At 44.0% G+C, this 288358-nt stretch overlaps 2 protein-coding genes and 1 pseudogene across 2 annotated transcripts; 1 reads left to right on the top strand and 2 right to left on the bottom strand.

Moving 5' to 3' along the window:
- Positions 1 to 20652: 20652 nt before the first annotated feature.
- On the bottom strand, positions 20653 to 24948 carry LOC132886778 (retinol-binding protein 2-like). The gene is made up of 4 exons (XM_060921841.1): positions 24876 to 24948; positions 24568 to 24746; positions 20806 to 20907; positions 20653 to 20706 (listed from the first exon to the last, which is right to left on the bottom strand). Exons 1-4 carry the CDS (start codon positions 24946 to 24948, stop codon positions 20653 to 20655), a joined length of 408 nt encoding a protein of 135 aa, XP_060777824.1.
- A 2088-nt stretch (positions 24949 to 27036) lies between these two features.
- LOC132886772 (uncharacterized) lies at positions 27037 to 30171 on the top strand (annotated as a pseudogene).
- A 33975-nt stretch (positions 30172 to 64146) lies between these two features.
- Positions 64147 to 270481, bottom strand: clstn2a (calsyntenin 2a). Its single transcript, XM_060917795.1, has 17 exons — positions 270466 to 270481; positions 269285 to 269407; positions 226237 to 226432; positions 225601 to 225809; positions 212745 to 212894; positions 196708 to 196893; positions 187276 to 187533; positions 186023 to 186144; positions 112160 to 112322; positions 98596 to 98762; positions 98357 to 98505; positions 98017 to 98225; positions 95475 to 95642; positions 92962 to 93107; positions 90994 to 91114; positions 88623 to 88810; positions 64147 to 64872 (listed from the first exon to the last, which is right to left on the bottom strand). Exons 1-17 carry the CDS (start codon positions 270479 to 270481, stop codon positions 64627 to 64629), a joined length of 2817 nt encoding a protein of 938 aa, XP_060773778.1. The 3' UTR covers positions 64147 to 64626.
- Between the last annotated feature and the right edge of the window lie 17877 nt (positions 270482 to 288358).

Below are 288358 nucleotides of genomic sequence, written 5' to 3'. Positions count from 1 at the left end.
GTTAATGGTAGTTGCAGTAAGTTTCATATGGGCTATTTTAAAGTTGTGGAAATGTTAATTCAGTGCGGACTGTTATTTATCTTCTGTCTATATTGTATCATTCTTTGGATTATTTATTGAATTCTCTTGTAGTTTAATGTGTATGTTAAAGAATCTATTCTATTCATGCTCTTTCTTTATAAATGTTTGATTTAAATCTATGTTGGTTTGTATTGCTTGAAGATTTCATAAATTGCATGTACTGTAGGTCTGTATTTATTGATGGTTGTTATATATTTATAGCTTATTTGCACAAAAGTATTGCATTTTGCACATTTTATAGAACTGTGAATAATTGCTCTTGTGTTTTCTTTTTCTCTATTTTGTTCCCTGAAAGGTTTTTCACCTAAGGGCTAAAGACTAGAGACTTAAGACAAAAGTAAAGACTAAAGTTAAACGAATTGTTCCTTGCTGCTAATTAAACTATTCATTACTACTGCAATTGACTGTTGATATCACAACCTTTACGGATCTTTGTTTTGAACTTTAATAAAAGAGAAAAAAAAGCAAAGAGGAAACAAACAATTCTTGTCAAGTCTTAAGTTTTTGAGTGGAATCCAGTTATCCTAAACTTCCATCAGATGTCTCATTCCTTTATTCAAGTTGGGGAAAATTGCACAAATTAGAATAACCAAACAAAAAATTCGTACAACTTGACACCTACAGACCTACCCGGACTTACTCTTGGTTCTGGTGGGCATGGATGAGCTCATCTGTGGAGAGAGAGAGGGGGTTAATGGTGGCACAGACCCGGTAGAAGAAGGGAAAGTAGAAACACGAGGACAGACATGCGTACGGGGAGCGGGTTTTGAGGGAATTGGCCCTCGTCTCCATGGGGCTGGGGTAGGGGAGGGGTGAGGAGAGGGAGGGGGAGAAGGAGAATGTGAAAGTGAGAGAGAGAGGAGAAGCTGTCACAGAGCCTGCTCCCGGAAACACCATCAGATGATCCTTGGCTAGTTGGACCACCTCCTCCAGTGATGTCGTTCGGTGACACCAGAACCACGCTGATGTCCTGCTCAGCAGCTGGGCAACAAACTGCTCCATTGTCACTCGCTTGACGATGGATTCAACATTGCACTTGCTGGCCAGCAGCCACTGCCGGCAGGCATCCCTGAGCTGTTGGGCAAATCCGAATGGCCGGCCCACTTCGCCATAAACCAGTGAGCAGAAGCGCTGGCGCTGCTCTTCTGGGCTGTGACCGACCAGCTGTAGGATGGCTCACTTCAGATGGGGGTACTCCAGCCTGTTGGTGGCCAGGAGCTGTCGAGCTGCAAGCTGGGCTTCCCCCGACAGGAGTGGCAGTAGGCGAGCCAATCACTGTGAGGCATCAGGGTCATCCTGAGGCCCCATCTTCACCAGCTGGATGGATACGCTGGCCACAGGAATGACAGCTGGAGCACCAGCAGACTGGATCCAGCCCTGTATCACCTGCCGGTCCTCTGCCTGGGCTTCGCGCAGTCTGGAACCATCGGCCCTGATTGACGGACAGTGCGACGAGGGAGTGCTGCTGGCACTGGAGGTCATTGATGAGTGTTTGGAGGAGCTCTTGGACTGGTTCTGATCCCATGGTGGCGTTCGTTCCTTAGTCCCGGGTTTCGGCATCAGTGTAACAACGCTTTAGCTTGAGGGGGAACAGAGGAACTGGAAGCAGGCTTCAGAACAGGTGAGTGCTCTTTATTTCTACACTTTTCAGTGACTTATACAGATGCACTACACACACACGCACGTGCACACGATGGGGTGACACAGCTTTCTCTCTCAAATCAAATCAAATCAAATCAAGTTTATTTGTACAGCGCTTTTAACAATAAACATTGTCGCAAAGCAGCTTTACAGAATTTGAACGACTTAAAACATGAGCTAATTTTATCCCTAATCTATCCCCAATGAGCAAGCCTGTGGTGACGGTGGCAAGGAAAAACTCCCTCAGACGACATGAGGAAGAAACCTTGAGAGGAACCAGACTCAAAAGGGAACCCATCCTCATTTGGGCAACAACAGACAGCCTGATTATAATATTAACAGTTTTAACAGGTATAACCCTCAACTGTCCTCATGGGGCCGTCCTTCACAGGAGTGGGGCGATAAAACTCCGACCAGACACAGGGCACCAGGATGGATCAAGCAGGTCCGAGGGGCAGAAGAGGCCAGCATCTCAATCCCAGGATCAACATGTAACTCAGAGGGACAGATGGGGGGGGGGAAGAGAGAGAGAAAGAAAACACGTTGTTAGGTATGCCCTAAAAATGACAAGTATTAAATCTGTGTGGTAGGCTCGCAGAGACGAGAGTCTTTACATCAGGCATAACACACAATGGCATGTTAATATGGTAAAAAAATATATCATGACCTGCTCTGGCTGGATGCTTGATTGGGTGATGGGAGCACACTCCTCAGCAATGATGAGATGCAGATGGGACCCTTAGGGCTGGCCAAGACAATTCAGTTACATTTCACCGGGTCTGGGACATGCGACAGAATGTCTGACGGCCGATTCCCTGCAGGCTACGATAGCCAGTCGAGGTCCCCACCGTCTCCACCAAAAGATTTCCTGTTGACTCCATGTAACTCAGAGGGACAGATTTGGGGTGGGGGGGGGGAGAAAGAAAACACAGGTGGTTAGGTATGCCCAATGTCACCTGAATAAGTAGGAACAGTATACATATTGCACCGAGTACAAGCAGGGACTCCGGCAACTAACTATGACAGCATAACTAAAAGGAGAGAGCCAGAAGGTGTTAGGGTTTTGCTGGGATTCGAACCTGGTTCGTTGGTGTGATAATCCAGCAAACCCCCACTAGGCCACCAGGGGGATGACTCAAATGCAGAGGCGTGAGGCGGAAGTAGAAAAAGAATCAAATGGTTTATTTAAACTATATACACTATATACAGGGCAAAACAAAAGACAAAAAAAACCAAAGAGTAAATCCAAAAGAAAAGCAAAGTGCAAAAATTCAAAAGCTAAGAAGATCAAAAACACAGTACAAAGGAAACTGGAGATAAACATAACAGCACAAAGACTCCGTGACAAGAGGACTGAACTCAGGGGTATAAATAGACAAACTAATTAAGGACACAGGTGAAGATAATTAGGCAATTAACACAAACACAAAACACAGGAACAGTGGCGGCCTCTAGAGGCCAAAATAAACACGACATGAAAAGGAAATAACAGCGGCCTCTAGAGGCCAAAACAGTCCTAGTCCTAACAGGACCCCCCCCTCTAGGAGCGTCTCCTGACGTTCCCAGGGCGATCCGGATGGGCCGAATGGAAGTCCCGACATAGTTCTTTATCAAGGACATCCCGAGCAGGAACCCAGCAGCGCTCCTCAGGACCATAGCCCTCCCAGTCCACCAGATATTGCAACCCGCCGCGGACCCGGCGGGAGTCAAGCAGGCGATTCACAGTGAACACAGTCTGCCCCTGGAAGATGCGGGGGGGTGGGGGGTTCCTAGGGGCAGGGGCATACGTAGACGTCAGTACGGGCCGTAACAGGGAAACATGGAAAGTGGGGTTGATCCTCAGAGTCCGGGGCAACTGGAGCCGGTAGGAGACAGGGTTCACCCTGCGCACCACCTTGAAGGGGCCAATGTAGCGAGGAGCAAGCTTGCGGTTCTCCACCCGCAGTGGAAGGTCCTTAGTGGACAGCCAAACACGCTGCCCAGGGCGGAAAGCGTGTGCAGGTCTCCTATGGCGGTTGGCCTGAGTCTGGTTGGTTCTGGAGGTCTGTATGAGGGTCTTCCTGACCATGCTCCAGGTCTTGCGACACCGTCTCACATATTGGTTGACCGAGGGCACCCCCGCGTCCTCCTCCTGGTCCGGGAACAGAGGTGGCTGGAACCCGAATTGGCACTGGAATGGCGACAGCTTGGTGGCCGATGACTGCAGGGTGTTGTGGGCGTACTCCGCCCATGGCAGCCAGGTGCTCCACGATGTCGGGTTATCCATAGCCAGGCCTCGCAGGGTGGTTTCCAGGTCCTGGTTGAGCCTCTCTGTCTGACCATTGGACTGTGGGTGAAACCCAGAGGAGAGGCTGGCAGTGGCTCCGATGACCTTGCAGAACCCGTGCCACACTCGGGAGGAGAACTGGGGCCCTCGGTCTGAGACGATGTCCTGTGGAAGACCAAAGACTCGGAAGACATGATTAAACAAAAGTTTCGCAGTTTCAAGAGCAGAGGGGAGTTTGCACAGTGGTATGAAGCGGCAGGCCTTGGAGAATCTGTCAACTAAGACCAAAATGACCGTGTTACCTTGTGACTCAGGGAGACCCGTGATAAAGTCGACTGCCACGTGGGACCAGGGACGCCGGGGAATGGTCAGAGGATGCAGGAGACCCTGGGGACGCTGTCGTGGGTTCTTGGTTCTGGTGCAAACCTCACAGGACAGGACAAATGACCTTACTTCCTTCTCCATGTTAGGCCACCAGAAGCGTCTTTTCAGGAAGTCCAGGGTCCTCCGAGCTCCCGGGTGGGCGGTGAGAGGGGAAGAGTGACCCCACTGGAGAACCTTGGCCCGGGCTTGATGTGGGACGTACAAGAGGCCTGGTGGCCCCGTCCCAGGACCGGGGTCCTGGCGTTGGGCTCGTCGGACAGCCTCCTCAATACCCCAGCGGACAGGGGCCACAATCCGGGACACAGGGATAATAGGCCCGACTTCATTCTCCCTGTTAGTGGCAGAGAACAGTCTGGACAGTGCGTCAGGTTTGGTGTTCTTGGAGCCGGGGCGGTATGAGAGGGTGAAGTCAAACCGACTGAAAAACAGGGCCCACCTAGCCTGTCGAGGGTTCAGTCTCTTGGCTTGCTGGAGGTACTCCAGGTTCTTGTGGTCAGTCCAAACCAGGAATGGATGTTGTGCTCCCTCCAGCCAGTGCCTCCACTCCTCAAGGGCCAGTTTGACCGCTAGCAGTTCTCGATCCCCCACATCGTACCGGGACTCAGCAGGACTCAGGCGGTGGGAGAAGTAAGCGCAGGGGTGCAGCTTTCCTTCCGAACGTTGAGAGAGCACCGCGCCGACACCACTGTCCGAGGCGTCCACCTCCACGATGAATGGTTGGGAGGTGTCCGGGAGAACCAGAATGGGTGCCGTGCAGAAGCGGTCCTTGAGGTCTTTGAACGCCTTTTCTGCCTGAGGAGACCAGCCATAAGATCCACCTGTCCCTTTGGTGAGGTCTGACATGGGTGCTGCCACAGAACTGAAGTTCCTGATGAACTTGCGGTAGAAGTTAGCGAATCCTAAGAACCGCTGAACCTCCTTAACGGACTTGGGAGTAGGCCAATCCTGGACGGCCAGGGTCTTGGCAGGGTCCATTTGGAGTTGGCCTGTCCGTACAATAAATCCCAGAAAGGAGACCTCGGGAACATGAAATTCGCATTTCTGGGCCTTGGCGAACAGATTGTTCTGTAGCAGCCTCTGGAGAACCTGGCGGACATGGTGGCGGTGCTCCTGCACGGTCTTGGAGAAGATAAGGATGTCGTCGAGGTAGACAAAAACGTATAGGTTAATCATGTCCCTTAAGACGTCATTGATTAGGGCCTGAAAAACAGCTGGTGCGTTGGTGAGTCCGAAGGGCATCACCTGGTATTCGTAGTGCCCAGACGGGGTGTTAAAGGCAGTCTTCCACTCGTCTCCCTGTCGGATACGGATGAGGTGGTATGCGTTCCGTAGGTCCAACTTGGTGAAGACGGTGGCGCCTTGGAGCAGGTCGAAAGCTGTGGACATCAGCGGAAGGGGATATCGGTTGCGCACAGTGATCTTATTCAGGCCCCTGTAATCAATACATGGTCGGAGCCCCCCATCCTTCTTGCCGACAAAGAAGAAGCCGGCTCCAGCAGGTGAAGTGGAGGGTCGAATAAACCCAGAGACCAGGGCATCTTTGAGGTATTCCTCCATGGCCTTGCGTTCTGGCTGAGAGAGTGAAAACAGTCTGCCACGAGGAGGGGTAGTCCCAGGGAGCAAGTCGATGGCACAGTCGTAGGCCCGGTGCGGAGGAAGAACGGCGGCCCTGCTCTTGCTGAATACCTCCTTGAGATCCCAGTACTCTGTGGGAACTTGAGATAACTCGGTGAGATCAGGGGGCTCGGCAGGAGACACAGGAGAGCTAGAGAGCAGACAAGAGGCATGGCATGCAGGGCCCCATTCCACAACCTGGCTTGTTACCCAGTCTATGCGAGGGTTGTGGCGAGTAAGCCAAGGAAGGCCTAGAATAACTGGGAACTCAGGTGAAGGAATCAGGTGCAGGGATATTTCTTCCTTGTGACCTTGAGACTGGAGGAAAACTGGAGAAGTAACTTGGGTGACTCTTCCATCACCTAACGCTTGGCCATCGAGGGCAGACACAGACAGTGGGACTTCAAGAGGTGCAGTCGGAATATTGATGCTTTGGGCGAAGTGAATATCCATAAAGTTCCCAGCCGCCCCTGAGTCTATCAAAGCTTGACAAGAGTGGACAGACTCACCCCAGGAGATGGAGACCGGGATGTAGATTCCTTGGCCAGGGAGTCCGGGAGAGAGGGTAGGCCCCGTCACAACCCTCCCTCGGCTGGACGGGGCGGTCCTTTTCCCAAGAGTTCGGGACATGATGCTCGGAAGTGACCAGGATTGCCACAGTAGATGCAGCACTTGTCTCTCCTTCTGCGCTCCCTCTCAGATGCGGAGAGGCGAGTACGACCCACTTGCATGGGTTCTGGACAGTCACTGAAGGAGGTAGACGGTCTCCAGGTAGAGGTAGGGAGGCTGGGGGGGCTCAAGGCTTGGTGGCGTTCTCTCATCCTGTTGTCCAGACGAATAGCATGTGAGATGAGGGTTTCGAGGTCACTTGGGCATCCAATAGAGGCCAGACCGTCCTTGATGGGGTCAGACAGACCATGGTGGAAGGCTGACACCAGGGCAGTCTCGTTCCATCCACTTACTGCTGCGAGTGTTCGGAACGAGATGGCGTAATCTGCGACGCTTCCTCCTTGCCGGATGGACATGAGCTTTCGGGCTGCGTCGGTACTGATGTCTGCCTGATCGAAGACCCGAAGCATCTCTTCAGAAAACAGCTGGAAATCAAAGCACTCAGGTCCCTGTCTTTGCCAGATAGCAGTAGCCCAGGCTCGCGCCTTACCAGCTAATAAGGTGATCACAAAGGCAATCTTGCGGCGATCCGTAGTGTAGGTGGTAGGCTGAAGCTCAAAGGTGAGTTGACACTGGGTAAGGAACTCTCGGCACTCACTGTGCTTGCCGTCATACCTCTGTGGTGCAGGAAGGCTGGGTTCGCGAGGTGAAGAAGGCAGCATTGCAGGAGGCACTGGAGCAGGAGTGGGAGCTGGATCAGGAGCAGGAACTGGATCAGGAGATGCAGGCAGAGATGTCAGCTGTGCCAGGGTTTTCCCAATTTGCTGAAGCAGTTCCTCGTGGCGAGCGAGGGCCTCACGTTGGCTGGTGAGCGTACGTCCATGAGCGTCCATGGTCGCTCCGAAGCGTGTCAAAGCTGCCATAATTCCCTGAAGGTTGGCCGGGTAGACAGTTGAAGCAGCCTCTGCTGAGTCGGTCATGACGGAGTCTTTCTGTTAGGGTTTTGCTGGGATTCGAACCTGGTTCGTTGGTGTGATAATCCAGCAAACCCCCACTAGGCCACCAGGGGGATGACTCAAATGCAGAGGCGTGAGGCGGAAGTAGAAAAAGAATCAAATGGTTTATTTAAACTATATACACTATATACAGGGCAAAACAAAAGACAAAAAAAACCAAAGAGTAAATCCAAAAGAAAAGCAAAGTGCAAAAATTCAAAAGCTAAGAAGATCAAAAACACAGTACAAAGGAAACTGGAGATAAACATAACAGCACAAAGACTCCGTGACAAGAGGACTGAACTCAGGGGTATAAATAGACAAACTAATTAAGGACACAGGTGAAGATAATTAGGCAATTAACACAAACACAAAACACAGGAACAGTGGCGGCCTCTAGAGGCCAAAATAAACACGACATGAAAAGGAAATAACAGCGGCCTCTAGAGGCCAAAACAGTCCTAGTCCTAACAGAAGGTAACACAGGCATGAGGGAGCCCCAGGACATAAAGCAGCCAGCCACTACACCGTCAACAAACTCGAGTGAGCAAGCGAGTGGGGACTGACAGCATCCATACATCCCAGTTTACCAAAACACTCTATGTCTGAGGACCCTCCAGATCTACTCCTTTACCTCATAAACACCATTAACAAAAGGCTTGACTAAACAGATATGTTTTCAGCCTAGACTTAAATGCTGAGACTGTGTCTGATTCCCGAACATTACTTGGAAGGCTGTTCCATAACTGTGGGGCTTTGTAAGAAAAGGCTCTGCCCCCTGATGTAGCCTTCACTATACGAGGTACCAGCAGATAGCCTGCACCTTTTGATCTAAGTAGGCGTGGCAGGTCATAGAGGACCAGAAGTTCACTCAGGTACTGTGGTGCAAGACCATTTAGTGCTTTAAAGGTCAATAGTAGTATTTTATAATCAATACGAAATTTGATTGGGAGCCAATGCAGTGTGGATAAGACAGGCGTGATGTGGTCATATTTTCTAGTTCTAGTAAGGACTCTTGCTGCTGCATTTTGAACTAACTGGAGCTTGTTTATGCACTTATTGGAACATCCAGACAGTAAGGCATTACAATAATCCAACCTGGAGGTAACGAAAACTCTCTCATTTCTGGCTGTCTGAAAGACACACAGACACAGGTTAATAGACAGCCAGTAATTTGACACAGGTGCACCTCATCACGTTACCTGCTGGTTCAACCTGCATACTCGCTGTTCACAGCCCATCCAGTTAGTTCAAAATGCAGCAGCAAGAGTCCTTACTAGAACTAGAAAATATGACCACATCACGCCTGTCTTATCCACACTGCATTGTATCCCAATCAAATTTCGTATTGATTATAAAATACTACTATTGACCTCAACCATGACCCCGCTGCCACAATACACGATATGGCCAACAAGTATACAGACACCTGATCATCACACGCATGTGGTTCTTCCCCAAACTGTTACCAGAAAGTTAGAAGCACACAGTGGTATGGAAAGTCTTAGTATTCTCTAAGATTACAATTTCCCTACACTGGAACTCAGAGTCCCAATCCTGTTCCAGTATGACAATGCCCCTGTGCACAAAGTCAGCTCCATGACGACATGGTGTGTTTAGGATGGAGTGGAAGAACTCAACCTCAACCCAATTGAATACCTTTAGGATGAACTGAAACACCAACTGCACCCTGCCTGATCTCACAAATGCTCTTGTGGATGAATGAACACAAATCCCCACAGCCACGCCCCAAAATCTAGTGGAAAGCCTTCCCAGAAGAGTGGAGCTTATTCTAACAGCAAAGTGAGAGCAACTCAATATTAATCCCTATGGTTTTGGAATGGGATGTTCAATACACCACTGTCCACATACTTTTGAACCAACAGTGTATTTTTGTTCCATTGAAATAACACCCAGGGCCGTCGACAGGGGGGGACAACCGAGTATTTTGTCCCGGGCCCAGGCATGAGGGGGGGCCCAGAACTGGTCCCTCATGAAGATGCCATTAATCATTCTGTTTCATTTCAAAATGTGTTGATTTGGGGGAGAAAAATGTGCTATATTTGCATTTAATGAATGATTTCTGGTTCTTTTGCCTTTATTGTCTTCGAAAATAGATTCAAGAACCCACCTACCACCCCTAATGCAGAAATGGTTTGGTCTTTGATTAAAGCGCCAAATAACACGGCCAGGGGCGGTCCTGGGGGCGGGCCGACCAGGCAGCTGCCCGGGGCGGCATCGCGGGGGGGGCGGCACGAGCGCGGGCGCGAAAAAAAAAAACGATCCCCCCCCAAAAAAAAACCCGAAAAAAAAACAAGACGGGCGTGTGTGTGTGTGAACATTTCGGATGGGGAAGCAAAACGAGTTAAGGTAGGACAAATGGTTACTTTTTAAGGCAGCCCGCCGTGGCTGCAGGCTTTCAGTTGTGTCATTGAATGGTTACTTTTCTGAGGCAGCCCGCCGTGGCTGCCTGCAGGCTTATTTATTATAGCCCATTTAGTTAAAATAGGTGATATAAAATGTTTATAGTTATAGTTGTGATGGTTGTCCTGATTTAGACTGGTGGGTTTTTTTTTTTGGGGGGGGTTGCGCGACGTTGCACCCGGGTCCAGATTAGGGCAGAACTGGCCCTGGCTACATTTCAGGTGCAGTTTGTTTTATGAATGTATGTACTTGCATAGATGTGTACTTGGTCTTCCAATATGGCGCTTAACAAAATCTCGCGGCGCGGTGACGTCATGCGGTAGCCCTCTATACCAAAGTTGCGCAGGTGACGTCATCAGTGTGTGTGTGTGCCTAACTTGTCGTAGCCCCATAATATGCACAATCCCGCCAGCGGAACGTTGTACTAGTCATCAAAAAGACTTTACTACCATAGTACTACACTACTATGACATTACACAGAGTCTTAAGTAATACATTACGACTTGATCATTGCCATTCTGGTAACAGCAAATTTATAACAGGCCGTGTCCGCGACGTACAACACACGACGAGAAATGTTTAAACGACCATGTAAAGCTGTTAACATTCTGTTGGCTAATACAGAGCCCAACGCGGGGGGGGGGGGGGGGGGCGCGGTGGCACGGGCACGAAAAAAAAAGGTCCCCCCCAAAAAAACCCCCCGAAAAAAAAAGACGGGCGGGGGGGCGCCAGCAGGGGGTTTCGCCCGGGGAGTAAATCACTCTAGGATCGCCACTGAACACGGCACTATTCCATCATAACGCTTCGACAATAAGCGTGCGAGCCCGTTTGCCAACATGCACAAGTCAGGAGCAAAGAAAAGAAAAGAGAAAAAGAGATGAAGAAGCCAAGAGCCTCAGGGGCTCACTGCATAGATATTTTAGAAAAGACTCAGATGATGCAACAGGTGGTGAAGGCAGTGGGGCAGCTGAGCCAGGTAAGACACAGATAACTTTTTTCCAGCCCCGTAATGTAACCCCAGCGCGCGTGACGCGCCATTCATAATTATAAAGTAGGGGATAGCAGGGTACACTGAGTGAACACTGAAATGCACAGGGCATTGAATTATTTCATAAACATATCGGTTTAATAACACTGTGTTGCATATATCTCAATGAAGCAAAGAATAGCACATTGGCCCGCAATCATATCCAAATGTTTTAGGCACGCTTGCTGAGCTGCGCTGAGCTGGACTCCGGTTAGCTGAAAGCCCGTGGAACGCTGCCTCTTGTTAATTAAACCTTATTTTGTTGGAAATCATCCCGTGTAGATACGACGGCATGTGAAATTGCCAGCTAGATAGAGTTTAATGTAACGAATGGGCTATAAATGGGGTGTTTTGAGGTTAGTCTGTTGCAAAACATTAAACTTTCGCTTAGACTGGATACTCTTCAAACAATTCCCTTGCTCAAGTGAAAAATGATAGGCCTGTATGAAAAGCGCAATTAATGAAAGTAGCCTAATAAGCCCTAAATGAATAAAACAACCTCTGTTTTATTGTTGTTGCTTACACGTTAAGATTTTGAAATCTTCTCGGTCCAGTTCTATATCCAGGGAACGTTGTAATCCTTTTGGTTTATCCGTAATAAACGTGTCAGCCCCCAGGTCAGATAGGCTAATGTTACGTGGTTGGGAGGGTGTCAATTTTTTTTGTAACATTCTAAATCGAGTACGGAAAGGACGTTTATGAAAAACAAGACAAAAAATACACTGAAAAACTCACTGTACACATCACTAGTGGTGATGCTTCTATGTTCAGATTTTGGGAAAGCCATAACTCCGTTCTCATTGAGGCCCAGTTCCATCCTGTAAACAATCATTTTGGTTTATCAACTACCTGCACTCAAACATGTCACAGGAGAGGCTCAATGGGCTGGCTATGCTCTCTATAGAGCGCGAACTTGCAAAGAAGCTGGACTTCAATGACCTTATTGACGACTTTGCCACAGCAAAAGTCCGGCGCATTGCATTTCGCACCTGAATAGTTGCAGACTAAGGAAATGTTCAAACTGTAAATATGTTGAAATGTTGAAATAAAATGGTTGACTGTTATAATGGGCTTGGAATACCTGTTATTTAAGGGTTGGAGTGAATGGAGACTGTGAAAAGAGGGGTTGGGTGTGGGTGGTTGCTGTGTGGCGATGTGCGTGCGCGCGTATGTGTGTGTGTGGGGGGGCACTCAGATTATTTTGGGGGGGGCCCACTCAGATTATTTTGTCCCGGGCCCAGCCAAAGCTGTCAACGGCCCTGATAACACCCACTTAAAGTTAAACGAAAATGTAGTTAGAAAATGGAGGGAGATTTTTATATTTAAATTAATTAATTCACACAATTTTAATATGTCAGCATTATATGACTTATTCCTGACTTATCACCCACTGAAAATTAATTACACTATTCAAGTGAAAGTGGCTGTATTTGGGGGTGGGCTTTTTAAAATTAATGAGTGAATTAAGAATACAGTTAACTGAATTTTAATTGATTTATTTATAATATGATGACTTACTGGGCAGCACGGTGGTGTAGTGGTTAGCGCTGTCACCTCACAGCAAGAAGGTCCGGGTTCGAGCCCCGTGGCCGACGAGGGCCTTTCTGTGCAGAGTTTGCATGTTCTCCCCGTGTCTGTGTGGGTTTCCTCCGGGTGCTCCGGTTTCCCCCACAGTCCAAAGACATGCAGGTTAGGTTAACTGGTGACTCTAAATTGACTGTAGGTGTGAATGTGAGTGTGAATGGTTGTCTGTGTCTATGTGTCAGCCCTGTGATGACCTGGCAACTTGTCCACACTGTAAAAAATGTTCGTAGAATTAACAGTGAATTTATGTAAAATCATGACATAAAAAACTGTAAATACAAAAACAATGAAGCAGTGTGTAATTTACATCAATATACTGTAAAACCCCCTCCTTGAACTGCCACCTTATTGTGGTGGAGGGGTTTGTGTGCTTGAATGATCCTAGGAGCTATGTTGTCGGGGGCATTATGCCCCTGTCAGGGTTTCCCAAGGCAGACAGGTCCTAGGTGACAGGCCAGACTAAGAGCAGTTCACCAAAACCCCTATGGAGAAAAATCCGAGGACCGTGACGTCGCCCGGGATGACGCAGCCGGGGCCCCACCCTGGAGCCAGGCCCGGGGTTGGGGCTCGTATGCGAGCGCTTGGTGGCCGGGCCTTTGCCCATGGGGCCCGGCCGGGCTCAGCCCGAAGAGCTGACGTGGGCCCGACCTCCTGTGGGTTCACCACCCACAGAGGTAGCAGTAGGGGACTGGTGCAATGTGGATTGGGTGGCAGTCGAAGGCAGGGGCCTCGACGACCTGATCCCCGGACACAGCGGCTGGCTGTTGGGACATGGAATGTCACTTCGCTGGGGGGGAAAGAGCCTGAGCTTGTGCGGGAGGTTGAGAGGTACCGGCTAGAGATAGTCGGGCTCACCTCCACGCACAGCTTGGGCTCTGGAACCCAGCTCCTCGAGAGGGGCTGGACTCTCCACTTCTCTGGAGTCGCCCGTGGTGAGCGGCGGCGGGCTGGTGTGGGCTTGCTTATAGCTCCCCAGCTCAGCCGCCATGTGTTGGAGTTTACCCCAGTGAACGAGAGGGTCGCCTCGCTGCGCCTTCGGATTGGGGAGAGGGCTCTTGCTGTTGTTTGTGCCTATGGCCCAAATAGCAGTATAGAGTATCCGGCCTTCTTGGAGTCCCTGGGAGAGGTACTGAGGAGTGCTCAGACTGGGGATTCCATTGTGTTACTGGGGGACTTCAATGCTCACGTGGGAGATGACAGTGACACCTGGAGGGGCGTGGTTGGGAGGAACGGCCTCCCCGATCTGAACCCGAGTGGTGTTTTGTTATTGGACTTCTGTGCTAGTCATGGTTTGTCCATAACGAACACCATGTTCGAGCATAGGGGTGTCCATAAGTGCACGTGGCACCAGGACACCTTAGGTCGGAGGTCAATGATAGACCTTGTAGTCGTTTCATCTGATCTCCGGCCCTATGTCTTGGACACTCGGGTGAAGAGAGGGGCTGAGCTGTCAACTGATCACCACCTGGTGGTGAGTTGGATCCGCTGGCGGAGGAGGAAGCTGGACAGACCTGGCAGGCCCAAACGTATGGTGAGGGTCTGCTGGGAACGTCTGGCCGAGCACTCTGTCGGGGAGGTCTTTAACTCCCACCTCCGGGAGAGCTTTTCCCAGCTTCCGAGGGAGGCGGGGGACATTGAGTCTGAGTGGACCATGTTCTCTACCTCCATTGTGGACGCAGCTGTTCAGAGCTGTGGCCGCAAGGTCTCCGGTGCCTGTCGTGGCGGCAATCCCCGAACCCGGTGGTGGACACCAGAAGTAAGGGATGCCGTCAAGCTGAAGAAGGAGTCCTATCGGGCCATGTTAACCTCCAGGACTCCCGAGGCAGCTGACGGGTATCGGCAGGCCAGGCGTGCTGCAGCTCGGGCAGTTGCGGAGGCAAAAACTCGGAACTGGGAGGAGTTCGGGGAGGCCATGGAGAAGGACTATCGGTCGGCCTCGAAGAAATTCTGGCAAACCGTCCGGCGCCTCAGGAGGGGGAAGCAGTACTCTGCCAACACTGTTTACAGTGCGGGTGGGGAGCTGTTGACCTCGACTGGGGACATTGTCGGGCGGTGGAAGGAATACTTTGAGGATCTCCTCAATCCCACCGTCATGTCTTCCACTGAGGAGACTGAGGCTGATGACTCAGAGGTGGACTCGTCCATTACCCAAGCCGAAGTCACTGAGGTGGTTTGCAAGCTCCTCGGTGGCAAGGCACCGGGGGTGGATGAGATCCGCCCTGAGTATCTCAAGTCTCTGGATGTTGTGGGGCTGTCTTGGTTGACACGCCTCTGCAACATCGCGTGGCGGTCAGGGACAGTGCCTCTGGAGTGGCAGACTGGGGTGGTGGTCCCTCTTTTTAAGAAAGGGGACCGGAGAGTGTGCCCCAATTATAGGGGAATCACACTTCTCAGCCTCCCAGGGAAGGTTTACTCCAGGGTACTGGAGAGGAGAATTCGACCAATAGTCGAACCTCGGATCCAGGAGGAACAATGCGGTTTTCGTCCTGGTCGCGGAACACTGGACCAGCTCTATACCCTTCATAGGGTGCTCGAGGGTTCATGGGAGTTTGCCCAACCAGTCCACATGTGCTTTGTGGATCTGGAGAAGGCATTCGACCGTGTCCCCCGTAGTATTCTGTGGGGGGTGCTTCGGGAGTATGGGGTTCGGGGCTCTTTGCTAAGGGCTGTCCGGTCCCTGTACGAACGGAGCAGGAGTCTGGTTCGCATTGCCGGCAGTAAGTCAGACCTGTTCCCAGTGCATGTTGGACTCCGGCAGGGCTGCCCTTTGTCACCGGTTCTGTTCATAATTTTTATGGACAGAATTTCTAGGCGCAGCCAGGGGCCAGAAGGAATCCTGTTTGGGAACCACAGGATTTCATCTCTGCTTTTTGCGGATGATGTTGTCCTGTTGGCTTCTTCAAACCAGGACCTTCAGCATGCACTGGGGCGGTTTGCAGTCGAGTGTGAAGCGGCTGGGATGAGAATCAGCACCTCCAAGTCCGAGGCCATGGTTCTCGACCGGAAAAGGGTGGCTTGCCCTCTCCAGGTTGGTGGAGAAGTTCTGCCTCATGTGGAGGAGTTTAAGTATCTCGGGATCTTGTTCACGAGTGAGGGAAGGATGGAGCGTGAGATCGACAGGCGGATCGGTGCAGCCTCCGCAGTGATGCGGTCGCTTTACCGGTCCGTTGTGGTGAAGAAGGAGCTGAGCCAAAAGGCGAAGCTCTCAATTTACCGGTCGATCTACGTTCCGACTCTCACCTATGGTCATGAGCTTTGGGTAATGACCGAAAGGACAAGATCGCGGATACAAGCGGCCGAAATGAGTTTCCTTCGCAGGGTGGCTGGGCGCTCCCTTAGAGATAGGGTGAGAAGCACAGTCACTCGGGAGGAGCTCGGAGTAGAGCCGCTGCTGCTCCACATCGAGAGGAATCAGCTGAGGTGGCTCGGGCATCTTTTTCGGATGCCTCCTGGACGCCTCCCTGGGGAGGTGTTCCAGGCATGTCCCCCCGGGAGGAGGCCCCGGGGAAGACCCAGGACACGCTGGAGGGACTATGTCTCTCGGCTGGCCTGGGAACGCCTCGGTGTTCTTCCCGAGGAGCTGGCCGAGGTGTCTGGGGAAAGGGAAGTTTGGGCTTCCCTGCTTAGACTGCTGCCTCCGCGACCCGGTCCCGGATAAAGCGGAAGAAGACGAGACGAGACGAGACGAGATACTGTAAAACTCCTAACCAAATACCACTGTTAATTTAACAGTAGGAATATGTTGAATTGATCATATTTTTTTTGTAGAATTTACAAATTGTTGTAGTTTAAACACAGACAAACTGTAATGCTAAAACAGAATGTGATAGTTAAAATTACATCACTGCCCTGTTAAAAAAATAAAAAAATGTCAGTAGAGGCTCTCTGGCACATTTCGTAAAACTCTAAATCAAAATATCTGTCTAGTAGATCATTGCTTGTAACCATCATTTTGGAGCCACAAAAACCAATAATCGAGAACACTCGCAATTCATTCCTAGATGCTTTTTTATTGTCCAATGAATATCCGTAAAATTAACAGTTATGTATTGATTATTGTACATTGAATACTTGTAAAATTTACATTTAGTTATCATTAATTGTACATGGAATCCCAGTGAAATGTACAAGTTATTCTGTAATGTTGTTTACATTTCACTGTATTTTTAACAGGATTATTCTGGCAACCACAGCTGCCAGTATTTTTCCGTAAAAACAGCGGATTTTTTTTTTTTTTTACAGTGCAGGGTGTACCCCGCCTTTCGCCCGTAGTCAGCTGGGATAGGCTCCAGCTTGCCTGCGACCCTGTAGAACAGGATAAAGCAGCTAGAGATAATGAGATGAGATGATGACTTACTACATTCAGGTAAAAGTGCCTTAATTTGTTGGCTTGTGATAATGAATGAATGAATGAATGAATGAATGAATCTATCTATCTATCTATCTATCTATCTATCTATCTATCTATCTATCTATCTATCTATCTATCTATCTATCTATCTTATATTCTCAGAAAATAAAGTACATTACTGTACCTTTAGGGGTACAATGGCTTGTCATTGGGGCAGTACCCTCTCTAAAGTACTTATTTGTATCCTTTATGTGGTGCTTGGGACCATATATGTACCTTTTTGGCTTTTAGTTACTTTGAGGTCTAATAATGAGCCATAAGGGGTACATTGGTGTAGATTGTACCTTGGGGGACAGAAATGGACTCCTACTGTACCCCTGTTTCTGACAGTGTATCTATGTGTCTGTGGCAGCGGGGGCGTGGTCAAGCGCCGGTCTGTGACAGGAGGGCGGAGTCAGGGAAGGTGAGTGGCAGATTCACTACACCTGAGAGCAATTAACCTGTGTTTGTGTCTTCCCAGTGACCGCGCCCTACTTAAGGAGGGAGAGCGAGAGCAGAGGGGCTCTTGCTGAACCAGACGCTGGATGTGTGTGTGTCTGAAAAGTGCACATAATTATTAGGCTGAAAAGTGTGATAATAAAACGAGCTGTCAAACCTGATCTCTGTCCTGCTGTCCTCTGTGCTCCACCCACGAACACTGAACCGCTACACACTTATATGCCATATTACTTATTGAAAGATTATTTATTCCTTCCTTCATTCATTCGTAACTTTTACTCATTCCTAAAAAAAAAGAGCCAAAAAATGTGGAAGTTTACATTCATTCAAAAAAAAAAAAAAACTGTCCTGGTTTTGTCTTTATATATAAAATTCTTATGAAGTAATACGTGGCTGTGAAAAGAAAATCTAAAATGCAGCTTCCTTGGTTCATTTTAACACCACCACAAATGTCTCAAACGACAAAACAAAGCTCCCTGAAACAATGGCTTTCATTTCAACTGTATTGAAAAAGGGTAGCATGGCTACCTCAGGGCTGCAAAGTCCTCAGTTCGATCCTTGTGTTTGGGTAACTGTCTGTGTGTATTTCCTTCAGGTTCTCTGGTTACCTCCAGATTGATGATGTGATTGTGTTTGAATGGTAATCTGCGATAGACTGGCATCCCATCCAGGGTGTATTCCCACTTCACGTCCAGTTTTCCTGGGTTAGGCTCTGGATCCTCCACAATCCTGACATAAAAAGCTTACTGAAGATGAGTGAGGGAAGTCATGGAAACATTATTGGAGCTTTTCAGCATGTTTAATGACATCTGGTAGTCAAAGATATGGGTTGCAGCTATTAATTTATCCCACCTGCTCTTTTGTACTTGCAATATTGCATATTTTAACATCAGATTCGACTCATTAGCAGAGTTGAATTGCTTGTGTCACATCAGAAACCCATTAACACAGGGTTTTATATGTTTAATTGCTTATGCCACCTCAGGGAAACATCTAAATGTGTGAAACGTATTTATCTTAATCTGTATTCATGGCCACTATTGTTGCTACAATATTGTAGCATTATAAGTGTAATCAACCAGAGGCATGCCAGTGGCACACTCACAGTCCACTTTTCACTCTTTACAACCATGGTCAGTGGCGGTGGCAGCGGGGGGGGGACCACCACCCCTAAAATTATGTTGGGGGTCTGCGCCCCCCAAAATTACGATGGGAGTCCTTTGACTATTTACAAGGAAGAAAAGGAGAGAGTAGTGTGAATAAACAGCCTGCTACATGCCTTTGTTTTCCCTTATTAAATCCCGCTGTGTCACTTCATCCCGGTGCCCCAGCGGCATCCCTTTGTACTGTAGGTTGGTAGCACCCATTTGCACCAAAACCAATGCAAATTAGCCTGGCCCTGACATCACCAATTGCCTCTGCTTTCCGGGATTTTCCTTATTTGGCTTAGGCAGAACTGCAAAACCCATCATGTTTAGTAGACAAGCTGATTTATGAATATTCTGTGGACTAATTAACCTGTTGCTGTGGCAACTGTCTAGACATGTTTGGTCTCCTTGGGTACTCATGACAAAGTGGGGACCCTGTGACAGCAAGGCTATGACAGTGTCGCTACATTTGTATTTGACTGATAACTCGTGTCCTGTCTGGATGGCTAGATAGTGTTCACAAGGTGTACAAGCAGTTTTGGGTGACCAAAAACTTGATGCTGCTCTAGATCTACATGAATTCGCTTGCTGCCCTGACCAAACCCATGGTAAGAGGGTGTTATCCTCTCAATGATACTAAGTAGATGTAATTACGTTATAGTATCATTGGTTCTGTTTCATATAGAAAAAAATACATGGACGAAATGTACTCTAATAGAGACATTAAACTTAGTTTACCCCACCAAAATTTGCCTCTCAAAATGTGGGAAATAGTGTTTTAGAGGGTTAAAGATTCCAAAATTTCCTGGGGGTGCATGCCCCTGGACCCCCCCTGGATTTGGCGCGCCTTCAACACGCGACACATCGCCCCCCCATCCAAAACTTCCTGCTGCTGCCTCTGATGGTGAGCATAAAAGCATTATCAGAATGCTCAAAACATCGAACCTTAAGGTGGATGGGCTACAACAGCAGAAGACCACATCAGGTTCCACTCCTGTCAGGCAAGAACAGGAATCTGAAGCTATCATGAGCATAGACTCACTGAAACTATACATGCTTTTCTGCACACCATGATTGTAAAAATTGCTTATTTGAGTTACTTTAGACTTCCTGTCAGCTCAGGCCAGCTCAGACCAGAACCTTGTGGCTGACTGAGACCTTTCTGTGTGGCATTTGCATGTTCTCCTTGTGCCTGCATGCGTTCCCTCTGGGTGCTCTGGTTTCCTCCCACAGTCCAAAGACCTACAGACTAGGTCAACTGGCTACCCTACATTGCTCATAGGTATGAGAATGTGTGTAAAGGCTGGTGGCCTGTCCAGGGTGAACCCCACCTCTCACCCAAAGTCATCTATGGTTGGCTCTAGTTTCCCCTGTGACCCTGAGAGATAAGCAGTATAAATAATGGATGGATACTTCAAATTCACATTCTCTTTTGTTAAAACTTTAGTTTTCTACAGCTTCAAAAAATTTTTTGCTCATATACTTTATTTTCTGTAACATTGTTGACAAAATGTTACAATGTTGTCAACATTTTTATTCATGAAAGTTTAGTACATTGTACATTTTAATCAGCCTGACAGTTTTGTTTGATTTAGTGTTATCGAACATTCATGAAATAACATTTTTTAAACGTTATTTATTCTGTTAATTAGAAACAATAACCTAAAGTTTGAATTGCAGCTGCTGTCATTGAAAATTAATCCAAGTGAATGCAGAAATCTGCAAATCAGGTTTGAGAATCCAGCAGCAGTGTGGGATAAATGTTTACATTTCACTAAATCGTTTTATACACCAAAGCCACATATTAACTGGCATTTAACTTTAATTTGCCAAAAATAATTTATCCTGTTGTCTTGTCTCAATAATTACAGTATAATATATACATAGGGCTTTTTACTGATGTCACCCTGTGGATAATAAAATACATGACTGTCATTACACCTAATACTACATATACTTTCATTGTCATTATTATTATTGGCTAAACAGGGGCTTTCTTATTGTTTTTTTAAGTGACCATATTGTAGGCACTATTTCTTCCTGTTGAACACTTGATGGCAGACAATGCCTTCACAATACAGCTCCTGCAAAAAGTTCAAACAGAAATAGAAAGGATATGAAAATAAGTATGTCATGCAGTATGATTCATGTAACTGACAAAAAAAAACCTACTCAAAGCTCACCATGTGTAGTTTATCTCCCTCTATCCAGTGCTTCCATCCACGGTTGGCCTTTTCTCCCTTTTGTGTGCACACCAATGTGTTGCCCTCCCAGCTGACCAAAGTCTGTTCTCACAGTTAAATGGCAATCACAGCACTATTTTAATTTTGCTCATTTTACAAATAACAAGCGTTAATTAGCTAGCTTGGCTATGTTGTGGTTTCCAAATGGTTTGTATGGTCATATAATTAAAAAAATTAATAATATTGATGAATAATATGTTGCAAAAAGTGAAACTGTTTCTGTGAAGTTTTCTGACTTCAGAAGTATGTGCGTGTTTAAATCTTATTAGGTTCAAGAGAGAAAAAAAGAGAGGCTGGTGAGGGAGCTATTTGATGACAGCTTTATGGATGAATCATTAAATGTATATAAACAAAAGTACATCAGTTTAATTTGTAATTCTTTACAAATGTCTGTAGTATAAGATTAATAAAACAATCCAGGATGTCCAGCCGACAGGCCAATGAGCTTATGCCATCATGTGTTGTCTGTCGTCCATCCGGTGTCCGTACGGTGTCGTCCACATTTCACGAAAATCGCTTCTTCACCGATTTTTATTCTTTTTGGCAGGAAGGTAGGTCTGCCTGGGGTGCATTTAGCTTCTACCCAAATTTACATAATTGCAATTAATAATGAAGATATGGAGTAATTAAGTCCTAATGAGCAGTTTCCACACAAATCACTCCTTCTCCCTCACCGATTTTAATTCTTTCTGGCATGAAAGTAGGGGTCCCTAAGGTGCATATAACTTCTACCCAGATTTGCTTAATTACAATTATTAATGAAGTTATAGACTAATTAAGCCTTAATGAGCAGCTCAACAAAAATAGCTTCTTCTCGGTCAATTCCTCAGTTTTGGATTCTTTCTGGCAAATAGGTACGTATTCCTAGGATGGATATAGCTTCTATAGATAGCTTGTGTACAGCTTGTATATCGGGTACATAGCTTGCAACATTTATTGCGCAAGGTGGCCCACTTTAGATCATTCCTTCTGGACTAGATGGTGCTGAAGTGAGCTACGCCATCATTGACGGTCTTGTTCTAAAGGTTCTTGTTAGTGGTGTATACAATACAGAAAATATATTTTTTTCTTTTTTTAATATACATTTCTGTATTTCTGTTTGCTAGGTCATTTGTAAGGTTCTCATTGTTTTTATTTAATGACAGGTCATGATGATCTTTCCAGAGCACTCTGTTGGATTTAATTCTGTGGCTCCTTTACTGCTGCCCTTGATATAATGAAAAATATATGTGAGGAAGTGAGGAAGTGATTTCAGACACTGTGTGGTGATTTCAGACATGGCAGTAGCAATTTAAGGCAGCAGACACAATGTGCATACAATTTTTACATGTGTTACAGTGCAGCGTAACACACTCGGAAGAAAAGGCTATCTACCCTCTGCTGTATGAGCACACGGGGCCTATGATTGGTTAATCTCACTATGATTGACACCACTCACACCCAAAGAGCATGGCCTGTTTTGATCTCCCAGACTCACGGCCATGGATAGCTGTGGTCTCCAGAATGACACTTTTGTGTTGCGTTACTCTGGAGCCGACATACCACATTCTTATACAGTTAGGTCCATAAATATTTGGACAGAGGCAACATTTTTCTAATTTTGGTTCTGTACATTACCACAATGAATTGTGAACAAAACAATTCAGATGCAGTTGAAGTTCAGACTTTCAGCTTTAATTCAGTGGGTTGAACAAAATGATTGCATGAAAATGTGAGGAACTAAAGCATTTTTTTAAACACAATCCCTTCATTTCAGGTGCTCAAAAGTAATTGGACAAATTAAATAATTGTAAATAAAATGTTCATTTCTAATACTTGGTTGAAAACCCTTTGTTGGCAATGACTGCCTGAAGTCATGAACTCATGGACATCACCAGACGCTGTGTTTCCTCCTTTTTAATGTTCTGCCAGGCCTTTACTGCAGTTTTCAGTTGCTGTTTGATTGTGGGCCTTTCTGTCTGAAGTTTAGTCTTTAACAAGTGAAATGCTGCTCAATTGGGTTGAGATCAGGTGACTGACTTGGCCATTCAAGAATATTCCACTTCTTTGCTTTAATAAACTCCTGGGTTGCTTTGGCTTTATGTTTTGGGTCATTGTCCATCTGTATTATGAAACGCCGACCAATCAGTTTGGCTGGATTTGAGCACACAGTATGTCTCTGAATACCTCAGAATTCATCTGGCTGCTTCTGTCCTGTGTCACATCATCAGTAAACACTAGTGACCCAGTGCCACTGGCAGCCATGCATGCCCAAGCCATCACACTGTCTCCGCCGTGTTTTACAGATGATGTGGTATGCTTTGGATCATGAGCTGTACCATGCCTTCACCATACTTTTTTCTTGCCATCATTCTGGTAGAGGTTGATCTTGGTTTCATCTGTCCAAAGAATGTTCTTCCAGAACTGTGCTGGCTTTTTTAGATGTTTTTTAGCAAAGTCCAATATAGCCTTTTTATTCTTGAGGCTTATGAGTGGCTTGCACCATGCAGTGAACCCTCTGTATTTACTTTCATGCAGTCTTCTCTTTATGGTAGATTTGGATATTGATACGCCTACCTTCTGGAGAGTGTTGTTCACTTGGTTGGCTGTTGTGAAGGGGTTTCTCTTCACCATGGAAATTATTCATGATCGTCCACCACTGTTGTCTTCTGTGAGTGTCCAGGTCTTTTTGCATTGATGAGTTCACCAGTGCTTTCTTTCTTTCTTTCTTTCTTTCTTTCTTTCTTTCTTTCTTTCTTTCTTTCTCAGGATGTACCAAACTGTAGATTTTGCCACTCCTAATATTGTAGCAATTTCTCGGATGGGTTTTTTTCTGTTTTTGCAGCTTAAGGATGGCTTGTTTCACCTGCATGGAGAGCTCATTTGACTGCATGTTTTCTTCACAGCAAAATCTTCCAAATGCAAGCACCACACCTCAAATCAACTCCAGGCCTTTTATCTGCTTAATTGAGAATGACATAATGAAGGAATTGCCCACACCTGCCCATGAAATAGCCTTTGAGTCAATTGTCCTATTACTTTTGGTCCCTTTAAAAACAGGGTGGCACATGTTAAGGAGCTGAAACTCCTAAACCCTTCATCCAATTTTAATGTGGATACCCTCAAATGAAAGCTGAAAGTCTGGACTTTATGTCCATGTCCATTATATAACTATAACTTGAATATGTTTCTGTAAACAGGTAAAAAACAAAATTTGTGTCAGTGTCCAAATATATATGGACCTAACTGTATGTGTAGTAAGGTTGTAGTCATGATCATCTACTCTGTGATATTCTAATAACAGCTCATTCTGAAGTGTTTTATTCCTCTTATGCCACTGCAATTTGCCAACAATTAGTTTGTTTTATTTATCAAAGAATGACACATCATTTTCCACATCACAACATTTTTATCTGTTTATAGTTACAGTTAATGTTGTGGACCATCTGTAAAACAGGTTTCTCTTATTACTTATATTATAACAGCTATAAACAGTTGTTCCCTCACTTTCTAGAAATACTGTATTTTCTCCCTTTTACACCATTTTCAGGATTTTATGAGGATCATAGTTCTGTTTCCATGAACTATCTTATTAGTACTATAACACATCAAATCCCAACAGCATATATCAGATACTTGATCTCAAATAATGGAGTTGATGATGGAAAGTGTCAGAATGAGAGTTTGTCCATTAAATAAAACTGGCTAAATATTTACACCTACCTTAAGCATCCTGTTGTCAAGTCCTTTAGTATACTCGTCAAACTCCTCCCCAATTATCAAGCTTATCTCATAGTTCCTGAAGGTACTGAGTGTCTTTATTGTAAGCTTGTCTCCATCCTGTATAATAACTTTGGTTTGAGACAGGTGCACGGCAATCTTCCGTGTGACCACATCGATGTCTGAAAAAAAAAACAGAAAAAAAACCTTTATGCATGCAGTCTCGAAGCAGATCTTGCAATCATCTCAGGCACTATGTGTACATGAAAAGACTCATTAGGCATAAATTCATACCACTAATTTTGGCTTACTGAGTATTTTCATGTAATCTTCAAAGTTGTCATTAGTCTCCAGAACCCACGTCCCACTGAAATCCACAGGCATGGTGGTATGCAGTGAACTTTGGGCAGAATGTAAGAGAGCATGCAGTTCTGGGACTTTATACTGAGCAAGCAAACTGGTCACAATACTAAAGATAAGAAAAAAGAGCAATGGGAGAAAAGCCAAAATGAGGCACATAAACCAATTTAGCCAATGGAATAAGAAGGAGAGAAAATATATACAGTTCTGTGCAAAAGTCTTCAGCACCCTATTTTTTTCATACAAACTTTGTTATAGATTTCTATTTTATGACTTCTACATTGGGCGGCACGGTGGTTAGCGCTGTCGCCTCACAGCAAGAAGGTCCGGGTTCGAGCCCCGTGACTGGCGAGGGCCTTTCTGTGTGGAGTTTGCATGTTGTCCACGTGGGTTTCCTCTGGGTGCTCCGGTTTCTCCCACAGGCCAAAGACATGCAGGTTAGGTTAACTGGTGACTCTAAATTGACTGTGAGTGTGAATGGTTGTCTGTGTCAGCCCTGTGATGACCTGGTGACTTGTCCAGGGTGTACCCCGCCTTTCACCCGTAGTTAGCTGGGATAGGCTCCAGCTTGCCTGCGACCCTGTAGAACAGGATAAAGCAGCTAGAGATAATGAGATGAATGAGACTTCTACATTATCAGGTCAGTACAAAAACATTTTAGAGTTCCAAACATTCATTTTCCAGCACAAAATTAAATGTTACAGAAAAAAAAGTTTGTATCTGAGCAGTATATTACGTAAGAGACCACTTTTTAGATTAAAAAAGCAAATATAATGAAGGCTCCTGGGTTTTGCTGCAAAATTAAGAAGCAAGTGTGACAGTCAAAGTGTCCAGGAGAACTGTGGCTGGTTCTGTAAGATGCTCAGTAAAACTTCCAGCTCATTTCCTTATAAAATTGCACTAACTGTACCTGAGACAATTTTTTTTAAAGCAAAGGGTTGTCTCTCACAAAATATTGACTTTGTTTAATTTATTATGGCTTACTGCTGTTTATAGTATTCCCCCCCCCCCCCCCCCCCCTTAAAGCTATACAGCCTTTCGATTTCATAAAATCTGGGAAATTTAGTTCCATCTGCAATTTGGTCATTGTGATATATGTTTATTTCTGCAATATCTCAAAAAACCCCAAACCAAAACAACAACAAAAAACTCCCCAGGCCATTCTGTGGCTGGGAAGTTATTTAATTTGAGGGGATTCCCAAGCAAATAATATGCATGAAATTGCTTGCTTTGTGCAGTCAAGCAGACAGAGGAAGTCCGGTGTGTGCATGTGCAGGTTTACTTGCTTCTTCTTCTTTGCCTTCTTCTTTTGGGTTTTACAGCAGCTGGCATCCAGTGTTGCATTACTGCCATCTACAGGTTTATCTTGACCATGCACTGACAGTTATATCATTCTGTTGCTAAACGAACAGCTGATCACACCGAGGTGCTCGCTGACTGTCAATATTTATTAGTTTGGGCCTGCGTTTCCATTCCTTCGCAACATAAGGTCTTTTCTTTTCACTTTCCGTTACTGTAGTCGGCCTTTCATGTTTCATTTGCGTCCTCCATTTTCCTCTCCTGTTTCAAATTTGTATCCCACAATGCCTTGCACGAATGGGGAAAGCCCACCATGTGATGCGTGACATAATATATTGAAATGAATCATGGTGAAGCAGGAAAAAAAGTAGAGAATTTAGGGCCATATGGCCCTAAATTCATTAATTGTTCTATTTTAAAAACTAATAAAATTGGAAGTCTGTGATTCGAATTCAGTAGATTTCAGTTCACTAAACAAAAATAATTGGTTGTCAGGGAAAATTCTTTTTATGACCTAAACTTGAAAAATCTGAAAGGCAGTCTATCTTTAATGCCGAAACATTTCACTTCATTATTTTAAAGCCATTTTTGGTCAACAGAAATTTTTTATATGTGCCTAAGACTATTGCACAGTACTGTGTGTGTGTGTGTGTGTGTGTGTGTGTGTGTGTATATATATATATATATATATATATATATATATATATATATATATATATATATATAAAATGACACAATGTAAATAAAATATTTACGTCAGTTGTGCTACCACCATCAAGCTTCAATGTGGGGATGGTGTTGTGACTCCAATCGATGACCACCATCATCTTCAGCTATGCCTCAGAGAGATTTGGTCAGGTAGAGAAAGTAGGATCTAAGCCCACTTCCTACACAATGAACCGCAGGGCCACTAGGATACATCGCCTGCATCAGGAGCTTTGCACTCTGAAGAAGCAGTATAAGACTGCTGCTGATAAGGAGAAGCAACCTTTAACAGAGCTGAAAAACATCCTGTGGAAGAAGCTGATGACCCTTCGCAGGGCTGAGTGGCACCGGAGACGGGGAAGAGAGAGAGCGTGGAAGCGAGCTGCATTCATTGCCAATCCCTTTGACTTTACAAAACAACTGCTTGGGGACAAGCACAGTGGCTGGCTTGAGTGCTCGATAGAGCAAGTGAATCGCTTCCTCCAGGACACAGTGTGCGATCCTCTGAGAGAACAAGACCTGAAACCCAACAAATCGCTCATCAGCCCCGCCCCCCCAACAACAGAGTTCAACCTGAAGGAGCCAAGCCTGAAAGAGGTCGAGGATATCATCAAGGCAGCTCGCTCAGCATCTGCTCCAGGCCCCAGTGGTATTCCCTATCTGGTTTACAAGCACTGTCCAGAGCTTCTACGGCACCTGTGGAAGATCCTGAAGGTGATTTGGAGAAGGGGAAAAGTCGCTGACCAGTGGAGGTGTGCTGAGGGAGTATGGATACCCAAAGAGGAGAACTCGAAAAACATCAACCAGTTTCGGACCATCTCACTCCTGAGTGTTGAAGGGAAGGTGTTTTTCAGCATTGTCTCTCAGAGACTGACAGAGTTTCTCCTCAAGAACAACTACATCGACCCATCAGTGCAGAAGGGAGGGATCCCTGGAATACCTGGCTGTCTGGAGCATACTGGAGTCATCACACAGCTGATTAGAGAGGCTCACGAGAACAGAGGTGACCTAGCGGTCTTGTGGTTGGACCTGACCAACGCCTATGGGTCCATACTGCATAAGCTGGTCGAGCTTGCGTTTCACCTCCATCATGTTCCCATTAAGATCAAGGACCTCATCTTGGATTACTACAATAATTTCAGGATGAGGGTCACTTCTGGGTCAGAAACATCAGACTGGCATCGCATTGGGAAAGGAATAATAACAGGCTGTACCATCTCTGTTATCCTTTTCGTGCTAGCCATGAACATGGTGGTCAAGTCAGCCGAGGTGGAATACAGAGGGCCCCTGACTAAGTCAGGTGTACAGCAGCCCCTGATAAGGGCCTACATAGATGACCTGACCGTCACTACAACATCGGTCCCAGGGTGCAGGTGGATCCTGCAAGGGCTCGAGAGACTCATTACCTGGGCAAGGATGAGTTTCAAGCCCTCCAAGTCAAGATCGATGGTGCTGAAGAAGGGGAAAGTGATTGACAAGTTCAGGTTTTCCATCTCAGGAACTGTCATTCCAACCATCACAGAGCAACCTGTCAAGAGTTTGGGGAAACTCTTCGACTCTAGCCTGAAAGACTCAGCTGCCATCCAGAAGTCCAGCATGGAACTTGGAACCTGGCTCACCAAGGTTGACAAGTCTGGTTTGCCTGGTAGATTTAAAGCCTGGATCTATCAGCATTCTATCTTGCCATGAATCCTCTGGCCCATGCTAATCTATGCAGTCCCAATGACAGCAGATGAGTCCCTAGAAAGGAAGATCAGTGGCTTTCTTCGAAAGTGGCTAGGCCTCCCACGCAGTCTCACCAGTGCGGCACTGTATGGGGCGAGTAACACTCTGCAGCTTCCTTTCAGTGGCCTCACCGAGGAGTTCATGGTGGTATGCACCAGAGAAGCCTTACAGTACAGGGACTCAAGGGACTGCAAGGTGTCAGCAGCTGGCATCGTGGTGAGGACAGGAAGGAACTGGAAGGCTGGGAGAGCAGTGGAGGTGGCAGAGTCTCACCTAAGACAGAAGGCACTGGCAAGCACTGTGGCAACAGGAAGAGCAGGCCTGGGTTACTACCCAAAGACCCTGATCAGCCAGACCCGCGGTAAGGAGAGACACCACCTGATCCAGGAGGATGTCCAACCAGGTGTGGAGGAAGAGCGTGTGAGCAGGGCGGTGGGACTCCGGCAACAGGGGGCATGGACAAGGTGGGAGAGCACACTACAGCACAGGATCACCTGGACAAACATCTTGCAGGCAGACTTCCATCTGGTCCGTTTCCTAGTGCAAGCTAGCCCAGCGAACCTCCATGTCTGGGGAAAGAGTGAGACACCCTCCTGCCTTCTGTGCTCTGGTAGAGGTTCCTTAGAACATCTTCTCAGCTGCTGCCCAAAGGCCCTGGCTGATGGCCGCTACCGGTGGCGCCATGACCAGGTGCTTAAGGCAGTTGCTGAAAGCTTAACCTCTGCCATCAGCTCCTGCAAGCACCATCATGCCCCAAAGAAGGCAGTCTCCTTCGTAAAAGCTGGAGAGAAACCCCGAGCACGCCAACATATTACAACAGGCCTCCTCCACACGGCAAATGACTGGCAGCTTCAGGCCGACCTGGGAAAGCAGCTGAGGTTTCCCCAACATGTGGCAGTAACAACTCTCCGTCCAGACGTGGTGATAACATCTGAGGCTTCAAAACACCTCATCATTTTGGAACTAACAGTTCCCTGGGAAGAGCGTCTTGAGGAGGCCAATGAGAGGAAAAGAGCCAAGTACCAGGAGCTGGTGGAGGAGTGCAGGGAGAGAGGTTGGAGAACCTTCTGCGATCCCATAGAAGTTGGCTGTAGGGGGGAGTCATGGCTCAGGTGGATAAGGCGCCATACCATAAATCCGGGGACCCGGGTTCGATTCCGACCCGAGGTCATTTCCTGATCCCTCCCCATCTCTCTCTCCCACTCATTTCCTGTCCTATCTGATACTCATTTCACTCATTTCACTGTCCTATCCAATAAAGGTGAAAAAAGCCCCAAAAAATATCTTTAAAAAAAAAAGTCGGCTGTAGGGGTTTTGCAGAGCGCTCCCTCTGCAAAGTCCTGAGCTGCTTGGGCATTGTAGGAGCAGCTAAGAAGGGGGCCATTGCATCCGCAAGTGAAGCTGCAGAGAAAGCCACACGGTGGCTTTGGATTAAAAGGGGTGATCCGTGGACTGCTACTGGGACGCAAGTTGGGGCTTGATCAACCCCGGCTGGGTCGCCTGGGTGAGGGTGTATGATGTTGCGAGACCCGAAACACCCGAGAACTCCAGGATACATCACTGAGAATGTGTCCCAGTGCATCCATGAGGTGTTTCTAGCATAGCGTCAGTTGTGCTACCACCATCAAGCTTCAATGTGGGGATGGTGTTCTCAGATTGATGAGCCGTGTTGGGTTTCTTTCAAATGTCACATTTGTATGAAAGCCAAACAATTCTCTCAGAGCAGAGAACCTTTTTCCCTGTGTTTTCTGAGTCTCCAACATACCTTGGGGATCTTTACAGCAACTTAAAGCATATACGCAGAGCCATGGCCTCATTTTCGTTTATAAATGCCTTGAGACCTCAAGAATGGCACAGGAATAGTTTTAAGCATTAACAATAAGTCTAATATAGTAATTTTTATGATTAAAATGATTGATATAGGTAGCGGTCTGAGTGAATGACCTTGACGTCCACAACGTCACAGCAGGAAGTCTATCGGGCTCATCACCATTTCTGCTATACTAAAACACAGAGCTGACTGCAACTCCGATCCTCCATTTTGAGCTAATTTATCATCATGCCACGTAGATGTGTTGCTGGCGGGTGCAGCAACATGACAGAAGATGGATTTACGTTGCATTCATGGCCCAAGAATGTTCAAACTGCAAAGATTTGGACGCGTTTTGAGAGAAGTTCATGGGCACATTGGGCGCCTATGAAGTGGTGTGGTCTCTCCTCTCCTCTGCACATTTTACTGAGGACGCGTATGAAACCTCTGATATGTTGAGGAGCATTGGCTATAAGCCTGTACTGAAAGAGGGTGCAGTACCAATAATTAAAGGAAAAGAAAACAAGAAAAGGAAAGTATTTTTTATTTTTTTTTAAAACGCAAAGTTCAGTTGCACCAGTTCTCCCGGAGTGAGCCGAGGGTTGTTGCTAAAACCTGGGATGGAACGGGACATGACATATCGCTCGGGCAGTGACCTCCCTGCGGTTGTTGCTAAAACCGGTGACGTCCCGTTCCGTCCCAGGTTTTAGTAATTGCTTGAGCCGAGCAGTAATGACGGAGTACTCCGTATGGAGAAAATAGGGAAAGAGTGGAGCAGCCATCTTATTTCTAAACTGGATATTGCTGCCATCTTGCCCTTACGTGGAAGAAGCAAATGAACGGAGAACTGAACGAAAAACTGAAAGTCAGATTGTTTCAAAACAATCGGCCACAAGATCGGCCTTCAAGAAGCAAGAACACAGACGGGTAAGCTCCAACTCTCATTTGGATATAAAACAACATGTTGTTTACCTGCATTTAGATTAATACATGTAACTTGTGTTGTGTTTAAGTTACCGGTATAAGATTATTTAATTTGCTTCAGAATATGAGTCTCAGTTCATCTGATTATTTAATTAACCTTTTACATTTTATCAGTGAAAATGCATGCATGTCCATGTATGTTGCAGAAGTTATAACACTTATCCTGTTTTAATGACAGTCAACCCACAATCAATGAAGTCAAATCAGTCTTAATTGAGTAAGTCGGTAACGGTATTTCTTACTTTCACCATAAATTTTTATTTATATGACTTTGGTCTATAGCTGTAAAAGGCTTAGGCTTTAAAACCGGTTCCTGCTGTGATGTCATGCACTCGGCTGGCTGGCTCAGTGGGGCATCTCAAATGCCAACTTTGCAGTCAATTTTAACTCTCAAAAATATATATATTTTTTATTCCCATTTATGCAGCATACAAGAGTCAAGGATGAAGATACTATCCACTCAGAAATGTATTTAAAAATAAAGGTTCTGCATATCTGCTTTAAAGGAACAGTCCACCGTACTTCCATAATGAAATATGCTCTTATCTGAATTGAGACGAGCTGCTCCGTACCTCTCCGAGCTTTGCGCGACCTCCCAGTCAGTCAGGCGCGCTGTCAGTCCTGTTAGCAATGTAGCTAGGCTCAGCATGGCCAATGGTATTTTTTGGGGCTGTAGTTAGATGCGACCAAACTCTTCTGCGTTTTTCCTGTTTACATAGGTTTATATGACCAGTGACATGAAACAAGTTCAGTTACACAAATTGAAACGTAGCGATTTTCTACGCCTGTCATTATAGTGCGGACTTTCCATAGCATAGAAAATCGCTACGTTTCAATTTGTGTAACTGAACTTGTTTCATGTCACTGGTCATATAAACCTATGTAAACAGGAAAAACGCGGAAGAGTTTGGTCGCATCTAACTACAGCCCCAAAAAATACCATTGGCCATGCTGAGCCTAGCTACATTGCTAACAGGAGTGACAGCGCGTCTGACTGACTGGGAGGTCGTGCAAAGCTCGGAGAGGTACGGAGCAGCTCGTCTCAATTCAGATAAGAGCATATTTCATTATGGAAGTACGGTGGACTGTTCCTTTAAGAGTTATCCCTGGCCTCTCAGTTGCTTCTGTGCCTTCTTTCCTTGATCACTAACTTTTCTGCATGTCATCATGGTTGTGTCATATTCTTTAAAAAAAATTTTTTTAACTTGATTTAACAGTAGCTCTGCAGGATATTTGGGATACTTTTCAGTATATTCTCAGTTGCTCATCCAATGCAGTTCTCAGACCCAGAGCATTTAAACAAGATGACTTCAGGTTTTTTTTAATTAAAAGATAATTAAGAATACAACATCCTGAGCACAGTTACAATGTTTTTATACTAACAGAAGATCCATATTTATGGCATAAAAACATTAACATAAATATCTCATCTCATTATCTCTAGCCACTTTATCCTGTTCTACAGGGTCGCAGGCAAACTGGAGCCTATCCCAGCTGACTACGGGTGAAAGGCAGGGTACACCCTGGACAAGTCGCCAGGTCATCACAAGGCTTAAACATAAATATCAAAACATAAAAAGTTTCAGATTAATGAAAATGGGAAACAAACAAATGTCATTATCACTGATGGCTCTTGGTAGCCAAAGCTGTTCGTTTTCATCTAACCCCTTTCATGTATCTATGTGGCATCTTAGTCATTATGACAGCTAGAAATTACATATGACTGGATCAAAATGAACAATAAGCATTTGCAGTGTTAAAAACTGAAGAACAGTAGGGGTTAGCAATGTCTAGCTCTTCTTGGGAAGTGACAACAAATGAATGCCAGTTTATGGTCTTCAGAAGTTGAAAAATCCAGTCAAGCACATGAATAAGAGATCAGAAAACAACACCACACTATATCAGTGTCTAATAGAAACAGAACTAAAGACAGGAGAGGAGAGAATAAAATACCAGTTGTGAAAAAATTCCCTACATTATCAAATAATGGCTACCAACATGGGAAAGTAAATACAACATATATATGTGTGTGTGTGTGTGTGTGTGTGTGTGTGTGTGTGTGTGTGTGTGTGTGTGATGCCCTGCCATGGAACGGTGTTCTATCCAATCCCTGGTATGCCTAGTGTTCGTGAGAAAAGTTCCAGATCCATTGTAACCCCAACCAGTGGTTGCTGAATACGAATAGATTTTATTTTGATGATGATGCTTGCACTGGCGAAGCTTCCATTGGTTATTAACTCGGGTCCAGAAAGCAATTTCACAGACCATTTACAGCCGAACTTATGCAATAAACATGAACAAAGCCTGTTCTTTAGCAAGGAGATACCAGCATGTCTGTCTGCATCATGAGAACAAAGCAACATTGGCACAGAGTGACTTTCTAGTGAGATGAAAGCAGAGCAAATACTGTTCAGGTCATCAGAGATCATTGTCTTAACGGGCTTTGTGTGAACTGTGGTCATTGTCATTTCATGAAGTTAATTCTTATATTATTTCTATTTTATTACTATATACTGTGCATGGGGCGGCACGGTGGTGTAGTGGTTAGCGCTATCACCTCACAGCAAGAAGGTCCGGGTTTGAGCCCCGTGGCCGACAAGGGCCTTTCTGTGCGGAGTTTGCATGTTCTCCCTGTGTCTGTGTGGGTTTCCTCCGGGTGCTCCGGTTTCCCCCACAGTCCAAAGACATGCAGGTTAGGTTAACTGGTGACTCTAAATTGACCATAGGTGTGAGTGTGAATGGTTGTCTGTGTCTATGTGTTAGCCCTGTGATGACCTGGCGACTTGTCCAGGGTGTACCCTGCCTTTCGCCCATAGTCAGCTGGGATAGGCTCCAGCTTGCCTGCGACCCTGTAGAACAGGATAAAGCGGCTCGAGATAATGAGATGAGATGAGATGATGCTTGCACTGGCGAAGCTTCCATTGGTTATTAACTCGGGTCCAGAAAGCAATTTCACAGACCATTTACAGCCGAACTTATGCAATAAACATGGACAAAGCCTGTCCTTTAGCAAGGAGATACCAGCATGTCTGTCTGCATCATGAGAACAAAGCAACATTGGCACAGAGTGACTTTCTAGTGAGATGAAAGCAGAGCAAATACTGTTCAGGTCATCAGAGATCATTGTCTTAACGGGCTTTGTGTGAACTGTGGTCATTGTCATTTCATGAAGTTAATTCTTATATTATTTCTATTTTATTACTATATACTGTGCATGGGGCGGCACGGTGGTGTAGTGGTTAGCGCTATCACCTCACAGCAAGAAGGTCCGGGTTTGAGCCCCGTGGCCGACAAGGGCCTTTCTGTGCGGAGTTTGCATGTTCTCCCTGTGTCTGTGTGGGTTTCCTCCGGGTGCTCCGGTTTCCCCCACAGTCCAAAGACATGCAGGTTAGGTTAACTGGTGACTCTAAATTGACCATAGGTGTGAGTGTGAATGGTTGTCTGTGTCTATGTGTCAGCCCTGTGATGACCTGGCGACTTGTCCAGGGTGTACCCTGCCTTTCGCCCATAGTCAGCTGGGATAGGCTCCAGCTTGCCTGCGACCCTGTAGAACAGGATAAAGCGGCTCGAGATAATGAGATGAGGTACTGTGCATGTTCCAGTTTGTTCGGACCCATGGGCATAGTCAATGAAAATGTGAAACACACTGGTGGAGCTAATACAGTATGACATCCTTTACATTCCTGCTTTTTATTGTAGGAGAGATAAGGAAGAGAAATTTAAAAATGGCAAACTCAGTTTTGCAGTTCAAAACAACTTTACTAAATATTTATTAAATAATATGACTGATTATAGCTAAGTTAACATCCATTGTTGAAAATAAAATGTAAGCCTTAATGTTGCAATGTTATAGAAATATTTGTATTTTTATAATAACTTGTTCTTGTCAGAGGTGGTTAGAGTATCAAAAATAGTTACTCAAGTAAAACATATCGTTACTAAGAAACAAATGCTCCAGTAAAAATAAAAATTCTTATCCACATATCTACTTGAGTAAAAGTAAGAAATTATTTGAGTTGACCTTTTGAAGCAACCCTAGATCATAATGCTGTCTCCAGAGGTTTGTACAGTGGCCACAATGCATGATGGATGCCAGGCTTGTAGTACTCAAGTCCAGGACTCGGACTTGAGTCTGACTCGTGCCCTAATTTTAAGGACTCGTGACTCGACTTGGACTTGAGCACTGATGACTCGGACTTGGACTCGGACTCGTGCATTAACCGCATTCAAACTCGTAAATTGGAGATGAGGACTCTGATTTTTTCTTTATTTTTGTAAAATGCCATAATAATTTGGCATAAGATATTTATATCTACATTCATTTTAATACTAATTTCGTGCAAGAGTGTCACACCTGCGCGCCTTGGCTCGTGCATCAGATAGACTCTTGGGTACGCTCCAGATAGTACGGGTGCAAAGTGGACTTTCGTGCGCCATAAATGACTCGCACCTGCACAGGATTAAGGTGCAATCGGCGTGCCTATATAAAAACTGTGAAAACACTTACTTTGCGAAGTATTGAATTGCGTTGCTGACACATTACTGAGCCTTATTTCCTTGTTTGGTTTCCTGATCCCTGATTTCCTGTTTCTCGTCTTTGATTCCGCCAAGTCTATGAGACCCTGTTTGTGCCTCACTTGACCTATTGCCTGTTTCACCATTACGATTTTGCCTGCCATTCTGAATTGTTTACCTGTCTTCACTTGTATTAATAAACACACCGTCTGCACTTACATCTGTCTCCCAACCATCTGTGACAGAATACTTCGCACTCCCTGACAAAGAGAAAGCAAATTCACCTGTTCATACATCATGTTCAGGAACAAACTAATGTTGATGGTGCTAAAACAGCCACCGTCAAATGGTACGGTTGGAGTGTTGGACTCAACTTGGATCAATAGTGGATTCAACTCGGCCTCGACTTGAAATTTCCTTTAATGACTTGGACTTGACTTGGACTTGAACACTGGGGACTCGAGCCTGGACTCGGACTTGAGGTTTAGTGACTCGACTACAATACTGATGGATGCATCTCTTCATGAGCTTCTCTTCTTACCCTGATGCATCCATCACTCTTGAATAAGGTAAATCTGGACTCACCAGATCACATGACTTTTTTCCATTGCTCCAGAGTCCAATCTTTATGCTCCCTAGGAAATTGAAGCCTTTTCTTTCAATTAGCCTCATGAACAAAATGTTTTTCTTATGACCACACAGCTGTTCAGTCCCAATCCTGTGAGTTTTCATCACATTGTGTATGTGGAAATGCGCTTACTTTCACTATTAAACTTGGCTATAAGTTTTACTGTTGTTTTTTTTTTTTTTTTTACAATTTGACTTCACCAAATATTTAAGTGTTAGTCAAGATTTTTTCTTCTGATGACATTTGTTTGCCCAATTCCAGTAATTTCAGCAATCCCCTTAGCTGTTTTTTTTTCTTCCAAATTCCCACCCACCAGACAGGTCTCCCCCATCATACAACAACTACCCACCAGGGAGGACAAAGGTCATAAGGAAGTGCCTCCCACATCTTTTTAAAATGCTACTTATGCTTCGTTAGAGGGCGGTGAAATTGCTATCCTCCAACTCCCATATACATGAGCTCACAGATGCCCATGTTTGGCTAGCATCGCTGAAATTGACAGGGAAGTTGACCATATGTCACTCTCTTGAGCTCCCGGCTATGGATGGCTGGCATCATTGGGCTTCAAACTAGCGATCACTTTTTTGTTGCACCACTCAGTTGTTTTTGTTGCTTGATGCAGGCCAATAATTTGACCCTTCTGAAATACAGTAACATCTTTTCCACAACCACAGGATACGTCTTTTGATATGGTTGTTTTAGAAATGTGAAGCTACTCACTGCATCAGTTAGGGTTAAAAAAATTGTTGGCACCTGAAACACATTAATCGCTACAGTAATTATCCAAACAAAAACTCTTAAGTATTTGCTTATTTAAAGCAAATAGCAAACAGTGACTTTTTAGACCGTGCTCCTACGGCCGGTCTACGTGCAAAAAACGCAAGAAACGCATGGAGGGCGCGCGTGTGACGTGCTGATTTTCGAGCCGTAGACTGGCCGCAGACCAGCCGCAGAGGTTCTTTGTCATGTCAAACAAACTCTACTGGCGCTTACGTTTTTTTCAGGTTGAAAGACAAACTTACGGCCAACGTGCGTCTTTCTCGACAAACAAACAAAACGCAGCGATTTGGGGAAACGCCAAAAATCGCACGGCCAAAAAATCGTACGTCCAGTTGTGACCTAGGCTTTAGCTTGCTTTCTTGCTGAGCAATCCTCTTGTGACTGTGACCTCAGATGAGTTGCTGATAAAAGTTTGTGCTGTGTCACATTCATCCTCTTTTCCCATTCCTGTCCTGAGTTGAGGATATGAAGTCAAAGGTACTCAAATATAGCACTTTTGTTTCATGCTAATAAGGCTAAGTTTGTTGTTGATAAATCTGCACCATTAAATGAGTATGCATTGGTGCACACCTTTGGTGACATTCCTAGTGTTTGATTTGTTATCTTTTTCTTACCACATCTTGTGTCAATTAGACATGTTTCTTGTCTTGTATTTTAGGGGAAGATGGTGATTTGCTTGTTCTGCCAGGCCCTGGAGTTGGATGATGGTCATGATAAATGGTCAAATTGTTGGGGAAAGTGGTTGACAAGCACTTTCGGAGTCTTTTTGTAGACAAACTGCAGCAAATTGCTGATCTGCAGCATTGTCACAGCAGGGGCTTACAGTTTGAATCTGAGAACTGACATGCTGCTCCAAAGCAACTGAATTAATCAAATCACATTATGCTTGCACCAGTATGAAGGTGAGTTCAAATCTTGGATGTTTAGCCCTTCCTCAGTGCGATATTAAAAAGGTAAGATACTGTATGTACATAAATGTGAGTGTATATACACTATGTTGTAGTTGAGTCACTAAACCTTGAATCTGAATCCAGTCTCGAGTCCCCAGTGTTCAAGTCTGAGTCAGGTCCAAGTCAGTAAAAAAAATTTTGAGTCGAGTCCAAGAACAAGATTCCAACCGCACCATTTGATGATGGTTGTTTTAGCACCATTAACATTAGTTTGTTGCTGAACATGACGTAGGAACAGGTGAATGCATATTCTCTTTGTCAGAGAGTGCAAAATATTCTGTCAGAGATGGTTGGGAGGATGTACGTGCAGAAGGTGTGTTGATTAATACAAGTGAAGGCAGGTAAACAATTCAGAATGGCAGACAAAATCGTAAAACAATGAAACAGGCAATAGGTCGAGCGAGGCACAAACAGGCTATCGGAGACTCGGCAGAATCGAAGACGAGAAACAGTTAATCAGGGATCAGGAAACCCAACAAGGAAATAAGGCTTGGTAATGTGTCAGCAACGCAACTCAATACTTTGTAAAGTAAGTGTGTTTTCACAGTTTTTATATAGGCACGTTGATTGCGACTTAATCCTGTGCAGGTGCAAGTCTGTCTGTGAAGATTCTCAGTCATCCAGGTGCATAGTAATCTGGATTTGTAGAGAGCAACTGGATTTGCTTGAAGATTCTTGAAAACGTTTCACCTCTCATCTGAAAGGCTTCCTCAGTTCTGTCTGACTAATAGGGAGTATCAGGTATTTATCCTCTCATGGATCATCATAGAATCAGAATCAGAATGCTGATGGCTGCATTGTAGGTGGCTGACAAAAGATGTCTTACACTACGTTCAGACTGCAACCTGAAACGACCCATATCCGATTTGTTGTGAAATCCGATTTTTTTGGTTAGGCCGTTCACATTACCAATTATATGAGACTTGTATGCGATCTCCAATATGAATGGAAAACGACCCAAAAGTGTCCCGCATGCGCAAATTGACACGTAATAAGCACATCTACGTAATACGCAAACAAAAAAAAAGCGCACTCTTCAAGTTTGCAAGTAAAGCATGGAGATGAGGCGAGACCTGGCGATGTGGTTTTTGTGGTGGCGGCGGAACTCACACAATAACCTGGTATTGTGGAGGTGATTGAGAAGCAGGAGGGCAAGGGCTTTGGTCCAGGCGCTGTGTGGGCCCGTGGCAGCAACCTCCATTGAAAGGAGGGTATGGATGCAGAGTCGCAGCCAGGAGTGGTGGGATGTTGACATGCTGCGCTTCTCTGATAATGATTTCGTCAACAACTTTCGGCTTACGAGAAACACCTTTACCTACCTCTGTGAGCGACTGTGTGTGCCACTGTTGCGGGTGGAAACGCAACTTCGGCAGCCAATTTCCATGAGTAAACGCGTTGCCGTTGGGCTGTATTGGCTTGCAACAGGTGCGTGTTACTGCACAATTGCAAACCTATTTGGCATAGCCAAGTCTACGGTGTGCTCCATCGTCAGAGAGTTCTGCAAGGCAGTTCGACAGGTTCTGATGCCAGAGTACATCAAACTGCCTCGGGGAGCTGAACTCCAAGAGGTTGTGGAGGGCTTTGAACACAGATGGGGCTTCCCCCAGTGTGGAGGTGCAATAGATGGGACCCACATCCCTATCCTTGCACCTGAAGACCACCATGCTGACTACTTTAACCAAAAGGGGTGGCACTCAGTCATTCTGCAGGGTGTTGTTGATCATCGATACTGGTAAGTACTCACAGTACAATGTAAATGTTTTATTGTTTTTATAGTTTATATAACAACTGTGGCTATGACATTCATCTCAATGTCTGACAAGTGTAGTCCAGCCATAATATGTAGTGCAACACTGCCTTAAATAAAATATATTAAAATCTTAAGTAATTCAAGCACCTCGGAGGTTTCTGCAGCATCTCCATGGCCGCCTGCCGAGTTGTCGTCCGCCATTGTTGTTGTTTTCCACCAAAGAGGAGGGATTAGCCAACGCAGAATAGTGACGTTTGTCTCTTGTTGATGACGTGTAGGTCGCATGAATGCGACCTGTCTGGTCAGACTGCAGTCGCATGTGAAAATAACGGATATGCATCGGAATTAGGACCACATATCCAAGTGGCCTGGGTCGCATGTGAAAAAAATCGGATCTGTGTTGTTCAGATTGTCAATAACAAATCGGATACAGGTCGCATATGGGCAAAAAAATCGGATATGGGTCGTTTCAGGGTGCAGTCTGAACGTAGTCTTAGACACCCACCTCTGTTCAGTGATGGTCGTTCCAGGTTGACAAAAATGAACGATCCTCTCTGGCTAAGATGTCTGCCAGTTTTCTGGAAGTCCTCTCATACTCCCGCACCAGTCGAAGGGATCTCATCCCACAGTGCGTAGAAACATGTCTGTGAAGATTCTCAGTCATCCAGGTACATAATAATCTGTGGTTGGTAGAAGAGAGCAACTGGACTTGCTTGAAGATTCTTGAAAACGTTTCACCTCTCATCCAAAAGGCTTCCTCAGTTCTGTCTGACTAATAGGGAGTATCAGGTATAGAAATGCTGATAAAAGATGTCTTAGACACCCACCTCTGTTCAGTGATGGTCATTCCAGGTTGACAAAAAACTGGCAGACATCTTAGCCAGAGAGGATCGTTCATTTTTGTCAACCTGGAATGACCATCACTGAACAGAGGTGGGTGTCTAAGACATCTTTTGTCAGCCACCTACAATGCAGCCATCAGCATTCTGATTCTGATTCTATGATGATCCATGAGAGGATAAATATCTGATACTCCCTATTAGTCAGACAGAACTGAGGAAGCCTTTCGGATGAGAGGTGAAACATTTTCAAGAATCTTCAAGCAAGTCCAGTTGCTCTCTTCTACCAACCACAGATTATTATGTACCTGGATGACTGAGAATCTTCACAGACATGTTTCTACGCATTTTGGGATGAGATCCCTTCGACTGGTGCAGGAGTATGAGAGGACTTCCAGAAAACTGGCAGACATCTTAGCCAGAGAGGATCGTTCATTTTTGTCAACCTGGAACGACCATCACTGAACAGAGGTGGGTGTCTAAGACATCTTTTATCAGCCACCTACAATGCAGCCATCAGGATTCTGATTCTATGATGATCCATGAGAGGATAAATACCTGATACTCCCTATTAGTCAGACAGAACTGAAGAAGCCTTTCAGATGAGAGGTGAAACGTTTTCAAGAATCTTCAAGCAAGTCCAGTTGCTCTCTTCTACCAACCACAGATTTTCAGGTGCAAGTTGTTTAAGGCTCGCGAGAGTCCACTTGGTGTGCACTATCCAGAGCACACACTAGAGTCTATCTGATGCATGCGCCAAGGTGTGACACTCTTGCATGAAATTAGTACAAAAATTAATGTAGATATATTATGCCAAATTGTTATGGCATGTTACAAAACATCAAGAAAAATCAGAGTCCTTGTCTCCAATTTACAAGTCTGAATGCAGTTAATGAACGAGTCTGAGTCCAAGTCATCAGTGCTCAAGTCACGAGTCCTTAAAATTAGGGCATGAGCCAGACTTGAGTCTGAATCCTGGACTCGTGTACTACAAGCCTGATACACATGATGTAAACCCAGAGGAGTTCAAATGACAAAATACAAAGGATGACTGAGATGTCAGCTGATAGTATGATGGTACATCTGTTACATGGCTAGAGCAAAAGGCACAGAATGAATTGGGTGGTCACACTGTATTGGGTTGATAGGGTGGGGGTGGGACTGCATAAAGTTATGAGTTTTAGAGGTATATATAAGGCACATGCTAGTGCACTGGATATTCAGCAGCCTGATGGCCTTAGGGTAAAAGCTGTCCTGAAGCCATCTGGTTCTGGACATGATAGTGCAGTGTCGCCAGATGGCAGCAGTGAGACTGGACTTTGGCTTGGGTGACAGGAGTTACTTGGGTTTTGGATTGTAGTTGATCACTTAATTCAGCAACTTAAGTTCAAAATATCAATACTTACTTTGGGAAATCAACTCAATATTCAGTCTTAGGCAGCTTAATGTCTGTATTGAAACTGTTTTATGTTATGTTCATCCAGCCTGCTAGAGGGCGCTAGTGGCAATTGTGGTGATATATTTAGTCAGTAGGTGGCCAGAGGAAAAAAACTAGCTTGCAGAATGACAATCAGTCCATGAGGTGTTTTTCTGTATAACCTGAAGCCATCCTCTCATTTCCAGCCCTTTGAGTGGCAATATGAGTAAGTTTTCACATTAAATATGATATTTTATAGATGCTATTTGAGATGTTCCAGTAGTGATAGTGGAGCCTATTTGAGTTGTCTGTGATACTGCTCAGCTACTGTTAATCATTTAATTGTTTACATAGTGTAACTTTAATGTGCACTGTTGATTTTACTGTTTACTGAATACTTCTTTGTATTTTGTATCTTTGTAGTTTCACACTTTTTTTTTGCATTAAATCCTGGTCAAAGACAACACCTGCCTGTTCCTTGGAGGAAATGATGCAAGAGAGAGTTTAGCTGGCTGTGAATCTCAATTAGGACACGGGGTCACGTTGGGTGCAACAGTACGGTGAAATCATATTGCTCTGCGAGGGACTATGGTGAACAGTTGGTGGAAGAAAAACATGATCAACATCTGCAACCCTGCTAAAACGCTACTATGGAGAAAGAAGTCAAAAGTCGCACTCCTCTCACTCATTAAAGGTACCTTTATCAAAGTTCTCAATACGTTCAGGAAAACTAACTGTTCGCTCAGAAACTGGGCATCTACAAAGTCGTCAGCTTCAAGCCGAGCCAGCATGGCTGCAGCACAAGCAGAAGCTCAAGCCACCAAAGCCAGGCTAGCATATGCTGAGAAAGAACTGAGCATCAAAGTGGAAAAAGCACGGTTAGAAGCAACTCTTGATGTGCTCAACCTCCAGAAGGAAGCAGATGCTCCCAAAGCTGAGGTGATGGAGTCAGCCGCAGCGCAGTATGAGGAGGTAGAGAAAAGTAACAAACTGAGTTTCTTGCCCCTACAACTAGCCTAACTACAGAAGAAAAAGTGAGTACATAAACAAACAATTACAACAATGAGCCTACTCAAAATAGAGACTTTTCAACACAACTCTACATTTCAAGAACAATACCAACCAAGTGTTTACACGCCTTTCCATGTTAAACAAGAACCAAACAAATACTCAATTCAGCAACCAAAGCAGTTTTAAAATCCAAATAGCGCTGACAACACAACTAGTGACCTTGCCAGATTCCTAGCCAAAAGTCAACTAGTAACTGGAGGGCTAACTAAATTCAATGACAAACCAGAGAGTTATCTCGCCTGGAAAGCCACTTTCCAGAGCACTATCAGAGACCAGGGTATTACAGCTAACGAAGAAATGAACCTCCTCATCAAATGGCTCGGCCCTGAGTCTTCTGAACATGCAAAAAGATTAAAGGCAATCAATATCAAATTCCCAGATGCTGGTCTGAACATGATATGGGTGAGATGGGAAGAATGTTACGGCTCTCCAGAAGCAATAGAAAACTCCCTGTTCACAAGGTTACAGAACTTTCCAAAGCTTTCAAGCAAAGAGCCTCACAAGCTTCGTGACCTGTCGGATCTACTGTGTGAACTGGAAGCTGCAAAACTAGATGGATATCTCACAGGTTTGAGTTACCTTGATACAGCTAGAGGAGTGAGTCCAGTTGTGGAAAAGCTGCCCTTTCACCTTTAGGAGAGATGGACAATGGTGGGGTTGAGGTATAAAGAAGACCATAATGTAAGCTTTCCACCCTTCTCATTCTTTGTGGATTTTGTGAAATGCCAAGCCAAAGCGAGGAATGACCCGAGCTTCACCACAGCTTATAACCCACCTGTCAACCCTACAGTCAGTTATAAAAAAAAAGCCAACAAGTAACTACAGCCAGAGACAGTATGTCACAGCACACAAAACAGAAGTGTCAGAGACAGACAAGACAAAAGAAACAAGAACAGACATTCAAAAGGAATGCCCCATACATCACAAACCACACCCGCTGAAAAGATGCAGGGGTTTGAGAACAATGCTGCTGGAAGATAGGAAAAAGTTGCTCAAAGACAATAACATCTGCTATCGCTGCCTTGCTTCCACCAGTCACTAAGCCAAGGAATGTAAAGCCACAATAAAGTGTGAAGAGTGTGGCAGTGAGAGACATCTAGCAGCTCTTCACCCAGGCCCAGCACCACCAACGTCCAAGACTCCGTCATCCCCTAAAGAGCACGGCGGGGAGCAAGAAGTTGCACAGGACATTGATGTTACGGCCACATGTATAGAGGTATGTGGAAATGAGATCACTGGAAAGTCCTGCTCCAAGATCTGTTTGGTGCAAGTCCATCCCAAAGGTGAGCCACACAACATGAAAAGGATGTATGCAATAATAGACGATCAAAGTAACTAGTCACTAGTAAAGACAGTTTTTTGACATGTTTGCAATACAAGGCACAACTATGCCATACATGCTAAAAACCTGTTCCGGTGTGACTCAAGTAAGTGGCAGAAGAGCCTGTGACTACGTTGTTCAGTCATTCGATGGAAAAATGAGCTTTCCTCTCCCCATGCTTATAGAGTGCAATGCTATCCCAAACAATAGGGATGAGATACCCACTGCAGGAGCTGCTTCACACCACCCTCACCTGAGAGCCATAGCTGGTGAGATACCACCCCTTGACCCACATGCCGACATCCTGCTGCTGATTGGATGGAATCTTCTGAGGGTCCACAAGGTCAGAAAACAAATATGTGGCAAGCACAATGACCCATTTGCGCAGAAGCTTGACCTAGGCTCAGTCATCATCGGGGATGTATGTCTGGGTAATGCTCACAAGCCAAGTGAAGCAAGTGCTCTCAAGACACGTGCTGGGCAATGGTCGCCCAAGCTATCTCACACCCTGCAATAGTCGCTTCAACATAAAAGAGAGCTTCACATTGAGCCAGTCCAAAGCCATTTCCAAACCACTGCCACCTTCAAGTCTACAAGGAAAGCCCACAGATGAACTTAGGAGAGACTGTTTTTTTGTCAAACCGATGAAAACAACCGCCTTGCACATTCAGCTGAGGACCTCATCTTTCTGAAAAAGATGGAGCAGATCTTCAAAGATGACACTAACAGCTGGGTTGCACCACTTCCATTTTGAAGCCCGAGACGTCTTCTCCCAGATAACAGGTGCTACGCTCTTAAGCGCCTCGAGTCTCTCTGATGTACGCTCAACAAGAAGCAAGACATGAAGGTTCACTTCACTGAGTTCATGCAGAAGATGCTTGACAACAAACATGCTGAGCTTGCACCACCTCGCACCAAAAATAAAGAGACCTGGTATCTTCCCACTTTTGGTGTCTACCACCCACAGAAGCCTGGGAAGATCCGTGTGGTGTTCGACTCCAGTGCTCAGTTCGATGGAGTGTCTCTCAATGATGTTCTGCTTTCTGGCCCTGATCTTAACAACACACTTGTGGGTGTGCTTTTACGGTTCAGGAAGGTCGCTATCACAGCTGACATTGAGCAGATGTTTTACTGCTTTGTTGTCCAGGAGGATCACAGGGACTATCTTCGCTTCCTGTGGTATGAAGACAATGACCTAACCAAGGACGTGGTGGACTATCGCATGAGGGTGCATGTCTTTGGGAACAGCCCCTCTCCTGCAGTGGCGATCTACGGATTGAGGATGGCAGCAAAAGAAGCTGAAGGTGAATATGGAACTGATACTCGCAACTTCATCGAGCAAGACTTTTATGTCGACAATGCGCTGAAGCCTTTCCCTACAGAAGCTGAGGCAGTTGACATCTTACAGAGAGCCCAGAAAATGCTTGCCCTCTCTAATCTACGTCTCCACAAGATAGCCTACAACAAAGTGGAGGTGGTGAGTGCTTTCCCTCCTGAAGATAGAGCAAAAGAGATCAAAGACCTCGATCTAACAACAGATAAGCTCCCAGTCCAACGCAGTTTGGGTGTGATTTGGAACACCACATCAGACACGTTCATGTTTGATGTTCCACAAGCTCAGAAGCCCTTCACTCGATGTGGTGTGCTCTCAACTGTCAATAGTTTGTTTGATCCTCTTGGGCTGCTTGCACCTGTAACTATCAAGGGCAGACTTCTTCTCAGGGAGCTCACCAGCCGCAACCTTGAATGGGACACCCCGTTGCCAAGAGACATGTATGATGACTGGAGAAGATGGCAGGACTCAGCACCTTACAACCCTGCACATTCCTCGTACCTATGTGTCCTCCATCTCACAAGCCGCTTTCATCGAACTCTGCATGTTCTCAGATGCTTCAGTGAAAGCTATAGCAGCAGTAGCCTGCCTGAAAGCAACACATGAAGATGGTCACAGCGGAGTCAGCTTCATCGTGGGCAAAGCCAAACTTGCTTCTATGCCAGAGCTCACCATTCCCAGATTAGAACTCTGTGCTGCAGTGCTTGCAGTGGAGATGTTGGAGCTTCTCATAGACAAGCTGAAGATCAGGTTTGACAAGATCACATTTTTCACTGACAGCAAAGTGGTGTTGGGATACAGTCACAACAAGAATAGAAGGTTCCACGTATATGTGAATAATCGTGTCCAGAGAATCAAGCAATCTTCTCTCCCAGAGCAGTGAAAGTAGGTCCCAACTGAGCACAATCCAGCCAACCATGGTTCTCGCTCACTGGCTGCAGAGAAAATAGAAAGCACAACATGGTGGTCTGGCCCAGCATTTCTTCTCAAGACCAAGAGTGTTGTTCCTGAAAAAGGCCCATTCGAACTCATTGACCCAGAGTCAGATGCAGAAATTCATCAGAACGCTACCGTGCTTGTGACCAGAACCATGTTAAGCAACTTAGGTTCAATGCGCTTTGAACGATTCTCAAAGTGGATCTCTCTTGTCAAAACAGTGGCATACCTTCGTCACGTAGCTCACAGTTTCAAGTCCGAAGATTGTAAAGGCTGGCACCTTTGCAAAATAAGTCTCACAGAAGAAGCTTTAACTCAGAGTACACTATCATCAGATGTGCCCAAAATGAAGTGTATGCTAAAGAAATCAAACGCATTAAGGCAAAACAAGATCTGCCATGCAACAGTCCTTTGTACAAGCTCAAGCCAGTCATTGATGACAAAGATCTACTCCGTGTTGGAGGACGCTTGTCAAAGTCCAAGCTTACAAGTCAAAAAGCCAATCCTCTTCTGATCCCAGGAAAGCATCACATTGCTACCCTGCTCATTCGACATCATCATGAAGCTGTCAAGCATCAAGGAAGACACTTCACTGAGGGAGCAGTGCGAGCAAGTGGTTTGTGGTTGGTTGGTGCGAAGAGATCTATCAGCAGTTTCATTCACAAATGCGTGACTTGCAGACAGCTTCAAGGGAAAACCGAGCAGCAAATCATGGCAGATCTGCCCGCCGAACATCTACAAACCGATCCCCCATTCTCGTATGTTGGCCTGGATGTATTCGGACCGTGGGAGGTCACAATGCGCTGCACTAAAGGTGGTCACGCCAACAGCAAGCGATGGGCTGTTCTGTTCACTAGTATGTCTACAAGAGCCATTCATATTGAAGTTATCGAGACGCTAAGCTCCTCAAGTTTCATCAATGCTCTTCGTAGATTTTTCGCCATCAGAGGGCCTGCTAAACAGTTACGGTCCGACTGCGGTACCAACTTAATTGGCGCATCTAAAGGGCTGAAGCTGGAACCTCCAAAGCCTGGTGACACAAGTGTGGATGACTATCTATGTGAACAAAGGTGCTCCTGGGTGTTCAACCCTCCTCACTCATCCCACGTGGGAGCGTATGATAGGAATCGCACGTCGCATTCTCGACTCTATGCTCTTACAAGCAGGAAATCCCTCACTGACTCACGAGGTCCTGACAACATTGCTGGCTGAAGTCACAGCTATTATCAACGCAAGGCCCTTGGTGCCTGTCTCCTCAGATCCCAACGCACCTTTGATCTTGACTCCCATGATGCTGCTAACACAAAACAAAAGCAATTCCAGTTCCACCAGGAGATTTCACCAACACAGACATGTTCAAACATCAATGGAAAAGAGTTCAAGTCCTGGCCGACACCTTCTGGGCCAGATGGCAAAGAGACATTTATGAATGAAACTGCTGATGTTCTTCATAGATTTTTCGCCATCAGAGAGCCTATTAAACAGTTGGCAAACCTCAACATGCTCCAAAATTGTCAGAAGTGGCAATGCAATAAACCAAATCTGAAGGAAAAAGACATTGTCTTTCTTAAGGACAAGCAACTAAAACGTAACGAATGGTCCATGGGAATCATTGTGAAGACTCTTCCAAGCAAGGATGGAGTTGTGAGGAAGATTGAGGTCAAAGTGGCACGCGACAAGGCTATGAAGACCTTCTCCAGACCTATCTCAGACTGTATTTTACTGTTATCTCCTACTGTTTAGTTAGTTATAGTGGCATTCTTAAAATAATGCCAGGCGGGGAGTGTATTGAAACTCATCTCATCTCATTATCTGTAGCCGCTTTATCCTGTTCTACAGGGTCGCAGGCAAGCTGGAGCCTATCCCAGCTGACTACGGGCGAAAGGCGGGGTACACCCTGGACAAGTCGCCAGGTCATCACAGGGCTGACACATAGACACAGACAACCATTCACACTCACATTCACACCTATGGTCAATTTAGAGTCACCAGTTAAACTAACCTGCATGTCTTTGGACTATGGGGGAAACCGGAGCACCCAGAGGAAACCCACGCGGACACGGGGAGAACATGCAAACTCTGCACAGAAAGGCCCTCGCCGGCCACGGGGCTCAAACCCGGACCTTCTTGCTGAGAGGCGACAGTGATAACCACTACACCACCGTGCCGCCCGTGTATTGAAACTGTTTTATGTTATGTTCATCCAGCCTGCTAGAGGGCACTAGTGGCAATTGTGGTGATATATTTAGCCAGTAGGTGGCCAGAGGAAAACAACTAGCTTGCAGAATGACAATCAATCCATGAGGTGTTTTTCTGTATAACCTGAAGCCATCCTCTCATTTCCAGCCCTTTGAGTGGCAATATGAGTAAGTTTTCATGTTAAATATGAATGTTGGCAAGTATATTTGTTGCACTTTGTCATAGTTAGTGATATTTTATAGATGCTATTTGAGATGTTCCAGTAGTGATAGTGGAGCCTATTTGAGTTGACTGTGATACTGCTCAGCTACTGTTAATCATTTAATTGTTTACATAGTGTAACTTTTAATGTGCACTGTTGATTTTACTGTTTACTGAATACTTCTTTGTATTTTGTATCTTTGTAGTTTCACACTTTTTTTTGCATTAAATCCTGGTCAAATACAACACCTGCCTGTTCCTTGGAGGAAATGATGCAAGAGAGAGTTGTGAATCTCAATTAGGACACGGGGTCACGTTGGGTGCAACAGTACAATGTCAATTTCCTGGTAGAGAATTTCAATATAAGTAACTCAAGTGCTTTCACACGTAACAGTTTCTGTTTGTGTGTGCATTTCACAACACCTTGTGCTCATTTTTAATGACCATGCTCACTGATAATGCTCTGCATGCTCAGGTCATCTGCCCTTGTGGTTCCTGGTATTGTAGAAATTTGCAAACTGCTTTGTTGAAATCTGTCATTTCATGTTGTCTGTTCATTAGCGTAGCAAGATACACTAGACTTAAATCACATACAGTAGTATCATGTGAATACTATTGAAGCCTTTATTTGACACATGTACAGTGGTGCTTGAAAGTTTGTGAACCCTTTAGAATTTTCTATATTTCTGCATAAATATGACCTAAAACATCAGATTTTCACATAAGTCTTAAAAGTAGATAAAGAGAACCCAGTTAAACAAATGAGACAAAAATATTATACTTGGTCATTTATTTATTGAGGAAAATGATCCAATATTGTATCTTTGAGTGGCAAAAGTACGTGAACCTCTAGGATTAGCAGTTAATTTGAAGGTGAAATTAGAGTCAGGTGTTTTCAATCAATGGGATGATAATCAGGTGCGAGTAGGCACCCTGTTTTATTTACAGAACGGATCTATCAAAGTCTGATCTTCACAACACATGTTTTTGGAAGTGTATCATGGCATGAACAAAGGAGATTTCTGAGGACCTCAGAAAAAACATTGTTGATGCTCATCAGGCTGGAAAAGGTTACAAAACCATCTCTAAAGAGTTTGGACTCCACCAATCCACAGACAGACAGACTGTGTACAAATGGAGGAAATTCAAGACCATTGTTACCCTCCCCAGGAGTGGTTGACCAACAAAGATCACTCCAAGAGCAAGGCATGTAATAGTCAGCGAGGTCACAAAGTACCCCGGGTAACTTCGAAGCAACTGAAGGCCTCTCTCACATTGGCTAATGTTAATGTTCATGAGTCCACCATCAGGAGAACACTGAACAACAATGGTGTGCATGGCAGGGTTGCAAGGAGAAAGCCACTGCTCTCCAAAAAGAACATTGCTGCTCATCTGCAGTTTGCTAAAGATCACGTGGACAAGCCAGAAGACTATTGAAAAAATGTTTTGTGGACAGAGGAGACCAAAATATAACTTTTTGGTTTAAATGAGAAGCATTATGTATGAGAAAAGAAAACTGCATTCCAGCATAAGAACCTTATCCCATCTGTGAAACATGGTGTAAGCCAGGACCGCTTGCCATCATTGATGGAACAATGAATTCTGAATATCAGTGAATTCTAAAGGCAAACGTCAAGACATCTGTCTATAAAATGAATCTCAAGAGAAGGTGGGTCATGCAGCAAGACAACGACCCTAAACACAGAAGTCATTCTACCAAAGAATGGTTAAAGAAGAATAAAGTTAATGTTTTGGAAAGGCCATGTCAAAGTCCTGACCTTAAGCGAGCAGTTCATGTGAGGAAACCCACCAACATCCCAGAGTTGAAGCTGTTCTGTATGGAGAAATGGGCTAAATTCCTCCAAGCTGGTGTGCAGGACTGATCAACAGTTACCAGAAATGTTTATGTAGAATCAGACCAGGTGGGTGGAGCACAGAAGCACAGCAGGCCAGAACTGAGTTCTCAAAAAACATTTTATTATTAGCTTTTCAGCTTTGCAACCATTCACTCTCCCAGGCACCCATGCATGCACACAAGTGTTCCAAGATGGCGGCACGTGTGGTTGCAGTGGCTCATGGCTCTCCTTTTCAGTGCTCTTTTTTTGTTTTTGTTTTTATATTTCTTTCTTGCTTGTTTGTGCACCATCGGTTCTGCGAACATCCGGTACACCCGCCAGTCACTTTTGGTCATCGGTGACCAACACCAGGTATCTGTTTCAAGCAACTTTCACTACAAGCATAACATCCCAGATGACATAACGAGACTGCCGGGCTCTCTGTGGATTGTTGTTGGGTCTAGGAGGTGGCACAGACAGAGGAAGGAGAGGAAGCAGAAGTGGGGTCGCAGGTCCGGTGCTATGCTAAGGCTAAGAAAACAACCACACAAGCCACCTCTACCGAGCCTGTATCTCTCCAATGCCAGATCCCTGGTGCATAAAGATTACAACTCGCTGGAAATTGCTATGTTCAGGACTGCTGTGTTTTAATTATCACCGAAACCAGGCTTCATCCAGAAATACCCGATGCTAGCTTGCATCTAGCAGGCTGCACTCTGCTCTGCTGGGATAGGACTGAGGACTCCGGTAAGAGCAGAGGAGGGGGGCTCTGTATTTATGTGCATGATAATTGGTGTAACAACGGAACAATTATAGATAAACACTGTTCCCCAGACCTCGAGCACATGTCTAAGATGCCGGCCTTTTTTTCTACCGAGAGAGCTAACTGTAGTGATTGTTACAACTGTGTATATTCCACCCGATGCCTGTGTAAACACAGCGCTCTCTCTCCTGCTGAACACCGTAAACAAACAGCAGTGGGCCCACCCTGATGGTGTTCACATAATCGCAGGAGACTTTAATAAGGCCAACTTGAAGACTGTACTGCCAAAGTTTTACCAACATGTTAAGTGTTCTACTAGAGGGGAGAACACTCTGGATCATGTTTATTCTAACATCAAGCATGCGTACAGAGCCATACCCCTCCCCCACCTCGGCCAGTCAGACCATCTTTCCCTCCTGCTCTCCCCAGCCTACACCCCCCTCAGATGCAGAGCCAAGCCCACCACAAGAACTATCACAACCTGGACTGACAACGCACTCTCCAAACTACAGGACTGCTTTAAATGGACAGATTGGGACTTGTTTGAACACCAGGAGCTGGAGACATTCACAGGAACGGTACTGGACTCTATCAAGTTCTGTATCAGAAATGTGACGGTGGATAAAAACATTCAGGTTTTCCCAAACCAGAAACCCTGGATGACCAGCCAGGTCTGCTCACTCTTCAGGGCTCGCGACGCTGTCTTCAGGTCAGGTGACAGAGCTCTGTACAGTGCCGCTTGAGCTGATCTAAAAAGAGAAATTAAAAAAGCCAAGGTGGACCATAGGCTGCGTATAGAGTCCCACCTGTCCAGCAACAACATACAGGAGGTGTGGCGGGGCATACAAGACATCACAAACTTCAGAGACTGTGATGCGTCAACAGGAGACTGGAGTGCGCCGCTGGCAGAGGAGCTAAATTGCTTCTTTGCTCACTTTGAAACATCTCAGCAGCACTCATCTGCTCCAGCCCTGCCCCCACCACCACACAGTTCGTACATCACCCCATTCACTGTACAGGAGCACGATGTCAGATGGGTGCTCCTGGCAGTGAACCCCAAGAAAGCTGCTGGCGCAGATGGAGTACCTGGTAAGGTGCTCAGAGCTTGTGCCCACCAGCTCGCCCCTACCTTCACCGGGATCTTTAACCTCTCCCTGGCTCAGGCAGTCAGCCTGCCCTGCCTAAAATCGGCTACAATAATCCTGGTGCTGAAGTCGTCTCCCGTCACCAGCCTGAATGATTACCGTCCTGTGGCCCTCACTCCGGTAATCATGAAGTGCTTTGAGAGACTAGTTCTTCAGCACATCAAGGACCACCTCCCCCCAGACTTTGACTCCTACCAGTTCGCATATCGCACGAACAGATCCATAGAGGATGCCATCGCCGTAGCTCTACACTCTGTACTGAACCACCGGGAGCAGCAGCAGAGCTACGTCCGTATACTCTGTGGATTACAGTTCTGCTTTCAACACAATAATCCCGGACATCCTTATCAGTAAACTGGACACTCTCGGCCTCCCCCCTCTCACATGTGCCTGGATAAAGGACTTTCTTACCAACCGGCCCCAGACTGTGAGACTTGACCCCCACTTCTCCTCCACCCTCATGTTGAGCACTGGCTCTCCACAGGGCTGTGCTCAGCCCCTCCTGTACTGCCTCTACACCCACGACTGTAGTCCGACCCACAACAACCACCTTATCGTCAAGTTTGCTGAGGACACCACAGTGGTCGGACTCATCTCAAAAGGAGACAAGGCAGCCTACAGAGAGGAGGTCCTGAAGTTGGCAGCCTGGTGTTCAGAAAATAACCTCACTCTGAACACCAAGAAAACCAAAGATCTCATTGTTGACTTCAGGAAGCACAGCACCAACCTAGCCCCCCTCTACATCAACAACAATTATGTGGAGAGGGTCCACACCTTCCGGTTTCTCGGTGTCCTCATCTCCGCCGACATCTCCTGGTCAGCAAACATTACAGCAGTCATTAAGAAGGCTCAGCAGCGGCTACACTTCCTGAGAGTCCTCAGGAAGTACAACCTAAACTCCAACCTGCTGCTGATCTTCTACCACTCATCCATCGAGAGCCTGCTGACGTACTGTATTACAGTATGGTATGGCAGCTGCACTGCTGTAGACAGGGAGAGGCTCCAGAGAGTAGTTAAAGCAGCACAGAAGATCATTGGCTGCCCTCTCCCCTCCCTGATGGACATTTACACCTCCCGCTGCCTTAGCAGAGCTAAGAACATTATCAAGGACAGCTCCCACCCTGGCTTTGATCTGTTTGACCTGTTGCCCTCACGGAGGCGCAACAGGTGCATCAGGACAAAGACAAATCGATTCAAAAACAGCTTCTTTCCAAAAGCCATAACCGCCCTGAACTTGGATATGCTCTGAATTTATAGTCTATTTATTTTACTATGTGACTCTCTTCGTGTAATAATTTACAATGTGCAGTACTTTTTATAAGGTGACTCTCTCTGTGCAATACTTTTATAATGTGCAATACCTCACTCCATAATGAATGAATGAATGAATGAATGAACCCTTTATTGTCACTGTTACCAGTGAAATTGACCATCAACCTGTCCTTACAGAGGGGGAACAGGACAAGAAGACAGGGATAAAAGAAAAAGAAACACAGTTGTAACATGAGGAAAGATGAGGAAAAAAGAACACCCCCCACACTATGCTCCTATCAGGAGTACAGTGTGGGAGCATTTAAAAAATCTCTGCACAAGCACACAATAACACAAGTACACTTTAAAACATGGGACTTGAGGGGGGGTAGGAGGGGAGGGGGTAGAGGTAACCCAGCGCAAATAAGCAGCCATCCGCTCCTGCAGCCATGCAAATGGCGCTGGTCACGTACCCACTTGTCACACTGGGGGTGAAAAACGGGGACCGCAGAAAATTGGGGAAGGAATGCGAGAGTGTCTCCCAGCAGTGACCTTCTGGGGGAAATGCTGCCCCAGCAATGGCCTTGATTGAGGCCGGTGCTGTTCAGGGAGCCGAATGTTAAGATATTGTTTGGTCTTTCGAACAGACGCAGTCTTTACACGTCCACACCACTCATCCATATCTGTCCATTTCTGTTCAATTCAATTCCATTTGGTCTCCGAAATACTTATTCCTTGCAAAGCCGAAAGCGTCTCCCAGATGACAACCATGTTGTGGTTCAAGTTCTATAGCCACAGTCTGACTGCCGACAGCTTTGCCCACCGCTTTAATCATATTGGGCAGCTTTGTGGGGCTTTGAACAGCTGTCACCGTTGTCTGATTTCCTCGATATACCAGGGCAATGCCTAATCCAATCAGCAAAAGTCTGGTAATCATGGTTCTGAATAGGTAGATATCTCCAATGTCCTCCACAGACGTTCCGGCAGGACAGGTGGGTTCCCCCGAACCCAGAAACTGTCAATTTCGTTAGGAGACCAGTTTATCAAATCCATGCTTTTTTAGTTAAGAAATTCAATGCGGAGAGAGTCCCTCAAAAAAAAAAGTATAGGCAGACGAGACGAAACAAAGAGCACAAGCAGGAAGGAGAGGAGAGCAGAGAAATGCGACCGCCTTCCATGAGAGCACGGAGAAAGAAGACACATGGAGAGCACAAGCAGGAAGGAGAGGAGAGCAGAGAAATGCGACCGCCGTCCATGAGAGCACGGAGAAAAAGGGAAATGCAACACATTCACCTCAGGACTGTGCACCTTACACACAACACATACACCTCAGAACCGTGCACCTTACCTTACCTTGCAATACTTCATCTCATCTCATTATCTGTAGCCACTTTATCCTGTTCTACAGGGTCGCAGGCAAGCTGGAGCCTATCCCAGCTGACTACGGGCGAAAGGCGGGGTACACCCTGGACAAGTCGCCAAGTCATCACAGGGCTGACACATAGACACAGACAACCATTCACACTCACATTCACACCTACGGTCAATGTAGAGTCACCAGTTAACCTAACCTGCATGTCTTTGGACTGTGGGGGAAACTGGAGCACCCGGAGGAAACCCACGCGGACACGGGGAGAACATGCAAACTCCGCACAGAAAGGCCCTCGCCGGCCACGGGGCTCGAACCCGGACCTTCTTGCTGTGAGGCGACAGCGCTAACCACTACACCACCATGCCGCCTGCAATACTTCATAATGTGTAATATTTTATTTTATAATGTGACTCTCTTGTGCAATAATTTATAATGTGCAATGAGCAATACCTCACTCCATAATCTGTAACACAACACGCACACCTCAGGACTGTGCACCTTACCCCCCTTACACCCTCCCCCCCCTGTTTTTTTCTTCCTCTCTCTCTACACACTGTTTGCACTGTTATTGGAGATGCTTTAATCTCATTGTACATGTGTATAGTGACAAAGCTATTCTATTCTATTCTATTCTATTCTATTCTAAAGTGTTCTGGTTGGGGGAGAGCTCCCTTCCTCTGCTCTCCCTCTCCTCATATAGGGCACGGTCACTGGGGAAGACACACAAACACAGGTTAATTCCCATCAGGTGCAGTGATTCTGCCACTTACCTTCCCTAACTCTGCCCTGCATTCACAGACCAATGCTTGACCATGCCCCCGCTCCCACATACCCCCACTGCCCGACTCAGGCTGGGGAGCCGTCCAGTCTGCAGCCGACTCCCCCCCCCCCCACCACCACCACCACCACGGGAGAGGAAATCCGCCATGATCATCTGTGCTCCCGGCCTGTGGACCACCTCGAATTTAAACGGCTGGAGTGCCAGATACCAACGGGTGATCTGCGCGTTGGCATCTTTCATGTGGTGGAGCCACTTCAGGGGCGTGTGGTCTGAACAGAGGGTGAAAGGGCGCCCCAGCAGGTAGTAGCGGAGGGTGAGGACTGCCCACTTGATGGCGAAGCATTCCTTTTCTATTGTGCTGTACCTGCCCTCACACACCGACAGCTTCCGGCTGATGTACAGCACAGGACGTTCCTCCCCCTCCACCTCCTGGGACAGAACAGCCCCAGCCCTCTGTCCAATGCGTCCTTCTGCAAAATAAAAAGGGAAAAGAAAAGTCAGGCGAGTGTAACAGTGGCCCCCCACACAGTGCAGCCTATACCTCCAAGAAAGCCTGCTGGCATTGCTCCGTCCACTGGACTGGATCTGGTGCTCCCTTTTTAGTGAGATCAGTCAGCAGGCTGGTGACGTCCAAATAATTAGGTATAAACCTACGATAGTAGCCAGCCAGCCCCAGGAACTGTCTCACCCCCTTTTTGGCCTTGGGCCTCAGGCAGGCTGCAATCGCTGCCGTCTTATTAATTTGGGGACGCACCTGCCCATTGCCCAAGTGGAAACCCAGATACCATACTTCCACCCGCCCAATCACACACTTCTTCGGGTTGGCTGTGAGACCTGCTTGCCTCAGCGACCTAAGGACGGCCGTTAGGTGTTCTAAGTGCCGCTGCCAGTCATTACTGTAAATAATGTCATCCAAGTCGGCGGTGGCGTTGTGCGGAGGACCCTGTCCATAAGCCGCTGGAATGTAGTGGGCACCCCAGACAGCCTAAAAGGAAGTGTGACGAACTGGTGTAAGCCAAACGGTGTGGAAAAGGCCATTTTCTCTCGGGATAGAGGAGTCAAGGGGCTCTGCCAATATCCCTTTGTCAAATCCAGTGTTGAATAAAAATGAGCCGTGCCTAATCAATCAAGCAACTAATCAATATGAGGCATTGGGTACGTGTCAAATTTAGACACCGCGTTGACTTTTCTATAGTCCACAGAACCGGACCGACCCATCAGCCTTGGGAACCAAGACCACCGGGCTGCTCCAGTCGCTGTGGGACTCCTCGATGATGCCCATTTCAAGCATGGCCTCGAGTTCTTCCTGAACCACCTTTTTTTTGTGTTCAGGCAGTCTGTAAGGGTGGCTCCGCACTACTACCCCCGGGAGCGTCTCAATGTGGTGTTCTATGAGGTGGCTGCGGCCGGGCAGGTGCAAGAACACATCAGAAAATTCTGTCTGCAGCTGGGCGACCTCCGTGAGCTGGGTCGGGGAGAGGTGGTCTCCACAGGGGACTGGAGCGGTGGATGATGTCAATTTTCCTTTTTGAACCTCCAGCCCCAGCTCCACCTTCTCTGGAACCACCAACGCAACGAGGACCTCCTCATTCCAGCATTTTAGCAGATTGAGGTGGTAAATCTGTAATGCCCCACCCCTGTCCATTCGCCTCACCTCATAGTCGATGTCCCCGACTTGCCGTGTGACCTCAAAGGGTCCTTGCCACCTGGTGATCAATTTGGAGCTCGATGTGGGCAACAACACGAGTACTTTATCTCGTGGTGTGAATTCCCTAAGGCACGTGCCCCTGTCGTACAGATGGACTTGACATTCTTGGGCCTGCTGCAAATTCTCCTGGGTTAGGTGCGTGAGTGTGTGGAGTTTGGCACGCAGGTCGATAACATATATTGAATTTCATTTTTACTGGTTGAAGATCCCTCCTCCCAATTTTCATGTAACAGGAAATCTTTTGGTGGAGAGGGTGGAGACCTCGACTGGCTATCGTAGCCTGCAGGGAATCGTCCATCAGACATCCTGTCACGTGTCCCAGACCCGGTGAAATGTAACTGAATTGTCTTGGCCAGCCCTAAGGGTCCCATCTGCATCTCATCATTGCTGAGGAGTGTGCTCCCATCACCCAATCAAGCATCCAGCCAGAGCAGGTCATGATATTTTTTAACCATATTAACATGCCATTGTTGTGTATTATGCCTCATGTCAAGACTCTCATCTCTGAGAGCCTACCACACAGATTTAATACTTGTGTCATTTTTAGGGCATACCTAACAACCTGTGTTCCCCCCAATCTGTCCCTCTGAATTACATGTTGGCCCTGGGATTGAGATGCTGGCCTCTTCTGCCCCTCTGACCTGCTCGATCCATCCTGGTGCCCTGTGTCGCATCGCTCCTGTGAAGGACGGCCCCATTAGGACAGTTGAGGGTTATACCTGGAGGATGCTCTGGACTCTTACAGTAATGCTTTTATGGCTGAGGGCTACAGTTGACTTGCTAACTTTAGGACTGCAGTTGTCATGAACAGTTTTGCACTCAAGTTTCCATCAATGAAGAGTTACAACATCAACGAAACTGTCTTCATGTTAAAACTTGTTATAATCATGCTGTCTGTTGTTGCCCAAATGAGGATGGGTTCCCTTTTGAGTCTGGTTCTTCTCGAGGTTTCTTCCTCATGTCGTCTGAGGGAGTTTTTCCTTGTCACTGTCGCCACAGGCTTGCTCATTGGGGATACATTAGGGACAAAATTAGCTCATGTTTTAAGTCGTTCAAATTCTGTAAAGCTGCTTTGAGACAATGTTTATTGTTAAAAGCGCTATACAAATAAACTTGACTTGACTTAACTTGACGTAACACATCCAGAATGCCATGTGGCTTACTCCCGTATAATAATAAGAATGGGGAGAACCCCGTGGAGGCTTGCGGGACCTCTCGCACTGCGAATAACAGGGGCTCGAGCCATTTATCCCAGTTGTGTGCATCTTTGCTTACAAATGTCCTAATTATGTTCTTGAGGGTGCGATTAAACTGTTCAACTAAGTCATCTGTTTGTGGGTAATAAACGCTGGTGTGGATAGGCTTAATTTCCAGTAACCCAAACAGTTTGCGCAGTGTGTGTGACATAAATGTAGTGCCTTGATCAGTCAGAATCTCTTTGGGGATTCCGACTCGGGAGATGACGCGGAAGAGTGCTTCTGTAATACTATGTGCTGAGATATTGTGAAGAGGCACTGCTTCCAGATATTGTGTTGCATAGTCCACTAGAACTAAAAGTGATATCCTCGTGCTGACCGATCTAATGGCCCGACAAGATCCATCCCAATTCTTTCGAACGGGGTCTTGATTAATGGCAGAGGGTGCAAAGGCGCTTTTGGAATGGCCGTGGGATTTACTAACTGGCATTCGTGGCATGTCATACACCACCTACGGACATTGCCGCGAATCCCTGGCCAATAGAACCAGGCCATTATTCGGGCTAGTGTCTTATCCTGCCCTAAGTGTCCGGCCATGGGATTAAAGTGAGCTGCCGGGAATATAAATTCCCGGTGGCTCTTTGGGATTAAAAGCTGTGTTATTGGTTCCTTAGTCTGAGTGTCCTGCATCACTCGGTATAATCTATCCTTAATAATGGAAAAATAGGGGAAGGATGGTGTGGTGTTTGGCTGGAGAGTTTGACCATCGATAACTCTCACTTGGTCAAACACATGCCGCAGAGTCTCATCTCGCGACTGCTCTAACGGGAAATCTGCAAGGGAATCCCTGAGAGAGGGAGGAGGAGCAGGCTGCTCCTCACTCTGATGTGGTGATGATGTAGACGGCTCTGTGACAGCTGCTCCCGCCAATGCCACTCCGGGACCTCCCCTCGCTAAACTATGGCAGGCCCCACTCTTCACTAAATGTGCCATTAATTCCCTAAATCCTGGCCAATCAGTCCCCAGAATTATTGAGTGGGTAAGGCGAGGATTAACCGCCATCTTTACTCTAAATTTTTCCCCTCGAAATAGAATGTGGACCAACACTAAAGGGTAGTTGTGAACATCCCTGTGCACACACAACACCTTCACCAATTGTGCTCTCCCCAATGCCTCGCCTTGCACCAGGCTTTGGTGGATTGAGGTCTGATTACAGCTGGAGTCCACCAAAGCCTGATACGTATCCCCTTGGATACTCACCGGTATGTGATATGCTCTGGCCCAATCAAGGTTGGTCCCTGGCGCGTCGGGGATCTGGACCACCGCGCCCACCTCCATCGCCGAGCACTGATGCTGGATGTGCCCTGGTTCCCTGCAGTGCCAGCATACTGGCCCAGGCTCTCCCTCTGCATTGGTGTTCCAGACATCACTCACCTGAGGGGGAGAAGATACAGACAAGGAAGTAGGAAATGGTAGGGCACTGCGGGTGTGGTGGGCTGGCTGGGGTAGAGCAGGTCCCCGCCTCCGTGGTGGGGGAATGGGGCGAGGACGAGTAGCAGAGGGAGAGAGAGAAGAGAGGGGAGAAAAGGAGACATGCTGTCCTGCTGTCGGAACGGCCGCCATATGGTCCTCTGCCAGCTCAATAACCTGGTCCAGCGATGTTGGGTGATGGCACTGGACCCACTCCGCTGTTCCTTCTGGAAGTCGGGTGACGAATTGTTCCAGCACCACCAGATCGACGATTCCCTTGGCGTTGTGGTTGTTGGCCCTCAGCCACCGCCAGCAGGCATCCCGGAGTTGCTGGCCAAACACAAATGGCCAGCCAACCTCCTCCAGGCGCAGCGCACAGAAGCGCTGCCGTTGCTGTTCCGGGATGCGATCCACGCAGTGGAGGATGGCCCTGCGGAGGTCCGCGTAGACCAGCCGGCTGTTGGCGGGGAGCTGTAGTGCGGCCAGCTGCGCCTCGCCCGTTAGCAGGGGGAGGAGGCGCGCCACGTGCTGTTCCACCGGCCAACCCCATGCCTCTGCTGCCTGCTCAAAAAGAGCGAGGAAGTCTTCGGGGTCATCATGCGGCTCCATCTTCGTTTGGGTGAGGTGGGGAGGGTCCATGGCGGTGGTGATCGTGGGCCCCGCTGATGCGAGCAGGTGCTGGAACGCCTGGCGATCTTCCTACTGCGCCAGCACGAGGGCTTCGAAACGTTCCTGCTTCTTCCAGAGGGCGATCAGTGCCTGGTGCTGGCTCTGTTGGACCGTGGTGAGGGCATGGATCATGTCCTTGAAGGGGGAGGACTCCATGGGGCTGTTCTCTTCTGCACTCCGTCCTGGGTTTCGGCACCACTGTAGAATCAGACCAGGTGGGTGGAGCACAGAAGCACGGCAGGCCAGAACTGAGTTCTCAAAAAACACTATTTTTAGCTTTTCAGCTTTGCAACCATTCACTCTCCCAGGCACACACGCACGCACACAAATGTTCTGGTTGGGGGAGAGCTCCCTTCCTCTGCTCTCCCTCTCCTCTTATAGGGTGCAGTCACTGGGGAAGACACACAAACACAGGTTAATTCCCATCAGGTGCAGTGATTCTATCACTTACTTTCCCTGACTCCGCCCTCCATTCGCAGACCGATGCTTGACCGTGCCCCTGCTGCAACGGTTTAGTTGCAGTTCTTGCTGCACAAGGGGTTCACACCAGATACTGAAAGCAAAGGTTCACATACTTTTGCCACTGACAGATATGTAATATTGGATCATTTTCTTTAATAAATAAATGTCCAAGTATAATATTTTTGGCTTTGTTTAACTAGGTTCTCTTTATTTACTTTTAGGACTTATGTGAAAATCTGATGTTTTAGGTCATATTTATGCAGAAATATAGAAAATTCTAAAGGGTTCACAAATTTCAAGCACCACTGTACATTACAGTACACATGATACCCAATACCAGTATTATTGAAGCAGCCATAGTAATAATTTCTAAAGTAGTACTTTATTGGTTTCTACATCATCTAAGGTAGCACAAAACAAATTGTTATTGGAAATCAGTAATCTGAGTGAATATGATCACTCAACATTGACCATTTTAAAGAGCAGAAGCAAGGAAAGGGTCATGTCAAAAACTGCCTGGTCATGTTTGCTAATTATGTTTCTGGTTGCATACTGAGTGTGGATTGCTCCACTGCCTTGTTGCATACTGGGCTGCATTTGAGTTTAGTCTAAAGGATTATTCAGTGCCCAGTGTGATGGATTGCTGTTCATAAACAAAATCTTTAGAAATATTCATTTCCTGCTGCTGGCCTCTGGGTTCTGGGTGTTTCTGGAACTAACTTTAATGACTCCATCTCTTCCTCTGTTGGCACCATTCAGATAATCTGCAGTCCACAGCATGAGAAGTAGACTCTTCTGTTGATGCAGTGCCTCATATTATTAAATTGATTAAAAAACGGGATTCTATTGCTTGGATGCTAGAAAAATACCTCCAACATCAGTAATCATATTAATCTGTTCAGTGTTATTGAATATTGGAGTAAAGCCACTTTATAGGTTTCTGGATTAAAGTTTTGATTCTGTAATAACTTTAGAAGTTATAACTTCTGTGATAAACTTATCATTCTTTTCCTGTCTGGGATATGTGTTTGTATTTATACACAGAAAGCAAAAACAGTGAAAACTACACATGATTTTAAAGGTAATGAGACTTTCCTTTATTCTAAAGAAATGTCTTTATTGGTCAATGTACAGAAAGTGCTGCAGTGACCACCAGAGAAAAGGCATAAGTTGAAACATTTACAAAAACAAAATCGAGAGATTAAAGATATCTAAAATGATGTAACACAAAGACGTGGTTGAATGTCTCACAACGATGGTATTACAAGCACGTGGTGGATGAGGAAAATGGTAGCCACAGCTACAAAAAGGTCCAGGTAACACAATGCAGAAATAAATGAAGCAAAAGGCCTTGTCCCAGCTTAGATCACATAGCAGGAACAACAGGCAAATTCCAGCTACAGAAGAACTACTACATTAACATCCATCTTGATTTTGATCCAACTATATAGTTAAACAAGCTTCCTCAGTAAGTGCATATGTTCTTGATGGATTGACAAAATGGCATAAAGTCCTCATCTTCACAAGAATTCTGCCCCAACCTAAAAAAAAAAATGCACTCAACATTCCCTGGCTCTTTTCTTGCATGGCTTTGGGGATAAATGGCATACAGAACTCATTACTAAACATGAAGTGGGGCCATTTTTACACAACTCGTATTGTTAGCCAGAGGGTAAAGAACAAACTTCCTTGTTCTCTCCGTTTTCTTTATGAAAATAGGAAACATAGTTATTTCCCATTTCTACTCTTTTATGTGAAAAATACAAAGATTTCAAAGAGACACTACAAGAGAGGCTTTTTTTTCTATGACAGGCAAGTGTGAACACAAAACAAGGTGACACGGAGAGGATGCACTCCACTCGACAGCTTTCTATTTACATTACACAAGCATATATGAGGCAGGTACCCTTTCTATAAGCACAATTCAAAAGAAATTCAACAGAAAGGAGAAACAAAGAAAAGTGATATCTTTTTATGTACTTCTGTTAGAATGTGTAACTCAAAATATACACTACTGAAGGTACTAAATATTAAATGCAATAAAAAGTATTTTACCTTAAAAATAAATTCTTCAGTATTATTCGTTAAACAAACGAAAAAAAATATATATAAATAAACAGTGAACTTTATGCCACACAAAATCAAGTGCTTTTTAAGTTAGTGTTCTGGAAATTCATGATTAACCACATATTAAGAAATTAAGACACAATTATTTATGATCAGCAAAAAACATAAAACCTCCCAGCAATGCTGGTTTTCGTGATCAATTTTTGTGTCTGTGCATATTATATATATGGTACATGGTAATGCCACCAAAAATATTGGTCAAGTCTTGTTTTTTTCTTGGGTTGATTACATTTAAGCTCCTTAAACACAGGGAGCAAGGACTCTCAATTTGACTGAGGGCATGTTGGTGCTGTTCTATTTCTGGCCGTTAAAGACAGATTAGAGGATGAGACAACACATCAGGTAAATGTCAGCAAAAAATTTCAGAAAAATTTCTAAGATTTCAGGCAGCAATTTCTAATTATTTTTTAAATTATTTTTTGTGTGTATGTCTCCTGAGTGTATGAGTTGAGGAGGGGTGTTAATAGGGTAAAGTGGACTCGTCCCACACTAGTTTGCCCTTCACTCTGCCTCTTTCAACTTTTGTGTGCTTTTCTTCTTCTTCACTATCATCAGACTCTGCACTGGACAGATTCCTAGCCAGTTCATCATCATTATCATCATCATCATCATCATCATCATTGTCCTCCTCCTCCTCAATGTATTTGTCATCTTTCTCAGGATCCTCCTCCTTGATATCCTCAGCATTCTGATAGCCATCAATGTTCTGGTTCATAGAAAACAAGGGAAAGACAGTTCATTTCATACAGTGTTAATTTCTGGATTAAAATTACAAGGCTAAGGAACTATTAGGATAACATATCTTATTCTTACATGCTAAACATCAAGTCTCATGCAATCAGACTTGCTTTTACAGCTTGAATAGCTATAACGTGTTGTAAAATGAGCTACAGAGTACAACCCCAAATTAGTAAAAATTGGGACAGTATGGAAAATGCAAATAAAAAAAGCAGCGATTTTTAAATTTACTTTGACTTGTATTTCATTGCAGACAGTATGACCCCAAGATATTTCATGTTTTGTCTGGTCAGCTTCATTTTATTTAACAACATACATCCATTCCTGCATTTCAGACGTGTAACACATTCCAAAATAAGCTGGGACTGGGGCAATATACATTAGGGCGTTCAGGTTATTTTTTTCTGAGGGTGAATATATGTTGAATAACCTATTGTTTGCATTCTACAGGGTAACATGAACTCAACAGAAAAAGAATGAGGTATTTATGTAAAAAAATTATGAAGATATGAGGATTTCTGTTCTGCGGAAAGGCACAGGCACAATGACACTACAGCATAGGGAAACGGGCCCTAAATGAACCCCATTTTGGTCATTTTGAGTGATTGTTATACCACCCGTCCTTCGGAGCAGGGGTATACTGGTTTATTTACCTCTGTCCATCCGAAACACCCTTTTTCTTAGCAACCACAAACCATAGCCACTTGGTACCAAACTTCAGCTTGGGGTTCTATCCTGTGTATAGCGTTTTCAGGTCTGTCACACACCAACTTCCTGTTTACCAACTAAATGTATTTACAAAACATATAGGGTGGATTTACAAAATTTTCATAACACTTTTCTCAGCAACCACAAATCACAACTGCTTGATATTTGGTACCGAGCTTCAGCTTGGGGTTCTATACTGTGTACACCATTTTCAGGTCTGTCGCACATTGACTTCCTGTTTACTGACTGAATGTATTTATGAAACATATAGGGTGGATTTTGACGATATTTCAAGAAGCAAAATGCTATTTCAAAATGACAGTTTACCAGGATGCTATTTGAAATACCTGGGGAGAACACTGCTCTTTACTTACTTGTTTCAGGGTTAATTATTTGTTGAAGTCAACATTCATAATAAGTGTCCTATTCCTTCAATTGTTTGCATTCTGATATATCCCCTTCAGACACAAGGAAAAATGCTATGGAACTTCATGTGTACAATTGTACACATTATGTCTGAAGGGGATAAACGAGAGCAGGGTGTGGCAACGGGGGCGTGGTCAAGTGTCAGTCTGTGAATGGAGGGCAGAGTCAGGGAAGGTAAGTGGCAGAATCACTGCACCTGATGGGATTTAATCTGTGTTTGTGTGTCTTCCCCAGTGACCACGCCCTATAAGAGGAGAGGGAGAGCAGAGGTAGGGAGTTCTTCCCCAACCTGGATATTTGTGTGTGTGTTTGGGTGAGCGAAATGAGAAGCTGAAAAGCTAAAATAAAAGAGTTTTGTGAGAACTCAGTTCTGGCCTGCTGTGCTTCTGTGCTCCACCCAACTTGGCTATTTCTACAGTGGTGCCGAAACCCGGGATGGAGTACAAAAGAGAACAGCCTCATGGAGTCCTCCCCCTTCAAGGACCTGGTCCATGCCCTCGCCACAGCCCAAGAGAGCCAGTACCAGGCACTGGTTGCCTTCCAGAAGGAGCAGGAACAACGGTTTGAAGCCCTGGTGCTGGCACAGCAGGAAGATTGCCAGGTGTTCCGGCACCTGCTCACGTTGGCGGGGTCCACCATCACCACCGCTGCGGGCCCTCCCCACCTCAACCTAACAAAGATGGGTCCGCATGATGACCCCGAAGCCTTCCTCACTCTTTTTGAGCAGGCAGCAGAGGCATGGGGTTGGCCGGTGGAACAGTGCATGGCACGCCTCCTCCCCATGCTAATGGGCAAGGCGCAGCTGGCCGCGCTACAGCTCCCTGCCGACAGCCAGCTGGTCTACGCGGACCTCCGCAGGGCCGTCCTCCAACGTGTGGGGCGCACCCCGGAGCAGCAACGGCAGTGCTTCCGTGAGCTGCGCCTAGAGGAGGTTGGCCGGCCGTTCGTGTTTGGCCAGCAACTCCAGGATGCCTGCCGGTGGTGGCTGAGGGACGACAACCATGACACCGAGGGAATCATTGACCTGGTGACGCTGGAAATTTATCACCCGACTTCCGGAAGGAACAGTGGAGTGGGTCCAGTGCCATCGCCCGGCGTCGCTGGATCAGGCCATCGAGCTGGCGGAGGACCATATGGCAGCTGTTCCGATGGCAGCACAGTGTGTCTCCTCTTTTCCCCTCTCTTCTCTCTTTCTCTCCCCTTCTGTTCCTAGTCCTTGCCCCATTCCCCCACTGTGGAGGCGGGGGCCGGCTCCACCCCAGCTAGTCTGCTGCACCCGTGGTGCCCTACCGTTTCCTACTTCTGTGTCTGTGTCTTCCCCCCCTCAGGTGAGTGAGCTCCAGAACACCAGTGCAGAGGGACAGCCTGGGTCAGTTTGCTGGTGCTGCGGGGAGCCGGGGCACCTCCAGCTAGAGCCCTGCACTCCCGCGGGAGTCCCGCGGGACTCGCGGGACCCGCTGCAAAGCAGTGCGGCGCGGGACAAATTTTGAAAGCTCATTGCGGGACCGGAAGTGCACATATGCGGCGCGGGCGGGAGCGGTGACAAGCTGCAGTCCCGCTAACTAAAAACGTGTTTGAAATAAAATTTATAAATTATTAATTTATGTCTATCATATATAATTTGTGCTAGATATTTTATTTGGCATTAATAAAAACATTTTAAGGTGCCTAAATATGCAGAGAGAGTCAGATTGCCAGATTGAGTGAGGAATGGCATCTTAAATTTGACATTGATCACCCTAACGGGAAATCCTTTGATCACTCTAATGACTCGCAGTTCACACCCAGCTAGCAAGAGAACCATGAGTGAAGTGATTTACTGCTTGCGTTAGTCTACAACTCTAATCAGAGAGACAGGTTACACAGTGACGGTAGGCTTGACTCAATGCTATCCCAGAAATCCTTCCTGTAATATGCAAATTTGGCTGTCCAATCAGAGGCGGCCAAATTTGCATATTACAGGAAGGATTTCTGGGATAGCATTGAGTCAAGCCTACCGTCACTCTGTAACCTGTCTCTCTGATTAGAGTTGTAGACTAACTCAAGCAGTAAATCAATTCACTTGTCTTACTAGCTCTGCTTTGCAATAAAAATAAAAAAAAACACCATTGGTACAACGCAAGCCCATTCACTTTTTTATGCTGATCAGAGAATTACAATGGTTTCTCATGTGATAAAAATGTGCGATTCGCGATTAAATATTTTAATCGCTTGACAGCACTAATTATTATTAGAGACACTACATGCTGAATTCAGAAACAAGGTAAATAATAACAAACGTGAACGTGAGCTGTAGATATTTATGCTCAAATCCACTCAAAGTAGGGGGCGGGGCACCATCACGCTGTGTCAAGACGAACTTTCCTGAGAAATAACGCGAACGTCTGCATCATGCGGGATTTGCGGGCGGGAGCGGGACTGAAAATCATAATTCTTTGTGGGCGTGGGGTGGGAGCAGGACTGAAAATCATAATTCTTTGCGGGTGTGGGCGGGAGTGGGACTGCACAATGCGGGCGCGGGCGGGAGCGGGACTGAAAAATCCGACCCATGCAGACCTCTACCTCCAGCATCAGTGCTCAGCAATGGAGGTGGGCACGGTGGTCCGGATCCCTGACGCGCCAGGGACCGCCCTCGATCGGGCTGGAGTGTATCGCATACCGGTGAGTATCCAAGGGGATACATATCAGGCTTTGGTGGACTCCGGCTGTAATCAGACCTCAATCCACCAAAGCCTGGTGCAAGACGAGGCATTGGGGAAAGCACAATTGGTGAAGGTGTTGTGTGCGCACGGGGATGTTCACAACTACCCTTTAGTGTCAGTCCACATTCTATTTCGAGGGGAAACATTTCGAGTAAAGGTGACGGTTAATCCTTGCCTTACCCACTCGATAATTTTGGGGACTGATTGGCCGGGATTTAAGGAATTAATGGCACATTTAGTGAAGAGCGGGGCCTGCCATAGTTTAGCGGGGGGAGGTCCCGGTGTGGCATTGGCAGGAGCAGCTGTCACAGAGCCGTCTATGTCATCACCATGTCAGAGTGAGGAGCAGCAGGCTCCTCCCTCTCTCAGGGAATCCCTCATGGATTTCCCGTGAGAGCAGTTGTGAAACGAAACTCTGTGGCAGGCATTTGACCAAGTGAGACTAACTGATGGTCAAACGCTCCAGCCAAATGCCACCCTGTCCTTCCCCTATTTCTCCATTATTAAGGATAGGTTATACCGAGTGACGCAGGACACTCAGACTAAGGAGCCCATTACTCAACTTTTAATCCCAAAGAGCTGCCGGGAATTGGTATTCCAGGTGGCTCACTTTAATCCCATGGCCGGACGCTTGGGGCAGGATAAGACACTAGCCTGAATAATGGCCCGGTTCTATTGGCCAGGGATTCGCGGCGATGTCCGTAGGTTGTGTACAGCGTGCCGTGAATGCCAGTTAGTAAATCCCACAGCCATTCCAAAAGCGCCTTTGCGCCCTCTGCCATTAATCAAGACCCCGTTCGAAAGAATTGGGATGGATCTCATCGGGCCATTAGATCGGTCAACACGAGGATATCGCTTTATTTTAGTTCTGATGGACTATGCAATGCGATATCTGGAAGCAGTGCCTCTTCATAATATCTCAGCATGTAGTATTGCAGAAGCACTCTTCCACGTCATCTCCTGAGTCGGAATCCCCAAAGAGATTCTGACTGATCAAGACACTACGTTTATGTCATGCACACTGTGCGAACTGTATGAGTTACTGGGAATTAAGCCTATCCACACCAGTGTTTATCACCCACAAATGGATGCCTTAGTCGAATGGTTCAATCACACCCTCAAGAACATAATTCGGAAATTTGTAAGCGAGGACGCACGCAACTGGGATAAATGGCTCGAGCCCCTGCACGAGAGGTCCCACAAGCCTCCACGGGGTTCTCCCCGTTCGAATTATTATACAGGCGTAAGCCGTGTGGCATTCTAGATGTGCTGCGTGAAAATTGGGAAGAGGGACGTTCAACAAGTAAAAATGAAATTCAATACATTATCAACCTGCGCGCCAAACTCCACACACTCACGCACCTAACCCACCAGAATTTGTGGCAGGCCCAAGAACGTCAAGTCCGTCTGTATGACAGGGGCACGCGCCGTAGGGAATTCACACCGGGAGATAAAGTACTCGTGTTGTTGCCCACGTCGAGCTCCAAATTGATCGCCAGGTGGCAAGGACCCTTTGAGGTCACACGGCGAATCGGGGACATCGACTATGAGGTGAGGTGAACAGACAGGAGCAGGGCATTACAGATTTACCACCTCAGTCTGTTAAAACTTTGGAACGAGGAGGTCCCCATGGCATTGGTGTCGGTGGTTCCAGAGAAGGCAGAGCTGGGGCTGGAGGTTCAAAAAGGAAAATTGACATTGCCCACCGCTCCGGTCCCCTGTGGAGACAGCCTCTCCCCAACCCAACTCACGGAGGTCGCCCAGTTGCAGACCGAATTTTCGGACGTGTTCTCGCCCCTGCCCAACCGCACCCACCTCATAGAACACCACATTGAGACGCCCCCGGGGGTAGTAGTGCGCAGCTGCCCTTACAGACTGCCCGAACACAAAAAAAGGTGGTTCGGGAAGAACTTGAGGCCATGCTCAAAATGGGCATCGTTGAGGAGTCCCACAGTGACTGGAGCAGCCTGGTGATCTTGGTTCCCAAGGCCGACGGGTCGGTCCGGTTCTATGTGGACTATAGAAAAGTCAACGCAGTGTCTAAATTTGACACTCACCATATTGACGAGTTGCTCCATCAACTAGGCACGGCTCGTTTTTATTCGACACTGGATTTGACAAAGGGATATTGGCAGATCCCCTTGACTCCGCTATCCCGAGAGAAAACGGCCTTTTCCACACTGTTTGGCTTACGTCAGTTTGTCACACTTCGTTTTGGGATGTTTGGGGCGCCCGCTACATTCCAGCGGCTTATGGATAGGGTCCTCCGCCCCCAAGCCACCTATGCGGCCGCCTGCTTGGATGACATTATTATTTACAGTAATGACTGGCCACAGCACTTAGAACACCTAAGGGCCGTCCTTAGGTTGCTGAGGCGAGTGGGTCTCACAGCCAACCTGAAGAAGTGTGTGATTGGGCGGGTGGAAGTACGGTATCTGGGTTTCCACTTGAGCAATGGGCTGACGCGTCCCCAAATTAATAAGACGGCAGCGATTGCGGCCTGCCTGAAGCCCAAGGCCAGAAAGGGGTGAGACAGTTCCTGGGGATGGCTTGCTACTATTGTAGGTTTATACCTAATTATTCGGATGTCACCAGCCCGCTGACTGATCTCACTAAAAAGGGAGCACCAGATCCAGTCCAGTGGATGGACTGGCCAGCGGGCTTTCTTGGAGGTAAAGGCTGCACTGTGTGGGGGGACACTGTTACACTCCTGACTTTTCTCTCCCCTTTATTTTGCAGATGGACGCATTGAACAGAGGGCTGGGGGCTGTTCTGTCCTAGGAGGTGGAGGGGGAGGAATGCCCAGTGCTGTACATCAGCTGGAAGCTGTCGGTGCGTGAGGGCAGGTACAGCACAATCGAAAAGGAATGCCTCGCCATCAAGTGGGCGGTCCTCGCCCTCCGCTACTACCTGCTGGGGTGCCCTTTCACCCTCTGTTTGGACCACATGCCCCTGCAGTGGCTCCACCACATGAAAGATGCCAACGCGCAGATCACCCATTGGTATCTGGCACTCCAGCCCTTTAAGTTCGAGGTGGTCCACAGGCCGGGGGCACAGAGGGTTGTGGCGGATTTCCTCTCCTGTCGGGGGGGTCAGCTGCAGGCCGGATGGCTCCCCAGCCTGAGTCAGGCGGTGGGGGTATGTGGCAGCGGGGGTGTGGTCAAGCATTGGTCTGTGAATGGAGGACGGAGTCAGGGAAGGTAAGTGGCAGAATCCCTGCACCCGACGGGAATTAATCTGTGTTTGTGTATCTTCCCCAGTGACCGCACCTTATAAGAGGAGAGAGAGAGAGAGCAGAGGAAGGGAGCTCTTCCCCAACCTGGACAGTTGTGTGCATGTGTGTGCTTGGGCGAGCGAAATGAGAAGCTGAAAAGCTAAAATACAAGAGTTTTGTGAGAACTCAGTTCTGGCCTGCCATGCTTCTGTGCTCCACCCACCTTAACTCCCTCCCTGTTCTGCCCCTCCTCCCCCCTCTGCCCCCTGCCACAGATTTTGCTCGCACACACCCCTGCCCCCCCTTCAGCATCTGACATGTCATCCTCACAGTTTTCCCCCCCAACACACACACACACATACATCTCATCGTTCATTAACGCACTGAACTCAGGGACCGCACATCTCACTTTACCTCGCTCATTTGCACTATTCCGCACTATCTCATCTTAACAGCTGCTAGTTTGTTTATACTGCTTATTTCATGTTTACCTGCTATACCTCAAGTGCCCTTGACTGTTTGTTTATTTGAACCAGTGTGTGTGTGTATGTATATGAGTGTTTAGTCTATGTCTAGTTCATATCTAGTGTTTATACTGTTTATATTGTCTGTTTGAGTTTTTAGTCTTTGTGTAGTTCTTATCTAGTGTTTATACTGTTTATATTGTCTGAGTGTTTAGTCTATGTCTTATTCTTATCTAGTGTTTATACTGTTTATACTGTTTATATTGTTTGTCTGAGTGTTTAGTCTATGTCTAGTTCCTATCTAGAGTGTTTATACTGTTTATATTGTTTGCTTGGTTTTTTTTCAATTATTCTATTTTTATTTTTATTTATTGCATTGCCTGTTTGCACCGTGGGTCAGAGAGGACTGAAATTTCATCTGTGCTGTATGTCGAACATTTATAGCATATTTGACAATAAAGTTGACTTGACTTAACTATTTCTATATAGGGGTATATGTAAGTGAGCAGGAGCTCACAGTTGATCTTGTTTTTCATTTATTAATATTTTGGCCAACCAAATAATGACACCAAATCCTGTGTCATTCCCACCAACAACTTGTGTTCTTTCTCTGCCTTCTTTTGTTTCTGTGATTTTTTTTTCCCTTCCAAATGGTAATGTGATTTTGTTTGATTTGGTTGTCTCATTCAAGGAACTTGTCATTCACCCCTTACACATATCCCCCAATCCACTGTGTGATTGGGAAATTCTGGCATTGTTGACGACATGGTTACAGACTGGCTTTGTCCAACGTGCACAATACATATCAAGTAAACACAAGTTATCAAATAAAAGAAAACCTGTCAGTATAATGGTCTTAAAGTTCTGTACTATACATGTATGACTGTTAATCTGAAGACTTAAAACTTCTTCATACTACTGCAGTTTCATTGTCATTCCTGAATATGGAATTGTTTATTTTGATGTAAATATACATAATCTGTAAATTATACTCTGTATTGATGAATGCTGTGCTGTGGAAATGTCAAAATGATAATGAGCTTCAACGAAGTTCTCTGCAAATATTATTACAGGTTTACATGGTCTCACAGATTTTTTCAAGATTAATACTGATCAAAATTATTGCACATTTATAATTTGTCATCAATGTAAGTGTACACTGTTAATGTTATTGGCCAGAATTATAGTGCTGAGTAGTTGGAACATGTATTTCATGTAAACAATGCAGAAAGTGAAAGTGAAAGGGCTGTATAGGCAATAATATAAGGATGACTGATTAAAAGCTGACAAAAAATACCATGGAACCAGTAACTAAACATATAAAAGCAATCTAATAACATCACATTTCAGCTTGCATCTGATATTTGAACATCAAAACAGATTATATAGCCCAATATTAGTTTTTGTACTGTTATCAGCAGTCTGGGCCTGGCCACCGGAAGTTCCCAACCACGCAGTAGATTGTGGGATACATGTAAGGGGCGAATGTGTGAGCTTCCCTTTCTTGCATGCATCATCGAATGCATCACGCAAGGTCATGGACAAGTCTAATATCGGAAAAGCAGTGGGGTGATGAGTTGTTTTGGTCATTTCTGGGAGACATTTTTCACGTTTTATCAGAACAGTTAGTGGTAATACATGTAAAATCCCTTCAATTTTCATAATATCAGTGAGGTTTAAGTGTTTTTCATAGATAACATACTGAAATCAAAGAAATTATGTCGTGAATCGGCAATACTCCAACCTACCTCCCCCACGGGGATAATTTTAGGTGAACCTCATTAATATTCTGATAGGACAGGGTCACGTGACCTTCCTTATTAGGAAATTATAGTGGTATATCCCAGAGATTCCCCCAAAAACCCCATTTACAAACACGTCAAACCAAAACATCACTAAAACCCGGGCCAAACAGGGAACATACGCAGTTGCTCACTTTGTGGCCCGTCCGTCGGCGTTTAACCCCTCGTATCTCCATGAAGTGTAGACCAATTTTCTCATCTCATCTCGTTATCTCTAGCTGCTTTATCCTGTTCTACAGGGTCGCAGGCAAGCTGGAGCCTATCCCAGCTGACTACGGGCGAAAGGCGGGGTACACCCTGGACAAGCCGCCAGGTCATCACAGGGCTGACACATAGACACAGACAACCATTCACGCTCACATTCACACCTACGGTCAATTTAGAGTCACTAGTTAACCTAACCTGCATGTCTTTGGACTGTGGGGGAAACCGGAGCACCCGGAGGAAACCCACACAGACACGGGGAGAACATGCAAACTCCACACAGAAAGGCCCTTGCCGGCCACGGGGCTCGAACCTGGACCTTCTTGCTGTGAGGCGACAGCACTAACCACTACACCACCGCGCAGCCCTAGATCAATTTTAATGATTCAAAAAGTGTCTTATTGCTGCAGAAATTGCCTTTAAATGGAACTAAATATTATTCAAACAAAATATCAAGAAACACCAGTAAAAGCCGATTAACTGCAACCTCATCTCATCTCATCTCATCTCATTATCTCTAGCCGCTTTATCCTTCTACAGGGTCGCAGGCAAGCTGGAGCCTATCCCAGCTGACTATGGGCGAAAGGCGGGGTACACCCTGGACAAGTCGCCAGGTCATCACAGGGCTGACACATAGACACAGACAACCATTCACACTCACACCTACGGTCAATTTAGAGTCACCAGTTAACCTAACCTGCATGTCTTTGGACTGTGGGGGGGGAAACCGGAGCACCCGGAGGAAACCCACGCGGACACGGGGAGAACATGCAAACTCCACACAGAAAGGCCCTCGCCGGCCCTGGGGCTCGAACCCAGGACCTTCTTGCTGTGAGGTGACAGCGCTAACCACTACACCACCGTGCCGCCCTAACTGCAACCTGTTGGCTTAAATACGCCAATTTCCTCATTGGCATGATAATTTGTGACGTCACTGAATACCCTATATAGAGGTATATGGAGGTACCCTAATGAGTTAAAACAATTAAATAATGATGAGATTTGAAACAGGTGATGTCAACAAGTGACTGAAATCATTATTTGGTGCAAAATCAGTATCCAGGAAAGACTTAGTTTTTGAGCAGCAAAGATGGGCCGAGGATCTCCAGTTTGTCAACAAATGCCTGAGAAAATGATTGACATGTTTAAAAACAATGCTTCTCAATGAAATATATGAAGAGATTTGGATATTTCACCCTCTATGGCGCATAATATCATTAAATGATTCAAGGAATCTGGAGCAATGTCAGTCCATAAAGAGCAAGGGGGCAAGCCTAAGCTGAACACCTGTGATCTCCAATCCCTCAGACTGCACTACATCAAGAACTGTTATTCATCGATAGCTGATTGTAGTATGAGAGCGGGTGGGTGGAGCACAGAAGTACGGCAGGCCAGAACTGAGTTCCAAAAACTCTTTATTTTCCACTTTTCAGTGTAAACTTATTCTCCCAGGCACACACACAAGTTGCCTGGTTGGGGAGAGAGCTCCCTTCCTCTGCTCTCTCTCTCTCCTTATATAGGGCACGGTCACTGGGGAAGACACACAAACACAGATTAACAGACATCAGGTGCAGTGATTCTGCCACTTACCTTTCCTGAATCCACCCTCCGGTCACAGACTGACGCTTGACCACGCCCCCACTGCCACATACCCCCACCGCCCGACTCAGGCCAGGCAGCTGTCCAGCCTGCAGCCGACTCCCCCCCCCCTTGATGGGAGAGGAAGTCCGCCACGACCATCTGTGCCCCCGGCCTGTGGATCACTTTGAAATTAAAGGGCTGGAGTGCCAGATACTAATGGGTGATCCACACGTTGGCATACTTCATGCGGTGGAGCCACTGGAGGGGCGCGTGGTCTGAACAGAGGGTGAAAGGGCACCCCAGGAGGTAGTAGCAGAGGGTGAGGACTACCCACTTGATCACCAGGCACTCCTTCTCTATGGTGCTGTAGCGCCCCTCATGCACCGACAGCTTCCTGCTGATGTAGAGCACGGGGCGGTCCTCCCCCTCCACATCCTGGGACAGAACAGCCCCCAGCCCTCTGTCCGAGGCATCCGTCTTCAACATAAAGGGGAGAGAAAAGTCAGGGGAGTGTAACAGTGGCCCCCCCGCACAGTGCAGCCTTCCCCTCAGAGAAAGCCCGATGGCATTGCTCTGTCCACTGGACCAGATCTGGTGCCCCCTTTTTAGTGAGATCAGTCAGTGGGCTGGTGACGTCCGAATAATTAGGTATAAACCTACGATAGTAGCCAGCCAGCCCCAGGAACTGTCTCACCCCCTTTTTGGTCTTGGGCCTCAGGCAGGCCGCAATCACTGCTGTCTTATTAATTTGGGGATGCACCTGCCCCTTGCCCAAGTGGAAGCCCAGATACCGTAGTTCCACCCACCCAATCGCACACTTCTTCGGGTTGGCTGTGAGACCCGCTTGCCTCAGCGACCTAAGGACGGCCCTCAGGTGTTGCAGGTGCCGCGGCCAGTCGTTACTATAGATTATGATGTCGTCTAAGTACGCGGCCACATAGGTGGTGTGGGGGCGGAGGACCCTGTCCATAAGCCGCTGGAACGTAGCAGGCGCCCCAAACAACCCAAAAGGAAGTGTGACAAATTGGAGTAAGCCAAACGATGTGGAAAAGGCCGTTTTTTCTCGGGATAGTGGAGTCAAGGGGATCTGCCAATAACCCTTTGTCAAATCCAGTGCTGAGCCGTGCCTAGTCGATCCAGCAACTCGTCAATACGAGGCATTGGGTACGCATCGAATTTAGACACCGCATTGACTTTTCTATAGTCCACACAGAACCAGACCGACCCGTCGGCCTTGGGGCTGCTCCAGTCACTGTGGGACTCCTCAACGATGCCCATTTCGGGCATGGCCTTGAGTTCTTCCTGAACCACCTTTTTCTTGTGTTCAGGCAGCCAGCCTGTAAGGGCGGCTGCGCACTACCACCCCTGGGGGCATTTCAATGTGGTGTTCTATGAGGCGGGTGCGGCCAGGTAGGGGTGAGAACATGTCCGAAAATTTGGTCTGCAACTGGGCAACCTCCGTGAGTTGGGTCGGGGAGAGGTGGTCTCCACAGGGGACCAGAGAAGTGCGCGATGTCAGTGTTCCCTTTTGAACCTCCGGCCTCAGCTCCGCCTTCTCTGGAACCAATGACAACAACACTATGGGGACCTCCTCATTCCAGAGTTTGAGCAGATTGAGGTGGTAAATCTGGAGCGCCCCACCCCTGTCCATCTGCCTCACCTCATAGTCAACGTCCCCGACTCGCCGTGTGACCTCAAAGGGTCCTTGCCACTTGGCGATGAATCTGGAGCTCGATGTAGGCAACAGTATGAGTACTTTATCTCCCGGTGCGAACTCTCGAAGGCACGTACCCATGTCGTACAGGCGGATTTGACGTTCTTGGGCCTGCCACAAATTCTCCTGGGTTAGGTGTGTGATTGTGTGGAGTTTTGCGCGCAGGTCAATAACGTATTGGATTTCATTTTTGCTCGATGAAGGTCCCTCCTCCCAATTTTCCTGCAGTACATCTAAGATGCCGTGCAGCTTACGCCCATATAATAATTCGAATGGGGAGAACCCCGTGGAGGCTTGTGGGACCTCTCGTGCTGCGAATAACAGGGGTTCGAGCCATTTAGCCCAATTATGTGCGTCCTCGCGTACAAACTTTTTAATTATATTCTTGAGGGTGCGATTGAACCGTTCGACTAAACCATCCGTTTGTGGGTGATAAACGCTGGTGCGGATCAGCTTAATTCCCAATAACCCATTCAGTTCGCGCAGGGTGCGTGACATAAACAAAGTGCCTTGATCAGTCAGAATCTCTTTGGGGATTCCGACTCGGGAGATGATGTGGAAGAGTGCTTCCACAATACTGCATGCTGAGATATTGCGAAGAGGCACTGCTTCCGGGTATCGCGTTGCATAGTCCACCAGAACTAAAATAAAGTGATACACTCATGTTGACAGATCTAATGGCCCGATGAGATCCATCCCAATTCTTTCAAATGGGGTCTTGATTAATGGCAGAGGGCGCAAAGGCGTTTTTGGAATGGCCGCTGGATTTACTAACTGGCATTCAAAGATAAGAAATTTAATGTCATTGCGTGATGCAGAAAAACTAGTCCATGCTTTTGTTACCTCCAGGTTGGATTACTGTAATGCCTTACTGTCTGGATGTTCCAATAAGTGCATAAATAAGCTCCAGTTAGTTCAAAATGCAGCAGCAAGAGTCCTTACTAGAACTAGAAAATATGACCACATCACGCCTGTCTTATCCACACTGCATTGGCTCCCAATCAAATTTCGTATTGATTATAAAATACTACTATTGACCTTTAAAGCACTAAATGGTCTCGCACCACAGTACCTGAGTGAACTTCTGCTCCTCTATGACCCGCCACGCCTACTTAGATCAAAAGGTGCAGGCTATCTGCTGGTACCTCGTATAGTGAAAGCTACATCAGAGGGCAGAGCCTTTTCTTACAAAGCCCCACAGTTATGGAACAGCCTTCCAAGTAATGTTCGGGAATCAGACACAGTCTCAGCATTTAAGTCTAGGCTGAAAACATATCTGTTTAGTCAAGCCTTTTGTTAATGGTGTTTATGAGGTAAAGGTGTAGATCTAGAGGGTCCTCAGACATAGAGTGTTTTGGTAAACTGGGATGTATGGATGCTGTCAGTCCCCACTCGCTTGCTCACTCGAGTTTGTTGATGGTGTAGTGGCTGGCTGCTTTATGTCCTGGGGCTCCCTCATGCCTGTGTTACCTTTTGGCTCTCTCCTTTTAGTTATGCTGTCATAGTTAGTTGCCGGAGTTCCTGCTTGTACTCGGTGCAATATGTATACTGCTCCTACTTATTCAGGTGACATTGGGCATACCTAACAACCTGTGTTTTCTTTCCCTCCCCTCCCTCACCCCAAATCTGTCCCTCTGAGTTACATGGAGTCAACAGGAAATCTTTTGGTGGAGAGGGTGGAGACCTCGACTGGCTATCGTAGCCTGCAGGGAATCGGCCGTCAGACTTTCTGTCGCATGTCCCAGACCCGGTGAAATGTAACTGAATTGTCTTGGCCAGCCCTAAGGGTCCCATCTGCATCTCATCATTGCTGAGGAGTGTGCTCCCATCACCCAATCAAGCATCCAGCCAGAGCAGGTCATGATATATTTTTTACCATATTAACATGCCATTGTTGTGTGTTATGCCTGATGTAAAGCCACTCGTCTCTGCGAGCCTACCACACAGATTTAATACTTGTCATTTTTAGGGCATACCTAATAACGTGTTTTCTTTCTCTCTCTCTTCCCCCCCCCCCCCCCCCCAATCTGTCCCTCTGAGTTACATGTTGGTCCTGGGATTGAGATGCTAGCCTCTTCTGCTCCTTGGACCTGCTTGATCCTTCCTGGTGCCCTGTGTCTGGTCGGAGTTTTATCGCACCGCTCCTGTGAAGGACGGCCCCATGAGGACAGTTGAGGGTTATACCTGGAGGATGCTCTGGACTCTTACAGTAATGCTTTTATGGCTGAGGACTACAGTTGTCTTGCTAACTTTAGGACTGCAGTTATCATGAACAGTTTTGCACTGAGGTTTCCATCAATGAAGAGTTATAACATCAACGAAACTGTCCTCATGTTAAAACTGTTAATATTATAGTCAGGCTGTCTGTTGTTGCCCAAATGAGGATGGGTTCCCTTTTGAGTCTGGTTCTTCTCGAGGTTTCTTCCTCATGTCGTCTGAGGGAGTTTTTCCTTGCCATCGTCGCCACAAGCTTGCTCATTGGGGATAGATTAGGGATAAATTAGCTCATGTTTTAAGTTGTTCAAATTCTGTAAAGCTGCTTTGCAACAATGTTTATTGTTAAAAGTGCTATACAAATAAACTTGACTTGACTTTCGTGGCACGCCATACACAAACTACAGACATCACCTTGAATCCCTGGCCAATAGAACTGGGCCCTTATTCGGGCTAGTGTCTTATCCTGCCCCAAGTGTCCAGCCATGGGATTAAAGTGAGCCACCTGGAATACCAATTCCCGGCAGCTCTTTGGGATTAAAAGTTGCGTAATCGACTCCTTAGTCTGAGTGTCCTGCGTCACTCGGTATAACCTATCCTTCATAATGGAGAAATAGGGGAAGGATGGTGTGGTGTTTGGCTGGAGCATTTGACCATTGATTACTCTCACTTGGTCAAGCGCATGCCGCAGAGTCTCGTCTCGCGACTGCTCTAATGGGAAATCCGCGAGGGATTCCCCGAGAGAGGGAGGAGGAGCCAGCGGCTCCTCACTCTGATGCAGAGATGACGAAAACGGCTCTGTGACAGCTGCTCCCGCCAATGCCACACCGGGACCTCCCCCCACTAAACTATGGCAGGACCCACTCTTCACTAAATGAGTCATTAATTCCCCAAATCCCAGCCAATCAGTCCCCAAAATTATCGAGTGGGTAAGGCGAGGATTAACCGCCACCTTTACACTAGATTTCTCCCCTCGAAATAGAATGTGGACCGACACTAAAGGGTAGTTGTGAACATCCCTGTGCACACACAATACCTTCACCAATTGTGCTCCCCCCAACGCCTCGCCTTGCACCAGGCTTTGGTGGATTGAGGTCTGATTACAGCCGGAGTCCACCAAAGCCTGATACGTATCCCCTTGGACACTCACTGGCATGAGATACGCTCCAGCCCGATCAAGGGCGGTTCCTGGTGCGTCAGGGATCCAGACCACCGCGCCCACCTCCATTGCCGAGCACTGATGCTGGAGGTGCCCCGGCTCCCTGCAGCGCCAGCAAACCGGCCCGAGCTCTCTCTCTGCACTGGCGCTCTGGGGCTCGCTCACCTGAGGGGGGGGAGAGACAGACACGGAAGTGGGAAACAATAGGACACCGCGGGTGCGGCGGGCTGGCTGGGGTGGAGCTGGCCCCCACCTCCGTGGTGGGGTAACGGGATGAGGACGAGGAACAGAAGGGGAGGGGGAGAGAGAGGAGAAGAGGAAACATGCTGTCCTGCCATTGGAACAGCTGCCAAATGGTCCTCTGCCAGCTCGATGGCCTGATCCAGCGACGCTGGGCGATGGCACTGTACCCACTCCGCGGTCCCCTCGGGCAGCCGGGCGATGAACTGCTCCAGTACCACCAGATCGACAATTCCCTCGGCGTCGCGGTTGTCAGCTCTCAGCCACCGCCTGCAGGCATCCCGGAGTTACTGGCCAAACGCGAACGGCCGGCCGACCTCCTCTAGGCGTGGAGCACGGAAGTGCTGGCATTGTTGTTCAGGGGTGCACCCCACACGCTGGAGGATGGCCCGGCGCAGGTCTGTGTAGACCAGCTGGCTGTCGGCGGGGAGCTGTAGCGCAGCCAGCTGCGCCTCGCCCATTAGCATGGGGAGGAGGCACGCCGCGCGTTGTTCCACCGGCCAGCCCCAGACCTCTGCTGCTTGCTCAAAGAGCGCGAGGAAGGCCTTGGGGTCGTCATGCAGGCCCATCTTCATTAGGGTGAGGTGGGGAGGGCCCACGGTGGTGGAGGTGGTGGACCCCGCCGACACGAGGAGGTGCCGCAATGCCTGACTATCTTCCTGTTGCGCCAGCACCAGGGCCTCGAACCTTTGCTCTTGCTCCTTTCGGAGGGTGATCAGCACCTGGTGCTGGCTCTGTTGGGCCATGGCGAGGGCGTGGATCAGGTCCGCGAAGGGGGAGGACTCCATGGGGCTGTTTTCCTCTGCGCTCCAAGTCCCGGGTTTTGGCACTACTGTAGTATGAGAGTGGGTGGGTGGAGCACAGAAGTACGGCAGGCCAGAACTGAGTTCCAAAAACTCTTTATTTTCCACTTTTCAGTGTAAACTTATTCTCCCAGGCACACACACACAAGTCGCCTGGTTGGGGAGAGAGCTCCCTTCCTCTGCTCTCTCCTTATATAGGGCGCAGTCACTGGGAAAGACACACAAACACAGATTAACAGACATCAGGTGCAGTGATTCTGCCACTTACCATCCCTGACTCCGCCCTCCGGTCACAGACCGACGCTTGACCACGCCCCCGCTGCCACACTGATATAACCATATGGGCTTGGTATTACTTTGGCAAACCTTTGTCAAGCACAACAATACAGAGTTACAGCCACAAATGCCAGTTAAAACTTTACTGTGCAAAAAGGAAGCCTTCTGTTAACTGTGTCCAGAAGCAACATTGACTTCTCTGGGCTCAGAGGCATCTGGGATGGACCATCACACAGTGGAATTGTCTATTGTGGTCAGACGAATCAGTATTCTAGTACTTGTGTACTAGATCCCTTATCTACACGTCTATTCAAACAGATAATACCTGGAGTAATTGAACCACTTCTAAAAATAATAAATTCTTCTCTTATGATTGGCTATGTACCCAAATCCTTTAAACTAGCAGTTATCAAACCCCTGATTAAAAAAACCTGACCTTGATCCCTGTCAGCTGTCCAATTATAGGCCAATATCAAACCTCCCCTTTATCTCCAAGATCCTTGAAAAAGCTGTGGCACAGCAGTTATGCTCATATTTACATAGGAATAACATCCATGAAATGTATCAGTCAGGATTTAGACCTAATCATAGCACAGAGACAGCTTTGGTTAAAGTAGTAAATGACCTACTGTTGGTGTCTGATCAGGGCTGTGTCTTGCTGCTTGTGTTGCTTGACCTTAGTGCAGCATTTGATACCATTGATCATTCCATTCTTCTGGATAGACTAGAAAATGTTGTGGGAGTTAAGGGAACGGCCCTCTCCTGGCTCAGCTCTTATTTAACTGATCGCTATCAGTATGTTGATATAAATGGTGATATTTCTAGACGTACTGAGGTAAAGTTTGGTGTTCCACAAGGTTCTGTCTTGGGTCCACTGCGTTTTTCTTTATATATGTTACCTCTGGGTGATATTATTCGTAAACATTGTATTAGTTTCCACTGTTATGCTGATGACACACAGTTGTATGTTTCTGCAAAACCTGATGAGAGACACCAGCTTAATAGAATTGAGGAATGTGTAAAGGACATTAGACACTGGATGCTTATTAATTTCCTTCTGCTTAACTCTGACAAGAATGAAGTACTTGTACTAGGACCACATGCAGCTAGAAGTAAGTTTTCTGATTACACAGTAACTCTGGATGGCCTTTCTGTTTTTTCACGTGCAGCAGTAAAAGACCTCGGAGTGATTATTGACCCCAGTCTTTCATTTGAAACTCACATCGATAACGTTACCCGGATAGCTTTCTTTCATCTCAGAAATATTGCTAAGATAAGAAATTTAATGTCACTACATGATGCAGAAAAAACTAGTTCATGCTTTTGTTACCTCCAGGTTGGATTATTGTAATGCCTTACTGTCTGGATGTTCCAATAAGTGCATAAACAAGCTCCAGTTAGTTCAAAATGCAGCAGCAAGAGTCCTTACTAGAATTAGAAAATATGACCACATCACCCCTGTCTTATCCACACTGCATTGACTCCCAATCAAATTTCGTATTGATTATAAAGTACTACTCTTGACCTTTAAAGCACTGAATGGTCTTGCACCACAGTACCCGAGTGAACTTCTGCTCCTCTTTGACTTGCCACGCCTACTTAGATCAAAAGGCCTTTTCTTACAAAGCCCCACAGTTATGGAACAGCCTTCCAAGTAGTGTTCGGGAATCAGACATAGTCTCAGTGTTTAAGTCTAGGCTGAAAACATATCTGTTTAGTCAAGCCTTTTGTTAATGGTGTTTATGAGGTAAAGGTGTAGATCTGGAGGGTCCTCAGATATAGAGTGTTTTGGTAAACTGGGATGTATGGATGCTGTCAGTCCCCACTCGCTTGCTCACTCGAGTTTGTTGGCGGTGTAGTGGCTGGCTGCTTTATGTCCCAGGGCTCCCTCATGCTTGTGTTACCTTCTGGCTCTCCCCTTTTAGTTATGCTGTCATAGTTAGTTGCCGGAGTCCCTGCTTGTACTCAGTGCAATATGTATACTGTTCCTACTTATTCAGGTGACATTGGGCATACCTAACAACCTGTGTTTTCTCCCTCTCTCCCCCTCCCCCAAAATCTGTCCCTCTGAGTTACATGTTGGTCCTGGGATCGAGATGCTGACCTCTTCTGCTCCTCGGACCTGCTTGATCCATCCTGGTGCTCTGTGTCTGGTTGGAGTCTCATCGCATCGCTCCTGTGGAGGACGGCCCCATGAGGACAGTTGAAAGTCACACCTGGAGGACGCTCTGGACTCTTACAGTCATGCTTTTATGGTTGAGGACTACAATTGACTTGCTAACTTTAGCACTGCAGTTGTCATGAACAGTTTTGCACTCAAGTTTCCATCAATGAAGAGTTTATAACATCAACAAAACTGAATTCATGTTAAAACTGTTAATATTATAGTCATGCTGTCTGTTGTTGCCCAAATGAGGATGGGTTCCCTTTTGAGTCTGGTTCCTCTCGAGGTTTCTTCCTCATGTCGTCTGAAGGAGTTTTTCCTTGCCACCGTCACCACAGGCTTGCTCATTGGGAATAGATTAGCTCATGTTTTAAGTCGTTCAAATTCTGTAAAGCTGCTTTGCGACAATGTTTATTGTTCAAAGTGCTATACAAATAAACTTGACTTGACTGTTCCAGGTCATTTTTGTAGGAAATGGACACCGTATGAACAAAAGATGAAAAGGACCATCTAGAATGTTACCAGCAACAAGTCCAAAAGCCAGGGTCCGTCATGGCGTGGGGTTGTGTCAGTGCCCTTGGGAAAGGTAACTTACACTTCTGTGATGGCAGCATTTATGCAAAAAAGTACATTGAGATTTTTGAGCAACATTTGCTGTCTTCAACAAAACACCTTTTCCAGGGATATTTCAACAAGACAATGCATAATCACATTTTGCACATATTACAAAGATATGGCTGTGGAAGGAGAGGGTGTGTCCCCTCTGTCCCCAACAGAGAATGTGTGGTGAAGTTTGAAATGAAAAATCTGACAATAATGACCCTGTACTGTTGCACACCTTAAAGTGCCATTCCACCATTGGATGTATTCTTTGGCATAAAATACAATATATTTTATGACAACATGACTAGACAGAGAAATCTTTTAGCTTCAAAATGATATATCAAACATAATTTTTTGACAACGACAAGTATATTAATTTTGCGACCAAAGTCACCTACCCTTTTAATTTCCGCGCGGTAGTGAAACGTGATGTCATCGGCAGGTTCCCCTTCTTGTGTACCATGTGTCGGTCTATTTTTAGACCAGGAAACCCCCAAAGTGAGAGAGTCATTTCTCCTCATATATGGGGGCCAAAAAAATTGCGAAAAATTTTGAGTTAATCTTTCAGTTAGCTAGATTTATTGGTATTAGCTAGATTTATTGGTATTATTTTTATCGCGTTCTATCCGCCATTGCTGATAATATGTGCCACGTCACACGTCACGTGGTACACAAGAAGGGGAACCTGCCGATGACATCACGCGCGGAAATTAAAAGGGTAGGTGACTTTGGTCGCAAAATTAATATACTTGTCGTTGTCAAAAAATTATGTTTGATATATCATTTTGAAGCTAAAAGATTTCTCTATCTAGTGATACCATTTATATATGTTGTCAAAATATATTGTATTTTATGCCAAAGAATACATCCAATGGTGGAATGGCACTTTAAGACCTGTTTGCAGGAAGACTGGGACAAAATAACACCTGAAACACTTTATCACTTAGTGTCTTCAGTCCTTAAACATCTTTTAAGTGTTGTAAGAAGGAATGGCAACATTATAGAATGGTAAATGCTTTACTGTCCCAACCACTTTTGAAACATGTTGCAAGAATCAGAAGTGTAAAAAGTGTTTATTTTGGAAAAAAAAATTCAAGAGCTAAAACATCAAATAATGTGCTGTTGTATTGTTTTTAGAAGAAATAGTGCGGGATATGTTGCTTTGGAGCCCCTCCCACAGCTGCACTAAGGCTGGACGACCTTGCAAAAACTTCATCAGCCAACTCTGTGAAGATGCAGGATGCTGGATTGAAGACCACCCTGAGTCAATGAATAACTGAGACGGCTGGAGAGAGAGAGAGTCTCAAATATCTGTGCAAATAGCACGACTGGATAATAATGATGTATTGTTTTTAGTGCAATACAGGTCAAAGATTATTTATAAATCATTGTGTTCAGTTTTAATTTCAATTCCAACGTACCATCACAACTTCTTCTGATTCGGGGTTGTAAAAATGGCATTGTACCATCATATTTAAAAAAAACAAAACAAAAAAAAACAACCAACCAAAAAAAAAAACCCCACAATTTAAAAATATCACTTAATTTCATGACCATAACAGAAGTTAGCTGTGGTTCTACTTCCTTACATTCTGGCCCACCATTCTGCTAGTGATAGCCAGCAATTAAAGCTGTCTTACACTAAAACCAAGTGTCTTCCCATTGGTTTATATGTCAAGTTCTACAAACTGCTTAACACCTAGTCCAGGTCCCACTGTGCTTCTGTGGTAGACGCAGAAAGATATGCTTTCAGCGAACTCTGCAAAAACTCCAAAACATTGTTCATTGTGCAAGATAAGAGATTTTTACTCAGTGTTTCACACCACAGTAAAGCATTCATTTGCCTGCACACAGCTGGTGGCTAGATGGAGCAGGGAGACTCACAAGAGTGCAAATGACTCCTTGCACTAATGCCAGTGATGTGCTGAAATTGCTTCTATGGCCAGACTCCTAATTTCAAGTTGTGTAGTCTGGCTGGTAGAGGGCATGGAGGGCCCAAGAGTAATGCAAACAACAGATGGAATCATGTCTTGTTTGGTCCGAATGGGGCCATCAACAACACTGGTTGCATACTCTGTTGGATATGCTGCTGTGTCCTCCATAAGGTGGCAGTGGTGGAAAGGCATACAGTTCTAGATATGGCCAGTTGCATGCCAGCACATCCTGGCCAAAATACTCTGTTTTTGACTTTGCCCTGTCCATGACCCACACTGAAGACTGAGTTGGTTCATAAACAGATCGACTTGCTTTTGTAGATGAACCACTTCTTTGTGAATTAGCCGATTCCCAGGCAAACGTTTTCTGTGAAACAGAGCATTCACTGTGTGATTGCATTGGCCTGGTATTTTGGCAATTCTTAGATAGAAGGTGTACATCTGAAAGCTTTCAGAGCTTTTTCAGCCAGGTCAAATTTGCTTGCAGTTTTGTGCCTTCCCCCTGATGATTGATGTAAAACAGCACCATGGTGTTGCTCCACAGTAATGTGGAAACACACAGCTTCTAGATCTGTGGTCATAAACCAGTCATGCCTGTTCACTGCTCACATCATGTGTAGCATACAGAACAGCAGGTGAATGTTGATGAAAAAATTCATCCAGTCAGCTACTCTGTTTCACATTGCTGTTTGCTTTAGTTGCAACTGCACATCCATAGTCAATAGACAGGGTGAACTATGGTGTTTAGCAGTGGTCGATGCTTGAACTGTAAATGATACCTTGCGAAGGCTATGCTCAGTAGGCAATGATCTGATCTAATTATGCTCCAATGCTTTAGTGGCAGAGGGGAAAACTATCACAACATCGACTGTTTCATTTCACAAAAGACAGTGTGATCTCTCAGCATTTTTTTGTATAGGATTTTCAATATTAGACATAGTCACAAAGCAGAGACTAGTAGAAGGAAAGCAAAGCAGTACTAAGTGTATTGAAAGGATGTTCAATACAAGATCTTGGGAATAAAAAGCAGAGCCAGAAAGTGTGTGTTCAAATGGCACAGTCAGTGGTGGTGAGAATTGTAATAAATCCCCAAGGTACATGCCAATGTACTCTAATCTGACGGTGCACATTTAACAATAACAAGATTAGGCTTATTAGGAAGAAACAAAGAATTACAGCACTATACCCCATATCTTGGAATTCACTTCTTCTCAAGACAAGACATTAACTTCTTGTCAAGAGCAGAAAGGCAAAATGAATGAGCTTTGTTATTGGTACCTGGCAAGGAAACCAAAGGAAACTGCCCCAGCAATGTGGAATGAAAAGAATTAGAAAGCATTTTTGATATAAAACTGAAATACAGTACCAAGAATTCCCCTCTTAGACTTGAAAATTAACTGGCATGTGCCCTTGAGATCTGTAGGAAAAACTACTCATGACCCAAACTGTCTGCTTCTAGCCCTGGAACAGAATTCACTGGACAGGTTAGTGAAGCAAATGTGCAAGTCACCTCCATAGGATTGACAGTAATGGTGAAGGTTGAATCATCCCAGACTATTTCTGGCTCCTTCCATTCATCCTGTTTATCTTTTAGGCCTTCTAGATAGACGGCATGAAAGCGGTAGATGCCCAGCACCATGATGACCACCAGGGCAGTGATACACATCACTGTCATTACTGTAGCAGCTGCAGAAGTATCTGTGAACACACACACACGCACACACAAGACCAAAATAACAAATACAAACTCTCGGATAAAGTATGATAAAATCTGATGTCATAAAAGTAAAAAAATACAACTTAATCTCGCAAAACCTGTGACTCTGGATGGATAGTAAGCAAGTCGCTGGTGAATTTTATTAAACCAGACATGGTGTGTATGTGTTTCTGCTGGCCAGTGCAGCTTTGTAAACTAGCTGGAAGGCATAATGTTGCAGTGTAGAATGTAGTGCAAAGAGCCTGCAGTCTTAGTTTGCCTTTAGAAATGTGGCCAAAATACACCGACACACCATACAATGACTCACCGGTTTACGTAAAAACAAAAGCACCGTGGAAGCTCCGCTCTTCATTCCTACACTCTTTTCTAGCTTTAGCACTGTTACTGAGTTGTTGCAGGATGGCAGTGCTGTCAGTCAGTATCTGACACACCCACACAATTCTGATCATGCAGAAAATATCCTGAAATGAATAGTTTAAGATTTTTTTTAAACCATGTTGCCAAGGGCTTTAATGTATTAATTGATGTTAGTATATGGCTGTGCAACTGGGTCAACTAGGTTGCAAAAAATAATAATAATAAAAGTAATTATTAAAACCACTTGCATTTATGAAATACAGTATTAAAGCTATATGGCCTTTCAATTTCAAGGGATTCCTAGCAAATAATGATGTGCATCAAATCACTCGCTTCGCGCAGTCAAGCAGACAGAGGAAGTCTGTTTGCACATGTGCAGATTTACCTTCTTCTTTTCCTTCTTCTTTTGGGTTTTACGGCAACTGGCACCCAGTGTTGCATTACTGCCATCTACAGGTTTACCTTGACTGTGCACTAACAGTTACATCATTCTGATGCTAAATGAACAGCTAATCACACCGAGGTGCTCGCTGACTGCTGATATTTATTAGTTTGGTCCTGTGTTTCCTTTCCTTTGCAACATAAGGTCTTTTCTTCTCACTTTCCGTTACTGTAGTCAGTCTTTCACATTTCATTCACATTCTCCTCTTCTGTTTCAAATTTGTATCCCACAATGCCTTGCGCGAACGGGGAAAGCCCACCATGTGATGCATGACATAGTATCTTGAATTGCGTCATGGTGAAGCAAGAAAAAATAGCGGAGAATTTAGGGCCATGTGGCCCTAAATTCATTAATTGTTCTAGTTCAAAAAACCTAATAAAATTGGAAGTGTGATTCAAATTCTGTAGCTTTCGGTGAACTAGTTTTTGTGACAGGTGACAGGTTTTTGTGATGTAGTGTTTCATGTAGTGGAGTTACGAAAATGTTAATTATTTTCCAATAACATCATGCAATTTGCAAATGCTAGCAATTGTTACATAATGTTGTATAAACACCTGCTAAAATATCATCACATATGTTTTTCTTTGTTAAATAACAATACATTTTTATTCCATTTATTGCTAGCCTTTTATGGATTATGTGAATCGTCCTCCATACAAGTCCTATTGAATGAGCTGTAAATGGGATAATGTACAGCAAGCCAGTCATTATCACAAAATAAACCCTGACAGGTTGATGCAGGACCCTCATGCCATGTGGAGGGGTCTTCAATCAGCCTGTAGGGGTTTATTTCGCAATAATGACTGGCTCACTGTATATTATCCAACTTACAGTATTACATGACTGAAGAAATGAATAGTTTGACACAAAATATGGACTTAATGATTTTATTGCTTCTGCTAATGACATGATCCATAGCAATGGTCTGTTTTACAAAAATAACACCCCATACAACACTGTAATTGGCCAATCAGAATGGACTATTCAACAAAGCTGTGTAGAGTGACAGTAACGTATTGTAAAGAGAACATTAATATGCACCTGTCAATTATGTTATGTGACCTTCTGATTCGAAAATTCATCAGCACAGTGGCATAATAGTGGTTCTTAATACAGCTTCAGTAACCGCTTTACGAGTATTCCTTAATGGTGGTAATGTTCCATTCAAAGGAATAATATATGAATAAATTAATATGCAAAAGTGTACTTCAAACGAGCCAGAAAAAAACAAGAATAACCATGGGATGTCTCCAGAGAAATCAGCAGAACAAAATCTTGCGTGGATAAGCGATGACTATTATTAATTAATACATTAATTGCCATTAATAAATGGAAGGTTTTTGTGTCTGGTATCTGTACCCTTACCTGACATGTATTTCGAGTTGGTGTGGATGACCAGTGGGTGATGCATCGGTCTCATGTACTGGGATTGGACAGCCATTTGATTTACATGTTCCACAGTCTCTGCATGGTGAACTATTCGTACCTGAGAGATAAAAAACAGAAAAAGATTAAACTGAGAAGTTAAAAAAAAACCAAACAGCCGAGATGTGCAGAAGGCTGTGTACTACATTAATAACAGTGGTGTAATTTTACTGGAGCTTTCTCTGTATGGTTATGTCTGCTGTTGTTAGTAAAGAAGGTTTAAATGAAATGGTCAAAATGTACAGTGGTGCTTGAAAGTTTGTGAACCCTTTAGAATTTTCTATATTTCTGCATAAATATGACCTAAAACATCATCAGATTTTCACACAAGTCCTAAAAGTAGATAAAGAGAACCCAGTTAAACAAATGAGACAAAAATATTATACTTGGTCATTTATTTATTGAGGAAAATGATCCAATATTACATATGTGTAAGTGGCAAAAGTATGTCAACCTTTGCTTTCAGTATCTGGTGTGACCCCCTTGTGCAGCAATAACTGCAACTAAACATTTGCGGTAACTGTTGATCAGTCCTGCACACCGGCTTGGAGGAATTTTAGCCCGTTCCTCCGTACAGAACAGCTTCAACTCTGGGATGTTGGTGGGTTTCCTCACATGAACTGCTCGCTTCAGGTCCTTCTACAACATTTCCATTGGATTAAGGTCAGGACTTTGACTTGGCCATTCCAAAACATTAACTTTATTCTTCTTTAACCATTCTTTGGTAGAACGACTTGTGTGCTGAGGGTCCTTGTCTTGCTGCATGACCCACCTTCTCTTGAGATTCAGTTCCTGGACAGATGTCCTGACATTTTCCTTTAGAATTCGCTGGTATAATTCAGAATTCATTGTTCCATCAATGATGGCAAGCCGTTCTGGCCCAGCTGCAGCAAAACAGGCCCAAACCATGACCACCATGTTTCACAGATGGGATAAGGTTCTTATGCTGGAATGCAGTGTTTTTCCTTTCTCCAAACACACTTCTCATTTAAACCAAAAAGTTCTATTTTGGTCTCATCCATCCACAAAACATTTTTCCAATAGCCTTCTGGCTTGTCCACGTGATCTTTAGCAAACTGCAGATGAGCAGCAATGTTCTTTTTGGAGAGCAGTGGCTTTCTCCTTGCAACCCTGCCATGCACACCATTGTTGTTCAGTGTTCTCCTGATGGTGGACTCATGAACATTAGCCAATGTGAGAGAGGCCTTCAGTTGCTTAGAAGTTACCCTGGGGTCCTTTGTGACCTCGCCAACTATTACACGCCTTGCTCTTGGAGTGATGTTTGTTGATCGACCACTCCTGGGGAGGGTAACAATGGTCTTGAATTTCTTCCATTTGTACACAATCTGTCTGACTGTGGATTGGTGGAGTCCAAACTCTTTAGAGATGGTTTTGTAACCTTTTCCAGCCTGATGAGCATCAACAACGCTTTTTCTGAGGTCCTCAGAAATCTCCTTTGTTCGTGCCATGATACACTTCCACAAACATGTGTTGTGAAGATCAGACTTTGATAGATCCCTGTTCTTTAAATAAAACAGGGTGCCCACTCACACCTGATTGTCATCCCATTGATTGAAAACACCTGACTCTAATTTCACCTTCAAATTAACTGCTAATCCTAAAGGTTCACATACTTTTGCCACTCACAGATATATAATATTGGATCATTTTCCTCAATAAATAAATGACCAAGTATAATATTTTTGTCTCATTTGTTTAACTGGGTTCTCTTTATCTACTTTTAGAACTTGTGTGAAAATCTGATGATGTTTTAGGTCATATTTATGCAGAAATATAGAAAATTCTAAAGGGTTCACAAACTTTCAAGCACCACTGTATGAAGGAAATGAAAAATTATGCACAGACACATGAACGCTCAGTTCTGCATGCCAAGATGTGACCTCTGACCTCTAGGTTAAAGTTGTTGCTGGTGTAGCGGCCATTGAGCTCAGAGCAGCTGAGCCTGAACCTTCTCTCTGACAGGCTGGCCAGCTGCCAGTTGCAGTACCTCACTTGCCGGATAGTCAACTCGTAATTTGCCATGGAGTCCACACCTGAGACACACACAGCCCATCAGTCAGTGACAAGACACCTACTGAATTGTCTTCAGTGAATCAGAGCCACAAAAAAAAAAAACAACAGTGAAGCTGCTGAGGTGAAATGGTGGTTATTTTTAAATAAGGTGTGATCACGAATGAATTTACTGGCACCATGAGTTAATGCTTTCAGACCCAAAATAGTATCTTGTAGCTACAAATAATTATTTTGTGGTAAATGAATTGTGTAACTTGATTTGACGACTTAACGTCATTGAAAAAAGCCTCCAGTGAATTATTCAGTAGGAATGGGTGAAGTCGAGCTTTGAGAATTTGCTTAAAGTGACTTGGGCTAATGGTATATTCATGCTGCAATGCCATATAAGTATGAACAATATATATTAAATTCAAGTCAGGTATAAGCCGAAATAAGTGCTTTAATGAGCTTATCCTTTAAACTGCAGGCATGTTTTCTTCACAGAAGAGCAAGGAATTAACAGGAAAAACATTGGTATTATTCTATTAAATTTGACAATGCAAAATAGTGATTTAAAAGTGTGATTAAAATAGCCTACATCACAGTCAAAACAAGGTCTATAATGAAGAGCAATAATGTCTCAAGGTAACTCACATCCAAGATTAAAAATAGGCCAAGGCCAATCAATACATTTTGAATCTGGATTCAGAAACTCTGAGCGCAGTGCCTGGAGTAAGCTATAACATTTCAGGAGGTTTTGCAAGATATACCAGAACTAAACAATTCAGAGCAGGAACCACAAACATCATAAATGGCTGATCAAAAATGTTCACGTTAGGCATTAAAATGATAATACGGGCTATTTCACAATCAGGGTATACTTTTCAGGTCCACAATAGTCCAAAATTCAAACATCAGATTTTTGTGTTTCTCTGCTGCCAAAAATGACCTTTTGAAATGGAAATTAACTGTGCAGAATTTCAGAGCTACAGGTCATATACTGGGCATGTTACTTGTGGTGAGAAGACAGCAAATAGTGTTTTTCTAAAATTGATCTTTCACCTTTCTTATAGTCAACAAGAAGAAGATATACAAAGTGAAAAACTGTTGAAATAGATTTTTTAAATACAAATTTTCAAGTCTTGTGTGGCAATGTTTGTACATGGTGGGAACTGTAATAACAACTGAAGTGGTGACGATCCTTGTAGTTTTCCAGAGAGGACACTTTGATGGACTCAGACTTCAAGCTCTGCTGCAAACGTGTCTTGCATCTGTTTCAAGTCCTCTTTTTTACTGTGCAACAGCAGAGTATTCTGCTTCAAAAGAGACAAATATTTTCTTCAAAAATTAGTTGTAATATCATATGGTGAATAATTTCTGGAGATGACATTTTTGACAGATAAATGATCCTGTTGGGGGCAGTTAGTTCACACAAATTTTAACTTCCACTTAAATATCTTTCTATCATGAATGAAAGTGCCATTATGGGAAATGCCATGTGTGGCACAAACCCAACATTTCCCATCACCCTGAGAACACCATTCCTACAGTGAAGCATGGTGGTGGCAGCATCATGCTGTGGGGATGTTTTTCATCTGCAGGGACAGGAAAGCTGGTCAGGACTGAAGAAAAGATGGATGCCCTGTATTTAGTGCCAAATTCTAGAGGAAAACCTGTTTGAGTTGGCCAAAGATTTGCAACTGGGACGAAGGTTCATGTTCCAGCAGGACAATGACCCGAAACATACTGCTAAAGCTACACTGGAGTGGTTTAAAGGGAAACATTTTAATGCCTTGGAATGGCCTAATCAAAGCCCAGATCTCAATCCAATTGAGAATCTGTGGCATTACTTGAAGATTGCTGTACACCAACGCAAGCCATCTAACTTGGAGTTGGAGCAGTTTTGCCATGAGGAATGGGCAAAAATTCCAGTGTCTAGATGTGTTAAGCTAATAGAGACATACCCCAAGAGACCTGCAGCTGTAATTGCAGCAAAAGGTGGCTCTACAAAGTCTTGACTTTGGGGGTGTGAATACCAATGCACACTACAGATTTCTGTTTTTTCATCTTAATTATTGTTTGTGTCACAATAAAACAACAATTTCACCTTTAAAGTTGTAGGCATGTTGTGTAAGTCAAATGGTGCTAACCCCCCCAAAATCCATTTTAATTCCAGCTTGTAATGTGACAAAACAGGACAAACACAAAGAAGGATGAATACTTTTGAAAGACACTGTATAAGAAACTCCTGCATATACTGTATACACTGGACCAAGTTGCAGGAGTTAGTTGGTGTTATTCAAAAAGACAGCCATGATTGTGAAACAGCCCATACTGTACATGTAAAATGCGAAACATAAAAAGATGGGGGGTGGCCCATTTATAGGCGTAACTGGTGTGATACATACCATAGATGGAGATGCCAGAGGTGGAATTAGTGACGTCAAGGTGTTTCCCCAGTAGTGAGCTGTGATGGAGCTCTAGACTCTCGTGCTCTGGATTCAGCTCCTCTCCAATAACCAGTACATCACAGTAATCAAGGTTGTGCATTACCTCCAGAATTCCAGGTCTGTGACCTACACACACACACACACACACACACACACACACTAGGTAAATCTATCTCAAAGCTCCATTCTGTGGCCATTTTATCATGTATCATATTAATGCATACAGTGGTGCTTGAAAGTTTGTGAACCCTTTAGAATTTTCTATATTTCTGCATAAATATGACCTGAGGACCTCAGAAAAAGCATTGTTGATGCTCATTAGGCTGGAAAGGGTTACAAAACCATCTCTAAAGAGTTTGGACTCCACCAATCCACAGTCAGACAGATTGTGTACAAATGGAGGAAACTCAAGACCATTGTTACCCTCCCCAGGAGTGGTCGACCAACAAAGATCATTCCAAGAGCAAGGAGTGTAATAGTCTGCGCGGTCACAAAGGACCCCAGGGTAACTTCTAAGCAACTGAAGGCCTCTCTCACATTGGGTAATGTTAAATGTTCATGAGTCCACCATCAGGAGAACACTGAACAACTGTGGTGTGCATGGCAGGGTTGCAAGGAGAAAGCCACTGCTCTCCAAAAAGAACATTGCTGCTCATCTGCAGTTTGCTAAAGATCATGTGGACAAGCCAGAAGGCTATTGAAAACATGTTTTGTGGACGGATGAGACCAAAATAGAACTTTTTGGTTTAAATGAGAAGCATTATGTTTGGAGAAAGGAAAACACTGCATTCCAGCATAACAACCTTATTCCATCTGTGAAAAATGGTGTACCATGGTTTGGGCCTGTTTTGCTGCATCTGGGCCAGGACCGCTTGCCATCGTTGATGGAAAAATTAATTCTGAATTATACCAGCGAATTCTAAAGGAAAATGTCAGAACATCTGTCCATGAACTGAATCTCAAGGGAAGGTGAGTCATGCAGCAAGACAACGACCCTGAGCACACAACTCGTTCTACCAAAGAATGGTCAAAGAAGAATAGAGCTAATGTTTTGGAATGGCCAAGTCAAAGTCCTGACCTTAATCCAATCGAAATGTTGTGGAAGGACTTGAAGCGAGCAGTTCATATGAGGAAACCCACCAACATCCCAGAGTTGAAGCTGTTCTATATGGAGGAATGGGCTAAAATTCCTCCAAGCCGGTGTGCAGGACTGATGAACAGTTACCGGAAATGTTTAGTTGCTGTTATTGCTGCACAAGGGGATCACACCAGATACTGAAAGCAAAGGTTGACACACTTTTGCCACTTACACATATGTAATATTGGATCATTTTTCTCAATAAATAAGTGACCAAGTATAATATTTTTGTCTCATTTGTTTAACTGGGTTCTCTTTATCTACTTTTAGGACTAGTGTGAAAATCTGATGTTTTAAGTCATATTTATGCAGAAATATAGAAAATTCTAAAGGGTTCACAAACTTTCAAGCACCACTGTATTGTCCATTATTGTCTATAGCCAGCTTATTGCTATGCACAATCTCTCACTGCCCCGACCCCCATATACACAACATATTACCAACTACCGAGTCTTTGTGTGGTGCAATTTCAGTGATTCATCTGAAAACAAGGTGCACAATTTGATGATCCTTGGACAAAATAGTGCCTAAAAGTATACATGTCCTAGTGTGATACAATAGGGATCATTTAATTTTGAGAATATTTTATTTGATTAGCATCATGGAACATTGTGTTTCTTGAGTCATGGTTTTATCACGCCTCCAGGTAATAACCTTAATTTATTGTTTCTATCACAGCAGCATGCTCCCCAAGCTAGCTTGGAAGAGGAAATCAGTATTTCAACTTTTCAAGCGTATCGGAGAGGTGTGTGTGGGTGTATGAGGAAAGAAATATGATAGATCTGGTTATATCAAAAAGTCAAGTTGTTACAATAACCAGCCACTAGCTCCATAATTTATTCATGTGATCTATCATGTTATTTATGTAGAAAGCAGAATCCCTCACATTTTTTTTGGGATGTAGCTTCAGAAAATGTTTTTTCCCCCAAGACACATAAAGCCAGCCAACTGTACTATTTCAAAACTGCTGCTCATGATGCATCTCAAGGCATCCTAACACAAATGCTATCTGCCCTCTTCTAGATACATGAGCTTACAGCTGCTTAGAGTCACTGTGATTGACAGGAGAGAGACAGTATCCTGTCACTTCCACCCAGAGAACATGTTTTGCTCCCGTTCTACTCCCAAGGCTCCCAGCCACAGATGGATGTGGCATCTAATGTGTGATTCAAACTCATGATTTCCAGACTATACAGGGAGTACTTTTCTCAGGAGATGGCTTCAGTTATTTGAGGATCAAATTCTAAATTAATGGCTTTATTAATTTATTAATCACATCCTTGTAAAACACAACATAAAACATGCACACTGCAGCATTTTGAGTGTCACAAAATATTAATCTGTGTGTGTGCGCTGTGTTACCCAAGCTGAATGTCCCATCGCTCCTGGTGACCGTGCTGATGATGTGAATCTCTTTGAACAGTGCCACCCCAAGACGGGCTCGGAGCTCAGCTGCGGGTATTGTTACACACTCGGTGCCTGTGATGCTGATCTGTGGCTCGCTGGGGACCAGCACCATCACTACTGCCTTTATGTCTGGGATGGAGATGCACAAGTCCTCACCGAAGCATCTGCACCACACAGGCACCAAAGAAACCCTCACTGAAGACTTGCATTTGAAAGCATTGTTAAACTGTCTCTTGTTAAAATGGTCAATTCTCAGAAGGTATTGAGAAGGTATTTTCGATAACGAAGCACTCACTGAATGGTCGTGGATACATGTAATGTGCGCAGGCCTGGAGTAGGGAACTGCCGTGAGTTAATGTAGGAGACCTTTGTCATGGCTGTGTTAATGTTCTCCAGATCATCACTTTCCATCACTAGCACAGACTGGGCTGGGTTGAAATGGAACTGAAATAGACAGAGTAGAAGAGTCAAAGAGGGAGAATGTGTTAAAAGATGTCTGCTTGTGTGAATGAGTTTATCAGTTCATGTGTGCACCTTGATGCCTTTCCCCAGGCTCTCCATTGAGTTGATGTCCAGACCCTCTTTGCAGGCCTGTAAACAGGAGATGACCTTCTGAGTCTCGATCTTCCCAGGACGAATAGTGAGTCCCGAGAGACTTCCACGGAAGTACTGTGTGAAGCGTGGAGTCATCACCTCTCCTCCTGCCAGGTAGCCACAACATGGTCAACAAAAACCCAGCATACAAAACAGGTTCAATAGCTGCTTCCACCTGCATTAAAAGCCACTGAATGTGTGATAGGGAAAGGCACAGCATTTAAACAATGTATTTCCTTCTTCAGTCTGCTGACAGTAGCATTCAGACAATCTTCTACTCTGGCTTCTATCCTGGCCTGCTGATCATTTCTCTGACAGGTATTACCATTTCATTGTAATATGAGCCCAGGAAAACAGCAAGGGAACACTTGAGTTCTCCTTTATGACATAAAAGGACATCCTAAATCTCGAATCATATTGTAGAATTTTTTTATAGCCTGGAATTGTGCAGGATAAAAATGAATATCCAGCTCCTAACATGCACTGAGTAGACAGATTATAAAGAACTAAATTGCTCACCCATGTCTGTCTGTGAGTGCAGCACGTTAGCAATAGCATGATGAAATGCTTACAAAATCAACGAGTCTTAGCAGGAGGAAACTTGATAGACGGTTTGTGTTAATCTTATTTATACAGTCGAATTATCAAATCTGATTGGTCAGAAGGCGTTGATTGTTTTTCTAATAACAGCTCTGAAAGTAGATACTAATGTGCTCGTTCCAATACAGTGGTGCTTGAAAGTTTGTGAACCCTTTAGAATTGTCTATATTTCTGCATAAATATGACCTAAAACATCAGACTTTCACACAAGTTCTAAAATTAGATAAAGAGAACCCAGTTAAACGAATGAGACAAAAATATTCATTCTCATTATCTCTAGCCTCTTTATCCTGTTCTACAAGGTCGCAGGCAAGCTGGAGCCTATCCCAGCTGACTACGGGCAAAAGGCGGGGTACACCCTGGACAAGTCGCCAGGTCATCACAGGGCCGACACATAGACACAGACAACCATTCACAACTACGGTCAATTTAGAGTCACCAGTTAACCTAACCTGCATGTCTTTGGACTGTGGGGGAAACTGGAGCACCCGGAGGAAACCCACACAGACATGGGGAGAACATGCAAACTCCGCACAGAAAGGCCCCAGCTGGCCACGGGGCTCGAACCTGGACCTTCTTGCTGTGAGGCGACAGCGCTAACCACTACACCACAGTGCCGCCAGACAAAAATATTATACTTGGTCATTTATTTATTGAGGAAAATGATCTAATATTACATACGGGGGTGGGGCGCCGGTGAGACGGCAGCCTGTTGCAGCAGCTGTGTGTGCAGTGGATGGTTTTTTTTTTAATTTAGTTTATCTAGTCTACTTAGCCTACTTGACCACGGATAAGTGTCTCGATAAGTATTGTGGATTATTGAGTGCTGAACCAAGAACCAACGAGTAGTGGCAAAAGGAGTGGACATTATGTGCCTATCAACCGGGCGAACGGGGCAAACGGCTGTGGTATATACCCGTCAGGAACTGCTAAACATTGGGCATTTCTCAACATACGGGATTAGACATGATATACCAAGGGAATTATTGAAGAGGAGGCATCGGGGAACGCGTGCCAGTGTTAAAAGAAACAAGAGGAGGCTAGCCAGAACATGGAGGGCGACATTTAAACCAGCTGTTCCATCCATTACCATGGGAAATGTTCATTGCTTAACAAACAAATTAGATGAACTGGAAACCCTCATTAGGAACCAGAAAGAGTACCGGGAGAGTAGTTTAGTATGCCTGACAGAGACGTGGCTGACGGACAGCACGCCTGATTCTCTGATCAGTTTTGCCGGCTTCAGGACTATACGAGCGGACAGGGATACTAGAGCGAGTGGAAAGCAGAAAGGAGGGGGGCTAATACTGCTCGTCAACAACAACTGGTGTAACCCTAATCGTGCTACCATCAAGGAACGTATATGCAATGAAGACACTGAACTTCTAGCGGTTAGTTTAAGGCCATATTACTTGCCCAGGGAGTTCAGTGTGGTAGTCGCCATTGTTGTTTACATACCTCCCTTGGCTAATGCAGAAATCGCGTGTGACGTCATTCATACTACTATCGCAGGACTTGAGTCTAAGTACCCAGAGGCATTCATTGCTATGTCTGGAGATTGCAATAATGTCTCTCTATTTAAGACTTTGCCCACATTTAAGCAGTTTGTTAACTGTATGACAAGAGGTGATAAAACTCTGGACTTGTTGTATGCAAATGTTCAGAATGCATACAAATGCATTGCACTGCCTCCTCTTGGCCGATCAGATCATGATATGATTCACCTTTCTTCCTCTTATATTCCAACTGTTAAAAGGTTACCTGTCATAACCAGGACTTCAAGAGGCTGGTGTCCAGAGGCTGAGGAAGCTTTAAGGTGCTGTTTTGAGACAACAGAGTGGGATGTGTTCTGTGAGGAGTATGGAGAGGACGTTGACGGTCTAGTTGAATGCATAACCCAATATATCATCTTCTGTTATGACACTGTCATGCCATCCAAGGTAGTTCATTGCTACCCAAATAATAAGCCATGGATTACCAGCAGTTTGAAGGCCTTACTAAATAAGAAGAAAAGGGCGTTTAGGATGGGCGACAGGAACAGATTGAAAGAACTTCAGAGGGAACTGAAGGTGAAGATAAGAGAGGGGAAGGAAGTATATAGGCTTAAGCTAGAACAACAGCTGCAGCAAGATGGAGTAAAGCAGGTTTGGGCTGGAATGCGAAAGATCACAGGCATGGAACAGAAAGGTGGGGCACTGCTTGCTGGTGAACAAGGTCTGGCTGATGATCTTAATAACTTCTTCAACAGATTTGACTGCACCACACCAATCCAGTCTCCCCCATCTGGCCAGCGGACCATCAATGCTTTCTCTTCTTCTTTCCCTCCTCCTGTTACTTTCCCTCTCTCCAACAACTCTGAGATGCCATCTGTACAGAGCCCTCTACTTCTCCACTCACCTGTGACATTACACACGGCACAGGTCAAGAGGATGCTTAAAGGACTGAAGCCAGGGAAAGCAGCTGGGTCCGATGACATTAGCCCAAGGATACTGAAGGCCTGCTCCGCAGAGCTGTGTGGCATTTTAACACACTTGTTTAATCTGAGCTTGCATCTGCAGAAGGTCCCAAGGCTGTGGAAAACATCTTGTCTGGTTCCTGTTCCAAAAAAGTCCCATCCTACTCAGCATAATGATTACAGACCAGTTGCGCTCACCTCACACATAATGAAGACATTTAAGAGGCTGGTCCTCTCTCACATCAGGACTAGTGTGTCAACTCATATGGATCCCTTGCAGTTTGCGTATCAGCCCAACATCAGTGTCGATGATGCCCTCATCTATATGCTGCAGAGAGCGTACACTCATCTGGACACCTCTGATGCGGCTGTAAGGATTACATTCTTTGACTTCTCAAGTGCATTCAATACCATCCAGCCACAACTCCTTGGTGAAAAGATGGAGAAGATGGAGGTGGATCCATCGCTTGTACGGTGGGTCCTGGACTACCTTCACCTCAGACCACAGTATGTGCGTCTGCAGGACAGTGTCTCCAGTACCATCTTGAGCAGCACAGGGGCTCCACAAGGAACTGTGCTGGCTCCATTTCTGTTTACAATATATACAGCAGATTTTCAATATAACACCAACAGCTGCTTTATGCAGAAATTCTCAGATGACACTGCTGTTGTAGGCCTCATCAAAGGGGGCGATGAGTCGGAGTATAGAGCCACTTTGGATGACTTTGTGGAATGGAGCGCACACAATCACCTCCAGCTGAACACCACAAAAACCAAGGAGATTATTGTGGACTTCAGGAAGGGGAGGAAAAGGACTCAACCAACACCAATTACCATCAGAGGCGTGGAGGTGGTTGCCAACCATAGGTACCTGGGAGTGCAGCTGGATAGTGGGGTGGGCTGGACTGGAGGAGTCGTATGGAGACTGTGTATAGGAAGGGCCAAAGCCGACTTTATTTTTTAAGAAGGCTGCGATCTTTTAATATCTGTCAGCCCCTACTATGCAGTGTCTACCATTCAGTGGTGGCAAGTGCCCTCTTCTTTGCTGTTGTATGTTGGGGTGTGGGAGCCTGTGCTGCTGACAACAAAAGACTGGACAAGCTAATCAGGAAGGCGGGATCAGTGGTAGGGACTGTTTTCCCAACAGTTCAGCAGGTGACAGAGGCCAGATCACTGAGTAAATTGAGGGCAATTTTGGACAATTCTCAACACCCACTCCATGCCCTGAAAGTGGTTAACAATAGCAGTTTCAGTCAGAGACTGATTGCACCAATATGTAAAACAGAGAGATTCAGGAAGTCCTTTATACCAGCTGCTATAAGGTTCTATAATGCACAAAAGTAACTGCACTCCTTCTGCTTTAGTATTATTATTTATTTATCTATTTTAACCTATTAATAGTAGTATTCAATTATTAGAGTTTGCGGTGAGGTAATGTGTGATGTGATGTCTGAATGTTGTGCTGCTGTGACACTGTAATTTCCTGTAAAGGATTATTAAATGATCTATCTATCTATCTATCTATCTATCTATCTATCTATCTATCTATCTATCTATCTATCTATCTATCTATCTATCTATCTATCTATCTATCTATATCTGTGAGTGGCAAAAGTATGTGAATCTCTAGGATTAGCAATTAAGTTGAAGGTGACATTAGAGTCAGGTGTTTTCAATCAAAGGGATGACAATCAGGTGTGAGTGGGCACCTTGTTTTATTTAAAGAACAGGGATCTATCAAAGTCTGATCTTCACAACACATGTTTGTGGAAGTGTATCATGGCACGAACAAAGGAGATTTCTGAGGACCTCAGAAAAAGCGTTGTTGATGCTCATCAGGCTGGAAAAGGTTACAAAACCATCTCTAAAGAGTTTGGACTCCACCAATCCACAGTCAGACAGATTGTGCACAAATGGAGGAAATTCAAGACCATTGTTACCCTCCCCAGGAGTGGTCGACCAACAAAGATCACTCCAAGAGCAAGGCGTGTAATAGTCTGCGTGGTCACAAAGGACCCCAGGGTAACTTCTAAGCAACTGAAGGCCTCTCTCACATTGACTAATGTTAATGTTCATGAGACTACCATCAGGAGAACACTGAACAACAATGGTGTGCATGGCAGGGTTGCAAGGAGAAAGCCACTGCTCTCCAAAAAGAACATTGCTGCTCGTCTGCAGTTTGCTGAAGATCACATGGACAAGCCAGAAGGCTTCTTTGCTTTGTTTTGTGGATGGATGAGACCAAAATAGAAGTTTTTGGTTTAAATGAGAAGCATTATGTTTGGAGAAAGGAAAACGCTGCATTCCAGCATAAGAACCTTATCCCATCTGTGAAACATGGTGGTGGTAGTTTCATGGTTTGGGCCTGTTTTGCTGCATCTGGGCCAGGACAGCTTGCCATCATTGATGGAACAATGAATTCTGAATTATACCAGCGAATTCTAAAGGAAAATGTCAGGACATCTGTCCAGGAACTGAATCTCAAGAGAAGGTGGGTCATGCAGCAAGACAAGGACCCTAAGCACACAAGTCATTCTACCAAAGAATGGTTAAAGAAGAATAAAGTTAATGTTTTGGAATGGCCAAGTCAAGTCCTGACCTTAATCCAATCACAATGTTGTGGAAGGGTCTGAAGCAAGCAGTTCATGTGAGGAAACCCACCAACATTCCAGAGTTGAAGCTATTCTGTACGGAGGAATGAGCTAAAATTCCTCCAAGCCGGTGTGCAGGACTGATCAACAGTTACTGGAAATGTTTAGTTGCTGTTATTGCTGCACAAGGGGGTCACACCAGATACTGAAAGCAAAGGTTGACATAAACTGTGGGTGGTAAAAGAAAGCAACTGGGCTTGCTTGAAGACGTTTCACCTCTCATCCGAAAGGCTTCTTCAGTTCTGTCTGACTGGTAGGGAGCATCAGGTATTTATCCTCTCATGGATGAAACGCTCATCTAAGGTGTCATTGAGTCATCCTGTTGGTGTGGGTCACTGGGGGCTGGTTGTGAACGGCCTCGAGAGTCGTTAGGATGATCAATGGATTGCCCGTTAGGGTGATCAATGGAATGCTGATTCTCTCTGTCCTCCTGTGAGTCACTGAAAACAGCTGGGTTTTGGTGTGCATTCAGTTGTCTGGGAAGTGTGCCAAGGACTGCATTGTAGGTGGCTGATAAATGATGTCTTAGACCCCCACCTCTGTTCAGTGATGGCCGTTCCAGGTTGACAAAAATGGCTTCTTTAACTCCTCGCTCATACCAACGATCCTCTCTGGCTAAAATGCATACGTTGCAATCCTGAAATGAGTGTCCTTTGTTGTTAAGATGAAGGTAGACAGCAGAGTCCTGGCCTGAGGAACTGGCTCTCCTGTGTTGAGCCATGCGCCTGTGAAGCGGTTGTTTTGTCTCCCCAATATACGAATCTGTGCATTCCTCACTGCACTGAATGGCATACACTATGCTGTCCTGTTTGTGTCTGGGTGTCTGTTTGTTTCCAGTTTAATGAAAGTTTCTACAGACAGAAGCATGGATGCGTCATGGGTTCACCGGTATCCCCTATTGTGGCCAATCTTTACATGGAGGAAGTGGAACATAAAGCTTTGACCACTTTTTCAGGAGTTGCTCCCAGCCACTGGTTCAGATATGTGGATGATACCTGGGTTAAAATCAAAACCCATGAGGCGGAAGCCTTCTCTAAGCACATCAATGCAGTGGATATTAACATCAACTTCACTCGGGAGGACATCAGTGGGAATAATCTAGCCTTCTTGGATTGTCATGTACACATTAGACAAGACAGAAGCCTGAGCATTGAGGTCTACCAGAAACCCACACACGCAGACCAGTACCTACTCTTTGACTCTCACCACCCACTGGAACACAAATTGGGGGTCATTAGGACCTTGCAACACAGGGCTCAGAATATCCCTACAATGATAGAGGGAAAAGAGAAGGAGCAGAATCACATCAAGAAAGCATTTCAGAACTGCGGGTATCCCAACTGGTCTTTCCTCAAGAGCAGAAAAAGGAACAGAACGGACAAGGACGATAACAGGAACAAATGCAAGAACATTGTCATTCCCTACATTTCTGGTCTATCTGAGAAACTCAGGAGGATCTTTTACAAACACAACATTCCGGTACATTTCAGACCCAGTAACACTCTGAAGCAGAAACTGGTCCACCCCAAGGACAGAATACCCAGACCCAAACAGGACAACGTAGTGTATGCCATTCAGTGCAGTGAGGAATTCAGCCTTCAACACCGTCATCCCCAGCTTCAGCCTTCAACACCGTCATCCCCAGCAGACTGACAGAGAAGCTCTCCACCCTTGGACTGACATCCTCCCTCTGCTGCTGGGTTCTGGACTTTCTCACAAACAGACCCCAGGCTGTCAGAGTCAGTACCAGAATATCCAGCACCAAGACAGTGAGCACAGGGACCCCCCAAGGCTGTGTGCTCAGTCCACTCCTGTACACCCTCTTCACCTACGACTGCACCCCCACCCAGAGCAACACTTCCATCATCAAGTTCGCTGACGACACCACTGTCATTGGGCTGATCACCGGCGGAGATGAGAGCACCTACAGGAAGGAGGTGGCTCAGCTGGTCTCTTGGTGCCAGGAAAATAACCTCTCCTTGAATGCTGAGAAGACCAAGGAGATGATTATTGACCCGAGGAAGAGGAGGAGAGACCAGCATGCCTCACTGCACATTAATGGGACACAGGTGGAGAGGGTGAAAACATTTAAATTCCTCGGAACTCACATCAGTGAGGATCTCACCTGGACACACAACACACAGCAGACCATCAAGAAGGCTCAACAGAGACTCTTCTTCCTGAGGAAGCTGAGGAAATTTGGACTGTCCACCAAACTCCTCAGCAACTTCTACAGGTGCACAGTGGAGCGCGTCCTGACAAATTTCATCACTGTGTGGTACGGGAACTGCACAACTCAGGACAGAAAGGCTCTCCAGCGTGTCATTAAAATGGCACAGTTCATCTGTGGAGCTGTCCTCCCCCCACTACATATACAACACCCGGGTCACAAAAAGGGCACAGAGCATCATCAGGGACCAAACACACCCACAACACAGACTATTCAGGCTCCGACCATCTGGCAGACGCTACAGGAGTGTGAAAGCAAGGACTACTAGACTGACAAACAGTTTTTACCCTCAGGCCATCAGGCTTTTGAACCACGGATTATAATCACCATCTACCTCTATATTTCCATCAGGCTTTTGAACCATGGATTATAATCACCATCTACCTCTATATTTCCATCAGGCTTTGAACCACGGATTATATTAGCAATTTTGCACAAGACATTGCACAGTATATCTACGTCTATGTTTGCACATTGTTTGTTTGCCTCTCCTTTTTTTTTAAAGACATTGCACAGTATATCTACCTCTATATTTGCACACTTTTGTTTGCCTCTCCTTTTTTTTAATGTTATCTTCTTTTTTCACTCTACCTTTATATTTTGCATTCCATATGCACTTTATATTTTATATTTCATATTTTATATATATATATATTTCTTTTTATATTGGTAAGCGTAGTTTGGTCGGGCAGTTGCAAAATAAGAATTTCATTACCCAATAATAAACCGCTGTGTCTGTTATTGTGTATATGACAAATAAAAATCTTGAATCTTGAATGCACGGACTCGTATATTGGGGAGACAAAACAACCGCTTCACAGGCGCATGGCTCAACACAGGAGAGCCAATTCCTCAGGCCAGGACTCTGCTGTCTACCTTCATCTTAACAACAAAGGACACTCATTTCAGGATTGCAACATACGCATTTTAGCCAGAGAGGATCGTTGGTATGAGCGAGGAGTTAAAGAAGCCATTTTTGTCAACCTGGAACGGCCATCACTGAACAGAGGTGGGGGTCTAAGACATCATTTATCAGCCACCTACAATGCAGTCCTTGGCACACTTCCCAGACAACTGAATGCACACCAAAACCCAGCTGTTTTCAGTGACTCACAGGAGGACAGAGAAAATCAGCATTCCATTGATCACCCTAACGGGCAATCCATTGATCATCCTAACGACTCTCGAGGCCGTTCACAACCAGCCTCCAGTGACCCACACCAACAGGATGACTCAGGCTACATCCACACGACAACGGCAACGAGATGTTATTAAAAAAAATATCGCGTCCACATGGGCAACGGATCAGTAAAATATCAGGTACATATGGCAACGCAACACTTGCTGAAAACGATGCAATACACATGCCACATCTCTAGGGGCGCTGTAAGACGGTCCCTTCGGAGACACCAGAGCAATAGAAGTAGTAAGGACGCATGCGCATAAACTATTATGCGCGAGACTTCATATTAGCCACAAAGTCAGAAAAATCTGTTCAAAAAATTACATTATAATGACCAAATACAATGAAAAGTATTTTTCCAGTCTCACCTGTGAAAGGTAATCCCATGTGATCTCGTTTGGACGGCAAACCTGTTGGTACAGTTAAACGCAGCACATGAATGAGGCATCTTTATTCTCCGCTTTGACCCATCCAATATGGCGGCGAGGATGACGTATGATTCTATGCGGAAGGCGGCGTCTTTACTGGTCCGGAATAAATTGAATGCTACACGTTGATGGATTAATTTGTTCTTCTATGCCCTTTTTGAGGAATGTATTGTAGGACTTAAACCAACATCTGAAGAGGTGAGATCGCTCCTTTTTTTTCCCTATTTTTGCTGGCGGGATTGACTCTCTCTCTCTCTCTCTCTCGCTCTCTCTCACTTTGCACCATTACACAATAAATAATCACAGTGAAAATATTTTGTAAGCGCGTTTCATGAACCAAGTTATAGGATTTGTTGACAACTCGCATCGAGTTCGTTACACTTCTACCCGGCGTGAAGCACATGTGGTTGTGACGTCATCATAAACAAATCCGTTCTACTCATCCAGACGACTTCGCAACGGTGCCGTTGCCAGATCTTTCCACTTTGGAACCCGTTCTCAAAAGATTTCGTTTTGGGGCACCCAAAACGCCGGTGCCGTGTGGACGCCAGGCCGAAACGATAAACAATTTTATCGGATTCACCTGAATCCGTTGCCGTGTGGACAGGGCCTCAATGACACCTTAGATGAGTGTTTCATCCATGAGAGGATAAATACCTGATGCTCCCTACCAGTCAGACAGAACTGAAGAAGCCTTTCGGATGAGAGGTGAAATGTCTTCAAGAATCTTCAAGCAAGTCCAGTTGCTCTCTTTTACCACCCACAGTTTACCATGACCTGGATGATTGAGAATCTTCACAGACATGTTTCCACAAAGGTTGACATACTTTTGCCACTCATGTAATATTGGATCATTTTCCTCAATAAATAAATGACCAAGTATCATTTTTTTGTTTCATTTGTTTAACTGGGTTCTCTTTATCTACTTTTAGGACTTGTGTGAAAATCTGATGATATTTTAGATCATATTTATGCAGAAATATAGAAAATTCTAAAGGGTTCACAAACCTCAAGCACCACTCTATGTTACTGTTTCTATTAAAATGACTTATGCAAGACCTGAATGGACAACACGCCACACAAACAAATGAAAAAACGAAGAAACATGTAGTTGTATTTTCCGATAGCAGCAGAATTTAGATGGTGGAACACGACTTTCTTGAAGAGTGATAAGGATCTCAGTTGGCCTAGCCTTGAAAATCCAGTTAACAGCTTATGTTATATCGGACGTTGCCATTATGTTGAGTGTTAAAGGAATCCCACATGCTAACATTCAGAAATGTTCTATAATGTGGCTTAGTGGAGCTTAGACAAGATCCACTGAGGTGTACTCGGGAGTGAACTGTTTGATTCCTTTTTTCCCCATCATGGGGATCACAATAATCACCACCAGAGGCAAAATAGAAAGAAAAACAGATGTGTGCTGAGAGCCTCATTTCAGAATACTGAAACTAATATCAGGCTAATCTTTTTTGGTTTGTAGCCACTGGCTCTTGAGCAAAAATAAATAAATAAATAAATAAATAAATAAAAAACATAAAGAAAGAAAGAAAGAAAGAAAGAAAGAAAGAAAGAAAGAAAGAAAGAAAGACAACTGTTTCCATGAACCAAAAAAGGCGTCCGCATCAATATTCCAGCTAGGGCTACAAACACCTTTTGTGGCTCTAACAAAACATGGCTAACTCTTAAATTCACTCACATGCTCACAAATATATCAGACTGCATATCATTATACTAAATAGTATGTGTAAATAGTAAGCCAACACTTATAGCTTCATTAACTGTTGCTTATTATTCTTGGGTTTCACATCCACCTCATTAGTTATTCAAAACTTTAGCTGGTGGTCAACCAAAGCTCAGTTGACAAAGCGTTTGTACAAAGAAGGTGCATTGCTTGCATGAAAAATGCCTTATGCTTGTGTTGTTTTAGGTTCTTTCAATCAATCAAACCATGAAACTGATAAATGTTTCTTCAGGGTTCCCTGTGAACTAATAAAAAAGGGTGAACGAACACAGGATTTCACAAAAAGACATGGAGAAAGGTGGCTTTTGAACCTCTCACTGAAATTGAAGGGAGCCGAGTCGAAGCATGCTCGAGTTTGCAGTGATCACTTGGTGAAAGGTTTGTATATCCCTCTCAGCTATGTCCTTAGTGTTTTCCAAGTACTCTTCTTGCTGTGTGTTTTTATTGTACTGTACTTTTTTTAGTCACAAAGTACTAAAGTCCCGAGCTGTTTCTTTGTTTACTCCTCACAAAGTCCATATGCATGAAGGTCACAACAAAATTCTTACCCAGACATACAGTTACAATGTGCCGTAATCACTTCTCCATCTTGTTTAACTAAGATCCAGGTCTTTAAAGGGGTTTCTGATGATCTTTGTGAATGATTTACCTGAGAGATGAGAGCGAACACAAGTCAGAATCAAGCGAACTGTTGTTTGTTTACACTTCAACTTGCAGCGCTTTGTTGTACAGACACGAACGAAAAGCTTAAGAAACCATACTTACATGGGAAAAAACAATACAGGATTCATTCGGCAGTGACTTGATACCAAGATCCTTTACCCAGCCGCATACAAAAATGTAAGCCTCCATACCCTTCCACGCTTTCATCTGTTTTGCGGTGTAGAAGGGTGTTTGCCACACCAAATAGTTTGAGATGTCAGGGAACTCGACTGAAGGGTAGTTTTCGAGATCATATGACATATCCTTCTTTTCCAGACTGTAGGGGTCTATTCCATTGCACATAGCAATCTTCTGAATATATCTAAAGTGATCAGTGGCTTCTAGATTACGAGCATACTCTGATAAGTTACTAGTTGTTTGCACTATGGCAGCCGTTTTGGTTTGCTAGACCACCAGCTGTTTTACCGGAAGTGAAATCGCTAAGAAAAGTCACGTGACTGAAACCCAAGAATTTAGAATGCAGTCTGTAACTGACTTGTTTTGTAACTCATCAATTAGATTAGATTAGATTAGATTAGATTAGATAAAACTTTATTGATCCCTTTGGGTGGGTTCCCTCAGGGAAATTAAGATTCCAGCAGCATCATTACAGATAAACAGAGAAAATAAATAGAGAAAACTTCTAGAAAAATTAAAATAAATTATTTACATATACAAATATAAAAAGAATAAGATATGAGGAAGGGGGGAAGGAGGGGAAAAAAGGGGGGGGTAATTATTCAATTACCGTGAATAATTCAATTGCATCTCTCATATACAATAGATCAAGTTTATGAAACTGAACATTGTGTAAGCTACTTTGGGTCACTTCTGATCATAACTAGAAGGAACTCAGTAGAGTGCATACCTCCACTAAGCCACATATTAGAATATCCAGATGTTTACTATGCTTACATAATATCTGGATTTGCATCACAATTGTTCCTTGGCCCACGGCCCAACATTCCTCAAAATTTCATCAAAATCTGTTCATTACTTTTTGAGTTATTTTAGGAGCAAACAAACAAAGGCAAAAACATAACCTCCTCCAACAAAGTTGGCAGAGGTAATAAAGCACAGAACCACATTTTCCCATTGTTGTTCCAATTCTGTATAAACTTTCTAAGAAACTATCATAATTGGTCAAAGTATAGGCCCATTAATGAACGTTGAGGTTATTCTTGAGAATATTGATGACCAATGGTCAATGAAAAGCAATGGCTGAGAGTTTGAAAACCAAAAAAAGGCACAACACAACAATAGACTTTAAAATGATTTTCATAATAAAAATCAGTGGAAATGTGTTAAAGATGGAAAACATTATGATACAGAGCATTATAGTATGTTTTTTAAAAAATAGAATAGATTGGGGCTCTTAAGTTGGCAAGCAAATATCTTGTGTTACAGTGATCTTTTTAGTGTTTCTTCTCTTCTGTCCTTGTTGAAACTATACTTTTTGCTGATCTAAGCAAAAAAACCACCATGAACTCCTCTGTCCTCATTTCCCTCACCTTGCCAACAGGCACCGACTGTCAGCTGCACGTCAATCTGTGAGGGGTGAATCGGCCAATCGTCTGTTACTAGATAGGGGTCGTAGGTCACTCCATCAACAAAAAGGGTCACAGCAGGAAACTCCACGTTGATCACGTAATAGTGCCACTCTTTATCACAGATCTATGCAGAAAAAGAGAAAGTAAATATTTCTTGTGTGAGTAAGTTCTTAACATTTATCGAAAACAGCTGGTGCAAAAAGCTGCACCAGTAAATCATCACATGTTTAACTTTCTCTGATTTATTTCTCTGTGTTTGGCTAGCATGTATTTGGCTCATGCCTGTAATTTACTGTATTTGGCAGCCAACAAAACAAAATGCCCATTACTAGTTGGAATTACTAGTGAAACAAAATTACATACAGTGGAAGTGAAGTGATGGTTTTGCTCTGTGCACTTCCCTACACTCTATAGCTAACTAGATTAATTGGTCTATTAGGAAAGCCATGGCCTAAAAGTTAGAGAAGCAGCTTTGGGAACAAAAGGTTGGTAGTTCAATTCCCTGAACTAGCAGGAATGGCTAGGCACCTAACCCCCAGCTGCTCCTTAGGCTGCGCTGTGTATTCGTTTGCTTCGCTCACTCGTGATATATTTTTCAACACGAAAATATAAACGTCATATCTTCGTGCCACTGTGTAATGTTCTTCATGTTATCTGGACACATCCACAAAAAAACAAACAAACAGAAAAATGCAAATTAATCAAAAGGATTTTAATTTTGAACCAGTTGACCATTTTGACAATGCACATCTACAGTGGGAAAACACTGATAGTGACATCATTGTAGTGAAATATCAGAAAATATTATACATACCAGACACTTTTTCCATGGAATAAAAACATGTATTCTATTCCCTTCTTGTGGGTTTATTGATAGCATGCAATATTGTTATCATATTGCTTATCCTACATGTATTATGCCACTTTACCCAATGGAGAATGAGCGTGCAATATTGTTATGATATTGCACGTTGTCAAGACAACACGACATCACACGTCGGAGCGTGGATATCCAATGAGAAACTTTTCTGCTGCGCATGCGCACAATCATTTCTGTGTTCGCCGAGAAAGAGAAAGACGCACTGCACACCCGAAAGGCTACCAAAACGTCATTAGATATTCTTCATGCATATTTACAAGAGAGAAACATACCAACAGACATCGAAAAACTGGAAAAGAGACACATTGAAGACATAAAACTTCCATGCTAGTGAACGACTGCCACAATTTGTAAACAAACATGGCTGCCAGGTTTACTTCTTTAAATACAGAAGATTTTGAGAGAATTTTAGCTGCCAGGTCGCTCTGTTGTGTGTAGTTGTTGATGTTGATTTTAAAAATACCTAAGTAAATTACAGGTGCTGGTCACATAATTAGAATATCATGAAAAAGTTTATTTATTTCAGTAATTCCATTCAAAAAGTGAAACTTGTATATTATATTCATTCAAGTGTTTATTTCTTTTAATTTTGATGATTATAACTGACAACTAATGAAAACCCCAAATTCAGTATCTCAGAAAATTAGAATATTATGAAAAGGTTCAATATTTTAGACACCTGGTGCCGCACTCTAATCAGCTAATTAACTCAAAACACCTGCAAAGGCCAAATGGTCTCTCAGTCTAGTGGTGCGTTCATGTGCTATGGGAATTATGGTAAATACCAAACGCCGACATGGAAAGCACACATGAACGCCCACTCTTGTGGTATTTTCGACTGGGCAACTCGTAGAAAATTTTGATACACGAGTTGCCGAGATGAGATGAACTTTAACCTTTTCAACATGGCGGCGAGCGGTACAATACTAGCTTATGAACCAAGAAAGAAGTGGTTTTCACCTATGGAAAGCTGACTCTCACCTTTTAAACGAGTCATGTTATGTATATGATATTATTATAATACGTATATTATAGCCTAATACAAAATATTCTGTGGCTGTCCAAAGAACGCCAACAATGATCTAGATACTGGCTACTCTCATTGTGGCTACAGCCAAATTTCCAAAAACTGCGTGGCATTCAATGTGTTAAGAAAATATCTACTTGTCATGATCAGGAAATATTCAGCATTTTTTGACTTTTGATAACTCATATTCCTGCTGCAGCTGATGAACAAGGCAATCTATAATTGTTTTAACCAAATAACAGGCCTGATTCTGAATCTGGTCCACCATCTTTAATTTGTCAACAACAACAAAAGCATGTGAACACAACACACTGGTAAATACCACTTCCCAACTGGAAAATATCATCTTCCCATAGCACATGAATGCAGCATAGTTCTGTAGGCTACACAATCATGGGGAAGACTGCTGACTTGACAGTTGTCCAAAAGACGACCATTGACACCTTGCACAAGGAGGGCAAGACACAAAAGGTCATTGCTGAAGAGGCTGGCTGTTCACAGAGCTCTGTGTCCAAGCACATTAATAGAGAGGCGAAGGGAAGGAAAAGATGTGGTAGAAAAAAAAGTGTACAAGCAATAGGGATAACCGCAACCTGGAGAGGATTGTGAAACAAAACCCATTCAAAAATGTGGGGGAGATTCACAAAGAGTGGACTGCAGCTGGAGTCAGTGCTTCAAGAACCAAGAATATTACTTAAGACCAATACAAAAAAAGGATTTTTAGAAATGTTGGCACACTGAAAAATATGCACATGTACAGCACTCAATACTTAGTTGGGGCTCCTTTTGCCTGAATTACTGCAGCAATGCGGTGTGGCATGTAGTCGATCAGTCTGTGGCACTGCTCAGGTGTTATGAGAGCCCAGGTTGCTCTGATAGTGGCCTTCAGCTCTTCTGCATTGTTGGGTCTGGCGTATCGCATCTTCCTCTTCACAATACCCCATAGATTTTCTATGGGGTTAAGGTCAGGTGAGTTTGCTGGCCAATTAAGAACAGGGATACCATAGTCCTTAAACCAGGTACTGGTAGCTTTGGCACTGTGTGCAGATGCCAAGTCCTGTTGGAAAATGAAATCTGCATCTCCATAAAGTTGGTCAGCAGCAGGAAGCATGAAGTGCTCTAAAACTTCCTGGTAGATGGCTGCTTTGACCTTGGACCTCAGAAAACACAGTGGACCACCACCAGCAGATGACATGCACCCCAAACCATCACTGACTGTGGAAACTTTACACTGGACCTCAAGCAATGTGGATTCTGTGCCTCTCCTCTCTTCCTCCAGACTCTTGGACCTTGATTTCCAAAGGAAATGCAAAATTTACTTTTATCAGAGAACATAACTTTGGACCACTCAGCAGCAGTCCAGTCCTTTTTGTCTTTAGCCCAGGCGAGACGCTTCTGATGCTGTCTCTTGTTCAAGAGTGGCTTGACACAAGGAATGCAACAGTTGAAACCCATGTCTTGCATACGTCTGTGCATGGTGGTTCTTGAAGCACTGACTCCAGCTGCAGTCCACTCTTTGTGAATCTCCCCCACATTTTTGAATGGGTTTTGTTTCACAATCCTCTCCAGGGTGTGGTTATCCCTATTGCTTGTACACTTTTTTCTACCACATTTTTTCCTTCCCTTCGCCTCTCTATTAATGTGCTTGGACACAGAGCCAGCCTCTTTAGCAATGACCTTTTGTGTCTTGCCCTCCTTGTGCAAGGTGTCAATGGTCGTCTTTTGGACAACTGTCAAGTCAGCAGTCTTCCCCATGATTGTGTAGCCTACAGAACTAGACTGAGAGACCATTTAAAGGCCTTTGCAGGGGTTTTGAGTTAATTAGCTGATTAGAGTGTGGCACCAGGTGTCTTCATTATTGAACCTTTTCACAATATTCTAATTTTCTGAGATACTGAATTTGGGGTTTTCATTAGTTGTCAGTTATAATAATCAAAATTAAAAGAAATAAACACTTGAAATATATCAGTCTGTGTGTAATGAATGAATATAATATACAAGTTTCACTTTTTGAATGGAATTACTGAAATAAATAAACTTTTTCATGATATTCTAATTATATGACCAGCACCTGTAGATAGGGAAATGAATACTTAAGTATGAGTGAAAAATACTGTGGTGAGAGTGCATGGAAGAAGAGTCTGGAGACAGAAATCTTAGTTTCTCAGTCGTTAGCTTGTGCTACTTGCTCTCGATAGCACTGGCTTGACTGCTTTATTAGCATTTGCTAACACTACTGATGAATACTATACCAGCTGGAAGGTGACTGCACTGCCGTGCTGACAGCACCAACTTGCGGGTAAGATAGCATTGGCCTTCGAGAATGCTGATATGAAGAGAGGGTGTATGTATAATAATAATAATAATAATAATAATATTGCCTGTTTTTTTTGTCGTATATCAGGTATATTCCATTCAGCTAGCATGATACTGAACTTGTCTTCAACTCATTCAGTATCATGCTAGCTGAATGAAATATATCTGCTATACCACTCAATGCCAGCCAATATTATTTAAATAAGTCACTCAGATCCACAATGTATTTCATATGAAAAATGTGAGTTTTTCTATATGTGAAGATAAATTTCATATCTTCAAGCCAATGTGTGATTTTCTTTTTATTATATAGACACATTCACAAACAAAAAGTACCCAAATTTATCAAAACAATTCTTCATATGCATGAAGATAGAGATTTATACATATACAGATTTATATCACGGTTTTGGATCTCCATGTTCTGGATGTTGCTCATATGAAAAATGGAGTGGTATAAATGAGTGGTATATTTCCCAGTAAAACATTTGTGTCCATATTATATATATACACAGTATATATATATATATATATATATATATATATATATATATATATATATATATATATAGTAGGAATCAGAGCGGGTGGGTGGAGCACAGAAGCACGGCAGGCCAGAACTGAGTTCTCAAAACTCTTATTTGTAGCTTTTCAGCTTTTCACACTCTCCCGGGAAAAGACACAAACACAGGTTAACTTAAATCAGGTGCAGTGATTCTGCCACTTACCTTCCCTGACTCCGCCCTTTATCCACAGACCGACGCTTGACCACGCCCCCGCTGCCACATACCCCCACCGCCCGACTCAGGCCGGGGAGCCGTCCGACCTGGAGCTGACTCCCCCCCGACGGGAGAGGAAATCTGCCACGACCATCTGCGCCCCCGGCCTGTGGACCACTTTGAACTCTGGCTGGAGTGCCAGATACCAACAGGTGAATCCGCGTGTTGGCATCCTTCATGCGGTGGAGCCACTGGAGGGGCGCGTGGTCCAAACAGAGGGTGAAAGGGCATCCCAGTAGGTAGTAGCGGAGGGCGAGGACCACCCACTTGATGGCAAGGCACTCCTTCTCTATAGTGCTGTAGTGGCCCTCATGCACCGACAGCTTCCTGCTGATGTACAGCACTGAACGATCCTCCCCCTCCACCTCCTGGGACAAAACAGCCCCCAGCCCTCTGTCCGACGTGTCCGTCTGCAAAACAAAGGGGAGATAAAAGTCAGGGGAGTGTAACAGTGGCCCCCTACACAGTGCAGCCTTTACCTCAGAGAAAGCCCACTGGCACTGCTCTGTCCACTGGACCAGATCTGGTGCCCCCTTTTTAGTGAGATCAGTAAGTGGGCTGATGACGTCCAAATAATTAGGTCTAAACCTACGATAGTAGCCAGCCCCAGGAACTGTCTCACCCCCTTTTTGGTCTTGGGCCTCGGGCAGGCCGCAATCGCTACTCTCTTATTAATTTGGGGACGCACCTGCCCCTTGCCCAAGTGGAAGCCCAGATACCGTACTTCCAATCGCACACTTCTTCGGGTTGGCTGTGAGCCCCGCTCGCCTCAGCAATCTAAGGATGGCCCTTAGGTGTTCTAAATGCCGCGGCCAGTCATTACTATAGATTATGATATCGTCCAGGTACGTGGCCACATAGGTGGCGTGGGGGCAGAGGACCCTATCCATAAGCTGCTGGAATGTAGCGGGCACCCCAAACAGCCCAAAAGGAAGTGTGAAAACTGGTGTAAGCCAAATGGTGTGGAAAAGGCCATTTTCTCTTGGGATAATGAAGTCAAGGGGATCTGCCAATATCCCTTTGTCAAATCCAGTGTTGAATAAAAACGAGCCGTGCCTAGTCAATCAAGCAACTCATCAATATGAGGCATTGGGTATGCATCGAATTTAGACACCGCATTGACTTTTCTATAGTCCACACAGAACCGGACCGACCCATCGGCCTTGGGAACCAAGACCACCGGGTTGCTCCAGTCACTGTGGGACTCCTCGATGATGCCCATGTCGAGCATGGCCTCGAGTTCTTCCCGAACCACCTTTTTCTTGTGTTCGGGCAGCCTGTAAGGGCGGCTGCGCACTACCACCCCCGGGGGCGTCTCAATGTGGTGTTCAATGAGGCGGGTGCAGCCAGGCAGGGGCGAGAACACATCCGAAAATTCAGTCTGCAACTGGGCAACCTCCGTGAGTTGGGTCGGGGAGAGGTGGTCTCCACAGGGGACCGGAGTGGTAGTCAATGTTCCCTTTTGAACCTCCGACCCCAGCTCCCCCTTCTCTGGAACCAACGACACCAATGCCACGGTGACCTCCTCATTCCAAAGTTTTAGCAGATTGAGGTGGTACAGTAAATCTGTAACACCCCACCCCTGTCCGTTCGCTTCACCTCATAGTCGACGTCCCCGACTTGCTGTGTGACCTCAAAGGGCCCTTGCCACTTGCCGATCAATTTGGAGCTCGACGTGGGCAACAGCACTTTATCTCCCAGTGTGAACTCCCTATGGCGCATGCCCCTGTCGTACAGGTGTATTTGCCATTCTTGGGCCTGCTGCAAAATCTCCTGGGTTAGGTGTGTGTGTGTGGAGTTTTGCGCGCAAGTCGATAACGTATTGAATTTCGTTTTTGCTCGTTGAAGGTCCCTCCTCCCAATTCTCCTGTAGTACATCTAGAATGCCCTGTGGCTTATGCCCATATAATAATTAGAACGGGGAGAACCCCGTGGAGGCTTGTGGGACCTCTCGCACTGCGAATAACAGGGGCTTGAGCCATTTATCCCAGTTGTGTGTCCTCGCTTACAAATTTTTTAATTATGTTTTTGAGGGTGCGGTTAAACCGTTTGACTAAGCCGTCTGTTTGTGGGTGATAAATGCTGGTGAGGATCGGCTTAATTCCCAGTAACCCATACAGTTCGCGCAGTGTGCGTGACATAAACGTAGTGCCTTGATCAGTCAGAATCTCTTTGAGGATTCCAACTCAGGAGATGACATGGAAGAGTGCTTCCGCAATACTGCATGCTGAGATATTGCGAAGAGGCACTGCTTCCGGATATCGCGTTGCATAGTCCACCAAAACTAAAATAAAGTGATATCCTTGTGTTGACCAATCTAATGGCCCGACGAGATCCATCCCAATTCTTTTGAACGGGGTCTCGATTAATGGCAGAGGGCACAAAGGCACTTTTGGAATGGCTGCTGGATTTACTAACTGGCATTCGCGGCACGCCATACACCACCTATGGCCATTGCTGCGAATCCCTGGCCAATAGAACCAGGCCATTATTCGGGCTAGTGTCTTATCCTGCCCCAAGTGTCCAGCCATGGGATTAAAGTGAGCCTCGTGGAATATAAATTCCCGGCGGTTCTTTGGGATCAAAAGCTGTGTGATCGGCTCCTTAGTCTGAGTGTCCTGCGTCACTCGGTATAATCTATCCTTAATAATGGAAAAATAGGGGAAGGACGGGGTGGTGTTTGGCTGGAGCATTTGACCATCGATTACTCTCACTTGGTCAAACACATGCCGCAGAGTCTCGTCTCGCGACTGCTCTAATGGGAAATCTGCAAGGGATTCCCTGAGAGAGGGAGGAGGAGCCTGCTGCTCCTCACTGTAACGCGGTGATGACGTAGATGGCTCTGTGACAGCTGCTCCCGCCAATGCCACACCGGGACCTCCCCCTTCTGAACTATGGCAGGCCCCACTCTTCACTAAATGAGTCATTAATTCCCGAAATCCCGGCCAATCAGTCCCCAAAATTATCAAGTGGGTAAGGCTAGGATTAACTGCCACCTTTATTCTAAATTTCTCCCCTCGAAATAGAATGTGGACCGACACTAAAGGCTCCCCGCAGTGCCAGCAAACTGGCCCAGGCTCTCTCTCTCTGCACTGGTGTTCCGGAGCTCACTCACCTGAGGGGGGGAAGACAGACATGGAAGTGGGAAACGGTAGGGCACCGCAGGTGCGGTGGGCCGGCTGGGGTGGAGCCGGCCCCTGCCTCCGCGGTGGGGGAACGGGGCGAGGACGAGGAACAGAAGGGGAGGGGGAGAGAGAGAGAGAGGAGAGGGGAGAAGAGGAGACATGCTGTCCTGCCATCGGAACAGCTGCCAAATGGTCCTCCGCCAGCTCGATGGCCTGATCCAGCGACGCTGGGCGATGGCACTGGACCCACTCCACTGTTCCTTCAGGAAGTCGGGTGATGAATTGTTCCAGCGCCACCAGATCGATGATTCCCTCGGCGTCGCGGTTGTCAGCCCTCAGCCACCGCTGGCAGGTGTCCCGGAGTTGCTGGCCAAATGCGAACGTCCGGCCAACCTCCTCCAGGCACAGAGTGCGGAAGCGCTGCTGTTGTTGTTCCGGGGTGCGCCCCACATGCTGGAGGATGGCCTGGCGGAGGTCGGCGTAGACCAGCCGGCTGTCAGTGGGGAGCTGTAGCGCGGCCAGCTGTGCCTTGCCCGTTAGCAGGGGGAGGAGGCTCACCACACGCTGTTCCACCAGCCAGCCCCAGGCCTCTGTTGCCTGCTCAAAGAACGCAAGGAAGGCCTCGGGGTCGTCATGCGGGCCCATCTTCGTTAGGTTGAGGTGGGGAGAGCCCATGGCGGTGGAGGTGGTGGACCCCGCCGATGCGAGTAGGTGCCGGAACTCCTGACGATCTTCCTGCTGCGCCAGCACCAGGGCCTCGAACCTTTGCTCCTGCTCCTTCCGGAGGGCGACCAGCGCCTGGTGCTGGCTCTGTTGGGCCATGGCGAGGGCATGGATCAGGTCCTTGAAGGGGGAGGACTCCATGGGGCTGTTCTCCTCTGTGCTCTGGTCCCGGGTTTCGGCACCACTGTAGGAATCAGAGCAGGTGGGTGGAGCACAGAAGCACGGCAGGCCAGAACTGAGTTCTCAAAATTCTTTTTATTTGTAGCTTTTCAGCTTTTCACACTCTCCCAGCTGCACACGCACGCACACATACAAGTGTTCTGGTTGGAGAGAGAGCTCCCTTCCTCTGCTCTCTCTCCTTTTGTAGGGCACGATCACTGGGGAAGACACACAAACACAGGTTAACTTACATCAGGTGCAGTGACTCTGCCCTCCATTCACAGACCGACACTTGACCATGCCCCTGCTGCCATACTGTGTGTGTGTATATACTGTGTGTGTGTATATGACACACACAATCAGTTATTCCATAAAATTGAGTTGTACAATGCGCGGAGCGCTAAGTTGGCTAATAAGACGTATGATGAGATTGAGTGGAATAACTGTTTTATCATATGCATATTCACTGGATTTTGAGAAATGGAGCATTTTTATTTTTTGCAAATTCGATAAATAAAAACTTGAAACAAAACAGCCACCGTTTTGTATCAAATAATTATTGCTTAGAATGTAAACAAACCAGCAAAATGACAGTAGCAATTTGTGAAAAATGCTGTAATAATAATTCTTGAAAAAAAAGATATGTTCTTACCATCAAATACGTTCATTCCATATTTTGTTGCTTTTTTTGTATTTTTTTGGGTTTTCTTCTTCTTGTTTAGGGTTTTTTGACAGTTGGCAAACCAACTTAAAGGTGCATTACCGCCACCGATTGGGCTGGATAATCTATATTCTTTTAGCTATTTCTGTTTCTTTTAAATACTTGATCACAATTTTTGGGGTTTTGTTTTCAAGTAGAGTTTTTATTTCATCCTTGGTTGGTTCAGCAACACGCTCCATCATTTTGTTTTTCTCTACTCACGGTATATGAGCTGATATCCTTGTGGTAGCGTAGCCAATTAGAGTGTATGATTGCTCATATCCAGTGAATGTGGATAGAAGTATACCCTCTTTCAGTTACATGGTTTTACCAATCAAGACATCACAAAAAAATAATCTAATCCTTACTAGGTCCTAAAATAATCACAGTCTTTAAGTTACTTAAATCTGAACCTTGCACTCATTCTTCAGCTATTAAAAAATGAAAATCTAAAACAGTTAACAAATGGTGTATCGGTGTCTATTTGTATGTTAATGAATTAAAAAACACACACACAAAACCCCCATGAAGTTCAGTTTGACTAGCAGTCGCTTCAGTTGGTTAAACAATGTTATGGTCCTTTTTATTTATCTGTTCTGAGTTGATTTTAATCTCTTAATCCTGTCAGCATACTGTGTCTGTGACCTTTGGAGCAAACTATGAATTAAACAGTGACAAGACAAGAAAGCTGGAATACAAATCAAACTTCAAACTCCTTCTCTCTCTCTCTCCTGATCAAGCATCATTGTCTAAAGGACATCAGTGTCTAAAGGGTAATGGAGATTAATATTTAATATTAAATATTATGCAAGGTGACACGGTGGTGTAGTGGTTAGTGCTGTTGCCTCACAGCAAGAAGGTCCAGGTTCGAGCCCCGTGGCCGGCGAGGGCCTATCTGTGTGGAGTTTGCATGTTCTCCGTGTGAGTTTCCTCCAGGTGCTCCGGTTTCCTCCACAGTCCAAAGACATGCAGGTTAGGTTAACTGGTGGCTCTATATTGGTCTCCCTATATTCAGCGTTATGTGATGTGTAATACAGTGGTGCTTGAAAATTTGTGAACCCTTTAGAATTTTCTAGATTTCTGCATAAATATGACCTAAAATATCATCAGATTTTCACACAAGTCCTAAAAGTAGATAAAGAGAACCCAGTTAAACAAATGAGACAAAAATATTATACTTGGTCATTTATTTATTGAGGAAAATGATCCAATATTATATATCTCTGAGTGGCAAAAGTATGTGAACCTTTGCTTTCAGTATCTGGTGTGACCCCCTTGTGCAGCAATAACTGCAAATAAATGTTTCCGGTAACTGTTGATCAGTCCTGCACACCGGCTTGGAGGAATTTTAGCCTATTCCTCCGTACAGAACAGCTTCAACTCTGGGATGTTGGTGGGTTTCCTCACATGAACTGCTCGCTTCAGGTCCTTCTACAACATTTCCATTGGATTAAGGTCAGGACTTTGACTTGGCCATTCCAAAACATTAACTTTATTCTTCTTTAACCATTCTTTGGTAGAACGACTTGTGTGCTTAGGGTCCTTGTCTTGCTGCATGACCCACCTTCTCTTGAGATTCAGTTCCTGGACAGACGTCCTGACATTTTCCTTTAGAATTCGCTGGTATAATTCAGAATTCATTGTTCCATCAATGATGGCAAGCCGTTCTGGCCCAGCTGCAGCAAAACAGGCCCAAACCATGATACTACCACCACCATGTTTCAAAGATGGGATAAGGTTCTTATGCTGGAATGCAGTGTTTTTCCTTTCTCCAAACACGCTTCTCATTTAAACCAAAAAGTTCTATTTTGGTCTCATCCATCCACAAAACATTTTTCCAATAGCCTTCTGGCTTGTCCATGTGATCTTTAGCAAACTGCAGATGAGCAGCAATGTTCTTTTTGGAGAGCAGTGGCTTTCTCCTTGCAACCCTGCCATGCACACCATTGTTGTTCAGTGTTCTCCTGATGGTGGACTCATGAACATTAACATTAGCCAATGTGAGAGAGGCCTTCAGTTGCTTAGAAGTTACCCTGGGGTCCTTTGTGACCTCGCCGACTATTACACGCCTTGCTCTTGGAGTGATCTTTGTTGGTCAACCACTCCTGGGGAGGGTAACAATGGTCTTGAATTTCCTCCATTTGTACACAATCTATCTGACTGTGGATTGGTCGAGTCCAAACTCTTTAGAGATGGTTTTGTAACCTTTTCCAGCCTGATGAGCATCAACAATGCTTTTTCTGAGGTCCTCAGAAATCTCATTTGTTCGTGCCATGATACACTTCCACAAACATGTGTTGTGAAGATCAGACTTTGATAGATCCCTGTTCTTTAAATAAAACAGGGTGCCCACTCACACCTGATTGTCATCCCATTGATTGAAAACACCTGACTCTAACTTCACCTTCAAATTAACTGCTAATCCTAGAGGTTCACATACTTTTGCCACTCACAGATATGTAATATTGGATCATTTTCCTCAATAAATAAATGATCAAGTAGAATATTTTTGTCTTGTTTATTTAACTGGGTTCTCTTTATCTACTTTTAGGACCTGTGTGAAATCTGATGATGTTTTTGGTCATATTTATGCAGAAATATAGAAAATTCTAAAGGGTTAACAAACTTTCAAGCACCACTGTATATGGCCAACTTGTTATCAGCAAGTGGCCTATCCATCTAGCCTCTCACATAACGAAGACCGCTCACAGTGGCTCTACGCGCCACCCCTAGCAATGCAAAACGCGGCGGATCTAGGGGAGACAACCCCGAAATAAAACAGGTGGTGTGTGGACTTGCGGCCCCACCACTTTACACTCGCATTGTTAAGTTTACATGCTATGGAAAGTTCAGCAACAGCAAATCCTATACTTCCAGTCCTGGGAGTGGACAGGAACTCAGCTTTCAGCATTGGTGCAGTTCACCCATCTGGAGGAGCTAATGACGGTGGGTTCTTAAATCCCCAAGGAAGGAGCTCACCTGATCTAAGCACCAACTGCGAGGCACTATTGCATTGTCGGAAAACCTGTTTTATGGCTACCTTCAGCACATGCACTATTTGAGATGACTCGAAAGCAAAGGAGCTAGCTTACTGTACCAACTCACTTGGAATCGAGATACTGGGAATCCAAGACCATTGCCTAGTTCACCAAGCCCAACTTGTATTCAGGAACATCGAAGACCATTTCCTTGTCACCTCATCTGCATGGAGGAATGAGGCACAAGCTACAGTAGGAGGAGTAGGCCTTCTACTTAGTAGAAGAGCAAAGAAAGCACTATGCGATACTCGTTCCTACTCTCCATGATTCTGCTCGCTGTGTTCTCGGGCAATCCTGCTACTACAGTTATAGTTGCCTACTCACCCACAAACGTGTCAGAAATAAGTGAGATGGATCAATTCTATGAAGATCTCAGGGAAGCTGTTCATGGCACACCCGCGCATAATTTCCTTGCCATCCTTGGTGACTTCAACGCCAGGCTTGGACCTGAGGATGCACATTTTCCATTTCATGAAACTACAAACAGAAATGGTAAATATCTTGCTGACTTCCTGATTGAAAATAATTTCTTAGCAGCTAATACCAGCTTCCAAAAGCGCAATGGAAAGAGGTGGACATTTTTGGATCGAGCTACTCAAGCTAAACACCAACTTGACTATATTTTGGTCAGGAAAAATGGCGCAATAGCGTTCTCAATGCTGAGGCATACAACAGCTTTCATAGTTTGGGATCGGACCATCAAGTTGTGTCCATGAGAGTTCGCCTCAGTTTTCGAGTGCCCAAGCAGAAATCACGTCGTGTCTGCTACGATTGGAAATCCTTTGCCGCGAAATCCGAAATGCAGGAACAGTATAGTGTTCAAGTTAGAAATCACTTTCACTATCTGGAAGATGTTGATGATGATCCTACTATAAGGTACCAAAAATTTATTGATGCCAATCATGAGGCTGCCAAAGTCTGTATTCCTCAAAAGATGAAGTTGAAAAAGCCACTAAGATCCACGTATCCTGAGGTCGTAATGGCCAGAGACAGGCTTCATAAGATCCAGGCTGAGAGCTTTTCTGCTAGCCTTGAGGACCAGGAATGGGTCAGCCATTCTCTGGACCTCACCAGGAAATCCTTGTATGAAGTGTATGATCGCTTACAAACTGAAGATCTAGAGGAGATGGCGAAAAGGGTGGAGTCTGTAAATGCTAATAGGCAGTATCGCGAGGCATGGGAAGTCATAAATGAAATAAGTGGCCGCAAGAAGAAATCGTTGCATGGTCATGTGGCCAGGGCAAATCCAGAGGAGAGGGTAGCCACTTGGTTTTCTCATTTCAAGAATTTGCTTTGGAATGCACCACCTGTGGATGACCCCGATGAAGACATACCCGTTGTTATAGACAACCTCGACATTGGTGATGGCCCATTCACAATCGAAGAGTACATCAGTGTCAAGAATTCTCTTAAGGAAGGAAAGAGCGCTGGACCGGACAATATTCCTCCTGAAGTCGTGAAGCATTGTGATCTTGATAACATTATACTAGACTTTTGTAATGCTCGTGTCTGGAGGTAAACCGCAACAGTGGTCCCTTTCAAACATCTATCCAGTTCCAAAATCGGGAAACTTATCAAACACTGATAACTACCGAGGTATTAGTTTAACCTGTGTCATTGTGAAGATTTATTACCGTATGATTCTCAGCTGTATCCGCAACCATATCGACCCTCACCTTTGGAAAAATCAAAATGGATTCCGGGAAAATAGGTCTACAATAAGTCACATCTTGGCTCTGCGGAGAATTCTTGAGGAGGTCAGAAAGAACAAATCATCCATTGTTCTTACATTTCTGGATTTCAGGAAAGCCTTTGATTCAATCCATCGGGGTAAAATGATAAAGATCCTCAAGGCTTATGGAATTCCCCCAAGGCTTCTAAGAGCAATTGACGCGATGTACACTGGTACCCGAGCAAAGGTGATGACCCCTGATGGTGAGACTAGAGATTTTGAAATCTCTGCTGGTGTTCTGCAGGGCGACACACTAGCCCCTTACCTCTTTGTGATAGCCCTTGATTATGCTCTTCGAAAAGCCATCGACAGACGGGAGCATGAATTCAGCTTTACAATAACTCCCAGGCATTCGCGCAGATACCCAGAAAAGAACATCACTGACTTGGACTTTGCTGCCGACATTGCACTGCTATCTAATGATGTCAATCGGGCACAAAGATTGCTGTACAGTATCGAGAGGGAATGCAACCATATCGGCCTAGCTCTCAATGACAAGAAGACCAAGGTGATGTTGCGTGGTGTGTCATTTCCTGGGCCTCTGTTTACAAACGATGGTAGTACAATCGAGGAGGTTAATGATTTTAAGTATCTTGGCTCATGGGTTAATTTCACTGACCAGGATATTAAGGTGAGAAAGGCTCTTGCCTGGAAAGCGTTAAATGACTTAAGTAGAATTTGGAAATCTAGTGTCTCCCGTGAGCTTAAGATCAGGCTCTTTGTGGCAACTGTGGAGTCCGTGCTACTTTATGGGTGTGAGTGCTGGTCATTAACATTGACCCTTGAAAGATCACTTGATGAGGTATATACTATACTCCGATGCTCCATACAGCCCTTGACATCAGTTGGCAGAGCTTCATGCCAAACGAGGAACTTTATGGTACTTTACCAAAAATCTCGGACAAAGTGGCCTGGCGGAGACTTGGACTTGCTGGCCATTGCTTTAGGCATAAAGATCTGCCTGCGGGGGAGCTTCTGCTTTGGGAACCCCTCCATGGCCACAGAAATCGGGGACGCCCTCCTACAACCCTCATTGACACCCTCAGGAAGGACGTCAACGCATTATCCACTGCTGAGTTAACAGAATGCATGGCCAACCGGGAAGACTGGTCATCCAGGCATGAAACTCGGCTGAGGCCGCCATAATAGTAGTAGTATACTGTGTCTGTGACCTTTGGAGCAAACTATGAATTAAACAATGACAAGACAAGAGAGCAGGAATACAAATCAAACTTCAAACTCCTTCTCTCTCTCTCCTGATCAAGCATCATTGTCTAAAGGACATCAGTGTCTAAAGGGTAATGGAGATTAATATTTAATATTAAATATTATGCAAGGTGACACGGCGGTGTAGTGGTTAGCGCTGTTGCCTCACAGCAAGAAGGTCAGGGTTCGAGCCCTGTGGCCGGCGAGGGCCTTTCTGTGTGGAGTTTGCATGTTCTCCATGTGTCTGCGTGGGTTTCCTCCGGGTGCTCCGGTTTCCTCCGCGGTCCAAAGACATGCAGGTTAGGTTAACTGGTGACTCTAAATTGACCGTAGGTGTGAATGTGAGTGTGAATGGTTGTCTGTGTCTATGTGTCAGCCCTGTGATGATCTGGTGACTTGTCGAGGGTGTACCCCGCCTTTCGCCTGTAGTCAGCTGGGATAGGCTCCAGCTTGCCTGTGACCCTGTAGAACAGGATAAAGCGGCTAGACATAATGAGATGAGATGAAATATTATGCAGCGACAGCTAAGATTTTCATTGTACAACAGTGTACACCTAATCATATAACATGTTACACCCAAAAAGAAAATCCTCCTTAGGAATTCAGATTGGCGTTTAATTAAAACGGCTTCAATATTTTAAATTACTAGACATACAGGACATTTTTTTGATGGAATAAAAACATGTATTCTATTTCCTTCTCGTGGGTTTCATTCATTTGGTTTGATAGCATGCAATATTGTTAGCATATCGCTTATCCTATGTATGTGTATTAGTCAAAGTCATGTCAAAGTTATTGTCACTACTGCAATATGTACAGGACATTGAAATTGTGTTACTCTCAAACCTATGATGCAGCAATAAACATTAAATAAAAACATGAAGTGTAAAATATAGAACTAATACATACTAATTGTAAAGACACACACACACACACACACACACACACACAGTGGTGCTTGAATGTTTATGAACCCTTTAGAATTTTCTATATTTCTGCATAAATATGACCTAAAAACATCATCAGATTTTCATACAAGTCCTACAAGTAGATAAAGAGAACCCAGTTAAACAACTGAGACAAAAATATTATACTTGGTCATTTATTTATTGAGGAAAATGATCCAACATTACACATCTGTGAGTGGCAAAAGTACAACCCCGATTCCAAAAAAGTTGGGACAGAGTACAAATAGTAAATAAAAATGGAATGCAATAATTTACAAATCTCAAAAACTGATACTGTATTCACAATAGAACATAGACAACATATCAAATGTCGAAAGTGAGACATTTTGAAATTTCATGCCAAATATTGGCTCATTTGAAATTTCATGACAGCAACACATCTCAAAAAAGTTGGGACGGGGCAATAAGAGGCTGGAAAAGTTAAAGGTACAAAAAAAGAAGAGCTGGAGGACCAAATTGCAACTCATTAGGTCAACTGGCAATAGGTCATTAACATGACTGGGTATAAAAAGAGCATCTTGGAGTGGCAGCGGCTCTCAGAAGTAAAGATGGGAAGAGGATCACCAATACCCCTAATTCTGCACCAACAAATATCAGAAAGGAGTTCGACAGCGCAAAATTGCAAAGAGTTTGAACATATCATCATCTACAGTGCATAATATCATCAAAAGATTCAGATAATCTGGAAGAATCTCTGTGCGTAAGGGTCAAGGCCGGAAAACCATACTGGGTGCCCGTGATCTTCAGGCCCTTAGACGGCACTGCATCACATACAGGCTCGTCTCGTCTCGTCTTCTTCCGCTTTATCCGGGACCAGGTCGCGGAGGCAGCAGTCTAAGCATGGAAGCCCAAACTTCCCTTTCCCCAGACACCTCGGCCAGCAACTCGGGAAGAAGGCCGAGGCGTTCCCAGGCCAGCTGAGAGACATAGTCCCTCCAGCGTGTCCTGGGTCTTCCCCGGGGCCTCCTCCTGGGGGGACATGCCTGGAACACCTCCCCAGGGAGGCGTCCAGGAGGCATCCGAAAAAGATGCCCGAGCCACCTCAGCTGATTCCTCTCAATGTGGAGGAGCAGCAGCTCTACTCCGAGCTCCTCCCCAGTGACTGTGCTTCTCACCCTATCTCTAAGGGAACGCCCAGCCACCCTGCGAAGGAAACTCATTTCGGCCGCTTGTATCCGCGATCTTGTTCTTTCGGTCATTACCCAAAGCTCATGACCATAGGTGAGAGTCGGAACGTAGATCGACCGGTAAATTGAGAGCTTCGCCTTTTGGCTCAGCTCCTTCTTCACCACGACGGACTGGTAAAGCGACCGCATCACCGCGGAGGCTGCACCGATCCGCCTGTTGATCTCACGCTCCATCCTTCCCTCACTCGTGAACAAGATCCCAAGATACTTAAACTCTTCCACTTGAGGCAGGACTTCTCTACCAACCTGGAGAGGGCAAGCCACCCATTTCCGGTCGAGAACCATGGCCTCAGACTTGGAGGTGCTGATTCTCATCCCAGCCGCTTCACACTCAACTGCAAACTGCCCCAGTGCATGCTGAAGGTCCTGGTTTGAAGAAGCCAACAGGACAACATCATCCGCAAAAAGCAGAGATGAAATCCTGTGGTTCCCACAGGAACCACAGGAACGACAGGATCACATACAGGTATGCTTCTCTATTGGAAATCACAAAATGGGCTCAGGAATATTTCCAGAGAACATTATCTGTGAACACAATTCACCGTACCATCCGCCGTTGCCAGCTAAAACTCTATAGTTCAAAGAAGAAGCCGTATCTAAACATGATCCAGAAGCGCAGACGTCTTCTCTGGGCCAAGGCTCATTTAAAATGGACTGTGGCAAAGTGGAAAACTGTTCTGTGGTCAGAAGAATCAAAATTTGAAGTTCTTTATGGAAATCAGGGACACCGTGTCATTCGGACTAAAGAGGAGAAGGACGACCCAAGTTGCTATCAGTGCTCAGTTCAGAAGCCTGCATCTCTGATGGTATGGGGTTGCATTAGTGCGTGTGGCATGGGCAGCTTACACATCTGGAAAGACACCATCAATGCTAAAAGGTATATCCAGGTTCTAGAGCAACATATGCTCCCATCCAGACGACATCTCTTTCAGGGAAGACCTTGCATTTTCCAACATGACAATGCCAAACCACATACTGCATCAATTACAGCATCATGGCTGCGTAGAAGAAGGGTCCAGGTACTGAACTGGCCAGCCTGCAGTCCAGATCTTTCACCCATAGAAAACATTTGGTGCATCATAAAACGGAAGATATGACAAAAAAGACCTAAGAGAGTTGAGCAACTAGAATCCTACATTAGACAAGAATGGGTTAACATTCCTATCCCTAAACTTGGGCAACTTGTCTCCTCAGTTCCCAGACGTTTACAGACTGCTGTAAAGAGAAAAGGGGATGTCTCACAGTGGTAAACATGGCCTTGTCCCAAATTTTTGAGATGTGTTGTTGTCGTGAAATTTAAAATCACCTAATTTTTCTCTTTAAATGATACATTTTCTCAGTTTAAACATTTGATATGTCATCTATGTTCTATTCTGAATAAAATATAGAATTTTGAAACTTCCACATCATTGCATTCCGTTTTTATTTTCAATTTGTACTTTGTCCCAACTTTTTTGGAATCGGGGTTGTACGTCAACCTTTGCTTTCAGTATCTGGTGTGACCCCCTTGTGCAGCAATAACTGCAACTGAATGTTTCCGGTAACTGTTGATCAGTCCTGCACACCCGCTTGGAGGAATTTTAGCCCATTCCTCCATACAGAACAGCTTCAACTCTGGGATGTTGGTGGGTTTCCTCACATGAACTGCTTGCTTCAGGTCCTTCCACAACATTTTGATTGGATTAAAGTCAGGACTTTGACTTGGCCATTCCAAAACATTAACTTTATTCTTCTTTAACCATTCTTTGGTAGAACGACTTGTGTGCTTAGGGTCGTTGTCTTGCTGCATGACCCACCTTCTCTTGAGATTCAGTTCATGGGCAGATGTCCTGACATTTTCCTTTAGAATTCGCTGGTATAATTCAGAATTCATTGATGCAATCAATGATGGCAAGCCGTCCTGGCCCAGATGCAGCAAAACAGGCCCAAACCATGATACTACCACCACCATGTTTCACAGATGGGATAAGGTTCTTATGCTGGAATGCAGTGTTTTCCTTTCTCCAAACATAACGCTTCTCATTTAAACCAAAAGTTCTATTTTGGTCTCATCCGTCCACAAAACATTTTTCCAATAGCCTCCTGGCTTGTCCATATGATCTTTAGCAAACTGCAGATGAGCAGCAGTGTTCTTTTTGGAGAGCAGTGGCTTTCTCCTTGCAACCCTGCCATGCACACAGATGTTGTTCAGTGTTCTCCTGATGGTGGACTAATGAACATTAACATTAGCCAATGTGAGAGAGGCCTTCAGTTGCTTAGAGGTTACCCTGGGGTCCTTTGTGACCACGCAGGCTATTACACGCCTTGCTCTTGGAGTGATCGTTGTTGGTCGACCACTCTTGGGGAGGGTAACAATGGACTTGAATTTCCTCCATTTGTACACAATCTGTCAGACTGTGAATTGGTGGAGTCCAAACTCTTTAGAGATGGTTTTGTAACCTTTTCCAGCCTGATGAGCATCAACAACGCTTTTTCTGAGGTCTTCAGAAATCTCCTTTGTTTGTGCCATGATACACTTCCACAAACATGTGTTGTGAAGATCAGACTTTGATAGATCCCTATTCTTTAAATAAAACAAGGTGCCCACTCATACCTGATTGTTATCCCATTGATTGAAAACACCTGACTCTAATTTCACCTTCAAATTAACTGCTAATCCTAGAGGTTCACATACTTTTGCCACTTACAGGTATGTATTATTGGATCATTTTCCTCAATAAATAAATGACCAAATATAATATTTTTGTCTCATTTTGTTTAACTGGGTTCTCTTTATCTACTTTGAGGGCTTGTGTGAAAATCTGATGATGTTTTTAGGTCATATTTATGCAGAAATATAGAAAATTCTAAAGGGTTCACAAACTTTCAAGCACCACTCTAATTTCATAAGTTCATAATTAAGGAAAAACAACCCCTTATTCACTTCTCCTTATACTGAATTGCATCTGTTTTGCAGAAATGCAAAAATCATGCAAGAAAATACATCAAATGCTCAATCTTTGAAATACTCAGATGTTTTATTTGTATTTGGGCAAAAGCTGCATTGTAAAATAAAATTACTTTTAGATTGCTACTTTCAGTTGTCTGCTTTACTCTAGGGATGTAACCAAATACATTATTCATAACAGATGTGTTCTAAACATATATGGATACAAATATGATTTCTCTTTAAGATCCATAAGGCATTTGGTTCAGACTAGAGGTGTGCATTGGGATTGGGCTCCCATAGAATGTTAGTGGTGGTGAGATTAGGATCCAGAAGCAGAACACACAGGCAATAATCCAATAAATAATGAGATTTAATCCAGGGAAAAGGCATGGCAAAAAAGGTAGACAAACAAATGGCAAAAATAGTCCAGGTAAAAAGAGACAAAAAACTTAACAAAAACACAAGACAGACAAGGACAAAAATGCTAGAGCAAAAAAAAAAAAAAAAAACAAGAAGAAACCCTAAGTGCAAAAACCATGTACTAGGAAAAAAAAAACCTTAGTGCAAAAACCAAGAACTAGAAAAATAGCTTGCTAAAAACCCATAAACCACAATAAAGGCACAGAAACAGCTATAATAGCAAAACAAGACATTCTAGCAAAGTCAGGGTCTGAGAATGGCCTTTAATAGAGAGCGTGCATGTGATGTCACAAGGTCACGTGATATTTGTTTATCTGCCATGTTGGACGGCAAGGCCGCGCATAGAACTTAGACGAACCCGTTCTAATTATCAAGTGTGTGGGAGTAGATCTTTCGAGAATGGTTATATCTTGTTCAGCATTTGGTTGTACCAATAGACAGGGCCAAAAGGAGGGCCTGTCATTTTATAGATTCCCCGCAGACGAGGAGAGACGCGCAAAATGGATGTCCGCTGCGTGAAGAGAAAACTGGTACCCCAGTTCTACCAGCCGAATTTGTAGTGAACACTTCATATCAGGTAGGTGTAATCTTCTAATTCAATACTCCTAGTACATCTGTTAAGTTGATTTTCGGATTGAATGATAACTGCATACTTAGAAACTAGACAGTACAGTGTTTGTGGCCATCAGTCCGCTTGATCTCTAACGTTTAAAATGGCTATGCCTAGCCCTACTACCCTGGCCTAGTCTATGACAATGTTTTATCTTTTTGGCTCATATATGCCTTTGAAAGGCCAATCCATAGTAGGGAAGGTGAAAACTAAAAAAAAATTTTGACCGACCACCGAGCCTCATTAGCTGGTTAAAGTGGGTTAACCTATGAGTTTAAACAGGGATGCAAACGGCAGATGCGCCTTTTTCACGGCTGAATCGTGCAGATCCGATTTTTTTTTTTTTTGGGGGGGGGGGGGGGGGGGGGCGTTGGAGTGTCTGAATAATTTCATCAGAGTAAATTCTGTATTAAAATTACTAAATAAGCAAATGCTGTTACAGTCCATGAAACATAGGAAGTATGAGAAGAAAACAGTAAATCAGAAAGCTGCGCACGTTTTCGCGGAAGCTGCGCAAATGTGCGCAGGTTTCTGATTTACTGTTTTCTTCTCATACTTTAGAGTTTAGATTTTGAACATTCTTACAATAAAATGTCCTGCATAGTCTCTTTATGATAAACGTCTTAATGCCACTTACCTGTGAGGTTATCAAGTAGACATTCTTCTTCAGAACCTTCCAGAGGTATAGTTGGGATACCCATCCCGCAACAAAATATTTATAAGCTTCCAGGCTCTTGTAAGCTTTGAGGGCTTTGCCAGTGTAACATGATTAACAAGAAAATTGTAAATGTCATGGTAGGCCAGATCGGGCAAATCACCGGCACTGCAGTTCCGAATTTCCCTGAACAAGGATTGCGGCAAGTTGTACGGATCTGCAATCCCCAACCTGGAACACTTTTCCATGTAACGCTGCCTCACATCACCTTCAAGATGCTGAACAAACTTAGACAAGTTATCACATGATGTAGATGGGGTATTTTCCGAATTTTCTTGGGGATTACTCCCTGGATCCATTACGCTCGCGCAAGGTAAACAATCCTGATGCCGTCCAATACGGCGGAGCACACATGTGCGGGTCACGTGACTGCACATCCTCTATAGGCAGGGGTGAAAACCAGGAAGTGAGTTGAAGGTGAGCTGGAATTCCCGTCCCGGATTAGCACTGACCTGGGAGATAAGTAATCTCCGGAATGGAAGTCCGGGGTGGAGCATGACACAGGACTATTGAGCAGGAGGTGTTTACTTTTATGTGGCCGTGAGCATGTGGTCAGATGTGAAGCTCATGGAACAAAACAAACATGGGGTTTCGTTAGCAGTGTGACACTGCACAATGCATTTTCAGCATCCTTACTATCCACCTGTTCAAGGTTGCATTGGTTTAAATTAGGCTAATAGTTTTGTTTTATTTTAGGAAGTACCTACATTGTTAGAAAATATTGTGGATAGTAGGTAGAAACAAACATTTATGAACTCGAGTGATGAAGCTGAGGCTGAGGAAAAGTTAAAGCCAGAATTCACACATGTTGCCATTGCTGGTGATTCTACCTTTTTTTGCTGGGAAACAGTGTTTTCTCACTGGGCATAGTGGTAGGGTTCATATTTAATTTAAAAAACAAATGAACAAAAGATGCCACTATGGTTGCCACTATGCCATACCAGCTTCAGTTTAAATCCCACTTCTTGGGTTTCAGTCACATGACTTTTCTTAGCGATTTCACTTCCGGTAAAACAGCTGTCGTAGTGCAAACAACTAGTGATAACTTATCAGAGTATGCTCGTAATCTAAAAGCCACTGCTTGCTTTAGATATATTCAGAAGATTGTTATGTGCAATGGAATAGACCCCTACAGTCTGGGAAAGAAGGATTTGTCATACGATCTCAAAAACTACCCTTCAGTTGAGTTCCCCGACATCTCAAACTATCTGGTGTTGCAGACATCCTTCTACACCGCAATACAGATGAAAGCATGGAAGAGTATGGAGGCTTACAGCTTTTTTGTATGTGGCTGGGTAAAGGACCTTGGTATCAAGTCGCTGCTGAATGAATCCTGTATTGTTTTTGCCTCTGTAAGTATGTTTTTTAAGCTTTTCGTTCACATCTTTACAACGGAGCACTGCAAGTTGAAGTGTAAACAAACAACAGTTTGCTTGATTCTCAATTGTGTTCGGTCTTACTAAAAAAAGTATCATAAAATAATGACACATAGCAAGAAAAGTACTTGGAAAACACTAAGGACATAGCTGAGAGGGATATACAAAATTTTCATGAAGTGATCACTGCAAATTCGAGCATGCTTCGACTCGGCTGCCTTCGATTTCAGTGAGAGGTTCAAAAGCCACCTTCTCGACGTCTTTTTGTGAAATCCTGTGTTTGTTCACCGTTTTTTATTAGTTCACGGGGAACCCTGAAGAAACTTTTATTAGTTTCGCGGTTTGATTGAGTCAAGCAACCTAAAACAACATAAGCGCAAGGCATTTTTCATGCGAGCAATGGACCTTCTTCATACAAACGCTTTGTCAATTGAGCTTTGGTAGACCACCAGCTAAAGCTTTGAATAACTTATGAGCCGGATGTGACGTCACGTGAAACCCAAGAATAATTCATGTACATTGCACTCAGATTCCCTCATTCTTTTAATATATTTATTATGTTAGGCCACACCTTCCCACCTTAGCATTCAACTAAAAGTCAGCAATCTCGAACAAACACTTAACAATTAAACCTAGTCAATATTCACCAATTGAATTCAGTGGCCTAAGGGGATTTAGTGAGAGGGTAAAATGTCCATGAGAAAAACAAAGGGTATGAAATGATTGTCCTCGTTTTCACTCTGATAGGTGAAGTTGTTGATTGCTTTCAGAGTGCAGACTGAGCTGATCATTGGAGCATGAGATTGGCTGAGTGTTTCTAAGTGGCAGGGGATTTATGGACCTGTAATAGGCCAGGCTTCAGCTTCTTAGGGGTAAACAATCATTTGAGGCTCTCCCTCTCCTTCTCTTCTGCTTCGTCAACCCACCACTTTGAGCTACAGAATGTACAGTAGCCAAGAATTAAGTAGTGTTCAGTTTGAAAGAAAGATCATACATCATATAATGGGACTTTGGGAACATTTAATGTTTTTTGCAAAATTTCTGAAAATTTTGAGGTACCAGATAAAGCGTTTAGCAAGACTAGAATGGGTTTTCACATTGCAAAATCCTGCAAAAGAATAAACAGCAGGTAGGAGAAATATTCAGCTAAAGACAAGATTTTCATGGTCAGAATAGGATTTTCAACCATGCACATGATGCAAAAAAGATGAAACAAAGACTCAATCTCGAAACACAAAGGACAATACTCCAATACTAGGATCATGGTACACCCATTATCTGTTTGCACAATCCTCTGTTGGAATTCATCTGTCCATTCACAAATGAGATGTTTGTACAACATCTCAAGAATCCCCTGGTTGATGGAACTCCTACCAAATTGTATGCACTGTACACTTTCACCCAGAAACAGTTTTCATCCCAGTTGGCTTGCAGCCGTCCAGTTCTAGAGTGTTAAATATAAGATGCACACCTCATCGTCATTCCTCTCCTCCACAACAGCGCTGAGAGTGAGTGGAGCAAAATCATAGTGACTTACCTCTCCTCACTGAGCAGTGGCAGATAAATGATTCAGGAATTCATGATACATTATTGGCAGCGACCTCCATGTCTCTGCCGCAAGCTGTGACCTGATCCCAAGAATACCAAATCAGTGCTCCAGGGAGCTAGGTCTATTTATTCCTCTGCTGTCAAAACACAAAACTTTGTGCTGGTCTGCCTGATACAAACATGTTCATCTACTCAAAACTAAGCGATCACCAAAAATTGAGGCTTAATATATTCAAGACATTGCATCTTTTTATGAACTTTCCTTTTGAAACACTTTCATATTAAAAACAGGTCCTGGTTTAATTTTTTTTAGCTGGAAAACACATAATTTTAAACTATGCTGAATGTTTAAATGTAGCTCACCTGTTATTATAAATTATACACTATAGCCAAAAGTTTATAGACACCTGACCATCAGAACCATATGTGGTTATTCCCCAAACTGTTACAACACAGAATGTCATTGTGTCTTAAAACATTATACTTTCCCTTCACTGGAACCAAGAGGCCCAAACCTGTTACAGCACGACAATGCCCCTGTGCACAAAGCCAGTTCTGTGAAGACATGGTTTGCCAAGGTTGATGAAGGTCTAAGAAATCAAGTGTCCTGCACAGAGCTCAAACCTTTAGGATGAACTGGAAAGTCAGCTGCACCCCAGACCTCCTCAGCTGACATCAGTGGGTAATCTCACGAATGCCCTTATGGATGAATGAACACAAATTCCCATAGCCATACCCCACAATCTAATGGGAAGCCTTCCCAGAAGAGTGGAGCTCATGTATATCAGCAATGCACTAAATCTGGAATGGGATGCTCAAAAAAGACATAGATGTGTGATGGTGAGTTGTCCACAAAGTTTGGCCATATACAGTGTCGTGCAAAACTATTCATTCCCCTTGGTATTTGTCCTGTTTTCTCACATTACAAGCTGGAATTAAAATTGATTTTGGGGGATTTAGAAACATTTGATTTATACAACATGCCTACGACTATAAAGGTGCTAAATGCTTTTTTTTTTTACTGGTACACAAACAATAATTAAGATGAAAAAACAGAAATCTGGAGTGTGCATAGGTATTCAACCCTTTCGTATAAAACCCCTCAATAAGAACTGATCCAACCAATTAAATTCATAAGTCACAATCATTTGATTAAGATCCACCTGTGTGCAAAGTGTCAAATGATCTGTCACAATGTTGTAGTCAAATCATTAAACCTTGAGTCTGAGTCTAGTCTCAAATCCCCAGTGCTCAAGTCCATCCATCCACCCATTATCTGTAGCCGCTTATCCTGTTCTACAGGGTCGCAGGCAAGCTGGAGCCTATCCCAGCTGACTATGGGCGAAAGGCGGGGTACACCCTGGACAAGTTGCCAGGTCATCGCAGGGCTGACACATAGACACAAACAACCATTCACACTCACATTCACACCTACAGTCAATTTAGAGCCACCAGTTAACCTAATCTGCATGCCTTTGGACTGTGGGGAAACCGGAGCACCCAGAGGAAACCCACACGGACACGGAGAGAGCATGCAAACTCTACACAGAAAGGCTTTCATCGGCCGCTGGGCTCGAACCAAGGACCTTCTTGCTGTGAGGCGACAGCACTAACCACACTATGTTCATTGCTCTGTTCACTGGGGCGGCACGGTGTTCTACACCACCGTGCCACCCCAGTGCTCAAGTCATTAAAGAAAATTTTGAGTCGAGTCCAAGTCGAGTCCACTATCGATCCAAGTTGAGTCCAAGAACAAGACTCCAACTGCATCATTTGATGGTGTCTGTTGTTGTCTTTATGTGAAACTGTCTCTGCTACTGTGTTGGACTAATGTTACTGCTTGACCATTTTAGTTTATAGACTACAGATAAAAAGCTTGTTCATTGCTCAGCAAGCCCTGCCCACTATCAACAGGGCAAATACCATGAGAGAGGGTTAACACTAGCTAGTTCATTGGTCAGCAAGCAAGCCCCACTATCAACATACCGGTAGCAATGAACATAGCGTGTCACTTACTTCTCTGGGTGGAGTCTTGCCAAATGACTATTGAAGTTTGAGGTTATGCCCGTCATCTCCTCGATAGTTCTTCTACATATGGAACACATAGCAGTGCATTTTTTCCCCACTGCACGAGCAGTCTGTATGGACCCTTTTCATGTGACGTCACGACAAACGCGGCCGCCATTTTGGACATGTACTACCAGTAGTTTACCACAGCCAACATTGAGGAACGGCAGCAAAGAAAGTGTTTATTTTCAGCAAGACTTCCATCATGCCACTATATTGTTGTGCACCTGGATGTAGTAACCATCAACAAACAAGGCAAGGGTTATCATTTTATCGGATCCCGGTAGATGCTGACCGACGGAGAAGATGGATAGCGGCATACCAACGCTTGTGTAGTGACCACTTTGTTGGAGGTAAGACGAATAAAATTAGCCAGAAAAGGCATTACATTGCTGTTAACATTCCATTCTAGTTTACTGTAATTATGATCTGGCAGCTATTTACACCGGATCCAGTTTAAATAGCTGCCGGAGCCAACGTCCGAGGTTCCGGAGCGCGCTAGCTTGCGGCCAGCCGGAGCGCGCTCCGGCAAGCTCGGACGTTGGCTCCGGCAGCTATTTACACTGGATCTGGTGTAAATAGCTGCCAGATCATAAGTACAGTAAACTAGTAAATACAGTTTTCTGCATCTCGCTCCTTTTTCTTTTATGTTTGTCGCCTTCCTCACATTCAAACCGGTTTGAGCCGAAGTCCACTACATGTCCAAAATGGCGGTCGCGTTTACGAAGGTCACGTGACTGAAAAGGGTCTATAAGCAAAGCAGACAATCCAAGGGGCATTCTCTCCAGGCATTTTAGCACCATTAATGTTAGTTTGTTCCTGAACATGACATATGAACAGGTGAATGTGCATTCTCTTGCATGAAATTAGTATAAAAATTAATGTAGATATAAATCTCATCTCATTATCTCTAGCCGCTTTATCCTGTTCTACAAGGTCGCAGGGTAGATATAAATATCTTATGCCAAATTATTATGGCATGGTACAAAACATAAAGAAAAAATCAGAGTCCTTGTCTCCAATTTATGAGTCTGAATACAGTTAATGCATGAGTCCGAGTCATCAGTGCTCAAGTCCAAGTCAAGTTATGAATCCTTAAAATTAGGGCACAAGTCGGACTTGACTTCGAGTCCTGGACTTCAGTACTAGACACCTGATCTGATACATGATGTCTGGATAAATCAACCTCTTCTGGAAGGACCTTGACTCTGCAACAGTACTAAGCAAGCAACATGAAAACCAAGGAGCACTCCAAACAGGTCAGAGACAAAGTTGTGGAGAAGTATAGATCAGGTTTGGGTTATAAAAAAATATCTCAAACTTTGAATATCCCATGGCGCACCATTAAATCCGTTATAGCAAAATGGAAAGAATATGGCACCATTACAAACCTGACAAGAGAAGGCTGCCCACCAAAACTCACAGACTAGGGAAGTAGGGCTTTAATCAGAGATGCAACAAAGACACCAAAGATAACACTGAAGGAGCTGCAAAGATCCACAGAAGAAATGGGAGTCTCTGCCTATAGGATCACTTTAAGCTGTACGCTCCACTAAGCAGGGCTTTATGGAAGAACGGCCAGAAAAAAGCCATAACTTAAAGAAAAAAATAAGAAAACACATTTAGAGTTTGCCCTAGAGCAGGGGTGGCCAACCAGTTGGAGACCAAGATCCACATTTTTTATTGTATTACCGCAAAGAGCCACATCATACACATGGGCACACGAACATCACCCATCCCTTCCTCTCTCTCTCACACACACACACACACACACACACACACACACACACACACACACACACACACACACCTCTGCTCAGCCAGATTAATAGTAAATGTCACACACCAACATATTTACTCCTACAGTACTAAGACCACAGGCTGAGGCCAGTCATTTTTAACAATGAACATTGTGTGCACTTACTATGCATGCTGCTTAGTGGGACTCATGGCATTACCAAAAAAAAGCCGCACCATACACATGACCACCGCCCCCCCCCCCCTTCACAGACACACACGCACACGCTCAAGCACTCATCTCTGCTCAGCCAGATTAATAGTAAATGTCACACGCCAACATGAGAGAAATTTACTCCTTCAGTCAGTACTAATACCACAGGCCAGTCATTTACAGCAATCAATATCGTGTGCACTTACTATGCATGTTGCTTAGTGGGACTTCTGACATTCCTTGCCTTGAACAATCCTCTTCAAATCTGGCTTGTATTCCGTCGTTGCCACTCGAAGCAGTTCTTTCACATGGGTTTCAGTCAGAACAGAACGATGCTTTGACTTCACATGTTTCATGGTAGAGAACACAGACTCGCAGACGTATGTTGACCCAAACATTGACAGTATCTTAAGCGCAGCCCGTTTCACATTCAGGTATTTTTCCAATGGCACACTTTTCCAAAACTCAATGGTGCCTTCCCTCAAAACAGGTTTCAGTTGGTCTTCCTCACGAAGATCGATCATCTCCAACTCAGCCGCAGCCTCATCTGTGACAAGCGGGGCTTTCAAACAGTCCATCTCTGCACTGAATGGGTCGACGAGGAACGTAATCTGTGGCCTTTTCAGTTGTATATCACGGAACCGGGTTACAAAGCTTTCGTGCAGGTTTTCAATTAGTGTTGCATATCTGGCTCCTTGCTTATTCAGGGAGGCGGGAAGCTTTGAAATGAGCTAATGACGACTGACATATAAGGCAGAATGGCTTGCCATTACGTTCAACAAAAAAGTATAAACTCTCCCACTCTGTTAAAAATGTCCCATGTTCGTCTTCATATTTTCGTTTTGCTGTGCATTTTTTCATTGCCATTTTGAGAGGCTACTTGACACAAGATACACCTTGCCCAAAAACTTAGCGATTATCTCACGCACATGCGCATTTGACATGACCTGAAAATACCATAATATACCCAAGCAAAGCGAAGATGCATTTGACGAAAATACCATACTGAACTCAAGCAAAGCACACATGCACATAAAAAAAAAAAAAAAACACAAACACAAACTTCGATATGAACGTAAGAGCCACATGACACCGGGCAAAGAGCCGCATGCAGCTCGCGAGCTGCGGGTTGGCCACCCAAGCCCTAGAGCAGGGGTTTTCAAAGTGTGGGAGAGTCAGCCCCCCCTCGGAGAGCAAATAAACAACAGCGCCCCCCCCAATTTTTGTTGTTGCTATACTTAATGTTCCATTCATATTTTTAAAAAATGGTTGTTGTACACATTTTTCTTTTTTTCTTTTTCACATTTTAAACATCTGTGCTTTTTAAAACATCTTGTTTTACACATTTTAAACATCTCATAGCATCGTTAGCTAGCACCTCTTGGCAGACAACACACTGTGGCAGTGGAGCATCTTCAGATCCAGTCCATGAAAATCCAAACTTTAAATAATCGTGGTCATACTTCCTTCTTTTTCCAGTCCCCCAGGATTCTGTGGGCCTTTTTTGTGATTGTTGCGGGCTAAAATGTCTGATGTTGCGGGGGTTTTCCAAAAAAATTGTGATGAAAGTTGCGGTGTTTTTTAGGTTTTTGTTGCGATTACATTGCGGGAGGAAGTGAAAGTTGCGAGAAATTGTTGCGATTTTCTCTTTTTGTGATTAAAATTGAGTGATATGTTAAATATTAAGTTATTACTGAAAAACTATTGATTAAAAAACAAAGACACTGAGAAATGGTCCTATAAACAACTTTACCAATATAAAAGATTACCAGGACTACAAAAATGCAGAAAAATAGGCTTTACTTATCCAAATGCTCCTGTTGGTTCAAAAGTTAAAGTGCAGAGAACCTCACAGCACAACATGAAGTTACCTTCAAATATAATATAAATGCCTCAGTTTTCATGTAAGAAAAAAACTATTAATACTAGTACTGTGTGCAGGCAGTCTCTCCTGAAGACTAAATTAAACAATAATCATAAACTAATAAAATAAATGGCTCAGGCTTCATAGAAGGAAAAAAAAAACAATTTGAACAGAATCTCACAGTATGATGCTGAAGCTGCCTAAACACTGGAAAATAAAATACCATTTTGGCAAAAATGTTGGCAGCCATTAATTTCTTGTATTAAGTAAAAAAAAAAAAATAAAGTGCACACAGTGCTTCACTGTAAACATCACACACTTTCAGTAACAGAATTTAAGCCTACATAAACACTGACTCGCACATCATGCAATGTTGCCAGATACTGCTGACGTTTTCCAGCCCAAAATATGTTCAAAACCCGCCAAATTGCACTTAAAACCAATCTGGCAACACTGCGCGCATGCTGCTTCTCTTGAACGTATACACGGAAGTAAGGTGGAAGGTAGTTTGTCGACGTCACCTCAAGACGACGCCAACGATTGGTCAAATTTGTGGGAAAGTTGCGGTGATTGGATATAATTGTAACACCGCCCTGAATTCGCGGGGATTGGTTGAATTTGCGCTGAAGTTGCAAATCGCAACATCCTGGAGGCTTTGGTTTTTTTTGCTTGGCCCAAACTCTGTCTCCTCACTCAATGTAGCTTTAGGTACTAAAAATCGATCCAGTTTGTCTCTGGTAAAGGCTCCTCACGTTGCGCCCCCCCCTGAAGAACTCTGGCGCCCCCCAGGGGGGGCGCGCCCCACACTTTGAAAAGCCCTGCCCTAGAGTATGTGGCGGACTCCCCAAACACATCCAAGAAGATTCTCTGGTCAGATGAGACTAAAATTGAACTTTTGAGCCATCAGGGAAAATGCCATGTGTAGCGCAAACCCGACACTTCCTATCACCCTGAGAACACCATTCCTACAGTGAAGCATGGTGGTGGCAGCATCATGCTGCAGGGATGTTTTTTATCTGCAGGGACAGGAAAGCTGGTTAGGATTGAAGGAAAGATAGATGGCAGGGCAATTCTGGAGGAAAACCTGTTTGAGTCGGCCAAAGGTTTAAGACTGGGATGAAGTTGCATATTCCAGCACGGCAATGACCCTAAACATACTGCTAAAGCTACCCTGGAGTAGTTTAAAGGGAAACATTTAAATGTCCTGGAATGGCCTAATCAAAGCCCAGACCTCAAACCTATTGAGAATCTGTGGCATAACTTGAAGATTGCTGTACACCAATGCAACCCATCTAACTTGAAGGAGTTGGAGCAGTTTTGCCTTGAGGAATGGACAAAAATCCCAATGGCTAGATGCACTAAGCTAATAGAGACATGCCCCAAGAGACTTGCAGATGTAATAGCAGCAAAAGGTGGATCTACAAAGTATAGACTTTGGGGGTGAATACCTATGCACACTCCAGATTTCTGTTGTTTCATCTTAATTATTGTTTGTGTCACAATTAAAAAAAAAAACTATTTGTACCTTTAAAGTGGTAGGTATGTTGTGCAAATCAAATGGTGCTGACCCTCCAAAAATCCATTTTAATTCCAGCTTTAATGTGACAAAACAGGACAACCACCAAGGGGATGAATACTTTTGCAAGACCCTGTAATATAGTTACAATGATGTTTCAAGCAAAGCAAAATTTTTATCTCATCTCATTATCTCTAGCCGCTTTATCCTGTCCTACAGGGTCGCAGGCAAGCTGGAGCCTATCCCAGCTGACTACGGGTGAAAGGCGGGGTACACCCTGGACAAGTCACTAGGTCATCACAGGGCTGACACATAGACACAGACAACCATTCACACTCACATTCACACCTACGGTCAATTTAGAGTCACCAGTTAACCTAACCTGCATGTCTTTGGACTGTGGGGGAAACCGGAGCACCCGGAGGAAACCCACGCGGACATGGGGAGAACATGCAAACTCCACACAGAAAGGCCCTCGAACCCGGACCTTCTTGCTGTGAGGCGACAGCGCTAACCACTACACCACCGTGCCGCCCCAAAATTTTTATTAAAATATTAAAATGCATTTTTTATTTTGCAACAGAATTTAATAAAACTGCCTACACTCCCACAAGCTACAAGCGACTTGAATGACTTGTCGCCTGCTATTGTGAACGTAGGGTGAGACACTCCTACCAGTCTGTCATCATGCAGAAAGTAGATGGAACAATGGGAAAAGTTTTTGTGATTTCTTACCCCATTACATTCTCTTCAGGAACCCACACAACTCTCAACCAACTCGAGGCATGCAACAAAGAGACATATGGCAGTGATGAAATTTGCATATGCCTTGTGTGGTGAAGGTGGAATAATAATTCATGTGAGGTCATTGGTGTATGTGAGAAAACCATCTCTCTAACCCACAGAGTTATAACTCCTGTATAACTCACATCCATATTCATGGGACCACTGAGTTTGCTGGCAGTTCATCACATCCACTTTCCTGGAAAAGGCCATTTGTGCACATGAAAGCACCAACATACAGTACAATTGTGCACTTGCACACCAAGACTTAGGCCCTGTCCACATGGCAACGGATTCAGGTGAATCTGATAAAATTGTTTATTGTTTCGGCCTGGCGTCCACATGGCACCGGCGTTTTGGGTGCCCCACAACGATATTTTTTGAGAACGGGTTCCAGAGTGGAAAAATCTGGCAACGGCGCCGTTGCAAAGTCGTCTGGATGAGTAGAACGGATTTGTTTACGATGACGTCACAACCACATAACTAGAACAAGCAGCACTCTCGCTGTTTTGTATGAACCACTGCATTGCATTCACTTTTGTATACAGCTTTTCTTTTAAACAAGTAACTGAACCATTTCTTGAATTTCTTTTTTTTATTGGATAAGACTGCTTTTCAAAATGTTCACACACAATATAAAAAGTTATATAAATTATATAAAAATGCTTTTCAAAATGTTCACACACAATAAGAAAATTAAGTTATATAAAACTATGCACACTAATAAAACTAATTTGTACACACAGAAGGCACGATTTCCTCGCGTAGTCGCAGCCATCTTCTTCTTGTTGTGTGTTTGTTCCTGACAGTGCTTCACACCGGGTAGAAGAAGGGGTTTATGCGCATGCGTCTACTTCTTCTATTGTTCTGGTGTCTCCGATGGGACCGTCTTACAGCGCCCCTAGAGGTGTGGCATGTGTATTGCATCGTTTTCAGCAAGCGTTGCGTTGCCATATGTACCTGATATTTTACTGATCCGTTGCCCATGTGGACGCGATATTTTTTTTTTAATAAAATCTCGTTGCCGTGTGGATGTAGCCTTAGCTAAGCTTCCTCTCAGTGTGGCTCTGCCAAGCACTTCAGCCATCCATAACAAAGCCATCATTTCAGACTCCCTCCTCCAGGAAATGCATTGTGATCATAAGTTGTTCTGATTCAGCACACAATGTATTAGACGGGTTCTCGAATAATCCCTACAGTTGTCTTCTAGTGAAGAACTACAGAAAATCAAGTTTCTCTTTTTTTGTCAGAAAACCTGGAGCTTGGTTGTCCTACTCTGCAAAGGAAGAGCAGAAACTGTAACAGCAGTTTGCAACTAGTGAAATTGGATAAAACCTGACTAAGGCCTAATTCAAAGTCCATTAACATTGAGAAATGTTGATATTGTAAGAAGTTATCTAGCTAAAATATGAATTTGTGGTAAATCACTTTCAATATAGCTGGCACTCAAATTTTTACCTGCTTGTTAGCTACAGTAGCTAACTGTGTTTATGTGAAGTACTGTAAAGAAAAGGCTGTTAGGCTATTTACCAGTAATGTTAGTTAACTAATGAACAACATATTTTAGCCTAACTGGGACTTTTAAGAAAGTCCACTGATATGAAGGAATGGAAGAAAACAAACAAACAAAAAACCAACAACAATTCCATAATTGATATCTGAATTCTCAAAAAATTATGTCAGTCACAATAGATATTTTTAACTACTTATTGTTGACAATAAGCAAATGTATTTGACACCTATCCCATATACTTGTGTCTGCAGTCAGAACAATTTCTGGGCTCATTTGGGGGTTGGACTCAGGCTCATAATTATATAATCACGCCTCTTAAATCATTTGTTTCACACAGAAAAAATTCTTCCAAATGGTGGATTGATTGCACAATTCCATAAGTCTCATTTGTGCAAAAAAGTTAGGAATTATGCTCATCCATTTAGTGTTTTATTTTCCCTTTGGTAAACTGTAAGTGCTAAAGAAGGCAACTGGACTTGCTTGAAATTTTTGAAGACGTTTCACCTCTCATCCGAAAGACTTCTTCAGTTCTGTCTGACTAGTGGGGAGTTCCAGGTATTTATCCTCTAGTGGACCAAAAGCAAACCTAAGGGGAGTTGTTGAGGTCACATGGGTCGTTGACACACTCAGTCATCCTGTAGGTGTTAGGGTCACTGGAGGCTGGGTGTGAACAGTGTTAGCAGCCTAGAGGGTTGTTAGGGTGATCTGTGGGTCATTGTTTCTCTCTGCCATCATGTGAGTCACTGAAGTCAGCGGAGTCTTGATGTGGATGTATATTCACTTTATTTGGAAGTGTGCCAAGGACTGCATTAGCAAGTCCAGTTGCCATCTTTAGCACCGACGGTTTGCGATGACCTGGATGACTGAGAACCTTCACAGACATTTTTCCCTTTGGTACTAACACTCAAGCAGGGAAGAACAGCAGATTTTGCTTGTCATTGCAAACCAGGAGTAGTACAGCACAAGCACTTGTACAACAAATGCGAGTGAATTAGTCCTCCAGTTCAATAGAAGTCTGGTTTTCTATATCAATAAGGCATTTGGTCTCCTACACTGACCTTAACAATACTGGCAAGAGGCCCAGAAGCGATCTTAGGCTTGAAAACAGTTTCCACACTTCTCCAAAAGTACAGAATGGTGGAGTCCATTAAAAAAATAAAAGCAGGTGTGAAAAATGACCTTAATGTCAGTTAAAAAAAAGAGGTCACATAGTGTTGGTAATAACACAATTTTACAGTATTCCTCAATCTGTAAATGGATATATAAAATTTCCTGAAGACAGGTGGTATCTTCTCAGTTGAGAAGATTTTGCTAGTGCAAATAAAAATGTCAACTGATTGATTTCCTGATTAATTTCTCATCTATATTAGCTACTCATCGCAGTTTCAGCAACTTCCCTGTGCAGTTGCACCAAACACTTTATAATCCTCATCCTGAATGACTTCATTTTAGCAAAGGCATTGTTGGCAAAACAAAACTGTACATTGACAACATTTCAGCAGAAGGCTAATCAGTATGATTGCTTTATATTTTATTTGTGGTTACTTTATATTGAAACTATCTTAGCCGAACTTACTGTCTCTGAACTGACTTCATTTTTTAATATATAATTTATGTGCTCTCTCTCTCTCAGGACATAGACTCGTTTGGATGCAGGGAAGCTACTCTTATTTCTGTAGAATTCCCAAGCATCAGGTTTTAGTGCCCTATTTTAATCTCCTTGAGTAATACGGGATTGTGCACAGTGTCTTGCAAAAGTTTTTATCCCCCTTCGTATTTGTCCTGTTTTGTAACATTACAAGCTGGAATTAAAATGGATTTTTGGGGGCTTAGCACCATTTGATTTACGCAACATGCCTACCATTTTAAAGGTCAAAATTGTTGCTTTATTGTGACACAAACAATAATTAAGATAAAAAAAAACAGAAATCTGGAGTGCGCATAGGTATATTGGAGCATTCACCCCCCCCAAGTCAATACTTTGTAGAGTCACCTTTTGCTGCAATTACAGCTGCAAGTCTCTTGGGGGTATGTCTCTATTAGCTTAGCACATCTAGCCACTGGGATTTTTGCCCATTCCTCAAGGCAAAACTGTTCCAGCTCCTTCAGGTTAGATGGGTTGTGTTGGTGTACAGCAATCTTCAAGTTATGCCACAGATTATCAATTGGATTGAGGTCTGGGCTTTGATTAGACCATTCCAGGACATTTAAAAGACATTTAAACCACTCCAGTGTGGCTTCAGCAGTATGTTTAGGGTCATTGTCCTGCTGGAATGTGAACCTTTGTCCCAGTCTCAAACCTCTGGCTGACTCAAACAGGTTTTCCTCCAGAATTGCCCTGTATTTAGTGCCATCCAGCTTTCCTTCAATTCTGACCAGCTTTCCTGTCCCTGCAGATGAAAAACATCCCCACAGCATGATGCTGCTACCACCATGTTTCACTGTAGGAATGATGTTCTCAGGGTGTTAGGTTTGTGCCACACATGGCATTTCCCATAATGGCCAAAACGATCAATTTTAGTCTCATTTGACAAGAGAATCTTCTTCTATGTGTTTGGAGAGTTTGCCACATGTTGTTGGACAAACTTTAAATGTGTTTTCTTAAGCAATATCTTTTTTTCTGGCCACTCTTCCATAAAGCCCCACTCTGTGGAGTGTATAGTCTAACATGGTTTTATGGACAGGTATTCCCATCTCCACTGTGGATCTTTGCAGCTCCTTCAGTGTTATCTTTGGTGTCTTTGTTGCATCTCTGATTAATGCCCTCCTTGCCTAGTCTGAGTTTTGGTGGGTGGCCTTCTTTTGTCATTTTTGTAGTGGTGACATATTCTTTCCATTTTGCTATAATGGATTTAATGATGCTCCCTGGGATATTCATAGTTTGAGATCTTTTTATAACCCAACCCTGATCTATACTTCTTCACAACTTTGTTTCTGACCTGGTTGGAGTGTCCCTTGGTTTTCATGTTAGTAGTGTTGCAGTAGTGTTAATAGTAGTGTTGCAGACGCAGGGTCCTTCCAGAAGAGGTTGATTTATACAGACATCATGTGACAGATCATGTGACACTTTGATTGCACACAGGTGGATCTTAACTAATTATGTGACTTATGAAGTGAAATGGTTGGACCAGCTCTTACTTAGGGGTTTCATACGAAAGGGGGTGAATACCTATGCACACTCCAGATTTCTGTTTTTTTTTTCATCTTAATTATTGTTTGTCTCACAATAAAATAGTGAGACAAACCTTTAAAGCAGTAGGCATCTTGTGTAAATCAAATGGTGCTAACCCCCCAAAAAATCCATTTTAATTCCAACTTGTAATGCAACAAAACAGGACAAACACCAAGGGGGATGAATACTTTTGCAAGACACTGTAGATATCACAAGTGAGTGAAGCAAAAACAAACAAAAAATGTGAGTTAATCAAAACAATTTTAATTTTGAGCTGGTTCACCATTTTGACAACATGCATCCAGTCAGCAGAAAAACATTGGAAGTCACATCATCGGAGTGAAATATCGAGAATTATTATACATATAGGACACTTTGCCCATGTTTTTAAAAACTTATATTTTATTCCCTGCTAGTGAGTTTCATTAATTTGGTAGCATGCAATATTGTTAGCATATTGCTTATCTTACGTGTATTATGTCACTCTATCCAATGGAGAATGAGCGCTGAATATGGTTTACAATATTGCATAGTTGTCAAGACAATGTGACGTCACACGTTAGAGACATAAAACTTCTGCGCTAGTGAGCGACTGTGACAATTTGTAAATAAACATAGTCGCCAGGTTTAAATATGGAAGATTTTAAGATAATTTTGAAAGTGAAAGATACATTCGACTCATTCAGTATCGTGCTAGCTGAATGGAATATATCTGACATACCACTCAACGCCAGCCATTATTATTTAAATATGTTACTCAACTATGTTACTCAGATCCACAATGTATTTCATATGAAAAATGCAAGCTTTTCAACACAAGAAGATAAACTTCATATCTTCAAGCCAACGTGTGATTTTCTTTTTATTATATAGACACATTCACAAATAAAATATACCCAAATTTTTCAGAACAATTAATTGATTCCCTCATAAATGACACAGAGATTTATGCCATAGTTTTGGATCTCCATGTCCCGGATGTAGCACACAGTAACACACAGAGTTTATTGCTGTCATACAATGATCTACATGTTTCATGATGGTACTTTCCCAGATGTGACTAGCAGAAAGAATGATACTCATATCATTCACGGTCACGGATTGGCGATTGCGCATGCACATTCTGTGCTACGCACTTCCTGGTTCCTGAGTTGTTTGCGATGAGTCTTTTTTTCCCCACGAGTGTTGGCGTTAATTAAGAAAGAAAGAAACCTTTATTCGTCACATGCACAATTCAAGCACAGTGAAATTCATCCTCTGCATTTAACCCATCTGAAGCAGTGAACACACACACACACTCAGAGCAGTGGGCAGACACACCAGAGCGCCCGGGGAGCAGTCAGGGGTCAGGTACCTTGCTCAAGGGCACCTCAGCCCAAGGCTGCCCCATGTCAACCTAACTGCACGTCTTTGGATTGTGGGGGAAACCGGAGCACCCGGAGGAAACCCACGCAGGAAACCCTTGCCGGCCGCTGGGTTCGAACCCGGAACCTTCTTGCTGTGAGGCAACTGTGCTAACCACTACACCACCGTGCTGCTGAGAAAAATTTTTTCTACAGATAATTTTCCAGTATCCTCTTCATTTTTATTGTACTGTCGCTTTCCTTTTTCTGCATTTTTTCTCTCTTTTTTCAGAAGAACGCCGAGACTGGAAGCTTTCTTTTTTTTTCTCCTCCTGCGTAAAGACCACAAGAGGAGGCCATCCACATCAGATCTGCTTTAATATCAACAGATCTTCAATTAAGGTACGTGAATCCTTTCATCATGGCACATCTTCAGCTTGTTCAGTGTGCTTAGTGCAGGATGTTTAGTCATTTTTTCCTCCGTCGCTAGCGATAGCTTTATTTGTGATAAGTGCAGATTAGTTAGGTCTCTGACGGAGAAGATTACAGTGTTAGAAGTGTGTGTCCAGGCTTTAGAGAAGGCCAGTGAGCATGAGAACAGTGTAGTTTCTGTAGGGGAAAGTCTGGATGCCCTAGGTGGAGTTAGTAATCCCCCAACTCCGGCATGAGAGCCATTACAGCGGGGCGAATGGGTGATGACTCTGGGGCATAAGCGTAGAGCCAAAGCTACTGCTGAGGCTCACCCACGGGAGCACCACTCCTCTCCGCGTCACGTGTCGAACAGGTTTGTTCTCCTTAGTGATGCACCCACTGAGAAACCTGAAAGAGCTCTGGTTATAGGGGACTCTATCATACGGCACGTGAAATTAGCTCAGCCTTTAGGAGTACCAGCAGCTTTAGTCAGGTGTATACCGGGAGCCAGGGCGCCGGACATAGCAGGTAATCTTAGAGTCCTAGGCAAGCACAGGTTCTCAAAGATAGTTATCCATGCAGGAGCTAATGATATACGCCTTCGTCAGTCTGAGGTTACTAAGAGCAACTTTGTAGAGGTGTTTAAATTAGCGAAGGCTAATCCGATGCTGTAGTATGCTCTGGCCCCATCCCAATGCGGTGTGGCGATGTAGCTTACAGCAGGTTATGGTCGCTGAACTGCTGGTTGTCCAGGTGGTGCTCTGAAAACAGTGTGGGCTTTATAGATAATTGGGCTAATTTTGAGGGCACTGCTGGCCTGTTAGGGCAGGACGGTATCCATCTCACTCGGGAAGGTGCTGCTCTCATTTCCTGCAGCATAGGTCATAGTCTCAGAACAGGCCTAGTTAATTTCTGACAATCCAGAGCCAAGGCCAGGGAGCAGACAAACAGGCTAAACTGACTGTCTGCTAGCTGCACAGAGTAGTCACTCAGGGTCCACTACATCGAGAATGTGTCTGTTCCCCAAGCTAAACAAAAAAGTAGAAATATTCAGAGAGTTTGTTACAGTAAACTAATCAATATAAAATTAGATCATACTGACTGTACAGCTGCTGCCAGCACCTTTGATCTAAAGGTGGGACTATTAAATATTAGATCTCTTACATCTAAAGCGCTAATGGTTAATGAGCTCATTACTGATCAGGAGTTTAATGTACTTTGTTTAACTGAAACATGGATTAAGCCAAATTAATATATAGCATTAAATGAAGTGAGTCCTCCTGGATACAGTTACATACACCAGCCTCGTCTAACTGGCAGAGGAGGAGGCGTTGCAGTTATTTATAATGATTATCTAGGTGTAACACAAAAACTTGGTTATAAATTTAATACATTTGAAGTTCTTCATACTCATATAATGTATGTAGCCTTGAAAAACAAGTTTACCCAGTTAATTTTGTTAGTTATTATTTACAGGCCCCTGGGGCCATATTCTGAGTTTCTTTCTGAATTTGCAGATTTTATCTCAGTTCTGGTTATTTCCTTAGACAAAGCTTTAGTTGTCTGAGATTTTAATACTCACTTCGATAACCCAGAAGACCCTTTGAAAACAGCGTTTGTGTCCATTTTAGATTCAGTAGGGATTAATCAGAATGTCATAGGACCAACCCATAATTGTGGTCACACCCTTGATTTAATACTAACATTCGGGTTAAGCATACAAAATATAGTCATACTTCCACAGTCTGACGTTATCTCAGATCATTATCTCATCTCAGTCAAAATATGTCTGAGTAATAATATATGCACCTCACCACGCTACTGTATTAAACGTACATTCACATCAACTACTGCACAGATCTTTATAAATGATCTCCCAGAGTAATCAACTTTGATTGGGTCACTGTCAGCCCCTGCAGAACTTGGTCAGGCAACTGAATGCTTAGAGTCAACATTCCGCCATACCTTAGATAATGTAGCTCCTCTTAAAAGGAAAATGGTCAGAGACAAAAAATTAGCACCCTGGTATAATGATGACACTTGCATATTAAAACAGACCACTCGAAAATTGGAACGTAAATGGCGTCAAACAAAATTGGTAGTGTTCAAATTAGCGTGGAAGGAGAGCTTCCTGAAGTATAGAAAAGCTCTTAGTGCTGCTAGATCAACATATCTCTCCTCCCTAATAGAAGATAACAAAAATAATCCTAGATTCCTATTTAATACTGTAGCAAAATTAACCAGGAATAAGTCCACTATAGACACATGCACACCTGTAGTATGTAGTAGCAACGATTTCATGAATTTTTTTAATGACAAAATTGAGAATATCCGACAAATTCAAACTACTAATTTAAGGTCAGACAATGAAAGTGACCCTGTAGTTAACAATATAACTGTATCAGATCATCAATTAGAATGTTTTACTCCCCTAAAAGAAACTGAATTACTTTCATTAATCTCAGCATCAAAAGCCTCAACTTGTGTACTTGAGCCCTTACCTACATGTCTATTTAAACAGATAATACCTGAAGTAATTGAACCGCTTCTAAAAATAATAAATTCTTCTCTTACAATTAGCTATGTTCCCAAATCCTTTAAACTAGCAGTTATCAAGCCCCTGATTAAAAAACCTGACCTTGATCCCTGTCAGCTGTCCAATTATCGGCCAATATCAAACCTCCCCTTTATCTCCAAGATCCTTGAAAAAGCCGTGGCACAGCAGTTATGCTTATATTTACCTAGGAACAACATCCATGAAATGTATCAGTCAGGATTTAGACCTCATCATAGCACAGACACCACTCTGGTTAAAGTAGTAAACAACCTACTGTTGGCGTCTGATCAGGGCTGTGTCTTGCTGCTTGTGCTGCTTGACCTTAGTGCAGCATTTGATACCATTGATCATTCCATTCTTCTAGATAGACTAGAAAATGTTCTGGGAGTTAAGGGAACGGCCCTCTCCTGGCTCAGGTCTTATTTAACTGATCACTATCAGTATGTTGATAATATATAGATTTAGGCACTGCCTAAAAGCAGAGCTCCCATCTGTTTCTGGGTTGTAGAATTTTCTTATATCATAGCCAGTCTCTTTTGTTTTATTTCTTTACTGGCTAGCACTGGCTACTAGGCGGTGTGTATGACTGGCAATTACTAACACTGGCCGCTAGGTGGTGTGTATGACTGGTAATTACTAACACTGGCCGCTAGGCGGTGTGTATGACTGGCAATTACTAACACTGGCCGCTAGGCGGTGTGTATGACTGGTGGTAAACGTACACACCACAAAAAATCGACTCGATGGGTTTACCATTTTTTCTTAGGTATGGTGCTCCACTGGGAGCTCCGCTATAAATGGTGATATTTCTAGACATACTGAGGTAAAGTCTGGTGTTCCACAAGGTTCTATCTTGGGTCCAGTGCTTTTTTCTTTATATATGTTACCTCTGGGTGATATTATTCATAAACATTGTATTAGTTTCCACTGTTATGCCGATGACACACAGTTGTATGTTTCTGCAAAACCTGATGAGAGACACCAGCTTAATAGAATTGAGGAATGTGTAAAGGACATTAGACACTGGATGCTTATTAATTTCCTTCTGCTTAACTCTGACAAGAATGAAGTACTTGTACTAGGACCACATGCAGCTATAAGTAAGTTTTCTGATTACACAGTAACTCTGGATGGCCTTTCTGTTTCTTCAAGTGCAGCAGTAAAAGACCTCGGAGTGATTATTGACCCCAATCTTTCATTCGAAACTCACATTGCTAACATTACCCGGATAGTTTTCTTTCATCTCAGAAATATTGCTAAGATAAGAAATTTAATGTTACTACATGATGCAGAAAAACTAGTTCATGCTTTTGTTACCTCCAGGTTGGATTATTGTAATGCCTTACTGTCTGGATGTTTCAATAAGTGCATAAACAAGCTCCAGTTAGCTCAAAATGCAGCAGCAAGAGTCCTTACTAGAACTAGAAAATATGACCACATCACCCCTGTCTTATTCACACTGCATTGGCTCCCAATCAAATTTCGTATTGATTATAAAGTATTACCAGTGTTTCCGCTATGTACAATTGGCTGCGGCGGGCCGCCGCACCTTGATTTTTGCCGCCGCACCTTCAGGAATTCCTGAAGGGGGGCCGTGGCCCGGGTAACTTTTTGAAAATTTAAAAAATAGGCTAAACCAATATTTTTTGACGTTGAGCGGACTCGAGCCTGGCATGAACCGCTCCGACGCACTATAATGACACCAATCTATCACCAGCCAATCAGGAGACTTAATCAAACGCATCCCCCGCCCACCAATCTATCACCAGCCAATCAGAAGACTTAATCAAACGCATCCCCCGCCCACTTGTGTCCGCGTCTGAGACGTTGAATTTTCACAGAAGGAGGGAAGAAGTTCACTGAGGTAAGACTGTGTGATAAATTAACGAACGAATAAGAGAGGAATTGCAATATATAGGGCTTAAGTTTGTTACCGTTAAATAAGCATTGCTTGTACAGTAACGTTATGTCGTTACAACGTTGACCCACTTTTAACGTGCCGAGTACCGACTGTAGCCGCTAACATGCTAATTAGCTTGCTGTCAAAAGTGCAAAGACCTTAAATTGCTCTGTATAAATTAGAAAATGGCGCAACTTCCTCTGTAGCCGTCAACGGACAAGCACAGACTTGTCTTGAGTTTTGAGCCAATCACAACAGGGCAGCACTGTGGCCCGAGGTAAAACATGATAGTTTAAATTACAAAAATGAGTACACCCAATGACTGTCTCATATACTCTTCATATACTCATACTGTTTAAGTAATGCAATAAAACTATTCTTTAAAAGTGGAATTTACTCAAACTGTTTGTATAGAATGAACTTTGGGGTTAACAGTGTAATAGTGTTGCAGTGTTCTGCAAATTTGCAATTTAATATTTCAGATCTTGAGACATGAAAGTGCTATTTTAAAAAATAAAAGGTCAGAAATGTTTTCTTTGTCATCTATTTAGTTCATTTTATTTCCTTAATAATTTTCCTTGATTGAGAAATCGGTCTGGGCTCTTATGGGTTAATCAGTAGTCTGCATGCTAGTATATGTTCCATTTACAGTCAGACATTTTGATGTACTCCAGGCTCAGTTTTGATTAATCAAAAATCTGCGTAGTAGTACAGTCTGAAGATGCTCTTGCACATTTGGTGTCAATTGAACAAAAATTATGGGAGGATATAGGTTTAATAAGTTTTACAATTTTTGAAGTGAGTGATGGATTGATAAGTTTAGATGTGTTCAATATTTTCTTATCTTCAGACATAATATTGTAGATGTTTCTTTACCTGCTTGATAGTTTTGACCGGGACTCCAATCTTTCTCAGAAGAGTCATTAGTCCTTAAATTAAATTCATTATAGACATGAACTTAAAATCATTGTTTTATTTTATGGCCTTGGTGCCCTGGCTTTTGGCCTTCGTGCCCTCGGCATCAGCAGAGCGTTCGTTTTCCATACTTCATCGACTGAAATCATACGATCCACAATGACGCAAAAGAGACTGAATGACTTGATGAACTGCCATATTCACCATGACATTCTGGAACAAACTGACATGACAGCCATCGCAAAGGAGTTCGTGCAGGCCAATGACAGACGCAGGCAGGCCTTTGGGAAGTTTTAAGGGTAAGTCATTGGTTACTTCTATTAGCACCACCGAGTGCGCTGCTTCCTCTGTTTTCAATGTTTCTGTACTGCATTGGTACTGATACAAGCAAGTTGTTTAAGTTGAGTTAGCCTACTACCGAGGTGCTTTTGTTGTGTACTGTTGGCTGTTTTAGCATTTTATTCTGCGCAGTTATGTGCTGGCATGTTGTGGGCTAAAGTCATGACCGATGGATTAATCTATGTATAGCCTTCTGTGCTGTTGGCTGTTTTTATCCTCGTACTGGGGTGGGACGTCTGAGCGCAGGTCTTGCCACCGCACCTTCAAACATTTTCTAGGGGAAACACTGTATTACTATTAACCTTTAAAGCACTGAATGGTCTCGTACCACAGTACCTGAGTGAACTTCTGCTCCTCTATGACCTGCCACGCCTACTTGGATCAAAAGGTGCAGGCTATCTGCTGGTACCTCGTATAGTGAAGGCTACATCAGGGGGCAGAGCCTTTTCTTACAAAGCCCCACAGTTATGGAACAGCCTTCCAAGTAGTGTTTGGGAATCAGACACAGTCTCAGTGTTTAAGTCTAGGCTGAAAACATATCTGTTTTGTCAAGGCTTTTGTTAATGGTGTTTATGAGGTAAAGGTGTAAATCTGGAGGGTCCTCAGACATAGTGTTTTGGTAAACTGGGATGTATGGATGCTGTCAGTCCCCACTCGCTTGTTGACGGTGTAGTGGCTGGCTGCTTTATGTTCCGGGGCTCCCTCATGCCTGTGTTACCTTCTGGCTCTCCCCTTTTAGTTATGCTGTCATAGTTAGTCGCCGGAGTCCCTGCTTGTACTCAGTGCAATATGTATGCTGTTCCTATTTATTCTGGTGACATTGGACATACCTAACAACCTGTGTTCCCCCCCCAAATCTGTCCCTCTGAGTTACATGTCGGTCCTGGGATCGAGATGCTGACCTCTTCTGCTCCTCGGACCTGCCTGATCCATCCTGGTGCCCTGTGTCTGGTTGGAGTCTCATCGCATCGCTCCTGTGGAGGGCGGCCCCATGTGGGGGTTGTGCCAGGAGGATGCGCTGGACTCTTGCAGTGGTGCATTTGTGGCTGGGGACTGCAGTTGACTTGCTGACTTTGGGACTGAAGTTGACTTGCTGACTTTGGGACTATGGTTGTCGTGAACGGTTTTGCACTCGGGTTTTCGTCGGTGAGGGGTTTATAGCATCAATGAAGCTGACTTTATGTTAGGACTGTTAATGTTATAGTCATGTTGTCTGTTGTTGCCCGGATGGGGATGGGTTCCCTTTTGAGTCTGGTTCCTCTCGAGGTTTCTTCCTCATGTCATCTGAGGGAGTTTTTCCTTGCCACAGGCGTGCTCATTGGGGATAGATTAGGGATAAAATTAGCTCATATTTTAAGTCGTTCAAATTCTGTAAAGCTGCTTTGCGACAATGTTTATTGTTAAAAGTGCTACACAAAAACTTGACTTGACTCATAATATTACTATAAAAGGAAAAAAAGTACAGGAAAATGAACATTTAAATGCGATAGCTTTGACAGCACGATGTCTGTGAAGATTCTCAGTCATCCAGGTCATAGTAAACTGTGGGTGGTAAAAGAGAGCAACTGGACTTGCTCGAAGATTCTTGAAGACGTTTCACCTCTCATCCGAAAGGTTTCTTCAGTTCTGTCTGACTAATAGGGAGTATCAGGTATTTATCTTCTCATGGATGAAAAGCAATCCTAAGGTGTCGTTGAGTCATCCTGTTGGTGTGGGTCACTGGGGGCTGGGTGTGAATGGCCTAGAGAGTCTCTTGGATTGTGATGTACACATTAGACAAGACAGAAGCCTTAGCATCGAGGTCTACCAGAAACCCACACATACAGACCAGTACCTACTCTTCGACTCACACCACCCACTGGAACACAAATTAAGGGTCATTAGAACCTTGCAACACAGGGCTCAGCACATTCCTACAACGGTAGAGGGAAAAGAGAAGGAGCACAGTCACATCAAGAAAGCACTTCAGAACTGCAGGTATCCCAACTGGGCTTTCTTCAAGAGCAGAAAAAGGAACATAACGGACAAGGAAGATAACAGAAACAAATGCAAGAACATTGTCATTCCCTACATTTCTGGTCTATCTAAGAAACTCAGGAGGATCTTCTACAAACACAACATTCCAGACCCAGAAACACCCTGAAGCAGAAACTGGTCCACCCTAAGGGCAGAATACCCAGACACAAATAGGATAATGTAGTGTATGCAATTCAGTGCAGTGAGGAATGCACGGACTCATATATTGGGGAAACAAAACAACCGCTTCACAGGTGGATGGCTCAACACAGGACAGCCAGTTCCTCAGGCCAGGACTCTGCTGTCTATCTTCATCTTAACAACAAAGGACACTCATTTCAGGATTGCAACATACGCATTTTAGCTAGACAGGATCGTTGGTATGAACAAGGAGTTAAAGAAGCCATTTTTGTCAACCTGGAACGGCCATCACTAAAACAGAGGTGGTGGTCTAAGACACCATTTATCAGCCACCTACAATGCAGTCTTTGGCACACTTCCCAGACAACTGAATGCACACCAAAACCCAGCTGTTTTCAGTGACTCACAGGAGGACAGAGAGAACCAACAACCCACTGATCACCCCAACGACTCTCTAGGCCAGAGATTCTCAAACTGTGGTATGTGTACCACTAGTGGTACGCGGGCTCCATTCTAGTGGTACGCCAAAGAATCACTTAATTAAGTATAAATTAAAAAAAGTGAAATACTATCCATAATATCCGAATGGATGAAAATATCTTATCAACCGATGACAAGAAAATGAAAGGAAATACAAATTAATAATTTAAAAAAGTTTGCAAGTGCTTCTGGGTAGCCATACGTAGCGTACGTACGCATTCCCGCCGGTTCCGCTGACAGACGGTTATCCGACATTGGTAGACTAGGCTGTGATGGGAAAAGGTGGAGGTGGCTTTGCTAATTATGACGAGTACGACAAAATTACTGTCGTGGCTTAAATCCGCGAATGGGAGCGTGGATCAGGAGAGAGGGAGAACTGAAGAGGACGTGTGTGAGCTGAGCGCAGATGCTAACGACAGTGGCAAAAACAGCCCCAGAACTGCTAGCAAACGGCAGAAACCAGTAAGGAGGAAGTATGACGAAAAATACATAAAACTGGGATTCATTTGGAGCAGGACAGAGGAGCTGCCCAGGCCGCAGTGTGTTGTATGCGGGGACGTTCTGAGCAATGAGTCCATGAAACCATCGCATCTCAAACGGCATCTTACAACCAAACACACAGCACTAAAGGACAAACCAATGGATTTTTTTTACGAAAATGTGATGAACTGAAGCAGTCCAAGTCCACCATTTTGTCCTATGGTACACCTGTAGCCAAAGCACAGGAAGCTTCATATCGTGCCAGCCTCCTGATTGCCAGAGCCGGTAAGCCGCACACAATCGGGGAACAGCTGTGTTTACCATTAGCCAAAGAGATGACACGTATCATGTGTGGAGAGAAAGCTGCCAGAGAGTTAAACTTTTATGTGCAATTAATTTTATTTGATTCATTATTTAAGGACAGTGTTTTATTTTCCTATATTTAAACACAGTGTTACTGTTCAAAGTACTGTGCATAATGTTACAGTGGCCAACAATATTAAATATACTTGTTAAATAAAACCTCCGCCTTGTTTTTAATGAATACTTAGACCTACTACGCTACTGTATTTTAATGTTGGTCATTATGGTGGTACTTGGAGAGCCAAGTATTTTCTGAGGTGGTACTTGGTGAAAAAAGTTTGAGAACCACTGCTCTAGGCCATTCACACCCAGCCCCCAGTGACCCACACCAACAGGATGACTCAACGACACCTTAGGATTGCTTTTCATCCATGAGAAAATAAATACCTGATACTCCCTATTAGTCAGACAGAACTGAAGAAGCTTTTCGGATGGGAGGTGAAACGTCTTCAAGAATCTGCAAGCAAGTCCAGTTGCTCTCTTTTACCACCCACAGACAGCATATAATGCTAGGTTGTCCATAGCATTAAGTTGATGTAAGGGCACTGAATCAGCTTATTTATACAGTCAGTCAGTCAGTCAGTCAGGTAGCAGCAGTCCAATGCATAAAATCATGCAGAAATGGGTCAAGAGCTTCAGTTAATGTTCACAACAAACAGAAGGATGGAAAATGTGTGATCTTGGTGACATGACTTTGTGGCACAGTTGTTGGTGCCAGATGGGCTTGTTTTGAATATTTCTGAAATTGCTGATCTCCTGGGATCTTCCTGCCCAATGGTCTACAGAGCTTACAGAGAATGATGCAAGCAAGCAAGCAAACAAACAAACAAACTCATCTAGTGGGCAGAAATTCCTTGTTGATGAGAAAGGTCAGAAGATAATGGCCAGACTGGTTCAAGTTGACACGAAGGCTATTGTAACTCAAATATTTAATCTATACAACCATTGTGAGCAGAAAAGAATTTCAGAACATAAAACACATTGATCCTTGAAGCAGATGGGATACAACAGCAACCAGGAACAGGAATTTGAGGACACATTGGGCACAGGCTCAACCAGACTGGACAGTTGAGGATGGGGAAAAGACCTGGCAAGGTTTTTCCAGTCTTCAACACATGGTTAGCAGGATAAGGTTTCTCTACAAGTGTGCATTGTGAAATTTACCCATACCACCAAAAATCTATATCAGCACTTTCAAAATGTGAGTGTGTGAAGTAAAAGTTCCAAAACATAACCTTAATTCAGCTGTTTCAATAAAGCAATTAAAAACATCCACCAACATACGTTAGCTTTTATGTTAAAATTCTGGTTTTATCTGTATTTTCCTTTTAACAATTGTGGCAATAAAGTCAAGTAGAATGTCCTCTCTTAGATAAGATCACTCAGATTCTACTTATATTAGAAATGTTTATTGACAAAAAAAAAAAAAGTTGCACGGCTACACTGTGCCTGGGGCGGCACAGTGGTGTAGTGGTTAGTGCTGTTGCCTCACAGCAAGGAGGTTCTGGGTTTGAGGCCAGCAGCTGATGGAAGCTTTTCTGTGTGGAGTTTTCATGTTCTCCCATGTCTGCATGGGTTTCCTCCGGGTGCTCTGGTTTCCCCCACAGTTCAAAAGACATGCGTTTAGGTTAACATGGGGCAGCCTTGAGCAAGGCACCTAATCCCTAACTGCTCCCTGGGTGCTGTAGCATGGCTGCCCACTGTGTGTGTGTGTGTTTGTTGCCCCAGATGGGTTAAATACAGAGAGGAATTTCACTGTGCTTAAGTGTACGTGTGATAAATAAAGTTCTTCTTGTATTTACAAAGCAAGCCAAATAGCCTTTGTCACATGTACACTTAAGTGCACAGTGAAATTTAACCCATCTGATGCAGTGAACACACTCGTGTGCACAGCACACAAGTGAGCAATGAGCACACATACATACCTAGAGCAGTGGGCAGGTATGCTACAGTGTCCAGGGAGCAGTTGGGGGTTAGATGCCTTGCTCAAGGGCACTTCAGCCCAACCTCAGGCCATGGCTGCCCAATGTTAATCTAACCACATATCTTTGGACTGTGGGGGAAACTAGAGCACCCGGAGGAAACTCACGCAGACACGGGGAGAACATGCAAACTCCACACAGAAAGGCCCCTGTCGGCTGCTGGGCTCAAACCCAGAACCTTTTTGCTGGGAGGCGACAGTGCTAACCACTACACCATCATGCTACACAATATGTTATCACATTCTGCATAAATAATAATAAACTTTGTAATATGAGTGGCACCACCACTCTAGCATTCAGCCCTGACTTATTACGAAGGTTATGTTTTTGCCTCTGTCTGGATGTTTGTTTGCTGTTCCCAACATAGTAGTGAATGGAGTTTGATGAAATTTTGAGGAAAGGTGGGCCATGGGTCTGTCAGGGTGCAGGCACTTATGGATGTATGTGCAGGGGAGAGTGAGGTAGCAAACAGGAAACGTAGCCAAATCACAAAACTAGAATCGTAGTCAAAAAGCAAGCAAGGGTCAGTCGATCAGCAAACAGGGCAATAAAGAGGAGACGATAGGCGTAGAAGTAAAGAGATAGCAAGGGTCAGGAAAACTAGAGGCAGACAGAGATAGAAAGGCTTGGTATGACTGGGTAAACTCAGAACGATACTTAACAATGACAGTGAGAGAGGCTTAAGTAGCGTGGCTGGCTGTACATGAAAGAGAGTCAGCTGTAATGAATAGGGGGTGCTGTGGTTCTTGGGTGTTGTAGTTCTGAGAAGCCATGTTTGTAGTTCAGCTGGAGCTGTTGCTCTCAGCACCCTTACTGACAGAACCCCCCAAGGAACTCCCTCTGGGAGCTACATTCTTCCCGGGGCGCCCTCTACCCCTAGGTGCAGGCTTGTCAGGGTGTTGTGTGTGGAATGCTTGCTTTAGAAGAGGGTCCAGAATGTCCTTGGCTCCCACTCAGTTTTGTTCCTCTGGTCCATAGCCCTCCCAGTCTACCAGATACTCAATCTGATTTCTTTTGTGTCTGGAATCAAATGTTCTGTTTACCTGGTAGATGGGCTGTCCTTCTAGGCTTAGAGGTGGGTGATCTTGGATGGGAGCATTCTCTGCCAAAGGACCCTGAATAGCAGGTTTCAGGCAGGAAACATAAAAAGTGTGGGTTATCCGGCTGTGTGGTGGGAGCGCTAGTCTGTAAGAAACTTCACTGATACACTGAAGTCCCTTGTATGGACCGATGTAGCAAGCCTGTAGCTTTTTGCATGTGTTGGGTTCCTTGAGGTTTCTCGTGGAGACCCATACTCTGTCACCTGGAGAAAATTCTGGGTTGCTACTTCTGTGTTCATCAGTGTACTCCTTATACTTGGCATTTACAGACTCAATGTGCTGGTGAACCTCCTCTCATATTACTTGGCTTCGCGAGAACCATTCTTCAACTGCTTGTACCTGTGTGGGTGCGTCATCCCATGGGAACAGGGGCGGTTGGTAGCTGAGCATGCACTGAAATGGTGTTAGTTGGGTAGCAGAGTGCTCGAATTTGTTCTGTACATACTCAGCCCATGGAATGAATCAGGACCAATCCCCCTGTTTCCTCATGCAGAAAATCCTTAGAAAACACCCAATCTCTTGGTTAGCTTGTTCCACCTGGCTGTTGGACTGGGGGTGATATCCAAATGTGAGACTCCTCTGAGACTCCTAATCATTCCATGAAACTGGCCCATAATCGTGAAATGAACTGGGGACCACGGTCACTGTCTATGTCCTCTGGGATGCCAAAGTACCTGAATACATACTGAAATAGTAATTCAGCTGCAGTAATGCAGTGGGGATACCAGGTAGCGGAATGAATCTCAGAGCCTTAGAAAATCTGTCTACAGTTACCATGATGGTGGTGTTACCTTGAGATAGTGGTAGGTCCATAATGAAATCAACGGCCAGGTGGGAGCAGGGTCTTTGAGGTACAAGGAGGGGACAGAGCTTACCCACAGGAGGGGTTCATGGAACTTTAGCCTGGGCACACTCAGAACAGGAAGTGATGATCTGACTGACCTCTGTTTGCATGCTCTCCCACCAGTACTTGTGCTCCAGCATTTGGTAAGTTCGTTGGCTGCTTGGATGACCTGTGGCGGGGGATGCATGTGCCCATGTGATGAGTCTCCCTCATAGGTGCTTTGGGACATAAAGAAGGTCCGGCAGGCAGTTTACTGGGCTCTCCTGAGCTTGAGATTTCTTTATTTCTTGATCCAAGTCCCAAGTTATGGTCTGGACAAAACAGTCAGGTGAGAGAATGGGGTGAGATTCGGGACTCTGACTTGAGTTGAAGGTTCGGGATAGGGCATCAGCCTTGGTATTCTTGAAACCAGGACGAAAGGAGATTGTGAAATTGAAATGTGTGAAGAAGAGTGCCCATCTGGCTTGGCGTGGGTTAGGTCTCTTGGCTTTCTTGAGATATTCTAGGTGCTTATGGTCGATCACTATCATGGAGGGATGTGTGACTCCCTCCAGCCAATGTCTCCACTCCTCAAGGGCAAGCTTGATGGCTAGTAATTCTCTATTCCCAATGTCATAGTTTCTCTCTGCCAATGTGAGTTTTCTTGAGAAAAATGCCACCAAGTGGAGTTTGGGTCTCTCACCAAAATGCTGAGACAAAATCCCTCCTACTCTAGTGTCGGAAGCATGTACCTCAACTGTGAATGACTTGGTTGGGTGAGGGTATTGCAGGATCGGAGCTGAAGTGAAGGCATTCTTGAGTTGATTGAAGGCTTCCTCTGCCAAAGGGTTCCAGTGGAGGTGCTTGGGTCCTTTTATGAGCAAGGCCATTAGGGGAGAAGCAATGGTACTGAAACCTCTAATAAAGCAACGATAGAAGTTGGCGAAACCTAAGAAACATTGGCACTCCTTCACAGACGTGGGCACTGGCCAGGACGTGACTGCAGAGACCTTGGAGGAATCCATACTGACTCCCTCTGCGCCAATGACATAACCCAAAAAGGAGATCTGACACAAGTGGAACTCACATTTCTTAGCTTTCACATAGAAGTGATTTGCTAACAGGCATTGGAGAACTGATCTGACATGTCCCAGATGGCTCTTCTCATCAGGAGAGTAGATCAAGATATCATCAATATATGCTATCACAAACTTGCCCAGCATATCCCATAATATGTCATTGATAAAACATTGGAATACACTTGGTGCTGGAGAAAGGCCATAAGGCCCTGTACTCAAAATGGCCAGTGGTAGTGCTGAAAGCAGTCTTCCATTCATTGCCCTCCTTGATTCTGACCAGGTTGTAGGCACTGCGCAGGTTAAGTTTGGAGAAGGGGCTGGCAGTACAAAGTTGTTCTAAAGCTGAGGGGACCAGTGGAAGAAGATAGGGGTATTTGACCGAGATCTGATTGAGACCCCTAAAGTCTATGCAGGGTTGGAGACCTCCACCTTTTTTCTCTACAAAGAACCACCCCGCTGATGCTGGTGACTTTCATGGACATATGTACCCCTGCTTGAGGGCTTCCTGAATGTACTCTTCCATGGTAGTTTGTTCCTTCTGAGAAAAGGGATAAATCCGATTGCATGGAGGTGACGTACCTTGCAGAAGATTGATGGCACAGTCGTATGGACAATGTGGTGGTAAGCCACAAGCTTTACCCTTGCTAAAGACTTCCCTCAGATCAGAATAACACTCGGGAACATTCTCCATAGAATCAGGCTGTGGACTCTCTACTGAAGTAGAAGAGAGACAGAGTTGGGGACATAGAAGACAGTTCTGAAAACATCTGGATGACCACTGGAGGATCTCCTTATTCTGCCACAAGATTAGTGGGTCATGAAACCGTAACCAAGGATATCCCAGGATGATATTGTGATGAACAGTAGTGGTCACGTAGAGAGAAATGAGTTCATTATGGAGTGCACCCACTTGAATATGAATGGGAGCGAGTAGTAACAAAACCATCCCTTATTGGTCCTCTGTCGATGGTCCTGATGCTGAGTGGACTCTGCAGAGGGGTTGTGGGCAGACCAAACTTCTGGACAATCAAGCAGTTGATGAAATTCCCCTCTGCCCCTGAGTCAACAAAGGCAGATAACGTGTATCAAAAATGCCAGTTTCAGCAATATAGGTAACTTAAAAGACTGAGCTGAATTTTCTTACAGGACTCACCGAATCGGGAGTGGTCTCAGCTTGGCTGGTGTGAGGTGGGCGAATGGGACACTGGGTGATAAGATGCTCTGAACTGTGACAGGAGAAACAGAGCCCCGCTTTCCGCCTTCTCTCTTGTTCGGAGCATTTCAAACAGGTACAGTAGTGCTTGAAAGTTTGTGAACCTTTAGAATTTTCTATATTTCTGCATAAATATGATCTAAAACAACATCAGATTTCCACACAAGTCCTAAAAGTAGATAAAGAGAACCCAGTTAAACAAATGAGACAAAAATATTATACTTGATCATTTATTTATTGAGGAAAATGACCCAATATTACATATCTGTGAGTGGCAAAAGTATGTGAACCTTTGCTTTCAGTATCTGGTGTGACCCCCTTGTGCAGCAATAACTGCAACTAAACATTTCCGGTAACTGTTGATCAGTCCTGCACACCGGCTTGGAGGAATTTTAGCCCATTCCTCTGTACAGAACAGCTTCAAATTTGGGATGTTGGTGGGTTTCCTCACATGAACTGCTCGCTTCAGGTCCTTCCACAACCTTTCCATTGGATTAAGGTCAGGACTTTGACTTGGCCATTCCAAAACATTAACTTTATTCTTCTTTAACTATTCTTTGGCAGAACGACTTGTCAAGTCAACTTTATTGTCAAATATGCTATACATGCTCAACATACAGCACAGATGAAATTTCAGTCCTCTCTGACCCACGGTGCAAACAGGCAATGCAATAAATAAAAACAGAATAATTGAAAAAATAAACAGTATAAACACTCTAGATAAGAACTAGACATAGACTAAACACTCAAACAGACAATATAGACAGTAAAAACACTCTAGATAAGAACTAGACATAGACTAAACACACACACACGTAAATTGGTGTAAATAAAGAGTCAAGGGCACTTGACGTATAGACCCTTTTCAGTCACGTGACCTTCGTAAACACGACCGCCATTTTGGACATGTAGTGGACTTCAGCTCGAATCGGTTTGAATGCGAGGAAGGCGACAAACATAAAAGAAAAAGGAGCGAGATGCAGAAAACTGTATTTACTAGTTTACTGTAATTATGATTTGGCAGCTATTTACACCGGATCCAGTGTAAATAGCTGCCGGAGCCAACGTCCGAGGTTCCGGAGCGCGCTAGCCATCTTCTCTGTCGGTCAGCATCTACCGGGATCCGATAAAATGATGACCCTTGCCTTGTTTGTTGATGGTTACTACATCCAGGCGCACAACAATATAGTGGCATGATGGAAGTCTTGCTGAAAATAAACACTTTCTTTGCTGCCGTTCCTCAATGTTGGCTGTGGTAAACTACTGGTAGTACATGTCCAAAATGACGGCCGCGTTTGTCGTGACGTCACGTGAAAAGGGTCCATAGCAGGTAAACATGAAATAAGCAGTATAAACAATAAACTAATTGCTGTTCAGGTGAGGTAGTGCAGAATAGTGCAAATGAGCGAGGTAAAGTGAAATGTGCAGTCCCTGAGTTCAGTGTGTTAATGAATGTTGAGAGTATGTATGTATGTATGTATGTATGTATGTGTGTGTGTGTGTATGTGTGTTGGGGGGGGACTGTGAGGGTGACATGTCAGATGCTGAAGGGGAGGCAGGGGGGAGTGCGAGCAGAATCTGTGGCAAGGGGCAGAGGGGGGAGGAGAGGCAGAACAGGGAGGGAGTTGAGCCTCCTGACCACCTGGTGAAAGAAACTGTTCTTGAGCCTGCTGGTTTTGGCCCGGAGACTCCACAGTCTCCTCCCCAACAGCAGCAGACTGAAGAGGCTGTGAGATGGGTGGGTGGGGTCACTTGCAATCCTGATGGCTTTGCGGGTGAGGCGGGAGTTATAAATATCCATTAGAGAAGGGAGAGAGACACCAATGATGCTCTCAGCTGCTCTCACGATGCGCTGCAGAGTCTTGCAGCAGGACAGTGCAGGCACCGTACCACAAGGTGATGCAGCTGGTCAGGATGTTCTCGATGGTGCCTCTGTAGAATGTGTGCATGATGGGGGCCGGGACTCTTGCTCTCCTCAGTTTGTGGAGGAAGTACAGACGCTGTTGGGCTTTTTTGGCCAGTGATGCAGTGTTGACCCACCTTCTCTTGAGATTCAGTTCATGGACAGACGTCCTGACATTTTCCTTTAGAATTTGCTGGTATAATTCAGAATTCATTGTTCCATCAATGATGGCAAGCCGTCCTGGCCCAGATGCAGCAAAACATACCCAAACCATGATACTACCACCACCATGCTTCACAGATGGGATAAGGCTCTTATGCTGGAATGCAGTGTTTTTTCCTTTCTCCAAACATAACGCTTCTCATTTAAACCAAAAAGTTCTATTTTGGTCTCATCCATCCACAAAACATTTTTCCAATAGCCTTCTGGCTTGTCCATGTGATCTTTAGCAAACTGCAGATGAGCAGCAATGTTCTTTTTGGAGAGCAGTGGCTTTCTCCTTGCAACCTTGCCATGTACACAGTTCTTGTTCAGTGTTCTGATGGTGGACTCATGAACATTAACATTAGCCAATGTGAGAGAGGCCTTCAGTTGCTTAGAAGTTACCCTGGGGTCCTTTGTGACCTTGCCGACTATTAGATGCCTTGCTCTTGGAGTAATCTTTGTTGGTTGACCACTCCTGGGGAAGGTAACAATGGAATAGAATTTCCTCCATTTGTACACAATCTGTCTGACTGTGGATTGGTGGAGTCCAAACTCTTTAGAGATGGTTTTGTAACCTTTTCCAGCCTGATGAGCATCAACAACACTTTTTCTGAGGTCCTCAGAAATCTCCTTTGTTTGTGCCATGATACACTTCCACAAACATGTGCTGTGAAGATCAGACTTTGATAGATCCCTGTTCTTTACATAAAACAGGGTGCCTACTCACACCTGATTTTCAATCAATGAGATGACAAACACCTGACACTAATTTCACCTTCAAATTAACTGCTAATCCTAGAGGTTCACATACTTTCGCCACTCACAGATATGTAATATTGGATCATTTTCCTCAATAAATAAATGACCAAGTAGAATATTTTTGTCTCATTTGTTTAACTGGGTTCTCTTTATTTACTTTTAGGACTTGTGTGAAAATCTGATGTTTTAGGTCAGTGGTTCTCAAACTTTTTTCACCAAGTACCACGTCAGAAAATACTTGGCTCTCCAAGTACTACCATAATGACCAACATTAAAATACAGTAGCGTAGTAGGCCTAAGTATTCATTAAAAACAAGGCGGAGGTTTTATTTAACAAGTGTATTTAATATTCTTGGCCACTGTAACATTACACACAGTACTTTGAACAGTAACACTGTGTTTAAATATAGGAAAATAAAACACTGTACTTAAATAATGAATCAAATAAATTGGCCAAATCTGCAACATCTGTAGTCTCATCAAGCTGTATGGTAAAATATCTACTATTCTTAATGCGCTCAGTGTCTTTTTAACATCGTCAGCCATGTCATTTATTCTCCTTGACACGGTGTCATTTGAAAGCGGCACCAAGTTTAACTCTCTGGCAGCTTTCTCTCCACACATGATACGTGTCATCTCTTTGGCTAATGGTAAACACAGCAGTTCCCCGATTGTGTGCGGCTTACCGGCTCTGGCGATCAGGAGGCTGGCACGATATGAAGCTTCCTGTGCTTTGGCTACAGGTGTACCATAGGACAGAATGGTGGACTTGGACTGCTTCAGTTCATCACGTTTTCGTAAAAAAAAATCCATTGGTTTGTCCTTTAGTGCTGTATGTTTGGTTATAAGATGCCGTTTGAGATGTGATGGTTTCATGGACGCATTGCTCAGAACGTCCCCGCATACAACACACTGCAGCCTGGGCAGCTCCTCTGTCCCGCTCCAAATGAATCCCAGTTTTATGTATTTTTCGTCATACTTCCTCCTTACTGGTTTCTGCCGTTTGCTAGCAGTTCTGGGGCTGGTTTTGCCACTGTCGTTAGCATCCGCGCTCGGCTCACACACGTCCTCTTCAGTTCTCCCTCTCTCCTGATCCACGCTCCCATTCGCGGATTTAAGCCACGACAGTAATTTTGTCGTACTCGTCATAATTAGCAAAGCCACCTCTACCTTTTCCCATCACAGCCTAGTCTACCAATGGTGGATAACCGTCTGTCAGCGGAACCGGCGGGAATGTGTACGTATGCTACTTACGGCTACCCAGAAGCACTTGCAAACTTTTTCAAATTATTAATTTAATTTGTATCTCCTTTCATTTTCTTGTCATTGGTTGATAAGATATTTTCATCCATTCGGATATTATGGATAGTATTTCAGGTTTTTATTTTATTTTTTAAATTTTATTTATATTTAATTAAGTGATTCTTTGGCGTACCACTAGAATGGAGCCCGCGTACCACTAGTGGTACGCGTACCACAGTTTGAGAATCACTGTTTTAGGTCATATTTATGCAAAAATATAGAAAATTCTAAAGGGTTCACAAACTTTCAAGCACCACTGTATGTGAAACCTCCATAGGTATGGAGGACTCAGAATGCTGAACAGGTCTGGTGTCCTCCTTGAGAGACGGTCGGTTGGAGAGTAGATAATCCAGTCGAATAGCTAGATCAGTGAGGGAATCCAAGGTAAGGTGTCCATCTCTACATGGCAATTCACTTAGAATTTCGGGGTGAAGACCTTGGCGAAACACCACCTTTAAAGCCGGCTCATTCCATCTACTGGTTGCCACTTCTGCAACTCCCCTAGAACCTTGTGTGATGGTGAGTAAACTCTCGCTGACTTCAATTCCCTTAGGTTTGTGATCAAACACTTGTTTGAATAATTTGAGGAAATGTTTGTAGGATATAGGGTGCTCCTCTCCATTCCTCCATATTGCGCTAGCCCACTGTAGCGCTTTGCCAGTAAGAAACGAAAGAAAAGTTAGCAATCTTACTTTCCTCAGAGATGTTAGACATGTCTGAGAAGTAAAAGGAGCACAGAAGTAGAAATGTCCAGTTTATTTGTATAGAGCTTTTAACAATAAACATTGTTGCAAAGCAGCTTTACAGAATTTGAAAGACTTAAAACATGAACTAATTTTATCCCTAATCTATCCCCAATCAGCAAGCCTGTGTCGACGGTGGCAAGGAAAAACTCACTCAGACGACATGAGGAAGAAACCTCAAGAGGAACCAGACTCAAAAAGGAACCATCCTCATTTGGGCAACAACAGACAACATGACTATAACATTAACAGTTTTAACATGAAGTCAGTTTCGTTGATGTTATAAACTCTTCATTGATGGAAACTTGAGTGCAAAACTGTTCATGACAACTGCAGTCCCAAAGTTAGCAAGTCAACTGTAGTCCTCAGCCATAAAAGCATTACTGTAAGTGTCCAGAGCGTCCTCCAGGTGTGACTTTCAACTGTCCACATGGGGCTGTCCGCCACAGGAACGATGCGATGAGACTCCAACCAGACACAGGGCACCAGGATGGATCAGGCAGGTCTGAGGAGCAGAAGAGGTCAGCATCTCGATCCCAGGACTGACATGTAAGTCAGAGGGATAAATTTGGGGGGGGGGGGGGGGGGGACACCGGTTGTTAGGTATGGCCCCAGGACATAAAGTAGCCAGCCGCTACACCGTCAACAAACTCGAGTGAGCAAGCGAGTGGGGACTAACAGCATCCATACATCCCAGTTTACCAAAACACTCTATGTCTGAGGACCCTCCAGATCTACTCCATTACCTCATAAACACCATTAACAAAAGGCTTGACTAAACAGATATGTTTTCAGCCTAGACTTAAACACTGAGACTATGTCTGATTCCCAAACACTACTTGGAAGGCTGTTCCATAACTGTGGGGCTTTGTAAGAAAAGGCTCTGCCCCCTGATGTAGCCTTCACTATACGAGGTACCAACAGATAGCCTGCACTTTTTGATCTAAGTAGGTGTGGCGGGCCATAGAGGACCAGAAGTTCACTCAGGTACTGTGGAGCAAGCCCATTCAATGCTTTAAAGGTCAATAGTAGTATTTTATAATCAATACGAAATTTGATTGGGAGCCAATGCAGTGTGGATAAGACAGGGGTGATGTGGTCATATTTTCTCGTTCTAGTAAGGACTCTTGCTGATGCATTTTGAACTAATTGGAGCTTGTTTATGCACTTATTGAAACATCCAGACAGTAAGGCATTACAATAATCCAACCTGGAGGTAACAAAAGCATGAACTAGTTTTCCGCGTCATGTAGTGACATTAAATTTCTTATCTTAGCAATATTTCTGAGATGAAAGAAAGCTATCTGGGTAATGTTATCAATGTGAGTTTCGAATGAAAGCCTGGGGTCAATAATCACTCTGAGGTCTTTTACTGCTGCACGTGAAGAAACAGAAAGGCCAACCAGAGTTACTGTGTAATCCTAGCTGCATGTGGTCCTAGTACAAGTACTTCAGTCTTGTCAGAGTTAAGCAGAAGGAAGTTAATAAGCATCCAGTGTCTAATGTCCACACATTCCTCAATTCTATTAAGTTGGTGTCTCTCATCAGGTTTTGCAGAAACACACAACTGTGTGTCATCAGCATAACAGTGGAAACTAATACAATGTTTACAAATAATATCACCCAGAGGTAACATAAAGAAAAAAGCAGTGGACCCAAGACAGAACCTTGTGGAACACCAAACTTTACCTCAGTATGTCTAGAAAATCACCATTTACATCTACATACTGATAGTGATCAGTTAAATAAAACCTGAGCCAGGAGAGGGCCATTCCCTTAACTCCCACAACATTTTCTAGTCTATCCAGAAGAATGGAATGATCAATGGTATCAAATGCTGCACAAAAGTCAAGCAACACAAGCAGTGAGAGACAGCCCTGATCAGACGCCAACAGTAGGTTGTTTACTACTTTAACCCGAGCTGTCTCTGTGCTATGATGAGGTCTGAATTCTGAGTGATACATTTAATGGATGTTATTCCTATGTAAATATGAGCATAACTGCTGTGCCACAGGTTTTTCAAGAATCTTCAATTTTCAAATCCCTTACAATTGAGGGCATCCCCGGCATATTTCTCCAGAATGGGGAAATAAGCAGGATTCAGAGAAGCTTCAGAGAGCATTAGGAGGTCCTGCGGCACCACAGCTGCTATCTGTGCCATGCTGGTGTAGAGGTCTGCAAGCATTTGTTGTTCTCCTCCTAAGAGGCATCCCTGAGCACTCAGAGCAGTTTGCTTCACCTCCTCTGCTGCATCCATTGAAATGAAGTATCCTGTCAGGGTGCAGGCACTTATAGATGTATGTGCAGGGGAGAGTGGGGTAGCAAACAGGAAACGTAGCCAAATCACAAAACTAGAATTGTAGTCAAAAAGCAAGCAAGGGTCGGTCAATCAGTAAACAGGGCAATAAAGGGGAGACAATAGGTGTAGAAGTAAAAATATAGTGAGGGTCAGGAAAACTAGAGGCAGACAGAGATAGAAAGGCTTGGTATGACTGGGTAAACTCAGAACAATGCTTCACAATGACAGTGAGAGAGGCTTAAAGCATATATGCAGAGCCATGGCCTCACTTTTGTTTATAAATGCCTTGAGACCTCAAAAATGGCACAGGAATAGTTTTAAGTGTTAACAATAAATCTAATATAGTAATTTTTATGATTAAAGTGATTTATATAGGTAGCGGTCTGAGTGAATGACCTTGACGTCACAACAGGAAGTCTATCGGTCTCATCACCATTTCCGCTATACTAAAACAGAGCTGACTACAACTCCGGTCCTCCATTTTAAGCTAATTTATCGCCATGCCACGTAGATTTGTTTTTGGCCGGTGCAGCAACATGACAGAAGGTGGATTTACGTTGCATTCATGGCCCAAGAATGTTCAAACTGCGAAGATCTGGATGCGTTTTGCAAGAAGTTCACGGGCACATTGGGTAGCCTATTAAGTGGTCTCTCCTCTGCTCTGCACATTTTACTGAAGACTCGTACAAGACCTCTGATCTGTTGAGCAGCGTTGGCTATAAGCCCGTATTGGAAGAGGGTGCAGTACCAACAATTAAAGAAAAATAAAACTACAAGAAAAGTTATTTATTTATTTAAAAGGAAAGTGAGTTCAGTTGCATCAGTCCTCCTGGAGTAAGCTGAGGGCTGTTGCTAAAACCCAGGACAGAATGGGATGGGACATATCGCTCGGGCAGTGACCTCCCTGCAGTTGTTGCTAAAACTGGTGACATGCCATTCCATCCCGGCTTTTAGTAATTGCCTTAGCCAGGCAGTAATGGCAGAATACACAGTATGAAGAAAACAGTGAATGAGTGTAGCAGCCGTCTTATTTCTAAACTGGATATTGCTGCCATCTCACCCTTACATGGAAGAAGTGAACGAACGGAGAACTGAACAAACAACTGAAAGTCAGATTGTTTCAAAAACAAGATGCCTTCAAGATGTGAGAACAGACAGGTAAGCTCTGATTCTCATTTGGATAAAAAAAAAAAAAACACCGCGTTGTTTACCTGCATTTAGATTAATACATGTAACTTGTATTGTGTGCTTAAGTTACCCGTATAAGATTATTTAATTTGATCTGTGGTTGGTAGAAGAGAGCAACTGGACTTGCCCGAAGATTCCCGAAAACGCCTCGCCTCCCATCCGAAAGGCCTCCTCAGTTCCGTCCGACCAATAGGGAGTATCAAGTATTTATCCTCTCATGGATCATCATAGAATCCGAATCAGAATGCTGATGGCTGCATTGTAGGTGGCTGATAAAAGATGTCATAGACAACCACCTCTGTTCAGTGATAGTAATCTGTGTAACCTGGAACGACTATGTACCTGGATGACTGAGATTCTTCACAGATATATTTCTACGCACTTTGGGATGAGATCCCTTCAACTGGTGCGGGAGTATGAGAGGACTTCCAGAAAACTGGCAGACATCTTAGCCAGAGAAGATCGTTCATTTTTGTCAACCTGGAACGACTATCACTGAACAGAGGTGGGTGTCTATGACATCTTTTACCAGCCACCTACAATGCAGCCATCAGCATTCTGATTCTATGATGATCCATGAGAGGATAAATACTTGATACTCCCTATTGGTCGGACGTAACTGAATTTCGGATGGGAGGCGAGGCATTTTCGGGAATCTTCGGGCAAGCCCAGTTGCTCTCTTCTACCAACCACAGATTACTATGTACTGTACCTGGATGACTGAGATTCTTCACAGATATTTAATTTGCTTCAGAATATGATTGTCTCAGCTAATCTGATTAATTAGCCTTTTATGTTTTATCAGCGAAAATGCATGCATGTACATGTATGTTGCATAAGTTATAACACCTATCCTGTTTTAATGAGAGTCAACCCACAATCAGTCAAGTCAAATCAGTCTTAGTTGAGCAAGTCAGTAACGGTATTTCTTACTTTCACCATCAATTTTTATTTATATGACTTTGGTCTATAGTTGTAAAAGGCCTCGGCCTTAAAACCGGTTCCTACTGTGATGTCACGCACTCAGGGCTGGCTGGCGCAGCTCGAATGCCAACTTTGCGGTCGATTTTAACTCTCAAAAATATATTTATTTTATTCCCATTTATGCAGCATACAAGAGTCAAGGATGGAGATACTATCCATTCAGAAATTTATTTAAAAATAAAGGCTCTCCGTATCTCCTTTAAGTAGCGTGGTTGATTGTGCGTGAAAGAGAGTCAGCTGTAATCAATAAGCCGTTGACAAGGGTGCTGTGGTTCTTGGGCATTGTAGTTCTGAGAAGCCACGTTTGTAGTTCTGAGAAGCCATGTTTGTAGTTCGGCTAGAGCTGTCGCTCTCAACGCCCTTACTGACAGGGTCAAGGAATAATTGATTAGATTTTGATGCAAATCTGGATATGTATGTAGAGCCAGGATTTTTTTGTTTGTTCCCAACGTAACTCAAAAAGTAGTAAATGGAATTTGATGAAATTTGGTGTACATTAGTAACATAGTAGCTGTTTCTAAAGTGGACATACTCTGCATTATTCTTACACTATACACTATGGATGCTTTTCTCTTAAACAAGAAGGAAAGTTCATTGAATGGCACCTGATGTCACTGACCAGTGGAAGGACACACCTGTTGCTTTTTAAATCCAAAATGTTCAGTCAAACCCATTTGTTCCTAATTTATGCTGATAGTGTAATGGCATTCTCACTTGAGGCAATTACAACAGCATCTTCCAAGCAGCGCATGCAATCCTCAGGAGAAAAGGGTCTATTCAGTATCACAATGACAGATTTGTGTGCATTTTATTTTTTATATTCTCCTGCTGAAGGACAAATCAGGAATCTTACTGAATCACTGCCAAATAACATGGGACTAATTGATGCTCCTGTGATGAGCCAGACACACCCGCACATACACATATGTATAAATACTTTCAGCATCTACATTTTCCCAAAGATTTGCTTCCTACCAGTATAGCCATTATAAATATACTCACCTTCAGATCAATAACATCATTTCACATCATCTTTGACATTCACATCATTTCACATCATTAGGAAGCAAAATAATTTGCAATGTGCATCCCTCATTTATAGTCGATATAGAACAACAGGCACTACAATTAGCAGAAGAAATCCTTTATCAGACCCTCTGTGTCATTATACTTTGCTCTCAGTGGGGAAAAATAGGAAAAGCTAGCACTAAAGAACATCAATAGCAAAATCAATAATGCAACATGTAGCTGTATCAGCTTACTGACACAAATCTGTTGGGCAAAAAAGCACAAGAAAAACTACTTTTGTTTCTCTCTCAATTAAAAACTGACCTAAATGTTTTCGAGATGAGTATTCCTCAGCATAAAAGGTGCTTGCGTCCATTGTCAACATTGTAGACCACGAAAAAAAATTTAATTTCACATCTAGAATAAATATGGTCCACATATTCATTCACTGCTTACATGTATTGTTCACTATTGGTGCCACAAAAGGCTCCCACACACGTGTAAGACCTCACCCTCAATTTGCTATAATGACTATAGTGCAGTTGTTTATACTGCAGTTGTTTATGGAAAAACGGGCAATATATCAGAATATTTTTATTTGCCCCATTTTAAATGTAACTATAGAGCAAAAGGATAAATTATTTCCATTATCCTACTAGCTACTTGCACAGTTTAACTTCCATATCCATATAAAAATCCATCAGTCTCTCAGCTGACCATGATTTAAAATAAGACATGGCTTTCTTTACAAGATGTGCCAGTAATGACTGTTACTAGTCATCGTCGTGATTTTGAGATGAAACTCATGACAACATAGCATCTCAAAACTTTATTACATTCAAAAATATTTACTAATCTAGAAAATAGAGGGAGGCCTCTGGTACTCAAAACCTACATCACCCACGTGAAAAAGTAATTGCCCCCTCTTAAACTTAATACCTGGTTATGCCACTTTTAACAGCAACAACTGTATACCGTAAATGTTTCTGATAACTGAAGATCTTTCACATCGCTGTGCAGAAATTTTGTTCCAGAAACTGTTCAGTTTCTTGTGGAATTGTTTTAATTCAGCCACATTGGAAAGCTTTCAAGCATGAACTGCCCATTAGCGCTCCTGCCAAAGCATCGCAATGGGGTTCAAGTGAGGATTTTAACTAGGTGTTTTGTTCCTTTTTTGCCAATAATTGGTGGACTTGCTTTTTGTGTCAGGTCATTGTTTTTCTGCAAAACTCAACATAACTTGAGCTTCAGATCATGAGCTTCATCTCAAATTGCATTTCAAAACTCTATTACATTTGAAGACTCAGCTTTTAAGTTGCACAGAAACAGCAATGCTAACACAAGACAAGGACAGTGTGGGCATATGAGCATCCAATAAGATAACTGCTAAGTAATAAGACAAAAAAAGATATTCAATTCCAATTTCAGTGACCTTTATTTAATAGAGTGTGAATCCTGGCCAGGTCAGTGACAGAGATCCGTTGCAAACTGGTATAAACTACATCATTAAATGTTTTGTTTTTAGTGAGGTTGGTTTTAGTTTTTCTAAATGTAGTGATTAATGAACTTGGGGTCAGATGAAATTTTGAAGATTCCATTTCAAGTTACTAGAAACAAGCCATAATCTAATAAACATAACTGTTAACAATCTACACATCAGATGAATGAGTACAGCCATATTTAAAACAAGTGATTAATGACTGTTCCAAGTTTACCAATTGGCAGCACGGTGGTGCAGTGTTTAGCACTGTCGCCTCACAGCAAGAAGGTTCTGGGTTCAAGCCCAGTGGCCGACAGGGGCCTTTCTGTGTGGAGTTTGCATGTTCTCCCTGTGTCTGCATGGGTTTCCTCCAGGTCAGATCTGGGCATTTTACGGCCCGCAGGCCGCATCCGGCCCTTTGGTTCATTCTGACCGGCCCGTGTAAGGTTAATTAGAAATTACAAAATAAACTTATTTTCTAATTTTACCCCATGCATGGACTGAATGTGCATTGCTTTTATTTTGAAGTTGTGTTCAACAAAAACGCAATGCACGCGACATGAACATGACATGAAATCCCACAAAACCTAATCCCGCGATAACTACTTCCGTAATTTGTCCAGACCAACCACAAACTTGTACGTCATCCTTCAAACGGTCCAGCCAATCACATAGTGTGATGTCACCAGCAGGTGCCGGAGCTCGAGCCGATCTGTAGATCTGATACCTACACCGAACTGACGTTGTTGGGAGCAGATCACAAGAAGACTTTAGCCCCCAAAATGTCTGCAAAAAGAAGAAAGGTACATGCCGAATGCGGGGCTTTCAACAAAACATGGACTGCTAAGTATTTATTTACTGAAATCAGAGATAAAGCCATGCGTTTAGTTTGCGGAGAGCAGATCGCCGTGTTCAAAGACTACAATTTGAGTCGGCATTACCAGACGAAGCACGCTGAGAAATACCGGAACTTGACTGATGCTGAAATAGCGCGGACATCGGAAGCTTTGCTGGCTAAGCTAGAAAAGCAGCAAGGCTTTTTTATCAAGCGTCACACATCCAGGGATGCAGCAACCAAGACCAGCTTTGTGCTTTCCCACAAAATCACTAAAAACAGTAAGCCATTCTCAGAGGGGGAATTTGTGAAAGAGTGCTTGGTGGACTTGGTGCTTGATATTGGAGTAGAAAGACAATATTATGATGTCTTTATTGTGTTTTGGGGTGAATGTGACTGAAAAAAAATGGTACAAACATTCACATTTTGTTAACCATCGTTTTGAGAAATTTGATTGAATAAATGACATTTTTTGTAAGGCAACCTCGTTTTTTCCATACTCTTACTAGTCTTAGCAGCTTGTAAAAACAATGTTATTTACTGCTTTATATAAAGAAATACAATTAATATTATGCAGAATTTAGTTCAGCCTTTTGGTCCGGCCCTCCACAAAATTTTCTGTTTCTCATGTGGCCCCATGGAAAAAATAATTGCCCACCCCTGCTCCAGGTGCTGTTTGTTTCCTCCAGGTGCTGTTTCCCCCACAGTCCAAAGACATGCAGATTAGGTTAATGGAGCACTTGCATGTGACGTCACAGCCGATCCAGATTGTGACAGACGCCATCTTGTCGGTCAAACGCCATTTTCCGCCTTCTACTTCTGCTTCTACCTTTTCTTCTGGAAAACCCTACTATATACAATTCTACTACAACGGCTGCGGCTACAAGCTCTCCCTACCTGTGCATGTTTTTTATGTTTTTTGTGTGTATTTTTGCGTGTTGTTCGTCTGTACCGGACTTCAATATCCACTACAACCGTATGGACTTACTGGACATTGGTTTCCAGCAGAAAATGAAGGTTTGTAGCGATTTCCATCGCATGCACAACATTCCGGACGAGATAGCGAGACCAGCGGGGTCTCCGTGGATTGTTATCGGAAGTAAAGTGAAGGAGGCGGCGTCGGGAGCGGAAGCAAAAGCAAGGCTGCAGAGCCGGCCTGTTGACTAAGCTCAGAAAACAGCCACTCAAATCTCCACTGCAAAGCCTCTACCTCTCCAACGCCAGATCCATGGTAAACAAGACGGACGATTTGGAATTACAGCTGGAATTACCTTATTCTATTCTATAATCGGCTGGTCAGTGCTATACTCAATACTTACTGTAAGTGACTTACCCGTCCAATGAGGATTATTTTCTTGTTTACAAGATGCCGCGGCTGACAAATCCTGAATTTCTGTAAAGATAACTGTCCAGAGATTTATAAGCATGCAGTGCTTCACCACTGAACAGCAAGGGAAAGTTGATGAGGTAATTATACACGTCCGGGTATTCCACCTCTGGCAGTTCAACATCCACTGACACGGTCGTGAAAACTCCGTCCGGTAAGCCATAAGGGTCACTAATCTGTAGATCGTTTCTTTTAGACATATATCTAGTTATCTGTTCATTAGAAAAATGAGCCATGTAGTCTGTCGGTTGAAATTGATCCATTCTGTACACGAGTTCAGCTGTGTTTTTTACTGACAAGATGGCGGCTGTGTACTTTCCGGTCACGTGACTGCAAGATCTCTATTGGTGGCTCTAAATTGACCATAGGTGTGAAGGTGAGTGTGAATGGTTGTTTGTCTCTATGTGTCAGCCCTGTGATGATCTGGTGACTTGTCCAGGGTGTACCCCACCTTTTGCCCATAGTCAGCTGGGATAGGCTCCAGCTTGCCCGCGACCCTGCACAGGATAAGCAGTGATGGATAATGGATGGATGGAAGTTTACCAATTTGGAGATAATGGTTCACACTGCAGGTGGCATGGTAGTGTAGTGGTTAGCACTGTCGCCTCACAGCAAGAAGGTTCTGGGTTCGAGCCCAGTGGCTGACGGGGGCCTTTCTGTGTGGAGTTTGCATATTCTCCCCATGTCTGCATGGGTTTCCTCCGGATGCTCCGGTTTCCCCCCCACAGTCCAAAGACATGCAGGTTAGGCTAATTGGTGGCTCTAAATTGACCATAGGTGTGAATGTGAGTGTGAATGGTCGTTTGTCTCTAAGTGTCAGTCCTGCGATGACCTGGCGACTTGTCCAGGGTGTACCCCGCCTCTCACCCTATAGTCAGCTGGGATAGGCTCCAGCTTGCCCACAACCCTGCACAGGATAAGTGGTTATGGATAATGGATAGATGGTTGGTTCACACTGCAAAACTGGGGTCTATTGGCCCTTTTCCACTACCCTTTTTCAGCTCACTTCAGCCCGACACGGCTCGTGTTTCGACTACCTCAGAGCAGCATGACTCAGCTCGCTTCAGCCTTACTTAGCACCCAAAACTCGCACGGTTTTGGAGTGGGGCTGAAGCGAGCCAAACCAAGCCGAGTGGGGCTAAGGGCGTGAGGAGACACTCCCCTGTGCACTGATTGGTGAGGAGGAGTGTCCTCACATGCCCACACATGCCCCGCGAGCACACTGGGATCTGTAAACACCGTAAACCCGGAAGAAGAAGAATTACGAATTACAAGAATTATGAAGCCTTATGCGCCTCGCCTCATCTATATGCTCTTGCCAGTATCTGTTGGCGTTGTCGGTGACAAGACACAGCACCAAGACCAGCAACACTAACGACTCCATGTTTATTGTTTACTATCCGGGTCGTGAGACTACCGCTTAAAAGATCACTGATGTCACTGTTTGCGCCACCTAACGACATCATGTGACGTCCACCCACTTTCGCTAACTCCACCCAATGTGTCCACCCACTTCCAGCCAGCACGGTTCAGCACGGTTGTAGTCGAAATGCAACCCCAACAGCCCCACTCAGCTCGACTCAGCCCAACTCAGCACGGCACGGCTCAGCCCAACTCAGCCGCATTGGTAGTGGAAAAGCGGCAAAGGTGTACTCCTCTACAACTTGCCCAACAGCAAGTGATGAGCCTGATGTAAACTCTGCAATAAAAAGCGAAATATGAGACTATTTGACACTTGCACTTTGACCACCTCAAACCTCAACTCTTGGGCCTTTCATGGTCTTACTGAGATGCAAGCTAGTTTTTTTCTTTTATAAACAGTAGTATGTTTACTTTCTGCCAACAGCTATGGTGCATAAACAGACAGGTAGTGATTTCATTAAATTTTATACTGGGCAAGGCAGAAAAAAGGCTCACTAGGAAAATAAAATGGTTAAACTTAATTTCCTTTTGACCTGTAATGAACTGAGGAGATCATACTGGCATACTAAATGACTCATGCAGTTATAAAAATATAAAACCCTCTCTACTTTTATGCAATTTCTCAATGGCAGATAATTAATGCAGAGAAAATTTGCAATTGCTGACATATTTGCAGACTCTTGTGGCTGCGGAAACTGTCAGTTATTTAACATGGAAGAAATATGCAGTTGCTGACACAACTGGAGGCTCTCATGGCTGTAGAAACAGATGTTGCATTGCCTGTGTAATTAGTCATATTTCTAATCTGGTTTCTTTGAAAAGCCTGACTCTCAACACGTGAAAAAATTTGTACACTAAAATTGTTTGGAAGCTGCTGAGTCTTCAAGTTGTGTGAAGTGATTACTTCAGCACATAAGATGCTCCGTTTACTCTGGAGACATCTAAAGTAATGAGAACATGTGCCTGAAACACTGATTTACAAATTATAAATGTTATAGCAGAAACTTTGTTATAATTCATCTCATACGGATGTTCCATCTCTTTGTCAATCAGGAAATTGAAAGTGTCGTTAAAAATGCAGGTTATTAATTATTGGTAGGTTGGGAGGTGGGGCGGCACAGTGGTGTAGTGGTTAGCGCTGTTGCCTCACAGCAAGAAGGTCCGGGTTCGAGCCCCGTGGCTGGCGAGGGCCTTTCTGTGCGGAGTTTGCATGTTCTCCCCATGTCCGCGTGGGTTTCCTCCGGGTGCTCCGGAGGAAACCCACAGTCCAAAGACATGCAGGTTAGGTTAACTGGTGACTCTAAATTGACCGTAGGTGTGAATGGTTGTCTGTGTCTATGTGTCAGCCCTGTGATGACCTGGCGACTTGTCCAGGGTGTACCCCGCCTTTTGCCCGTAGTCAGCTGGGATAGGCTCCAGCTTGCCTGCGACCCTGTAGAAGGATAAAGCGGCTAGAGATAATGAGATGAGATGAGGTTGGGAGTTCAAGTCGAAATGCTACCAACCTGCCACTGGTGAGCCCTTGAGCAAGGTACTGAAACCTGACCTGATTAAGGGGTATCATAAATCCTGGACCCTTGAGGAGTGCCACCTCTCTGCCCCATTACTCATGAACTCAGTGCAGGGAGACCTGACCACCTGAATGCAACCCGAACAAAAAGCACATACTTCACTACACTGCAAATCCGTTATGAATATTTGATTAGCCCCAGTGATGCACAAACGGCAACTTGCCTTAGGCAACTGGCTGTATTCCTATTTTTCACCTCACAAACTCATCCACTAAATTGCCAACATCCAACCCTTTAGTTCAGACTTGGTATTTAACAGTGACAGCATGTTATTGTGTTTTCTTTTGCCAATTTTAGTTTGGATTTCATTGGTGTTCACACGGCAACTTTTACTCCGGTGTAGCACCGGGGCTGCCCCGGTAGAGCGTTCACACGGTACAAAGTTATACTGGTGTAGCCCCTGAAAGCTGCTTAAACCGGTGCAAATCTAACCCTGCTCGGGAGGTGGTTTAAGAAATTTACTCCGGAGTAAATGCTAGTTTGCGGGGCAGCACCGATATAAAATGGGACGTCTGAACGCTACAGGGGTAGACTCGCTACGCGTGAGGAGAGTTGATTACATACGGGCATTGCATAATTTGCATCCTGGTATTTTGCGCTTCCAAAATGGCGAATATCAACAACAACAGAACTGCGTGTCTTCCAGTGTTGCCAGATTGTCAGTTTTAAGTGCATTTTGGTGGATTTGAACATATTTTGGGCTGGAAAAAGTCAGCAATATCTGGCAACACTGGTGTCTTCATCCACGTTGTTTTCCCGGCGCTTGATGATGCCATGACAACCGGGAAAAGGAAGTACATTTTCACGCATGCGCATATTTCATTTCCGCATTATTACTATCGGAAATGATAGTAATAATGATAGGAAATGATAATAATAAAAGGAAATGATATCAAAACTTTATTACTATCAAAGGAAATTATAAAGTTTTTGCTACTATTGCACGGTCGCAGAAACTGCCGTGTGACCGCAAGTGGGGCTGCACCGGTGCTAACACGCTTCTCTCTAGTAAGCAGGGTTGTGACGTGTGAACGCTCCACAAAATTTACACCGGTGTAAGATATATCGCAACAAAATACATCGGTGCAGCATCGATGCAAATATGTGCCGTGTGAACAGGGCTTTTTAGTCTAGTGACCTAATTCACTTCAAATTTATGCTCATCATGGACTCCCTTGTGGTCAAGGCCTCTGGCCATCCAATCCAACAGCTCATAGCTGGAATGGAAATAAACCTATTTTAGTCTCTCTCTCTCTCTCTTCTTGGAGTAAGTGAGTATCAGCATCTTCTTACCTGCTCCAGCTTCCAGTGGAACTCGGCTGGCCTGAATGTGTCCATCTGTGTGAAGTCCCTCCGCAATAAGAAGACCAAACGGCAGTTGTGCACATACAGTGAGTAATGGTGTCTGTTCATCTCTGCCAGTATATATGATGGGTGAAAATTACTTAAAATGAAAGGTAAAACCTGAATAAACAATTGCAGAACCATAATGAGTAAACATGTATTGCATGGCACAAATAAGCAACTAACATCCTACCATGCTCTATGGCATGGATGAAAATGCTAAGCATGCTAAGTAGACCTCAATATTGGATTAAGATGGCAAGATGAAAGACCTAATTGACATTTAAAAAGGAATTGTTACTGGAACAGGATGTCAAGAGCTTCCTTCAGGCATAAAGACTGTGCAGGTGGCTGTGTTTTAGTAGCAACAGTTGCCAAAGTCATCATCAGTTTTTGATCAGTGGGGAAGTCAAATAATTAGAAAATGATTTAAAGTGCATATATGAATGACCACAATGCAAGAACTGTTCTTCACATTACTGAGAGTTAATTATTTGATATAGTAACGTGTGTTGTAGTACTTGAGACTGGTCTCAAGACCACTTTTAGAAGGTCTCGGTCTTGTCTCAAAATTGACCACTTTTTTACTTGGTCTTGTCTTGGTCTCGGACATACTGTTCTCAGGATTTTATTTCAAGACCAGTCAAGACCACAACTGTGGGGATATCACTAAATTGCCTGTGTATTGTCTGATTCATTTGTTAACATAATTACTGTGATTTGATATAAAATTTCCTGCTTTAAATGCGACCAATAATGTGACTCATTGCTAATTTGATATTTTTCTTGTTAATGTCTGTCACCCCTCCCCCACCCCTTCACACACACTAGTCTGGTCCTGGTCTTGACTTAGTCTCACCCTGCCTTGTCTTGACTTGATCTCAATCCCTCAAAGTCTTAGTCTTGTTTCAGTCTCAATACACTATGGTCTTGGTCATGACTTGGTCTCAGTTTAGGTGGTCTTGACTACAACACAAATAGTAACATTGTGTTTTGATTCCATGGAGATGCAAATAGTTTGCCTTTGGGTCAAAATACTTTGGGCACCTGTGACATGCTGATTCATTACTTCCTTACTCAAATATAGCTAAAATAATGCAATGTCCTGAATGCAAACTGGTGCCTGGAGGCTTATTATCAATGTTCTGATTTTTGGGAGAAGCATTTCTTTAATAGGTAACCAGTTGTCTTTTCACTCATACCCGTCTTGTCCGAGTTACATAGCAGCGTTTCCTTTTCGCCTCTCAGTCCAGGACTTGGACCATGCTTCATCCATGTGGCAATGGTGAATTGTTCAGTGAGGTTCTGAGGCACCAACAGTTCTGGAATATTGGCTGCCTGATGTCCATTGAAGTGGAAGACAAGGTCACTGTCTCGTCCACTGTCAGTCAGGAGTGATGCTGTCCAATTTGTCGAAGTGCTCGGGGCAGGGAGAAGATCCACACTGCCTGAAGCAGCACCTGCAGAAATAACATTGAGAATGGCTTTAGATTATGAGGTGGTGAGAAATCAAAAACTGAACTAAACAGCAAACATCAGCTCAGGGCAGTGATTTAGCATAGCAAGAACTGGGCATTCTAGTAACTTCAAAGTCAGAATAATATACATTACATTTTCAGAAAAGAAAAATCAAACTTGTGTTACATTGAAGGTGACAAGTAAATCATGCTGAAAATTCCCAATGCTTAGCCACAGCTCTAATTGCGAAGCTTGTCTGATATCGACTGTCTACACATGCACAGCCACATACACACCTTTTTACAGACCCTGAAACAGGCTTTCTCTCTTTTGTATGTGGTAATCCTTCCTGGTTTGTGCATTGCAATTATGAAAAAATATTTTCTCCTTTTTTTTTGAATGATGACAGGATAGCAAATATAAAATAAACAATGAGGCAAGCTGGTGTCAGTAGAGCATTATTATTCCACTTGAATAAGAAAATACCCTCTATTATATGTGAAGCAGGAAATTCTACACAAAAAAGGACCAAAAATCTGGTTTTAACGAAGTTCATACCAATGTTATGATGATATACTTTGAAACTTCTGCTTTCTTCGCATAGTGAATGTCACGATTTGATGAAGTTGCTGGATACCAACGTGCTGTAGAGATAGTCAAGCTCTCTCTCTCTCTCTTTATTTATATATTATAAAATAAATTAAAAAAATAGTGTGTGTATAAATACCCTCTGCTATATGTGAAGCAGGAAATTCTGCACAAAAAATGACACAAACATCACCTACCATGCAACTGAAAAGGAAAAAAAAATATCTCATCTCATTATCTGTAGCCGCTTTATCCTGTTCTACAGGGTCACAGGCAAGCTGGAGCCTATCCCAGCTGACTATGGGCGAAAGGCGGGATACACCCTGGACAAGTCGCCAAGTCATCACAGGGCTGACACATAGACACAGACAACCATTCACACTCACATTCACACCTACGGCCAATTTAGAGTCACCAGTTAACCTAACCTGCATGTCTTTGGACTGTGGGGGAAACCGGAGCACCCGGAGGAAACCCACGCGGACACGGGGAGAACATGCAAACTTCGGATTTCTGTGATCCACGGGGCTCGAACCTGGACCTTCTTGCTGTGAGGCGACAGCGCTAACCACTACACCACCGTGCTGCCCACATATATTTAAAAAATCAGGGCTTTACATTTGCACCCGCCAAATGCGGGTAAAATCCGGCTTTGGCGGGTAATAACTTTAGTCCCACTAGTCACTTTGGCAGGTGGTTTATTCTGTGGTATGACAATATATTTTAATTGTAGTTTTCTCTGAAGCCATCTGATATAATAAACGCATTGCAATGTAATATTACGCGCCTACAACTCCCATGAGCACCTGCATAAACATTCTGACATGTTATAATTGTTGAGAACGTACTTTAACGTCTCAGATAAAATCAGTGATACAGTAACCTGCGGTTAATGAATGAAGCAACAAAGTTGCTGACGACTGACAAGCGCACTATGTGGCGGCGTATCGCTGAAGTTTCAAACCCTGCTGCTCAGGAAAAAAGGGGCAGAGATGATCAGGGCCGGAATAGCATTTTAAAATCCCCGTGTTGTAGTTCTTTATATTGTCTTACTGTATGTCTGTCTCAGACCGGACCGTGGGTCACTAGAACTATATTAATAAATAATGTACACGGAAGCGAGGTAACTTCTTGTGCTCTCTTTAGTGGCCCAGCTCAACAACAACAAGCATGAGCAATCGTTGACAGCACCTGAAGTGCCGCAGGCTAACATAGTCGAGCACCGAACGCTCGATCATATACACCAGACCCCGAGGTCCGTGATGCGCAAAGCGCGCGCCAAAAAATGTTCGCCATATTTAAATGAGAGGGGTGAATTAAACGCCACACAAGAGATCTATTCCTGAAATTACTTTTAATGGTGTTTGAACTGAATATCATCAGTTTTGAAAAAAAAAATAATGTATGTGGCAAAAGTAAGAATAATTTAAGCTTGTTTAATGGTTTGATCTGGCCCAAGCAATGAGGACAAAAGACACCCTAACCATGTAGCCTGTGGAACTAAGATACATTAACAATCTGGCATCCGTTACACCTACACAAAAAAAAAATTTCTGGGAAAACAAAATCAGTATACACCACCATATTTTAGGCAAAGTTATCCAAGGCAAACATAAGTTGAAACTTTCCACTCTATTGCTTTGGCTTATCGAATGATTTATTTTTAAAATCACAAACAAGGCAGGCTACAACTGCGCTGCTTCAAAAATGTCAATTTAACAGCTTCATGAAAGTGCGCTGATGGTTACCATGGAAACCCCATGTCTCCTGCACTGCGTTCCTCCGCCGAGTCACATGCTCATTCGCTTTTGTGTTCTTGGTCTCAGAGCCGCACGCACGAAACAGACTCAGAAGACAGAATCAACGTTTAACATAATTAACAATGCACTTTTTACGGAGACATGTTAATGTTCTCATCTCATCTCATTAACTGTAGCCGCTTTATCCTGTTCTACAGGGTCGCAGGCAAGCTGGAGCCTATCCCAGCTGACTACGGGCGAAAGGTGGGGTACACCCTGGACAAGTCGCCAGGTCATCACAGGGCTGACACATAGACACAGACAACCATTCACACTCACATTCACACCTACGGTCAATTTAGAGTCACCAGTTAACCTAACCTTCATGTCTTTGGACTGTGGGGGAAACCGGAGCACCCAGAGGAAACCCACGCGGACACGGGGAGAACATGCAAACTTCGGATTTCTGTGATCCTATTGAAAATATATAGGCCGTGCTTATAAGTCGAGTCCATGGCAAGAAAAAAAAAAATTACTGAACTTTACCAATTCTACCATGAAGAGTCATGAAATATCCAACCAGAATTCTGCCAGGAGCTTGTTCATGGTAAACAAAAAATGTTTGGTCAAGGTGAATCTTGTGAAGAGACATTTTACCCAAATAGTAGGTGTGCTCAGGCCCGGCGCCATGGGGGGGCGAAAGGGGGCGTCGCCCCCTCGTGGCTACAGCCCCGCCCCCTCAACGGAGACTCAGATCACTTTAATTGTTTTCTTATGAAAATATAATGTATTATAGACGTATTAATAATTTGCATTTTCAAATACGAAATATTAAGTGGTTGCGCATTGCACAAAAATACATTTCACATAAATCACTACTAAAACTGGCACAGTAGAACAAATCTGATTGGTTGTTATGATTCTTATGTTGCAATCGTAGAATTCAACTGTATTAAGGTAGGACTATTTCAAAAAGCCTGAATTTAATATTAACCCTGTTTTAGACATATGTATCAATCCTAACTACTGGGGACTACTAGTTATTGTGGGTGTATGTGTGAAATGCTGACACAGCCATGCACACACAGACCTGTGATAAGGACAAGGGTCATGCGGGCAGGGGTTTTACATGTACACTTACAAGTGCACTGTCTCTGCAATATCCTGCAATATGCAGTCAGTTTACGGGAGTAGTCTTTCCCCTTCCGAATTAAACGAATTCAATCACAATATTGTGAATTCATTTTCTTTCTTTGTAGGCTAAGTTTATCTCCGTTTATGTTGGTGTATGTGTTCATATATGTTCCGCTTTGTGCGCAAATAGCGTAATAATATGTGTTGTTGACGTCACCCCCCATGCAGCGGGGGTGAAAATTCATCACTTCAGAGTGTTTAGTCCCCTACACGCCTAAACTGGGATCACGGATTAAGTGGTTAGCGTTGACTCGGTGCGAGTCAGGAAGGCTATTACTGGTGCAGCCGCGGGGTCTGTTGATTTTTTTTTAATTATGATTTTGGCCGCCAAGCCAAGTACCTTAGACTTGCATTGACGTTTTGTTTTCATGCCGCGGAGCTATTTGTATGTATTTTAAATGTAAAGGACTTGCCTGTGTGTGTTGTTTTATGTTTGGCATCTTTCCGGTTGTACCGCGTGTCTGTGAGAAAATTAGAGAGGAGGGTTAGCAGGTGGGCACGGGAGTTGATAAAGCGCAACTGCCCTGGTAATATGCCACATGATTTTCCCGGACTAAAGCAACCTTCGGGGCCGTGGTTTTGTGGTTGGCGCAGTTAATTGTTTGAAACACGTCAGACCGCCATCACTACTACACACTATATGAAAAAATATTTGCCCCCTTGCGATTTCTAATTGCCCCCTTAGTAAACTGTTCCTGGCGCCGGGCCTGGGTGTGCTGCATGTATATTTTTGACCATGTATGTATAAATTTGACCCTGTGTTGATTTCAGAAAACCCAAAGAAAATTTAAACTTGTGCACCAAATTCTAGTGTTTTTTTTAATTAAAGATGTATGCTGTACATTCTGCCACAGAAAAAGAACAGTTTAAAGAAATTATTGAAAGCCCAAACATTGCCATGACATTCATATCCAAGATGACATTCATGTCACTGTATGTAAACTTCTGACTACAACTGTATATCTTTCTGTCTGTTGCCGTTCTCATAGTTGAGGGTTGGTGATCCAGGGAACTATCAACTAGCTTCCCTGAATGGGTAATTATAGCACACCAGAGGGACCCAAACCCTCATCTGGTGGCAGGTACACATTCACACCTACGGGCAATTTAGAGCAGGCAATCGACCTAATCCACATGTCTTTGGACAGTGGGGGAAACCGGAGCACCCAGAGGAAACCCACACAGACACGGGGGAGGACATGCAAGCTCCACACAGAAAGGCTCCCGTCGGCCACTGGACTCGAACCCAGAACCTTTTTGCTCTGAGGCGACAGTGCTAACCACTATACCACCGTGCCACCATTATATAGATATATACTTTATAGATTATATAATATGCATGTGTATATTTAACAGTTAGTTATTCCACGAAATCAAGTCGTACATGAGCTGACCATTTTAAAAGTGCATTACCACCACCGACTGGGCTGGAGTGTGGAACAGGAGATATTGGTGCAAAAAAAAAAAACAGCCCTATATTCTTTTTGCTGACTTGATGCACTAACAAGGTGCATGAACTGTCCATGAACTGAATCTCAAGAGACATTGGGTCATGCAGCAAGACAACAACCCTAAGCACACAAGTTGTTCCACAAAAGAATGGTTAAAGAAGAATAAAGTTAATGTTTTGGAATGGTCAAGTCAAACTCCTGACCTTAATCCAATCGAAATGTTGTGGAAGGACCTGAAGCGAGCAGTTCATGTGAGGAAACCCACCAACATCCCAGAGTTGAAGCTGTTCTGTACGGAGGAATGGGCTAAAATTCCTCCAAGCTGGTGTGCAGGACTGATCAACAGTTACTGCAAATGTTTAGTTGCAGTTATTGCTGCATAAGTGGGTCACACCAGATACTGAAAGCAAAGGTTCACATACTTTTGCCACTCAGATATGTAATACTGGACCATTTTCCTCAATAAATAAATAACCAAGTATAATATTTTTGTCTCATTTGTTTAACTGGGTTCTCTTTATCTACTTTTAGGACTTGTGTGAAAATCTGATGATGTTTCAGGTCATATTTATGCAGAAATATCGAAAATTCTAAAGGTCTCACAAACTTTCAAGCACCACTGTATATATATTTTTCCATACAAACTTTATATATTTTTGTTTTTCGACTTCTACGTTGGGCGGCACGGTGGTGTAGTGGTTAGCGCTGTCGCCTCACAGCAAGAAGGTCCTGGGTTCGAGCCCTGGGGCCGGCGAGGGCCTTTCTGTGTGGAGTTTGCATGCTCTCCCTGTGTCCGCGTGGGTTTCCTCCGGGTGCTCCGGTTTCCCCCACAGTCCAAAGACATGCAGGTTAGGTTAACTGGTGACTCTAATGTCGCTTTTCCACTACAAACGCGGCTGAGCCGTGCCGTGCTGAGTCGGGCTGAGCGGGGCTGTTGGAGTTGCATTTCGACTACAACCGTGCTGGCTGGAAGTGGGTGGACACATTGGGTGGAGTTAGCGAAAGTGGGTGGACGTCACGTGATGTCGTTAAGCAGCGCAAACAGTGACATCAGTGAGCTTTTAAGCGGTAGTCTCACGACCCGAATAGTAAACAATAAACATGGAGGACATGGAGTCGTTAGTGTTGCTGGTCTTGGTGCTGTGGCTTGTTGTCACCGACAACGCCAACAGATACTGGCAAGAGTGTATAGATGAGGCGAGGTGCATAAGGCTTCAGAAATTCTCGTAATTCATAATTCTTCTCCTTCCGGGTTTGCGGTGTTTACAGATCCCAGCGTGCTCGCGGGGCGTGTGTGGGCATGTGAGGACACTCCTCCTCACCAATCAGTGCACAGGGGAGTGTCTGCTCACGCCCCCAGCCTCACTCGGCACGGCTTGGCTCGCTTCAGCCCCACTCCAAAACGGTGCGAGTTTTAGGGGCTAAGCAGGGCTGAAGCGAGCTGAGTCGTGCTGGTTTTTGGTAGTCGAAACGCGAGCCGTGTCGGGCTGAAGTGAGCTGAAGCGAGCTGAAGTGAGCTGAAAAAGGGTAGTGGAAAAGGGCCATTAATTGACCGTAGGTGTGAATGTGAGTGTGAATGGTTGTCTGTGTCTATGTGTCAGCCCTGTGATGACCTGGCGACTTGTCCAGGGTGTACCCCGCTTTTCGCCCGTAGTCAGCTGGGATAGGCTCCAGCTTGCCTGCGACCCTGTAGAAGGATAAAGTGGCTAGAGATAATGAGATGAGATGAGACTTCTACGTTATCAAGTCAGTACAAAAACATTTTAGTGTTCCAAACATTTGTTTTCCAGCACAAAAAGTGAAATGTTATAGAAAAATAAGTTTGTATCTGAGCAGCATATTACAGGAGAGCACTTTTCAGATTAAAAAAGAAAACATAATGAAGGCTACTGGGTTTTGCTGCAAAATGAAGAAGCAAGTGTGACAAAGTGTCCAGAAGAACTGTGGCTGGTTTTGCAAGATGCTCAGTAAAACCTACAGCTCATTTCCTTATAAAACTGCACTCATTGTAACTGAGATTATTTTTTTAAAGCAATGGGCCGTCTCACACCAAATATTGACTTTGTTTCATTTTTTCTGGCTTCCTGCTGTTTATAGTATTTTTTTTTAATGTTGAAACATTTCATTTCATTATTTTTAAACCATTTTTGGTCAACAACATTTTTTTTACATGTGCCTAAGACTTTTGCACAGTACTGCACATATTCACATTTATGCCATATATCTGCAGTGATGTGCATGGGAGAAGAAAACTCAGGCTACATCCACACGACAACGGCAACGAGATGTTATTTAAAAATATATCGCGTCCAAATGGGCAACGATCAGTAAAATATCAGGTCCATATGGCAACGCAACGCTTGCTGAAAACGATGCAATACACATGCCACACCTCTAGGGGCGCTGTAAGACAGTCCCTTCGGAGACACCAGAACAAGAGAAGAAGTAAGGACGCATGCGCATAAACTATTATGCGCGAGACTTCATATTAGCCACAAAGTCAGGAAAATCTGTTCGTAAAATTACATTATAATGACCAAATACAATGAAAAGTATTTTTCCAGTCTCACCTGTGAAAGGTAATCCCATGTGATCTCGTTTGGACGGCAAACCTGTTGGTACAGTTAAATGCAGCTAATCTTTATTCTCCGCTTTGACCTATCCAATATGGCGGCGAGGATGATGTATGATTCTACGCGGAAGGCGGCGTCTTTAATGGTCCGGAATAAATTGAATGCTACACGTTGATGGATTAATTTGTTGTTTCTCACCTGTGAAAGGTAATCCCATGTGATCTCGTTTGGACGGTAAACCTGTTGGTACAGTTAAACGCAGCACATGAATCTTTATTCTCCGCTTTGACCTATCCAATATGGCGGCGAGGATGACGTATGATTCTACGCGGAAGGCGGCGTCTTTAATGGTTCGGAATAAATTGAATGCTACACGTTGATGGATTAATTTGCTCTTCTACGCCCTTTTTGAGGAATGTATTGTCGGACTTAAACCAACATCTGAAGAGGTGAGATCGCTCCTTTTTTTCCCTATTTTTGCTGGCGGGATTGACTCTGCCCTAAGGGCAGAGTCTCTCTCTCTCTCTCTCACTTTGCACCATTACACAATAAATATTCACAGTGAAAATATTTTGTAAGCGCGTTTCATGAACCAAGTTATAGGATTTGTTGACAACTCGCATCGAGTTCGTTACACTTCTACCCGGCATGAAGCACTCACAGTCATGTGGTTGTGACGTCATCGTAAACAAATCCGTTCTACTCATCCAGACGACTTCACAATGGCAACGTTGCCAGATCTTTCCACTCTGGAACCCGTTCTCAAAAAGATTGCGTTTTGGGCACCCAAAACGCTGGTGCCGTGTGGACGCCAGGCCTAAACGATAAGCAATTGTATCAGAGTCACCTGAATCCGTTGCCGTGTGGACAGGGCCTCAGACTAAAGTGGTTACCGGGGAGGTCGGAGGGCACTTAACAACTTTAAACATTGCAAGTCATTAACTCATCCCACTTCTTTTAATCCTGCCTAAAACAGTTAAGGTCTTTATATTGTCAGGCTGAAGGATTCTTAAATGAAAATGACAGAAGTTCAATTCCAGTGATTTTCCCTTTCAGCAAAAGAATGGAAAAAATCAATGGCCAGGGCAACTTGAGAAAAAGGTGTAAGTACAGAATTACTGAAACGTATACAAAAGCAAACAGGAGTTCTGGTAAACCACTTCAATTTGACTGCAGACAATGGAGTATGGAATTAGTGTTTTGGGGGAAAAAATTCAGTTCCCTGCTTTATCAAGGTGAGGCACATATGTTTGAATAATTTCCAAGATAATATATATTGTGGATATAAATAAAATTTGTTGCAGTTGTATTTTGGATGACTGAACATGACATTATCAAGTAGTAAACTCAACACTTAAATGATTATGACCATCTGAACCCTAGTTACTGGGTGTAACTGTTATAGCCATTATTAATTAAGGTGTTTACTCATATTGAACATTCCGAAACAATTTTGGATGGAAGGACCCAACCCGATGGAATTTTTTCTTGTGTATGCTTTTTCCAGTACCCAAATATTCTATTCTGAATTCTAAATAACATAGTTCTTGCCTTATCTTGTCTTTTGCCCAGAACTTGCTAATAGATAACTAGGTAATTACTTTTTGTTGTTTCTTGACCTCATGACTCACCACAGAGCTTCTGCAGCGATTTTTCAGAGTAGGTTTCCCTGTCGCAGCCCTTCCCAATGTGGCTGGTCTGTAGTTCTACCGTGACCCGCACTGAGGACATGGGGCCGCCACACGTCTCAAGGTGCATCATGGGAAACAGCTGCTTGCTGCCTGTCCCAGGCTCATAGTTCACTTGCTTACTCCATCCTGGAGAGAAAACAAAATCCAGTATGACACAGCTTTAGACCCGGTGCACAATGTAAAGTAATACCATCATTCACACAGATGTAAAAACTGCATGGATGTCTTTCACAGAAACTAGAACTTGAAACTTGATGCGTATCAAGTATTTTTAAAGTGATTTCAGTATATGTAGTGTTAGACATTTAAAATGGCAGTTAGATATTCTTCTGAATTCAGTTTTCAACATATCTGATGAACGAGGCAGTCAGTAACAGTACAGATTTTTGAATATATTTTAAATCAGGACACAATGGCCTATTGGTGCAGATTTACATGAATCTAATCATGACTTGTTCTACTACCTGTTCAAGGATTTGGACATTTATGGATGTAAGAAAATAGCATAATAGTCAAATCAAAGATAAGAAACTTGAAAACTTTTATAACAAATAATGCTAAACACTGTTTGCCCTCAGTTCAGGGACACTGATACCATCTAATACTTTCCATTCAAACATTTATCGTTTCTTTTGGCTGCTCCTGTTAAAAGATTTATCATTTACGTAGCAATCCTGAAATAAAGTTGTGTGTAAATGTTTTTTGTAGGGCAACCTGAACTCCCAACCTGAACCTGAACCCCGATTTTTACAGAAGCTTCAGTAAGATATGCAGTATGCAGTATTTATTGATAAATACCATTCATCCATGAATTAACATATTTATTGATAAATACCATTCATCCATGAATTAACATGAATTAACCACTTTTATAACAGTTAAGTTATAATTTAATCACACCAACAAAACTTCACAAAATGCAAAGCCAATAAAGCTGAAAATGACACAGCCCACTGGCTACCACAGACCAGATTAACTCATCCTCCTTTCATAGGACGCCATTTCTTTTGCCCTAGTCTTATTTGTCTTTATTTATGGATTTGTTTTGGTTTGCGTTCTTTTAAGTCACTATCATTTTTCTTTCTCACTACTGTGGACACATTTTTAGCAAAACAATCCTGATTTTTAACAGCAAGATAGTAGTATCCATGTTGAAACAGAGAGAAAGGGTCATAGTTCTTTATGAATAACTGAGGCAGCAGGTTCACTCTAAATAAAACAGGACAGACTTGATGCTTTAAATAAAATATGGTGTGTGTTTGCTTTGGATTGTTCAGAATAATAGAAAATGTCTCAATTTTCCCAAATCCATAAAAACACCGAGAGAAGTACAGGAGTAACTATTTGACACAATGTCCTGGGATGCTTGTTAAAATGGAACCCTGTGGGTCCACACTTTTTCTAGGTCTGAAGAAAAGGAGGCCATCCCCAGTTCCTACTACCCAGAATGGCTGTATCACACTTTTTTTTTTTCAGCAAATGAACTTTTGAGCAAAGTATATCGTTTTTACCACCAAACCATACTGGTGATAAAACGAGGGTTATGTATATAACCGCGGTTCTATGAGTTTCGGATGACCGCCAGAGGTGGTGCTTTCAGCACGTGGATATCCATCACACGAACGTGCAGGTCGAGTAATAGTAACAACAAAGTCACGTGTGACCTGGGTGACGTCACCCCGTGACCCTGGCATAAAAGACCGGTAAACCCAGGAAGTGACCTCTTGGCAAATCTTCTCGTGTACACTCCGAGTGACTGCCAAGCTCTGGCGGTCATCCGAAACTCATAGAACCGCGGTTATATACATAACCCTCGTTCTATTTCGTTTCTCCTGACCGCCAGAGGCGGTGCTTTCAGCACATGGATGACTAATACCAACCAGGTCATGAGGAGTGCCTACCCATACTCAGTGCTGCTGCGACGGGCCTGGAATGACAGCCGTCGCCACAGGATTATGTGGGACGACATTAAGATGGTAAAACCCGGTGAAGGTGCAGCTGGAAGCCCAGGAGGCTGCGCTGCATATGTCTGAAAGGGGCACGCCCTTCAGTGATGCCCATGAGGCCACCACGCCCCGTGCAGAGTGCGCCCTGACAGCCGGAGGAATCGGGGAGCCACTGTGCCTGTAGGCATGTAATATGGCCTCGACTATCCACTTGGATAGCCTCTGCTTAGAGAGCGCCAGACCCCTCCTCGGCCCTGTGTGGCACAGAAACAGGGCGTCACTCCTACGGAAGCCCTCTGTACGGGACACGTACACCCTGAGGGCGCGAACTGGGCACAAAAGTTCCGACCTCTCACCATGGCCCGCCTCGAATGCCGCAAGGCTAAGGGGCTGGTTGACGAAGGTAGCAGAGAGGGTCTTCGGGAGGAAAGAGGGGTTAGGCCACAGAGTGACCCCACTGTCGCCGGAGTGCCACTGGAGGCACTCCCCACTGACTGACAGCGCGTGTAATTCCCCGACGCGCCTCGTCAATGTAATGGCCAGAAGAAAAGCAGTCTTCAGGGAGAGCCATGAAATGTCTGCCGTGAGCAGGGGCTCAAACGGTGCGTCGCAGAGAGCCTGCAGCACCAAGTGAAGATCCCATGTGGGTACCCAGCTCCGTCAGGGGGGTCTCAACCGGAGAGCACCAAGGGGTGGGACCCCACAGTCCTTCCCCCAACTCTGGCATGCTGAGCAGAGATGGCAGCTGCATAGACCTTGATGGTGGAAGGAGTAAGACCCTTATCAAACAGAGACTGGAGGAACAGTAGAATGGTCGGCAGGGGGCAGCATGTAGGCTCCTCCCCCCGAGTTAAGCACCAGTTGGAGAAAAGCCTCCATCTGTTGGCGTAGAGGGCATTGGTGGAGGGTGCCCGAGAGCTTGCAATGGTGTTGACCACTGCCGGCTCACAAAGACCTAGCAGGGGGTCCGGCCCTTCAGCGGCCACACCCAGAGCTGCAGACGGGCTGGATCCGGGTGCCAGATCTGCCCTCCCAGCTGTGATAGCAGGTCCGTCCTCACTGGCAGGCACCAGGGGTCGCCGTTCAGAAGTTGCAGCAACTTGGGAAACCACACTCGGCCCGGCCACCGAGGGGCGACAAGCAGCAGCCCGTGGTGGTCCATCGCAACCCTGTGTAGGGTTGGCACGATCAGCGGCAGAGGGGGGAAGGCATACAGCAGTTGCCTCGGCCAAGCATGCGCCAGCGCATCCTGGCCCAGGGGACTGGGGCCGTGGAGGCTGAACCACAGAGGGCAGTGTGTCGACTCCTGGCAGGCAAAGAGGTCCACCTCTGCCCTGCCAAAACGTTCCCAGATGGCGAGAACCACCGCTGGGTTGAGTCTCCATTCCCCGGGATCGGGGTTCTGGCGGGACAGCAGATCCGCTGCCCTGTTGGCAGTGCCTGGCAAGTACATGGCACGCAGGCTCAAGAGATGTCGATGGGCCCACCGCAGAAGTTGGCCGGCCACTTCCAAGCACTGGAGGGACTTGGTGCCTCCCTGGTGGTTGATGTAGTACACTACCGTAGCGTTGTCCGTCCGCACCAGGACGTGTCTGCCGGCCAGGCCTGGGAGGAAGTGCTGTAGGCCGAGGAACACAGCCCGTAGCGCCGGGTGGAGGTGGAGACCGTTGAGCCACCTCTGAAGTGGACACAAGTCCAGGAGCCCCAGTGGGACCAGAGAGGAGGCTGCCGTAAGCATGCCCAGCAGGCGCTGAAAGGTCTTCAGGGCGAGTGACCTGCCCCGTCCGAAGCGGCCACGCAGCAGGCGGATGTTGTGGATCCTGGTCTGGGAGGGGGTTGCCATCAACGACCTCGAATCCAGGTGCATGCCCAAGAAAGTCGTCTCCTGGCTGGGCACCAGCGAGCTCTTCTTGTAATTCACCCTGAGCCCCAGCTCTGCGACATGTGAGAGCACAGTCGTGATGTCGGTGCAGGCCTGAGCTGCTGACCGTGAACAGACGAGCCAGTCGTCCAGGTAAGGCAGGACACGCAAACCCCTTGCCTGAAGTGGTGCCAATGCCGCTGCCACACACCTGGTGAACACACGGGGTGCCAGCGATATCCCAAAGGGCAAAACATTGAACTCGAAAGCCTGGCCCTCGAAGGCAAACCGCAGGAACTGCCTGTGGTGTGGCGCAATGGGAACATGGAAATAGGCGTCTTTCAGGTCGACGGTGGCAAACCAGTCGCCCGCCTGGATGTGGTGTAAGACATCCATTGTACGCAGCATGCGGAATCTCATGGTCTTCAAATGGGAGTTGAGGGACCTCAGGTCGAGGATCGGGCGGATACCGCCGTCCTTCTTCGGAACCAGAAAATACCTGGAGTAGAACCCACCTTGCTGTCTCTGCCTGTCGACGGGAGAGATTGCTCCTTTCTCCAGGAGGGTGGCGATTTCCTGACGGAGGACGAGGGACTTCCCCGGATGGCTCACGGTGGTGTGTTTGACCCCATGAAAACGCGGCGGTCGGTGGCAGAACTGGATGCGGTAACCCTCGGTGAGGGTCACCGGCACCCAGGGGTCTGGGGTCAACGCTCTCCAGCTTTGGAGCTGTTCACTGGAAAAGCGGCCGACCGCCGGCGCGCTGATGTCCGCGCCGCCCAGACCGCCCCCATCGGTCACCATGGGGGCGACGAGGAGCGGACTGGGTGTAGGGGGCAGCACCGCGGGTCCGGGAGGTGGTGGGGCGACGAAAGTCATCAACCCGTCTGGTCTCCTGGTGGGTGCGTGGCCGAGACAGAGTCGGTGTGGGCCCCCTGAAGGACTGGGCAGCGTTGCCGTGGTGGTGGGCCTGGCGGAGGCCAGCAAACTGCTGTCGCGCCTGGACGACCTGGGCACTCTGGTCCAGGGCTTGCTGAGCGGCCTCGCCAAACAGCTCCCCGGGGACAACAGGGAGAGAGCGCAGCACACGCCGGTCGGGCTCGGCCAGAGGGGACTGCGCCAGCCATATCTGCCGGCGGGCGAGGGTGAGATACGACATCAGCTGGCCCAGTTCCCGCGACGAGTAGGCAAAGGCCTGGAGAGCCGCGTCGCACAGCTCCCGTGATGCCGCGCTCGTCCCCTCCAGCGTCTGGGCGAGGGCCAGCAGCAGATGGGACATGGAATTGTCAATACGACCCATTCGTGCTGCCGTGTTGTATCCCCGCACAATGAGGTCGTCAGTCGCGCGGCATTGAGTGCGGGGGCATCGGGCGTCAGGCCGCAGAGCCTCATTGGGCGAAAGGACGAGGGCAGCCACGGAGGGCTCAATGTTGGGCATCTGCTGGAGGCCGTAGGTAGGGGCGTCCTGCATTGCTGCCAGGGCCCTGCAGTCACTAGGGAGGTGGGAACGGCGTCTAGGGTCCACCCAACACCTCTGTAACTCCTCGATGTATGGGGCCGAGGGCGGAACAGACAACGAGGAAGGCTGTGTGGAGCCTCTGAAGAAAGCGCTCTGATGCTGGGCCACCGGGGGTGTGTCCAACCCCAGACGGGCCAATGCAGCCCTCAGCATTGGCTGGATGGATGAGCGTCCGCCTTCCGACGCTGCCATGGTGCCATGGCTGGTGGCCTGGGAACCGGCCGGAGAGGTGGAGTCGTGACCGTCAGACCCACCGCAGTCAAAGCTCTCTGACGCCCGGATCGACAGCTCATCCAGGCCACATGCATCAACGGCCAGTGACAGAAGCGGTGGTGATGGCGAACGGTCGGGCTGCCAGGCAGATGGGGTGGCTGCGGGAACACTGCTGCCCTGTGGTGGAGGCTGGAGATTCTCCAGCAGGGCCTTCATCTCCTCCAGCTCGGTGGACATCACCTCCACCTTCCGAGCCAAATCGCCCGGGCGCTTCTTTTTCACCTTGGAAGCGGAGACGTGTGGGGGAGCCCCACGGCGCTTGCTGGGCCCTGCTGCTGCAGCCGGCACCCTGTCCTGTCCCCCCGAGGCCCGGGGGATGCCAGACGGAGGATCCATCCGAGCCAGCCTGGCGGTCCGCGCAGCCACGCTCAGGCACATGCAGTCTGCGCAGGCCATGTCCGTCAGCCCCTGCCGCAGGTGATCAATACCCAGGCACGAGGGGCACTCGCGGTGGCCGTCCTCTGGCTCGAGGGGGGCCCGGCAGTTGGCGCAGCAAGAGAATAGGTCCATGACACCTGGCTGGCAGAAGGGAACTTAAAAAATAGGGCGAGAACACCCCAAGTAAGTATCCCAAAATAAACAATCAGGCGGCAACGAAAAAACGACCGGGCGAACACACCCGTGGTCGGGACGCAACTAAACAGTCACTCACTAGCGTGAGAAGACATCATACGCCGCTAAAACACACAAGACAGCCGGCCCGTGAGCAGGCCGGAGACAAGGTTACACAAAACAAGGCGGTCGATAATATTAACAAGGATAGGCGCCATGCGCCACAGAACTGATAACAAACAGCGGCGAGAAACACCGCTTTAATTTAAATGAATGAAAACCGCTTACCTGAACGAAAGCAAGCCGGCCTCCAGCGGCGAGGACACCGCCTCGGAGGGCTAGTCAGCTAACTCCACCGAGCGGGAGCACTCAGCTTAATGGAGTAACAAACAATACGAATACAACACACAAGACAGCCGGCCCATGAGCAGGCCGGAGGCAAGGCTACACAAAACAAGGCGGTTGATAATATTAACAAAGATAGGCGCCGTGTGCCACAGAACTGATAAACAGCGGCGAGAAACACCGCTTTAATTTAAATGAATGAAAACCGCTTACCTGAACAAAAAACAAGCCGGCCTCCAGCGGTGAGGACACCGCCCCGGAGGGCTAATCAGCTAACTCCACCGAGCGAGAGCACTCAGCTTAATGGAGTAACAAATCAATACGAATATAACGACAAGAGAAAAAGAATTGGTGGACTTAACGCAGTTTCTTGGAGGATGCGTAAGCACAGCCCCAACCCTACGGGTAATGAAACTAACACAGCGCTTTGTCCAAATTCCAATCCAACTCGCAACCTGCAAACGCGAGAAGATGCAAGAGGTCACTTCCTGGGTTTACCGGTCTTTTATGCCGGGGTCACGGGGTGACGTCACCCAGGTCACACGTGACTTTGTTGTTACTATTACTCGACCTGCACGTTTGTGTGATGGATATCCATGTGCTGAAAGCACCGCCTCTGGCGGTCAGGAGAAACGAAATAGAACCTCAATTATTGTAGGTACAATGCTAACAGTAATAAGGTCTGTCTTTGGACTTTGTGACTGTATGTGAATATTTACAATAGGAAATATTCATTTGCATAGTCAGAGATAGGTCACACACATGCCTAAGTTAATTTTCTTTCAAACCTTGAACATTACTAAAATTACCTGCATGTAGTTCAGGCCTTCAAAATTGCCAGATTTTTCTTGAGTAGAAGCATCTGAAGTGGTTCAATTAAACATCTAATAGTCATAGTAATACACTAATATGCCATAACATTATCACCACTGACAGGTGAAGTGAATAACATTGATTATCTCAATACAATGGCACCTGTCAAGGGGTGGGATACATTAGGCTGCAAAAGAACAGTCAGTTATTGAAGTTGATGTGTTGAAAGCAGGAAAAATGGGCAAGTGTAAGGATCTGTGTGACTTTGACAAGGGCCAAATTGTGATGACTTGAAGACTGGGTCTGAGCAGCTCTAAAAATCTTGTGGGGTGTTCCCGGTATGCAGTGGTTAATACCTACCAAAAGTGGTCCAAGGAAGGACAACTGGTGAACCGGCAACAGGGTCATGGATGTTGAAGGCTCATTGATTCATACAGGGCACGAAGGCTACCCCATATTGGACCATATAGAGATCTTGCAGTCACGTGACCGGAAAGTACACAACCGCCATCGTGTCGGTCAAAAACACTGCTGAATACTGCTGCACTCGTGTACAGAATGGATCAATTTCAACCGACGGACTACATGGCTCATTTTTCTAATGAACAGATAACTAGATATATGTCTAAAATAAACGATCTACAGATTTGTGACCCTTATGGCTTTCCGGACGGAGTTTTCACGACCGGATTTTGAACTGCCAGCGGAATACCCGGACGTGTATGATTACCTCATCAACTTTCCCTCGCTGTTCAGTGGTGAAGCACTGCATGCTTATAAATCTCTGGACAGTTTTCTTTACAGAAATTCAGGATTTGTCAGCGACTCAGATGTGGCATCTTGTAAACAAGAAAATGATCCTCACTGGATGGGTAAGTCACTTAAGTATTGAGTATAGCACTGACCAGCCGATTATAGAATAGAATAAGGTAATTCCAAATCGTCCGTGTTGTTTACATGGATCTGGCGTTGGAGAAGTAGAGGCTTGGCAGTGGAGATTTGAGTGGCTGTTTTCTGGGCTTAGTCAACAGGCCGGCTCTGCCTGTAGCCTCGCTTTTGCTTCGGCTCCCGGCGCCGCCTCCTTCGCTTTGCTTCCGATAACAATCCACGGAGACCCCGCTGGTCTCGCAATCTGGTCTCGTCCGGAATGTTTTTTTTTTTTTCTTGTCCGGAATGTTGTGCATGCGATGGAAATCGCTACAAATCGTCATTTTCTGCTGGAAACCAATGTCCAGTAAGTCCATACGGTTGTAGTGGATATTGAAGTCCGGTACAGACGAACAACATGCAAAAATACACACAAAAAACATAAAAACTGTGCACAGGTAGGGAGAGCCTGTAGCCACAGCCGTTGTAGTAGAATAGTATATAGTAGGGTTTTCCAGAAGAAAAGGTAGAAGTAAAAGCAGAAGTAGAACCAGAAGTAGAAGTAGAAGGCGGAATATGGCGTTTGACCGACACGATGGCGTCTGTCACAATCTGGATCGGCTGTGACGTCACATGCAAGATCTCTATGGGCACAGAAGATCTACTGTAGCAAAACTGCTGAAAAAGTTAATGCTGGCTAAAACAGAAGGTGTCAGCATTAACCCCATACAAGTCAATGAGCCTTTGATACCCTCCAAAATGGCACATTTTGTGGGGTTCTGTCACCGGTGCACCGCTTGTCCTTGTCACCGGTTCACCAGTTGTCCTTCCTTGGACCACTTTTGGTAGGTACTAACCACTGCATACTGGGAACACCCCACAAGACTGGGTCTGAGCAGCTCTAAAAATCTTGTGGGGTGTTCCCAGTATGCAGTGGTTAATACCTACCAAAAGTGGTCCATACTGGGAACACCCCACATCCTGAAGATGGCGGCATGCGTGGTTGCAGCGGCTTACGGCTCTCCTTTTCAGTGCTCTTTTTTTGTTTGTTTTTGTATTTCTTTCTTGCTTGTTTGTGCAACATCGGTTCTGCAAACATCCAGTACACCCGCCAGACACTTTTATCCATTGGTGACCAACATCAGGTATCTGTTTCGAGCGACTTTCTCTTCACGCATAACATCCCAGATGACGTAGCGAGACCGCCGGGCTCTCCGTGGATTGTTGTCAGGTCTAGGAGGCAGCGCAGACGGAGAAGGGAAAGCAGAAGCGGGGCCGCAGGTCTGGTGCTATGCTAAGGCTAAGAAAACAACCACACAAGCCACCTCTACCGAGCCTGTATCTCTCCAATGCCAGATCCCTGGTGCATAAAACGGATGATCTGGAATTACAACTCGCTGGAAATCGCTATGTTCGGGACTGCTGTGTTTTAATTATCACAGAAACCTGGCTTCATCCGGAAATACCCAATGCTAGCTTGCATCTAGCAGGCCGCACTCTGCTCCGCTGGGATAGGAATGAGAACTCCAGTAAGAGTAGAGGGGGAGGGCTCTGTATTTATGTGCATGATAATTGGTGTAACAACTGAACAATTATAGATAAACACTGTTCCCCGGACCTCGAGTACATGTCTGTAAGATGCCGGCCTTTTTTTCTACCGAGAGCTAACTGTAGTGATTGTCAAGGCTGTGTATATTCCACCTGATGCCAGTGTAAACACAGCACTCTCTCTCCTGCTGAACACTGTTAACAAACAGCAGTGGGCCCACCCTGACGGTGTTCACATAATCGCAGGAGACTTTAATAAGGCCAACTTGAAGACTGTACTGCCAAAGTTTTACCAATATGTTAAGTGTTCTACTAGAGGGGAGAACACTCTGGATCATGTTTACTCCAACATCAAGCACGCGTACAGAGCCATACCCCTCCCCCACCTCAGCCAGTCAGACCATCCTGCTCTCCCCAGCCTACATCCCCCTCAGACGCAGAGCCAGGCCCACCACAAGGATTATCACAGCCTGGCCTGACAACGCACTTTCCAAACTACAGGACTGCTTTAAATGGACAGATTGGGACTTATTTGAACACCAGGAGCTGGAGACATTCACAGGAATGGTACTGGACTTTATCAAGTTCTGTATCGGAAATGTGATGGTGAATAAAAACATCCGGGTTTTCCCAAACCAGAAACCCTGGATGACCAGCCAGGTCCACTCACTCCTCAGGGCTCGCGACGCTGCCTTCAGGTCAGGTGACAGAGCTCTGTACAGTGCTGCTTGAGCTGATCTGAAAAGAGAAATTAAAAAAGCCAAGGCAGACCATAGGCTGCGTATAGAGTCCCACCTGTCCAGCAACAATATACAGGAGGTGTGGCGGGGCATACAAGACATCACGAACTTCAGGGACTGTGATGCGTCAACAGGAGCTTCTTTGCTCGCTTTGAAACATCTCAGCAGCACTCATCTGCTCCAGCTCTGCCCCCACCACCACACAGTTTGTACATCACCCCATTCACTGTACAGGAGCACGATGTCAGATGGGTGCTCCTGGCAATGAACCCCAAGAAGGCTGCCAGCCCAGATGGAGTACCTGGTAAGGTGCTCAAAGCATGTGCCCACCAGCTCACCCCTACCTTCACCAGGATCTTTAACCTCTCCCTGGCTCAGGCAGTCATCCCACCCTGCCTAAAATCAGCTACAATAATCCCGGTGCCGAAGAAGTCTCCCGTCACCAGCCTGAATGACTACCGTCCTGTGGCCCTCACTCCGGTAATCATGAAGTGCTTTGAGAGACTAGTTCTTCAGCACATCAAGGACCACCTCCTCCCAGACTTCGATCCCTACCAATTCGCATATTGTGTGAACAGATCCACAGAGGATGCCATCGCCGTAGCTCTACACTCTGTACTGAACCACCTGGAGCAGCAGCAGAGCTACGTCCACATACTCTTTGTGGATTACAGTTCTGCTTTCAACACAATAATCCCGGACATCCTTATCAGTAAACTGGACACTCTCGGCCTCCCCCCTCTCACATGTGCCTGGATAAAGGACTTTCTAACAAACCAGCCCCGGACTGTGAGACTTGGCCCCCACTTCTCCTCCACCCGCACATTGAGCACCGGCTCTCCACAGGGCTGTGTGCTGAGCCCCCTCCTGTTCTGCCTCTACACCCACGACTGTAGTCCGACTCACAACAACAACAACCTTATCGTCAAGTTTGCTGACGACACCACAGTGGTCGGACTCATCTCAAAGGGAGACGAGGCAGCCTACAGAGAGGAGGTCCTGAAGTTGGCAGCCTGGTGTTCAGAAAATAACCTCACTCTGAACACCAAGAAAACCAAAGATCTCATTGTTGACTTCAGGAAGCACAGCACCAACCTAGCCCCCCTCTACATCAACAACGTGTATGTGGAGAGGGTCCACACCTTCCGGTTTCTCGGCGTCCTCATCTCTGCCGACATCTCCTGGTCAGCAAACACTACAGCAGTCATTAAGAAGGCTCAGCAGCGGCTACACATCCTGAGAGTCCTCAGGAAGTACAACCTAAACTCCAACCTGCTGCTGACCTTCTACCGTTCATCCATCGAGAGCCTGCTGACATACTGTATTACAGTATGGTATGGCAGCTGCACTGCTGTAGACAGGGAGAGGCTCCAGAGGGTAGTTAAGGCAGCACAGAAGATCATTGGCTGCCCTCTCCCCTCCTTGATGGACATTTACACCTCCCGCTGCCTTAGCAGAGCTAAGAACATTATCAAGGACAGCTCCCACCCTGGCTTTGATCTGTTCGACCTGTTGCCCTCAGGGAGGTGCTACAGGTGCATCAGGACAAAGACAAATCGATTAAAAGACAGCTTCTTTCCAAAAGCCATAACCGCCCTGAACTCGGATATGCTCTGACTTTATAGTCTATTTATTTTACTATTTTACTATTTGCTAATTTTTAATGTGTAGTACTTTATAAGGTGACTCTCTCTATGCACTACTTTTATAATGTGCAATACCTCACTCCATAATGTGAAACGCAACACATTCACCTCAGGACTGTGCACCTTACACACAACACATACACCTCAGGACTGTACACCTTACACACAGCACATACACCTCAAGTCTGTGCACCTTACACACAGCACATACACCTCAAGTCTGTGCACCTTACCTTACCTTGCAATACTTCATAATTTGTAATATTTTATCTTATAATGTGACTCTCTCGTGCAATAATTTATAATGTGACTGTCTCTGTGCAATACTTTATATGTGCAATACCTCACTCCATAATGTGTAACACAACACATACACCTCAGACTGTGCACCTTACACCCCCCCTTTTTCCCCCCCTTCCTCCCTCTCTCTCTCTACACGCTGTTTGCACTGTTATTGGAGATGCTTTAATCTCATTGTACATGTGTATAGTGACAATAAAGGCATTCTATTCTAAAAATGTGCCATTTTGGAGATGCTCAGACCCAGTCATCTAGCAATCACACTTTGGCCCTTGTCAAAGTCACTCAGATACTTACACTTGCCCATTTTTACTGCTTCCAACACATCAACTGCAAGAACTAACTGTTCTCCATCCATCCAACCATCCATCCAGTAGCCACTTATCCTGTTCTACAGGGTCGCAGGCAAGCTGGAACCTATCCCAGCTGACTATGGGCGAGAGGCGGGGTACACCCTGGACAAGTGGCCAGGTTATCATAGGGTTGACACAGAGACAAACAACCATTCACACCTATGGTCAATTGAGAGCCACCAATTAAACTAACCTGCATGTCTTTGGAGGAAACCTGAGCACCTGGAGGAAAAACACGCAGACAGCATGCAAACTCCACACAGAAAAGCCCTTGCCGGCCGCTGGACTCGAACCCAGAACCTTCTTGCTGTGAGCTGACAGTGCTAACCACTACATCACTGTGCCGCCCCTGACTGTTCTCTTGTTGCCTAATATATCCCACCCCTTGTAATGATAATCAATGTTATTCACTTCACCTGTCAGTGGTGATAATGTTATGGCTGACCATAGTATATTACCAATACATTGCTGCATGAATAGTTATACAGTAGTTGTAATTAGCTCATTAAATCACAGCAAATTTGGTTTAATTTAATAATATAGTTTCTGTCTCTTATTAATCGGCAGCTTTTAAAATAGCACTTGATGCAGCATGTTCTATTAGTTTACCATTTTCTAAAAGATTATGCTCCAACCTTTAATTACGCACACAACTTAATGAAGATATTAATTTGAGGTCTTGAAATCGTAACGTGTATATCAGATGTCGGCTAGTTTATCACTCTTTTGTTTTATGTTGCTATTTGCTTAATCAAAAAAATTATGCCAAGGTTTTTTTTTTAAATCAATGCACTGTCCTGTAAAGAAATTGTGCCAAAAAATTTGAAGGATAAGCTGACTGAGCACTCATCTGCTACGTTTTCAGTTCAATTTCTGTTTTTTGTTGTTTTTTGTTTTTTATTTTTTATAAGCAATGACTCCAATTAAGGTTTTGTCTCTTCTGATGTAAAAGAAAACCCACAAAAACAGCAAAAATAAAGCCATTTTAGTTCTTGAACATAACCCTGAATATGACTAAATGTCTTCAAGTAAAAATGGGGATATAGTCTAACAAAATGATTCTTGTGATCATTTGGAAGAAAGGGATATGTCATTCATTTTGTATGTTTCATTTTAATATGAGATGAAATGCTAATTTAATTTAAGAAACATGAGATTGGACAAGCAGAGGCACTTTTTCATGGATGTTAAACTTGAGCAAAAATGTTAATCTCTGCATGGACAGGGTGGACTGCTAGAGGCAGTGAAGGGATGGAGGATATAGATAGATAGATCAATGCTGACACATGGGGATTGACCCTGGAGAGAAAGATGGGCTGGCCAATTACAAACCTGCACTACCATGGCATGCTGGACTTTCTTTCTTTCTTTCTTTCTTTCTTTCTTTCTTTCGAGTCTCCGTCTCTCCTTGCCCTGGGCTCATCACCTCAGTCACCATGTTTCCACCTCAGTTCCTCACACTGAATCACAATGCAGGACACAATCTATGAGCCAGTGACTGAGTCTAGCTGCTGGCCAGTGCCTGTCAAAACATATTTAAGGAACTATCGTGCATGAAGCTAAAGGATAGGTTTCGGTCGATTGAATAGAGAGAGGAGATAGACTTCACTAGAATTAATTTGCATTTTCTAACCGAAGTTGAGCATTGTGTGAGAAGCAGTTAGGTTCCTTTTACAAGATTTGTAATTTCTGTGCTTGAGGGTGACCTTTTGCATTGTGCTAGGATGAAGCCATTGTTTTGCAGGATGATCAAAACTATTTTTCTCCAGGTAATATGAGAACATTCTTTCCAAACAATGCTTTCCCTTGATAAATTGATGGATTAAAAAAAAATAATAATAAATCTGGCGGCACCTTTCTATTTGCCCCAGATCAGCAAAGTTTAGTTTACATTTTAATGAGCACTTGGAAAAGCAAGCTGCAACAGCAAGATATGTTGGTAAATTTGCCTCTGCATGTGTTCTGGTATGATCATGATATGAAGGCGAAACACAGCTTGGTTTACTTTGCTCAGTGTGTTAATTGTTAATGGAATACATTTGCATTAAATTTAAACTTGACTGAAATCAGTTCTCCAGACTGAGGTGAAATTCATTTTGCAAGAGTCATAACCACATTTTCCAAAGTTTCTTCCTGTCATAGTGTAGTATTTTTAAAAAAAAAGATACGCAATTTATCCTAAGGGTTATTCATATTCCTTTCTAAAGGTGCTTTTGTCCTTATTCAAAGAAGCTTTGGTAATACATGGGTATTCACAATTGTTAAGCAGAACAGCGACTGAAGAATGTGTATTACGTTCAGCCGCAGTTATTATCCAAAACACTGGATCCAAATGCAGAAAGTGTTACATACTGTAGGTATTCAACATAAAAAATTAAAGCCATAGATATTTAGAGATTATTTAGTACCCATTTTTAACGCTAAGAAAAAAATGAGTCATGTTAATTCCCCAGTTATAAAACTCGACATGAATGCTAGTTGACATTTGAGTGAATACTAAAAACTTGTTAGTTTTTTCTTTTTTATCAGACATCTAATTTTTTAGGTTTGTTTACCTGACATGTTTCGACGTACGACTGTCGTCTTCCTCAGAGTGTCACCGGATGTTATTGGTGACGCATCTTTTATCAGCTGATGTTTCCGAATGCGTTCCGACCTGTCAAACCAGACAGGAAGGCCACGCCTTCGGAAACATCAGCTGATAAAAGATGCGTCACCAATAACATCCGGTGACACTCTGAGGAAGACGACAGTCGTACGTCGAAACATGTCAGGTAAACAAACCTAAAAAATTAGATGTCTGATAAAAAAGAAAAAACTAACAATATTCAATATAAGACATAATGAACGTAATCGAAAGAATATTAAAAACTTCTTAAATTTACTTTGCTAAACTTTGGAGACAATGGGATTAACAACCAATTTAGCACAGTGGACCAGAATCATTGGCTCTGTAAAATAAAAGCATTAGAAGTAATTGTAATAAGAATGTGACATAATTTCATACACTTTGGTTGCACTTGATAATAAGGGAAAAGGCCAGACTTCAGTATATACTATAGAGCATATTATACATTTTAAAAAAATTATATTAACAAATCCCTAATTATAATAGCGTTATCCAGTAAAATGTGTTGCAGTAAAAGGCATCATTGTATAATTACAGTACAACATTTTGTGGTGTTAAAGTAGCAAGAAGGCGCAACAAACTGACCTTGCCAGCCAGGCTTGCACATGGGTTTGACGTGGATTTGGACACGCACACTCTCTTTTGTCCTCTTTTGGCCGCAGTCATATGCACTCACCATGATCTCGTAGTATTGTTGCTTGTCATAACTTAAATGTTCAGTGTTCCGAATATTGCCTTCAGGAAGGAGAAACATATAAAAGGGGTGAGGCAAAATTACACTGATTAATTACAATTTCACATGACTTCCCATTTTGATATTTAATCATACACATTGATAGCTACATTTATAAAAGTGGTTCTCTGAACTTAAAATAACCACCAGTGAAAATCATGGGGTTACTTTCTTGTGTGTGTATATGTATGTATGTTTGAGATATGATTATGATTATTATATAGTGGCTTTTGTGGCTGAGGACTACAGTTGGCTTGCTAACTTTGGGACTGTGGTTGTCATGAACAGTTTTGCACTCAAGTTTCCATTAATGAAGAGTTATAACATGTGAAACTGACTTCATGTTAAAACTGTTAATGTTATAGTCATGTTGTCTGTTGTTGTCCAGGTGAGGATTGGTTCCCTTTTGGGTCTGGTTCCTCTTGAGGTTTCTTCCTTGTGTCGTCTGGGGGAGTTTTTCCTTGCCACCATCGCCACAGGCTTGCTCATTGGGGATAGATTAGGGATAAAATTGGCTCATGTCTTGGGTCACTCAGATTCTGTAAAGCTGCTTTGGGACAATGTCTATTGTTAAAAGTGCTATACAAACAAACTTGACTTGACATGAGTGAGGAATCCCAGAACTAGTCTAAAAAGTGCCTTAAGGAGCATACTGGGAACCACAAGGAAAGCTCAGCTCCATGGAATGCTGCAAAGTTCCATCCCATCAACTGATTTACAAACTTGGATGACATGAATTAGGACAGAAATCCCAAATTCAACCCTAGAGTTATTTGGCCACCAAAGAATGCAAGGTGAGCTTATTGCCAGACCAAATTCAAGTTCAAATATGCCCATATTAATACCCTTGATAGTTTCATAAGGACAGGTTTTAATAAAGTCCAGCACAAGGGGGAGATCCCATGCTGTGCGCTTAGAGGAGCACAGCAGACAGAGGCACCACAGTCTTTTTAGAAAGGTCATAATAAATTTGAGACCGCAGAAAGATGCCAACCTTGGTGCTGTAATGCAGTTTACACATTGTGTATATACAAACTTTCCACTATCTAGCAGTGCCCAGAGATGAACTGGTATTGTACAATTTGAGCAGTGCATTGGCCTATGGGATGCACACCAATCATGGAACCAAAGAAGAGTCATACTGCTTTCCATCTTGTAAGAAGAGCTTCAGTGGTGACTAACTAACAGCAATGGAGCTGACTCCTTTTGTTAAAAATGCATTTTAACTCCAGCAAGCTAAAACCTATTTCCTCTCACTGAGAAAAGAATGCACCCCTGGGTGTGGCATTTGTGGTCCAACCATAGGCTGATAACCAAATTCCAAAGGTCAGCACTTCCAGAAAGCCTAGTGGGATTGCCACTACAGCTTCTGCTATCAATCCGATAATCCTTAACAGGATGCAGTACTGCACACAGCAACCTGGCTGAATCTGATTGGCAAGAATAACAATGTCTGCCAAACACTGAGGTGACAGGGCGACTAGAATTCAATGAATCTAGCTTTTTGAAAAACACCCATAACAGGTGTTGCCAGGCAAAACAAACCTCACCCAGCAGTACTTATTTTATACCATTATGTTGATAATGGTAATATTTCTCAATCAGCTGTCAGGTTATAGTCTTATGAAAATCCTTGACCCTGAGTTTGAAATTTCAAAGTCATTCAAGGTCAAAGGTCATGTGGCCACTGAAAGCCCATATGGGACTTCTTATATGTTGATAATAGTGAACATCTGACTATCATTAACCATTTTAAAGTTATAGCCCTTTAAAAACCCATGACCTTGAGTTTGACCTTTCAAGGTCACCCAAGGTCAAAGATTATGGTGCCAAATGAAAGCTCACATAGGACTTCCTATATGCTCATAATAGTAAACATTTGTCTATCGGCAACTGTTTTTGAGTTATAATGGAAAATGTTATTTTGACCAATGACCTTCATCCCCTGACCTTTAACCCCCAACCGCTACAGAGACTGTCCAAGCTACCCTATCATGCAGCATATGGTTGGAAGCAGAATTGAAAGATGCACATTTTGGTTTTGGTTTGAAGTCAAAATGATGAATTTGAAGAAAGTTATCGCAAAAAAAAAAAAAAAGATTTTGACCTTGCCGGTGACCTTCACCCGATTACCTCCAAAATTTAATCAGGTACGGACCATTGCCCACCTACCCTGAAAATTTTAAGTCAATCAGTGCAACCATCTAGATGCTAAATTGTTAACAGACAGACAAACTGCACTGATTACAATACCTCGCCCCACTAACTCCGTCACGGGTGAGGTAACAATATATGTATAAAGCTTGAAAGGTAGAACTCTGAATTGGAATGCCTGTCCTTGGAAAAAGTATAGAGGACATGAAAATGGCTATCATACATTTTCACTGACATGAAGCAGCATGATGAGCATGGGAATAAAGCATGCAATGAGGAAAAGGAAAAGCCAGCTCAATGTTTTTGGGCACCACTGAGTTTCTTGTATTCATAGAAAAGTGTTGGTAATATATAAAAATATACTCATCAAGGCAGAATAGATGAGATGAGGCTAGGACAAGTTACCTGTAGCAGTCAGAAGCTGTTAAGAAAACAGCTTCATATGGTGTACATGTGATCCAACATATGTACAAGGTGAGTAAAACAAAAGGCAAGAGAGCTGCATGCAAATACCTCATCATGTATCACTTTCTGTACCACATAAAAAGCATATGCATCATACTATATACATCCACCTATGTATGTAATGTGTGAGTGTGTATAATCAAATTGCAACCACTAACAGCAGGCATACTGAGGGTGTGAGTGTGTGAGAGTTATCCTCATTATAAAGAGATTTTTTTTAACCTACAAGTTCTCTCCTGGCCACCATCTGCTCCAGAGCTAAAACATGAACTAATGAGTCTTCCCATGACTGAACAGTTGTAACTGCGTGAATGAACTTCTGTGGTAATGATTGAATGATATATTATATGAGTTCAAATTCTGTCTAAGTCTTTGACTTTTAAAAACAAGTATCTATCAAATTAAGAAATGCTAAGTCCCATTTATAATAAGGGTCTCAAAATGCAAGACATGCCTTTATGCATCATTATGTGTGATAGAGGACAAGGAAGGTGAGTGGTTGACAGGACAAGGACTGACTTCAGGCTACCTTCTTCTTGAAACTGACAAAGGCATTAAGAGATTCACAGAGACACTTGCATTTCCTAACACTGACACTGAAATGGTGTCAAGGATGTAAATTAAAGCTAAATCATCCTTGACTCTTCTTTTGCTTGTTGTGTTTATGTGTGTGTGTGCGCGTGTGAGTGAGTGCAACATATGGCCAGGGAATTAAATAAGCTTTCCTCACGTCGATCACACATAGTGTTCCTGATTATCTCATCTAACACCTCGATAGTGAACCATCTTGTTCTTTCATGCTTCTGGGAATAGACAGCTTCCAAGCTCTACCCTTTGCATACATTACTATTTCACGTATGTAAACTACAAAATGCAATCAATTTTTATTTACAACCCATCCAACCATTATCTGTAGCCACTTATCCTGGACAGGGTCGCAGGCAAGCTGGAGCCTACTCCAGCTGACTATGGGCAAGAGGCAGGGTACATCACAGGGCTAACACATAGAGACAAACAACCATTCACACCTATGGTCAATTTAGAGCCACCAATTAGCCTCAACTGCATGTCTTTGGGGGAAACCAGAGCCCCCAGAGGAAACCCACACAGACACCATGCAAACTCCACACAGAAAGGCCCTCGTCCGCTGTTGGGCTTGAACCCAGGATCTTCTTGCTGTGAGACAACAGTGCTAATCACTACACCACCCTATTTACAACCCCAAATCAGAAAAAGTTGGGAAGGTATGTTGAAACTAAAAACAATTATTTGTCAATAATCTTTGCCCAATATTGCATTCAGAACAACAGAGCAGCACATTATTTGATGTTTTATCTCATTAATATTATTGTTTTTTTTTTCCAAAAATAAACACACTTCAATTTTCAATCTTAAAACACGTTTAAAAAAATTGGACTGTAAAGCAATTACCACTTTATAAGGTTGCCATTCCTTCTCACAACACTTAAACAATGTTTAGGGACTGAAGACACCAAGTGATGAAGTGTTTCAGGCGTTATTTTGTCCTGTTCTTCCTGTAAACAGGTCTTAAAGTGCTGATGACACGTTTTTGACATCTTTGGCGATGTTTTATAACATAAAAAGTAATTCCCGATGATCCATATATTAATTCACGAAGGCACCTATTTTACAAGTTATGATAAAAAACGCGGCTATTTGGGCAAATTTGACAGGGCTGCAGCACCCAGGAGACGAAAGAGGAGGAGGAGCTATATGACGTCAGCGAAAGAACCTTCCTCCTAACTTACCAGTTTGTTGTTGATGCGACAGGTGTTCAGTTTGTCATTATTAGTATTATTATTATACATATATATACACACACACACATATATATATATATATATATATATATATATATATATATATATATATTAGTTATTATGCCTTCGAGTTGTGTTGCCGGCTTTTGCTCCAAAACCTACAAGGATAGGGTAAGTTTATTCAAGTTTCCCAGAGATCCCGAGCTGCATGCGAAGTGGGTGAAGCAAGTCAGGCGCACTCGTGACAAGCGGGAGCCCTCACCAACATCCGTCCTGTGCTCTGAACACTTCAATTTGGATTGTTTTGACACCCTTCCCAGCTTAAAGAATCTCTTGGGTGTTCAGTTCAGCACAAGCGTGTGTTACTACCATCAGCAGTGCCTACACAGTGTTGCCAGATTGGGAGGTTTCCCGCCCAGTTGAACGGTTTCAAGTGCATTTTGGTGGGTTTTGAACATATTTTGGGCTGGAAAACGTCAGCAGTATCTGTTGCCAGATACTGCTGAAGTTTTCCAGCCCAAAATATATTCAAAACCCACCAAAATGCACTTGAAACCGCCCAACTGGGCGGGATTCCTCCCAATCTGGCAACACTGCCAGTATTCCGGAGGGGGTCTACTAGTAGCTATGCCGGATCCAAAGACAGCCCTCCTGTCAGAACATGCGTTGTGAAACGACATAAGATAAAGGTACGTAGAGCTATAGATTCTACATGATAATCATAAATGTAATCATAAAGTCGGCGTGATATCAGTCATGTATTTGCTTGTGAAAGCTTGCGGCTTTCATGTAACTGCCGCCTAGCAACGAGAGGCAAAGGGTAAAGAGGGTAGGCTATCATAGATTCTATTCGGAAGAGATCAACACAATTCTAGACTCCCAGAAGAGGAAGAGCTAGCACTAGAGAGTTCACCAGCGTTTTCATGCGCCATTTCCATTGAGTAGAACCAGAGTAGAACAGCCAGTGAACCGCAGCGAGTTCTCCCGCTGATGTCACAACATGGCTGCGAGCCACGGACCCAGTTTTCTTGCGCTGTGCAATTAAAAGTTGGATATTTGCGTAACAACAGCTTCTTTTCACGTAATTATAACAGAAATCTAACATGTTGTTAGGACTAGGACTGTTTTGGCCTCTAGAGGCCGCTGTTATTTCCTTTTCATGTCGTGTTTATTTTGGCCTCTAGAGGCCGCCACTGTTCCTGTGTTTTGTGTTTGTGTTAATTGCCTAATTATCTTCACCTGTGTCCTTAATTAGTTTGTCTATTTATACCCCTGAGTTCAGTCCTCTTGTCACGGAGTCTTTGTGCTGTTATGTTTATCTCCAGTTTCCTTTGTACTGTGTTTTTTTTTATCTTCTTAGCTTTTGAATTTTTGCACTTTGCTTTTCTTTTGGATTATACTCTTTGGTTTTTTTTTGTCTTTTGTTTTGCCCTGTATATAGTGTATATAGTTTAAATAAACCTTTTGATTCTTTTTCTACTTCCGCCTCACGCCTCTGCATTTGAGTCATCCCCCTGGTGGCCTAGTGGGGGTTTGCTGGATTATCACACCAACGAACCAGGTTCGAATCCCAGCAATACCCTAACAGAAAGACTCCGTCATGACCGACTCAGCAGAGGCTGCTTCAACTGTCTACCCGGCCAACCTTCAGGGAATTATGGCAGCTTTGACACGCTTCGGAGCGACCATGGACGCTCATGGACGTACACTCACCAGCCAACGTGAGGCCCTCGCTCGCCACGAGGAACTGCTTCAGCAAATTGGGAAAACCCTGGCACAGCTGACATCTCTGCCTGCATCTCCTGCTCCTGATCCAGCTCCCACTCCTGCTCCAGTGCCTCCTGCAATGCTGCCTTCTTCACCTCGCGAACCCAGCCTTCCTGCACCACAGAGGTATGATGGCAAGCACAGTGAGTGCCGAGAGTTCCTTACCCAGTGTCAACTCACCTTTGAGCTTCAGCCTACCACCTACACTACGGATCGCCGCAAGATTGCCTTTGTGATAACCTTATTAGCTGGTAAGGCGCGAGCCTGGGCTACTGCTATCTGGCAAAGACAGGGACCTGAGTGCTTTGATTTCCAGCTGTTTTCTGAAGAGATGCTTCGGGTCTTCGATCAGGCAGACATCAGTACCGACGCAGCCCGAAAGCTCATGTCCATCCGGCAAGGAGGAAGCGTCGCAGATTACGCCATCTCGTTCCGAACACTCGCAGCAGTAAGTGGATGGAACGAGACTGCCCTGGTGTCAGCCTTCCACCATGGTCTGTCTGACCCCATCAAGGACGGTCTGGCCTCTATTGGATGCCCAAGTGACCTCGAAACCCTCATCTCACATGCTATTCGTCTGGACAACAGGATGAGAGAACGCCACCAAGCCTTGAGCCCCCCCAGCCTCCCTACCTCTACCTGGAGACCGTCTACCTCCTTCAGTGACTGTCCAGAACCCATGCAAGTGGGTCGTACTCGCCTCTCCGCATCTGAGAGGGAGCGCAGAAGGAGGGACAAGTGCTGCATCTACTGTGGCAAGCCTGGTCACTTCCGAGCATCATGTCCCGAACTCTTGGGAAAAGGACCGCCCCGTCCAGCCGAGGGAGGGTTGTGACGGGGCCTACCCTCTCTCCCGGACTCCCTGGCCAAGGTATCTACATCCCGGTCTCCATCTCCTGGGGTGAGTCTGTCCACTCTTGTCAAGCTTTGATAGACTCAGGGGCGGCTGGGAACTTTATGGATATTCACTTCGCCCAAAGCATCAATATTCCGACTGCACCTCTTGAAGTCCCACTGTCTGTGTCTGCCCTCGATGGCCAAGCGTTAGGTGATGGAAGAGTCACCCAAGTTACTTCTCCAGTTTTCCTCCAGTCTCAAGGTCACAAGGAAGAAATATCCCTGCACCTGATTCCTTCACCTGAGTTCCCAGTTATTCTAGGCCTTCCTTGGCTTACTCGCCACAACCCTCGCATAGACTGGGTAACAAGCCAGGTTGTGGAATGGGGCCCTGCATGCCATGCCTCTTGTCTGCTCTCTAGCTCTCCTGTGTCTCCTGCCGAGCCCCCTGATCTCACCGAGTTATCTCAAGTTCCCACAGAGTACTGGGATCTCAAGGAGGTATTCAGCAAGAGCAGGGCCGCCGTTCTTCCTCCGCACCGGGCCTACGACTGTGCCATCGACTTGCTCCCTGGGACTACCCCTCCTCGTGGCAGACTGTTTTCCCTCTCTCAGCCAGAACGCAAGGCTATGGAGGAATACCTCAAAGATGCCCTGGTCTCTGGGTTCATTCGACCCTCCACCTCACCTGCTGGTGCCGGCTTCTTCTTTGTCGGCAAGAAGGATGGGGGGCTTCGACCATGTATTGACTACAGGGGCCTGAACAAGATTACTGTGCGCAACCGATATCCCCTTCCGCTGATGTCCACTGCTTTCGACCTGCTCCAAGGCGCCACCGTCTTCACCAAGTTGGACCTACGGAACGCATACCACCTCATCCGTATCCGACAGGGAGACGAGTGGAAGACTGCCTTTAACACCCCGTCTGGGCACTACGAATACCAGGTGATGCCCTTCGGACTCACCAACGCACCAGCTGTTTTTCAGGCCCTAATCAACGACGTCTTAAGGGACATGATTAACCTATACGTTTTTGTCTACCTCGACGACATCCTTATCTTTTCCAAGACCATGCAGGAGCACCGCCACCATGTCCGCCAGGTTCTCCAGAGGCTGCTACAGAACAATCTGTTCGCCAAGGCCCAGAAATGCGAATTTCATGTTCCCGAGGTCTCCTTTCTGGGATTTATTGTACGGACAGGCCAACTCCAAATGGACCCTGCCAAGACCCTGGCCGTCCGGGATTGGCCTACTCCCAAGTCCGTTAAGGAGGTTCAGCGGTTCTTAGGATTCGCTAACTTCTACCGCAAGTTCATCAGGAACTTCAGTTCTGTGGCAGCACCCATGTCAGACCTCACCAAAGGGACAGGTGGATCTTATGGCTGGTCTCCTCAGGCAGAAAAGGCGTTCAAAGACCTCAAGGACCGCTTCTGCACGGCACCCATTCTGGTTCTCCCGGACACCTCCCAACCATTCATCGTGGAGGTGGACGCCTCGGACAGTGGTGTCGGCGCGGTGCTCTCTCAACGTTCGGAAGGAAAGCTGCACCCCTGCGCTTACTTCTCCCACCGCCTGAGTCCTGCTGAGTCCCGGTACGATGTGGGGGATCGAGAACTGCTAGCGGTCAAACTGGCCCTTGAGGAGTGGAGGCACTGGCTGGAGGGAGCACAACATCCATTCCTGGTTTGGACTGACCACAAGAACCTGGAGTACCTCCAGCAAGCCAAGAGACTGAACCCTCGACAGGCTAGGTGGGCCCTGTTTTTCAGTCGGTTTGACTTCACCCTCTCATACCGCCCCGGCTCCAAGAACACCAAACCTGACGCACTGTCCAGACTGTTCTCTGCCACTAACAGGGAGAATGAAGTCGGGCCTATTATCCCTGTGTCCCGGATTGTGGCCCCTGTCCGCTGGGGTATTGAGGAGGCTGTCCGACGAGCCCAACGCCAGGACCCCGGTCCTGGGACGGGGCCACCAGGCCTCTTGTACGTCCCACATCAAGCCCGGGCCAAGGTTCTCCAGTGGGGTCACTCTTCCCCTCTCACCGCCCACCCGGGAGCTCGGAGGACCCTGGACTTCCTGAAAAGACGCTTCTGGTGGCCTAACATGGAGAAGGAAGTAAGGTCATTTGTCCTGTCCTGTGAGGTTTGCACCAGAACCAAGAACCCACGACAGCGTCCCCAGGGTCTCCTGCATCCTCTGACCATTCCCCGGCGTCCCTGGTCCCACGTGGCAGTCGACTTTATCACGGGTCTCCCTGAGTCACAAGGTAACACGGTCATTTTGGTCTTAGTTGACAGATTCTCCAAGGCCTGCCGCTTCATACCACTGTGCAAACTCCCCTCTGCTCTTGAAACTGCGAAACTTTTGTTTAATCATGTCTTCCGAGTCTTTGGTCTTCCACAGGACATCGTCTCAGACCGAGGGCCCCAGTTCTCCTCCCGAGTGTGGCACGGGTTCTGCAAGGTCATCGGAGCCACTGCCAGCCTCTCCTCTGGGTTTCATCCACAGTCCAATGGTCAGACGGAGAGGCTCAACCAGGACCTGGAAACCACCCTGCGAGGCCTGGCTATGGATAACCCGACATCGTGGAGCACCTGGCTGCCATGGGCGGAGTACGCCCACAACACCCTGCAGTCATCGGCCACCAAGCTGTCGCCATTCCAGTGCCAATTCGGGTTCCAGCCACCTCTGTTCCCGGACCAGGAGGAGGACGCGGGGGTGCCCTCGGTCAACCAATATGTGAGACGGTGTCGCAAGACCTGGAGCAAGGTCAGGAAGACCCTCATACAGACCTCCAGAACCAACCAGACTCAGGCCAACCGCCATAGAAGACCTGCACACGCTTTCCGCCCTGGGCAGCGTGTTTGGCTGTCCACTAAGGACCTTCCACTGCGGGTGGAGAACCGCAAGCTTGCTCCTCGCTACACTGGCCCCTTCAAGGTGGTGCGCAGGGTGAACCCTGTCTCCTACCGGCTCCAGTTGCCCCGGACTCTGAGGATCAACCCCACTTTCCATGTTTCCCTGTTACGGCCCGTACTGACGTCTACGTATGCCCCTGCCCCTAGGAACCCCCCACCCCCCCGCATCTTCCAGGGGCAGACTGTGTTCACTGTGAATCGCCTGCTTGACTCCCGCCGGGTCCGCGGCGGGTTGCAATATCTGGTGGACTGGGAGGGCTATGGTCCTGAGGAGCGCTGCTGGGTTCCTGCTCGGGATGTCCTTGATAAAGAACTATGTCGGGACTTCCATTCGGCCCATCCGGATCGCCCTGGGAACGTCAGGAGACGCTCCTAGAGGGGGGGGTCCTGTTAGGACTAGGACTGTTTTGGCCTCTAGAGGCCGCTGTTATTTCCTTTTCATGTCGTGTTTATTTTGGCCTCTAGAGGCCGCCACTGTTCCTGTGTTTTGTGTTTGTGTTAATTGCCTAATTATCTTCACCTGTGTCCTTAATTAGTTTGTCTATTTATACCCCTGAGTTCAGTCCTCTTGTCACGGAGTCTTTGTGCTGTTATGTTTATCTCCAGTTTCCTTTGTACTGTGTTTTTTTTTATCTTCTTAGCTTTTGAATTTTTGCACTTTGCTTTTCTTTTGGATTATACTCTTTGGTTTTTTTTTGTCTTTTGTTTTGCCCTGTATATAGTGTATATAGTTTAAATAAACCTTTTGATTCTTTTTCTACTTCCGCCTCACGCCTCTGCATTTGAGTCATCCCCCTGGTGGCCTAGTGGGGGTTTGCTGGATTATCACACCAACGAACCAGGTTCGAATCCCAGCAATACCCTAACACATGTTTGCCATGTTGTATAGTTTATTTAAGAAATTGCATAGAGTCATGTTCGTGTCATCGGCCCTTTAAGTTGTGTCGTCATTGTCATATTTTTTTCATTTCAAAATTCACCACACATTCTCTACTAGGGACATAGGGGACAGACACCCTCTTCTTCCACAGCCATGGACAGGGATTGTATAATATCCCTGGAAAAGATGTTTTGAAGGCAGCATATGTTCCTCCAACATCTCAATGTACTTTTCTACATTAATGCTGACATCACAGAAGTGTAAGTTACCTTTGTCAAGGGCACTGACACAACTTCATTCCATGACAGACCCTGGCTTTTGGACTTGTTGCTGGTAACAGTCTGGATGGTCCTTTTCATATTTGGTCTGGAGCAAATGGCATCCTTTTCTTCCAAAAAAGACCTGGAATACTGATCTGTCTGTCACAATACACATTTCTACTGTGTGATGATCCATTCCAGATGCCTCCGAGCCCAGAGAAGTCAATGGTGCTCCTGGACACAGTTAACATAAGGCTTCCTTTTTGCACAGTAAAGTTTTAACTGGCATTTGTGGATGTGGGTATGCATTAAAAGCGTGCTGGCATCACTGTGTGGTAAACCAGCTGCTCAGCTGCAGACAGGAGAGCCTTGCAGAAGGTGGTTCAGACTGCTGAGAAGATTATTGGGTGCCCTTTGCCCTTTCTGGAAGGCATCGCCAGTTCTCGCTGCCTCTCTAGAGCCAGGAACATTGCAAGTGACTACTACCACCCTGGCCACCACCTGATTAGCCTACTGCCTTCTGGCAGGAGATACAGGAGCATCAAAAGCAGGACAAACAGACTAAAAAACAGTTTTATCCCGTGGGCAATCAGGACTCTGATGGTCAATTAATCTGTGCGTGCAATATACTTATGGTGCAATATATATACTTCCACAGACACTAGTTTACTGCTATTTTAGTATTGATTGTGTTTTACTAATATTCTTAATATGCACTAATCAGTAGGAGCACCTACAGTTTCGTTGTACTTCCTTTTTGCACAGTAAAATTTTTAACTGCCATTTGCGGCTATAACTCTGTATTATAGTGCTTGACAAAGATTTGCCAAAGTAATCCTGAGCCCATGTGGTTCTATCAGCGCTAGATGAATGACCATTCTTGATGCAGTGCCGTCTGAGAGATCGGAGCTCACCGGCATTCAGCTTAAGCTTGAGCCCTTACCCTTTACGCACTGAAATTCCTCTAGATTCCTTGAATTGTTTAATGATGTGATGCACTATAAAGGGTGAAATATCCACATGCCTTCCTATCTTTCATTGTGGAACATTGTTTTTAAACATGTCAATAATTTTTGCACACATTTGTTGACAAACTGGAGATCCTTGGCCCATTTTTGCTCTTCAAAGTCTAGGCCTTTTCTGGATATTGATTTTGTACCAAATCATGATTACAGTCACCTGTTTCAAATCACATCATTATTTATTTGTTTTACCTCATTACTAGCCCAAAATTTCCACCATCCCAACTGTTTTTGGAACGTGTTGCAGGCCTGAAATGCCGGAATGGATGTATATTATAAAATGAAGTTGATCAGACAAAACATGAAATATTTTGGGTTCATACTGTCTAAAATTAAATACAAGTAAAATTAGAAATCGCTGCTTTCTTTTTTATTTGCATTTTCCATACCATCCCAACTTTTTCTGATTTCAGGTTGTACTATGCACAGAAAAGACACAGAGATAAATAATAGCTGAAGGGATAGAAGAATTTCATGTCTTTTTTATATCCACACTCTGTGGAGAAAGCAGAGGTAAGGCAGAGGGCCTAATCTTTATTGTGCCCATTTATCTTTGTGTGCGTGTGTGTGTGTGTGTGTGTGTGTGTGTGAGAGAGAGAGAGAGAAAGGAAATAGCCTCACCATTGCGGTCAATGGCAAAAGGTGTGTTTTGCGTAATGATCTCATAGTTGCAGATCTGGCTGTACTGGGCCGAGCAATCCTGGTCCCAGGCCTCCACTTGCACAATGCTATCATAAATCTTCCCCTCTGTCACTGTGGCCTGGTACACCGGCTCTCGGAAAGAAGGAGAGAACTCATTCACGTCCTCGACCTGGATGTGGACCACGGCTCTAATGCACAGAATGAAGCAAGGATAGAATAATGAAGAGAAGTGCAAAGAGGTACAAAATAAAGGGATAAAATTGCACTGACACCATCACACAAATGTGAATTGAAAAGAGAAATGAAATAGAAAGTTTGGAAAAGCTTTCAGCAGGGTCAGATATATACTTAACAACTCACAGATCATACACTGATACATTTTTACTTAACTTCAATTGAACTGATGGAAAATAGCAAATGAAAAAAAAAATTATGAATGTAGATGTATTCTCGAAATGCCTTGAGAAATTCCAACCCATCCCATATTTAAGCCAGGTAGCTTTAGCTCCAGATAAGCAATGGTGTTAAATGTGCAGAGTGTATAGCAATGCACATTTAATTTCCTGTAAGTTTAAGGGTGATGATACATTGAGATTTCATATAACATCTACACACTTGTGGCTCTTTTTCCAGCTGTCTCCTGAGATGTCAGCCCCACAGTCATAAGCTTGAATGATGAAGGTGAACTCCTTTTGTTGCTCGCAATCAATGGGACCAGATGCTTTCAATACTCCTTCCCCTGACGTCTTGTTTAATACCTCTGCCTTGAACGGCGTGTCCTGTCCATGGATCTTAAAAGCACAAATTTCTCCTGAAACAGTAAAAAGCAACAGGTATAATGAGTTTCATATATGCATGTCCAGCTTTTCAATCCCACCATCATTTCAACAAGGCATGGTCTCATCTAAATTTCACAAAGAAGGTTGTTCTTGCTTGAATATGCAGGGTACTGGGTGTTTTACTGCTCTAAGACTGCTTATTCACTCATTTCTTTATTGCGGGTGTACAATCACATTGTGCCAGAACAGAGCTTGCAAGTCTGGAATGTTGAATGGGGTACTGTAAATGTACTGACCTAAATTTTTTTAGATTCCTGTCTCAGTGGCACATTGTTAACTGGCCCTTTTCAATTTCTTGCCAAGGAGAATTCAAGTATGAGAGCTGTACTGAGAGCACAGGGAGGATTTATTTTCCCTCATATGCATACAATTTAATGATGACAAGTTATTGTCTTGCAATAATGAACTATGGGTGTTTCCTTGTGTCTTCATGTTCTGTACGCGACAGAGATATAAATATAGCTTTTGAGAGTATTAATTTGGTTTACTGTTATGCCATAGAGAAGACTTGCCCACATGACCATGAAATATCTGCTGATGCCATTCCTAATGCAAAACAGCAACAACAAAGGATGTTGTCTTGCTATTATAGCAACTCCCAGTGTTCCTTTGCAATACTTCCTCTTCCTCACCATGTCTTGTCAGGGATTTGAAACAATGGTCAGGAATGTTGGAGATAAACAACTGTCATGCTCCAACAATTTACTCCATGGTTTGGGCTATATAGTTGAAGTCACAGTAGTCAACCACAGAAGGCAAAGGGCCATGTACATAATGTATGACAGAGTAATAAGAGTTGGTGGTGTAGTGGTTAGCACTGTCGCCTCACAGCAAGAAGGTTTGGGGTTCGAGCCCAGTGACCAGTGGGGGCCTTTCTGTGTGGAGTCTGTATGTTCTCCCCATGTCTGTGTGGGTTTCCTCCGGGTGCTCTGGTTTCCCCCACAGTCCAAAGACATGCAGGTTAGGTTAATTGGTGACTCTAAATTGACCATAAGTGTGAATTGTTATTTGTATCTATGTATCAGCCCTGTGATGACCTGGCGACTTGTCCAGGGTGTACCCTGTCTTTTGTCCATATTCAGATGGGATAGGCTTCAGCTTGCCTGCAACTCTGCACAGGATAAGCGGTTATGGATAACAAGAGTTGGCAAGACTTCGCAAAACACCTGTTAAACAGAGAATTGGCATGTCTGAATTTGTTCCCTGTTCACCATATGGTCCACTATTTAGGGTGCAGCATTTTGTATTGTTGGAATTTTCAGTGGATGCATTATATTCCTTGGATAATTAGAAATCCAGTATACAACCTATGTACACTACCAAGTGTGGCAATGCACAGAAATTTATTTCAGCTTAAGATATACTTGTCTGATTTGACAACCAGTAAACTTAACAGATACTTGCTAGTTGGGTATTTAATATAGAAAATTGTTCAATACTTCTATAATATTGCGGTTGTAGTTTAAAACATTTAATGGTGTATATACAACACAATTATGTGTTTCCAGAGCATTCATTAGTAAGTCAGGCTACCATGCATTACTAGTGCTCTATATTGTAAATAGTGAATGAGTAAAGTATACATTTTGGGCACCAGAAAATAAAATTAAAACAGAAAAAAATAAAGCTGCTCAGTATTTGAGAGACTGAGCCCTCTGCTGGCTATGGCTCTAACTGATTTTTCATTTTTTCTCTGCTTCAAAATGGCTTGCTTTTCTCCCATAAACATCTCTCTGGTCTTCATGTTAGTTTATCCTTTTTAGCAACAAATTCAGTCTTCACAGGTGAAACCAAGGGCTCAAATCAAGAACCAACATTCAGAGATATTAACTATTTAAACAATCAATCAATCAATCAATCAAACAAGGCACACGAAACATGACAGTTACACATTCCAATATTTTTGAACACTTGAAAAATGGGTGGGTTCAATGAAAAGCAGCCATGTTTTAAATTGTTTAACAAATCTGGATATAAATATCAGGAAATGAAAGCTGAAATTCTGACTTTTGTCTTATATTCATCTTTTGATCTCAAGACCGAATGTCTTTAGTTTATTGCAAAAACAACAGAATTGTTCTTGCCATTCCAATACTTTCGTAGGGGACTGCACCTCTACTTCACTATAGACCTGCTATTTTGCCTCACTCTTAATCCTTCTCTTAGTTGGTGGGCATGGCTGTTCTGTATCCACTGGCACTGTTAAATCTGGAGCATTGTCATTGACAACATTCAGTCAAAGCCTTTAAACTATTTTTGACAACATTTTATAGAAACAACACAAAATAATGCAAATATAATGGCTCAAAAATGTCCAATATTCATAAGTGTCATTTAAAGAGGGAATGCCAGGGACACTTTTGGCTATGCCTGATTTTGTCCTTGTCACATTTTAAAAGCATAAACTGTTGAATTGCTTGAGAAAACCCCCTATCCAAGCACCTTACAAAACCAAACAGAATATAGTATTTCCTTACCATTAAATTGACCCAAGGTACTCTGGTGGCTAAAGAGTGCATTGACTTTTAATGAAAACTGTCCAGTTGGAGTGTGTGCCCACATCATTGCTTAAAGTGCCATTCCACCATTGGATGTATTCTTTGGCATAAAATACAATATATTTTGACAACATATATAAATGGTATCACTAGATAGAGAAATCTTTTAGCTACAAAATGATACATCAAAGGGGCGGCACGGTGGTGTAGTGGTTAGCGCTGTCGCCTCACAGCAAGAAGGTCCTGGGTTCGAGCCCCGGGGCCGGCGAGGGCCTTTCTGTGCGGAGTTTGCATGTTCTCCCCATGTCCGCGTGGGTTTCCTCCAGGTGCTCCGGTTTCCCCCACAGTCCAAAGACATGCAGGTTAGGTTAACTGGTGACTCTAAATTGACCGTAGATGTGAGTGTGAATGGTTGTCTGTGTCTATGTGTCAGCCCTGTGATGACCTGGCGACTTGTCCAGGGTGTATCCCGCCTTTCGCCCGTAGTCAGCTGGGATAGGCTCCAGCTTGCCTGCAACCCTGTAGAAGGATAAAGCGGCTAGAGATAATGAGATAAGATGAGATGATATATCAAACATAATTTTTTGACAACGACAAGTATATTAATTTTGCGACCAAAGTCACCTACCCTTTTAATTTCCGCGCGTAATGTCATCGGCAGGTTCCCCTTCTTGTGTACCACGTGACGTGTGACGTGGCACATATTATCAGCAATGGCGGATAGAACGCGATAAAAATAATACCAATAAATCTAGCTAATACCTATAAATCTAGCTAACTGAAAGATTAACTCAAAATTTTTCGCAATTTTTTTGGCCCCCATATACAAGGAGAAATGACTCTCTCACTTTGGGGGTTTCCTGGTCTAAAAATAGACCGACACGTGGTACACAAGAAGGGGAACCTGCCGATGACATAACGTTTCACTACCACGCGGAAATTAAAAGGGTAGGTGACTTTGGTCGCAAAATTAATATACTTGTCGTTGTCAAAAAATTATGTTTGATATATCATTTTGAAGCTAAAAGATTTATCTGTCTAGTCATGTTGTCATAAAATATATTGTATTTTATGCCAAAGAATACATCCAATGGTGGAATGGCACTTTAAGGTATGCTCTTGATTTGTATCTGAATTATTTTATGCACTGCAGAGCCACAGGATTTGCCGATTGCTAATTGCATGAATGAGCATTTGCTCTTTCTGCTTGTTTTACATCACTACATTGTTACGGTACATTGTACATCATTTACATTGTTTTCATCACTAGGGTCTGTTAAATCTGGCAACAAATTATTAAAATAGATATACCCTAGTGTCAAGTGGATAAATTCTAAAATATACTATTACATCTCTCTAAACATGGCATATTGGACTATCAAAAAAAAGTGTTGCTCTTTCTGCTTTCCAAAAGGTGCCATGAATTGCAGAGAAATGGTTATGCCTGAGAGCACTTCCCCAGTGCTCTGAACTCACAGTCACACACACTTACTTTTCCCTTGCTCACCAGCATCTACAATTTGCTTGCGAGTCAAGGTGCAAATCAAAGCACCTTGCATTCATTTTAATGAGCGTGTTTACTGATACTGCTCTGCATGCACAGTTTGGCTGCTCTTGTGTTCTCTACTAAAGATACTGTTTAAATGCCATAACATCTTAAAATTCAGGACTAAAAGTTCACAGTTCATTGTAGCAGCAGCCAACATAAACAGAGCTGAATAAAATGTTCCATGATGCCCCGTTTGCCAGAAAAAAAAAATATACTGTATATACACAAGAGTGGACAATAGATAATATATGACTAATACTCCTTCATATTGGTGGGGTGTTTTTACTGTTTCCTTGTTTCCTCGCAGCCATTCTGCCCTCAAATGTCATTGGAAAGGCAAGGCTTAAAGGGCACAGTGAAAGAAGTGACAAGTAGGTTGTGGGGCTGTCTATCATAATGGTAACGTTGACAAAGGTGCTGCTAATGCCAGTTACTCTTTTGGTTTTTGCATGCTTTTTCCTCCATTTTCTCCCTGATTTGTTCACCCATCAACTCCCACCCACCATCCAGCGCTTCTCATCAATATGACAGCTAACAACTGGGGAGGATGAAGGGTAATATGCACTTTCTCAGAGACACGGGATGCTGAATACATCCTTTCCAACTACAGCTCATGCAAAAATGCCATCTTCCACATACATGAGGACGCAGATGCCCATAGTTGTTTCGTCTTGCTGTGACTGACTGGACACAGACAGAGAGAGAGAGAGAGAGAGAGACACTATGCCATCCCAGAAAGCACAGGTGCTCCCTTGACTCCTTGACCATTGTGTGGATGTGGATTCAAACTTGTAATGAAGGGTATGGGTAAGGGTAGGGTGTTGCATCGTTCAGTTGCCCCTTTTCAAGCCTTGCAGCTGGACTGGGCTGGCTAAAATCATGTTACATATCTGTACATATCATAATTCAGCACCAATGTCACCAAAGTGACATACATAGGGAAGAACTGCAAAGCTTTGGGCACCATTTTGGGATAGCATCAGCAATCACAATCTAAGATAATGTGTTGATTAAATGTAATTAATTGAAAGCATGGTAATGCAGCTCTTTTTACCATACAGCAAGCACAATACCACCGATTCACAAGTCTCTGAGGTTAGCATTGAAAAGAAAACGTTCTTTGTACTCCAAGTATTATGAGGTTGAATGAAGAAAGTTCAAGTAGGCGGATTTAGTGGAAGAGGCAAGTGTATAAAGGCATTGTTATCAATTGACAGAACAGTGGATGAAAGTGTGGGGAGCCATCAATCAAAGCTCAAAGAAGAGCTTGAACTATATAATTATTGGCTCTTTCTGCTGTCAAAACTTATGGGTCAGTGCCTTTTGTCCGCCAAGCTTTTGGGGGAAAAAAAGCCTAGTGTGCTGTAGACGAGCAGTACCACCTTTTTACTCTAATGGATAGAGTGCTTTATATGACTTTCTCACACCACTATCATTTGCCACAATGCTAGTACTTTTCCTTCTTCATACACACTTAAATAAAATTTTCTATAATTACATTTGTTTTATACAGCAGAACAATATGGCCAAAAATGATACCATGATACATTTTTATATGTATTTATTATGCAATCTCTTAACAGCCATACCTTTTAAAGAACAGACTTATAAATACCCCAGATTAAAAAAAGTGGTAGCTTATATATTATATAATAATATGCAGAGAGATACATACTGGTAGCTAGTTAAATGCCAGGCTAAGGGGGAATAAAACAAGCATATGTATTCTGAGCTCTTCTTCTAGGCATAGCCCTTATCCTTTAATAAACAGTTTTTAATGTAAGTCATAATGTTTGTGCCTTCAGTAAAAAGCCAGCACTTCGTTGGCTCACATTTCAATTATGGGTTGTGGTGTTTTCAAATCAAATCATGGAATCAGGCTGACTTTGGTTCGTATTTTCTCTCTGCATTGTGGACAATATTGCCTCAATATTGATAGATATATGTCCTGGTAAGATAGATCATTCCACCTAAACAAGCTAAAGCAACCCCTTGTGAGGATGATTCAGTGGTCACAATGTGTATTCTCCCAGTTATTGGATCAGCAGAGAGAGTTTTACAAAGAGATGTTATTTCTGCAGTAGGAAAACTTTAAAGGCTTTATTCAACTTATCACGTAGGGTCCTAACAAAAGACTGGATGATGTTATTAGAGATGTACTGTACAGGGGCTGACAACCAGCTTGGAATTCACCAAAGACAAGTTTTAAGAGGCAAAAAGGGAATACAAGAAGATCAAAACAAAAGGTACAGTCATTTGAAAACAGCAGCATGAACTCTAAGCAGGAAATGGAAGGAATCTTTACCAAGCTGGACTACATTGTCCTCCTGCACAGATTTTTAAATATTTTAATTGGTGGGATTGCAAATGAGAAAAGACAAAACTGAGTGAATCGGAGGAAAAGTCTGACAAATGCTATCAAGCAATTTGGGAATAGATAGCATAAATATGGATGTTGAACATGCCCAGAGACTTGGCCGGTATCAGGAGGGAGTTAAGCCCAGGAAAATTATAGTAAAAAACTTTCACACTTTAAAGGTACAGTATCCTTTCTTCTTTGAAGAAATTAAAGGGCACAAACATCTCCATATACGTAGTATGTTGAAATAAGAAGACTATAGGTTTGTTATTTCTAACACCAATTCCAAAAAAAGTTGGGATATTATGTAAATGAAAACAGAATATATCATATATCAAATTTGCAAATCATGGAAAACCTATATTTCATTGAAAATAGTACAAAGACAACATTTCAAATGTTTAAACTGAGACATTTTATTGTTTTTTGAAAAATATATGCTCATTTTGAATTTGATGTCATCAACACAAGTTGGAACAGGGGCATGTTTATCACTGTGTTGCATCACCTCTACTTTTAACACTCTGTAATTGTTTGGGAACTGAGGAGACCAGTTGCTGTAGTTTTGAAAGAGAAATGTTGTCCCATTCTTGCCTGATATACAATTTCAGTTGCTCAACAGTTCGGGTCACCTTTATTGTATTTTGTGCTTCATAATGCGCCAAATATTTTAAATGAGTGTTAGGACTTGGGACTATCTTGGCCTCTAGAGGCCGCTATCTTGTCTTTTGTCTTGTTATGTTTGTTTTGACAGCTAGAGGCCGCTATTGTTTTGTGTTTGTTTTGACAGCCATGTGCTCCTTTGTTTTCATGTGCCTTTTGCCCCACCTGTTCTTTATTTCCTGCCCCGCCTAGTTTATTAATTACCTTGGGTATTTATACTTCCTCAGTTTGGTCTCTAGTTACTGAGTCTTTGTTCTGTTTAAGGCTAGTCTCCTCTGTTCCGTGTACCTTTGCCTGTGTGCATGTGTTTTTGGGATTTTGCTTTCTTGGGACTTTTTGGACTGTTTATTTGCCATTGTGTACCTTCTGAGCGTTGGGATTTTTTGCCTCTTCTTTCTTGGGACTTTTTGGACTGTTTATTTGCCATTTTGTATCTTCTGAGCGTTGGGATTTTTTGCCTCTTCTTTTCTCGTTTTGGATTTTTGGACTTTGAACTTTTGGATGTTTTGTTTTCCCTTGTATCTTCTGTGCGTTTGGATTTTACTTTTGTGGATTTTTGCATTTGTATTTTCCTGATCTTCTGAGCTTGGGCAATAAACTGTTTTGTACTCAACTTTCGTCCCACTCCTCTGCACTCGAGTCGTTCCCCTGGTGGCCTAGTGGGGGTTTGCTGGGTTACCACACCAGCGACCCGGGGTTGATTCCCAGCAAACCTAACAGAAAGACTCAGTCATGACCGACTCAGCAGAGGCTTCTTCAACTGTCTACCTGGCTAACCTTCAGGAAATTATGGCTGCTTTAACACGCTTTGGAACTACCATGGACACTCATGGATGAACACTTGCAAGCCAACGTGAGGCCCTTGCTCGCCATGATGCACTGCTTCAGCAAATTGGGAACGCCCTGGCACAGCTGACTCCTCTGATCCTCCCCCTGCTCCACCATCTGCTCCCGCTCCAGTGCCTCCTGCCACGCTGCCTCCTTCACCTCACGAACCACGCCTTCCTGCACCACAGAGGTATGATGGCAAGCACGGAGAGTGCCGGGAGTTCCTTACTCACCTTTGAGCTCCAGCCTACCACCTACACTACAGACTGCCGCAAGATTGCATATGTAATAACTTTGTTAGCTGATAAGGCACGAGCTTGGGCAACAGCCATCTGGCAGAGACAGGGACCCGAGTGCTCTGATTTCATGATGTTTACGGAGGAGATGCTTCGTGTTTTCGATCAGGCGGACATCAGCAAAGATGCAGCCAGGAAGCTCATGTCCATCCGGCAGGGAGGAAGTGTTGCAGACTATGCCATCTCGTTCTGGACGCTTGCAGCAGTCAGTGGATGGAATGAGACTGCCCTGGTTTCAGCCTTCCACCATGGTTTGTCTGACCCCATCAAAGACGGTCTGGCCTCTATCGGATGCCCAAGTGACCTCGAAACACTGATCTCACATGCCATTCGTCTTGATAACAGGATTAGAGAGCGTCGCCAAGTCCTGAGCTTCCCCTGCCTCACTGCCTCAACCTGGAGTCCGTCCACCTCCTCCAGTGACTGTCCGTAGCCCATGCAAATTGGCCGTACTCGTCTCTCCGCATCTGAGAGGGAGCACAGAAGGAGGGACAAGTGCTGCATCTACTGTGGCAAGCCTGGCCATTTCTGAGCATCATGTCCTGAGCTCTCGGGAAAAGGACCGCCCCGTCCAGCCGAGGGAGGGTTGTGATGGGGACTACCCTCTCTCCTGAACTTCCTGGCCAAGGAGTCTACATCCCTGTCTCCATCTCCTGGGGTGAGTCTGTCCACTCTTGCCAGGCCTTGTTAGACTCCGGGGCGGCTGGTAACTTTATGGATGTCCACTTCGCCCAAAGAATCAATGTCCCTACTGCACCTCTTGAAGTTCCGCTGTCTGTGTCTGCCCTGGATGGCCAAGCGTTAGGTGACGGAAGAGTCACCCAAGTAACTTCTCCAGTCTTTCTCCAGTCTCAAGGTCATAAAGAAGAAATATCCCTGCACCTGATTCATTCACCTGAATTCCCAGTGATTCTAGGCCTTCCTTGGCTTACCCACCACAACCCTCGCATAGACTGGGTAACAAGCCAGGTTGTGGAATGGGGCCCTACATGCCATGCCTCTTGTCTGCTCTCTAGCTCTCCTGTGTCTCCTGCCGAGTCCCCTGATCTCACCGAGTTATCTCAAGTTCCCACAGAGTACTGGGATCTGAAGGAGGTTTTCAGCAAGAGTAAGGCCGCCGTTCTTCCTCCGCACCGTGCCTACGACTGTGCCATAGACTTGCTCCCCGGGGCTACCGCTCCCCGGGGCTACCCCTCCTCGGGGCAGACTGTTCTCCCTCTCTCAGCCAGAACGCAAGGCCATGGAGGAATACATCAAGGACGCCCTGGCCTCTGGATTCATCCGACCCTCCACCTCACCTGCTGGTGCCGGCTTCTTCTTTGTTGGCAAAAAGGATGGGGGGCTCCGACCATGTATTGACTACAGGGGCCTGAACAAGATCACTGTGCGCAACCGTTATCCCCTTCCGCTGATGTCCACAGCGTTCGACCTGCTCCAAGGCGCTACAGTCTTCACCAAGTTGGATTTACGGAATGCATACCACCTCATCCGTATCCGACAGGGAGATGAGTGGAAGACTGCCTTTAACACCCCGTCAGGACACTATGATTACCAAGTGATGCCCTTCGGACTCACCAATGCACCAGCAGTTTTTCAGGCCCTTATCAACGATGTCTTGAGGGATATGATCAAACAATACGTTTTTGTCTACCTCGACGACATTCTGATATTTTCCAAGACCGTGCAGGAGCAACGCCACCATGTCCGTCAGGTTCTCCAGAGGCTGCTACAGAACAATCTGTTTGCTAAGGCCCAGAAATGTGAGTTTCATGTCCCCGAGGTCTCCTTTCTGGGTTTTATTGTACGGACGGGACAACTCCAGATGGATCCAGCCAAGACCCGGGCCGTCCGGGACTGGCCCACTCCCAAGTCCGTGAAAGAAGTTCAGCGGTTCTTAGGATTTGCTAACTTCTACTGCAAGTTTGTCAGGAACTTCAGTTCTGTAGCAGCGCCCATATCAGACCTCACCAAAAAGACAGGTGGGTCCTATGTCTGGACTCCTCAGGCGGAGAAGGCTTTCAAGGACCTCAAGCACCGCTTCTGCACGTCACCCATTCTGGTCCTCCCTGACCCATCGCAACCCTTCATCGTCGAGGTGGATGCTTCAGACAGTGGCGTCGGCGCGGTCCTATCTCAACGCTCGGATAGAAGGTTGCACCCCTGCACTTACTTCTCCCACCATCTGGGTCCTGCGGAGTCCTGGTATGATGTGGGGGATCGAGAACTGCTTGCGGTTAAACTGGCCCTTGAGGAGTGGAGGCACTGGCTGGAGGGAGCACAACATCCATTCCTGGTTTGGATGGACCACAAGAACCTGGAGTACCTCCAGCAAGCCAAGAGACTTAATCCACGACAGGCTAGGTGGGCCCTGTTCTTCAGTCGGTTCAATTTCACCCTATCGTACCGTCCTGGCTCTAAGAACACCAAACTTGACGCTCTTTCCAGACAGTTCTCTTCCACTAACAGGGAGAGTGAAGTTGGCCCTATTATCCCTGTGTCCTAGATTGTGGCCCCTGTCCGCTGGGGTGTTGAGGAGGCCGTCCGACAAGCTCAATGCCAGGACCCCAGTCCTGGGACAGGGCCACCAGGCCTCTTGTACGTCCCACGTCAAGCCCGGGCTAAGGTTCTCCAGTGGGGTCATTCGTCCCCTCTCACCGCCCACCCGGGAGCTCAGAGGACCCTGGACTTCTTGAAAAGATGCTTCTGGTGGCCAAGCATGGAGAAGGAAGTGAGGTCATTCGTTCTGTCCTGCGAAGTGTGCACCAGAAGCAAGAACCCACGGCAGCATCCCCAGGGCCTCCTGCATCCTCTGCCCATTCCCTGGCATCCCTGGTCTCATGTGGCAGTCGACTTCATCACGGGCCTTCCAGATTCACAAGGTAACACTGTCATTTTAGTCATAGTCGACAGGTTCTCTAAGGCCTGCCGCTTCATACCGCTATGCAAGCTCCCTTCTGCCCTTGAGACAGCCAAACTAATATTCACCCATGTCTTCCGAGTCTTTGGGCTCCCACAGGACATCGTCTCTGACCGGGGGCCCCAGTTCTCCTCCCGAGTGTGGCGGGGGTTCTGCAAGCTCATCGGGGCCACTGCCAGCCTCTCCTCTGGGTTCCACCCCCAGTCCAATGGCCAGACTGAGAGGCTCAACCAGGACCTGGAAACCACCCTGCGAAGCCTGGTGAAGGATAACCCGACATCATGGAGCACCTGGCTGCCATGGGCGGAGTACGCCCATAACACCCTGCAGTCATTGGCCACCAGGTTGTCGCCATTCCAATGCCAATTCGGGTTCCAGCCACCACTGTTTCCAGAACAGGAGAAGGATGCTGGGGTGCCCTCGGTCAACCAGTACTTGAGACGGTGTCGTAAGACCTGGAACAAGGTTCGGAGGACTCTCATCCAGACGTCCAGGGCCAACCAGACTCAGGCCAACCGCCATAGATGGCCTGCCCACATCTTCTGCCCTGGGCAGCGGGTTTGGTTGTCCGCGAAGGACCTTCCTGTACGGGTGGAGAACCGCAAGCTTGCCCCTCATTATGTTGGCCCCTTCAAGGTAGTGCGCAGAGTGAACCCTGTCGCCTACCGGCTCCAGTTGCCCCAGTCTCTAAGAATCAACCCCACATTCCACGTATCCCTGTTGCGGCCTGTACTGTCGTCCTCTTATGCCCCTGCCCCTAGGAATCCCCCGCCTCCCTGCATCCTCCATGGTCAGACCGTGTTTACTATGCGCCACCTGCTGGACTCCCGCCGGGTCCGTGCCAGATCTTTCCACTCTGGAACCCGTTCTCAAAAGATTTCGTTTTGGGGCACCCAAAACGCCGGTGCCGTGTGGACGCCAGGCCGAAACGATAAACAATTTTATCGGATTCACCTGAATCCATTGCCGTGTGGACAGGGCCTCAGTCAGACAGAACTGAAGAAGCCTTTCGGATGAGAGGTGAAACGTCTTCAAGAATCTTCAAGCAAGTCCAATTGCTCTCTTTTACCACCCACAGCAAGCAGTTTGGCTACCATGTCAATTAGCAAGTGTGGTTGCAGTGCAGTGACCGGCTGCTAGCTAGCAAACTATCCTTGAGGAATGTAACATTAGATTAGCTCGTAAAATGAATCAGTTAACAACAGTTCGGATTCAGTGTGTAAAAACGACAACATACAAATATGACCGTTTTCTAAGTTTGTGTGGCATGTAAATAATAATAAGTTCAATTTATATAGCGCCTTTCTCAAAACCCAAGGTCACTTTACAATAATAGGCAGAAAAAAGAAAAGAAAAAAGTCCACCAAATAGAGGTCAGGATATCATTCTAGTGGTGTAGCAGCCACAGTCCCACCAAAAGGCGCACAAAAACAAGTCCCACATCTCCAGCACAGCCGCCGTGACGCCACCAGCAACATCGCTTGAACACCACGCCATGGATCCACAAAGCGAGCACAGAAGCACCACCACGCAGAGTGCTGGTATGTCTCAAACTGCCTGCACAGCTGCCGCAACACCCCCGAGTCCATAGCTGGGAGCACAGGCATCACCCACAGCGAACCAAGGCCTGGAGGGAACCGATGCCCAAAACTGGGTCCGGAGGTACACCACAACCGGCGGACAAAAACCACTCAAACAAAACATCAAACACAGAAAAAAGAAAAAAAATTAAAATGAAAAAGGAGAGAAAATAAAATAAAAAAGCTCCGGTGGGAAGCGGCAGCCAGAATGCGCATGATGTACTCTCAACCGGAAACCAGAAACAAAACAAAACAAAAAAACCCAGCCAAATAACAATCCAACTTGATACCGACAACAACTGGAATTCATTAAGGTCACAAAGACATTATTAAATCATATCAAACTGTGCTAATGTTGGCTAATATTGCACCAAGTCTTGCTTGTGAAGTGCCTGCAATCTTTAGCAGCCCGCTAACCCTGAAATTGAAGTGCTTCAGTTATGACCTGCAGAGCCCTGACCAAGTTTGTGTAACATGACACATGTAAACAACAACCCAATGGTGATGTGGACATTGTTCGTGGCCCAAACACCTTTTAATCAAATAAAACATTTTCACATAATAAGCAAAACAGCCTCCGCCTTCTGGATCAGAAATGTTTGGTTACTCCTGCCTGTCACATACCGAGTACACACATCCGCTGAACTGATTGGTTTTCGAGGGGGTTCATTTGAAAGCGGTGGCTAAAAACTTTTCTCTGTAGAACCCTGTCCCTCCCTCCCCTCTCCGCTCTGGGCTCAAGAAGACAACAAAAGGGCAATAATATAACAACAACAACCAATCAGAATTCAGATACATTCTGTTGCCAAGTAAAATTGTAACCTTTCAACGTGGCAAAAAAGTTCTAGAGCCCTCATCCTGTTTTACCGTTAGATCGATCAAGTATCAGCTTAAACTAGCATTCTAAAACTAGTTAAAGATCCCACAGAAGAGAGCCTACTCCCCCTGCCAGCCTCATGGAATGCAATGTTTAAAGTTTCGGATGTGTTTAACTTCCATTTATGAGGGAAAGGAACATACACCCTCCCGACAGTCAATGCGTTATTCGCTTGTAAAACACATTTGCAAATTGGTAGAATGAGTTAATCAATCAATCAATCAATCAATCAATCAATCAATCAATCAATCAATCACTTTTTTATTGTCATTGTCATAAATAACAATGAAATTGTATGCAAATCACATACAAGATTTGCAATTAATCAAATGAATTGCATATTATTATTATCTCATCTCATCTCATTATCTGTAGCTGCATTATCCTGTTCTACAGGGTTGCAGGCAAGCTGGAGCCTATCCCAGCTGACTACGGGCGAAAGGCGGGGTACATCCTGGACAAGTTGCCAGGTCATCACAGGGCTGACACACAGACACAGACAACCATTCACACTCACACCTACAGTCAATTTAGAGTCACCAGTTAACCTACCCTGCATGTCTTTGGACTGTGGGGGAAACTGGAGCACCCGGAGGAAACCCACGCGGACACGGGGAGAACATGCAAACTCCGCACAGAAAGGCCCTTGCTGGCCACGGGGCTCGAACCCGGACCTTCTTGCTGTGAGGCAACAGCGCTAATCACTACACCACCGTGCCGCCCTATTATTATTATTATTATTATTATTATTCATGAATTACTACAGTTCTGAACTTTAAATTTTAAAAGTCTGGACTTTGGAGAGATGATGGATGCTCTTTTGGTGGAACACAACGGAGCAAAATATTGTGACCCTCTAATGATGACCTGAAGTTGGCATTGGGTTTATATCCCTACCAGTGTTAATACCAAACCTACGCCGTTGCCTACATGTTATCACGTTCTAATTGTTACTTTTATCCAAATGACAGCTGGCACTACATTGTTATTTTGCACTTTTTGTTTATCTGGGTACTAATCTTTGAGAAACTGGATTGGCAGAATGTTGTCTGTGAAGAAAAGGATGTCTTTTTATTACCCTGTACCAAGTTAATATTTACTTAAGTGCAATTTTTAAGATCCATAGATTGTATTTTATTTATTGTTTTTGTTGTGAGTGTTTTTTTATTGTTGTTTTATTTCTTTAGATTATTTACTTATATTTATATATTTTTTTACGTTCCACTGTTGAATTGAATAAGTTGACTTAATTAAAAAGTTTACTGTTCTTTGAAAGGGTGTATTTGCATGATCATTATTATTTTACTAGTGGCATAAAATTATCTGGGCGGCACGGTGGTGTAGTGGTTAGCGCTGTCGCCTCACAGCAAGAAGGTCCTGGGTTCGAGCCCCGGGGCCGGCGGGGGCCCTTCTGTGTGGAGTTTGCATGTTCTCCCTGTGTCCGCGTGGGTTTCCTCCGGGTGCTCCGGTTTCCCCCACAGTCCAAAGACATGCAGGTTAGGTTAACTGGTGACTCTAAATTGACCGTAGGTGTGAATGTGAGTGTGAATGGTTGTCTGTGTCTATGTGTCAGCCCTGTGATGACCTGGCGACTTGTCCAGGGTGTACCCCGCCTTTCGCCCGTAGTCAGCTGGGATAGGCTCCAGCTTGCCTGCAACCCTGTAGAAGGATAAAGCGGCTAGAGATAATGAGATGAGATGAGATAAAATTATCTTGAAAAGACATTAACAATAATATCGTTTATCGCAATAATTTCTGAGACAATATATCGTCCAACAAAATTTGTTATCGTGACAGGCCTACTTACAGTATAATAATAAGATCAGGCATTGATAAATGTACTGAAAACCACTGTCATTTAAATATCATGCCCCTAAATATTCTCAGTTTAGAGGCTGTGTCCCTAGACAACATGGACGTAATACTGCCCTCAAAATAGAAGATGTAACATCTCAAGTCCAAATGAATTAATTATTTCTATTTGGCAGCCTGAAAAGTAGCATCATAGGAAGTCAGAAAAATGCAATATGGAAAGAAATCACTGCTGCAGTCAACAATGTTGCAGTCAATCTTCAAACTCCAGTTGATGCTTGAATATTTAATTTATACATCCGTGATATGTATAGCCTATATACTGTATATAATGGTCATCTAATATAATAGCTTATATCACACATTTTTACATGTAGGTCCAGTGAAGGAAAATGGTCAGACCTCAAATTTACCACCAAAAATTACATGCTTGTGGAGTGTCTTTATTTCTTCATTTTAATGATATTTTAGATCAGTCAGAGGAGGCACCAGTGGTGTTCAGCCTTCAGCAAGACAAATCGGCCGAGGGCCACCCCATGGAGCCAGAAAACCACAAGCTGTGAGAGAGAGAGACAGAGAGAGAGTGCATGTCCTCCGCCCCGTGCTGGCACACCACTACCCTAGATGCCTTGGGAGATGAAAGTGACTTAATATCCACTCATCACTCTCCATTAAATAAATAAATAAATAAATATTCCTGCACTCCCCCAAATCCCAATGGACATGTATCTTATGGACATGTAGAGGTCTTCTAACAAAGCCAGATGTACCACTGCTGAGATTTGATGACTAGCAAAGGTCTTGTGAAACAGCTGACTGAATAAGCATCGCCTCTAAACTGAAAATATGTAGGAGTGTGAAATTTAAATGACGATGGTTTTCAGTACATTTATCAATGCCTGATCATTCTGACATGATGATTTGATGAGATATGAACATTACAGGACTCAAGTGAACCCTGTCGTATGATGATTTCTATATTTGGATATGTGCTGGTTTCTACATTAGACTGATAAATGGGCACCATTGAGTGCAGTGAAGTTAGGAAGAACATTCCTACTACCAAACACAATACACTTAGTTTTTGCAATGTTTTCTACTAATTTGTTCAGTGTCTACCATTTATAATGCGTTGCAGCTCAGCATTAAGACGATCTCTCTGCTCCACTAAAGTTGGTGACATGCAAAACAAATCTTTTCATCTGTTATTCATGCAAAAGGTTATTTGGAATAATGCATCCTAGTTCCTTTGTGAAAAACTAGTACATTCAGGTGAGCACTGATCATTTAGTGGAGCCAAGTCCATAAACAAATTGCATGATAAACAAATTGCATGAAACAAAATCTGATGAATCTTAAATAGATGTTATTGTAGCTGTATTACTGTTTCTGAGCCTTAGAGTGTTTTATTTTGTTGCTGTATATTTGTGACAATTTGTATTGGCTTTTAGTGCAGATTATTGTTGTTTAGTGTTCCATATGTAGAGTAATGGCCCTTTTCCACTACCCTTTTTCAGCTCACTTCAGCTCGCTTCAGCTCACTTCAGCCCGACACGGCTCGCGTTTCGACTACCAAAAACCAGCACGACTCAGCTCGCTTCAGCTCTGCTTAGCCCCTAAAACTCGCACCGTTTTGGAGTAGGGCTGAAGCGAGCCAAAGCGAGCCGAGTGAGGTTGGGGGCGTGAGCAGACACTCCCCTGTGCACTGATTGGTGAGGAGGAGTGTCCTCACATGCCCACACACGCCCCACGAGCGCGCTGGGATCTGTAAACACCGCAAACCCGGAAGGAGAAGAATTACGAATTACGAGAATTTCTGAAGCCTTATGCGCCTCGCCTCATCTATACGCTCTTGCCAGTATCTGTCCGCGTTGTCGGTGACAACAAGCCACAGCACCAAGACCAGCAACACTAACGACTCCATGTCCTCCATGTTTATTGTTTACTATTCGGGTCGTGAGACTACCGCTTAAAAGCTCACTGATGTCACTGTTTGCGCTGCTTAACGACATCACCTGACGTCCACCCACTTTCGCTAACTCCACCCAATGTGTCCACCCACTTCCAGCCAGCACGGTTCAGCGCGGTTGTAGTCGAAATGCAACTCCAACAGCCCCACTCAGCCCGACTCAGCACGGCACAGCTCAGCCCGACTCAGCCGCGTTTGTAGTGGAAAAGCGGCATAATTGTACTTATTTTTAAACTTTTGGCTTGTTTTTTTTTTTCACTGTTTTGGATACAGTATTTTTTTTAATAAGATTTATTTCAATTGATTTTTATTGCTTTTGAGTGGACTCCAGGAAGACTAGTGGCCACTTTGTGGAAGATAATTATCTTCCACAAAGTGGTCACTAGTCTTCCTGGGGCCCATTCAAAATCCATTCCCAATAAAGAATAAAGTGTTTGGCAAGTCTGGCAAAGCTTATTTTATGTATACCATTTATCAACTCAATATAAATAAGCTACTTCACCCTGCTACTGACTAAATAAACTTATCAGATGTCATGGCAGTGCAAGTGGGCATGTAACCACAGTGCTACGTAACCACAGGGATAATTCATTTGGAATTTTGGATCTGCCATGGACAGGCATCTGACTTCTAATGTCAGCCTTTGACCTCTCTTTAGGAACTGAAGATGTGTGCAGGGAGCCCTACCACTTTTCAAAAGACAAAGTAACTCACCAAAGAACAGGCCATCCACATTATGGTATAGCTCATTGGGAACACAGACAAAAGCTCCCCAACACTGAAACAGGCCATTTATCAGCATAAAGCTGGATTCATTGAGATTGCTAGCCACTCTGTCACCCCAACATATGACAGATGCTACTGTATTTGCTAATCAAATTCAGGCAGGACGCTTGAATCACTGACTGCAGTAGTAGTTCCCTTGGGCCAGCTAGAACTGAGAGGGTTTTAGCAGTGGTTTATCAGCCTTCACCAAGGCCCCAAATACCACAGACAAAGATGTGCCCTCATCTCAGCAAGAGGGGTCCACTGGGGAGCAGTGTCAAATCGGAGAGAATGAGTCACCACACATGCCATGGGGGACCACTGTGGTCACAGAGGTAGAGGATTGTGTGAGATCAGAACACACCAACCAATAGGAAGTGAGAGTGGCCTATATGGCCCTGTATCACTAGTTATGAGACGCTACATACTGTTCCAGTTGAACATGGAATGAGGTGGTGCTCACATTAAAGGTCGCTGTCTACTGTATGTGATTCTGCCTCGACAGTGATTCAGCTTAAAGAGCCCTACTTATGGCCCCAGGATGGCCAGCAAGATCACTGCTCCTTTGGCAGCTTTGTCCCTGAGGAGACCTTGTTCCAAATGGACAAAGAGGTTTGGCACCTTGGTCAGATTGCTTCATCTGTGGCTTTAGTGTGTACATTGGATTTAATATGTACAAATTGAAGCTCAGACAGAAGGAGAGCATACTCTGTGTTTTTTGACTAACTGTAGCAGAACCCTATTGATAAGGTGAACAAATTATCTATGGTATAGTTGAGAACTAAATCTCATTTTTAAAAAAACCCTAAAAGCTGACTGACTTGCAGATGGACTCTTGAGACATTTCTGTCTGAATCACAACATGAATAAAAAAAAAAAAACAATCATGAACTAGGACCAACCAACAACCATGAAGGCACACGTGTCCTGGCCATGGATACAGACTGGAAAGAAAAAGAGGGAACCTTGCCCCCAACCTCCACTGATTACAGACACATGAATCCTTACTACTCATACCCTGAATTCATCACTAATACCCAGGAATAATTAGACATGAGAGTAGCATGGGGGTTAAGCTGGTACAACTGCCACCTCATAGCTTCTAGGTTTCCGATTCAATCCTGATTTCAGAGTTTCTATGTATGTACTCCCCATGTCTGCACAGGTTTCCTCTGGGTTCTCCGGCTTACTTTCACCTCCCCAAAACAAGCCAATAGGTGGTCTGAATGGGTGTTTTAATGTGTGTATGCATGGTGCCCTGTGATCAACTGCCATCCTATCAAAGATGTATTTCTGGCCTCACACCAAGTGTTATGGCATAGTGTTTGGTGTCAGTACAAGTTCATTATTTTCCTCCAACAGCATATTCCAAAGTATTTTATCTCTCTTATACCACAATGCTAACGTTTTTAGTTTATTTATTAAAGAACAAAAATGAAAACTGCACCATATCAACAAACAGCCCCACATAAACAGCACATAAACCTGTCTGAGCCATGCTGTTGTAGAAAATTATTCAATACCATCTGACCAATCAGAATTGAGAATTCAACAGCGCTGTGGGATAAGCATTTATAATTCATGAGGCGATAAAATGTGCTTTTCATGTGCTCAGTATTCACTTTGGGATTAGATGTTGATTCACACCCTGTTTTGGAATATCTACATAGATATACACAAGCTTATGAAGTTGGAGTGGAGTGAATTTGTTTAAAAGGTGAGCTTTCTGATTCCATTAAAACTGGTCTAAGACGTCTTGCTCAATATCAGTATCCATATCAATGAATCCCTACCAGACACACAGCCAGCTTCATACATAGTACTTTATCTACCACAGGCTTACACAGCGAGCTCACAGATAATGCTACAATATTTCTAGATGTAGTGGAATAGACTGACCATCAATTTACTTTGTTATATAGGTAGATTTCATGAGGAGGTGGAGGGAAGGAGCTTGCATGGATTTTGATGAGCACAGGCTCCATAGTATATTTTTGCTCATTTTATGCTTCCTTGAACAAGGTGAATAGGCTGAGAGAGGTATGCAAATATGGATCTAATTGGCTTGTCAAGACTACAGCCGCCCCATTCATATGCGTGACAGCAAAGTGGACAGAAAAAAAGCAGATTGAATTCACTGGTTACTCTCATACATGTAATTAAATTTTAGCATGTACAATGCACCCTGGATCAATGGACTGTGTTTGGAACTGGCCTGTCATTTCCTGTCACCTGCCAGACATGTATATTCTGTTTCACCTCCTACAGCCTCAGAAGCAATTCTCTTGCATAGCTTAGGAAATGTCCTGTTTCTCGTGTGTGTACCATGTGGGTGGCATGGTGGTGTAGTGGTTAGCACTGTTGCCTCACAGTAAGAAGGTTCTAGGTTCAAGCCTTTCTATGTGGAGTTTGCATGTTCTCCCTGTGTCTGCGTGGGTTTCCTCTGGGTGCTCTGGTTTCCCCCCCACAGTTCAAAGATGTGGTGAGGTTAAACAGGACAGCCATAGCCTGAGGTTAAGCTGAAGTGCCCTTGAGCAAGGGCACCTAACCCCCAACTCCTCCCTGGGTGCTGTAGCATAGCTGCCCGCTACTCTGGGTATGTGTGTGTGCTTATTGCTCACTTGTGTGTGTTTACTGCTTCAGAAGGGTTAAATGCAGAGGAGGAATTTCACTGTGCTTTATCTCAGCTGACTATGAGTGAGAGGCGGGTTACACCCTGGACAAGTCGCCAGATCATCACAGGGCTGACACAGAGACAAACAACCATTCACAGTCACATTCACAACTATAGTCAATTCAGAGCCACCAATCAGCCTAACCTGCATGTCTTTGGACTGTGGGGGAAACTGGAGCACCCACAGGAAACAGACACATACCCCTTTTCCACCAAATCAGTTCCAGGGCTGGTTCGGGGCCAGTGCTGGTGGTGGTTCACAATTCGTTCAACTTGCGAGCCAGCTGAGAACCAATTTGCTTTTCCATAGCTCGTGGTGCTAAGGGGAGCCACGGCATTACGTCACTGTATACATCAGTTATGTCGCTGCGTTTGCATAAACCTTGGCGTGAATATCGAAGCAACAACAACACGGAGAAGAAGAAGCAGCAACAACAATAATGGATGACTTTGTGTTTGTACAGCTGCTGCTTCTCCGCGCTTAAAAATGGCGACCTTTCGCTGTCTTGCGATTGTTGTTGGTCTTAACAACTCCGCCCCCCCCCCGCTGACGTAAGTGGTTCTTTCCTCTGGTCCAGCAAAGAGCTGGTGCTAGCCTGGAACCGGTTTTTCGGGCCCCAGAGCCAGTTCTTTGTCAGTGGAAACAGAAAACCCGGTTCCAAACTAAGCACTGGCCCCGAACCAGCCCTGGAACTGCTTTGGTGGAAAAGGGGCAAAAGACACGGGGGGAACATGCAAACTCCACACAGAAAGGCCCCCGTCGGGCGCTGGGCTCAAATCCAGAACCTTCTTGCTGTGAGGCGACAGTGGTAACCACTACACCACCATGCCGCCCCTTCTCAAGTCTTTTATATACAGTGGTGCTTGAAAGTCTGTGAACCCTTTAGAATTTTCTATATTTCTGCATAAATATGACCTAAAACATCATCAGATTTTCACACAAGTCCTAAAAGTAGATAAAGAGAACCTAGTGAAACAAATGAGACAAAAATATTATACTTGGTCCTTTATTTATTGAGGAAAATGATCCAATATTACATATCTGTGAGTGGCAAAAGTACATGAACCTTTGCTTTCAGTAAAGGTGTGATCCCCTTGTGCAGCAATAACTGCAACTAAACGTTTCCGGTAACTGTTGATGAGTCCTGCACACCAGCTTGGAGGAATTTTAGCCCATTCCTCCATACAGAACAGCTTCAAATCTGGGATGTTGGTGGGTTTCCTCACATGAACTGCTCGCTTCAGGTCCTTCCACAACATTTTGATTGGATTAAGGTCAGGATTTTGATTTGCCCATTCCAAAACATTAACTTTATTCTTCTTTAACCATTCCTTGGTAGAACGACTTGTGTGCTTAGGGTCATTGTCTTGCTGCATGACCCACCTTCTCTTGAGATTTAGTTCATGGACAGATGTCCTGACACTTTCCTTTAGAAAGTGGTATAATTCAGAATTCATTGTTCCATCAATGATGGCAAGCCGACCCAGATGCAGCAAAACAGGCCCAAACCATGATACTACCACCACCACCATGTTTCAAAGATGGAATAAGGTTCTTATACTGGAATGCAGTGTTTTCCTTTCTCCAAACATAACGCTTCTCATTTAAACAAAAAAGTTCTATTTTGGTCTCATCCGTCCACAAAATTTTTTCCAATAGCCTTCTGGCTTGTCCACATGATCTTTCGCAAACTGCAGACATGCAACAATGTTCTTTTTGGAGAGCAGTGGCTTTCTCCTTGCAACCCTGCCATGCACACCATTGTTGTTCAGTGTTCTCCTGATGGTGGACTCATGAACATTAACATTAGCCAATGTGAGAGAGGCCTTCAGTTGCTTAGAAGTTACCCTGGGGTCCTTTGTGACCTCGCTGACTATTACACGCCTTGCTATTGGAGTGATCTTTGTTGGTTGACCACTCCTGGGAAGGGTAACAGTGATTTTGAATTTCCTCCATTTGTACACAATCTGGCTGACTGTAGATTGGTGGAGCCCAAACTCTTTAGAGATGGTTTTGTAACCTTTTCTAGCCTGATGAGCATCAACAACGGTTTTTCTGAGGTCCTCAGAAATCTCCTTTGTTCGTGCCATGATACACTTCCACAAACATGTGTTGTGAAGATCAGACTGATAGATCCATGTTCTTTAAATAAAACAGGGTGCCCACTCACACCTGATTGTCATCCTATTGATTGAAAACACCTGACTCTAATTTCACCTTCAAATTAACTGCTAATCCTAGAGGTTCACATACTTTTGCCACTTACAGATATGTAATATTGGATCAGTTCCCTCAATAAATAAATGACCAAGTGTAATATTTTTGTCTCATTTGTTTAACTGGGCTCTCTTTATCTACTTTTAGGACTTGTGTGAAAATCTGATGATGTTTCAGGTCATATTTATGCAGAAATATAGAAAATTCTAAAGGGTTCACAAACTTTCAAGCACCACTGTATTTGGGGATTTTGTGAAGAAAGTCTGTAAAAATATACCATGTTTTATTTATTGAAAATGGCAAATAGACAGTCTATAGAGAGCATGATGATCATTTATTTAAGTGTTTGGGAGGTAAAATATTAAATTTTCCCTAAAGCAAAGGGTGCACTCTATGCATGAAAGGGTTAAACACCAGCGCTCTGTGGTGGGACAAAAATGGTAACAGTATAAAAGTATACTTTTATGCAAAACACACTCGCTGCCACTTCAGAAACAGAGAAATGGTCCCAGCTCATGTTTTAATTATCACCTCTTCAATGTTTTTACAGGTTTGTAAAGCTTACACCTTCTCAGATCTGTAAATTCTCAACATGAGCGAAAAGTGTGATTTTTCCAAACCAGTCTCCAGTAAGTGACATGATATAATGAGAATACATTTTATCATTTCTGCAGTAGGCCTTACATATATGTTCAAATGCACAGGTAAATGTCAAGATAAGCCTCCTAAGGACTGTGTTGGATTGGTTCCATGCCAATAACATTGTAAAGCAAATGCATACATACATATACAGTAGAAGAGAAAAACAGCTGCTACACAATTAGCACATAAAGTCTTAACAAGAGTTAAAGAACTACACTGCACTTTGTTAAATCCCAAGTGAATAATTAGGATGACACTGCTGTGACTAGTTCCTCAGGCATATGTCTTCACCCAAAGGGAGACTCTTAGATAATGGACATCAATATGCCACATTATTCATTGACTCTATGACATGAAAACATGGGACACAAATGCATGCAATCAAAATTGCCCCATTCTCATACACTCTCCTAATTATTTCTCAGGCTGCCAAACAAGGCTGACCAGGAGTCCATTGGTGCCAGAGGGAGTTTAAACACCTTTCCAGAATCTCATGTTGCCATCATTTAGCAAAATACTCTCATATGGCTAGGAGCAGACTATCAGACATGAAGCTCATGGGATTAAGTAAAGCTCTGCTTATTAACTTGAAATTCATGCTGTGCCACATTTACCACATCTCAAATAAATTGGGTATTACTTTTTCATTCATTTTTGCACTCATTTTCAGTAATATTCTGGCTGGGGTCAATGTGTTTGAAATTACTTGATTTTTATGCTCTGGGATAGAGAACCAACTATGAACATTAGAAAATATTGCAGACAGATACAAGGTCAGGGCATTGGTGAAGAGTGTCTGTGAAAGTGGGTGAGAATGTCTTCAAGAGTGATTGAGATTAGTCAGCAGTGTCTTCAGGAGTGGGTGGGATTGATCAAGGTCTTTGGGAGTGGGTGGGACTGGTTAAGTGTGTTTGCAGGAGTGGGTTGGATTGGTCAGCTTTGTCTGTAGGAGTAGATGGGATTGGTTGAGAATTGTGGCAGCAGGGAACTGGTCAAGTATCTTTGGAAGTGGAAGGGGTTGTCAAGAGTGTCTGTGAGAGTGTCGATGAGATTGGTCAAGTGTGTCTATGGGGTCAAAGAGTCTGTATGAACATGTGGGATTGGTCAAGAGTGTCTGCAGGAGAGGGTGGGAAATGTGCAAGAGTGTCTGCTGGGGTCTTCTGACTGATGCAACAGGAAAATGTTTGACCTATCATCATGAGTTTGATGCCATGGCCATCTTTGAGAGCAAAATTGGCTGTGCTGTCTGGGTGGGAGAGGTGGGACTGGGTAAGAGTGTTGTCAGGTGGGATTGGTCAAGCTGGTCTGCAGGAGTGCATGAGATTGGTCAAGAGTGTCTGCACAAGGTACCAGGATTGGACTTGATTGTGGACTTGATTGTGGCTGGGATCACTCAAGATTGTCTGTGGCAGGGGTGGGATTGGACAAGTATGTCTGTGGAAGTGGGTGGGACTGGTTAAGACCATTGGAATTGGTAGAAAAATGCATACGTTGGACAACTTGTCCATTTAAATATTATATGTTCCATGAGTAGGCATATCAGGTAAAAATTCAAATTCAATCCAAATTGCTTGAAACTGCTCTCATTAAATTCAGAATTGAATGCTTAAAAACATACTTTTTACAGAATTAAAATGTTTATCTGTTCTTGAGATATTATAAATCAAAGATTGAAAAAAAATTGCTTAATTTTTTAGAAAACTGACCTAATATTATGTAACAGGATAACATTGTCCAAAATGGGCCTAATTAACAAATGAGATCAAATGTTTTCTTCATAACTCTTCTATTTTTCAAGATATTTACATTGAAATCGGCAGGCATATAGATGGTTGTATACTGAATACAAAGTAAAAAAAATTAGCAAAAACGAATTATGCAAATTCGTATTTAATTAGGATTATTTATGCTAATTAGGTAAATTGTTAAATCGGTACACTCTCTTCTTCAAAGTTTCACCAAATGGCTTTACTTGTGCAATATAAAGCTGATATTACCTCTCATTTATACATCACAAAGAAGGAGAAATTAATGTTAATTACAATTACAAATTACAAATACAATTATAAAATATGCATAAATAAGCATTGAAATGTCATTTACATCTACCATTCTCTATCAAAATAAAAAAGTAATAAAATGTTATTTCTAATACCCTCTTTGTGCTCTGTAGACCTTTGTATTTCTAAGTAGGGCCTACTAATGTTTATAGGAAAGAATATAAATTATTTTGATTAATATTCACAGCTTTCAAGGCCAACCTTGAAAAAACTGTGTGATCCACATCCAGTAAACAATTCCAATTAACTCAACTGAAATTGACACTCACGTTTCTGACTTCCAGTTTTTTAAAATATCATTCCGACCATGAAGATCTTGATATTTTTCATCAAGACAACTACAGTTCTCATCTCATCTCATCTCATTATCTCTAGCCACTTTATCCTGTTCTACACGGTCGTAGGCAAGCTGGAGCCTATCCCAGCTGACTACGGGCAAAAGGCGGGGTACATCCTGGACAAGTCCCCAGATCATCACAGGGCTGACACATAGACACAGACAACCATTCACACTCACATTCACACCTACAGTCAATTTAGGGTCACCAGTTAACCTAACCTGCATGTCTTTGGACTGTGGGGGAAACCGGAGCACCCGGAGGAAACCCACGCGGACACGGGGAGAACATGCAAACTCCACACAGAAAGGCCCTCGCTGGCCACGGGGCTCGAACCCGGACCTTCTTGCTGTGAGGCAACAGCGCTAACCACTACACCACCGTGCTGCCCCGCAACTACAGTTATATTCTAAAATAGTTATTTACATGAATCAGTTTGATTTTTAAAAATAATTAGGTAAAGCTGTGAAAACTCGCTTCAAAGTCTCCTGTGAAGCATATTAGCAAAACTAGCTGATGGAAAATTTTGCTGAATACTTCATCAGAAACAGTGAGCGCTCGAGAACATCCCTATAAAAGTTATCTGATTGATATTCATGAGTAATCCATTCGGAAACCGATCAGAAGAGAGAGAGCCTGACTGCTTTCCCGTGACTCAAAAAGCACTGGCAGTTTCCTGACATCACATAAGCAGAGTGTACTCTGTTGTACCAACTTGAACCTGCCGTTACTCCCAAAGTACCAAACAGATCTTAACGAGATCTGGTTTTTTTAAGCTTATTTAAGCTTTTTAAATGATAGTATTCACGATAGAAAATATTTTAGAATTAAGCATTTGAGACTGGTTATTTGGAAACTTTGATGAGAGATTTGGAAACTTAGATGAGCATCTGCATGTACAATTTTCACAGCACGGACAGCGAGTGTCTGATATACCTACTATTAGATTAATGTTTGTGCAATTATACTGTTCTAAATGAGTATAGTATATAGTTATAATATCCATTATCCATAACTGCTTCTCCTGTGCAGGATTGTGGGCAAGCTGGAGCCTATCCCAGCTGACTATGGGCGAGAGGGTGATACACCCTGGACAAGTCACCAGGTCATCGCAGGGCTTACACATAGAGACAAACAACCATTTACATTCATGTTCACAGCTACGGTCAATTTAGAGCCACCAATTAGCCTAATCTGCATGTCTTTGGACTGTGGGGGAAACCGGAGCACCCGGAGGAAACCCACACAGACACGGGGAGAACATGCAAACTCTACACAGAAAGGTCCCCGTCGGCCACTAGGCTCAAACCCAGAACCTCTTTGCTGTGAGGCGACAGTGCTAACCACTACACCACTGTGCCACCAGTATGGTATATAGTGAATGTTAATAATCTCACATCTTACTGCATAAGCCTATAAAACAGCATAGATGTAACTGTCTGCAAAAGACTTAAACATTTGTGTAACAGAGTCATGGTAGGGTCCTCAATTGGTCATGTTTTATTGTTGTTTAATAAATTTAATTTATTTACTCATCATTTATGGAATGTTCATAATTAACTGTTTAACCATTTACTGACAAAAAAAAAAAGAAAAAAGAGAGCAGGGCATCTGAGACCATTCCTCTTTACAGAATCTCTCCAGATCATCCAGGGTCCTCAGCCCTCTCTTGTGCTCTCTCCTCTTCAGTTCACCCCACAGGTTTTCAGTAGGGTTCAGGTCAGGGGACGGAGATGGTCATGGCAGAAGCTTGACTCTGTGATCAGCTAACCATTTTTGTGTTGATTTGGACATATGCTTTGGATCATTGTCCTGATGGATGATCCAACGATGACTCAGTTTTAGTTTCTTGGCAGAGGCAGCCCGATTTTGATTTAAAATGTCCTGATATTTCATGGAGTCCATGATGCCATGATCCTAACAAGGTTTTCAGAGCCTTTGGAAGAAAGACAGCCCCAAAACATCACAGAACTTCCACCATATTTTACAGTTGGGATCTTTTTATTATAGCCATCCTTCTTTTAACGCCAAACCCACGAAATTATTGACAAAAAGCTCCATTTTTGTTTCATCAGACCATAGAACATGGTTCCAGTCAAAGTTGTAATAGTGTTTTACAAACTTCAGGTGCTTATGTTTGTGGTTAATTGATAGAAAACGCTTTTTTTCTGGCAGATGTTCCAAATAATCTATTGGCATGTATGTGGTCTCTGTTGGTGGTTTTGGAGACTTGGAAACCCCAATATTTTACTTTTTCTTGTAATTCACCAACAGTGATCCTTGTAGGGATTTTTTTTTGCCTCGCTTACTGAATGTGGTGGCAAAATGAACTTGGCTCCTCTTCCAGGCAAGTTTGTAAGTTCCAGTTGGTGTCCACTTTTTTTTTTTTATTAATGCCCTAACAGTAGAAATTGACATTTTCAGGCGAGTAGCTATTTTTTAAATAACTATTCCCTGACTTATGAAAGTCAACACACTTCTCCCTCATTTGGTTTGTGTGATCTCTTATCTTCCCCATGCCGATGAGTGACTAAGGGGATTTGGCCTCTGTGTCACCTCATATTTATAACCCAGTTACTCAGTCATGGATTACAGCTTGAAAGTTCCTACACACTCTAATCAACTCAAATATGTACAATTTAAATGGGAAATATGCTTCAGTTAAATTGTGTTTACTATAACTTCCAGGGGAGCCAATAATAATGGCACATGTGTTTTTATTGAAAACAATCATTTCTTGATGAGGAATCTGTCTTAACTTAATGATGGACTGTCATTTCTTTTTACTTAGTTGAGCAGTTCATAACATAATGTGGATGACTACATTTGTGGAATAGGACAATTCACCTTTTTTTTATTATTTACTATTTACTGTTTGATCTGATGTCACTAAACCAGACACCCTCCACCCCTTGGCTGCGCCTAGAATAAAAGTTATGAACAGAGCTGGTGATAAAGGACAGCCCTGGTGGAGTCCAACATGCACCAGGAACGAGTCCGACTTACTGCTGGCAATGCAAACCAAACTCCTGCTTCGGTCATACAGGGACCGAATGGCCTGCAGTAGTGGGCCCTGAACCCCATACTCTTGAAGCACCCCCCACAGGGCACCACGAGGGACATGGTCGTAAGCCTTCTCCAGGTCCACAAAACACATGTCGACCGATTGGGCAAACTCCCATGCACCCTCCAGTACCCTTGCAAGGGTAAAGAGTTGGTCCAGTGTTCCACGACCAGGAGAAAAACCGCATTGTTCCTCCTGAATCTGAGGTTCGACTATTGACCGGACTCTCCTCTCCAGCACCCCAGCATAGGCTTTCCCAGGGAGGCTGAAAAGTGTGATCCCCCTATAGTTGGAACACACTCTCCGGTCCCCCTTTTTAAAAAGGGGGACCACCACTCCAGTCTGCCAATCCAGAGGCACTGTCCCCAACCTCCATGCAATGTTGAAGAGGCGTGTCAGCCAAGACAGCCCAACAACATCCAGTGCCTTCAGGAACTCAGGACGAATCTCATCCAAGCCCAGAGCCCGGCCACTGAGGAGCTTTTTAACCACCTCAGCAACCTCAGCCCCTGTGATGGGTGAGTCCTCCCAAGCACCCTCAGACTCTGCGTCCTCTTCGAACAACATGAAGGTGGGATTGAGGAGATCCTCAAAGTATTCCTTCCATCGTTGGATGATGTCCCCAGTTGAGGTCAACAGCACTCCATCCTTGCTGTAAAGAGTAGGGACAGAGTACTCTTTTCCTTTCCTGAGCTGCCGGACAGTTTGCCAGAATCTCTTTGAGGCCGACCGAAAGTTACTTTCCATGGCCTCACCGAACTCCTCCCACACCTGAGTTTTTGCTTCAGCGACTGCCAGAGCTGCATTCCGCTTGGCCTGTTGGTATCTGTCAGCTGCCTCTGGAGACCCACAGGTTAACCAAACCTGATAGGACTCCTTCTTCAGCTTGACAGCTCCCCTCACCACAGGTGTCCACCAGCGAGTTCAGGGATTACCGCCACGACAGGCACCAACAACCTTGCAGCCACAGCTCTGCATGGCTGCCTCAGCAATGGAGGTGTGGAACATGGTCCACTCAGACTCAATGTCCCCATCCTCCCTCAGTATGCAGTTGAAGCTCTGCCGGATGTGACGGTTGAAGAGCCAATGGACGGGAGCCTCCGCATACCCTCCCAGCATACCCTCACTACTCGTTTGGGCCTGCCTGGTCTGTCTGGCCTCCTCCCCCACCATCTGATCCAGCTCGCCACCAGGTAGTGATCAGTTGACAGCTCTCCTCTTCTCTTCACCCGAGTATCCAAGACATACAGTTGTAGATCAGATGAAACGACTACAAAGTCAATCATTGATCTGCGGTCTAGGGTGTCCTCATGCCACGTGCACTTATGGACACCCTTATGCTTGAACATGGTGTTCATTATGGCCAAACCGTGCATGGCACAAAAATCCAACAACTGAACACCACTCGGGTTCAGATCAGGCAGGCCGTTCCTCCCAATCACACCCCTCCAGGTCTCACTGTCATTGCCCACGTGAGCATTGAAGTCCCCCATTAAAATAATGGAGTCCCCTCATGGTGCACTGTCTAGCACCCCATTCAAGGACTCCAAGAAGGCCGGGTACTCCGAACTACCATTTGGCGCATAAGCGCAAATGATAGTCAGAGACCATTCCCCAACCTGAAGGTGCAGGGAAACGACCCTCTCATTCACTGGGGAGAACTCCGATGTTAGTGTGCCAAACTGGGGGGCTACCAATAGCCCCACTCCTGCCCAGCGCCGCTCACCCTTGGCAACTCCAGCATAGAAGAGAGTCCAACCCCTCTCCAGGAAATTGGTTCCAGAGCCCAAGCTATGTGTTGAAGTGAGCCCAACTATATCTAATCGGTACCGCTCAACCTCATGCACAAGCTCAGGCTCCTTTCCCACCAGAGAGGTGACATTCCATGTCCCAAAAGCCAGTTTTGTCAGCTGGGGATCAGTACACCAGGGCCTCCACCTTTGGCTGCCACTCAATCCAGGCTGCCACCTGTCTCTGCTTTTTGCAGATGATGTGGTCCTGTTGGCTTCATCAATCTGTGACTTACAGCATCCGCTGGGATGGTTTGCAGCTGAGTGTGAAATGGCTGGGATGAGGATCAGCACCTCCAAGTCCATGGCCATGGTGCTCAGCTGGAAATGGGTGGAGTGCCTACTCCAGGTCAGGGGGGAGTTGCTACCTAAAGTGGAGGAGTTTAAGTATCTCGGGGTTTTGTTCACGAGTGAGGGTAAGGGGGAGCCAGAGTTGGATAGAAAGATCAGGGCAGCATCAGCAGTGATCCGGACGCTAAACCGGTCTGTTGTGGTAAAGAGAGAGCTGAGCCAAAAGGCAAAGCTCTCAATTTACTGATCCATTTACGTTCCCACTCTCACCTATGGTCATGAGCTATGGGTAGTGACCGAAAGAATGAGATCGTGGATACAAGCTGTAGAAATGAGTTTTCTCTGCAGGGTGGCTGGGCTCTCCCTTAGAGACAGGGTGAGAAGCTTAGTCATTCGGGAGAGACTCAGAGTAGAACTGCTGCTCTTCCACATCGAAAGGAGCCAGTTGAGGTGGTTCAGGCACCTTGTTAGGATGCCCCCTGGATGCCTCCCAAGGGAGGTTTTCTGGGCATGCCCCACCAGGAGGAGACCCCGGGGCAGACCCAGGACACGCTGGAGAGATTACATCTCTCAGCTGGCCTGGGAATGCCTCGATATTCCCCCGGAAGAGCTGGTGGAGGTGGCCGGGGAGAGGGAAGTCTGGGCTGCTCTGCTTAGGCTGCTACCCCCACAACCCAGATCCAGTAGAAGATGGATGGATGGATGGATGGATGTTTGATCTCAAACACATTATGAAGGCAAGAAATTGCACTAATTATCTTTTGACAAGGCTCACCTGTTAACTGAAAAGCATTCCAGGTGACTACCTCATGAAGCTGGTTGATAATACCAGTAGTGTGCAAAGTGTCATCAAGGTAAACGCTGGATACGTTGAAGAATCTAAAATATGAAACGTATATTGTTTTTTTTTAACACTTTTTTGTTTCCCACATAATTCCATAAATATTCCATATGTTATTTCCTAGCTTTGATGTCTTCGGTATTGTTCTACAATATAGAAAATAGTCACAATACAGAAAAACCTATGAATGAATAGGGGTGTATCAACTTTTGACTGGTACTGTATATATTTTTAAAAGTTATTTAAAGTAATTAAAAAAGTTTGCTGCATAGTAAAAGAGAAATAGGCAATACATGTCAATCAATTCACATGCCTACAGCCATATTTCACTGAGTCTGAGCAAAATGAAGCAAGGAAAAAGAAGTACTACACAGGAGATCGAGGCTATTATGTTGGTTATACACAGCACACTCGATGCCGGAGAATAAAATGTGTGTTTTTGTTTTGTTCATCTGGTTTTGTTTTTTCATGTGAATGTCTGGCTACTATTTGCTATTTACTTAAATAAATGTGTAAGTTGAATATTTCTTGTTTAGGGCTATTGGTCTATTTTATTCTGTCTGTTTTACTCGATTCACAGCAGCATTGCAGGCGTATGATGATGTGGTGATGTGTGAATCCTTGTATTCTGTTGTTTATGCTGTGGTTTGCACATGGAAAAATAAACCCCTTCTTATGAAAAAAGCCCACTTGTTGCATTGGTATTTTTAATGGGTCACAGATACTCATCCTTTCTAAATCGTACATTTTAATCTTGGCGGTTAAGAAGTGTCTGCTACCGGTCAGAAAAAAAGAGCATCCTTCAGAACAACTGCATGGTTCCCACATTATATTCACAAGAGATATAACAATAAATGCTCCAATTCTAGTTTGTGTAGCAAGAAAGACATTGTGAAGAGTCTGTTACTTTTAATCATTGAGTCAATGACTGACAACAACCAGCATTTAGTAGCCATTAACATGATGCATTCACCCTGTCTGAGTAAGGATGAACAAATCCCCAACTTATACAGGGTGTTTTAGATATAGTTTTCGAAATTGAGAATTTTTCTTACCTTTTCTCGTCTTTTGTAACCAGCAATGTTTGTTTTTCTCACTCGGGAGTCAGAGACTCCAACCACTTTGTGAAAACAGCTCTGCTCTGCTTCTTTTTTTTTTTTTGAGCTGCATGGGAGTAGCACTGCAGTAAATTAATGTATATGACTTTCAGAAAACTGAGAGAAAAACCTACACACTTTAGATTTACTCAGTTTCTGTTATTATGTTAAGATTTCTGGTCTTAATTTATTAGCGTTCTGTTCATGTTTTTTATCAAGACAGAAATTTATGAATCTTCAGTCCAGAGTCCAAGCCAAAACTCTCTCTCCTCAGATCTCACGGATCTGCTTCACCATCATACTTCCTCTCACACTCTCCATTCTTTTGATGCCAAACTCCTATCCATACCTCTCAGGACTAAACATCGGAGTTCGGGCGACAGAGCTTTCTCCATTGCTGCCCCTTCCCTTTGGAACTCCCTCCCCAAACACATCCGTGACTGTACTGACCGGTCTAGTTTCAAATCATCTTTAAAAACTCATCTCTTCAGAACCGCATATAATACAATTTTGGATTTATGTTTTACATGGTTTTCCTGTATTGTTTATTTTATTGCATTAACCTGTTTTAATTTTGTTTTTACTTTGTAAAGTGTTTATGAGTATTTAGAAAAGCACTCTATAAATAAAATGTATTATTAAAACTGATTTCTTGTAAAATTTTCTGCTTTGGACTTTTACCCAAGCGACATTTTAATTTCTATGCAGGAATTAATACATTGCCATTTTGTCGAAACACACAAAAAACCCACTGACTAACAAGAAAGAAGATTCTTTCCTTCCTTCCTTCATTCCTTCCTTCCTTCCTTCATTTATGTATTAATGATTTTGAATTTCACTAGCATCTATTTTTAATCTGCAGGTTTTTATTTATTACATCATTGAAAGAGAAGAAAGAATGATCACAAGTTTTGTGTTGTTTTCGATCAGTTATGAGGATATGAATCATCAATGAATCAAATCAAATCAAGTTTATTTGTACAGCGCTTTTAACAATAAACATTGTCGCAAAGCAGCTTTACAGAATTTGAACGACTTAAAACATGAGCTAATTTTATCCCTAATCTATCCCCAATGAGCAAGCCTGTGGCGACGGTGGCAAGGAAAAACTTCCTCAGACGACATGAGGAAGAAACCTCGAGAGGAACCAGACTCAAAAGGGAACCCATCCTCATTTGGGCAACAACAGACAGCCTGACTATAATATTAACAGTTTTAACAGGTATAACCCTCAACTGTCCTCATGGGGCCGTCCTTCACAGGAGCGGTGCAATAAAACTCCGACCAGACACAGGGCACCAGGATGGATCAAGCAGGTCCGAGGGGCAGAAGAGGCCAGCATCTCAATCCCAGGATCAACATGTAACTCAGAGGGACAGATGGGGGGGGAAGAGAGAGAGAGAAAGAAAACACGTTGTTAGGTATGCCCTAAAAATGACAAGTATTAAATCTGTGTGGTAGGCTCGCAGAAACGAGAGTCTTTACATCAGGCATAACACACAATGGCATGTTAATATGGTAAAAAATATATCATGACCTGCTCTGGCTGGATGCTTGATTGGGTGATGGGAGCACACTCCTCAGCAATGATGAGATGCAGATGGGACCCTTAGGCCTGGCCAAGACAATTCAGTTACATTTCACCGGGTCTGGGACATGCGACAGAATGTCTGACGGCCGATTCCCTGCAGGCTACGATAGCCAGTCGAGGTCTCCACCCTCTCCACCAAAAGATTTCCTGTTGACTCCATGTAACTCAGAGGGACAGATTTGGGGTGGGGGGGAGAGAAAGAAAACACAGGTGGTTAGGTATGCCCAATGTCACCTGAATAAGTAGGAACAGTATACATATTGCACCGAGTACAAGCAGGGACTCCGGCAACTAACTATGACAGCATAACTAAAAGGAGAGAGCCAGAAGGTAACACAGGCATGAGGGAGCCCCGGGACATAAAGCAGCCAGCCACTACACCGTCAACAAACTCGAGTGAGCAAGCGAGTGGGGACTGACAGCATCCATACATCCCAGTTTACCAAAACACTCTATGTCTGAGGACCCTCCAGGACCCTTTACCTCATAAACACCATTAACAAAAGGCTTGACTAAACAGATATGTTTTCAGCCTAGACTTAAATGCTGAGACTGTGTCTGATTCCCGAACAGTACTTGGAAGGCTGTTCCATAACAGTGGGGCTTTGTAAGAAAAGGCTCTGCCCCCTGATGTAGCCTTCACTATACGAGGTACCAGCAGATAGCCTGCACCTTTTGATCTAAGTAGGCGTGGCGGGTCATAGAGGAGCAGAAGTTCACTCAGGTACTGTGGTGCGAGACCATTTAGTGCTTTAAAGGTCAATAGTAGTATTTTATAATCAATACGAAATTTGATTGGGAGCCAATGCAGTGTGGATAAGACAGGCGTGATGTGGTCATATTTTCTAGTTCTAGTAAGGACTCTTGCTGCTGCATTTTGAACTAACTGGAGCTTGTTTATGCACTTATTGGAACATCCAGACAGTAAGGCATTACAATAATCCAACCTGGAGGTAACGAAAGCATGGACTAGTTTTTCTGCATCATGCAATGACATTAAATTTCTTATCTTTGCAATATTTCTGAGATGAAAGAAAGCTATCCGGGTGATGTTATCAATGTGAGTTTTGAATGAAAGACTGGGGTCAATAATCACTCCGAGGTCTTTTACTGCTGCACGTGAAGAAACAGAAAGGCCATCCAGAGTTACTGTGTAATCAGAAAACTTACTTCTAGCTGTATGTGGTCCTAGCACAAGTACTTCAGTCTTGTCAGAGTTAAGCAGAAGGAAATTTATAAGCATCCAGTGTCTAATATCCTTAACACATTCCTCAATTTTATTAAGCTGGTGTCTCTCATCAGGTTTTGCAGAGACATACAACTGTGTGTCATCAGCATAACAGTGGAAACTAATACAATGTTTACGAATAATATTGCCCAGAGGTAACATATATAGAGAAAAAAGCAGTGGACCCAAGACAGAACCTTGTGGAACACCAAACTTTACCTCGGTATGTCTAGAAATATCACCATTTATATCAACATACTGATAACGATCAGTTAGATAAGACCTGAGCCAGGAGAGGGCCATTCCCTTAACTCCCACAACATTTTCTAGTCTATCCAGAAGAATGGAATGATCAATGGTATCAAATGCTGCACTAAGGTCAAGCAACACAAGTAGCGAGACACAGCCCTGATCAGACGCCAACAGTAGGTCGTTTACTACTTTAACCAGTGCTGTCTCTGTGCTATGATGAGGTCTAAATCCTGACTGATACATTTCATGGATGTTATTCCTATGTAAATATGAGCATAACTGCTGTGCCACAGCTTTTTCAAGGATCTTGGAGATAAAGGGGAGGTTTGATATTGGCCGATAATTGGACAGCTGACAGGGATCAAGGTCAGGTTTTTTAATCAGGGGTTTGATAACTGCTAGTTTAAAGGATTTGGGTACATAGCCAATCATAAGAGAAGAATTTATTATTTTTAGAAGCGGTTCAATTACTCCAGGCATTATCTGTTTGAATAGATGTGTCGGTAAGGGATCTAGTACGCAAGTTGAGGCTTTTGATGTAGAGATTAATGAAAGTAATTCAGTTTCTTTTAGGGGAGTAAAACATTCTAACTGATGATCTGATACAGTTATATTGTTAACTACAATGAACAGTTTATAACTTCAAAAAAACAGAGTTCATGTTAAAACTGTAATTAATTTCCTGGTTATACAGTTATACTTTGTGACTATATAGGACACTACTATAGAAGCAAGTTATTTATAATCACGTTGTCTGTTATCACCCAAATGAGGATGGGTTCCCTTTTGAGTCTGGTTTCTCTCTAGGTTTTTTCCCTCATGTTGTCTGAGGGAGTTTTGCTTGCCACCGTCGCCACAGGCTTGCTCATTGGGGATAGATTAGGGATAGACTAGCTCATGTTTAAAGTCACTAAAATTCTGTAAAGCTGCTTTGCGACAATGTCTATTGTTAAAAGCGCTATAAAAATAAACTTGAAACTTTAAGAAGGTCCTGGAAGCATCGTTTTCCATATAAAGCAGGGGTGCCAGGGTGAAATTGGTCAGGGGGCCAGATTGTTTTCAAGTGGGACCTCAGGGGGCCGCATTACCGGCGTGACAAGACCAAACACTAAACAAATAGACATACTATTTGATATCATTTATGAATATAAATATTATTTATAAATGTTTGTTTTTTTAATAATAAAAAAACAACAAAATGGACAAGGACACATAAAAACACAACTAAACTGTAAATTACTTTGATCAGATTTATTGACAACTTGCACATAAAACCATGTCAATACACAGGCCTAATTAGAGGCTGCACCTCTCCCCTGCTTCCCTGCCCACTGTGTAACTGTGTTTTGGTCTAGACCAAAAGGCAGGACGCAAAGTGTGTAAACATAGTGTAGTATTCATGGCGGCGCACACAGTTGCAGCAGCTCAGGGTCCTACCAGTCGGTGTAGTGTTTGGATGTTTATGTTCGTCTCGTGTTTGTTTTTGTGTACTGTCAGTCGAGCGAATAACATCTACAGCCGACATGACCTCCTTAAGATCGGACTACGCTACCATAACAACGTTTCTAGCGAATTTATCCGACTGCATAAGATACCGGCAGAGATAGCGAGAGGACCGGGCTCTCCATGGATTACCATCCCGGCGGGGAGGAGGCGGAGGCGGCGTCGGGAGAGAAGGAAAAAGCGGGGTTGCAGGGCTGGCGCGCTAGCCAGGCTACGTAGGCAGCCACTCAAACCACCGCTTCCTAGTCTACTCATCTCCAATGCCAGATCCCTGGCGAACAAGATGGATGAACTGAGGCTACAAGTGGCAGCCAATAAACACGTCAAAGATTCATGCATCCTGCTCATCACGAGACCTGGCTTCATCAATGCATTCCGGACTCTGCTATCGAGCTAGCGGGCCATACCACACAGCGCCACGATCGGACAGCAGAGTCCGGTAAGAGGAAAGGAGGACTCTGTATGTACGTGAATAATAGCTGGTGCACCAACACAGTGATAATTGACCGCCACTGCTCTCCTGACATAGAATATCTGACCGTCAAATGCAGACCTATCTATCTTCCAAGAGAATTCACCGTTGTCATAATAACTGCTGTTTACATACCACCGGATGCTAATGCTAACTCGGCTATTGCACTGTTGCATGCAAATGTTAGCAACAAGCAGAGTAGATACCCTGATGCTGTACACATCATAGCTGGGGATTTTAATCATGTGGACTTAAAAACAGCTCTCCCTAAACTCCATCAGCATGTCAAATGTGCCACTAGGGGTGACAACACTTTGGACAAAGTATATTCAAACATCAAAGGGGGCTACAGGGCTAGTCCCCTACCACACCTGGGCCAGTCAGACCATGTATCACTGTTTCTAATCCCGGCATATGCACCCCTCAAGAAAACCGCTCCCACCACAGCAAAGACTGTTGCCACATGGCCAGAGGATGCTACCATGCAGCTGCAGGACTGCTTTGATAGGACCAACTGGGATATTTTTGAACATCAAGACCTGGACGTGTTCACAGTCAGTGTTCTTTGTTACATCAAGAACTGCATAGACACTGTCACAGTGCACAAACGTATCCGGGTCTACCCAAACCAAAAGCCCTGGATGACCCGGGAGGTCCAGCAGCTGCTGAAGCAGAGGAACATCGCCTTCAGGACCGGCGACAGAGGCCACTACAGTGCAGCTCGAGCCGACGTGAAGAGAGGAATCAAAGTGGCCAAAGCAGACTACAGGAGGAGGATTGAGGACCACTTGGAGAGCAACAACAGCAGGCAGATGTGGCAGGGTATCCAGCACCTGACAAACTACAAGACCAACCCCAGAGCCGCCGAAGGTGATCTTGCACTGGCAGAGGAGCTGAACATTTTCTTCGCCCGCTTTGAGGTCACAGCACTAGAGGCCCAACAACACCATGCGGCCCACAGCAGCACTGTCCTCACTCTGGAGGAACACGAGGTGAGGCGCTCGCTGCAGGCTGTCAACCCAAGGAAGGCGACGGGCCCCGATGGCGTCCCGGGACGTGTGCTGAGGGACTGCGCTGACCAGCTGGCTGGGATCTTTACCAGGATCTTCAACCAATCACTGGCAGTCGACTGTCCCACCCTGTCTCAAGTCCTCCATCATAGTCCCGGTGCCCAAGAAGCCCCACATCTCCGGCCTAAATGACTACAGACCAGTGGCACTCACCCCAGTGATAATGAAGTGCTTTGAAAAACTGGTCCGCAGTCACATTACATCAGCCCTGCCCCGCAGCCTTGATCCCCACCAGTTTGCATACAGAGCAAATCGATCCACGGAGGACGCCGTGGCCACAGCGCTCCATGCCGCCCTGTCACACCTGGAGGGGCAGGGGAGCTATGTGCGGATGCTCTTCGTGGATTACAGCTCTGCGTTTAATACCATCCTCACACACAGACTGGTGACCAAGCTAAGAGACCTGGGGCTTCCTCACACAACCTGCATGTGGATTAACAGCTTCCTCTCTGACCGCAAACAGAGAGTGAGAATTGGCCACCACACATCCCCAGCCCTGAGCCTCAGCACTGGCTCTCCTCAGGGCTGTGTGCTTAGCCCACTGCTCTACTCTCTATACACACATGACTGCTCTCCTGTCCATCAGAGCAATACCATCGTAAAGTTTGCAGACGACACTACAGTGGTGGGGCTCATATCTGGGGGTGACGAGTCCGCCTACAGAGACGAGGTAGAGCAGCTGGTGTCATGGTGCGTGGCCAATAACCTTCTCCTGAATACCTCAAAGACAAAAGAACTCATAGTTGACTACAGAAGGAAAAGAACTGAGATTCCACCTCTAACCATTAACAGGCAATGTGTGGAGAGGGTAGCAGACTTTCGCTTCCTGGGAGTCAACATCGAGGACAGTCTGTCCTGGAGCGTAAATACCTCTGAGCTGCTGAAAAAGACCCAACAGAGACTGTACTTTCTCAGAATACTCAGAAAGAACAACATCACACAAAGACTGCTGGTCTGTTTCTACAGAGCCTCCATTGAAAGCATACTAATATACTGCATATGCATCTGGTATAAAAGCAGCACAGCAGCTCAGAGGAAAGCGCTTCAGGGGGTCATCAACACCGCCCAAAAGATTGTTGGCTGCCCTCTCCCCACACTGGAAGAACTTCACCGCTTGCGGTGTTTGAAAAAGGCCCAGAACATTATAAAAGACACCTCACACCCTGGCTATCCCCTGTTTGAACTGATGCCCTCAGGCAAGCGGTACAGAGTAATCAGGGCAAGGACAAATAGATTTAAGAACAGTTTCTATCCCACTGCAGTCACTTGCCTTAATGCTGCTAGAAACTAAGGAACTCTGCTTACATACAGAGAATCTGTTTACATGATGTATGATGTCTGAACTGTGTGAATGAGGCAACTGGAACTGTGTAGGTATGTGTGAGTGTGTGGTCTGTGTGTTTTGGGCTTAGGCCACTGTTTATTGCTTTTTACCCTATTATTTTACCCTATTTATTGACTCTTTGCACTGACTGGATAGCACTTTCAATTTCGTTGTACTTGTGGCAATGACAATAAAGACATATTCATATTCATAAAAAAGATGGCCCTAAGTAGCCCTAAAGAAGTCAAAAGATGTGCCAAGGTTAAGTACTCCACCAACAGGCCAAGTGACTAAACATTCACTAGAACTTAATAATAAAAATACATAAATAACAGATGGTACATTAACTTAAACAACTCCCACAAACTCCCACCCCCACAAACATACCCTCCCAATCATTACTTCACAGCACTATGTTACATGGGCAGACAAGCCAGCTACATTTTACATGTCGAAGCCAGAAGCCTTTTATTTTTCACCAGCTTGTCCACATTGGGGGACAGGCTCTGGGCCGTGGCTATTTTCATGACATCATTGAGATGTCCATGTGTCATACGATTGCGCATTTTCGATTTATTAATATTCATAACTGAAAATGCCTGCTCACATAAACATGTTGTCCCAAACATACAGAGTATTTTACCTGCAAATGCAGTGATAGTCGGGTACTCAGGTGGCAACGATTGGTAGAATGATTCAATACCAACAGATTTGTACATGTCCTTCAACCGCGTGCAGCATTGCAAGTCTATCAGTTCCATTTGCATCGCCTCAGGGACCTCGGAAGCATCCGTGGTGAATGGAGAGCCAAAAAACGCAAAGTCCTTTTCCAGTTCAGTGAAAACCGTGAATCGATTGGCAAACTCGTGCATGAGATCGGAAAGCAAGTTTGCATACTTGTCCATGCTCTGATGACTGACAGACAGAGATTTCAAACAGGGGAAGTGGGCTGCATTGCGCTGACAGAGCTGTGCCTTCCATAACGCAAGTTTACGTTGAAACGCACGGACACCGTCATAATACTCGGTAACGAGTTTGTTGCGACCTTGCATATTAACATTCAATAAGTTCAGGTGTTCGGTAATGTCCACTAAAAAGGCAAGGTCCCTGGTCCATTCGGTGTCGTCCAATTCCTCCACAGGCTTCCCTTTCGCCTGCATGAACTCGGCTATCTCTTTGCGCAATTTGTAGAACCGTTTGAGCACTGCGCCTCGGCTCAACCAACGCACATCGGTGTGATAGGGAAGGCCCTGGTGGATGTCATTTTCAGATAATTTTAAACAGTCTGTGGCGCGAATTGGACCGATGCAAATGGCAGGCGCCATCAGGCAAATCTCCGCCTCTGACGTCAATGCGATCGGCAGTGAAAGACAGGCAATTGTTCTGTAATAATTGTTCGATGGGGTGCGGCAGACATTGATGGCTCTCTGCCGGCCGAACGATTAGAGGGCCATCAGCAAGGGGGCCGGATTAGATGTTCATTCGGGCCGGATCCGGCCCGCGGGCCGCCACCATGGCACCAGTGATATAAAGGAACACACTTTAAAGTTTCTTATTCACTCACTGTTTCTTTGTTCCAACTTCACTGACTCCTTAATCATTAGAGGCAGTGAAGTCCATTAGAACATGGACCCTATCAAGTACACCAGATTAGTTTTCTAATCCACATCATGCTTGCTGAGAGGCAGAGCAAAATGCCTGATTATTAGGGCTAATACTGTGTACAAAAAAAGGTCCAAATTTCAAGGTTGTCGGAAAGCAGATTAATTCTGTCCTTTGCCATTTAATAAGCCATAAAGCTCTGTCACAGCACCTTTTTTTGCCTCATTGTAAAATATAAAATGATCACTATTATTAAATTACTCTCCAGCTGGCACATCCAGACATTTACCTGACACCAACACAAATATAATTATTGTTTTTCCTCCACAAGACTTCCAGCTGATCCCCTCTTACACTTGTCGAAAATGAATAACCAGATTGTTCAAGGCTTATTTATTTTTCTCCCATTTCCAAGGTCAGTAAGACTATAAACATGCATCACCAGTGCAATCAGGACGTCAGGAAAAAAAAGGATACTCTGAAATAGTACTGAGGTCAGAGCATCAGTCAGGATGTTTCAGAAAAGGTGCCACTAAATCTCTATAATCTGAGAACTACCTTTCAGATAGACACGTAGCCAAGACACAACAGAATGAAAAGATAATTCACTGAAGAAAGAAAGTCTTGGTTCATTCAGCTAGAGGAAACGTGTACCTGCATAAGGAACAGGAGCATCTTTGTCCAAGGCTACTAGTGGAGGGTCCAATAGGACAGTGTCCATGTTCTCAGTGATCACTCCATGGTAGGATGTCTCAATCCATGGTTTGTGCTTGTTCACTGGAAAAGAAAGACATAAAAAGAGTGAAAGTAAGTCAGCAGATTCTCACATTCTCACAGTAATCTGCTGCAAATTCACACCTTTTATTTAATTTTATCTCTCATAATTCCTTGTGTTATCTTTAATATAAGGAAAGCAATAGACCAGGCATTTTTACATAGCTTTTTAAAAGAACATTTGTCACTGCTGACCTAAATTAACTGCACCAAAGAATTTATTTATAAGTCATATTCAGCACTGAGTTAAGTGCCAAATAATTGGGTGTGCTGGATCAATTGCTATTTTATAAGCTGTCCAACAGTTCACCAAAAGGTATATTTCCCACACTGGAATTAGTCATGCATCTCTAGGTGATTTTGGAATGGCTTGTCTTACATTTATATGCACACAAGGGGTTATTAAGGTGTTACATACTGCCCCAATGCTTACACAGGGTTTACAGAAGTACTGTGAAGCCTCGATAAGCAATAGAGACAGTGAATAATACCTCAACAACCCCAGGTGCGCAAAAACTCAATCTATTAAGGGCAACCTATGAATCATTGTCAGAGGTCCAAGCAGGGGTCAGAGAGCAGACAAACAGCAATAAACTACAGTTATCCATAATGTAAGACAGGAAAAACGGGAGGGTAAAAAAACCCCAAACAAACGAAAAGTCATGCAGAGCACGATACTTGCAAAAATGACAAAGAAACGGAAGTTATGGTCGATTAGGTGTTTTTGCAAGATTTGACTTTGGTGACCTTGACCTTTGACCTTGACCCACCAAAAACGAATGATGTCTTTGTGCGATCCTAGTGAGTTGTCCTGTGCATTTTGGTGAAGATTGGTCAAGAAATGACGACGCTAGAGCACTAGCAAACAAACAGACAAACAGACAGAACAACATATTTGCAAAAATCGGTGATTTTTGCAAGTAACAAACAAACAAATGGACAGATCAACATACTTGCAAAAATCTCTGATTTTCACAAGTAAAAAAAAGCATGAAACTATGAAGCAAGACACTAAGTGAAACAGTTGCTTCACAATGAAGGGGACTCGGTAGAGGGCATACCTCCGCCAAGCCACATTTTAGAATATCTACAAAAAAATCCTGGATCCACATACCTATCCGGATTTACATCAAAATTTGCAAGAAACCAATTGTTCCTTCACCCATGGCCCACCTTTCCTCAACATTTCATGAAAATCCGTTCACTACTTTTTGAGGTACGTTGGGAACAGGCAAAAAAAAAATCCTGGATCTGCATACATATTTGCATTTGCATCAAAATCTAATCACTTGTTCCTTGTCCCGTCTTTCCTCCAAATTTCATCCAAATCTGTTTATTACTTTTTGAGTTATGTTGGAAAAAGTAAAAAAAAAGGAGGCAAAAACATAACCTCCAACAAAGTTGGTGAAGGTAGCAAAGGAATCAATGAGATAACACAGAACAGGTGCACACAATAGAGAAACAAAAACCAATGACACGACAGGGCAGAGACAAGAATAAACCAGAACCCATAACCAAGTACATGACTTTCATCACCATGGGAACCTAATGGGAAGGTCATGTCACTTCCTCTAGCGGGAAACTTCAGAAAGGCAGTGAGGCGAGGAAACGACTCTCCAAACATTTTAACTAATTGGATGGCTTTATTGGTGAATTATGCCTCCAAAAAAGAACTTTACAGCCGAGGAAGGACATTAAAAAGTCACTCGACTTTCTGGCGGAGGAAGTTTCTGTTATTAAACAACAACAGAAAACCATCATGGACCTGGTGATGGAAGTGAAGTCGCTAAGGCTGCAGAACGCCGAAAAGGACTGGCGTCTCGCCCACCTGGAAAGCAGAGTTGCTGAACTGGAACAGTACACCAGGATGAACGACGTCATCATCACTGGGATTCAGATTAAACCCAGGTCAGATGCAAAAGCGGTGACAAGGGAGGGAGAATCTGACAAACTGAGCAGCAACTCCATGGAGCAACAAGTGTCGGCATTCCTACACTCAAAGGGAATCGATATTGATTGCAGCAATGTCAAGGCCTGCCACATTCTACCCAGGAGAGACAAGGAAAACACTGCCATCGTAATGAGATTCGTCAATCGAAAACAAAGCTGCATTGCCGAAACAAGGAAGAAAACTGAAAGGTACAAACATCTACATCAACGAGTACCTGACAAAACACAATGCTGACATCGCCAGAGAAGCACATCAACTGAAGAAAGAAAATAAAATTCAATCTACATGGATAACCAACTGCAAAGTATTCATTAAGCTGAATGGTACACCAGAGGAGGCTAGAGTTCTGGTCATACGAAATATCAAGGACTTGGACAAATACCAGTGATGGCTATCGGGACTGTATGGTAATTAATACTGACGTGACACTACACCAAACTCAACCATGACACACACCGAAATAACTTTTTCATCCATTACTCAGAATACTACTCGGGTAACGCAAATGCTTGTTGATTATGAAAACCTGGAACTGAAACGACATGAATTCACTGACCATAAACTATTGGATATAGAAAATGACAGACCCAGACAATAACTTTTTGTCAACCATTAATGACAAATGCCACTATTACACAGAGGAACAGTACAATCAGTCCAGGGCAATTCCATGTAAATGTCAACCTCACCATGCAAAAATAAAGCAACATGTAATACATCAAAACCACTCCCAGAGATATCACCTAGGCCTGTATTTTACAGATGTGAATAAGTTGAACCAATTTGTAACCAACCTAATATGTCACTGTCAGTCTTTCTTTCTTATAATGTAAACCCCAAGCTAAAATCAACTTTGATCATGTACAATTCTATATTATTGCCACAAGCCACAGAAATGTATGCTAAAATCCACAAAACAGCAAAACAATAGCCATCCTAAATATTATTTAAGAACTTTGATAGTTTTAGCTGATATTTAAAGAGTTTTTCAAAGGGTTATGGTGGTTAAATTGCTGATTTTCTAAACATATGCCATGTCTATTTCAGACGCGTCACATCCATAACGGAATTTCGTCACATCCATAACGCTGACTTTTCCTTCCGAAACTCTGCATGAAATACAAAATATTTTAAACAAAGATTTTTTAATATTCACCTTGGACCCCTCTATCAAATGGATATCTCCATTTCGACATTAGGTTTACAATTTCACAGAGTTTGATAAAAATGTACAGTCACCCAAGAAAAGTGATACTTTTTCTGTCACATCCATAACGCATCTTTTATTGGCATTTTCTGGCATGCCCTAGATGTACTATGGGAATTGTTCTTGTTCTATCACTTCTCCAGTATGGTACAGCCTTAAAATATGCAACACCTGTTTAAATACTGGGAGACAATAAAACATGCACTGGGTCATTTGTTGCCATTTTGAGTTCAAGTGTCATGTCCATAACGCTGGAATTGCTCTCCACTAAGGCTGTGGGAAAATTATCAATAATACACTTCAATAGCAGAAGCATGTACGCTAACTTCAAACACATCAAGAAATACTTAAGTCAGTTTACTCATCCATTCATCATAATTGCCATATCGGAGACTTGGACTTACATGGAGAAAGGAGTGGATTTTGAACTGGCTGGATATGAATTTAATTATATAAACAGGAAAAATAAAGGTGGAGGAGGAGTGGCGGTGTATGTGGACTGTAATTTGAATTATAAGCTAATAGATGGCATGACAACAGTGACTAATAATTTATTAGAATGTTTAACAATTGAAATTAATATTTAAAAAAGTAGAAATGTATTAATTAGCTATATAGATAATATATAGAGCACCAGAAACTAGCATAGAGGCATTTAAGGACTAGGTAGAAAAGACATTTACAGTAGATAATAAAAAAAGTTATCTTCATTTGTGGGGATACAAATATTGATCTGTTGAACCCTAATAAGCACAGTATGACTGAGGAATTTATTAATACCATGTACAGTATGAGTCTTCACCCAAAAATTACCAGACTCACCAGAATTACTGACCATAGTGCTACTTTAATAGATAATATATTTATCAATGGCATAGATAATAACATTATAAGTGGAATATTAATCAATGATATCAGTGATCATCTACCATTTTTTACAATTTATGACTGTAATTGCAAGAGAAATGTGACAGACCATAAACTTAAGTACAGAAGAGTTAGGACAGAGGAAGCCATGTTTGCATTAAATAATGATTTATTACTGCAAGACTGGGAATCAGTTTATACAGAGAATAGCATTGATAGAGCATATGATAACTTTTTAAGTATATTCAAATTATTATATGATAAGAATTGCCCACTGAAGCAATATAGTACAAAACAAAACTATAATGACCAACCTTGGATTACTAAGGGATTACAAAATGCCTGTAAGAAGAAAAATACTCTATATAGGAAATTTATTAAATTAAGAACCAAAGAGGCAGAAAATAAATATGAAAAATATAAAAACAAGTGGGGCGGCACGGTAGTGTAGTGGTTAGCGCTGTCGCCTCACAGCAAGAAGGTCCGGGTTCGAGCCCCGTGGCCAGCGAGGGTCTTTCTGTGCGGAGTTTGCATGTTCTCCTCGTGTCCGTGTAGGTTTCCTCCGGGTGCTCCGGTTTCCCCCACAGTCCAAAGACATGCAGGTTAGGTTAACTGGCGACTCTAAATTGACCGGAGGTGTGAATGTGAGTGTGAATAGTTGTCTGTGTCTATGTGTCAGCCCTGTGATGACCTGCTGACTTGTCCAGGGTGTACCCCGCCTTTCGCCCGTAGTCAGCTGGGATAGGCTCCAGCTTGCCTGCGACCCTGTCGAACAGGATAAAGCGGCTAGAGATAATGAGATGAGATGAGATAAAAACAAGTTAACAAGTATCATAAGGAGATGTAGGAAGGATTATAATGGCAAATTAATAGATAATAGCAAAAATAATATTAAAGGCATTATTAGTATTTAATAATACTATTTAATATATTATATAAATAATATATTAAATAGTATTATTAAAGATTGCTCTGGACAAATACATTACCCTAAATACTTTAATGACAAAGATATCGAAAATTATAACATGGATGTAGTTGCTAATAGTTTTAATAATTTTTTTGTTAATGTTGGACCAAGATTAGCTCAAAATATCTCTGATCCGGTAACAAATGATGATTGTATTGATAATATTATAAAGAGGAATTCTTGTTCTATGTTTCTTACACCAGTAGATGAGAGGGAAATTATTGATATAGTTAATGAATGTAGTAATAAAATGTCCACAGATTTAAATGATATTGATATGAAACTAGTGAAAACTATTATTGGGGGGATTTCTAAACCATTAACATACATCTGTAACTTGTCATTTCAAACCAGTACATTTCCAAGCAATATGAAAATAGCAAAAGTAATTCCATTGTATAAATCTGGGGACAAACACAACTTCACAAATTACAGACCTATTTCTTTACTTCCTCAATTCTCCAAAATTCTTGAAAAACTATTCAATAACAGATTAGATAAATTCATTGAAAAATACAAACTACTCAGTGATAGTCAATATGGATTTAGAGCAAATAGATCAACAGAGCTGGCACTAATGGAATCAATTGAAGAAATCAGTAACTCTACAGATGATAAAAAAATATGTCGCTGGGATATTTATTGATCTCCAAAAAGCTTTTGATACTATTAATCATGCTATATTAATTAATAAGATGGAAAAATATGTGATCAGGGGAGTTGTATTAAATTGGATAAGAAGTTATTTGAGCAACAGGACGCAATTTGTGAAGTTGGGTGACTCTGTGTCATCTAGTTTGAACATTGCTTGTGGTGTCCCCCAGGGGTCAGTATTGGGTTCTAAACTGTTTAACCTTTATACGCAGGGTGCGATTTGTCAAAAAAACAGAAGGGGGGATGTTTTTTTTAAATCATGAAACGTCACAAAATTAAGGTAACAATAGGCTAACAGCTCAATAACATCCGATGATATCAAATGAATAACACTAAATGAAAACGAACACTAAACCAGAGATAGTAAATTCATCTTCCTATCTCTGACTAAATACACGAACACTAACACAACAAAGTTCGCATTGCTTGTCGCGTTGCTGTGATGTTTCTCTCCCTCCGGATTAAATGGACAGTGACTCGGAAATCACTGAAATACATGAATACTAAATGAACAGTTTGCTCTGATGGCGCAGTTCATGTGGCCTTTTCTGCTTTCCCGTCGGTGCGCTATCCGCCGCGTTTCGCCCTTCTTTAATCCACATTTCTGCAAATTTCTCAGCAGGGAAGGAACGCACGTCTGGTCCATTGACAGCGAGGAAAAGAAGGCTGTTCAGTGTGGATACATTCATTCTGTTGCGCTCATCAGTAAGGATGTGATTCATGGCGCTAAATCCACGTTCACACTCTGATTATCTACAATGTATCTATTTGCTGGGGATGTTCGTAGGGTTGCCAACTTTCTCATATCCAAATGAGGGACACTTTGTTCCGGGTGCGGACAAGTACCGGTACAGGCCCTGTACACGCACCCCAGCGCCCCAAAATAGTTACAGTACCGAATCGCCTTTAGGTGAGTGTTTCAAATGTAGGCCACTACAAATTCATTTCTAAAATAGAGCTTTTAAAAATTAAGACCAATTAATGGATATTTCTAAGTAACTTAATGCAAAATAACAAACAATTCTAATATTATTGTCTCATTTTTTTCTTTTAAACTTTGGCCAAATAATTCATCAGGCCATATTTATGAAGGCAATGTCATAAACTGAAAAATGATTTGCTGTAGCTGTAAAACCCTGATACAGTGAACCCTCGCTATAACGCGGTTCATCTTTCGCGGCTTCGCTGTTTCGCGGATTTTTTTTTTTTTACAGTGCATTGTGTTCAGAACACTGAACTTCAGCGAGTGGCACAAGAATGGGACCCGTTGATGTGTTGCTCGTTACAGTTTTCAAATATAATCGAAGGTGGCATGTCTGTTTACAAGAATCTTCTTGCCCAGAAGAAAAAAGAGTGCCAACAACTACCCATAACTATGTTCTTCTCTCGGAAAAAGACACCTGCACCACAGCCTTCAGCAGAAAATGACGCTACAGCGGAGCGGAGTCAGGACAAAGAGGCACAGTCAGAGGGACTGTGAAATACGCGAGTCGCAATGTGTCTAACCTCGTATTCATTATTAAAAATATTATTTTACAGTATTATTACAGTATTATTATTTTAAAAGTATTAAAAACTGTCATAGTTATTTGCAAGAACGTTTTTTTTTATTCCTTAAACAAATGCTTTACATTTGTATTGTATAATAGTTGTAAAAAAATTAAGTTGACTATTTCACGGATTTCGCCTATCGCGGGTCCTTTTTGGAACGTAACCCCCGCGATAAACGAGGGTTCACTGTATTTGCTTAATTGTCCATTTGAAAACCCTAAGAACCTTCTGCAATGCTTCATAGCAGAAGAAGAAGAGAGACAGACATCACAAAGGCAGGACTAAGGCAGAAAAGCTCCCCCAGTATGGACCCTTTTCACGTGACGTCACGACAAACGCGGCCGCCATTTTGGACATGTACTACCAGTAGTTTACCACAGCCAGCATTGAGGAACGGCAGCAAAGAAAGTGTTTATTTTCAGCAAGACTTCCATCATGCCACTATATTGTTGTGCACCTGGATGTAGTAACCATCAACAAACAAGGCAAGGGTTATCATTTTATCGGATCCCGGTAGATGCTGACCGACGGAGAAGATGGATAGCGGCCATAAACACGAAAGATTGGCAGCCCTCGGCATACCAGCGCTTGTGCAGTGACCACTTTGTTGGAGGTAAGACGAATAAAATTAGCCAGAAAAGGCATTACATTGCTGTTAACATTCTGTGGCGGCAAGTGTGTAACCAAATAGGCTAAAATAACCCATTGTAACCTCTTTGTTCTTCTGTAGTAGCTATTAGGTAACGACATTAGCTAGCGTTGTGTTCCTTTGCTGTTGGTAGACTGGAGGACAGATCAGAGGCAGTGTCCTACAAACAGCGCTTAAATTTGGGGGGGAGCAAGCCGGCGCGTGCTCTGGAACGTCGGGTGTTGGCTCCGGCAGCTATTTACACTGGATCCGGTGATCCGACACCTATTTTGACTATGTAACAAAAAAAAACAAAAACAAATAATTAAATAAAAAAATGCAAGTTTATTTAGTGTTAATGTCTGATTTTGATATCTGTCTTGTTGGTGATTTCTCTCATGAAACGACATCCACAAAATATCTGCAGATGAACTTAATTTGCAGTGTTATTACAAAACATGCCCAGAAGCGCAGCGCAGCGCCCCCCTCCCCCCCTCTTTTTTCCCGCACCGGAGCCGCTCATCCTCTGCGCTCTGGGACCTCCCACTTTACAAATTAAGCACTGCCTACAAATAAGTGTTCAAAACAAGAGGAACATGTATTTGTCTCTTAAATCCAGGCCGTTCCTTGTAATCTGTAACAACGGTTGGAGAAAGTAATGGCAAATAGTGAGTGCACAAACCATAGAAGGTAAACTGTACACAGCGCCAGGGCAGTGTGATGGTAAACGTCGCTCTCTAAGCCTGCTAACCTCAATTTTTGAAAATACCTCTCCCTCTGCTCGCCCTGTAAATGCCCTACGTCGCTGGATAGCGAAGGTGTTTTCTGCATCTCGCTCCTTTTTCTTGTATGTTCTCCGTTTGTCGCCTTCCTCGCATTCAAACCAATTCGAGCCGAAGTCCGCTACATGTCCAAAATGGTGGTCGCGTTTACGAAGGTCACGTGACTGAAAAGGGTCTATAGGCTGAGGTCTATCCTGTTTCGGAAGTTTTTTTTTTAAGCTATCTGCTATCCTTATCGAACAGTTAGGCTGTATCCACTGGCTGCACCATCTGCTCTAGTTTAATTTGATGCCTATTTTGTCAGTATAGCTTAAAAATTCAGGATATGGCAACAGTGAATGGTTTTAAATCGCAGATGACCGCGACTCGTGGTAATAGCGCTTCTCACGGCAATTACGCGATTTACACCACAGCATTGGAGTGAGGGGCAGGATCTGTCCCTGACGGGACAAATTAAAATTACCCAAAAAACGGGATGTCCCGCCCAATATGGGACGGTTGGCAACCCTAGACGTTCGTGAACATCAAAGCTGCCACTTCGGGTCATTTTGAAAGTGAGTGCAATGTAGAGCATAGAAAACTGTGTCACAACATGCCTGTCATGTCAACTTTTTTTTTTGGTTTGTTTGTTTTATTGACGGGGTTGTCCCCGAGGATTTTTTTTCAGCAGAGATAAAAACCAGAGGGGGGGATGATCCCCCCCATCCCCCCCCATCCCCCCCAGCAAATCGCACCCAGTTTATACGTATAAATGATATGTGCAATGTATCTAAGATATTTAAGATGGTATTATTTGCAAATGACACGAATATGTTTTGTTCTGGAACAAATTTCCATGATTTAGAAAACATAATCTCTTCAGAATTGTGCAGGTTAAAAAGTTGGTTCAATCGAAATAAATTATCATTAAATCGGTCTAAAACAAAAATCATGTTATTTAATAATTATAAAATAAATAAGGCAATAAATGTATAGGTAGATGGTGTTGACATTGAAAGAGTTTCTAATAATAAATTTGGGGGGGTAATAATACATGATATAATTACTTGGAAATCACATATAAAATACATACTAATTAAACTATCAAGAAGCATATCTGTTTTGAGTAAAGCTAAGCAAGTCCTGGACTATAATTCACTCTGCATTCTTTACTGTTCTTTTACATGTACTTTGGGGGTGTGGGGAAATACGTATAAATGTTCACTATAATTAAACTATACTTTAAAAAAGAGCTATAAGAATAATTCATAGTGCTGATTACCGAGATCATACTAATTCACTATTCTTAAATTCAAAATGTTAAAAATTCAGGGATATTATAGAATATAAAACTGCCTGGGTGGCACGGTGGTGTAGTGGTTAGCGCTGTCGCCTCACAGCAAGAAGGTCTGGGTTCGAGCCCATTGCCGACGAGGGCCTTTCTGTGTGGAGTTTGCATGTTCTCCCCGTGTCCGCGTGGGTTTCCTCCGGGTGCTCCGGTTTCCCCCACAGTCCAAAGACATGCAGGTTAGGTTAACTGGTGACTCTAAACTGACCGTAGGTGTGAATGTGAGTGTGAATGGTTGTCTGTGTCTATGTGTCAGCCCTGTGATGACCTGGCGACTTGTCCAGGGTGTACCCCGCCTATCGCCCGTAGTCAGCTGGGATAGGCTCCAGCTTGCCTGCTGGAAACGTTTGTCGAGAATACATTTTTAATAATGTTCAAAAGTTGGGTGTCAGAGTGAAATGTTTCTATTCTACATTGTATATATATATACAATGTAGAATAGAATATGTATATATGAATAGAATATGAATATGTATATATATATATATACACACACACAATTATATGATATTATGGGTGTCTGTGTACGTATGGATATGTGTATAGTTATATGTATGTGTATATGTATGTACTGTATATATGTATTGTATGTGTGTATATATGTATAACATAATAAGTATCTGTATATATGATTTGATTTGGTCTATATTATACCATGTTGGTACAGTGGTGCTTGAAAGTTTGTGAACCCTTTAGAATTTTCTATATTTCTGAATAAATATGACCTAAAACATCAACAGATTTTCACACAAGTCCTAAAAGTAGATAAAGAGAACCCAGTTAAACAAATGAGACAAAAATATTCTACTTGGTCATTTATTTATTGAGGAAAATGATCCAATATTACATATCTGTGAGTGGCAAAAGTATGTGAACCTTTGCTTTCAGTATCTGGTGTGACCCCCTTGTGCAGCAATAAATGCAACTAAACGTTTGCGGTAACTGTTGATCAGTCCTGCACACTGGCTTGGAGGAATTTTAGCCCATTCCTCCGTACAGAACAGCTTCAACTCTGGGATGTTGGTGGGTTTCCTCACATGAGCTGCTCGCTTCAGGTCCTCCCACAACATTTCCATTGGATTAAGGTCAGGACTTTGACTTGGCCATTCCAAAACATTAACTTTATCCCTCTTTAACCATTCTTTGGTAGAACGACTTGTGTGCTTAGGGTTGTTGTCTTGCTGCATGATCCACCTTCTCTTGAGATTCACTTCATGGACAGATGTCCTGACATTTTCCTTTAAAATTCGCTGGTATAATTCAGAATTCATTGTTCCATCAATGATGGCAAGCCGTCCTGGCCCAGATGCAGTAAAACAGGCCCAAACCATGATACTGCCACCACCATGTTTCACAGATGGGATAAGGTTCTGATGCTGGAATGCAGTGCTTTCCTTTCTCCAAACATAATGCTTCTCATTTAAACCAAAAAGTTCTATTTCGGTCTCATCCGTCCACAAAACATTTTTCCAATAACCTTCTGGCTTGTCGACATGATCTTTTGCAAACTGCAGACAAGCAGCAATGTTCTTTTTGGAGAGCAGTGGCTTTCCCCTTGCAACCCTGCCATGCGCACCATTGTTGTTCAGTGTTCTCCTGATGGTGGACTCATGAACCTTAACATTAGCCAATGTGAGAGAGGCCTTCAGTTGCTTAGAAGTTACCCTGAGGTCTTTTGTGACCTCACCAACTATTACACGCCTTGCTCTTGGAGTGATCTTTGCTGGTCGACCACTCCTGGGGAGGGGAACAATGGTCTTGTATTTCCTCCATTTGTACACAATCTGTCTGACTGTAGATTGGTGGAGTCCAAACTCTTTAGAGATGGTTTTGTAACCTTTTCCAGCCTGATGAGCATCAACAACGCTTTTTCTGAGGTCCTCAGAAATCTCCTTTGTTCGTGCCATGATACACTTCCACAAACATGTGTTGTGAAGATCAGACTTTGATATATCTGACTTTGATTGATCCACTCACACCTGATTGTCATCCCATTAATTGAAAACACCTGACTCTAATTTCACCTTCAAATTAACTGCTAATCCTAGAGGTTCACATACTTTTGCCACTCACAGATATGTAATATTGGATCATTTTCCTCAATAAATAAATGACCAAGTAGAATATTTTTGTCTCATTTGCTTAACTGGGTTCTCTTTATCTACTTTTAGGACTTGTGTGAAAATCTGATGATGTTTTAGGTCATATTTATGCAGAAATAGAGAAAATTCTAAAGGGTTCACAAACTTTCAAGCACCACTGTATGTCTTGGTATGTTGGTATGTTTTCTTTTTTGTTTATTGCTTTTGTTTTCTTTTATATATATTTTTATTATGGGGCGGCACGGTGGTGTAGTGGTTAGCGCTGTCGCCTCACAGCAAGAAGGTCCGGGTTCGAGCCCCGTGGCCGGCGAGGGCCTTTCTGTGCGGAGTTTGCATGTTCTCCCCGTGTCCGCGTGGGTGTCCTCCGGGTGCCCCGGTTTCCCCCACAGTCCAAAGACATGCAGGTTAGGTTAACTGGTGACTCTAAATTGACCGTAGGTGTGAATGTGAGTGTGAATGGTTGTCTGTGTCTATGTGTCAGCCCTGTGATGACCTGGCGACTTGTCCAGGGTGTACCCCGCCTTTCGCCCGTAGTCAGCTGGGATAGGCTCCAGCTTGCCTGCGACCCTGTAGAACAGGATAAAGCAGCTACAGATGATGAGATGAGATATTTTTATTATGACGGAAAGTGACGTTTGATTAGCAGTGGTATAGAGGGTTAGGATTTGATAAGTTATTTACTTCTTCCTAATCCTTTCTGAACATTATTACGTTATTGCCTTGTGGCTACACTATTGTTTGCTCATGGCGATGTTTTGATTATTGCATTTTTTAATTTTATTATTTTTTTCTTTACTGTTCAGAATAAAGCAATTAATCAATCAATCAACTGTGACGCTCAAGGGGATATATGAGAAAAGGCTGGTACAGTTCTCATATCAAATCCAGTGTGCTGGAATGGAGTCAAAGCAACTATACACAATCCACATAAATAAGAAACTGACTGGCAAGGTTTCTCTTTGGGAACTATTTAGCTCCAACAACCAGCAGTTCATGGCTGCATTTACAAACAGAATTGGTCAGAAAGGCAATACTTCATTTACTGCAAACAGACATGCATCTCAATTAATAGTGCATTCAACACCTTTTGTGTAAATACAAGCATCGACAAACCACAATTAACTGTAACATATCGTAAGTAAATGTCACAAAAGGCATGAAAAAAAAAATCACTTTTCCCCCAAACATATTCAGCCACCTTGACCAAGCCGAGATTTAATAGTCTTTTGGATTAGTAGTGACTACTGTACTCTGATGTGTGTATATACTGTATATTGAAAGAACCACCCAATATTCACCTGTATAATAGCTTGATTAGTAAACTACTTCTGATCAACTAGAAAATACATGACAGTAGTTCAGGTGCATATGATTTGTCTGTACTTTGAAAAAATCTCTCTCTCTCGCTCTCTCTCTCTCTCTCTCAATTTCTTTCCCTTTCTCTATAATGCCTCAGTTATTACCTGGGGGATAATTATATTATACATTATACAGCATTAATGTACTGTGATGGAGGCTAATGCAACACAAGGTCTGCTTTTATCCCCTCAGAGCCAGATATTCTGCTATGAGACAACAAAACACCACAATAATGGGCACATAAAGCAGGCTTTTAACCTAACTATCATTAGCAATTGATTGCTTTAATAATTTTTTTTAAAAATAAACTGTGGGTTGTGGAAGGCTTTTTTTCATGATGATTGACATCCTCACATAAATATATCTTAATGACTATGATACAATTCATTAAAGTCACAAGAATAAAGTTTTACTGTATACTGTGTTAAGTGTATATTACTGAAACTGAAATGAGATTGAACTTGTATCATGTATTTCATGATATAATCATAACCACTCTTAGTTATACTAATATACAAGCAATATACGGCCAATATACTAGCAAACTGCCTTTAAACACACACACACACACACACACACACACACACACACACACACACACACACACGCACAATAAATCAAGGATAGAAAATGCTTTTCCCCTTTGCTATCAAATATACAAGGCAAAGCAATATAGTTGTTAAAGCAATGTAAAAATAAAAAATGACTGTGATTTATGATTGAGAAGATTACAAGTACTGAAAGAAAAAGCGAAGAGGAGATGAGGCTACTACTCTTTAAGAGGGTGCCAATTCTCTAGTGCAATTTTAAAGAGACAATACTATTAATTAACTGTCATATTTATACATTCAAGCTTTGCCTCAAATGGAATTTCATAGCTATTTCAGTGGATTTACAGTCCAAACATAAATTTCAAGTGCCACATATTGTTTGGGGTCTGAATATCAGTGTGCACAGTTTTGGTATTAAAGCATCACTGTGCATGTGTAACTCTGAATACAGCCCAACAATAATTAAGTGAAGAGGTGTTTCATGGGAAGAGGTGTTTCAATGCATAATGGATTGTAGAAGACTACCTGCCAGAGGAAAACCTGACTTAACTATCTCTACATGGATTACTCTTAGGCTTATGTAATACAGTTCCTTCTTTGAAGCGGAGCAGAAGACTCTCAATTTAGACTTTTTCAAGGCAAGATGTCTGCTTTCAGTTTCCTGTTGCAGAAACACTGATTTCTGAAAACATGATGTCACTGCTTGCAAAAAATGAAAAGCTAAAAACTCTTATATCTTGTTAAAAGGCACACATAGGCTAAAATGCTGGTTTTTCAGCCAACTGATCTGATACAGCAAATTGTTAAAACATCTGCTCTCACCAGGATGGATTACAATATTGGTGAATTTGGTATTGAAATATAAAGGTTAGCTCGGAGTTAAGTGTGGAAATTTCTTCTTTGTAAACTGAGGGGATTTTCCACACTTGAAGGTGTCTATTAAGGTGCAAGTATTTTATTCTCATTAAGGACAGGATTTGTAGAGATTCCAATTTAGCACCATCTACTTGTGGTGCTGATGGCCGACGAGTGTCTAAGCCGCCTGCAGTTGGAATGCAGGATGCTATATTTGAACAAATTGTTTTGATACTTTCAATAAGAGTCCCTTGTGGGCCTGCAAAAGTGACCTCAACTATTTACCAATAGTCCTCCCCTATAGAATAGCTGGAATGGCAGGTCATTCCTGTTTAGAGAACATGGCACACAATTTCTCATTAACACCCTCTGAGTTTAGGGTTTAAAATTGTTTTGGAGCATTCCCTAAAATACCTGACAAGGACTTTCATATCTTCCCCAACACCACAAGTTTTTTTTGTATGTTTTGCTTCATAAGCCTTTCTTGATTGCAAAAAGTCTGTGTTAATATGCACTTGGTTGCATGGAACTATTTCCATGGACTGCATGTGTTTATCCATGTCTCTAACACTACATGCCAGATGACCAAAGCTGACGCTACTGAGACTGGAGTTGAAAATAGTGGAAAAAACTCACAGACATAGCATCATCCATCCATGGAAGGCTGGTAATTGAGTTATAAGGAGGGCTTTGTTGATGGACATGAGCTTCCATGTTGCGTGCTCTCTGATCATTTATAAACATGGTTTAGAGAATCAGAGCTTTTACAGCCAGGGCATAGACCAAGGGCGGGTGGTGCATAAGGGCGATTGGGCAACGCACTGCCAAAACGAAAAAAAAAAAAAGTTTTTTTTTTAAAACAAACTTTCACCAGTGCTGCTCTAGGCCGTTTTAATCTGTCTCTGGATATCATTGTCCAATCAGGGTGGTCTTGCATCTAGAGTACCGCCCCTTTTGGGGCGATTTCAGTCACATTGAAAATCGCCCAAGAGTTCACTGATAGAGTCCCATGTTAATATATTTTTTTCTCCTAACTGACACTTCAATGCAATCTCTATGGGTTCCAGGGGGGCTTGCCCTAACGTGCTTTCGTCACTGCGAGCGCGGCAAAGTTGCGTTCAATCCTCTCAGTTTCTGAGGTGAGATGGATGTGGAAAGCAATTCAGTGCGGTCCTTAAAAGAAGTTCCATTTAGTCAGTGATCAAATCGAGCCAAATTGGCAACAAAACAAGCTGGACCCCCTCGACCAAATCTAAACATAAAACAAATTTCGACAAAGGGGGGGAAAATCATATACTCATATACTCATATACTCATTTTACTTCAACATGGTACCAGCACAAATCCTGGCGAGCTGGCTGCAAGGACGCCTCAGCGGTTTTCTGCTATCCCTGCTTACTTTTCCACCCTGGAGGTGGCTCCACGGACGGTCACTGGAGTTTCGGACATGCATCATTTGTCGGAGAAAATAAAAAAACATGAGTCATCAAAGATTCACATGGGCAGCTGCCTGAAATTTTCGGCTTTTGGGAGAGTGAACATCCCTACACAACTGGATGAGGACTACAGGCTAGCAGTTTGCTGCCACAACGATGAGGTGAGCAAGAACAGGCACATATTAAACCGGCTCATCCAATGCGTGAAATTTTGTGGAGTGTTCGAGTTAGCTCTGCGAGGCAAAGACGAAACTGAGGGCTCCAGTCACCGTGGTGTTTTTCTGGGTTTGGTTGACTTCGTGACTCACACACACACACACACACACACACACACACACACAGTCACAGAATCAGTTCACTTTTGATGTTTTCAATGTGCATTTTTATATTTGCCACACTTTGCTCTGAGTGTTAGCACTTTGGTAATATCCTTGGTAAATACCAGTAATTGCAAGATCTAAAGATCCACTCATCTATTTATTCAACTGCTATTGTTATGTTAGCCAATTATTTACAATGTTTTGTTACAGTAAGTGCACTTTCCTGTTGTCCTTAAGTTGCACAGTCTAAAATTCTTGCTGGTCATGGAGTTTTGAAGTACAAACTCTATCTATTCTGTAGAACAGTACTTTCAAGATTGGCAAATTTTTTGTATTATTTTTTAAAAATATGGTTTCCTTATTTAATTGTTGGACATATATTTTATAAAAATATCATTCACATCATACAATATTGAAATAATGTGAATAGTGAATAGGGCATAATTGGAATTGGTCATTGTGGAGCCAAACTATTCTTCGATTGTGAATGCTGTTTGCAACTTTACACCACAGCCTATAGCTTAGGTAGCTACAGGGAAAAGATTTCTGTAATGTGCTGCCATCTAGTGGACAGAAGTGGCATGGAACTGTGATATGCAGAGAGAAAACAAACAAAAAAAAAGAGTCAATAATGTCTGGCTACCTATAATGTACCTGTTGAATGAGTCACCTTATGACATTATTGGATAATTTGCCCCTCCTGAGAAAATATTAAGGACCCGCCACTGGCATAGACATGACAAAATGTTGGACAAAACTGCCAAATGACTCTTGGTACTGTTATTGGTCTACTTGAGCACCCTGTAATTGAAACTATAGTACATGTATTTCAAGAGTTCAGGCACAAAGCTGACAAGCACCAACCTGGAAAAAATGAACCAATATCATCAGTGGATTGATAGTGGTGCCGCCTTTCCATTTTTTGTTTGTTTGTATTTTTTTTCTGCAAAACCAGACATCTCCATTGTAAAATCCTGCTTTATTTGTGGTTTTGTTTCAGAAAATGACATCTACAACACCACATTTTTCACAGATGCCAACGACTCCATTTCAGCAAATCAGCACTCCAAAGTTAGTTGCGTTGCATTACCGTGGACTTGCTGTGGGCATTGCCATGGGTATAATGTCATCATGGCTGTGCCTGGCCATGACGTTCTCAATTTGATCTTTTGATATTTACTAATATCACTAAATTGATGTTTATTTTACCAAATAATGCATTAAAACATGGAAAACTCATCTCATTATCTCTAGCCACTTTATCCTTCTACAGGGTCGCAGGGAAGCTGGAGCCTATCCCAGCTGACTATGGGCGAAAGGCAGGGTACACCCTGGACAAGTCGCCAGGTCATCACAGGGCTGACACATAGACAACCATTCACACTCACACCTACGGTCAATTTAGAGTCACCAGTCAACCTAACCTGCATGTCTTTGGACTGTGGGGGAAACCGGAGCACCCGGAGGAAACCCACATGGACAACATGCAAACTCCACACAGAAAGGCCTTCGCCGGCCCCGGGGCTCGAACCCAGGACCTTCTTGCTGTGAGGCGACAGCGCTAACCACTACACCACCGTGCCGCCCACATGGAAAACTTCAATGATATAATTGAAAAGGTACTCTATCGCTGGTTGAACATAAAAAGAAACCTAATCCAGCCAATTCAGCTTACTCTCAAGCAAAAATTTGTCTGACACTTAATTTAAATAAAATATTATAATAAAAAAATCACAATAAATATATTAAAGTAGGTAACAAATACACTATTTAGAATACACGATGTATTTAAACCCAAACATGAAAAGGACATCCATTTATCAATGAGCTTTAGTGATAACATCTACATTAAAAGTCCACTAAATTTTCCTCTTACACAAAAACTTGTTCATAGAACAATTCTTTGACTGAAAGTTAATACTGAAACATGATGTGGGCAGCAATTTAATTATACTAGTGCGTTTCAAAAAATTAGAATATCATGAAAAAGTTCATTTCTTTTCATAATTTCATTCAAAAAGTAAACATTCATATATTCTATATTCATTACATGTAAAGTGAAATATTTCAGGCCTTTTTTGGTTGTAATTTCGAGGATTATAGTTTATATCTTATGACAATCAAAAATCCAGTATCTCAAATTATTAGAATCTTTCATTTAGAGTTAGAGTAAAACAGTATAAATACTGTGTATCTCTTGGTCTAGTTCAGTACACACAACCACAATCATGGGGAAGACTGCTGACTTGACAGTTATCCAAAGAAGATCATTGATGCCCTCCACAAGGAGGGTAAGCCACAGAAGGTAACTGCTGAAAAGGCTGGCTGGAAAAGGTGCAGAAGCAACAGGGATGACTGCAGCCTTGAGAGGATTGTCAAGAAAAGTCAATTCAA

This window comes from Neoarius graeffei, chromosome 1 (genome assembly GCF_027579695.1).
Source record: "Neoarius graeffei isolate fNeoGra1 chromosome 1, fNeoGra1.pri, whole genome shotgun sequence".
NCBI classification, from domain to species: Eukaryota; Metazoa; Chordata; class Actinopteri; order Siluriformes; family Ariidae; genus Neoarius; species Neoarius graeffei.
Note: the sequence above shows the minus strand (reverse complement) of the source record. Positions and strands in the feature narration are given on the sequence as shown.

What these genes read in the sequence shown, in the direction of transcription:
- clstn2a (XM_060917795.1), bottom strand. An exon ending in AGCTGGAAAAAGAGCCACAA is followed by an intron (nt 225,810 to 226,236) that starts GTGTGTAGATGT and finishes TCTGTGCATTAG; the next exon opens with AGCCGTGGTCCACATCCAGG. An exon ending in GCCTGGGGAAAGGCATCAAG is followed by an intron (nt 98,506 to 98,595) that starts GTGCACACATGA and finishes TGTCTATTTCAG; the next exon opens with TTCCATTTCAACCCAGCCCA.
- LOC132886778 (XM_060921841.1), bottom strand. Translation starts at nt 24,948, where the DNA reads ATGCCTGTGGATTTCAGTGGGACGTGGGTTCTGGAGACTAATGACAAC. An exon ending in AGATTACATGAAAATACTCA is followed by an intron (nt 24,747 to 24,875) that starts GTAAGCCAAAAT and finishes TTTTTTTTTCAG; the next exon opens with ACATCGATGTGGTCACACGG. An exon ending in TTGACAACAGGATGCTTAAG is followed by an intron (nt 20,908 to 24,567) that starts GTAGGTGTAAAT and finishes CTGTGAGAACAG; the next exon opens with ACTTTGGTCAGCTGGGAGGG.